Source organism: Cnephaeus nilssonii (assembly GCF_951640355.1).
Source record: "Cnephaeus nilssonii genome assembly, chromosome: 12".
NCBI classification, from domain to species: Eukaryota; Metazoa; Chordata; class Mammalia; order Chiroptera; family Vespertilionidae; genus Cnephaeus; species Cnephaeus nilssonii.
This window is the reverse complement of record NC_137083.1, coordinates 6,462,319-6,750,676: the sequence shown is the minus strand read 5'-3', so window position 1 is coordinate 6,750,676 and position 288,358 is coordinate 6,462,319. Positions and strand designations below refer to the sequence as shown.

Here is a 288,358-nt window from a genome sequence, read left to right as displayed (position 1 = left end):
CCCCCCCCCCAGTGCAAGAATTTTGTGCACCAGGCCTCTAGTATTGTTATAATTGTTCTCTTTTATTATTAGTTATTTTGTTGATCTCTTACTTGCTTAACTTATAAATTAAACTTTATCATGGGTATGTATGTATAGGAAAAAAACATAGTATTTATAGGGTTTGGTACTACCTATGGTTTGAGGCATCATGGGGGTCTAGGAAAATGTCCTTTATGAATAAGGGGGGGACTATTTATTGTTACCCAAATTGGAAATAGCTCATTACTTGGAGTATACATATGTTTGAGCAAGTATAAACAGTAGAAAAAAATATTGAATTAGTAAGAGACCTAGGAGTCTCAGTTCAACCACTGTATATATTTGGGTAAATTATCTAACCACTTCAGTAGGTGGAAAAGTATGTGGAGTACTAATTAAAATGAATATCTAGTATCTGATGAGAAGCTAATAGGCCAGACAGTGTTCTAACCTTTTCACATATATCAAACTCACTTAACTATTACCTAAATACAATCTCAGAGGATAGGTACTAGTCTTAGCCCCATTTTACAGATGGAATCACTGGAGCTCAGAGAGATTAAGGACCTTGTCCTATGTCACACAGATGGAAAGTGATAGAAGCAGCACTCAAACATATTGCGTTTGACGCCGGAGTGTGAGTCCCAGCCACATCTCTCCATTCCCGTGATCCGTGTGAGATTTCCACCTGGAAAAGTCTCTGGGGTTAGCTCAGATCATGGGCTCACAGCAACTAGAGTGTGAATAAAGGACATGTAAAAGCTATGTGATATATGTACCATTTTCAACCATAAAAATTATTTAAAAATAAAAATAAATAATAAAAACTATGTGAAAGGACCAAGTTACAGTGAAGTCATATCTCACGGAGAGATTAGTATTTGGAAGTCATTGCCAAGGTGAAAATTATGTAGAGTCAAAATTACCCTTGAAAAGCTCTTAAACTGCTCCTCATGCTCTGTGTGCATACAGTCTGTTACAATGATGATAAACCAGGCGATGGGTTCTCTACAAACTCCAGTGCGCACTCCACACACCCAAAGACTAGCCTTTCCCTCCTCCTGGAAACACTGTTTAAATGGACATTTTTCCTTCTTGGTCCCTGAATAGAGTTGAAGTCGTGTCCTTAAATATAAGTCATGTGGCCCGACTGGACTGTGCAAATGTTAGCTGCATTAGAGCCCCTCCTTGCTGGGGGGAACCTGCTGAGATTTCCCAGCATCAGAATTGTTACAAGGATCCGATAAGAAGGTGATGGGAAACCTTTTTTAAAGGTGATCTACATACACCCCTGCATGATGTTGGGGGGAGGGTCACTTGTGTTCACCCCGAATCATCACTGGAGGTCTGTGATACTCAGCAGTGTTGGCTCACAGTCATAGCCTTTCTGCCCACTGGCTGGCTGGCTTTCACCTGCTGACTTTTCTGACTAGGTTTCTTTCTGTCCTGTAAGCGTAGTGTTCAGCGAAGTCTCGGGACACTCCTTGAATCTTTACTCTTTTACAGCATGATTTTTAGCTCTCACATGCTGTTAGATCTGCCACTTTCTCAGTTCAATGCCACACGTTTTTCAGAGGGGCCCCTGTGCATGAGGTTCTGTGTCTTCTGCAGTCCTTGCCCCCCAGCCAGGAGCTCCAGATCTATAACCTTCAGAATGTTTCCACTGAGAGGTCATCTCTTCCTCTCGGCCTGTTCATGCCTGAGCTGAGCATCTCCCTGGCCTTTTGGGAGCCACTGCCTGACTTGCTGGTTTCTGTTGCTGACAGCAGCTTCTCCCTGGTGATGAGCCTGAGACCTCAACAAGAGGCCCCTCTCTTTTGTCTCTCCCGCCTGGAAAGGCACCAGGTCCTGGCTTTAAACTTTCTATACCTTTCTTCTCCAGATGATTGCAGGAGCCCCTACTCAATCTCTGGCAACCTGTCTCTCTCCAGCTTTATTAGGAGACTAAAGGTCTGGTGCATGAAACTTGTGCACGGGGGAGGGGAGGGTCCCTCAGCCCGGCCTGCACCCTCTCGCAATCCAGGACCACTGGCTCCTAACCGTTCACCTGTCTGATAGTCCCTAACCACTCTGCCTGCCTGCCTCAACACCCCTAACCACTTGCCCACCTGCCTGATCACCCCTAACCCCTCTGCCTGCCTGCCTAATCGCCCCTAACCAATTGCTTGCCTGCCTGATCACCCCTTACTGCTCACCTGCCTGCCTGCCTGATCACCTCTAACCACTCTGCCTGCCTGCCTGATCACCCCTAACCCCTCTGCCTGCCTGCCTAATCGCCCCTAACCAATTGCTTGCCTGCCTGATCATCCCTAACCACTCGCCTGCCTGCCTGATCTCCCCTAACTGCTCGCCTGCCTGCCTGCCTGCCTGCCTAATCGCCTCTAACTACTCTGCATGCCTGCCTGATCTCCCCTAACTGCTCGCCTGCCTGCCTGATTGCCTCTAACGACTTCTGCTTTGGCCCCACTGCTGTGGGCTTCGTCCGGAAGGATGTCTGGAATGACGTCTAGAAGGTTGTTTGGCTGTCCAGTCTAATTAGCATATTATGCTTTTATTATTATAGATTAATTTTTCTTAAAAGTGCTTTGAGCTGCTTCCAAGAGAAATCTAAATGCACTGTGGTCACCACCTAATGATCCAGTGTTACCTGTCTCTGTTTCTATAGGGTCTGCAGGAATACTTTTCTTCAATCACATCTTGTGTGTATTTCCCAATATACCCAGTCCTTTTATCCTGAACACCCTGCAGTTACTGAGAAGATGGCGGTTCTTCTCAAAACTCATCTGCACTTTCCTGCAGTTGTGAATGAAATGCCAATGGATTTGGTTTTGTAACTTCTGGTTTATCTGAAAGGATCGATGCAGATATTAAACTGTAACATAAAGTGGCTTTCAAATAAACAGGCACAACCTGTAATGAATAGATAGAACAATGAGATAGAATAGACAACCCCAAATGTAAGAATATGTCTACTTTTAGCATGTGGAAAAAAAACAGCCTTCAAAAATAATGTGACATGATAAATTATCCAATAGGTGATGATAATTTTTACTTAAAAATTAAGTTACTTCTTTACCCCTTATCATATAAGACAAAGCCTATGAAAATTTTTTTAAAAAATAGAAAAGATAAAACATACCATAAAAACACCAGAAGAAACCTTAGTTAGCTATTCATATAATCTTGATATGTGGGAGGTCTTTTCAGGCATAACCCCAAGGCAGAAATCATAAAAACATTTAGATTTGTAACCACACAAATGTGAAATTATGCATAAAAAGTTATAAACAAAATGAAAAGCAAATGGCAAAACTGAGAAAAATATTTGTAACATTTAAGCCAAACAGGAGACTAATATCTTTAGTATGTAAAGAATCATTACAAGTCTATAAGAAAAAATAAACGCTATGATAGAAACAAAGGGGCAGAGGCTATAAAAAGGCAATTCATGGCGAAGAAATAGAAATAGTCAATACAAATATGACAACGTATTTAATCTTGCTTGTAATCTAAAAAATGCAAACTTTTCCTTTTTACTTTATGAGCTTCTATATTTCTTAACAATTTTTTTAAAAAGAAATTCAAGTAAAATTAAAATATAACATGTGCTCCGGTGAGATTTGTGTAACCCTGTAAAGGACTTACCATCTTCTTAACCCTTGAGAATGATCTTATAGGAGTAAGTTTATTGGTAACTTTTCTACCAGTAAATACATTGTTAAAAGAAAAAAACAGCTGATAGATCAGAATGTGTAATAAGATCCCATTTTGGCAAAGATGTATGTAGGAATATAAAAATACGTAGAAGAAAATCTAGGTGCATGTGAAATAGACTGTTGACAGGGGTTATCTCTAGGTATTAGAAAGATGGATAATGTTTAATTTTCTTACTTTTGATTATTTTGTTTCTAACTTTTCAACCAGGAGCTTGCATTTCTCTTTTTAAACTTTTTAAAGTTTTTAAAACTTCTAAGTATAATGTACACACATAAAAGAATATAACTTGTAAGTCCCAGCTGGATGTATTATCACGAGGTGAGCATACCTGTTGTGTTAGGTTCCTAGTTATCGCATTCTCTGCAACCTGGATGGCCCAAGAACCTTGCCAATCCTAAATGCTGGTCCCTTTGAACTTAGCACTTCCTTCCCCAATGTATGCCTTTCCTCTTCAATTGTGCTATAGGCAGCAAGGAGAAACCAGGCTGCCTCTTCAACACGTTGCTCAGAAATCTCCTCAGCTAAATATTCAAGTTCACGGCTTACAAGTTCTGCCTTCCACTCCATTCAGCCAAGAATTTTCACACTCTATCACATGAATTGCTTTCTTCCAGTCTCCAAAAACACGATCCTCACAGGAAGTGCCTTTAGGGCGGAAGGAAGTGTGGGGTGAGAGAATTTGTTGATTACTTCTGACCTCCTGTGGATGGATGTCCAGATCCGAGTCCCTAAGACATGGGATTGCGTCTGATTCTGGCAGGAAGAGGCAGAGACTCCGCCGGGCCAACTGACAGGGCTGGGCCTGAGTGCCAGGGGATGTGCTGGAGCCTGACATGCGTGCGATGGGGCTGGGGGCTACACGGTGGGTGGCTCTAGGGGTGAGGTGGCAGCTCCCCGGGCTGTGTCACCCAAGGCCCAAGGCTCTCCATGAGTAAGCAGCCGGAGGTCTGGGTCGGAGGAGGCAGGAATCTGAGCAGGTGCCTATATTGGGTCACACACACACACACACACACACACACACACACACACTCACACTCTCCTCCTCCACTTGGAGAATAAAGGCAACTCCGTTGCGTGGCCTGCTGGCTCCTGCCCACTCACTTTATGCCCGGGCCACGCCGGCTCTCTTTCGGCTCCTGGACTATACGGCGAGTCCTCCTGCCACGAGCTTGTCCCTCCTGGAATGTCCTTAGCCACTCCCCTCATTCGATAGTTATCTGCTGTTCATTGTCCAGCTCTCAGCTTGTCCTTCCTTCTCCTGAGGAGCATTTCCAGGTCCCCTGCCCTGCCCGCTCCCCGGGCCCGGGAGGCGCCAGGCTGTGGCACTGTCCTCCTCAGAGCACGGGCCCACGCTCGCCGGTCTGGTCTGATTGTCCGTCCGCACAGCCACACGGTGAGCGCCACGAGGGCAGGGGGCTGGCCCTTGTTCCCCAGCTCCCCATCGCTCCCCTTTGCCCCGGGCCTGACCCCATGGCAGGTGCTCACGCCATACAGAACTGGTTTCCAGGAGAGAAAGGACACAGGGTTCGTGGGCAAACGAAGAGCAATTTATACACAGAGATGCGGAGTGGCGCGGGCTGCCTGAGGGTTTCGTTTCTCTGTCAGTGAACATTTTCTCAGGTTGATTGCTATCCTGGGAAGCGCTGGCCCGGGAGACCTCCAGGACTCCGAGGATCTGTGCTTCAGGGGCTCCTACATTCACATCCCGCCTGGCCGGGCTCCGTGGGGGCTCCGCCCCCCTGTGCAGGGGCACCATCCCTTCGCTTGGTTGTCCTTTGTTTTAGAGCATTTTAGTAAGAGTTTATTTGAGCCAGCCTGACAAATATGCTTGAGCAAGATCTGAAACGCTCCCAAGCGTCAGTGTTGCAGTTCCGCTCATGCATCCGGATGAAGGACGGTTCCCTGAAGGTGAGGGAAGCCCTTCATTTTTTTTTTTTTTTTTTAGCTTGAGAATTATTTTATTTTATTTTTTTAAAATGTCTTTATTGATTAAGGTGTCACATATTTGTCCTCATCCCCCCATTCCCATCCCACGTATGCCCCCACCCCCTGTTGTCCGTGACCACTGGTTAGGCTTATATGCATGCATACAAGTCCTTTGGTTGATCTCTCCCACTTCCCCCACCCTCCCCTACCTCCCCTCTGAGGTTTGACGGTCTGATCGATGCTTCCCTGTCTCCGGGTCTGTCCTTGTTCATCAGTTTATGTTGTTCATCATTTCCCCTAGATGCGTGAGATCATGTGATACAAGAAATACCCTTATAAGAACCGAAAATGAGACCAGCCATAATGGTTATGCTGGGAGGCAAATGAATCGACCCTCCACCCCCTGAGCATCTGGAAAGCACCCTGATGCTCCCAGTGGGGGATGCGGGAGTCTCCACCCTGAGGGTCTTTCTTGCTCCTCTCTCAGTTTCCGGGGGCGGGGGGGGGGGGGGGGGGCTGGAATCTGTGATCCAGAGCACGGGGCGGAATTTGTCATCAGTTCTGTTTTTTCTGCCCTTCCCAGCACTTGAATCTGGAGAGGGTGTGGGGAAGGCCGCAGAGTATCGAATTCAGGCAGGGTAGGAGGCGCCCGAGGTGAGGGCCAGACCGCGGCCATGTGTCCTCAGCACAGGACTGCGAGGCATCCGCCTGCCCACGGCTGGAGGTCAGGTGTCCCGAAGAGGACCACGTGGAGCTGCCCAGCACACGTCCGCTTTACGCGCTGGCTCCAGCCAGCTCCGCGGGTACAGAACACAGTCTCCCCGGCAGCTGGCCTGCGTGGCTGCGTGTCGCTTTAAGAGTCTATTATTTTTGCAAAGCTCTAATGTTCCTTGCCGATGGCTTGCCCTGGTGAATGCTTGTTAATTCCGTTTCATTGTTGCCTGGGGAAAAGGAGCCCCAGTGACCCGCTGTAATAACCGCTTTAATGCGGGGCCTCTGCTCTGGGCCTGGGTCGGATCCTTTAACAATGAGCAAAAGTGGCCCGAGTTATACTAGGCAACGCTGCCAGAGGTTTATGATAAAATCTGCAGTCGCTGCCAGGGACAGTGTGAACCCTGTCAGTCTGGGGATTAACTATTCTGTAGTAACAGCTAAGACCCCTTTTTTTTAAAGGCCTCTCAGTACATGCCAGACGCTGAGCTGGGTGGCGGGCGTGGGGGGGTTAGGGACATGCGTGCAGGATTGCAGTTAGTCTCCAAGAGCACTCGGAGGTGGATGTTATTCTTCTTACGTCACCAGTGCAAAAACGAAGACTCCAATGGTTACCAACTCTCACCCGAGGCTACTTTTCCACTGATTTTCAGAGAGCGTGGAAGGGAGGGGGAGAGACAGAGAGAAACATGGATGTGAGAGAGGCACACGGATTGGTTGCTTCCCGCACACGCCCTCACAGGGCTGGGCATCAAGCCTGCAACCGAGGTACATGCCCTTGACCGGAATCCAACTGGGGACCCTTCAGTCTGAGGGCGGACGCTTTATCCACTGAGCCAAACCGGCTAGGGCCGAAGACTCCAATTGTATAGCTGACATACCCAAGGTCACACTGGGGACAAATATTGGGGCTGGTGTTCCAGGCCAAACCCACTCCCTGCACGAGGCTGCCCCTAGAACAGTGGTCGGCAAACTGCAGCTCGCGAGCCACATGCGGCTCTTTGGCCCCTTGCGTGTGGCTCTTTCACAAAATACCACGTGCGGGCGCGCACGCACAGTGCGATTGAAACTTCGTGGACCATGCGCAGAAGTCGGTTTTTGGCTCTCAAAAGAAATTTCAATCATTGTACTGTTGATGTTTGGCTCTGTTGACTAATGAGTTTGCCGACCACTGGCCTAGAATAACTGGAGACTAGAGAGCCAGCTGGCCTGAGGCTGGTTACTGGTCACCCACCGGTCAACAGGAACTGGGGCTATTTCCCATGGCACCTGAGCTCACGCAGAGAGCGTGCGTTAGGGACGGAGCTACGAGGCCTCCAGCTGGGTACCCTCCAGCCCATATAGAAGGTGCGGTGTACAGAAGGTGTTGACAAATGTTGGAATAAATTAGAAAACGTTGAACCAATCATTGCTCTGTTTGTTCAGCTGCCTCTTGTCTTAAATCCCCATCCCAACCTGGAACCGGAGTTTCCCTTTGTCTGGCAGATTCTAGCCCGCACTTTAAGTCCCCAGAGGGTACCTACTTCTCTGGGTTGTTGTCGGGAAAAATGGAAAATTAGAATGAAATGTGCAAATGATCATATTCTCCTCTGTCACCTCATTGCGTTACATAAGGCATGAAGATCTGGAAGATGCAGGAAGTTAAGATGTGAACATGCAGACAAGAGAGTCTTGTGCAGTTTATAATACTGAGCCATCAGTTCGGCCTGAATATCCTGCTGGTCAAAGTCAAAGGAGAAATGACATCGGGTACATGATACTACGTTTCATAAAGAAAAAACGATGGAAAACAGAGATTCCCCTGGCGCTTAGATCTGAAACAAATGTCCCTCCTCGGGCCTAGCCAGGGGTCCTCAACTACGGCCCGCGGGCCACATGCGGCCTGCCGAGGACATGTATCCGGCCCGCCGGGTGTTTTTGCCGCCGCTGCCTGTCCTGCTTAGCAGCCGACTCATCCCTGGCCCGCAGTGCGCATGTGTGGAATGTGCGCCGCACTCTCCGACTCCCCTCCCACGGTCTGAGGGACAGTGAACTGGCCCCCTGTTTAAAAAGTTTGAGGACCCCTGGCCTAGACGATCGAGGATGACATTGGAGCATATAATGACTCTTATCCTCACCACTCCCCTCCCTCCACCAATAAATGCAACAGAATTCTATGGTGTGTGTGTGTGTGTGTGTGTGTGTGTGTGTGTGTGTGTGTGTGTGTTTTAACCTTCACCTGCAGGTATGTTTGTTTGTTTGTTTGTTTTCTTAAATTGATTTTAGAAAGAGAGGAAGGGAGAGAGAGAGAAACATTGATGTGAGACAGAAATATTGATCAGTTGCCTCCCATATGTGACCCGACTGGGGATCGAACCCACAACCCTTTGGTGTACCGGATGATGCTCCAACCAGCTGAGCCACCTGGCCAGGCTAACCTTTGTGTTTTTATTATGTGCCGAGGCACAAGGGGCTGTGGCTAAGGCCTCCTACGCTCTGCTGAAGCTGCACTATGTCCTTCCCGCATGTGGAAAATCAAGCCCCTCTTTGTCAGGGCCAGCTCGGAAGATATTGATAGGATATTTCTTTCCATGGATTGACTGCCTCCTTATACTCCACGGATCTCGTCGAGTCCAGGGCCAGCTGCTCTGGCCTCGCTGCATTGGACACTGTCCCTAACTCATGTTCCAGGAATTCTCTGTGTTCAGGAAGAGGATGCTAGGAACATATTTTTTGAGTGGCTGCAAAGTTCTGGAGACAATGCCAGGTATTTTTCACAGAAATCGTCTCCTTCAGTCTTGGTACTACACCGTGATGGTGGGCACGATGCCCTCTCTCCAGGTGAGGCCAGAGAGGCGCAGGTGAGGCGTTTGAGTCCCAGGGCTGGTAGGAGAGACGGGTGTTCTTTCCCCTGCCTCCCTGGTACTCTCCTGGGCATCCCCGGCCTTCCCCGGCTACCTGACCCAGAGCACGGCCAGCTGGATGGGAACGGAGGCTTTCGGGAAGGCACAGCAGAGCGGCACTGGGGCTGCAGACAATGGTCTTTAAATAAAGATGAGCTGGGCTTGGCGCCACACCTACGCCGGACGTGCCCAGCCAGAGCAGACAGGATTGTGCAATTCTTCAATCCGCTCAGGGCTGCTGAGCAGCGAGTGGGTCCTGCTTCGCACCTGGCAAGCCGTCTCCAGGGGCTCCCCAGGGCCTCCCCAGGGGCAGACACCTCACCAGGTCTCTCTTCCTTCGCTCTCCTTGGTCTGGCTGCATCCCTGAGCGCTGTCTCTCCATGCAGAGCTGCTGGCCTGGGGCGCACTGGGACGCCCCTGGTCAGGGAGGAGTTAAGGGAGCCTGCGGTGTTGGAGGCCAGGACGCTGAAATGTTCTTCCTGGCCCCTCAGGCCGATCGCTCTGTGTTGGAACAGAAACTCCTCTGCATCTGCCTGCGGGGAGCTCAGCTGGTGTCATCACCGGCCGCCCCGGCCCAGCAGCACTCACGACAAACAAGGAAACTGGATCCGTGTTGGACACAAGCTTGGCTCAGCTCGTCCTTTGTCTCCCTGTAGTCCCGCTGGTAGTGACAAGTAGAACCCAGGGGTGTGGGCGGCAGTGACTGCTCCCGCAGACAGCAGGCATTAGCGGCAGCATTCGTGTCCTTGGCCCTGACAGCCTGGGCACTTGAGAGAGGATTAAGCGATTAGTGCTGTGTATATTACAACCATCTTTTTATTCCTCGTGACTTTTCAGTTCTGCTCACTTCATAAGATCTGAAAGGAAAAGCAGATGCATCGATACATTTTTTGGGGGGTCTGATGAGTAGCATATGTGTCAGACCTTGGGGCAATGTTGAGACATTACCAAGTATCTCCATGAACACAGAAAATTGTCTTGATTTTGTGATAAATACTGGTCTGAAGCGAGCTTTGAGCTGCATTACATATTTAGAAAATAGAGATTTACTTGAATCTCTTATTACATTTGATGAGTTGGTGAATGTAGGTTAGATAATCACTTATTCCCTGAACATTCAGTAAAAAGTAGATTGATCTCAGGGGAGTGTGCTCCTGATATGGGTTTAATGTAATAGCTAAATATAGATTTTTTTTTTGCATTTATCTCTGAGTTGACCAAATTCTCTGGAACACTCTTTCCTAAGAAATGGCCCAAAGGAATCTCTCTCAATATCGTTTGTATGAGTGATAACACTTAAAACATTTCTAGGGTAGAAAAGTCTATTATAGTCATTGCAAATTAGAAGCTTTACTTTTATCATAGAGTGTGATTTTTACGTTGTAAAATGCTGACCTCTTTCATTCTGTATTTCCATTTCTCTTAATTTATTCATTCACTCGACAAACTTCTTATTGAGCACCTACTCTGTGAAAATGGCAGAAACACAGAAGAATCTAAAATGTATGTCTTTGCTCCCCCAAGTCCACAGTCTAGTCAGGAAAATATATTAACACCACATTGATGGCAGAGCGGTTGTACGATAGCTTATAAGTAAGCCCCAAATGGGCGATGCAATAGCACGTGGAGTGGACCTGTCAGGGATGCGTCCAGGTGATGGAGAGAGGAGGTGAAGCTTCACGGAGGAGAGGCAATTCCGATCCATGGCCCTTGGAGAAGGAGAGGTGTGCCGGAGGGAAGGGGTGGCTCTTGTTGGGGTGTGGGAGGCAATTCGAAATTCAGACTTGGGGTTCACAGTAAGGTTGGAAAGGAAGATAAGGGCAGATTACACCAGACCTTGAATTGTCCCATTCTGGGAATTTGGATCTTGTTTCCTAGGAATAGGGAGCCTCTACTAGTATAGGTGTTTACAAAGAGACGTGAATGAGAATGCGCGTTCACAGGCTAGATTGGCAGGTGGGATGAGCTAGGTGGCCTGGAGGCCAGACAGGAGCCCACGATAGCCATCCAGGGAGGACTTGAACCTGGAGAGGAGGGGTGGCTTCACCGAGCAGGAAGTAACTCTGCTGAGTGTTAGGGGGAGGAGTCAGAGCCCACAGTTGGGACCCTTCCCAGGTGCCTGCCAAACTGCTGGGCACGTTGCCTGCAGTTAGTCCTGCCAGAAACTCTGTGAAAGTAGCAACTGCCATCGGCCCCATTTTCAGATGAGGAAACTGAGGCTGAACAGGGTCAAGTAATTGATCAATGTCACTCTGCAGAACGGGGAAGAGCCAGGCTTGGGTCTGCCCTCCAGACTCCTCACTAATGGTGCAGGGACTCCAGGGGTGAGGGAGAAAGAGGAGACACTTTTTAAAAATACTGGAAATGCAACATTTCAAAAGACTTTTAAAAAATTATTATTGTCTTGACCTGGGGTAAATAGCTAGGTTGAAATAGAAATGAATAAATTGCATTTTCTTCTAAAAAAGAGATACTCTACGGAGTGAAGCTGTAGTTCATGCCAAACGTCCTGTCTTAAAATAGAGGCAGAGTTCAGAATGCAACGTCTGATGTTTCTCCATCCTGTGTTTGCATGTTCCCCCTCACCGAGAGCTGGATAATCTGTCTGCCTAGGTGTCCATGCGTGTGACCATCACAGGGACTCGGACGAACTTAACCTTGATTCAAGCTTGACGTGAGACACGGCTGCCGTTTCGACTTTTAAAAATTATCTGTTTATTTCCCTTCCTCCGTCGATCGCTCCTGGTTGTAACGCTGAGATCTTATAAAGACGGCACAGTTAACTTACAAAATGAGCCTAGTGTTCTCGGGGCGGTGCGGAGCGAACAACACATAATTTGGCACAATTTGGTAGGCCCGAGTTTAAGACAAATACGAGGCTGCGAGAGCATAGAGGCGTTATTGTTTCTGGGCGAGTTCACAGCGTGGACAGGGCTTGAACTGATCAGAAACCCCCACGCGGCCCTCCGCCCCGTCGAGGCGTCCAGCCCTGTGCTTTCATAAGCGCCGTATTCACAGCGCAGCGTTTCTCCTTCCCAAATAGGAATGTTGTTGTTTCAAACTGCCATCTGCGCGCCTGGCAGAACAGTGAATGCCATCTCCTCTCGCCCCTGGCCCTGCTGGTGCCACAGAGAGTTGGAAGGGCGGGGTGCGTGAGGCAGGATGGAGGTGTCACACAGGCCCGGTTTCCGACAGCATCAGGAAAGGGAGGAGAAGGGCCACGTGGAGCGGATAAAGGGGGGTTCGCTGTCCACCCGCACTGCTTTAAACCGCACGGACAGCCTGGCCTGCGTGGCTCAGTGGCTGGGTGTCGACCTGTGGGCACAGTTCAATTCCTAGTCAGGGCACATGCCCGGGTTTCAATCTCCAGTGTGGGGGTGCAGGAGGCAGCCAGACAATGATTCTCTCTCACTATTGATGTTTCTCTCTCTCTCTCTCTCTCCCTCTTCCTCTCTGAAATCAATAAAAATATATTTTTAAAAAAGAAATTGCACTTACAGAAGAGAGGAGATGAATGTGGAATTGCCTTATTCTTGAGAAAAAGGAAGAGAAAGAAAACTTCATATTTGTCAAGTATATGTGCCAGGCACCGTATCTTGAACTCAGGGGTCATATACCCAGTCCAGGATTTTGCCTATTGGTCTAACACAGTGATGTTTCACCAGTGTGCTACAAGGATTTTCAAAGCATGTGACACTGACTATGTAGTCAGGGGCACTGACCTCTTTTCCCTTAGATTGCCAAGTTAAAAATGACAACAGCTGACACAGAGATAGCTGTCCGGTGTGAATGAATCAAAATTATACCTTTTTTTTTTTTTTGGTCAGATTGGCAAAACATATAGAACATGTTTTTGGTGTGCCACAGAATTTGAGAAATTAGTTTATGTGTGCTGTGCTGATCTCCTTTTCACTTTCAAAAGTGTCCTGTTTTAGACAGTACATTCCAAGGTCACCCTTGTATAGTCTGAACAAGAGTTCTTTATGGGAAATCTCACTGTTTCCATTGCTCACGTCTGGAAACTGAGTCTCTGAGAGGTTCACTAGTTCAGCACACAGAACTCAACCCCACAAGGATCTGACAGCAGGGATGATTTCTGCTTCATCTTGCTACCTTCCGGAGTATTTTATCTATGCCAAAACGAGGCACTCGTCCAGAAATCAGGCAAATTAATTTATTTTCAAAGCTACTTGAAAGGTCGTTCTCCAGTGGTGGGAAGATGCACCTGGCATAATTCCACATGTTCTCTCTCACCTTGTCCTTTTGTGACCAGGAGTCAAATTTGGGGAAGTAAAAGAAGAATTGATGATCACAGTTGAGGTGGTAATATGGGCTCATGGCCTACAAGAAAGGTCGCAGATCTGTATAGGAATTAGACCCAGAACTGCTCCTGCCTACCAAGAAGTCAGTGGCTGAGCCACCCCAGGGGTCAGAGTCAGGGAAGCCAGGACTAGTATTTATAGCAACATGTTTCTGCACCATTTGGGGCCAATAAGTAATAAAATGCTTTGATGCAATGGGTGTTTGATAGATCTTAGCCAATCACAGAAGACCAAGAGATTCTTTCAGGCTTTTTGGGTATGCATGCATATAGGCCTAACCAATGGACACAGACAACAGGGGGTGAGGGCATGAGTGTGTGTGTGTGTGTGGGGGGGGGGAGGTTGGGGAGGTAATGGGGGGATAAGGACACATATGTAATAACTTAATCAAGAAATTTTTAAAAAAGACTAAAGAGCTCTGCCCAGCCAGTGTGGCTCAGTGAGACATGATTCAGCAAGATGTACTCAGCATCGACCTATGAACCAGGAGATCCTGGTTCGATTCCAGGTCAGGGCACATGCCCGGGTTCCAGGCTTGATCCCCAGTGGGGAACATGCAGGAGACAGCTGACGAATGATTTTTTCTCATCATTGATGTTTCTATCTCTCTTTCCCTCTCCCTTCCTCCTTGAAATCAATAAAAATATATTTTAAAAGAAGAGAGAATAAAGAGCTCTATAAAGGGGGACTGGAAACCTCGATTCCTCCTCCACCTCTGTTACTAGCCATGTGACCTTGACCAAGTCAGCAGACCTTTCTGATATTCTGTTTCCCTATCTAGAAGAAAAAGGAAGAGGAGGAGGAGGAGGAGGAGAAAGAGGGGCAAAGGACATTAGCTTATACTAGTAAGGGGTGCTTGCCTACTGCTAATTTTTGTAAATAAAGTTTTTCTAGAACACAGCCACACTGATTTGTTTCCGTATTCTCCCGTGCTGGTTTTCTAGCTACAACAGCAGAGTGGAATAGTTGCAACAGAGACTTTATAACCCGCCCAGCAAAAATACTATGTGGCCTTTTACACAGAAAGCTTGCTGATCCCTGGATTCAATGATCTCAAAGGACACCTTCACTTCTTGAAAGTCTTTAACTCCAAGAAAGAAGTGAAGGAGAAGGAGAAAGGGAAGGAGGCAAAGTCAGGGTTACAGATCTGAGCCAAAAAAACCCAGAAAGCAATTTGCACACCATCCGCAAGCCATTTGTCCTAACCGTAACAGATTGCAGCTCCCCCTGCTGGCTGGGAGGACCCGTTGAATGAAATATGGGGTCAAGGACCTCAAGAAAGGTAACAAATCTGTGCAGTCACCAGACCCTCTGAGTCGCTTTCAATACCGTGGTCACTGCCGGTGGGTAGGGAAGTTTCTGTTTGCTCCTGAGGCTTTACGTAGGGAAACCGGTGGCATGTGGGTCCTCAAGCTGGAGTGTAAAGCTCCTTCAGAGAGCAGTGGGAACCCAGAGAGGTCGGGGAAAGCGTGCGTGAAAAGTTCACCCTGGCGAGGGAAGCCAAAGCTAACAAACGGTGCTGGAGGGGCTCTCCGGCCTCAGACAGCCGGCGAGCATGGTTACTGTTGCAGTTGCGTGAAGTCATGCCAATCCCAACGCCCAAAGCCACCGGAATGACGGAGCGAAGCGGCCCGCGATGGCTACCAGGAGGCTCCGGGGTCGGCCCGGGCTGGGCAGGCCGCTGTCCGCGCCCCCAGCGCGCTCTGCACCCTGTCCTGGGGCCCCAGCTCTGCCTGCGGTGGAGACTCGCAGCACTGGCAGGTTTCAGTTTGGTTTGGAGTTTTGTTGTGTGTTTCTTGGCAGGAGGGGCGCCTGCCCCGTCCACGGAGCCCCCGGATTAATGGCCACAGTAACACCTACTGGCGGGACCTGCCCAGGCGCGGGGCCGCCTTCCTGGCGCTGACGCACGGCCCCCCCTGACTCACAGCCTCGCTCGGCGTTGCTGGCTGTGTGAGCTGCGGCCCTCAAGTCCAAACGGCCTGCTTCCTGATCTGAAAAACACGCTGCACAGCACACGTGCCCTCCCCGCTCCCCCCGCCCCCCCCGGGCGGAGTGCGTCTCCGTGGGGAAACCTTGGGGAGACCAGAGGAAGGTGCTTGGTGTTGTAGTGAACCCCCAAAATAAGGAATCAAACTCGCTTTCACTCCCCCCAATCTGGACTTGTTGCTTTCTTTCTTAAGTTCCCTTGAACTTCTGCTCCCAATCATGGGGAATGGTGGAGATCAAGTCTTAAGAACCCAAGTCCAAATGCAGGCTTGGGTTTTTTCCTTTCGGCTCCAGGGGACGGAGGTAAAAGTGGTCACCGTCTTGGTGTGCTGGCTTCTGCTCCGTGATAAACCCTTTGGGGAGCAAGGTGGGATATGGAAATATATCTATGTTCTATGTTTATTCACTTCTATATTTTTTGCCCTTTCTTTGAACCCAAGTTGTGCCAAAATGTGTTACTCTTTTTTTTTTTTCTACTTGGTAGAAGGGTGGTGCTATTTATTTCTCCAATCAGTGTCTCTTGGGGCTCTAAAGAAAATCAAAATGTTTCCTGTAAGTTTTAAAATGGGTTCATTTAACTGGGAGCACGGCAATTACACTCTGCTCCATAGAAAACATTTATTTATATCATGGGGAGACATTGAGTAATGGGAATTTTCTTCGTTTTTGAAGGATATAATACACAAACCCAAGGAATGGTGAAGCATCGGTCGAATTGCCTCAGTGCCCCTAATCCAGTCGTGCTGAAAAATCTGAGACACGGGAGTGGGAAATGAACTGAATTTCAGAATCTCAGGAAAACTAGATAGTCAGTTCCCACTGTGTGAAAGGGCATTCAAAAAGGAACCACTGGGCACCCTAGTCACTGTGTGTGTGTGTGTGTGTGTGTGTGTGTGTGTGTGTGTGCACGTGCAAGCACAAGCACATTTGTGCAGTGGGTGAGAAGTGGATGGAATCTGACTAAAGGAACCAGTGCCTTGAGTGCAGATGCAAAAAGAGGGGATTCTGAGGTTCAAGGTGTTGGGGCTGGAATGGGTTCCATGTGCGCCAGGGTTCTCTGGGGCCTGTGCATGCTGGCCTGTGGAAGAGCAATAGCCATTGCCTCTGAGTTTCTAGGCAGGAAAACCGGCCTGGTTCCCATCTGTCCCTCCTAGAGAAAAGACACGAGTTTGAAGCATAGAAGGGAAATAAAATGGGCCTGCATGATGGGTCTTTGAGAAGAAGAAGGCAATGAGATGCCGCCTGCAGGCCAACCCCGCCCCACCACCTCTTACCTCTCCTGGCCAACAGCAGCTGGCACTGGAATGGCTCTGGATTCCCGGATGAAGGTTTACCTGAGAAGTCACCTTGTTGCCCTGTAGTCTGGGGGAAAATTCTTATTTCTGCCGCACCTTAATTCAATGGAAATTTCCCTTTTATAGATCAACTGAAAGCCAGAATCCCAAAGATGTCAGAACCACCCACTAAAGTTAATTATTTTCCAAGTGACACAGAGCTCAAAGCAGGAGATTTGTTTTCATGTCACCTTCTCACCCTCCGTGAGTGGCAGCTGTGTTACAGACAAGGGGAATTCCCATGGAGTCACCGTGCTAGGACAATCTAGCTGGAGCAGTGACCTCGTCCCTGGAATGCGTTTCAAAATTGACACTCCAGGGGAACTTTCCACATGTCCCACCTCCCAGACACAGTGTGCACTTCTGAAACTCTCAAAGACATTATTTATAACAGCGTCTGACAAATGGTGGCATTGCACCAAAACGTGTGGCCGTGGATTTTCCTCTTGCTGGCTGCATTTGCAGTTCCAAGCCTCCCAGGCACATGGCAAAGTCATGCTTCTTACATGAGCCAAGAAATTTCATCAAGCCAATACTGCTGAGAGGAACTGAGAACTGAGGACCTCGTGTAGATGGTCAATACATGTTTCTTCAAACAAATAATTTTGCTTTTAAGTAGAAGTTGAAGAGATGAGATGCTGTTCTAAAGAGAAGCAAAGCAACTTGCAGATGGGTCTGCTCTTTTACTGGCTCTTTAATCCTAAGCAGTTTATTATTAAGTTGACATTTTTTTCAGAAGGATACTACCCGATATTGGTGAGAGGTTGGGAAATGGGTCTACTCCTACATTTGCAGTAAGAGTGTAAACTTTGAGTTTTTGGATAAAATTATGTATACACTGTCATTCGGGAAAGCCTCTTTGAAAAATTTATTCTAATGACATAATCAATAATATACATAGAGGGATATATGCAAGGATTTTTATTGCATTTGTCTAAGAATGAAAAATTTGGACATAACAAAATTTCCAATATAAGAAGATGGCTAAATAAATTATGACATGTGTATTCTGCATACATAAACATTATTTTTGAAGACTTCTTAGAGATATAGAAAGGAATATTTTCTTCATATAATATAAAGCAAAAAAAAAGCAGGGATTGAAACAAATTAATTTGATTTGGTAAATAATAATTTGGTAAAAAATAATTTTGGTAAATAATATATGTATAAGAAAGCTATTAGAAGTATGTAATCACTGATGCATTTTGGATTATATCTGTCTGGTGAAATTATGGAAATGGACTTCTCTACTTTTCCACATTCACCATATGAATGGCCATGTTTGTAGGTCAGAAACAATGGCATATGGACGTGGTCATAGGACTCAACCGGCTCAAGATTATGATGCCAGATCCAGGTAGAACCTCACATGGCCTTGACCCGCAAGGGCTTTCATTCCAAGGCTTGGGAAAATGATGAAGACACTTGAATCTTCAGCAGATGGTAGAGGATCTCTTGAGAGGATAAACCTGAAGAGTGATTACATCACAGGCACGCAGGGTGGCTGGTACATTCATGGAGGTGCGGGGTGAACAAGGAGGAGGTCTTCGACTGCCAACTTCAGTGCAAAGGCACCTTCTTTTTCAATATCTTACTTCCCTGAGCCAGTGGCTATCAAAATAAATTGTGAAAAAATTATCCTGTGAAATTGCAGCTCAAGTAATTTGCAGTGTGACCCAACGAGCAAACACGTGTGCCAAGTCTATTAGTTATCTTTTGCTGTGGAACGAATTACCCATAATGACATTCATTATGTCACCATTTCTGTGAGTCAGGGACCCAGGCATAGCCTGGTGGGATCCTCCAGCTCAGGGGCTCTCTCTCCCAGGCTGTAACCAAGGCTGTAGTTGGTCAAGGTTTGCCTGGGCAGGCTCTACTTCCAAGCTCGCTCCTGTGGCTGTGGGCAGGATTCGGTTTCTCACAGGTTGTTGAACCAAGAGCCTTGATGGCTTTTAGATGAAGGCCACCCCTAGTCCCGGTCCTGTGGGTTTCTCCACAGAGCAGCTCACATCATGGCCACTGAATTCCAAGAGCAACAAGTGAGAAAGCATCAGAGGGCAGGCACTCAGAAGCCTATCCCAGGGAGTGCACCGGGACTGGCCGACAGGTGGCCAGTTGATTTCATTGATTTCATCGGGGTCTTTGTCATCCCTAGCTGCTTCTCAAGTTACGACCTGGCCATCGAAGGGGCTATAATGCCTCCTTTCCATACTCATGACATGGCTTCCTTTCAAAAACTAACCATGCAGGGCTAATGATGAAGACCCCTCAAATAAAACCAAACCAAAATTACTTAGGCCTTTCCACATTCGGAAGGAGGAATCATTGTGTTAAGTTGAGCATGGGGGTGAATTTGGCATTTGGCAACCTGAGGGGCTCATCTCGATAAACCGTGACTTGGCAGCACAAACATTTCAGAGCAGACCCATTTAGAACCCATTTTGATTAGTCGAAAACCACAGGGTTGATAGCTGATTCGGTCGCCATATAAATCATCTTATAGCTAGTCTTTTTAAAAATATATATATTTTATTGATATTTTTATAGAGAGGAAGGGAGAGGGATAGAGAATTAGAAATACTGATCAGCAGCCTCCTGCACACTCCCAACAGGGTATGTGCCCGCAACCAAGGTACATGCCCTTGACTGGAATTGAACCTGGGACCCTTGAGTCCGCAGGCCGACGCTCTATCCACTGAGCCAAACTGGTTAGGGCATTTTTTTTTAACTCAACACCTTCCATCTTGGATGCTCAGACTTTAGTTGAATTGACCTTCAGAATCTGGGAAATGTGTCAAGTGGTTTTAGCAAGCCAACAGCTCGCCTTTGTTTTCCTACATGCCACTTCTGAATAGATCAAGTTTACAAGCCTCAGTGGTTCCTTTGCCACGTGGATCTGTGGCACTGAGATCTGATTTACTGGTGACATTAGCTTGTCTAGACATAGGTGTCAGTTTAGTTTGCCTCCAAGGTCATGCTGGACAAAGGCCACCAACTAGGAACAAACCCAGAGATGTCAGCCTGAGCTGAGGCTGGAGGAAAGCCCTGATTCCGAGTCATAGGCTTTTCTATACCCAGCACCTCTCTGCTCTGCTGTATTTGCCGGAATTTGCTGCCTTTCTTCTTTCCACAGTAGTAGCAGCCACCCCTTCCCCTCTATAACTGCCTGCTTGTGGGCTATCATCGACCTGAAAGGCTTAGACCCGTGCTTATATTTAAACTTGTGTGTACACATTCTCACTCAGGATAGCTGAGTAATTCTCTCACACCCGCTGCCATGTTATGTCTTACATCCAAGTAAAGGCACATCAACATCAAGAACCATTTCTGTTGTGATGGGCCCAGTGAGAAGCCCAGTCACTGATTTCAGCCAGCCCCGTTCTATGTCCCCAGGGCCTGTGTGGCCCGTGATGATAAAGGGCCATAGAAGTGTGGCCAGTCTGGAAGGGAAGCTCAGGTCCTCTCTGGGACCCAGGGAGCACGGGTGTGAGAAGAGCTCAGTGGGCGGGGAAGGCCGTGGGCTTTTTCCCACGATGGGTATGCTTAGAGAGGATTGTGACATTGCTGGTGTTTAAGTGAGGTGGTCAGCCCTGTATCTGGATCTTGGGCATCAACAAAGGACAGCAGAAAATCTGAGGTCAGAAGTTTGCTTGGGCAGATGGTGGTGCGTACAAAGGGTTTGTTTTGTAACACATTTTCTGTACAACTCTACTTGAATTGATGTGATTGTTGTCTGTCTCTCTCTCTCTCTCTCTCTCTCTCTCTCTCTCTCTCACACACACACACACACACACACACATATCAGGTGAGGTGAGGGAGACACTTGCTCTGGGCACCAAACTTAAGGGAATGCCAAAAAACACAGTCCTCAAGATAAAGAATATTTTAATGTAATATCTTAGAAAATCAAAACCACAGCAAGAAACCCCATGATGAACAGACTCTAAGAACTTTACATAGAGAGAGTATCCGTTTCATTGATTTTTCCTTTGCCTCGGGCTCTACAATAGCTCGGCTCAGCAGGGCACTGTCTTTATGTAAAATCCTGATATTTTGTTTATAATGCATTCCTATATCAATTTTGGTTTTTAAATTATTGCGTTAAAATGATAAAGAAAAAAAATGAGTTATCTTGATTATTGTGGTTTTTGGAGCCCCCTTCAGTTTGTGCCAGTCCTGGCCCTGTACACACAGGTGTCAGACAGACAGACGTAAACACACACGCGCGCGCACACACACACACACACACACACACACCCTTTAAAGAGTTCACAAGGAACGGAGTCTTCTCAGTCCAAACCTTACGCTCTCCATTATCTCGTTAGCTCCTCCTCACACCCTGATGAGTGCTGCTTCACACAGCACTTCTGTTATGAGAGTACTTTACCAGGGAATAGACTGCATATCGTTTTCTCTATCTTGATACCGTGGCATTGACCTCTATACACACATTACTTTGACTCTCAGGTAGGGACCTCTGTGGAGGTAAACATTTTCCCAGCCCTTCTGTCTAAAACTGACCTTTGAGACATCTGCACAGTGGGGTCCCCCTGGGGCCTCAAGCCTAACCAGTCCTCACACACTCACGACCCCACTGGCCCAAGCCTCCAGCATAGTTCAAGCCTCCGCCCTTCACACATCCACCCTGATTAGAAACCTGGGGTTCACCTTTCCTGCTCCCTCCCCCAGTAAGCCCTTTCTAATCTGATTTTGCAGGATCTCTTGATTTCTACCATCTGTCCCACTCCCAGTGCCACTGCCCACATCAGGCTCCAGTCTGCTCTCCCCTGATGAGCCTGTGCCTCTGTGCTGCCCCCTCCAGGCCACCCTTCTTACCTCAGCCAGAGGGCTTCTCTACAAATCAGACCAAAAGAGTCCCCATGCTGGTCCACTCTCCACTGCCGTGATTGTTGCAGGGATTGAGTTGTTTGTGTTAATTGAGTATCTTTCTATGCCTGGGTCTAATTTAGAGCAGGGAATACATGGAAGGGGCTAGTCTGTCTTCAGATCCCACTGCCTTCCTCCATGTCCCGTAAGCTCCAGCCACACCGCACTTCTGGTCATATTCAGAGAGGCAAAGATCATCCATCACTCTGCACTCGTGGTTCTAGTGAGCAGATTTCCATGTAGTACTCCAACGACTGGAGTTGTATTTAACTTCACTGTTGCCCGAAACGGGTCCTCCTCTACCTGACCCTGTTGGGCCTGCTGCAGTTATAGGTGAGCTTACGTTTTGGAAGTAGGAAGAAGGCCTACTAGGAAGAGAGCGGTAAGGAGGATATTAAGAATGTTTTATCCACAGGAGTTTGTCAGGGCCAGGACTAGAGCTGGAGTTTTTTTCATAGCATCTTAAAGACACCTCATCTAATAATTAAATGGAACAGAATAGATTTGGGGAACACTTCCAGGCTCCTTCTATGAAGCCAGCATCACCCTAATACCAAAACCAGATAAAGACAACACAATGAAAGAGAATTACAGACCAATATCCCTCATGAACATAGATGCCAAAATCCTCAACAAAATTCTAGCAAATCGGCTCCAGCAGTACATCAGAAAGATCATAAACCATGACCAAGTAGGATTTATCCCAGGAATGCAAGGATGGTACAATATCCGCAAATCAATAAACATGATACATCACATAAACAAACTGAGAGATAAAAATCACATAGTCATATCAATTGATGCAGAAAAAGCATTTGACAAAATCCAACACCCATTTTTGATAAAAACTGTCAACAAGGTGGGAATAGAAGGCTCATACCTCAACATAATAAAAGCGATATATGATAAACCCACAGCAAACATCATACTCAATGGACAAAAACTAAAAACATTTCCCCTAAGAACAGGAACAAGACAGGGATGCCCACTCTCACCACTCCTGTTTGACATAGTACTGGAAGTATTAGCCATTGCAATTAGACAAGAAGAAGAAATAAAAGGCATCCAAATTGGAAAAGAACAAGTAAAGCTGTCTTTATTTGCAGACAACATGATATTGTACATAAAAAATCCGAAAGACTCTGTCAAAAAACTAATAGACTTATTAAATGAATTCGACAATGTAGCAGGATACAAAATTAACGCCAAGAAATCTATGGCCTTTCTATACACCAATAGTGAACTTACAGACAGAGAGACTAAAAAGGCAATCCCATTTACCATCGCACCAAAAAAATTAAGATACATAGGAATAAACTTAACTAAGGAGGTAAAAGACCTATACACGGAAAACTACAGGACACTGAAAAAAGAGATAGAGGAAGACGTAAACAGATGGAAGAACATACCATGTTCATGGATTGGTAGAATCAACATCATTAAAATGTCCATACTACCCAAACCAATCTATAGATTCAATGCACTCCCCATTAAAATACCAACGGCATATTTCACAGACCTTGAAAGAACTCTCCAAAAATTCATCTGGAATAAAAAAAAGACCCCGAATAGCCACAGCAATCCTGAGAAAGAAGAATAAAGTAGGAGAGATCTCAATACCAGATTTCAAGCTGTATTACAAAGCCACTGTTCTCAAAACAGCCTGGTACTGGCACAAGAACAGACATATAGATCAATGGAATAGAATAGAGAATCCAGATATTGACCCAAACCACTCTGCTCAATTAATATTTGACAAAGGAGGCATGAACATACAATGGAATAAAGACAGTCTCTTCAATAAATGGTGTTGGGAAAATTGGACAGATACATGCAAAAAAAAATGAAGCTAGATCACCAACTTACACCATACACAAAAATAAACTCAAAATGGATACAGGACTTAAACATAAGACGGGAAACCATAAAAATACTAGAGGAATCCACAGGCAGCAAAATCTCAGACATATGCCAAAAGAACTTCTTCACCGATACTGCCCCTAGGGCAATGGAAGCTAAAGAGAAAATAAACAAATGGGACTACATCAAAATAAAAAGCTTTTTTAGAGCAAAAGAAACTATCAACAAAACAACAAGAAAGCCCACTGTATGGGAGAACATATTTGCAAATGGTATCACTGATAAAGGTTTAATCTCCAACATCTACAGGCAGCTTATACAACTTAATAAAAGGAAGATAAATGATCCAATTAAAAAATGAGCAACAGACCTAAATAGAATCTTTTCAAAAGAAGACAGAAGGAAGGCCAAGAGACACATGAAAACATGCTCAACGTCACTAATTATCTGAGATATGCAAATCAAAACAACAATGTGGTACCATCTCACACCTGTCAGAATGGCTATCATCAACAAATCAACAAATGACAAGTGTTGGTGAGGATGCGGAGAAAAAGGAACCCTCGTGCACTGCTGATGGGAATGCAGACTGGTGCAGCCACTGTGGAGAACAGTATGGAGTTTCCTCATAAAACTGAAAATGGAACTCCCATTTGACCCAGTAATCCCACTCCTAGGAATATATCCTAAGAAACTGGGAACACCAATAAGAAAGGATATATGCACCCCTATGTTCATAGCAGCACAATTTACAATAGCTAAGATCTGGAAACAGCCTAGGTGCCCATCAGCAGATGACTGGATCAGAAAACTGTGGTACATCTACACAATGGAATACTATGCTGCCATAAAAAAGAAGGAATTCTTACCATTTGCAGCAACCTGAATGGAATTGGAGAACATTATGCTGAGTGAAATAAGCCAGTCAATGAAAGAAAAATACCACATGATCTCACTCATTTATGGATAATAAAGAACATTATAAACTGTTGAACAAAAAGATGGATACAGAGGCACTAAAGCATCAAACAGTCTGTCAGGTTACAGCAGGAAGGTTGGGGAGAGGTAGGGAGGGTGGGAGATCAACCAAAGGACTTGTATGCATGCATATAAACATGACCGGTGGACGCAAAACTCTGGGGGGTGAGGGCATATATGGGGGTGGGGAGGGGGGGGCAATGGTAGGATATGTACACATATAATACCTTAATAAAAATAATTGAAAAAAAGAAGAAAAAAGAATAGATTTGGGGATAGATGGAAGTTAAAGTCCAAATCTTCAGAACAGGAAGTGGGTAGGTTGCTGACCAAAAGGGGTCATACGAATATAAGAGTCAGAGTATGGAGCCAGAAATTCAGAAAGCAGGGGGATAAGAGCAAATCCAAGGACTTCAAAAGTGGCTTGTAAGGGCATTGGGGGATTGTCTAGGATAAGAAGACCACAAGCTTTTATCTACTATCTGGGGCAGATGTAGGCTAGCTGTGTCCAAGGTCTGGGAATAGAACGTCTCAGTTATGAGCCAAGACCCACAAAGTCTACTAGGTAAAGCAAGAGGAGGGATATGCAGTTGGCCTGGGTGGCTAACCTACTACCTATCCCCTTGGCCCATCTGTTTCCTGAGGCTATCTTTCTTGACCTTTCCAAGACCCACTATTGATAAAGTATCATTGCCTAATAAATGGCTCAAGAAGCAACTCTTGGGAAGAAAGAATTTGAATGACATGATGTACTATGCTTTGCTCTTTTTGCAAATCCATAAAAATGGGTGAAAAGTAAAGTTGAAGTTATAGTAATACTGTTTTTAACACATTTTGTTATTCTCTACATTTGGATAGACCAAGAAGCAAATGTCATCTTCCCAAACATAACCATATATCATGCGCATTTCTACATTTTTGGATCAGTCTTAAAAGATGGGAAAGAAGGCAATGTTGATTCTAAGTACCACATTGAAGCACCAGCATTGATTCTCTTACTTCCAGCATTTTACAGCTCTGACCCACTGACATAAAAAAAACCAAAGGTTTCATAGTTGGACAAAGTGGACTGCATACAGTGTGGCTAGTCACCTAAACTCCATCCTTCCTGCAGGGCCTAGAGCCTTGGCCTCACTGCACTGAGAGATGCTTAGACCATTTGTATGGACACGTCCCACCATCTTCCCCTAGAAGAAATCTATGGGCTTGGTTATTCTTGTGTAGTTGGGAAGCCTCTTCAGGGGCTTGCCAGTGAGTTATTTGGCTGGGGGGTGGGGGTCCTGCAAGGAATGAGGGAAATGGCAGGACACAGAGCCAGAACTCATGTTGCGGGAGAGGAGAGGCTGTCCGTCTGGCTCATGATTACATCCCAGGATCCAGCACAGCACTTGGCACACAGTAGGTGTTTAATAAATATTTGTTGAGTGAATGGGTGGAAACACTTTGCCAGCCTTGTGAACCTAGGCATATTTAATCATGCAAGACACAGTTTAATCACAGATTAAATAGGGACATTATCACTTGCCCTGCCTTCATTATAGATTGTTATCAGAAAATGCTTTTTAACTATGCACAAATGTACGTTATTATAATTTAGTTTTCCTCCATAAAAGCAGTACACCAGCTTTATGAAGATCATAAAAATGCAGCAGATGTCAGAGGGGAAAAGTTGTCCAAGAACAGGACAATAAAACCTTGATTAACCAGAATGCTCAGAGAATGAGGTGTTCTAGTTAACTGAATCACTGTTTAAGTCAGAAATAAACAGAAAAACCTTCATTTCAACCCATAATGAATCTACAATTCCTTTGCCCTAGGAAGAACAAACATAATATTCCATTAATGATTAAGGATACTTCTCTATCTTTTGGTCATTATTATGAACACCATTTCTTCTTTAGCTATAAAAGCCACTGACCACAGGAACAGGACGTAGCTGAGATGTGGTTCTGGCATCCCATGGGAAGGCTTGGGCATGATGCAGTCAAGTTATTAGAAACACAAAGTGTTGAGGAAGGTGGGACTAGGCAGGGCAGAATATGTTCATTGTAAAGTAGTGTTTATGCAATATTAGGGCACCCCATACTCAAAGTCCAAAGAGTCATTTTGGTTTTCGGTTGAGAAACATTTATTGGGTGCCTACCGCATGCAAGGCATTGGGCTGGGTTCATGATCTTGTAGGGAAGACAAATCGATGCACTGCATGTTTAATAATGTGATATAGCTGATCACAGAAGGCCAGGTGAGCACAACAGTGTTCTCAGTTGGGCTGCAGGAGGGAAGAGGAGTTAAATCTGCCAGGTATGGCTCATCTTTCAAAAGCTGAATGATACTCAGGTGGTCCAGGACAGCATGGCTCTGGGGGATTGGTGGGATTCCTGGGTAAAGGCCTACCAAGTTTAGAGCCAGTTGCTCTAGGTTTGAAGAAGGACTCCAAGCCCCGAGTGGTAGCAGAGTTGTGGGCATGGAAGCCAAGGCACACACAGCATCCTTTAAATTTGGGTGGGCACATGGTAACCAGATTTGGCCAGGCATGTAGGCCCTGGACACATCAGAAACCATGACTCCTCAAATCTGCTCAACACCTTGTTCATTCATTCAATCATTCATTCAGTAATTTAAATCTTTGGATTTCTGGTGTCTCATCTGTGATTTGAAAGTAATAAGCACATGTGGTATCTGGCACATAACTGATACCCAATAGTAGCTGGATACCCAACTGTTTTCCATTTTTATTTTCAACTATTTTCCTTTTACTTTTCTTGCAATTCTCCTTCCTCCCACACACTAAGCAAGATTTCTTGTGGACTTATGGCCAGTCTCTTTCCTTTGGAAGTGTCACTTTATGGTACATTTTCTCTTTCTCGTGTGATAGAAAGCAGAGGGGAACGAGGAGGAGGTGAGAGAGCAATTGTGACATATGCCTATGACCTGCTTTTGTTAATAAGAATATAAAAGGTTAAGTTGATTTTCTTTAAAAATCACCTTAGAAAGGATATAAATGCCTGAATCTAGCATGTTCTTAATGGACGTTATCAGGGAAAATATTTTGAAAGAGATTTCCCAAGTTGAATGTGTGTGTGTGTGTGTGTGTGTGTGTGTGTGTGTGTGTGTATAAAATGAAGTTGACACTATGCCAACTCGAGAGTGAAGAGAGACACTACTAGTCTCATGGGAAATTCTAGTGGCTTCTACTATCTAACCACCCTGACCTTCCTACTGGCATTTCAATCTTCTGATTTTTTAGGGGAATGTCCTTTTGTGTATAGGTTGACTTGAGAGCAATTCCAAGACTATGCCTCACATTATAAAATCTAAGGGTTTAGATTCTTCTCTGTACTGTTCATTGTCATGTTCAAGGGCCAAGCATGTGAGACCTACAGACCACACGTGATCTTAGGGCTGGGCACATGGTCTAAGCTCAACCAATCAGAAACTATTTCTGGAATTTTGAATATTCAATAAATAACACAATAGAGAATAAAATATTTCAAAGTCAGGAGCCAGCAGAGCTGCCAGGTATTTGGTGGTCCCAGACACAGGACTCTCACTAGTTGGTTCTTGGTGCTCCCCTGGTTCCTGCCATTACCCAAGGATAGTCCTTCAGCATCCCTTTGGTCGTAAGGTTTCTCTTGATTTCCTTTAGAAAAAGTCTAATTTCTGCTTAAGTTAGTAACAGTTGAACTGCTATGACACCATTGTTAAAGTATTACACTGGTGATTGGGGAAAATCAGGTGAAGAGGTTCATCTTTCATGCTTTCAGGTCTCTCTTAAACCAAGAATTCATAAACCCTCCTGATTGCATCAACTCAATGATTTGGTTGAAGGAGGTGAAGAGGTTGTTCCAGTTTCAGGATATGAGTCAGTGGGAATGTTCTTCTGGAACCCACAGCCTCCTATATTTGATCTCTTTTCTGAAATTCTCCACCTCTGAAGAGATAAAGTTTCAGTCAATTAGCATGAATCTTTGCATTGCCTTTATTGACCTTTTAATTATTTCTTTTTCCTTTTACTGAATAAGTTCAAAACAGAGCTTATTTAAGTAAATACTTAAAAATAAGTGTAAAGTACACGATATTGAAGTTTACAAAATGACCGCTGCTTGTGTGATACAAGCCAGTCCACAGATGGAGGTTATTATGAACATGCATTTATGTCGTATGAATCAGTCAATTGCAGAAGAGAGAGTAGGAGGAAGAAGTCTGGGCAAAAGGGAAAACATTGGTCAGCATTTGCTCTTTTAATGGTATTTGGCTGCCTCTAATTCCAAGGCCTGTCACCCTTGGACTATGCAGTTTCTGAGATTAAAATATAGCAATGTGTAGCTGAGATGGTGATGGGATGGGTCCCAATCACAATTCTTTTGAAGTCTCTTTTGGCTGAATAAGGTCTGGGATCAGAAGGGAAAAAATAATGATAATCAATGAATGAATGAATAATCATTCAACATTTATAAATTCAACAGGAAATCAGTGAAGCCCTATTCTGGGCCAGACACTGGGCCAAGCCCAGAGGAATTGGACATGAAAGACGACCAGTTCCTGTCCTCAAAGAACTTAGAATCTCTTGTAACTAGCAAGTGTGGGTAAACTAAATTTATTCTACAAAAATCACCTCAGACCAGAGGTTTGCAGGGCTTGGGTTATTTATTGAATATTCTATTGAATATTCAAAGCAGAAATAGCTGTCCCACTCCAGACCTGGCTTGCCCTTCCATTCTAACCACAATTGTTTTTCTACCATTCACTGATCTCATGGATTAGCCAATGAATTTGTGAATAAAAGAGACAAGAAGCAAGAGAAAGACCAAGTGAGAAGATAACTAACTGCAGAGCAGAACAGAGCCAGCTCTGAAATAGGGAAAAGGAAGAACAGAACAAAAGGCCAAAGATTCCAGAAGGCTTACCTATGGGCCGGTTCCATCTTGGTGATATTCTGTGATCTAGGGCAAAATGAGAAGAATAAACACAGTGTAGTGCCATACTACATGCCACTCTAGGGTTCCCAAAGGTTCTTTGTGGGAAAGACTCATTTACTTTAGGAATATCACCTTCCTAATTTAACATGTCCACTCATTTTATGACAGCACGTATTCAACTGACAACTTTATGAGCAGCCCCCAGAATATTATCTTGGTCTGCAAAAGTTAGGAGTTGAGAACCACCAATTGAGTGAGAAATTAGAGCAGATTTTCCGCTACCTGAGGTACTTCGCTTCAAAGACACTGAGGCATTTCTCAGGGTGGAATTTCTCTGGGTTCTTTGTGCAGAAAATGAAGAGGAAATAGTAGCTGGGACTCTGAAACCAAATCGTCCTTCACCATCCACAGGTGTGATACATTTGGCCCATCAGAGGTTTGAATTTCAGGAGAAGCTGATGTGAGGGCCAGGGGTCAGAGCAGTGTTTACATGGGTGATGAAAGAGTGGGAGAAAGGGATGGGTGAATCAGGGAGTACCACGCCGGAGTTAGAATGAATTTCTATCTTCTTCAGCAGCAGCACTCACCAACCAGCTAAGGAAAAGACTAGGAAATCACTCCAACACTTGGGGTGGCAGGGAGAAAAGTTGCCTCAATTTTTTAAAAGAAGGTAATATCAATTCTTCATCTGAAGTAAGAAAGACTCCTGAAACTAGAAACCTCTCTGAGCCTCCAAAACAGTGAGCTTTCCCCTTAAGACTTCCTTCTAGTGCCTGCAGAAGTGAGCTGTACTTCCCTTTGGGCGTTGACAATGGCCTTAGTCGAACTGAGGGAGAACATTCACTATCTTTCCCTTATTGCAGTGGAGAGGGCTCCTCTTGCCCTTTCTCTCTCTGTCTGTCCAACTCAACTGTAGGCTAAAAGCATCACATTGGTTTTCTCTACACAAATCAACTGTTGTTTTGTTAATATAATTGATCAGTGCTATGGCAAACAGACAACTTCATGTAGAATTAGGCCCCCCATAAAATACTTTATTCCTTCACGTCATTCCTCCAACACCAACACATAGTTACCCAGGGAAGAGAGTCTTGCTATGGTAACAATACAAATGCTTCTAGAAGAATTGCTGAACTTGGTCACTGCACCAATTTCAAACATTGAAGCCCTAACCCCCAGAGTGAGTATGTTTGGAATTAGGACCTATGAGAAAGCAATTTCAGTTGAATGAAGGTGGGACCCTCCTCCGATAGGATTAGTGTCCTTAAAAGAAGAGACCTCAGAGCTTGCTCGCTCTCCGTGCCAGGCTAGGAGGTGGCCATCTACAAGACCAAAGCCAGGAAGAGAGCTCTCAGAAACCAAATCGGCTGGCACTTGATCTTGGACACCCAGCCTCCAGAGCTGTGAGAAATACATTTCTGTTGCTTAAGCTACCCAGTTCACGGTATTTTGTGATAGCAGCCTGCATAGACTCGTGTCATCAGTAATTATCATTGAATTGCCTTTTATTTCTTAAGAATAAAAGGCCCCGGAGGAAGTGATTGACGTCTCCCTGGACATTAAATTGTCCTTTAGAAGAGAAGGCTACTCCCGTTATTTGTATTTTTACCTATTTGCTAGGCACTGGGCTAATCATTTTATATGCATTAGGCAGGAAGCGGTGGGTGAGAGAGGTGCTGTAGCTTTCCCAATGTCACAAAGCTAGTAAGTCAATGCCCCCATTGAGGAACACGAGGTTTGCTGGGCTCAGAAGCTAGGCTGTACCTGACTGTTTGCTCAGCCTTCTGCCCCACCTGAGTCTGTATCAGACTTCCTCATCTAACTTTGCACTTTTGCTATAGAGATTAAAACCACTTCATAAACTAGTGAAGATTCATTTTTTAAATCCTCACCTGAAATATATTTATTGATTTTTTTAGAGAGAGGAAGGGAGGGAGGGAGGGAGAGAGAGAGAGAGAGAGAGAGAGAGAGAGAAAGAGAGAGAGAGAGAATATCAATGTCAATGTGAGAAAGAAGCATCGATTAGTTGCCTCCCATACACGCCCCAACCAAGGATGGAACGGATGGAACTTGCAACCTAGGTATGTGCCCTGAATAGGAATTGAACTTACAACCTTTTGGTGTATGGGATAATGCTTCAACCAACTGAGCCACCCAGCCAGGGTGCGAAGGTTCTTTTTTTTTGAGATTCACCAAGACCCTTGTTCATATGATCCCAATTTTGCAAGGATAAGGAAGGGACAAAAGGCAACCTATCAGTCTCTGTTGCAGTAACAAAGCCTAGAAGAGGGACAGCAAATGATGATTGTGGGTTTTCTCTGAATTTAGGATGAGTGATTTTGTTCTGCTTTTATACTTCTTTGATTTTACACTCTCAAGTTTCGAGATCAGAAAAACAATCTTTAATAATGAAGTCCAGGACACGCTGTCCTCCTCCTGTGATTTTGTGTGCTACACCACAGCGCAGGGTCTCGGATGGCTCCCATCTTAAAACCTGGCACCAAGGTCAAGGCTCCAGAGAACCACAGAAAGAAGCAAATGGCAGGCGCTGACCCCGAGCAATCCCATTACAGAGGGTTGGGGGTGGGAAGAGATGCTGACACTGGGTCAGTTCCAAACCTAACTGGGAAAACATGAAAATGGTTACCATCTGGAGCCTTCTGGTGACGGGAGGTGAGGCGGGGAGGTGGTCTGTGGCCAGGGCGCCTACAGCTGGGACTCTGGTGCCCCAGCCTTTCAACCACACCTCTCTGCGACCTTCAGATGACCCAGCGACTCACACTGGGTGGCCATTGTCAAAGTGACATTTCCAAATAATGGGGTGTTCCAGAGGAGCTGGCCCATATCTCTGTAGATCTGTCTTTATCAAACAGGAAAAGAAAGGAAAAGCGAATTTCCTCCCTGTGTTCCTGAGAGTGTGTGGCTGAGATGGGTGGTATTATCCGTGGTTGTCTTGGCAGTCACCAGCTCTTGTTCCCCTCTTACATCTTTTCAAGTGCCATTTTTGGCAAAGAAGTACAGGAGAAATATTATATTTTGAGGAAAAGAAAACAGTAGGGTTCCCACCCCAACTCTCTCCCTGGGTTTCATAATGAAAAGTTGTAAGTGGTAGAGAGCTAGGATTTCTTTGGAGGGGAATCATGGTGAATGGAAGCTTCTTGTAAGTGCGAGAATATTCTGGAGGGAATCCTGCTAATGAGAAAGTAGAAGGGTATTGCGTTTTCTCCCGGGGACTTTGGAAGCAGGCAGTGACCTGAACACAACAGTTCTTCTAGAAGGATTTGCACTGTTAAAAAAGCAAGGCTTTCTTCCTTGGGTGAAGGAATATTGTGAGAGTCTAATTCTACATGAATCTGTCTACCTTTGCAATTAGTCTTTGTGATGCTTGCAATCATGGATCCTAGTCTACTCATCCATTTTCTCTTTCAACTACTATTATTGAGTAGCTGTTATGTGAACAGCTCTGTGCTGTACACTGAGGATATATAATATACAAATACATTCTACATATACTCATTGCAGATATTATATACGTATCTAATAGTAGGCTGAGTGGCAGTCACTCAAAAGATAGGTATATGTCCTGACATCTGCTAGGTGTGCACTTTTGAATAATTCATTTTCCAAGCTTCAGTTCCCTTACCATAAAATGGAGTTAATAGTTTACCTACCTCAGAGGACTAAATGAGATAACTAATGTAAAGCAAGTTCTCAATGAATGTCAGCTCCCCTAGTGTCCTTCTAGTCTCAGTTTAAAGGAGCCCTCCTGGGCTCCGGCAGAAGCAGATACTCAGGATACTAGTGGAGGTGATCCTAGGAAACAGTGGTAGGAGAGCGGGGGGAGGAGGGGGGGGGCAAGACAGGGAAGGGAAGGAAGCCAACATAAGGGGTTCAGGATCAAACAGGTTTATGATGATGGCACATGGGGGCAGGGGGCACATGGAGAAGCACCAGGGTCAGTTAGAAGGCAGAGGAAGAGGACAGGACTGTGGACAAGAGCCTTCATTGTGGTCTCTGCAGGAAGGAACAAGCCTGGCAGGGTCAGCAGGTTTCAGATGGGCTATTTGAATGAGTTCAATGAGCTCAGGGGCATAGGACCTGCCCCAATTGTCTGCTATCTGCCCTGGGTGATTAGGACAGATGAACAGTGGCCTGCAGTGTTGGGAGCCCAATCGAGAAGGTGGTTGGGGTATGGGCTCTAGATTGGGTGATGTGTATTTGAAAAGTGTGCCCATGGGCGAGTTGTTCATGTCTAGGAATTAGCTAACTGTGCAACAGGCAGGCTCAACAAGAGCCCAAATGTCAAAACATCAGAATTCAGAAAAATAGAAGACATGGTTAATACAGTAAGACAGCTGGGAGGTCATGAGCACCATTTCTTCCTTTTCTTTTTAAGCTTTTTCACAAAATGTTAGAAGACTTTACATTTTAGCCACACCCCCTGATGGCCACAAGGACCAACCCTAGTACATCTACTCATGAAGGGAAGTGGTTCTGTTTGTCCCAGGCCTCATTTGGAAAGGAATTTGAAATCTTTCTCTCTGGAAGGCCTCATATGCATAAGCACAAAACCTTATTCATTGATAATACATTTCAATGGAAACTTTTAATCATGTTTTTAAGGGCTGCTGTTTTGAAGCATCCCAGTAGAACCAAAGCCTTCATTATTCAAGAGAGATTTTTATGTGAAGTCTGTTGATACCACACTTTGAAAGCGAATTAATGATGAGTTTGGGTAAGCTGGGTATTCAAAAAGATGTCAAGAGGAGTCTCCCATTGGAAATGTGGTGTACAGTGTGGTACTAAATGGGGTTCCTGTCTTGATCCCACATGTTGATGCTCTGAACTCAACTACTCTTCTCTTCTCTTCTCTTCTCTTCTCTTCTCTTCTCTTCTCTTCTCTTCTCTTCTCTTCTCTTCTCTTCTCTTCTCTTCTCTTCTCTTCTCTTCTCCTCTCCTCTCCTCTCCTCTCCTCTCCTCTCCTCTCCTCTCCTCTCCTCTCCTCTCCTCTCCTCTCCTCTCCTCTCCTCTCCTCTCCTCTCCTCTCCTCTTCTCTTCTCTTCTCTTCTCTTCTCTTCTCTTCTCTTCTCTTCTCTTCTCTTCTCTTCTCTTCTCTCCTTCCCTCCCTTCCCTTCCCCTTCTCTCTCTCTCTCTCTCTCTCTCTCTCTCTCTCTCTCTCTCTCTCTCTCATTGCCTTGCAAAGAAGAAACCAGTCAGTAAAGTACACACAACATTCTATTTCACTCTGTGGCACTATTGCTACTTCCACTTGCATATTAATTTTCTAGAATCAGATGGCAGCATAACTACATACATAACACCAGGGAGTATATGAAATGGGTGATTTACTAGCACATAGATGCCTGTATTTGAGCTAAAAAAAAAAGCAATAAATATAAAATGTTTTTAAATCAGGAAGGTTTAAACCTCAGTAGACTTTGGTTCCTGGGCTTATTAGAACAGTTTGGTCAATGAATCATAGTGAGCTTCTGGGGCGTGGGGCGGGGGGTGGGCGGTGGAGCAGAGCACTTGGAAGCAGGAGCACATGCCTTTGAAAGCCAGCGCTGGCTGTAGGAGCTGAGGGTATCCTGGTGGGGTGCAGCATCCAGAAAATGTAGCCAACAGCTCGCTTGGGTCCAAAAGTCTGCGGCTCACATTGGAAACGTTCTCTCAGGTCATCTAATGCAATGACACCGTCCTCACCTCCAGGCCCTGGACTCGGTGCTAATCCTGCCCCAGTGTGGCCGCTGTCGGAGGGCTGCTGATGGGGAGATGCAGCTCACAGTAGACAGCTGGGGGATGCTCCTCCGAGATGGCCTTATGCCACACCCCTGGACTTGCCACAGGCTCCCACTAATTGTCCACAGAGTTTCTATAAGTGAACCCAGGGAAGATGTGGAAAGGAGAAGAACATCCACCATTTGCAGAAGGAACCATTGTCCCTCTCACTTATTCAAAGGCAGATGTCATGGGATGAATAGAGAGGAGCAGGGAGAAAGGCCACTCCTCTCCACTCAGGCCCTTTCTGCTCGAATGACCCAAATGCCCACAGGCCCAGAAGGACAGGCCATAATCACTTCCAGATGTACCTGTGCCATTCTTCATGAAAACAGAAGATGGGCAGGTGAGATCATGGGATCGCCAATGTCTTCATTTTTCCAAATAAGAATTTTTTAAAAGTTCTATCTATTCTATTCTTTCACAACAAAAGGGCATGGTAACACCAAGATACATGAGTACACTGTCCTAAATTTCCTCATTTACGCACCGTCTGGAGAAAATGTTGGCGTGGCCTGTTAGGCTAGGGAGACATCATTGACTTGTATTTATTGAGTGTTTACCAGGTACCCGGTACTCTTCTGAGCTCTTACCTGTATTGTCTCATTTTTTCCATTTTAAAGTTCTTGGATGGCTCCCTAGGGTCCTTCACAGGGATTGCAAATCTATTATTTCTGTCACTTCTGATCCATTGATGTGGCCTGGCCCACGGCATGTGTAGACAGGGATCCTGGGATTAACCAAGGCACAGCTGGAAACAGTGCTGAGGATCGACGAACATTGTCAGGCATAGGAGTGTGTGTGTGTGTGTGTGTGTGTGTGTGTGTGTGTGTGTGTGTGTGTGTAGGGGTAGGGGAATAAAAAGTGTAGGTATTTGCCACCCCATAGCCCTCTAAGAAGTTTCAAAGTCCACAGTGGGCAAGTCTGACACTTCCCAGCCCTTGGGAGGCCTTGCCCGACTGGCCTCCCGCCCCCTTTTTTAAGTCAGTGCTGGCATTTCTCCAAATACGAGGTGCACAGGAATCTTGTTAAAATGCAGATGCTTATTCAGAAGGCCTGAGAGTCCACGTTTCCATCAAGTTCCCAGATGTTGCTTGTCCGCGGACCACACTTTGGGTAGACAGGCCACTTGTCATCCATTCTGGGACCTGCCCGTGTTTTCACTGGCCAGTTAAGGGTAGTCAGCTTTTATTTACTAGATGCCAGGCCCTGTGCAAGCCTTTTACATAAATCATCTTATTTAATCCTGACAACCTCTCAGATCTGTAATAGTGTAACCATCCCATTTTATAAATGAGTAAACCCAGACTCAGAGATGAAGTAACCTCCTCAAGTTTAGAGGACAGCAAGGGCCTTGAACCCAGGTCCGCTGGACCCCAGAGCATATAACCCAGCTCTTTGTCACTCTGCCTTTGGACCAGCACCATCAGCATCACCCGGGAGCGGTTAGAAAAGCAGAGTCTCAGGCCCCGCCCTAGAGCCACTGCACATTATCAAGATCCCGGGTAATGTGTATGTATGTTATAGTGTAAGAATTGCTACTCTAAATTCTTTTTAAAAAATATATATTTTATTGATTTTTTACAGAGAGGAAGGGAGAGGGATAGAGAGTTAGAAACATCGATGAGAGAGAAACATCGATCAGCTGCCTCCTGCACACCCCCTACTGGGGATGTGCCCGCAACCAAGGTACATGCCCTTGACTGGAATCGAACCTGGGACCCTTGAGTCCGCAGGCCGATACTCTATCCACTGAGCCAAACTGGTTAGGGCGCTACTCTAAATTCTTGACAACCGTGACTTTGCATATTTTCTCATGCTGTTTCTTGCAAAATAGGAAGTGTTGAATCACAATTTTTACCACACCATTTCAATAAGGGATTTAAAAATATATATATTTTGATCCCACAAGGTTGACCCAAAGGACACTGTTACTAGGTTGCTGGGGAAATTTTTGGCTTGGCAGAAATAATCAACACAAACTAAAACTGACAATGACTAAAGCTACAAGTGATAAAATTTATTATAAGTGAAATCCTGCCCAAAGGGTCATCCTAATGGTCATGTTGGATCCTGCAAGAATTGGCTCCGGGTAAAAGAATTAGGCTTGGTAGAAATGGTCAACATGAAGTAAAACTGTCAACAGCTAAAATTGCAAATGGAAAGATGCAGATTAAAAAAACTGATAGAAGCAAGTCTTTTTTTAAAAAAAATCTGTAAAATTAGAACCAGAAACATTGAACTTGTTAAAAATAATGGCCTCCAAAAGAAAGCTCATGAAGGCAGAGACAATTGCTCTGAGATTATTTGAGATAACAATAAAGTAGTATTAATTAATATAACGTTAATATTAAGTTCCATGAGTGCAGGAATCAGTATCTGTCTTAATTATTTGTGTATTACCAGCATCGAGAACAGTGCCCAGCATATCATAGTATCTCAGTTAAAACACATTGCACAACCCTAGCTGGTTTGGCTCAGTGGATAGAGTGTTGGCCTGAGGACTGAAGGGTTCTGGGTTTGATTTTGGTCAAGGGCACATGCCTGGGTTTTGGGCTCGATCCCCACTAGGGGGCATGTAGGAGGCAGCTGATCAATGATTCTCTCTCATTATTGATGGTTTTTTTTCTCTCTCTCTCTCCTTCTCTCCCCTTTCCTCTCTGAAATCAATAAAAATATATATTTTTAAAAGTTTCACAAAATCTTAAAATTTACAATCTGATTTAAAAAATCTGGTAGAATGAAAATGACAATGGAAAAAAATCCTGAAAAAGGTTTAAGCATGTGGAATAGAATTTGATCAAAGAAGTAATATAACTGAATGGCATTTGATCCAGAGAATGCTTTTCATCTGAGAAAGATTTCATGAGAAGATGACTCATCAGTGTTGGCAAAATTTGGATATGAAATTCATAACCATGAGTCAAAACAGGCTAGAAGCGTGGGGTCATACTGTCCACCTGGTCAGATGGTGAAGTTAAAAATATGGAGCAAACAGCTGCACAGAAACCATTTGCATTCCTTCCTTCTGGCAGCAATTCCGAATGATCCTTCGATGCCTAACTGAAACTTACCATCTGGCATTAGACCTTTTCTGGTCCAAAGCAGGACATTGTGCAGCCAATGTTTTCACTCCCACCACAGTGACCCAAGGGGGTGTTTGCTTCTGAACCTCCGCCCACAGACTGGAGACTAACGGATGCTCACATACAAAAGCCTAGCTCCTTTGTCTCTGGATAAACACTGAGGTGCAATGTACACTTCAGGGCTTTTCTGGGGTTCAAGCTGAGACTGATCTTCAACTGAAGACCCTTGCTTTGCTGCTGCTTCTCCTCAAGTGTGCTTCTCAACGGTTTGCCATTTTTTCCTGGGGTTCTGGATAAAGAACTTGAATCTTTGGCTCAGAGTCTACTTCAGGGAGAATTTGACTCAAGACATTTACCTGCCTACGTGGCAGAAGCCAGGATTTGAACCCAGGGCTGTCTGACTCGCCTGCTTTTAATTAGCACGCTTGCCTGTGGGTTGGTGTGAGCTTGTTGGTGAGTTGGCCCATCCAGATATTAGTTCTACATGACCACATTTCTTTGTACCTTGAAGATATGCATTCTTCACCCTCTTGAAAAATAGCCTGCAAAGAGGAAAAGGTAACATTCAGCTAGGTTGTCATGCTTATTTAAAACCAGTCAACTGAAAACATGTATATGTAAGGACACGCCAGCTTCCCCCCTCCCACCAAGGTAAAAATAAAGAAAATATTGATTAACTCTTCCTTCCTACCACCCACGATGGCAATACATAGTAAATGGAGAAAGTTGGCAATAACATACCATGGTCTCCTTCAATAGCTCAGCTGCCGCACTAGAATGTCATAAGCTGTCACCACCTCAAGAGTGGAGAAGCAATAACCTGGTTTGTGTGTGTGGTAGTCACACTGTCCCTGTGCTAAGCTCTGCCTTCTGTGTTGAGTGCATGCGCTGTTACTCCCCAATGTCCTCTTCACCCCTTGATTTGGTTCCCTAAACTTGAGTCAGGGTGACTGTAATTCTCCACCCACTGCCTTTACAGAAAACCCTCTGGTCTTGGCTATTGGTTGCTCCTTTGTATTGTGAAGTCCTTGAGTTTGCGTTAGAATTCACAGGAGGTCCAGCCAGCGTGGCTCAGTGGTTGAGCATTGACCTATGAACCAGGAAGTCACGGTTCAATTCCCAATCAGGACCCATGCCCAGGTTGTGGACTTGATCCCCAGTGTGGGGCATGCAGAGGCAGCCGATCCATGATTCTCTCTCATCATTGATGTTTCTATCTCTCTCTTCCTCTCCCTTCCTCTCTGAAATCAATAAAAAATATTCACAGGACATATAGGGATGTGTATCCTCAAAGCAGCCTTAGCATCAAAGACGTTTCTGTGAAAAAGTCCCTTTTCCATTGCTGCAGAATGGTTTATTTTTTCAATTAACAAAGGATAAGGTAGTCAGTCCACTGAGGAATTTTGGCGTAGAGTCCAGAATTTAAATATGTATGCTAAGTGGGAGTCTAGAAAGGCCTCAGCTTAATCCAGTTCTTGCGACATCTGGGGCTGAGGTTGCAGTGGGGGCGGCTCATTTAAGTGCTGACTTTGGAAGGAGCCATTCTGTCCAAGTTTGGAGCCATGGGCTCAGGTCACAGCTGTGGGCTTGGAATATGTCAGCGAGCTACACTCAGCTGAGAGCTTGACAGTGCACCCTTGACATGCCTTGGGATCCACTCTCATCCCTCTGTTTTACCTCTTCTCTCCTCCCAACACATGGCACCTATATCTAACTTGATGCTTCACATATAGACTTTAAGAGACAATCTTTTATTATTATTACTTAAAGGAGAGTGAGCCCCAATGTGAGTCCTGGTGGTGAGGGCTGGGTTAGGTGCAGGGAGCTTCTCCAGTATCCATGCTCCTCTTAGGTTACACTAAAAGCCATGCTTTCCTTCTTTCTCTCTGCTAGCAGGTTGATGAAGTTTCAAAGCAAGCACATATGTACAAATTCAGTAACTCCTGTCGATCTGCTCTGGGACATTTTCTACAGCAGGAATTGGCACCAAAAAAGGTGGGGAAACTCATCAGGAACTAGGAAGATTACTAATGAAGACAGAGTATGAGGTCACACTCCAATACTTCCCTTTTTGCTTCCTTCCTTACTCCAGGTGCTCTCTCCTCCAGTCTGAAACTACAGATGCTGGAAACTCCCCTCGGATGGGGATGACCAATGATTAATCTGATCCTGGGAGACACATGACCTTTAGCAGAGAGCCCTAATACATTTTTGAAAATATACCCTCAAATGCATGGAACTGAGAAATATTTGTGTCACTTAGTCATTCGTTGATTTGAATATGCAAAGACTTTGGGAGGATATACTTCTTTTCATTGTAGCATCAGTGTAGATTACAGGGCAGGGCAAAAGTAGGATTACAGTCGTTCGGATGGAAAATAATACCGTCATAAACTGTATTTCTCCTGTAAACCTCCCATATAATGGATGTCACTCAGTCCCTGATTTTGTCTCCTCCTCTCCCTCCCTCCATTCCGTTTCCATTTACTTTAAGGAACTTTCTCCTGAACCAAATGTGTGTTTTGACCTTAAACTCCTCCAAATGCACTGTAGTCTTAGGGCCCAGGACACCTCTCTCCTGGACATTGTGGATTCATGTTTACATAATAAAACTTAAAGAAACAGAGAGTGGGAAAGTCTTCTGGCTTAAAATTCAATCTAGGGTTTGCGCTACCATAAAATATCAACAGCCTCAGAAGGTGGATTTCCATCTCAGCTAGAGAATGCGCCCACACGCGGAGACTGGGCAAAACTGAGTCGTGGGGAAACTTGTGTCCCCCCCACAGCCCCTCCTCTTCCCAGCAAGTGTCCTGCTCACTTCTCCCCACCAATCACGTCACTTCGTCTCTTCCTGCTGCCCTCAAACCCATCAATTCTGGCTTTAGGTAAAGTTGGCCTTTCAGCTCAGTGTCAACGAATTAGTTCAATGCGTTACCTTCCCTCTGCATCTGTCTTACCTTTAATTATGGGGGGGAAGGTTCTGTCCTTTGAAAAGCATTGAGGGGGGCCTAGAAGGGTATGGAGGACTCAGAGAGGAAATGTCTTCAGGAAATCTCGACCAAGAGAAACACCATCTGAACATGCCTAAGCTAACAAAACTGAGTTTAGGACATCTGCTTCTGGCCCATTCTCATTAACCACCATGTCCCCGGAGACTGGTTTTCCTCCTAATATGGTGAAATATGCCAAAAACAAGTAAATTCTCCTGCGGGATTGAAAGGATTTAACTGAATCACATGGAAAGTTACCAGATCTTCTGGATGATTTATGTGGTGGAGGCATGGTTCTATTTGGATGAACTTCTTGCTGGATCACAGGGAAAAGAAAGTAAAATATTCGATATATACTCACCAAGTAGTTCTAAGAGCCTTGCCTGGAGAGAAGATATAGTTTGTTTTAAAAGTAGGTTTAGAAATAGAAAAAAATAAATGAAATCACATTTTTGTAGTAAAGTTATCACATTGCCATTTTTTTCATCAGTGCTGTAAATAAAGTCACTTTTTTTTCTGTTAGTGCTTATAAATAAGAAAAAGGTGTGTAAGTGTTAAGATTTTGAGTGGAAGTGTGAAGTCCTTCAAATTTATACCAAACAACTTAAAACACACGAAATAAATTTTAGAAGCTGGAAACCACATGGGGATGCTGGGTCCCAGACACATGCCCTTGTTCCCTCAAGACTCAACAGCATCTCTTCAAAGTTGAAGTTCAGGTCCACTTGAAAAGACATCACTTCCATTCTCTGCCCTGTTCTAAACGGAGCAGCAGAAATGAATTCTACTGGGTTCTGTTCGCATCTCGGTGACCCCAGCTAAGTCCACAGAAAGTACAAAGGCCCAAAGTATGGAGAGCCCATATGTGGGTAGTATTTTTCAACTACAGCAAAATCTAGAGAAGCAGGAAAAACCATATACAGCCAAAGTCTTGCTTTTCAAAGGCATCTCCAATTGGAGAGGGAAGAATTGTCTAAAAAAGCTTATGTGCCAAAAAGAAAAGACCAATCTGCTTTCATTTACTTTATTTTTAAATTTTATTTTAAATTTGTTTTTATTGTTGCGAGTATTACAGATGTCCCCTTTGTTTTTTCCCATTGACCCCCTCCACCCTGCACCCATCCCTCCCCAAATCTGCTTTTATTTTTAAAAATATATTTCTTTATTGATTTCAGAGAGGAAGGGAGAGGGATAGAGAGATAGAAACTTCAATGATGAGAGAGAATCATTGATCAGCTGCCTCCTGAAGCCCCCTACTGGGGATCGAGCCCACAACCCGGGGATGTGCCCTTGGCCGGAATGGAACCTGGGACCCTTCAGTCTGCAGGCCGACACTCTATCCACTGAGCCAAACTGGCTAGGGCACCAAATCTGCTTTTAAGAAGAGTAGAACTGGGGGATCTAAGTGGGATTCAGGTCACCCCGGTCACATTCTGCACGTGAGCGTGTGATGTGTTTCAGACGCAGCTGGGAATGCTGTGGGTCACTCTGGATTGGTCCCCGCTCTACGCTCTACCTAATAAGTGCCTATCAGCAGTGTCCCTCACACCGTAGGAAACCCAGCAGTGTCCAGGTGGGCATTTGGGTGCCTTAGAGTAAGCAACTAATCTTGGTTTAGAAATGCGGTTCTTAAAATATCAGGTTTGAATATATCATTGTTGAGAAACTGATTAAAGGCAAGAAAAAGGGAGCATACAGCTCTAGCGGGTTTGGCTCAGTGGATAGAGTGTCAGCCTGCGGACTGAAGGGTCCCGGGTTCAATTGCGGTCAAGGGCACATTGATCCCCAGTAAGGGGGTGTGCAGGAGGCAGCCGATCAATGATTCTCTCTCATCACTGATGTTTCTCTCTCTCTCTCTCTCTCTCTCTCTCTCTCCCTTCCTCTCTGAAACCAATAAAAAATATATTTACGAAAAAGAAAAGAAAAAGGGAGCATACATACCAAATGCACACTGCATTTAGTTCCAGGTTTCCAAAAACGTCACGTCTGGAACATCATGATGGAGAATTTCCATTAGGTCTATGCAAAGAACACCCATGATAAGCAGCGGAGGAAAGACATAGGGGTGTGGCCTTGGGTGGCGACATAATTCCTTCTACTGGTGACCAATTAATCCAACCCATCAGAATGACCTTTGCCCTTGCTTTTAAGTAGTTTATAAAAAGGACCAATGGAAATAGCACTGTTAGGAGCTTTTCAGGATTGGAAATAGTAACAAATTGGCTCCAAAAAAAACAACAACAAAAAACAAGAAAACAAAACAACAACAACCACAAAACACATATAATATAATAACACCAAATTCAAGTTTTAAGTACTATTCGAGCCAGAGAGGTGAGAGAAATGCTGATCCTTTGGGGGAGAAATGATGGAGGGGTGAGTTGGGGAGGAAAACGGGAAGGGAAAGCTAGATATTTCATTTCCAACATCAATGTTTCTGAAGCCAAGAATATATTGCTGACCCAGGCATGATAAAATGCGCAGGGATTTCCAGTAATCCACAGTCAGCTGACCTGTTTAAGGAAAAAAGCAACAACTTTAAAATAATAATGTTTGGGCTGTAAATATCATTTCTTATCTGGGATCCTGGTTATTTATACCTCGAGGTGAATAGCTACATGAAGATCTGACTGGTTCTCATTGGGAAAGCCTCAAGCCCAGGACTGCCTTGACTTCATGAGGTCATCAGAAGAAAATGCTGTATTTTTATGTGGTAGGCTGACAGGTTTTATTCAATAGCCACTCGGACAGTTACCAAGATGCTATCAATTCTATAAAACAAATATTCCTCTTATTGCTGGTTATGTGGCAGTCCTGGTCTCCTTTCAAAAGCTTTTCATTTGAGCCATTTCACGTATTTGCTGTTAGAATAAAGTGATTTTGCTCGGCCAGGGTAGCTCAGTGGTTGAGTGTCAACCTATAAACCAGGAGGTCAGGGTTTGATTCCCTGTCAGGGCACATGCCAGGTTGTAGGCTCGATGCCCAGTGGGGGGATGGGGGCATGCAGGAGGCAGCCGATCAATGATTCTCTCTCATCATTGATGTTTCTCTCTCTCTCTCCCTCTTCCTTCCTCTCTGAAATCAATAAAAGTATATTTTATAAAAGTAAAAAAAACTCTAATCATGGGTCTCCAAGAAGTTAACACAAGGTGTGGTGAGCAGCCTCCTAGAATTTTCATCCTTGAACAATCCCCTCCCCTTGAAAGTGGGCTGTTGTCTCCATTTTCCTCTTCATTTCTACGTTCCTTTACCGTGTGTAAATTTATACTTCTTGACTTTTTCTTTTAATTACTTACAACATCCACCTGTTTCCCGCATTTAATTGAGATAAATACAATATTTAACACATGCTCATTTTATATCTGTATGACAACCATGATTTCTGCCTTATTTTGAAAATTAGCTCTTAACATGGTTATTTTAAGCCATTAAGTTTTGAAGTGCAGCAATGGATGAGTGAAAGACATAATAGACCAGATGTGTATTTCTTTGCTATCCATATCACCATAGAAAATGCCATTTTTGTGGCATAGATGATAAGCATTGATGGAAAATGTTGAGAGCATAGTCCTGCAGCATTCTGACTAAAGGGAGGCAGAAGTGATGGGGTCAAGGTTGTGATGGGCTTTTGCTATTTAATGTGCTTTGGTTCAAGCACAGACTTCACCAGGAATCAGCTGTGTGAACTTGGACATACTTATTAATATCTCTAAGCTTCAATTTCTTCATGAACCAAATCATACTTGCTGCATGCTTAGTCTTATAGCAAACGCTAAATGAGATCGTGTAGCAGACACCGTGGATGGCCCACTTGGCACCCCATTCCTCACTTCTGAGCAGAGTCCCAAGTTAGTGTAGGCACCCGCATTGTCTCTAGCTCTCAGGGGTGCCCTGAGCCATAAACCTTGGAGCCCGTGGCCCTTCCCTGGCACCTGCCTTTGTTCAGGAGTGGGCACAAGGTTGAGTTGACCCAGTCATACATGTAGGGAGCGGCTATAGGGTTAAGCCTCGGACTGAGGTGCTGGCAAAGTCGCAAACAAGTCCCAGCTTGGAGGGCACAGTCCTCTAAGCATAATTAGGCATGATCTTGTGACTGCTCCCTAGATCTTTCCTGGGTAGCTAGTGGGCTGTGGGAGGGGCAGCAAGTGCTGCCAAAACAAGTGAAACTTAACAAGAACATTGTAAAATACCTTGTTTGCCCCTGACTATAAATAAAGCATCAGCTTTGCAGTCTGGATCGGTTCTGTGGCCTCAGCCAGGCACAGAGGATCCACCTAGACCCAGCTTATTCTCTTGTCTGTCTTTTTCTTCATCCTTCACTGGCCCTCCCTCAGGCTCACTGAACCCTAGGCTGTGCTGGCACGGCACAATACCAACTGGAATGATTTGCATCCCAGGTTGGGAGAGCGTTCTTTTCTCTTTCTTCTTTCTTTTTCCTGCTGGGGGTAAACCAGGAAGTATGTGAACCCTTATTGCTGTGGGCAGCCCTCCTGTAACCAAGAGGCAAAGCAGCCTTGGGACAGAGCCTCGACGGGAGTCAGAACAGAAGGTCCGGAGCTGTAAGCCCACGGCCTGCCCGCCAGGGTTGAGTGCGTGGGACCTGGTCGCAGCCTGGGCTCTGCAGAGCTGGGGAGGAACCCTCGTTTGAACCTGCACCAAACGGGCTCGGAGTGTTGGCCCTAGAGGCCTGGAAGGGCTGCTCTCTTTCCTGTATGTTGTGTAAGGAAAGCGCAGTTGTAACATGTGACCTGCCTTGAATGGTTGTTCTTCTTAAAACCCAAACTCAAGCACAATTGAGACATTGGCCTCTGATTTCACTGCCTGTAGTTATAATTCATCTCTGTCAGAAATGTAGTCCTTCTCTGCCAAATGGTTGAAATTACGATTTTCAAGAGTCTGAAGCGTTTTCCCATCAGAGATAGCATTTCTTCTGTGGTTTTTGCCCATTACATTATCCGATAATAACAGCCGGAGTCTTGCTTCTGGTAACAGAAGATCCTTCATCTGCTATCACCACCACGAAGCAACACTTCCAGTCCCAGCCCATGTTGGGGACGTGCTAACAGAGCTGGAAATCGGTGCTTCTGGCCGACATTTAGCATGTTAAATGTAAGCTTCCGAGTGTTCTTCTGAATCCAGTTTTGCCAAATGCAGACGTGCATGCACACACAGTTGTTTTTTAGAAAACCAAAACCAAAAACCACATGAAGGAGGCAGAAGCACAGTCTTTGACAAGGCAGGAAGTCTTGCTTCTTTCCTTTTTCCCTAGCATCTGAAAAGCACGAGCCTAGTTTTAAGATGTGGGATGAGACAGGGAGTGTGTCCAGAGTGATGCCCCCCCCCCCTTTTTTTTTAATACGAAGACTAACTGGGAAATATGTCAAGTTTGGGAAAATGGCTAACAAGGCATGTGTTTGGGTCACAGGACCGATTCTTGTGTGATTTTTTAAAAATATATTTTTATTGATTTCAGAAAGGAAGGGGGAGAGAGAGATAGATTGAAATACCAATGATGAGAGAGAATCATTGATCAGCTGCCTCCTGCATGCCCCACACTGGGGATTGAGCCCACAACCAGGCATGTATCTTGACTGGGAATTGATCCGTGACCTCCTGGTTCATAGGTTGATGCTTAACCACTGAGCCACACCAGCCAGGCTCTGGTGTGATATTTATGATCGTCTGCTTCATCTCCTGACGACACCATGGCCGGCGCTTCCCCTGGGGCAGGCTTTGGCACTCTTCAGCAGGACCCAGGGACTCTCCACCGTCAAAGGTCAGCTTGGGCTCTGGACTGGAATTGAGTCCCTCTGTGATCATTCAGGGCCTGAGAGAAAGCCCCAGTCCCAGTTAGGGTTAAACGTAAAGTCCTGTCTGTTGGTACAATTCATTAAAAGACCATTTGCCTATAATAGCTACTTAATGTGTCTGCAGTATATTTTCACCATAGACAAAATCAATAGAGGCGATCGATAAAAAGAATTATCGCAGATTTCCTGACAACTCCGTGGTGGCAGCAGCTGGGAAGCCACGGCGAAGGGGCGGCCGCTGATGTGGGGTGGGGGTTGTCTCCCAGCCACTGGGAGAGGTCTGGGCAGCTTCTCTCACAGGGACAGCCCGCGGGGCCCAGGAGCGCTGACACGAGACCATCACCTTGAGCTCCTCCTACTTCTCGCCTTGGCTCCCAGCCCTTGCCGGGGAGGAGGCGGGATGGGGAAGGCCCTGAGTCTGGACTGTTTTGATCTTCATTCTTGTTAACCCCAAACAGGACCCTCTTCTGAACAAGGAGAGCCGATTGCTAATTCAAACCGAGAGGGGTTACGCGGAAGGGACAGGCGCTTTCATTCCTGCCGCCCCCATGCTGCTTGCGTGTTAGTGTTTGCCTACTTTATTTATGCACAAAAGAGTTGCGCCATCCCACAGCAATGGCAACACGTGCAATGCAAATGGGCTAGGAAGTCAAAGTCCTGGCCCGGGAGGCGGGGCTGCTTCGTGGCTACAACTGACTTGCACCAAAGGCTGTGAACCAACAGAACTAAAAGAACACAGGTCTGGGGTGGTTCCCAGGCTAGGCCTGGCTCCTTCCTGCTCCTGCATCAAGATGCCCAGGCCTCGGAGAAAGCCACTCCTTCCAGGAGCCCCACAGGGAGCCTGTCACGGGCTTCGGTTTCCCTCTGCCTGGGACCTGGCCCCCAGCCCCCCTTGCAGGGGAGGTGGCCTTTCAGACCAATGACCTGCGAGGGGAGGTCTCTCCCTCTGACAGAAACGCCTGTCGGGGAGCCTCCCTCAGCCACCCTGTCCTGCCCTCTTATGACCTTGGTGTGGAAGCTTGACGGGCTGTGCTTCTACTCAGTCACTCTGAGGCGAGGTCACGGGCATCTCATTCTGAGCCAGAGGCCAGGCGCTTTGGGACAGAGGCTTCCTGAGCCCTCGATCGAGTCTCGCTGACTATTTATCCAGCCCCTCCATCAAGCTCACCTGGTCTTCCCCCCACCACTGGGCTGACGGCCTGCAGCATCCAGAGCCCCACTCCCGCGCCTCACCCCCAGCAGCAGGGGAGTTCAGACACAGGTCTGCTTTAGCCTAGAGACATCGGGTCCCAATTCTTTGGGATCCAAGGCTGAAAAGTAAGACCAACCAGGAAGGAGGGGAGAGACAGTCTTTTCTCCTCTCCTCTTAACCAATATTTTCTCACTGGTTTAACTGGACAGCCAGGGTGGTCACCAATGGCAGCAACCAGCGGTAAGCCTTACTTATTCCATTGACCAGCCAGCTCATTACTTAGATGTCAACTCCTTGGACAACAGTGAAGTGAATCATCATGAGTATTTGTTTTGGGGGAACATAGAGGAAAGGGGTGGGGAAGGCAATACATTCATTTTTTTAAAAATTTTCTATGACAGTTGATGTTCAATGTTACTTTGTATTGGTCTTGGGTGTACAGCATAGTGGTTAGACAGTCATCTGCTTTACAGTGTTCTCTCCGATGTTCCCAGTGCCCACCCGGCACCGTATATAGCCATTCACACACTCACTCTGTTGCATGGAAGCCTTCGTGGCTCGCTGTCCGTCAGCAAAGATCAGCCCTGGCTCTGCCTGAGACCCAGGGTTCAAACTTTATATTGTTGGAAGCTGTGAAACCAAAGTTTTGAATTTTTCTCAAGAATTTTATTTTTAATAATAAAAAAATCACCAAGCCCATGTGTCCCATAAAAATAAATGAACGTTTTCACTCTTGAACCAATAAAGCAGAGGAAGAAGTTGGAAGCCACAGAGTGCTTTCTGTGTAGCTCCTCCAGGCCGCACAAGGGTTTGGAGAACCGATCGGTGTATGCTTTGCAGATGGGGGCAACTGAGGAAGCACCAGGTCCCCGTCCTGTCTGCCAGGGGCCCTAAGTTGGAAGAGGGGCTCTCCTGCGGGTTGGCGAAGAGCCCAGACTCCGCAGCCTGGCAAGTTCCAGCCTTGCTGGCGAGTTCAGCTACATTTCCTGCGGAGTCTTTCTTGCACCCAGCGACCTGGGGTTCTTCAGAGGGTCATGTTGCATCATGCCTTTGCGCACACTGCCCCTTCCTGCAGAAAGGCTCTGCTCCTTTCCCACACAGCACGCACCCACTCACCCTCCGCTCGCTCATCACCAGAAGCTGCTGGGCCTCCCCTGATGACATTTGTGTTCCCTTGTATCTGGCCATCGCGCCACCTCCTGCCGCGACATACAGGGAGCGTTATGAAGGCTGGATCCTGTCTAATTCATCTTTATGTTCCCAGGATCGGTCAACAGATGCTCCTTAAATGCTGAAGGCATAAGTCAATGAACTGATGCAGGTTTGGGAGAATCTTAGAAAAAAGATGACATTTTCAACTCCCTAAAAGAAGCTAGAAGAAGAAACAGGAAGGAGAAAGTCCATCTAAGTTTCTGGCTGGCCATCTTTTCCCAGGGGCTGTGTCTCCTCTCCTGGTCTAAGGAATAGGAACACTCTGGTTCCTTTCATTAATAATAACTTCTCCTTCCATTAAAAAAAGGAGGGGGAGTGGGGAGACTGACAGCTACTTGGGTGGGGGGGGGGTGATTTCTGCTGGGCTGCCAGGGAGCATGTTTGTGGCTTGTGAGAGGTATTTGGGCAAAGACACTACAGGGAGAGCTGGGATCACTTAGGAATTTGGGGGGAGAGTTTTTTAAGACTTTTCTTCCCTTGGGAGGAAGTCACGCCCGGCATTTGCTGTCATTCTAAGCTCAGCTGGACCTAAATGAGAAAACCCTGGACTTTGGCAATATGGTCCCTCTTGCTCCTTCAGTACAAAGGCCGGGAATCCAGTAACAGTCCTACAATCAGAGGAATTTTCCCTCCGGCCTGCGGGTGTCAGCCTCCTCACCAGGGGGTGGAGTCAGGCCTGGTGAAGGTATTTACCCAGGCCTCCAGGCAGGGCAGCCCGCTGTGATGGGGGCTGGGGGGGGGGGGCAGGTGGCCCCCAGCCTAACCTGGGCCATCCATCCTGCAGACTGTCTTCCCAAGGATCCACCAGATCCACACTATCTCTAAGCAACCTCCCCTCACAAGAGGGTCAGGCATTTGAATTTTTGTCATGGAGACTAGGGAATTGGGAATGGTTACCAATGGGAGAGGCTCATGAGACCGGGTTGGAGAGAAGTTCTAGAAGTTTAGAGTGATCTTTGCTCACTTCAGTGAGGAATAGTGATTCCAAAGAAATGATGGGGGTGAGATGGGACAGGGAAGGGCATTAATCTTCCCAAGAGCCTGGTCCATTGGTGCTGCTTTATATCTATCATCTTATTGAATAAACCCGTGTACCCCTGATTCCTGTATTACTATCCCCTGCAGACATGACAACGCTGAGGCTAAGGCGGGTACAGGGACTGCCTGAGGCCACACAGCGAGGAGATCTGGGGTCAGGATGTCAATATGGTCTGTCTGGGTCCAGACCATGAACAAGATATAAAGAGCAGGAGAGTCGTTGAGAAAAATAAAATAAAAGAGAGCTGTGCTGCCCAGTTTAAAATCAGGGCAGCTTACATTCCGTGAGTGGCTGTTCTCTGCCAGGCGTCATTGCTTTGAATCCTTATAAAATGTCCATCTGTAGATGAGGAAACCGAGGCTCAGAGAGGTCATGCCTCTTGTCCAAAGTCATCTGGCTTTGAATTCATGGAGTCAGGATTCAAACCCAAGTCACCTGGAATTCTCATCATGTGGTAAGGCAGGAAGGAATACTCCTGTACATAAGGGAGCAAGAGAACATAAGAATAAACTTGTAGACTCTGATGGACCATTAGGAAAACAATGTCCTCCCCAAGTTACCAAGTGAAGGGAGGGCAGAATCCACCTGGTTTGGGAGGACAAGGAGGGAGGATGGTGAGAAGAAAGTGAGCAGAGAGCACCTGTGTAGGTCACACCACCATCCCGCGCTTCTCCTAGAACCTGGGATAAGTGCAGGCTCCCCAAATGCCAGCGTATTTAAGTTCCTCTTGGGCGGGGGGGGGGGGGGGGAGGCTTTGTCCCCTCCCCTTGAGTCCCAGGGGGCTTGTGACTTGTTTATAACCAATAAAATGTAGCAAAAGTGACGGCATGCTTTTCAAGGCTGGGTCAGAAAAGGCAATGCAACTGCTACCCTTCTTGTTGGGACACTCTCCTGTGGAGCCCTGAGCTTCCATGTGAGAAATCTGACTCCCACGGGACTGCCATGCCATGAGGAAGCCCAGGTCGTATGATCTGGCCAGTAGCCCCAAGTGTGGGCCCAACCAACAGCCATCATCAACCACTAGACAAATGAGTCAAGACTTTTCCAGATGTTTCCAGTCCCCAGCTTCCAAGTCACTGCTCTGCTTCCCCCTCCAATCTCTGAATCTTCCCAGTCCTGATAGCACGGAGCCAAGACAAGCTATGCCCACTGTGCCCTGTCAGACTTCCCAACACATGGGATCCACGGCCATAACCAAGTCATTGTTCTATGTCACCAAGTGTGGGGGTGGGTTGCGGGGCGGCAGCGAGAGTAACCAGAACATCATCTCACTACATTTACTTTTAGGGGCAGCCCCATGTCCCCTTCCTTGCCCTCTCCCCCTGCCTGCCCCATGCCAAGCTCTTACTTTTCAATAAACTGTGGACAAAAGTGGCCGCAGCTCTCTGAAGGCGACGAGGGCTGATCTCCTTTGATGAGGGCGGGCACTATTGACTGGCAGCGATGAGCCAGCTACTTTATGACGGCCTCTCCTGACCCAGCTCCCAGCCTTGCTCCATCCTTCACTCTGGCTGACAGCTCCGCACCCCTCCCCTGTGCATCCCATTTGGATGGCAGACACCTTTCAGCCCATTCAGCCCCCAGGGCAGAAGCTTCCCTTCAACTCCAAGCCCTTTATGCGGTTCACGCCTCCATTTACCACAACCCTGGGAGGCAGGGCTTCCAGGCTTTTATGAAAGGGGCTGGTATGAAGCCACGGAAGTGGGTATCTGTCTGGCTCAGGTTCTACCCCACTGGTGAAATTCCATGGCTGTTAAAATTCTTCAAAGCCCTAGATGAGCTCATTTCTCCTCAATTAGTGCCGGGTAGGAGAGCTCTCATCTTCCCAGCGCAAAGTTCATTATGGCGCCCCGGCGCTAACTCCCCATTAGCAATCCTGCCAGCCAGTAGCCAGAGAGGGAAGTTCTGAGTCCAGATCAGGCTTTTCAGGCTCGCTTTCATCTCTTTCTTTCTGAGTGGGCTCTGAAAGCCAGCATCCATGCAGCACGGTGTGTGCCTTAAGCTTTTGGCTCTACATAGGTCAATGTGCCCTCCACTTACTAGTGAGTGCCCTCAGCAAGTTCCAGAACCCCCTGAGTGCCACTTTCCTCGCTGGCAAGGAGGAGAGGACTCCTACCCAGGGTGACTGTAAAGATGAACTGAGATAACATCCGCAGCCAAGTCGGCCAGAAGTTAGGCTAATGGAAGAATGTGGCCTAAGATCTTGTTTATTTGTTGTTGTTATTTGTGGCTGCTCTTCACCAAATCTTATCAGCTCTGCCTTCCAAATTAACCCAGAATCTAGCCACTTCTCACCATCCCCACTGCCAATCACCTGGTCCAAGCTCTGATCACCTCTATTTGCAAGATTGCAACACCTTATCTTGTTTCTCCCAGATGCCTCTTGCCCCTCCTCACAGCAGCCCAGGCAACCCTGTTTCGTCCTGCCGTGTCACTCCCAGGTTCCAAACCCTTCAATCGCTCGCCTTCTTATTCCGACCAAAGTTTTTTATCGTGGTCTACAAGTCCGTGCAAGATCGACTCCTATTACCTCTGTGACTTCATCTTGTCCTCTTCCTCCCTCTCTTCTGTCCTGCTGTTCTTCAAACAGCACAGACCCGCCCGCCCTGCAACCTCTGCACTTTCTCTCACTCAGCCAGAGACTTAGGGGCTTGTGCCTTTATCTCTTTCAAAGCTCGGCTCAAATGCCTTCTCCTCATTGAGTTCTTCTTTGACTATCCTATGTAAGACATCCACACTGCCTCTTAATGCTTTATTTTTACAATCAATCACCTCACCTGTCATTGACTTGTTTGTATTTACTGTCCATTTCTCTCAACTGAAATACAAGCCTGCCGACAGCAGAGATTGTTATCTCACTTGTTGAGATAACTCCATCGCCCCAAACAGTGCCTGGCACAGAGTAGGCCCTCAAGGAGGAGGTTGAATTGACCATTGACCACAAAAGCAACTTACTTGGCTGTGTCATATGTCGCATTAATGAGGATGCCTGGGTGCATGTACTTCATCATCAGTAGTTTTGTTTAAAAACACTGCCACCACCGTGCTGCCCTTGTGAGACTCTGCTGAGGATTAAAGCTCAGAGTAAATCCACGGGAGGTCAAATGACACAAGAATAATAACACCTAGGTCTTCTGACTGCTGCTCAGAAGGCTCCCCCCCCACCAAAAGTCAAGTGTGGGTTCTTGTCAGGACCGGCTATATCATTGGCAGGGCCTAGTGTAAAATGAAAATGCGGTGTGGCCCCTTTTTCAAAATTATGAAGAATTTCAAGACCAGTGAGCCAGGACCAGCTCAAGCTAAGATTCTCCTGCTCTCAGCCTTCACCTCCCCTTCTCTGATCTTCACATTCTTCCCTTAGATATGCTAATGGACCCTCTTCTCAGCTACCTGGGCAGCCTCTGTCTCCTGGAGAGGATTTTGTATCTCTAAGACCATTTATGGCTCCCAGAGAGTTGAAGTCTCAGAAAGTAGACCTGTTTCTCTTGTTTTCAAGTTCAGGTGAGGGTTGCAGGCAGTGGGTACCACTTCTGGGCCCCAGATGTGTCTGGCAGAGGTTTTAAAGCATTCACACTTGGGCTGTACTAAATTCAGAGCTAGATCTTTAGCCACTTTTTTTAATTGATAAAAAGTTGATAAAATAATTGATAGTAAAATTGATAAAATAGTTGACAATTGATAAAAATTAGGTTGAATCATAGGAATCTGCTAATATTCGACCATTTTAGTTACAAATATGGCAATTCCCTCTGGTTCTACCTAGTACTGAAAAATGTTTGTGTGCACATCAATGAAGAGATATGGAAAGATTTTTGTTTGCACACTCACTGTGAGTTAATCTTCCTTTCTGGGACCTTAGCATTAAGAGAGTCGGCAATGAGGTAACACATTTTTATGGATAAAAGGAAGGGTTGGGCAGTTCTACTCACAGTACTCTTGTTCTTTGTCCAGAGTGTCACCTCTCCTCCTTCGTTCTCTTTCCCCACAACCCCCAGCTCTGCCTGAAATCATTTTATTTGGTTGAAAGCAACGAAGGCAACCTCAAGCCACAGGCTTGGGGACAGGCAGCATGCGTATGGAACAAGCCCCAGTTCTGAGCCACAGAGACCTGCATCCTGCATTTGGTTTGATTTTTTCTTTGTCCATGAGCATACCAAGCATAACCATTTTGGGGGCAAGTTACCTCACCACAGTATTTTCCGGTTTTCTCATTTGTAAGATAGGGATAAAAATATCTCCTTTATAGAGTGGAAGGGGGTCAAAGGCTGTATATAAACACCTCAAACTGTGCGTGGGATGTAGGTGCCTCAAAATGCTGAAAACCCAAACAGATGACATTTCCTATCCCCCGGAGCTTCCAGCCTCCATGCCTACTCATCTACCATATGCGGTGCAGACACCAAAGAGATGCTTTACTTGAAATGACATGTGGCCAGGGACACGGGGTGTCTCCGTGGTGACCAGTCAGCCGGTGAGTCATGGCCAGCAGGGTCTTTGCTGCCTTGGGAAAGATAACTTGCAGCTGGGGAGGCACAGAAGTGGCTTTGTGGCGCCAGTGACATTTGGGTTGGTCCCTGAGGATGGCTAGGGTTGAGATGTACCCTCCAGGCCCATGCGAGCTCATGAAACTTGCTGCAGCGATGGAATATGCCATCGCCGGTCCTGTCTGAAACATGTGACTACTCAGCGTTTGAAAGGTGGCTAGTGTGATGGAGGAGAGAATTTTCACTTTAACTTTTTAAAATATATTTTTAATTGATTTCAGAGAAAAAGGGAAAGGGAGAAAGAGAGAAAAACATCCATGATGAGAGAGAATCATTGATCAGCCTTCTCCTGCACGCCCCCCACGTGCCCTTGACCGTAATTGAATCAGTCCCTTCAGTCTGCAGGCTGACGCTCTATCCACTGAGCCAAACCGGCTAGGCTTAATTTTAACTTGAATTAAACAGCCACATGTGGCTCGTGTTGGGAAGCACAGGGCGAGGGGGTGTGAAGTGATAAAGGAAGAAAATCGTGGGGCAGGCGCGGGGTGCACACACGCTCAGCTCAGCCGAAGCCCAGGCTGTGGGAGGAGGCGTGTGCCCCAGGCAGCTGGAGCGGGACAGGTGGCAAACTCTGCTCACGGGGTGAAGAGCTTAAACGTGCTTTTCTCAGCTCGGGAGCCAGTGGAGTTGGGGAGCCAGGGCATGACAGACAGCAAGTGCCATCCTCGCCATTCATCCCACGGGGGGTAGGGCAGTGGGGTCTCCCCCACGTGACCAGATGGGAGCTGGAAATGGAAAACACTTCGGGGTGACTGCCAACCCCCAGGCCAGGCTCCAACTGAGGCCACTGTGCTAACAGCTCTGCCTGGGGTATCTCGGGTGGCTCTGGGGAAGGTACAACCCAGTGACCCATTTTATAGACAAGGAAATGGGGTTCCCCATGTTAATTCACATGGCCTTAACTAAGTACAGAAATAAAAATTCGAACTCAGGGTTGATGGATTCCAAAGACCAGAAAGAAAGTATTTCACTGCACTCTGCCTGTGTTTTAGCTCTCCCTGGGAGGAGAGGAGGAGAGGAGGAGAGGATGAGAGGTGTCGCCTGGCAGTGTTATCAGATGGATGAGCAGAGCCAGACATATAGGTGAGGACTGGCCGTGCATCCGCGGGGGGCGGGGGGGGGGGTGGCTTTTCTCATGACTACACACAGGAGATTCTTCTTTCCACACGGACTTCTGAATGGGATTCCCTATTTTGTTACCAGCCTGACCCCTCTCATCTCCCTACTGCCTGGTGAGAGCCCAGATCAGGCCATTGCTGAGCCCACGGCCTGGTCGATAGGCCAGAGGAGTCAGTATCTGCCTTTGGGAAACATCCAGGAGAGAAGAGACACATTCCCCTCTCGAGAGCTCTTCAATTTGCAGGCAATTACCTGGTGGTGTTTACAACTTCTTCTACAATCTTCCCTTAGGAGGCAGCTCCATGTGGTGTTGAAACCACCAATTCGAGGACGCCCCTGCCTGGGTTTGAACCCTGGCTTGCAGTCTGACTTTGAGCAAGTTCCTGACAATATCACCTACCTCATGGTCCAGTCTGAAGAATGAGTGAAAAGCGTGTTAGGATTGTGCAAGGCACTTATTATATATGGTTTACAAGCATTATTACTTGTCCCCAACTGGGTGGGCATGGGGGCAGCAGGAGGTAGAAGTAACTTCCTAAAATACCGGAATTGGTCAGAGATCGAGGAGACACCATGCAAATGTCAAGCAGGCAGAGCAGTTGGCGGGGAGGGAAGGGAAAAGGAAATATTGACAGGCACTGGGAAACACAGTTTCTACACGCGTGGGAGCAAACTCTTTGCAAGATCCGGCAGATGACTCGGGTTTAACCACAGACCTAGTCGCCGCGGGCGCTTAAAATGCGGCATCCCCGGCTGCGCTCGACCTGCGGCCTCAGTGCTGCCACCTACAGGGCCTGCGAGGCAGAGCGCCCAGCCCTTGTGGCTCCTGGGCTGCTGGGCGCTGGCTCCTCACAGCCACAGTTAGCTAGCTCCCTTTTGCTCCAGGTTTTAAATGTGTCTGCCCCTGGACACAGCAGTTCTGAGCACGCTTCTAAACGTTGTTTCTAACAGGGGGAAATGACAACTAAAATCAGACGGAGCTCCACGCACAGACATGCAGAAATGTCACATTGACAGAGCACCACGTGCCAAGCATTGACTCAGTGAGGGGGCAGGTTCTTGCATTTAATCCACGTGAAAAATAGCACCGGTGTGATCATCCCCACGTCACAGTAGGAATCCAGTACATACCTGTTTAGAATCCGTGCCACTCACTTTCCAAAGTCCATATAGGGCAGAACACACGACCTGACCGATTATTTTTCCATCTTTCCCAAGCGTAAAAGCACACACAACCGAGTTGACCAAACAGTCACAAAGAGCTTCTGTTTGCACGCGGGAAACGCTGCTTACCTTGGGCTATTGCTCTGAAAATCTGAACCTGTTATTGCAGTACTTTTCATGTATGCAAGAGAGTCAGGTCTTCATTATCAGGGCCTGAATCTGTGTCCACTTGTAAATTAAGTTATTTCTATTCATGCAAGCCAACCTGAATGAATGAATGCCATAGGCTAACCTACAAAACAAAGTGCCCCGTCTGGCTTTTATCCGATTTAACCAATATTTGGGCACACTTATGCTACCTTTATATTACAAAGGTCATGTTTATTTATTTACTTCTTAGTCCTCACCGGGATACATTTTTATTGATGAGAGAGAGAGAGAGAAAGAGAGAGAGAGAGAGAGAGAGAGAGAGAGAGAGAAACATAAATCGGTTGCCTCCTATATGCACTCGAATGGGTATCAAACCTGCAACCTGGGTATGTGTCCTGACTGGGAATCAAACCATGCCCTCCAGTGTACAGGATGATGCTCCAACCAACTGAGCCACACCGGCCAGGGCTACAAGGGTCATGTTTAATTGACCATCCTGTGGCACTAACAGTGCTTCTCAAACTTGAGCGTAACTTGCTGAAATGCAGGTTCTGACTCAGGGGATCTAAGATGAGGTCTGAGATGCTCTGTTCCTTATAAGTTACCATGGGATGCAGGTGCTGTTAGGGATGCTGGTCCAGCACCCACACTTGGAGTTTCGAGCAATTTGAAGATCGCAAAGTTCCTTTGCATTGCCAAAGTAAAATGGTAATTGCTTGTACATGTATTCTATTGTTTCCTAATGCTCTGAGGATCAGTAAACCCTGCATTCCACCCAAAATACTTTATCAACTAGAGCGCTGAATTTGTCAGGACAGCCTAGTCCTTCGCCCAGCCTGGATTATGAAGTCCTTATCTTCAGGAAATCTGTGACCTGCAGGGATTTTGCCTTCAATCAAAGAGTCATTTAGGCACTGTGCCAATTATGTTCCCAAACTCCAAGGGACAGTAATGAGGACACCAACTTTAGAAAAATGTGTCAAAATAAAACTTTGCTCTTTTCAAGCTGACCCTTTGGCCCTCTAGGGAATTGACTGCATGGAAGAAGAGAGAAGTGGTCCCAGTGACCCACGGCAAAGCCAAGAAGCACCTCCTCACACCACCCAGATCTGGGGGTTCTTTCATGCTTACCCTTATCAGAGTCTCCAGTTGGTGAAGGGCGAGAAGTAACACATTCGCATGGGATGGGGAGCAAACACCTATTATGATGCCCAAAGGACGCGCTATTCATAGCAGTCAAGAATAAAGTGACCCACAAACAGACTGCCACTTACTGGTTTGTTTTGTCTGGGGTCCACTTAATGGCATCTGTTAGAACTGTATACAGTCGCTAATGCCCAGCAATTATTTCCACCAGAAACCTCACTGGGGAAGGGCAGTGCGGCGGAACTAGCTCTTCTGGTTGGAATTGATTTTCCCCCAGATCAATTAAAATATTCAGCAAAGGTGCTGAGTTCCCCCCCACCCCTTCCTATTTACACACATAAAACGTATACATGTAGATGGTTCAACGTAAGTGTTTTGGAGAATATAAAGTCTCAAGCTCGAGTAGTGGAAATTAGGGCAACTCCAATGTGCAGAAAGCGAAAGCCTGGTAACTTAACGGGCACAGAGGACCCGTTATGCACACAGAAGCTCCAATCAAGGCGATTTACGGCCTTGAGTGGCCTTAAGATGGACCGCTAGGTTTGCATAGCAAAGGCCGGCGAGGATCCTGAAGATAAGGGTGGGCTCCAGGGTGGGAAACAGGCTGCTGATGTCTGCGTCCTGTGATCCCAGGGCTCCGGCAAGGCCAGGCTCCTTCCTCCTCTGCAGTTCCCCCTCTGAGGCCACAACCTGCCTACCTTTAGCTTTAATCCCTTAGGCCAGTGGTCGGCAAACTGCGGCTCGCGAGCCACATGCGGCTCTTTGGCCCCTTGAGTGTGGCTCTTCCACAAAATACCACGGCCTGGGCGAGTCTATTTTGAAGAAGTGGCGTTAGAAGAAGTTTAAGTTTAAAAAATTTGGCTCTCAAAAGAAATGTCAGTCGTTATCCTGTTGATATTTGGCTCTGTTGACTAATGAGTTTGCCGACCACTGCCTTAGGCTGAGGCATATCGCAGGTGCTGTAGTGTGAGAATAAACAAGTCACCTTTTCTGTCAGGGAACAGTTTAGACAGCTGCCATTTGGACTGCGTGACTTGGCAGCCACCTTGTTGGCGGCATGACTTGCAGCTCCCCTGGGGGCCGCCATATTGAAATGGCAGAGGCCAACCCCTCCCTTCGAATTAGCCAATTGCAAAAGACTGTGCACCTGAGCTCCAATCAAGAGTGAGGGGCAGGTCACATGCGTCAGAATTAAGAAGCCGAGCAGACTGCCTGCTCTGTGTGTGCACACCCTCTTGCAGGATGAAGATGTTTGCCCTTCTTCCTGGCTCCTGAGTATGTTTTGTGTTCTACCAGGACCCCTGAAATTGGGGGCTCGCCTTATTTCTTACATGTAGTACCTAGATATTGGTATAATAACTTTGTATATTATTACTAGAGACCCGGTGCATGAAATTCATGCACTCGGGGTGGGGGAGGGTCCGTCAGCCCAGATTGCGAGAGGGTGTACAATCAGGGCCGGGAGGGACACAGGAGGTTGGCCAGCCGGGGAGGGACCGCGGGAGGGCTCCAGGGCATGTCCAGCCCGTCTCGCTCAGTCCCAATCGGCTGGATCCCAGGAGCAAGCTAACTTACCAGTCGGAGCATCTGCCCCCTGGTGGTCAGTGCACATCGTAGCGACTAGTTGACTGGTCGATTCTCTGCCCCCTGGTGGCCAGTGCATGTCATAGTGAGCAGTTGAGCGGCCTTAGCATTTCATTAGCATATTACGCTTTGATTGGTTGAACGGACGACCGGATGACTGGACACTTAGCATATTAGGCTTTTATTATCTAGGATTATATAGGATTGTTAGTAATCTATATGTTGGCAAACATTGATTCAAGGCCAATCATGTGGCAGGCTTCACTCAGAGAGGAAGGGGTACTTCCCCCTCAGTTCAAGTGTGAAAAATCCCGAAGATCTGGGGTCGTGTTTCCAACCCTGGACTAGTGAATGTGGTCAGAGGGATGACATGCTACAACTGGCTCAGCTTGGGCCATGGATCTCCGTGTTTGCCTGAAATATGTGTGGGGGGGAGGGAGGGAAACGGGGGGGTGAGAGGGCTGGATGGAAGGGGGTTAGGGGGAGGGTACAGTAGTCCCTGTTTAGCAGATTTCACCTTTTGCAGTTTCAGTTACCCACAGGCAACCTCTGTTCAAAAATATTAAGTGAAAAATTCCAGAAGTAAGCAATTCAATAAATAAGTTTTATTTACTTATTTTTTAAAAATATTTTTTTTATTGATTTCAATTAGGAAGAGAGAGATAGAAACATCAATGATGAGAGAGAATCATTGATTAGCTGCCTCTTGCATGACCCCCACTGGAGATCGAGCCTGCAACCCACGCATGTGCCCTGACCGGGAATTGAACCATGACCTCCTGGTTCATAGGTCGACACTCAACCACTGAGCACACCAGTCTGGCTATAAGTTTTAAATTGTGCACCCGTCTGAGTACCATGATGAAACTCACACCATTCAGCTCATTCCGCTCCAGATGTGAATCATCCCTTTGCCCAGCATCTCCACACTGTACGTCTTCCCGCCCCTTAGTCACTTAGTAGGCAGCTTGGTGATCAGACCGACTGTGGTGGTATCTCAGTGCTTGTGTTCCTGTACCTCTTATTTTACTTAATAGTGGTCCCAGCGTGCAAGAGCAGAGGTGCTGGCAATTCGGACATGCCAAAGGGAAGCCATAAAGTGCTTGTTAAGTAGGGCCCGAAGGTCAGTATTAGTCTAACGCTCCATCACAGTGCATAGGTCTTTCCCTTCACCTCATCTCCTCACATAGGCGTTGTGTCATCCCATATCATCACAAGGACAAGGGAGGACAGTACAGCAACATATTTTGAAAGCAAGGGCAAGAGAGAGACTTTCCCTCACATAGCATTTATTACAATATATTGTTATAATTGTTCTGTTTTACTATTAGATATTGTTTTTGATCTCTTACTGTGCCTAATTTATTTCTATTTTTAAGAAATATGTTTTTATTGATTTCAGAGAGGAAGGGAAAGGGAAAGAGAAAAACATCAACGATGAGAATCATTGATCGGCTGCCTCCTGTATGCCCCTCACTGGGGAGTGAGTCTGAAGCCTGGGCATATACCCTGACTGGGAACCAAACCGTGATCTGCTGGTATTTGCCTAATTTATAAATTAAATTCTATCATAAGCATGTGTGTATAGGAACAAACATAGCCTAGAGAGGATTTGGTACTATCCTCGGTTTCAGGCATCCACTGGGGTATTGGACTGTCTTTCCCATGGCTAAGGGGAAACCACTGTCTAATGGTTGACAGTCCATAGTAAAACCACGTATTTTGAGGAATATTTCTCAAAGAGGGTCCTCGTTCTTCTGGAAAAAGTTCATGCCCACTATAGCTTCGCGCAAAAGTTTCTTTGAACCTCATTTGAAGAATTTGTGTAATGAAGGAGCAGGATTGGATGCTTTTTGAGGGCCCTTTCATATCTAAAATCTCTAGTTTCCACTTATCTTTCCTTATGCTGCACTTTATAAAATGATTTTGCTTTCTGTCCTGACAGGCAGGCGGAGGTGATGCTATTTCACCCTCCTATTAGATGGGGAAACTGAGCCTCACAAAGGAATTGATTTGCCTTAAATCATTAGAATGTCAAGCAGCAGGACTGGGACTAGATATTAAGTCATTGGCTTACTTTCAAAGAATCCCCTCTGAATGCTCTCCACATTAGTGAAATTAGTTTTGTTCATTCCGTAATGACCACTAATCTCATTGATAGCAAACTACTATAAATTAAGCTAGAGTTGATGGGCGACTTCTGATGAATGAAATCTCGGCCCCTGGAATTTGTTAGTTTGCTGTCTTCTGAGAGATGCTGAGGTTGTACATTAATATGATTACTGTCTTTCTGATGGGAGCTACTGGAAAATGTGGTTTGGAGAAGGAAAAGCTACTGAGAATTCAAGTTGAAAGAGACAGCTTTTAGGACGAGATTGCAGACAAAAGTGGGAGGAACTGGTTATTGTCTTCAGCTCACAGACACTTGATATTATGCCATGAAGCTGATCGTGGTCAAATAAGTCACTATTGTTTGTTTTAAGATTCCCCTAAATAAATATTTCCACCACACAATCAATGAAGCCTAGAAGGCGATGGAATGTGTTTTGTTTTTAACAAGCCTTAAATTAATTGTATATCCTCTGCATCTGCAAACATCTATTAAAGTAACTCTGAGAAACAGCTCAGAGCTCCCACTGACTTGCTCTCTTTTTGAGCAAGTCTGTCGTCTAGCAGAGAAAAATGTTAAGACCAAAGGGAAAAATAATCTTTGATTAAGAATGTATAAAAAGTATGCTTCAAGAGCCTTAATGCACATGCCTTGGTCTGCCAGTTAATGACTTGATCCTCAGGAATTAAATATGAATAATAAAAGGATGTTCATGGAAGCGTCTCTTATAGTAGTAAAAAACTAGAAACAGCTTAGATGGGAGATTACTTAAGAGGACAGGGTATCTTTATAAAATGGAATATTGTATGCTTACTAAAAATGATGTTGCCAAAGAATAATTAGTGACACAAATGGTTATAATTGCTTAACCAATTAGAGCCAGACCTCCAGAGTCAGCCTACCTGGACACTGATTCCAGCTCAACCACCTCCCCATGTGTGACCTTGAATAATTTACTTAATCTTTTGTGCTTAATTTTGCTCAGATGTAAATTGGGGTTGATGATACTACCTGCCCCATAAGCTTGTTGGGTGAATTCAATGAGGTAATCTACATAAACTGCTTAGCACAAGCCAGCCATTCTCATAAGGTTATAACACAGTACATGTTTTTCTTTGCTAATCTGTATTTTCTACTTTTTGGGGTCAACAATTATGTTAATTGGGTAATGAGAAAGGAAATATAAAACTTTAAAAATTATTTAAAATGTTTTAGTTGTGGTAAAGCACAACGAAATTTACGGTCTTAACCATTCTTGAGTGTACAGTTCAGTAGCATTAAGCACATTGTGTTGCTGTGCATCCAATCTTCAGAACTCTTCATCTGCAAAGCTAAAACTCGATACCCATTACACAATAATTCCCCAGTTCCCCTCCCTCCAGCTGCCGGAACACCATTCTACTTTCTATCTCAATGAATAGGACTGGTTTAGGTACCTCATAAGTGGAACTGTACAATATTTGTCTTCTTGTGGCTGGCTTATTTCACTTAGCATAATGTGCTCAAGGCTCATCCATGTTGTAACACATGTCAGAATTTCCATTTTAAAGGCTGAGTAACATTCCATTGCATGGAGAGAGCACATTTTCTTATTCACTCATCTGTTGATGAACACTAGGGTTCTTCTACCTTTTTGGCTATTGTGAATAATGTACCCATGAACATGGTATACACATATTTTAAAGTTTTTAAAAATATATATTTTATTGATTTTTTTACAGAGAGGAAGAGAGAGGGATAGGGAATTAGAAACATCGATGAGAGAGAAACATCAATCAGCTGCCTCCTGCACACCTCTACTGGGGATGTGCCCGAAACCAAGGTACATGCTCTTGATGGGAATAGAACCTGGGACCCTTCAGTCCGCAGGCTGGCGCTATATCCACTGAGCCAAACCGGTTAGGGCCATGGTCGGCAAACTGTGGCTCGCGAGCCACATGCGGCTCTTTGGCCCCTTGAGTGTGGCTCTTCCACAAAATACCACGGCCTGGGCGAGTCTATTTTGAAGAAGTGGCGTTAGAGAAGTTTAAGTTTAAAAAATTTGGCTCTCAAAAGAAATTTCAATCGTTGTACTGTTGATATTTGGCTCTGTTGACTAATGAGTTTGCCGACCACTGGGTTAGGGCAAGTTCTTTTTTAAGAAAAGAATATTATAAGCTCCCCTAGATCTCCTAAAACACATGTAAATGGGGACCACGGATCTGTGGTCTTTGGCTCTGAAGGTGCTTCCATCTTTAATAAGTACGTTAATTAATATATTTAGCTTTTTTTTTTTTGCAAATGTCTTTAATATTTGGTTTAATAGAAGAGAGCTGAATTCTCATATCTGCTTTTGCATTCAGTCTGTTAGCACAAATCATGTAGCACTGAGAAAACTCCTCAGTATACTCAGGAAAGAAGGAGAGTAAAAAAGGCAAATGATATCTTAGTATTAAAAAAACTGCTTGGATCTTGGGTATCCTTCAAAGGGCTCAAGGACTTCCCCAAATCACATTTGAGAACCACTGCTCTAGTCTAATCTCCCTATTTTACATTTAAGGATACTGGATCTCAAGGAGATTAAGAGAGAAATCCAAAATTAGATGGCTTGCTAATGATAGAATACAGATCCTAGGAGGTATTTCTCACTTCTCTTGGTTTAGGTTCCCAATCAGAAACCTAGGAACTATACCCTAATAACCTGTCCTGTTCACTCTAGTTAAAAGGACTATCACAATATATTACCAAAAACCTTTTGTCTTAGATAACACAGAAGAGAAAAATCAACAAACATGATATATTCTACTACAGGCATATAGTGTTAGCATCTGAATTAGGATCTCTATTTGAACTGAAACACTAAGGCAAATTCTATTGCACTCCATGCACGTTGATAATGACAAACTACACAGAAAATATCATAGGGAAATGCGGAAAGCAGATTAATCACAATATCACTATTTAATACATTTTCTGAGTCTGGAATATAAATCATAATATAATCCCAGGAAATTTTTCATATGTACTGGCTGAAAGGGTGGTAAGCATGTTAAGAGACTGAAAACAAACTGGTAATGATATGGGACTTTTTAGATAAAATGGAGTTGTTCTGAAATACAGGTATTTTTCATTCTCTGGACCTTATTTTGTCTTTTTTTTTTTTTTAATCAGTTAATCTTATTCATCCAGAGATGATTTCCTTTGTATCCTACCAGATGATCCAAGTCTTCTTTAAATGGATCGTAACCTTGTTCCTTTAAACAATGTAGTGCCCAGAAAAGCTGGTCCAGTGGAGGAAATTCTTCCCAAGGAACCCACTCTCAACTTTCATTTTTTTCAGGCTCTACATTCTTAGGTTCTGAATCATGAGTCACATCCACCTCTCCCTTCAGTAGTATAGTGACATAACGGTAATTCTCCTTCTCCATGAAAGAATTCACAACCGAGGCAAAGTGAACACTTTTCAGGTGAAGAGCTGCTGCTTCCCAGGTTTCCCTTGAGCACATTCTTCCCAGCTTTCACCGAACTCCAAATGACCCCTGGGAAGTTGGAAAGTGCCAGCTCCGAATGACCCCTTCCTCTTTCCCAGGAGGACACAGCGAGGATGCCTGCAGCTAGTCACCGCAACTCCCACCCCGACTCCGGGCCAGCGAACCCGGGGCTCGGCGGCATCTGGCATGGCACAGGAGGTATATAGTTAGCTTTTTATTGGGCACTTATTCTTTGGTGCTAAGTATTTCAGAAGATTTATTTGGAAGTAACAAGGTCAACAAAGAACTGCAATAAGATAGATGCTACCTTTCCTTCAAAGTCAGGAAGGTAGGAGAGAGTCAGGCCAGGGCTCATGTTGCCTTGACTGGTATCAGAGTCTAATCTCCTCTTTCCTGTGTGCCCCAACCCTGAAGCTTTCTTCCCAAGGTTTTTTTGATGAGTCAAGGTGGTTGCTGCATTATTTATGCCCTTATTCCAGCCATCAGAAAGGAGGAAGAGAAGAAGAAAGAGTACTTCCTCCTTTAGAGCCATGCTATTTCCATCCCATTGGCCGGAAGTTAGTGGAACGTGGGTGGGAATGGTGCCCTCCACACTGGGATTAACAATGACTTACTGCGCACATTGCTGAATACACCCACAAGAATGATTCCCATTCTAAAGAAAGGTAGCCTGGTTGTTTCAAAGAATTAGGAACTTCCTCCCTGGTCAACTTCCTGTTGCTCAGGGGTGGGGTGGGATGGATCCTTCAAGTGCTGTTTATACATTCCTCATTATCTCCGCCTTCCCCCAGCTCCAGCTCCGCCTATAGAGCGCCAGTGAGGGACTGCCCCCTTTTCTTTACAAACCCTGTGTTTCCTGCTGGTGCTCTCTGAGGTTCTCTGACTGCCCTCCCCACAATGAAAGCCTCCCCCTCCCCCCACCTTCTTCAAGGCTCAGCTCCTGAGCCGCCTTCTCCAAGAACTTGATCTCATCTCTCTTTAAGCTTCCAAGGCAGGGCATGCTACCTCATCCTCTGACATTCACTCCCTGCCTTGCACCGCATTCATCTACAAACTTGCTGTGTCCTTACCAGACCGTGAGCTCCTTGGTAGCACCTTCCCTTACCAGGTCTACCATGCCTGGCCTGGTGTCCTTCAGGAGGTAAAGCCCTCGAGCATGGTGGAAGACTTTGGGCCCTGCCTGTGGTTGGTACTGCACTTCCTTTACCAGGGTGTCTTTGGGAAGGGTTTTCTCTCTGTTGATAAGGAAATGGGTTGATGTAGCTTCTCTTTAAGTTACTTGAATCCAGGTTACTAAGTTCTATAGTTAGTTGGATTTTTCAGTGCAAACTCAGCATCAGAGCTTTGCAAGGAGCTGGAGAGCATTCTCCTGCCTGGGTAGGCCCGGCTCCCACTGCATCTGGTTCGGTTCTTTACTTCACCTTAAAGAGAATGAGGCAGTGCTTTGTCTGAGACCCGGGCAGGCCCTGCGTTGCATATGGTCTCATGGACCCATGTCCTCCGTCCCCGTGCAAAGTGTCATAAACAGAGAGCTAAACACGCGTCGTTCACGGTTTGATTTCTGTCGAGAGCGTTTTGGATCTGGGTAGTGCCGCCATGTATTCTAAAAGGGAAGGTAGATCTGTGTGCCTTTCTGTAGAGGCCTGCTGGGTCTTCTGGTTCTTTTTTGACCCCAGCATCTCCGAGTCTGATTGGCCGTTTGGGGAGAAGGATGCTCTTTCACAAGTTGGGCCCATTTGCTGAGAAGACAGCAAGCGAGGTCACTGGTGGCAGCTGATCAGGACAAACAGGAAAAAACACACAGACAAATAGGAAGCGTTTGCCAAAGGCTTCCGTCCGTCATCCGGGTAGACGAAAGCGTTTTCCCGATGCTTTGGGGATTTGTACCTTCAGGGAGAGCACCCCCCAAAGCACCGTGCCCCTGGGTAGAGAAGTGCCACACACACCTGGATTCCATCATGAAGGACTTGGCCTTGCGAAACCTGGAGGCTGTGTGACCGGTGCCAAAGCGGGCACATCAGAATAAGGCACCCCCGGCCCTTCCCATGGCCTGCGAGTCCATAACGTGCACTAACCCCAACCTACCAACCTATGGCTCACGTCCAGGGCAAGGCAAGGCCGCCCAGCCGCCCCACTCTGCCATTTCCTGAAGTCTCCATTGACACCCTCAGCTAAAAAACCACGCAGGGGGAATCTTTGTAGATGGAGGAGATAGTGGTTTCAATTATACTTATCTGTAGTGATAAGTTCTTATGTTATTTTTTAGCCAGTCACTATAGATTGGAAGGCTGCTTTTTTCTTTTCTCTCTCTCTCTCTCTCTCTTTTTTTTTTTTTTTTTTTGCACGTTCTCTTTCTTTATGATTAGTCAACACATTAAGCACACTCTGATTTTCAAGAAGCTGCCTGGCCCTGGTGGTTATTTGGAGGGGGGGCGGGGCGGGGAACCCAACCACACATCATCTTTCATCTCTTTTAATTTAAGTTTTACCCTAAAAATCTGTTTGGAGAAGGAAATGGAGCGTGCCAAGCTAATGACAGCCTTCCCGTCTCTTGTTTTTCCCACGTCAGAGCCATGCGCTCCTGTGAGCTCCTTGGCGTGCCGGGATGCTGGCAATGCTGCCTTCATTAAGTGAAACCTCCAAGCCACTCGAAAAAATGAAAACAAATAAACACCACCGTCCCCTCCCCCCCAAGCGGGGAGGGGTTGGGATGAAACTAGACTAAATGTGTCAGCAAACAAACTAATGTGTTTTCAAAGGCATCGTCTCTGGGAAGGCAGACAGCCCGCCTTGCTGGGCAACTCCTGGTGCGTGCGTCCCGCCGAGGAAAGCGCTGGGCGGCCGGGAACAGCCCCTGGGACCCCCCCAGGCCGACCCGGAGGATGGCGTGCGGGACCCAGTCTCCATTCTTGGGGAGAGGAAGCCGGCGGACCACGGTCAGCTCCAAGGACCACTGACCATCAGGTCCCGCACTTCCCAAGCACCGTCATAATTTGGTTACAAAAACCCTTCCTTCCCCTGCAGCTCCTCCCTTGGAGCAGAGGGCGTCCGGGCTTGGGCGGGAGGCCGAGATGCGGCCGGGAGGATGCGCGGGGCGTAGGGGTCCGACACCCCGACACCCGCGGCTGCGAGGCGACCAGGGCGCAGCCGGGGCCGCGGCGGCGACAGGACTCCCTGCTGCGGGGGCCGCGGGGTGAGCCGCCTGGCGAGTCCCTCCCTTTCCGCGGGTGAATGAATGGTTAGTCAAACAGCATCTCCCCGCCCTGGTCCGCCCGAGGTTGGAAGGGAGGAGTCTTGGGGCGACGGTTCCTCCTTTTTCAGGGCCGAAGAGCGTTTATTAATCGCCCTTGTGTGTCCTGTCGTTTCTGCCTCTGCCCCCCGGGGGGTCGGGACGCGCAGACACACGAGCACGGGGCGCGGATCTGGACCCCTCGGTCCGCCCAGCCCGCGAGCCCGCCGTCGTACCCCCGCCAGAGGGAAGCAAAGCTGAAAGTGAAAAGTTGCGCCTCCCCCACGCCCCTGCGCCCCGTTTGTCGCTCCTTCCCGAAGCTGGGGCCCCTGGGAGCGAGTAGGGGTGGCATGGCACCCCTGAACCCCACTTTCTGCTCCCTTGGTAGAACTGGGGCACCCCGGCGTGAGCAGGGGTGGCGCGGCATCCCCGTTAGGGGAGGGTTCCCCCGGGAAAGGGAGGAGGCACCGAGTGCGTGGGGCGGCGGAGACACGCCTGCCCCGCTCAGATCCGCGCTCCGCGGCCGGTGGCCTCCCTCGAGGGACGGGGGAGCGAGCTGGGCGCCCTGCGGGGACGGACGGATCCGGGGCGCGGGGCTCCGGCGCCCGGGCGCCCCCAGCGGGTTCCCGGCGGCTCCCGGTGCGCCCAGGCTCCGGCGCGGGAGCGAGCGTGCGCGCCGGCGGGCGGAGAGCCGGCGAGGCGGGCAGGAGCCGGGAGGCTGGAGCGGAGGACGCGGCGGCGGCGGCGGCGGCGGCAGGGGCAGCGCCCGGGGCAGCGGCTGCAGCCCTGGCGGCGCGGAGAGCGGTGCGCAGCGGGCAGCGCTTGCCAGTCCCGTCCGCCTATCTCCGGCCGCCCCGACACCCCCTCCTCCCGGCCCCCTATCTGGCGAGGAGGCAGACAACTAAGCTTCGGGAGCAACTCCCTAAAAAAAAGCCGCATTGGAGGAGCCTGGCCGCAGGACCCCTCCTCCCAGGCGCCCCCCACCCCTCGCCTCCCTCTACCGCCTCCCCCGGCCCCCCTGCCTCTCCGCCCTCCCCGCCCCCCCCCTGCTCCCGGGCGCCCGCCTCCCTCCTGCTCGGACTGTCTCCCGACTCGCCCGCTGAGAGCCCTTTCTGATCGCGAGCGGCGGCGGCGGAGCCGAGGCGGCGGCACGGGACCTGCAGTCGCCGGGATCCCCTCCAGGTGACGATGCTCTGGTTCTCCGCCGTCAGGGCTCTGGCTGAGCGTCCCCGCCGGCGCTCGCCCGGGATTACCTGCTGCGTCTTGCTGCTGCTCAATTGCTCGGGGGTCCCCATGTCTCTGGCTTCCTCCTTCTTGACAGGTAGGGGAGGGGGCTGGAGGGACCGGCCCGCCCGGACGCCGGCCGGGTACCTGGGAGAGGAGGCGCTGGCGCGCCCGGGAGGGGAGGGTTCGGAGCGCCTGCCCCTCTCCGGCTGGAGGGGATGAAGCGAAGCCCGCGGGGTTAAGGGGTTGGAGGCAGCGAGTAGGTTAAGGGCGGAGAGGATGCTGACATCAGTATAGGGATAGACATTCTTCTGTCTGAATTGAAGAAACCCTTTTATTTGTTTTTTTAATATTCTCCTCAACCCTTATTTTGACCTACTCGCCCCCGGTACAAGTAAGGAAAAATGTGCACCGTTTTTCACACATCCTTCTTTCTGACTCTGTAAGGTTCCAGTATATCTCGTGTTAGGAGTGCTTTTTGTAGCACCCGCTCTTCAGACCTTGAATTTAAAGAAACGACCCTATTTTAAAAGGGTGGTAATAGCGGGATATAGTAATTACATGGTTCCAGGCAGGTGAGGGCCTCAGCTGCTATTCTGAAGGACATACTTTACTGACACCTGGTGCAGAAAAGAAACTATTGAGTCAATTTCTAAGAGAAGAGGAAAGAAGTTGTGATTTCAAATCAAGACAATAAGAGGCAGATTCATATAAAGGCCTTTTCATTGACACGGTCCTGAATGTTGTTCAAATTTAAAATCTGCTCTAATGGCCAATTTGGATTTATTTGTCATATGGGGGTGTGTGTTCAGTTGAAATTCCTGCGTAAAGGAGGAGTATTATTAAAGATCCCACGAATTGTGCTTAACCCGTATGGCTACAGTCCTTTTAAAAAATCCTGTTCAAATAAAACTATTTAGAAAATGTATTTTTTTTCCAGAGGGGGGTGGCATTATTTTTCATTTTTGGTGAGTTTGATCATTTAAAACCCATTAGGAATTTCTGAAATTTGGGGAGTCATTTCAAAAAGGATTAGTGTAAAAATTTTTAATTTTGTAGTAATGCCAATAAACTAAGTTTAAAATAAAAAAAATTTTTTTTTTCTTTCAGGTTCTGTTGCAAAATGTGAAAATGAAGGTGAAGTCCTCCAGATCCCGTTTATCACGGACAACCCCTGTATAATGTGCGTCTGCTTGGTAAGTAGGGAGGGCAGGTCATGGGCAGCCAGCCAGTTGCTTCCTCTGACCAGGGGAACCCACTCAATGTCATCATATAACCAGATCTTAAAAATGGTTTTTGGTCATTACAAAACTGCGCATAGCTGGAGAACGGAGTGCAGCTGAATTTCCGAGTTTTATGGACTTTGGCAATTTCTGTGTCATCTATCTGGGAATTCTTCTCTTTGACCTCATCTTTACAGAAGTAACTTTTAGGGTGGACTTTGTATGGCATTGACACGGTGGTAATTGCCATTTGCACTGTCTGCTCCCAGGCATGGCTGTTGCCATCAAGTCACAGGCGCCATCCAACTTTCTGCCTTGATTCTGTCATCTGAGCTCAGTGTGAAAATGGCGAGATAACACGTAGTGGCTATCTTACCAGTGATAAGGTGCGTGACAAGGGGAAAGAGGAGTGACAGTTACAAAGGACAAACATGAGGACAAGGTGTCACCTGGGATTTCTTGGCCTGTTAGAGCCTAAACTCTCAAAAACCGTCCTTATATTTTGGATTTGGAAACATGAGTCAGGAAGGATATTCAGTTCTTAATAGAGGATGACACCTGGGCCGTCAGCTGCTTTGTTAACCCTGGCAGTGGCCGTATATTTAAAAAAAAAAAAAAAAAGAATTTGTTCCAGTTTATTTTAGCTTAATAGTTAATGATAAGAACTAGTAAGTAACCGCATGGGGGAGATTAAGTTATAGGGATAAGAATTTCTGAGATGAAATACAGACTCACAAAGAGCAACGTTTTTGTCTAAGGGAGTTTTACATGCCAATCACTTTTGGCAAGCCTCGACGAAAAGCTGCACACCACAAACCCTGTTGGAAATACATGAAGGCCGCGCGTGCGAGACTCCAAAGAGAGAGGTGAACGTTGGTGATCAGGTCAACGTTCTGCAGGGAGCTGGCGAAGGGGTTCGTCTCTGTGTAGGTGGGAGCCAAGCCATCTGGGTTTAAACTACCCAAACTTTTTCATGGCAAGAGATGAGGTCGATGTTGCGCAATGATAAGTGGGTGAAGGTGCATGCCTGTATCCAATGATGATCAGGTTCTGCGCACTAAGGCCGTGGTCGGCAAACTGCGGCTCTTTGGCCCCTTGAGTGTGGCTCTTCCACAAAATACCACGGCCTGGGCGAGTCTGTTTTGAAGAAGTGGCGTTAGAAGAGGTTTACGTTTAAAAAATTTGGCTCTCAAAAGAAATTTCAGTCGTTGTACTGTTGATATTTGGCTCTGTTGACTGATGAGTTTGCCGACCACTGCACTAAGGAAATCAACAGAATCACAGGTGAAAATGCCTTTTGCTGGCTGAGAAGAGAAACACTAGGAAAGGGCTCAGAGAGGCAGGCTCTTCAGATTTTGTGTTTATGAGCTATCCTTAATGATCTTTCACTAAAGGGCCTGTTGAAAAGACGCTCTGCATTTAAATTTTGACACAGTTATATATTTACAAATGTAGTGTGTGTGTGTGTGGGGGGGTATGACCCCCCCTTTCAATTTCTCTTATCTTGATATTGTGAGTGAATTATTTTATCTCAATCTCTTCAGAGGAAATTACCCCGACGAACGTTTAAAAGTGCTTGGAGCTCCGAGCACATGTGAAAATATTGTTTTTCTCCTCCACGATATTACTGTGCTTAAAGTGTAAATAGCCGCTTGGGTTTTGCACAAGGTTCCCAAATTACATTATGAAAAATTTCCCGCAGAGCATTCCCCTTTTCGGGACCACACCCTGGCGGGAAGTTCTTTTTCTAAAAGAGCGGCCTTACTGATCATCAGCTCAGGCCTAGAATCCTGCCCTTTGAGAGTAAGGAGTGACTCGGAAGAGAAGAAAAAAATAATGCATCTGCTGGTCATCCAGTGAAAATCATGTATATTTCAGGAAAGCATTGCTTAAGCTTAGAAGGATAGGAGGTCCATGTATGTCCTGAAGTAGCATTTGGAGGTACCTGCCTTGAGTGGAATCCTCTTGAAATGTGCTCACTGGGAACTCGGGCGCTCCAGCGCAAGTTATTCCGAAGATGCCTCGGAGCCTCCCCCCCAGCAAAGGCTCAGGGGCGTGCTCTGTGGCCCGTGCATGGGTTTGGGATCCTGGGCCCCAAGTTATCATAGTCACCATTGCTTCCCAAACATTTGTAATGACTTGATAAAATGGAGTAAGGATAGCCAGCTGGCGTGGCTCGGTGGTTGAGCACCGACCTATGAACCAGGAGGTCATGGTTTGAGTCCCAGTCAGGGCACCTGCCCAGGTTGCAGGCTCGATCCTCAGTGAGGGGCGTGCAGGAGGCAGCCGATCAATGATGCTCTCTCATCATTGATGTTTCTCTTTCTCTCTCCTTCTCCCTTCCTCTCTGACATCAATAAAAATATATTTCAAAAATATGGAGTAAGAATAGATGGATGACCAGATCTCTGTATATGCTCTTGTGACTCTCCACTGCAGCCCGTGGATTTCGGAGTGGCCCCCACTGCCATGAGCCTGCTTGGCATTTTGATACTTAGGTTGGAAGACAGACCTGTTCAACAGATGGATAATATTAGCAACAGCAACTAAATTTACGAGCCACTTTATTTGTGGCTCTTATCTAAATCTGCATTATTTCACTGAATCCTTCGAAAAAAATCTTTCGAGAGCGTTTACCCCCATTTTACAGATGAGGAAACCGAGGTTAGCGGAGTGAAAGGCATATTTGAGCAAATATCGGAGCTGGAACTCATTCTCCTGTTGTTTTCATCTGCCTCCAAGGCACATGCCTACAAGCAAGTGAAAGAGGCCATTTGCTGAGTGGACGCGTGAAAAAGCCGGCAGAAAATGGAAAGACCGTCCGCTTCTTTTACTGCTTGGCGTCGCTTTGAGTTATTTTGTTTTTTTCTTTGGAGTCTCTTAGGAGTCTGCTTAGCTGACATTTGTTAATCAGATTAGATGAAAGGAAAGTCTCGTTAGGAGTCCGGTTGACCTGTGGGGAGCTTTGGTTGTGAGCGGTTTTATGTATGTACGTTAAGAGGGTATGTAATAGTCAAAACTGTACTTTGGATAAAGAAAATAGTCATATTTAGTTTGTGTTGGTCCAGCCTTTTGGCAAAAAGGTACCGAAGACTGAGCATAAGCTCATATCTTATTTCATAACATGTATTAAAAAAAAAAAGCTAACCTCAACGTATGCTTAAAAAAGACGTAAAATGTTACAGTTGGGAGGAAATAGGTGGCACAAAGTCCTGCATATAATTACGCTTTAAAAGCTTGAAAAACCCCCACAAAATCAACTTGGCCTGATTTAAACTTTTAAGCTCCTAAATGTTTCAAAGGCGGAATGAGCTCATTTCTGTGGGAATTTTGAGGATGACAGCGAGGGCAGTGGCCCCGGCGAGCAGACCCGGAGAATTTTCTTCTCACATATCCTCGCCTGCATGGGCCCGAGCATCTTGCCAGAACCAGTCGTGGTTCCAAGAATAACCTGTTTGTTAGCTGGTGATGGATATCGCTTTAAAGTGTGTGGGACAAAAAGCTGGGGTGCCTCTGTTCAAGGGGGAAGGTGAGAAGTCGGGCCACTGGCCTGAAATCTGGGGGAACGAGGAGGCAGTTTAGGTTAAGGCTGCAAAGTGTTCCATTGTTTAGTTAGGAAGCAAAGCAAGGCTTCTCGCCGCCTTGCAAAATGGTCCTTTAAGAGGCGCAGGAAGGCAGGCCCAGACTTACGGCTGGAGTGTGTGATATTCTTTCCCCCGTTCTTGCTAGAATTATTTTCCCCATGTCGTCTGGGGAAGCTCAGCAGTGCTGTCCCTGAGGTCCCGCCCACAGGAGCCAGCCACATCCAGATCAGGAGTCTAAAGCAATTGCCTGGCTCTTTCGGGCGTCCCCAAAGCCACCCAGCGTCCCTGAGAAGTGGTCCTCTGACCTCTCACCCCCTTTCCCAACTGGAGCAGAGAGGGCGTGGCCCAGGCCGGTGCCTTCGGCCCAGTCGGCCCAGTCCCGGAAACCCAGCACGACTTCGGAGGCCGGGACTCCGAAAACCAGAAGTCAGTGAGAGAGCTTAGTTTGGCAGACATGTGGTTCAGCAAAACACATTATCCCGAGGTTTAAATTCCCGCTTTGAAATCCAGAGGTGCCCTGTAGAAATGGACCCTCTGCCCATAGAAAGCGACGTGAAATTCGGTGTCACCCGAGGCGCCCCCCCCCCCCCCCCCCCCCGCGGAACCCAGCAAGTGGTGAAAACAGAGGAGACTTTGTCTGCTGTCTTCCACTTCTTCATCACAGAAGTCTTCCATCACCGAACAAGCGGCTACCAGCATCTTGGGGTCTCTTGGGGGCCTTATCTCTATAAAATCCTCATGTATTTTTATTGTTCAAATTAACTGGCTTGAGAAAAGTTATCTATTATCTGAACAAGTGTTAGGCACATGTTTGGGAATGAGAGAGATAACATTGCATCAGGATTCAATTCGTGTGAGTGTGCATGTGTGTGTGAGAGAGAGAGGGGGAAAGGAGTTGGGGTGCAGATAGGGAGAGAGGAAGAGAGAAAGAGAGAGAGAGATAAAGGAATCCAGATGTGTTCAGAAAGATACAGTACTTAATACATGCACATATACATAGTTTGCAGTAATTTTTTAAAAAATTGCTTTGTATCATTTTTAGACTTTGGATTCTCACTAAGGAAGTGATCAGCCAGCCTTCCTTCCTTCCTTCCTTCCTTCCTTCCTTCCTTCCTTCCTTCCTTCCTTCTCTGTATAGAAAGTGTTGTGACCAATTGCCTTTCCATGGAACAAGGCATTCAATAGAACAGTTTTAGGGGAAGGTAATTATTATATGGCATTGTGCTGGCCAATTCACCAATCCCAGCTCTGAGGCCATTACTTTTACCTATGCCTTATCGAGTCTCAGCGAGCAGAGCAAATGTCCTGTGGTCACACAGTTACTAAGAGATTGCCTGGGATGTGAAGCCGGTGCCTTCCTCCCTAAACCAGTTCGCTGCTTAGACATGTCGAAAAATACCTCCAGGCACGTCAGAGAGTGGTTTTGACCTCCGCAAAGCTGACACGGGCACTCTTCGGGGGCTGTTAGAGTGGTCTTGGTCTCGTAGCTCCTATCGTGTCTGGGACTGGGAGGGCCCTTTCGAAGGAAGACACAGTCCAGGTAGCTTTTGGTGGGCATCATGTCATGTTAGCCAAGGGCTTGGGCTCCGGCATCCGCTAGGCCTAGGTTCACATTTTGGCTAGGTTCACCGTTAGGCCTGGAAGGAAGGAAGGAAGGAAGGAAGGAAGGAAGGAATCCTGATCACTTACTTAGTGAGAATCCAAAGTCTACTTACGGGTGGTAAATTTGAGAAAGTCACCTCACCTTTCTAAGCCTCAGTTTCCGTGTCTGGACAGTGGTGCGGATAGCAGTGCCGAGCTCACAGGTTGCCGTGAGGATTAAATGCGATAGAGCATATAAGACTCAGCGTACAGTGATTCTCTGGATGACGTTCTTGCCTCAGTTCTCATTTCCTCACCTGGAACAGGCTGCAGAGCCTCATCGGAAAAGGGAAAAACGGGGAGCTGGTGGAGAGGAGAAGGAGGGATGAGGATGCCAAGCCCACCCACCGTTAGGCCTGACCGGGGCTAAGTCAGTAACAATTAGTGGGGCTTTCAGTCTCTCCAGACTTGGACGGGGCCGAGCACGCTGCTTCCTAATTGGTCCGGCGGTCTGTGGGCCCAGGGATAACTTTTCCTCTTGTTCTCCGTTAAGCACTAAAGAAACTTTCCGTGGAAGAGGGGCCTCATTTTTCTGCAGAGTATTCACATCGCGGTGCCTGGGGGTCCCCTTCGCTTGTACTTTTGTTGGCAGCAGGGTCGGGTGCGGACCCAGGAGCGCCGTAATTCTGGAAAAACTGCCTCGTGGTCTGGCAGCGCGGGGATTTTCCTGGCCCGCCCCGTGGAAGTCCCTCCATCCAGACCCCAGTGGGTTTTGCTGCCTAACGCACGTGCTCCCCCGCCCCACCCCACCCCTCTGGAAACACCCTTTCATTTTGTTTGGCGACACCGCTCTTTCCAGCGCACATCCACAGTCAACTGCGTTCTGCGTCCCACCTGTAGGCAATGCTGTGAGGTACGGACATGGTGCGGACGAGAGTAGGACCCGGGGCTGGGAAAAGCCAGGCAAGCCCAAGTGATGGCGAGTAAAGGCAATCGGTAACCATCGGCTGAATAAACACAGGGATCAGTTTTTCACACCCTCTTCCACGGGACTCCTGTCCAACCGCTGGTAGACGGACTCCTTTGTGCTATAAAAGAATAGAAATAACACCACCTTTCGTGGCTCCGGGGGGTCAAGTGTGCTTGTTGAACTTAGCCAAGTCCAGCCAATGAGCTGGGTGTGTATTTTAAGACCTCTTGATTTTCAGCTCTAATTCTATAAAACAGCACTCAAGGCACTCGGGATCGCAGGTTATAAACTCCATAATATTATTCTTTCTTCCTTCTCTCCACACTTGGTTCTCCCCTTCCATCTCACTTTATTATTCTTAGCCTGCTCTGTGTTGGAAGCATTGTGCCGTGTGGGCACCTTGGGGAGGCCAAGACCAACAGGACGGATTCTTGCTCGCAGCCGAATGGGGGAGACAGACACAGGCATCGATATGTCTTACAGGAGCGAACCAGACGCAGGCGCAAGGGCCTTGTAGATGCATTCTGACTGGGTCACCCAGGGCCCGGGGGGCGGGGGACGGGAGTCCTGGCAAGGTCCCTTTGGGGGAAAGGCACAGAGAAGTACGTGCGTGGGACCCGTAGTGCTGGTGGAGTGCCCTGCGCCCAAAGCTCTGAAGGGAGCCCGAGTCAGAAGCTTGGTGGGCACCAGTGCGGGGAGAATCGTGAGTGCCATGACAAAGACATTAGTTCCGCTCATTCATCGGGGGAGCCATTGAATATGTTTGTGCAGTCATATGATCTAATAAGATGTGTTTTATGCCCAGCTGGTATGGCTCAGTGGTTGAGCATCGACCTATGAACCAGGAGGTCACAGTTTGATTCCCGGTCAGGGCACATGCCTGGGTTGCAGGCTCAATCCCCAGTGTGTGTGTGTGTGTGTGTGTGTGTGGGGGGGGGCATGCAGGAGGCAGCCGATCAATGATTCTCTTATCGTGGATGTTCCTCTCTCTCTCTCTCCCTCTCTGAAATCAATAAAAAAATATTTTTTAAAAAGTTGTGTTTTATGTGAACTCGTCTGGGTGCTTTTATGGGGAATGTTCAGAGTGTGCAGGGGCTGGAGCTGGGGCAGTGCGTCCAGGGATGAGCTGGGGTCAAGTGGAGCAGATGGGCAGCGGGAATGGGTAGGAGGCTTTGGGATAAACCAGTGTGGCTCACCCTTCTGAATGTCCTTGAGTACCTTTAGTTCTAGAATATTTGGATCAAAAGGCTCTAAACCACGCCCAGCAAGACATGGCTGTTAGCATGCAGCAGCCATTACCGTGGAGCCGTGTGTCTCTGGGGCAGTCACCTTGACGGTCACTGGTGTCTCTGGAGCAGGACGCTGCTACTTGGATGGTTTGCTTCCCAGAGCTCACTCTAAAAACTCTATGTCGGTGCCAGCTCTCACTTCTTACTCACAGGGACAACCTGCTGTGCACGGTCGCACGACCCATTTGGCCAATTATGTATTACCATGATTGCATTCTCAGTGTTAGCCAAGTTTTATGCAAGAATTGAAATTGGGTGGCTCACTATAGAAGATGTACCAGTATGCTAGGACCCCTCCACTTGCACAGGAGTTTTGGAGCCCATGTTGATAGCATTTGGCAATAAAGTAGATAGTAGAGGTGAGAGAGAGGGCGATTGAAGGGAATTTTGAGACTTGTCAATGGTGTTTTTTTTTTCCTCCACACTTTAAAAATTATTTTTACTGATTTCAGAGAGGAAGGGAGAGGGAGAGAGAGAGATAGAAACATTAATGATGAGAGAGAATCATTGATTGGCTGCCTCTCGCAGGCCCCACTCTGGGGATTGAGCCCACAACCCGGGCATGTGCCCTGACCAGGAATTGAACTGTGACCTCATCATAGGTCGGTGCTCAACCACTGAGCAACACTGGCCAGGCATTTAGCCAATGTTCTAGCCAATGTAGGAAGAGAAGAGACCAGGGATGTGGATGGGTGGTGATAGATTTAGACTTGAGTTGGACTGCGTAGACCTTCCAAGTAGAAAAGCCGAGAAAATGTGGATCTTGGTCTCAGTAGAGAAACCAGGACTAGAAAACACCAATTTGTTAACTGTTTGCAATGAAATAAACTTCAAGACTTTGGGGATACATTACTTGTCTTGGGAAGGGGTCTAAATTGAGATTTCAAGGAATGGGCTTAATATAGTAATAAGAAGAAGGGTTATGTTTAAGAGGATAGGAAAGGGAGAAACCCATGAAAGAGGTTGAGAAGTAGTTATGGAAGAAAGAGGAGAACCACGCAGAAGATGTTTGAAGAGAGAGAGTCCAGTAGTATTAATGATTGCAGAGTTAGACTGAAGATTCTAGAAGAATATCAAAGAAGGACTTCTCACCGTCTTGGATGATTTGGAACAGCCTGTCATGGTGCCTACCTCCCTCGTACTTGCTGCACATTTGCCCATGAATCGAGTTGCTGGTAGATGGAATTTGACAGAAATCCAAAACTTAGGGATTTTGAAAATTGAGTGCAAAAATCACAGATTTTCCAAACTTGGATTTGAAAAGACCTTAGAAAAAGGGACTAACTACCACATGAAAATTTTAAAGGTACCAAAACAAAACTAATTTCATGGGTAAAACTAATATACTTTTGCAAATGTCTTTGGAATGTTTCTATAGTGAAGTGCAAAATGGACAAGGCCACACTGAGGCATTTTCTTTTTTATTATGAAAAAAAAATCAACAGTATAAAAGAGGCTAATATAAAAACTTACCATTGTAAACTTTCAAGTTTGCTCTATTAAACTGTTAATGGTGCTGTTAAAATATTATGATATAATTTGATCTTCAAGAAAAACATTTCCCCTTTTCACTGAATTTTTAATGTCCGTTTTATTATTGAAGTGCAGCTATGGCGTGCTGTCTGAAATTACGGATTCACGTCTCACCTGGGCTGCCTGCTGGCTGTGCATCACCACGCAGGTGCCTTGCTCTCTCTGAGACTTAGTTGTGAGGTCTGGGCAGGCCACAGTGGGGCGTGCCCCTCAGCTTCATCTCTAAGGAGGAATAATATTGCAGACCGTGGCTGTTGGCAGTCACAATGAACAGAAGGGCTGTGTATGGGTTAAATCTGCTGATGCCAGCGAAAGCCCTTTGCAATCAGTGTAAGTGGAATTATTAAGGAGAAGCACTTAAATAGAAGAAAATGAGCTATAGGCCATAAACCAGTTTTTAGCACATCATTTCAATATATATTTTTTAGATTTTGGGTGAGCTGCCTAATATTCTTGTATCTCAACATCTTTATCTTCATCAGAGGGCTTTTGTCAGATTTGTGAGTTAAAGCAGGTAAAACACTCTTAAAACAGGGTCTGGCACGTGGTGGGCACTTCAGGAATGCTAGCTGCCGCCACCACCTAACTGCTGTGCAATTGCTTGCTGTCTGGAAGGTACTTCTAAGAAGTGGTGAAATGCACTGTGCTTACTGCAGTTTATCGTCTACCTCTATGAACGTGTATTTACTTGGAATTTCTGTTCGCATCGACAGTGGAACTGCAGTGAGGTGGCAGCTGGCCTTTCTGCTAAGAGATGGGAAACCCTGGCAGTATGTGGGGCTTAGCAAGATGGGTCGCTCCTCCATTTTATTTAAAAACCGGCACATCTGCTTGGTTGGTGTCCACCTGCGGACAGCTAATCACAGCGTTGCTTTTCTTTTTAAGTATGTTTTTTATTGATTTTAGAGAGAGAGAAACATCCATTAGCTGCCTCCTGTACGCCCGCTACTAGGGATCAACCCCAAAACCTGGGCCTGTGCCCTGACCGGGAATTGAACCTGCGACCGTTTGGTGCACAGGACGACGCCCAACCAATTGAGCCACGCCAGCCAGGGCCACAGTGGCTTTTGCAGTGAGGTCCAGGCGTCCTTCTCTGGCACTGAATCAGGAAGTGACCGGTGGGCGGCGAAGATGTAGAACTAATTCCTGAGTGGACCCATCGAGCCCGAGACTTGTGAGTCCTCCCACTTTGGAGGGTGCAGCGTCCCGCAGTGTGACGGACCACAGTCACTCGCGCATACCCGTGGTGTGGGCCTCGCAGCGTGGCTCCTGACGAGCTGATGTGACCGGATTTGGACATGTGAACCTGTCGAGCGCACACCGCCTTGGGTGTTGGCGACCAGAGGACCCGGCAACTGCTCTGAGAGTCTGCGTCCTCTTCTCCCCATCTGTGGGGTGGTTCCTTGGGTGCATTCCTGTCCGAAAAGAGGAGGTCCCCAATCTATGAACCTCGCCCCGTCCTCTCTGCGAGGCCCAGAGCTGCGGCAAGAGAGGTCCGCAACCTTGGACTTGAGTGGGAGTCAGGCTGGAGTTTCCTGTTTATAGTTTGCGTTGTTAACACTTGGGAGAGCTCCCCCGAGCAGGGGACTCCAAGTTCCAAAACACGATTCTCCCAGAAAGCTTGTCACAGGAGGTCAGCCTCCGCTATAAAAGACATCCTAAGGAATCATGACAAAAACACATTCTCCCCTCGCCCCCGCCTTCAATGGGTTGTACTCACATTTGAAAATTCAGAATCATACGGACACCCAGACCTGCTTTTCTTGGCGACAAAAGGAACATTCCCCCCCCCCCCCCCCCCGACAGAAACAGCCACGATGCAGGCGACGGTGCAGGCATCTGGGATTCTCACTGCTGCTTGCAGAAGTCACAATGAAAAATGCCTCGGGTCCCTGGAGCCGCGTCCCCCCTTCCAGCGAGGCTGACTCCGCAACCTGGACACAGCCTCGTGTTTATGTTCGGTTTTGGACGTTCGCTCCCTTGGCTTCTGGGAGCTGCTCTGTTGAAAATTATGTTTTTCTTCTGAGGACAAAGGCCTTATTGTATGTGCACGTCGTGTAGTATAATGAGGTTGTTTTTTTAATGGTAGGTCCTGGGTGGTACGAACCCAGGTCTGCCAAATGAGAAAGGCAGAGGTCTGCAACCTGAATGGCAAGGGAAGGTTTCGCTCAGGTAGCTCAACGAGAGGCAACGAGAGCGGGGACAGGTGGCATCTTCACGGGCCAGAGCGTGTCCCCAGGTGACTGGTTTTGAAGGAATAACCATCAAGGACGGCGGGAGAGGACCTGCAACACCAGAGATGGTACCCAGACACTTGGAACAGGATGACAGTGACAGTGGAAACCACCGAGATAACAGCGTCGCATTATCACCTACAAAAGCACACGTTTCCAAACAGCTCTTGCGCTCTTGGGCCAACAAATGGGTGTGGCCCGATGTGTTCTCATGGCTGCTAAGGCCGTGGGGCGCAGGCAGACCCTCTTCTCAGACCCCTTGTGGCGGGCCTCTGGCCGGGCACCTGGCCGCGCCCATCCCCGCGGAGACCGTTGTCAGCAGAGAAGCCCAAAAAGGAGTTGGGAACACTGGGAGGCCCAGGGCTGTTCTAACATTTCTTTGGGCCTCCGCGAGAGGTGTTTTTAGTTTCTCCTTTTTTTAAAAATATGTTTTCATTAATTTCAGAGAGGAAAGGAGAGGGAAAGAGAGACAGAAACATCATTGGATGAGAGAGAATCCTTGATCGGCTGCCTCCTGCACGCCCCCTACTGGGGATTGAGCCCACAACCCAGGCATGTGCTCTTGACCAGAATTGAACCTTGAACCCTTCAGTCCACAGGCCAATGATCCAAACCGTGTAGGGCCGTTTTTAGCTTCTTTATCTTCATTTCTTTTCTTCCTTCTCCATAAACACTTTTTTTTTTTTTTTGGTTTTGTTTTAACCTAACTTCCTAGGTTTCTCTTCGAGGCAAGTCTGTGGATGGCGGCAATAATTAAGGTTCCTTTGACCTCACACTGATTTCTTTTTGATGAGCAAAGAAATGGCTCCCTGCGCCTGTGTGTGGCAGGGGTCCCAGGAGCTGACCTTCTGCTCCATAAAGCCTCGCTGTGCCGTGTCTGCCTCGCTCTGTCCCTTGACTTCTCAGAAATTCAGAAATTCTCGTGGCCTGCGGGGTCCCTCCTGCTTTGCGGATTGTAGTGTGAGAGCAGTAGCATGGGGACTTTCACAGAGCAGTGCTTCCTGGTCTCGGGGGAACCCTGATTTCCCGATTGAGAGGACATGGAGGATCAATCAGATGTTTTCCCACGGGAGAGCGGCTATGCCAAACCAGTTCGCCTCCCACCAGTACCTGTGTTCATGCTCCTGGCGGGTGGGGGAACCCGCCTGTTAGGATTGAGATGTGGCAGCTTCTGTTTTCAAGCCCCTGTGAACAATGGTTCCTGTGCCAGTGGGACCCACCAGGTGGCCACCTGGGGTGGAAATTCCGTTCCCCTAAGAGGTGACCTAAGTTAGAATTCAGGGATGAACTGGGATGAGCTGGGATGAAACGGGATGAGTTGGGATGAGCCGGGATGAACCGGGATGAGTTGGGATGAGCCGGGATGAGCCGGGGTGAGCTGGGATGAGCTGGATGAACTGGGATGAGCTGGATGAACTGGGATGAGATGGGGTGAGCGAGGATGAGCCGGGATGAGCTGGGGTGAACTGGGATGAGCTGGGATGAACTGGGGTGAGCTGGGATGAACTGGGATGAGCAGGGATGAGCCAGGATGAGCCGGGATGAGCCGGGATGAGCTGGGATGAACTGGGATGAGCTGGGGTGAGCTGGGACGAATTGGGATGAGCAGGGATGAGCTGGGATGTGCTGGGATGAACTGGGATGAGCTGGGACGACCTGGGGTGAGCTGGGACGAACTGGGATGAGCAGGGATGAGCTGGGATGTGCTGGGATGAACTGGGATGAGCTGGGATGAGCTGGGATGAGTTGGGATGAGCCGGGATGAGTTGGGATGAGCCGGGATGAGCCGGGATGAGCCGGGATGAACTGGGATGAGCTGGGATGAGCTGGGATGAGCTGGGATGAACTGGGATAAGCCGGGATGGGATGAGCCAGGATGAGCCGGGATGAGCTGGGATGTGCCTGGGTGTAGTGGGGGTGCAGGTGCCAGAGAGCAGTGGCTTCCTTCTGTGAGTGCCAGCGTGTGTGGGGAAGGAGCTGGGGTTTATTACAGAATGCGATGTGGGTTTTTTCTGTTTTCTGTAAACCTTACCGTGGGCAAGGACAAAGGGAAGTGTGGCTGACAGGACTCTGGACACTAGTTCAGATGGTGGTGTTCCGCGGAAGCATGCGGACATTTCCGTCGGTGCTGACCTGTAGAATCAGCATTCCTGTGGCTCAACCTGAGAGCTCTTTGAGCACCTGGAGACTTTTTCCACTGGAGGAAGTCATCCGACAGGTTACTGTGACGGGTCTTAGTGAGGGGACTTTACATTCAGGGGGACTTCACTCTGGGTTCATAGACTAACAATAAAAGGCGGCCGATACAGTAACATGCAAACGCCCCTTAACCTCCCACCCCCAGCTCTGAAGGAACTGGCCTTCCCTCATCTTCAGGAGCTCTCTGACCGCAGTGGGGACGCTCCCTTGGTGTCGATGACAGGGTGCCCGGTGGGTGCTCTGCAGGGCTGCAGTGGAGCAATGATGGATGGTCATTCGACTCAGCTCACATTTATTGAGCATTTATGTTAAGAACGGCCCGGGGCACTGTGAGATTGGAAAAGGCGCTTTTTTTTTTTTTACATGAACAAAGAGATGAAATTATGTTCCCGAGAGTTTTGAAGTTAGCTGTCTTTTATTGCTTTAGAGTTCTTTGAAAACTGATGAACTCATGCAAGCCACAGATATTAACCCTTGGTTGGAACAGTTGATTAATCAGAACCCACCGCTAGATTACATATATGGATATATATGAGCACGTGCATATACACATACCCATGTAAGGATATGTGTGTACTTAATATAAAATCCGGATAATGGATTTAAGTTGCAAACTACCTTCTATCATTTAAAAAAATGTGCCCATGTGATTGAACTTGAACTTGTGCACAAGCTGGGGGTGGGGACAGGGGGCCCTGAGCACTGGGGACAAGGAACAGACAATCCTGTTCCGGCCCTGGCAGCCTGTCCACTCCCTGCCCCGCACCCACACACTGACCCGACTCCCACCTTCTGTCTCACAGTTGCAGGTCATTAACAAGTCCTTTCCTCTGTTCTCCCATCAGGGCCCAGCCATGGTGGCTCTCACGTTTAATGCGCAGATAAACCACCAGGGAACTTGCAAAAAATGTAGATCCTGGGGCCTTACTCAAGAGGGTCTGACTCAGTAGGTCTGACAGAGACCACAGAATCTCTGTTCTTCCTTCCTTCCTTCCTTCCTTCCTTCCTTCCTTCCTTCCTTCCTTCCTTCCTTCCTTCCTTCCTTCCTTCCTTTTTCTTTTTTTTTCTTTCTTTTTTCTTTTTTTTTGGTAAAAGAGGGATACATGGTGAAGGAAAGAGACTTGACTTGGGGTGGTGAACACAATGCAATATACACATGATGCATTATAGAATTGTACACCTGAAACCTATAGGAATCAATGTCACCCCAATAAATTCAATTGTATCAATCAATGTCACCCCACAAATTCAATAACAAAGAAAAAAAGAGATTCTCTATTTTTTCTTCTTCTCAGGCTTTTAAAAAACATTAAATCTTGATTGTTGAAAGTATTACCTAAAATAATCTCTATTTTTAATACTCTTCTAGGGACTTTATGCATGGGCCAATTTTTGTAAAACTCTTCCATTTCAGGTTAGGGAAAGGGAAGGATATATAAATATAAGTCAGTTCCCAGTGAAGCAACCTGTGAACGAGTGAATAGGCACAGCCGACCTTCTGTTATTGGTACAACCCCATAGTAGGTCAGCTCTCATGTGCGTACCGTTATTGTTGTGGGGGGTCCTCAGTCACCGCGCACATTAACCATATTCACCCAAGTGCCACTCCTCCTCTCGTCCTCTCCTCCACCAAGCTTCCCCGAGTCATCCATCAGAATTACTTATTCTTTGAGGCCTCACGTTGTCCCTTCCTCCTGCCCACCCTGAAGTTTTATGATTTGCACGGCCATCTCCCCGACTGGACGCGAAGCTTCTTCGGGGCAGGAAGAGTGTCCAGTTCTCCTGAGCGTCACTTCCAGCACCCAGAGCAGCATCTTGCGCGCTGGAAGTCTCCGCAACGATTTCACGAAGAAACGCCACGTGGGTTCGTCTGGGGCAGCCTGAGGGTCACTGTCCAGGCTGCGAGGTAGGGCCGGTTTTCTCAGGAAGCCTGTCCATAGTCGAGATCATCAAGGCCCAGAAAAGTCAAGCAAGATGAACTCACACTGCACGTCCCGGAGACTGTAATTCAAGTGTGGGAATCCTGGCCCGCCCGGAGGCTCCATGAGATAGGTATCTTGCAGACAATGCCTCCTGACCACAGGGTTGAGAAAGCGCCCGAGGCCGGGAGTGAGAGAGACCCAGCAAACCACTTCCCTGGGGATTCTGTTTCTCGCAGTCCTTGTGGTTTGGTTAGGTAGGGTCCTGCCTGGCGCCTTTGGGTGGGACAGGCTGGCCCTCTGGGGGACAGCCAGCCCTTTCCCGGGACGGATTCCCACGGGGATGCACTCCGTTTCCTGTGGTCTCTCTGTGATGGGCAGCAGCTGCGCGATAAAGCTGACGTGACGTCTGTGTGTTGATCCTTCAGCATGAGCCAACTGGATGGAGCAATTCAAACTACAGCCTGGGTTTTATGACGGACTTGCCGGGCCCGGCAGCATCTGGGGGGAACCAGGGACAAGCGGTGGCCCCGCTGATGGCCATGTGATGGGGATTGAGAGTTGCCCCCACCTCCTCCCCTTCCATTCTTTCTGGCCATGCCCACCCAGCAGGTGCCTTCCTCATCCAGAACAGAAGCCTTCTGGGAAATTTTAGCTCTTTCCTCTCTCTTTAGGCCACCCGATTGCTGCCCACCCCGTCCTTTCCCTGATCTCAGAGAGTGTGAAGCCAGGCACACCTGGTTCTGATTCACCCGCCTTCGCACAGTTCAGGTCACGTTGATGAACTATTGTCCGCACTTTAAATGAGAATCCTTATTTTTTTTTTTTAAATTACCCTGGCATTCTATAGTCCCTGGGTTTCACCTTTATCATCTCCATCTTTATTATTATTTTTTTACCATGTTATTTTCTTTCTCTGTAATTAGCCCAGCATTTCCATGACGTCACCACTCCCCAAGTTCTGTGGCTTGTTTTCCTCAGTTTCGGTTTTTAATTCTTGGTTTCAGCCTGATAATGAAATGCACCAACAGAATCACAGTGGGGTAGTTGTTCTTCCTACACACACACTTGGCCAGATGTTTGGGGGATGGAGTGTCCAGTGGGGAGGTCTCTGACAGGCTGCTGGTGATCATGACTAAGGGGTCAAGACCAGGATGGCTGGGAATAGCTACAGGGCCAGCTTAGAGCAGAACCAAGTGCCTAGGTGGGATTTAGGAAATATTTTTCAGCAATGATGACGCACTGATATAATGCAGCCTGGTGGAGAGAATGCCGGGGGGGACTTTCAAAGCCTTCAAATGCGTGAGAAGGAAATATTTCAAAAGGACAGAGAGGAGTACAAATCCCAAAGTTGTGTTGTGTCCTCAGCTCTGGCTTCTCCACCAGCTTCTGCCTCTTGCACACACATCCAGAGTGAGCCCCAAGGCGGTTGTGGGGTGTCGGCTCCTCAGCGTCTTGGCCGATGCCTCCTGTGAATGCAGGTATCTTCCCTAGAACCCTACACCCTAGGTACCATGGAGGAGCTATGCTCAGCCACTTGTGTTGGGATCAGAAATTGAAAGCAGGGCCTGACTGTGGACTCGGTGGACCCCAGGGCCTTGTCTTCAGATCTTGGTGTCATGGAGAAGGAAGACTTAAAATGAAGGATTTCCCCCCTTTTCTTTCTTTCTATTGTTCCATAGGGTTTAATATCCTCTCACCCCCACACCCACCTTTAACACTTACCTAACCTTTAGTCACGAGGCTCTGGTGGGTCCCAGCCCTGTAGTTTGGAGACATTGGTCCTAGAACTTTCCCCGGACGTTCTCGGCTCTTCCAGCCACTCAGAAACTTCCTAAACTTGAGCCTATTCACGCAGGGATGTAGTGTGGCAGGCATGGTGGGTCTTAGCACTCGGGGTAAGGAGTGGCCAGCATGGCCAAGACAGCATCTTTGTGAGCCTCACATGGTTGACCAGGACAGGGAGAGGTATCTTGGTCTCTAGGTAGCTGGCACAGAGGCAGGTGCTGAGAAAAGGTGACCTCTGGTGGTCACTAGATTAATGTAATAATCTCAACCAGTGTCCGTGTACAGTTGTGTGTGTGTGTGTGTAAGGACTTACAAGTATAGCGTTCTCAGCATTTGCGTGATGGATTTATAAGAATTCTGTTTATTTGGCTATTCTTTACCAGACCTTTTTTTGTTGGATCTTTCTGATCTTCTCAAACTTTGAATGTTGGAGGGCCCCAAGGTTCAATGAGGGTGTTTTTCCCATTTATAGCCCTTCCCGAGGTGAGTTTATGTTGATCCATGGCTTCAAAGCCGCCTGTCTGCTGAGAGTTCCACGGTGATGCTCGACAAGCCCTGAGCCTTCGAGTGCACACTGGTACATCCAAATGCCCCCGTGACCTCTCACATGGGTGTCTAGGAAGTGTCTCAAACTGAAAATGGCTCAAGCAGAGATCTTGTTTTCTACCTTCCTCCCCTGTAAATCTAGCTTCCTCCAACCAGCAACCTCGGGCCACCAACCATGGTCCTTGATTCTGCTTTCTCTTACACTCGACGTTCAATCTATTAGCAAATCTTGACAGCAAAACCGTGACCATGTATCTGATCATGTCTAACTACCTCCATGATCACTTTGCCTCCAGACAATAGATTATCAACTAGTGATCATTTAAAAAAATACATCCAATTATTTCACTTTTTAATGAAAAACCCTCCAGTGGCTTCTCTTCTCACCGAGAAGACACTCTGAAATATAACTTGGTCCACGAAGGTCCTATTTGACCTGGTCCTGATGCTGCCTTTGGCCTCACCTCCCAGGGTATCCGCTCCAGCCACACCCCTCAGCTCCCTGCTGCTCCTGCACAGTGCCCAGCACTCATGCTATCCAACACCCTCTCAACAAGAGCATTTGTGCTCGCTCTTTCCTGCACCCACAATGCACTGTCCTCTGCTTATGTCTCCTCATTCCTTCATTCTGGTCTCTGAGCAGTTGGTTCCTTGTTAGAGGGTCCTTTTCTGACCAGTCTCCCCAATAGTACCATGCCTTACCATTCTGTCCCCTTGTCCTGCTTCATTTTCTCCCAGATCCTCCTCAGTGCCCAGTAAATTGTGCATGTATGTGTCTCCTGTAGGTCTCCCTACTGGAAGGTCAGTTCTGTGAGGAGATAGACTCACTGTCATGCTGTAGCCCAGGGCTGGGCCCATTCAGTGCGTAACAGTTGGATGAATGAGTGTGTGCTGTTTACATTTAACTTTTTGTTGTTGTTGTTGTTGTTAATCCTCACTCGAGGATATTTGTCCATTGATTTTTTTTAAAAGAGAGAATGGAAGGGAGGGGGGATAGACAAGAGACAGAGAAAGAGAAACGTTGATGTGAGAGAGACACATTGATTGGTTGCCTCCACATGCGCCCTAACCAGGGCCTGCAACCAAGGTATGTGCCTTTGACTGCAGTCAAACCTGGGCTCTTCAGTCTTCGGGCTGATGCTCTATCCTCAGAGCCAAACCAGGTAGGGCACGTGTAACTTTTTTAACTCAGTAATTTGAAGATCTAATTCTCTTTCCCCAAAATAAATTATACATATTTTTTTCTACTTTAAACTCTGCTTTCGCTGTAGTGGTGACTTGCCTTTTTCATAGCTCACATGACTTTGCATATCGAGTCTGGTGGCAGGAAGATTATACAGATACACTGGCTGAAGGATGAAAAGTTGTCTCCAATGACCAATAACATAACCACAGGAAAATATACAATAAGCAGTAATAATTATAAAATGATTTTTCTATAGAAAACTACTTAAAAAAGTAGATAGTGCTGTTCCCACTGGGCAGCACGATCGTTATTGCTTTTGGGATGGAAATTAAAGTCCAGTGTGTTGCTACTTTATGCTTTACCTAAAGCATAAATATCCAGGAGAAAGGCTAGCAACGTGTGTTCATTATGACGATTTCGTAGAGCAAGAAGAAAGCGGCACAAAATATTTCCCCACGATACACGTAAGACCATGGAAGTTCTGCTCGCAGTGCTGAGCCAGGTGGCCTCACCTGAATTGGAGTGCCCTGGGATGTGGTCACCGAGGGGGGCCCCTTTTGTGGGTTGTCGTATCCCAAAGTGCTGACGTGTGTAGGTCAGATCCTGCCTTGGTGACGCAGTTGTGCAACAAAGCTTTACTTTGGGCCTTTCAGGGGCTCATGTGGGGGTGTAAGGAACCGAGATGCTCCGATGCTCCCTGGGAGTTTGCGGCAGTGAAATTCGGTTAAAACTGACCTTTCCCTCTGAACTCGGGAATGCCTACGTACCTGTCACGTTGCGGGGTGTGCGGTGCTTTTGCTGTGTCTGTGCCCTGGCCCCGCCCTCCTGGATTTTAAGCTCTCGTAGGGCAGAACACGTCTCGGATTCATATTTTCTGTTCCCAGCAAAACCTGGCACAGTGCCTGGCCCACAGCAGGGGCTCGAAAAATATTTGTTCAATGGATTCGTGGATTTTCCGTCAGGTAGACTGGAGTTCTGTAGTGCCCAGTTTTAACCTGCAGGAAAACCCAAGCTCCGAGTCAAGATGTCTCGTTTCCTGAGGGTCATTTGTCTTCGGTTGACACTTTTGTCTTATTTTAGACCAGAGGCCCGATGCATGAAAATTCGTGCAAGAGTAGGCCTTCCTTCCCCCGGCTGCCGGCACCGGCTTCCCTCAGGCACCTGGGACCCGGGCTGCTTCCCTCTGATGAAACCCTTTTACTAGTAAAAGCCGTTTTTTTAAATAGGGCACATGTTATGAATCTCATTAGCAACAAGTTCATGTTCATGTTTTGGGGGTAACTCGTCCTTTTCTAGATTACACCTCAATCAGAAGTGGATTATTTGCACAACTAGCATTTGTTGTTGGTTTAATGAGTTTAAAGTGGAAGCGAATGGATCCACATTTCGCTCTGAAGCTATGAAATACATCGGTGAGCCCTGGCCAGTTTGCTCAGTGGTTAGAGCATCGGCCGGCCTTTGGATTGAAGGGTCCTGAGTTCGATCCCGGTCAAAGGCACATACCTCAGTAGCAGGCCCTGGTCGAGGCATGTGCAGGAGGCAACCACCATGTGTTTCTCTCACTTCAATATTTCTCCCTGTCTTTCCCTCACTCTTCCACTCTCTCTAAAAATCAATGGGAAAATATCCTAGGGTGAGGATAAAAAACACACAACAACACAAAAAAGAAATACATCGGTGGCTTCTCCGGTTCTTTCTGACATCTGCATGTGGCCCTCGGGGAGCCTTGGCTAAGAGTGCGTGCTGCCCAGGGCCCTGGGGAGTGAGTCGGGACAACCTCGCTCACAGGGCTGCCTTCCTATGGGGGTCGCCTTGAGAGGCTGGCCTATCCATGTCCGTCTGTGAGCGCCCAGCCAGCCAGGGGCTCCTGGCCCCTCGCTCCCCCACCTGGCATTCCTCCCTTGGGCTAACTGGCCACCCTCTGCAGTGGGCACCACTGTGGACACGGCCCAGGAGCCCGGATCCTCCCACACCTGCCACATTGTGGCGCCCTCACTGCTATTCGCTCTCCGGAGGCGGCTGGCGGGAACCAGCTCGCCAGCCTGGCGTCCCAGGGGGCCCTTTGAAAGCCTCTGCGATGGCTGGGGGTCGGGGTCAATTGCGCAGATGTCTCTGAAAGTGTCTCACCAGCAACCAGAAAGTTACTTTGTCAAGATGACAGATGGGCTGCGAGGCCCCTCCGCCGGCCTGGTCCCTGGATGGCAGCTCCGGGCACCGTGAGAGCAGGTGTTCCTGGCGCTCCCGGTGGTGCGTGGGCTCTCCCGGCGGCCCGGGAAAAAGCTGCTCTGTTCTGTGAGAGGTCGGCTCGGTGGGCTCGGTGGCTTGCTGTCTGTCGACCCACAGGAGGGAGAGGCATTTGCGGATCTGGTGAGTCCCACCATCATGGGTGGGGGACCTGGGCAGGGACAGGTGCCGTGGTTCGCCACCGCCGGTCACAGTGGGAGCTGGGACGCTGGCTGCCGTGTGGTGGAGGTGTTCCCCTGCTTTGGCGGAGGATCACTTCTGTGCACGGGCCCGAGGAGTTCTCCGTGTCTTTGCAGAGTCAGGGAGCTCGGCTTCTTATATTTACTGAGTCAGAAAAGGGGCGCTCCGCATCGCCCCTCCAGCCCTCCAGCCTTCATACATCACATCGCAACCTTCCGCAGGGAAGTCACTCTAACTTTATGATTATTTACTTATTTTAAAATATATTTTTACTGATTTCAGAGGGGAAGGGAGATGGAGAGAGAGAGAAATATCAATGATGAGAGAATCATTGATCGGCTGCCTCCTACAGGCCCCACGCTGAGGATGGAGCCCGCAACGCAGGCATGTGCCTGGACTGGGAATCAAACCGTGACTTCCTGGTTCATAGGTCGACACTCAACCACTGAGCCACGCTGGCTGGGCTATTTTTAACTCCTTAACTTTCACCCTATAGTTGCTCTAATGCCCCTGCCTACCTGGCGGACAGCCTCTGTGCGGCCCCCCCTCCCCAGACTGGCGAGCCCGGCTGTGACCCCCTGAGCTGTAGACCCTGCTGGTGGCCAGAGTTGAACCCCATCATCTTGTCGAGAATTCAAAAGAACTCAGCAGCGAGGCACGGAAATGTTCCTAGAATTGCACCTCCCCTTTCTTTTCTGTTTTCTCTTTTGGGCAGAAGCAGCAGCTGATTCATATACGTGCTGAGGGCGCCCTGGGCTGTAAATAACCAGGGATGCTGGCAGAGGCAGCGGGCTGCTTGTGCGTGAGGCCGGGTTGCTTTGCAGGACCCCGTGCCCCTCCCCCTGGTTCACACCTTCCTCTTGTGGGGTGGGGGTGGGGGGTCTGTGGCCGTTCCTCTGTGGCATTGACTCTGTCCCACATCCTACTGTTCGAGTCCCTTCCGGTTGGGTAGACTTGGGCATGTGGGCCACGTAAAGGAAGGATGCTGACATGGACTCTTTTCCTCCTCGTACCTGGCTCCTGGCTCCTGGCAGATGGGGACACAGTCACCGTCTGGCTTTCAGGTCTGCCTCCGGGAGCCCGAGGACGGTGGCAGCGCTGCTCCAGGACAGGGCGCGGTGCGCAGGCACTCTGACCCTGACCCGGGGGGCGGCGGGCCCCTTGCTTACGAGGCGCACGCTGTAATAAAAGCCAGGCGGTGCGACTCTCTTTGGGCTACTGCTTTTATTTGGTGGTTATTTCTTTCGTGTTCTGCCATCTCTAATGCGTTGGTTCTATTTCAAAATACAATTAAGCAGAATGGGGAGCCGTTTGACGCTGCCCTGTTTTAAATCAGAGCTGTTCTCGAGGAGCCGGGACATTCTAATGGCCTGCGTTTCTTTGTTCTAAGAGTTCCTTGAAAAGGCAAAAAAAAAAAAAAAAAAAGCCAGATCTCAATCCTTAAATGGCATCGGATCCACAACAACCCCTGCAACAAACGAAAGCCCATTAAACGCGAATGGAAATGTTCGGGAAGGTAAATGTGAAGGGGCCTCCTTGTTAGTCCCCCGTTGCTTCTGCTGGCACGTGTCGTATTTTCAAGGTACAGGATCGGGAGCACACTGTCATTGCGTGATGTATGAGGGCCATCGATCACCCGCACATCGTCTTTGTAGACGACACGGGCACTAAAAGACACGATTCTGGCCAGACGGAGCAACGGGGGGTCTCCCTGCTCTTCTGCACCCCCCGCCTTTTCCTTTAATCTCCCCCTGTTTTGTGTTGCAGAGAAGTGAATTTCTTCATGGGATATGACTTGTTGCAAAATAATCGGGGGGCCCCCGTGGGCTTCATAAAGTCTTTTAAATGGCTGGGCTTCAAGGGCAGCTTTGTTCGCAGTGCGCCCTGTTAGCTGGGCCGGAGGAGGAGGCGGCGTTTGCCAGGGTCCAGGCCTCTGGGGTCCAGGCCCGCTGAGCCTAGACGGGACGAAGGAAGAATAACACTCGCAGACGTGATGCAGTGAACTGTGGGATGTTCTTGTTGTTCTTGCAAGATGCTTCAACATGCAGCCTCCAAAAGCATGGCCATGGGGTGCTCCCAGCCCCTCGGGAGAGACGCCCCCTCCGCTCAGGGGAAGGGAGAGACCAGAGGACCCTGAGGCCTGGGTCCGGGTCCTGGGCCGTCTGGCAGACACTGAGGCTCGTTTTGAGTGGTGAGGTCAGAGACTTCATCTGCCTTTCCGACCAGGCACTGTGTTTGCTCCCGGGTTCCAAGTGAAGCCATCAGCCACGGAGGTTTATCGTGTCTGAACGGGAGGCGTGCTTCGCAGAGGCAAACATTTAAATTCTCAGCTGCGAGGAGGACATGGCTCATCTCAGCCTCGAAAGCCGGCTGGCTGGAGAGCACAGCCATGGAAGCACCACCGGGTACCGCTGCCCTGGGTTTGAATCTCTGCCCAGCTTGCTGGTAAACCTGGGCGAGCCACCAGAGAGGGTGTTTTCTTACCCCAAATAGGGGTAAGTCAGAGCCTTCCTCGGCTCATGGCAAGGGTTGAGAAGGACGTAATCATGTGTGTTCCTCGCAGTCTGGAAGGTGATGGATCTGCTCTGACGGTCAGGGGCCATTATTCTTAGTAGTTCAACAGCGGCCTCCACCCCATGTGCCCGTCATTGGCTTCAGGTGGCTCGGCTCCATGGCTTTGACGATCAAAGGGACTTGCCAAAGCAGTGGAGGCTGGGGGTTCAGAAAGACCTGGAAATGCTAATTTACGTTAAAAGCTAAGGCCAGGCGGCACCCCCAACCTCTCCTGCCGACCTCCCTCAATTGAAAAAGAAGAGATCTTGGAAAACCATTCTCCTGGCTGGGAAGTTTGGGTTATTTCCCCTATCAAACAGAGTTTCTCCACTTTAGAAATGGTTTTGCTGGTTGTTTTAATCTCCCCCCCCCCCCGCATTATTTGCCTCCTCCCCCACTTTCATTGAGCTGAGAATCGTGGCCCACAGTCTTATACTTGGACCCAAAGGCTTTGTAGTGGACTAACTGCCTCCCCTCCCCCCGCTCCCCCCTCCCCTACTTCCAGCTCTTTCTGTGCAAGAGTTATGGGGAAGTCAATTGCACTATCAGTAACAAAGAACAAGCCAGTAAAAGCTTAATTAAAATAATAAATTATCAGTCAAATTTAATACTGCCATTGGCAACCACTGAGCTATCTCAGGCCCCCCCCCTGCCCTCCTCCCCCCACTCCCAGGCCTCCCGTGATTCTTTTCTAAGAGATGAAGACCGGAGTTTGTCCTAAGGAGACAGGCTGGAGCAGGTCGGAGCTTGTGTTGTCTCCTCTGGGAGGGGTCATGCTCGCTTGCGAAGGATTTCCCCTGACCACCTGTTCCAGGGACGGAGCCACTTTATTGAACATCGTTCATTATCAAAACGGGTGACAAGCAATGGAAGCTGCCCCCTGGGGTCTTTTGCAGCTTTCGCCTACATCTCTGCATTCTAGACCCCTAACGTTTTGAAGTCAGGTCCGATTCCCCAAGTTTTGGCCCATCCCTTCCAGGTCACCTTAGAACAGGGCGGGGACCAGGGCAGGAGACCTGACAGGTCTGGCCTAGGGGACCTGTGTTTCTTGAAAATTTCCCGATCAGCTCCACTGGATGGTGATCTCTTTCTAAAGTCTCAGTGGTCATGTGGAAGCTAACGTAACACCAATATGATGCACCCATGTGTTCTAATGCTGTGCCTTAGCTACCAGCGTCTCGGGCCGGCCCCTTAACCCAGGCCAGGGGACCAGCTTGCGTTCCCAAGTCCCCTGCGAGCCAGCTGTTCCAGGGACCCGAGCCGCTTGGATTCACGGAGGCCTGTTCCTCCGTCTGAAAGTCACAAGGAACCTGTGAGCGTAATGAACTGATGCCTGCAGACTTCATTAGAAGGACGGCGCTGTGCCAACACGAAGAATTCTGTTTATGAGACGTTTTAGGATATTGCTTAGAAGACGTGGCGGCCTGTGTTCAAAAGCACCATAAAGTTCCCTTTGGCTCTTTGGGGACTGGGATTGGGTTACCCTGGGGGCACTTCAAGGAGAAGCTGACCTCTGTGACCTCATGCAAGGGGGTGGGCAGAGGGGGGAGACAGACTGGAAATTCCTAAGAGAATAATGTGCTGATGTTGGATCACCTTCCTTGGGAAACTTGACCTACGACATCATATTCCCAAAAGACGAATTCCTCTGTGAGCAATTTTGAGATTCTCCAGTAGTAAAACCCTACTTGTGTCTGCTCCAAAGGAATTCTTCAGTAAAAAGAATTCAAACTGTCCTACGTGTTCGCCAGCATCGATGGCTTTGGAGCAGGTGAAAGTGTCCCCTGTAAGCCTCATTGGGGACAGAAGTGACCGCGGTGTGGGTGTGCGATCTGCAAACGTCCGATGTCTTGTTTCCTCGGAGACAGCGTGCGTCTCTGGAGAGTGGACAGCACGCTGGCAGCGTGGTTTCCTTCTCATTCCCGCAGCCCTGAGCGCAACGGCACACATGCCAAGGCCTTGGTGCGGGCCTTTCTAGAACTCCCGCTCGGTGTTTCTCAGAGCCGCTGGGTGTCTGCTGGGTGTTCCCCTGACTGCAGCTGATGACAAAGGGAGCAGCTCACTCAGCATTCATATGGGTTCCCCTCCCCCCATGGATATTTGCATTGTGGTAGGGCAATTCTTTTTTGTTTGTTTGTTTTAAATCAGCAGGGATGAAACTCATTTTTTTAAAAAAAATGTGTTTTTTTAATTGATTTTTTTAGAAGGAGAGAAAGATAGAAACATCCATGTGAGAGAAACATCAACTGGTTGCCTCCAGCACACCCCCTATTGGGGAACGAGCCTGCAACCCGGGCGTGTGCCTTGACTGGGCATAGAACCAGTGACCTCTTGTTTCCTGGGTCAGCGCTCAACCACTGAGCCACACTGGCTGGGCAAGACTCAACTCTTTTGGAACCACGTATCACTATATTTTCATTTACTGATTTTAGAGGGGGAGAGGAAGGGAGGGAGGGAAGAACAGAGAGGGACATCGATTTCTTGTTCCACTTATTTATGCATTCATTGGTTGCTTCTTGTGTGCGCCCCGACTGGAGGTTGAACCTGTAACCTTGGTGTATGGGGATGATGGTCTAACCAACAGGGAGGTTGGTAGGGCGATTCTTGGAGGCAGCAACATCTATAGAACCACTTCCTAAATAAGACACAGTGATGCAATGACAGAGGGGCGTGTGTGTGTGTGTGTGTGTGTGTGTGTGTGTGTGTGTGTGTGTAGGAGGACAGGTGGTCTGGGTGGTTTCTAATTTAGGACGGAGAGTTGCTGGCACCTCTGTACCCCCTCTTATGATACCGATACTCGCTGGCCTGTGTGTCTCATGGACATCCTGAGTGCTGTTCATTTGGGCAGGGAAAAATATTGCCATGTCACAGCCTTCTTGTCTTTCCAAAAGCGGGGCTGGCACTTAGCGTTTGCTAGCTTGCCAAACGACAGCTGTTTGCCCCCGAGGCAGGCGTTGCTTTCATGGGACGAGGATGCCAAGGAACGAGGACGCCAGGGAACGGATGCCACCTTCCAGAGGGGGCCGCCTGGCTGCTGCCTTCCCCGTGGGGCTGTGGAGGGTCGCAGGCAGGGTGCCAGGTATTGTTGTTTACATTCCTATTTCAAGGAATTTGTGGCACCGGTTCAGTCTAAACGCAGGGTCTCTGCCCTGACCACTCTCGCCGTAGTAGCTGCTGTGTGTCCCCCAGATTTCTATTTTATTATCATCTGAAACATAGAAACGGAAGGCCAGGCAATACTTCCCATATTCCTGAAAGAAGCTTAGGAAAAAAATATCTTCACGACATTGGCTTGACATAGAACCAAAGCATCTCAAAGCTTGTTTTCCTCCCTTTTTCCCCCTGGTTTCTCTGAGGAAAGCAAACAGGAAAATCTCACAGGGGTGATTTGTCCTCCTCTCTGTCTCCAGTCCCCTCCCCGCCTCCCCCGGCCCCCCATCAGGAAGCGATCCTTTCCCTCCACACCAGACCCTGGAAAAGGCTCAGGAAGGCCATCCTTGCAAGGTCTCAGGGCCACCATTCCCAAGGCCAGGGAGCCAGGGAACTCGGTGCTGCCATCTAGTGGCGCCTCTCTGACACAGCAAGCTGCCTGCCAGATCCTGTTTGAACTTGGCTGTGGCGGGAGCTGTGGTTTGGCGCGCATCCTTACGGAGCTTTGTTGCCAGCCACGGAGGTTTTTTTCATTTTCACTCCCGATGCCCCTGTTCGTTTTTGTGTGTTGGCACTTAATTTCCTGTGTCTCCAGTGGCTGCCCTTGGGGTTTTGGTATGTTTGGTCTTTGAGAAAGGAGACAATAAAGCAAACGGACGCCCTGGACAAGGCGTAAATCCAGGCTGGGCGGCCCTGGACAGCGATGGGCACGGGGGCACAGAGGCTGGGAGTGAAACACGTGAGGAGGTTTATCACCCTTATTCACGGCGAGGTCGGCATTTCAGAGTGTGGTGGCATCTGCCTCCCGTACCTCTTTGCCACCCTTTCTGTTGCTCAGATTTGGGGAGACTCGAACCCAAGCTAGGATCTTGAGGGAAGTTTGTTGGAGGATGCCAGTCTGGTCTGCAGAGGTGTGGTTTGCCCAGAGACTTGTCCATATCCAAAGTGGCACATGCCCCTCGCTGCCAGGAGGCAGCCGTGTTTGCAGAGCTGCCGCGGCGGGTGATGCTGCGGCTCCTGGGAGTTTCTCTGCGCTCTCAGAGAGCTCGTGTCGCACCTGTGGGACTGCCGGGACGGTGCCCGTCTCCCCAGAGCCTCGGGCCGGCATTGTTTTGCTCTGCTGTGTCTCCCGACCGCCTGGGGAGCAGCAATGGGTAACCTTTCAGGGCATGCCTTCGGGGTCAGACACAGGTCTGTGTGTGTGACCCTGGGTGGGCTCCTTAACCTGGTTCTTCACCTGTAAAATGGGGACGATGAGGAACTTTTGGGGACGTAACGTATATAAAATTCTTGGCATTGAGCCTGGTCCATAAAGGTGTGTGGTCAGTGTGAGCTGGTATCAGGGAACCGAATGAGTTGTGGCCTTGAACCAGAGCAGAGGACACCTGGTCACGTGGGGGATGAGGCAGCCAGTGGGAGAGGACTCCTAGGCCTGGCTTTGTGGGTGTCGCGCCTCACCGGCGCCACTGGCCGAAGGCCAGTGGTTGGGTCTTTTGGGAAGTCAGGAAAAGTGAAGCGAGGGGTCCGGGTTAACCTGTGCTCGGATGCGCCCTGTCGCTGCTGCACCCACTGAGGGGCTGGGGCATCCGCCTCTCCTCAGGGGCGCTGTGTAGCTTTTGCTTCTTTCTCGGAGGGCCTGGGCCTCTGAGCAGGTGCTCCGTGTCCATGCCGACCGAACGCCAGGGGGATGATCAGGGATGGCAGCTCCGGACCCACGTGACCTTTGGTAGAATGCAAAACAGCCCCAAGGGTTAGTAGAAGGGAGGAAGAACACTCCTACTAACCTACAGATAAGGGTTAGGTTTGTCCCTGTGTGTGTGGACAAAAAAATCCCAGATGTGACTCCCCAAGCCATCTGGTTGGAATAACTTTTGTGCGGGGCTGTAATTACAAGCTATTTATTCTGAAGCTTGGGATCCTGTTATGGATCTCGACTGGCTCCCAGGTTTCTAAGGCAGCACAGACTTCCTGTACGTAGGAGCGTGTATTCTATGTATCAAACCCCGCCTGGAGACTCCGCACCCACTCCCACGCCCTCCGAGCTTGAGTTTCTGGGCCTGCGTCTCCCCTTCTGAGAGGAGATGCCCGTGGGGTGGTCCTTCCCTAAGGCTCAGCCAGCTTGGGGTGGGGGGAGTGGGGTGGGGTGGTGGTGACAGGCTCTGCTTGGGAAGGGGATCGAGCCCATAGCCAGGGCATGTGCCCTGACCGGGAATCGAACCATTAACCTCCTGGTTCATAGGTTGATGCTCAACTACTGAGCCATGCCGGCCAGGCCTATTACATTCTTAAAATATGCTTCTTTAAAGGACATTGTGGCCGTAACTATGTGATTACATTTGTAATATAAAGAGAATTATGCAATGAACCGAAGGGCTGTGACTCAGCCATGCCCCCCCCCCCCCCCCCCCCCCGCCCACTGCCGGCCCGACCACAGGAATGCTCTGTAGCCCTGGCTGCCCCTTGGGATGACCTGGGAGCTTGGAGGCCCATCTAGGCCTGGTCCTCAGAGACCTCAGACCTGAGCTGCAGGGTGGGAGGCAGAGCCGGGCGTGTTAGGAGCTGCCGGGTTCTGACTTGGAGCCTTGTGTGGGGACCACTGCCTCAGGGCTTTAAGGAATTAACGAGGGCCCTGACCACATAACAGACACCCGGGGCGTGGGGGGTGGGGGGGGACTGGATTACTCAGGTCAACCACCAAAATCCTACACCAACAGCTAATAAATAAAACCCCAAAGGTCTGCACGCCAGCCCGCGGGGTGGGTGCAGGTGGTGAGGACGGACGCCCTCCTCGGGGCCAGGCAGGCCCTGAGATGGCCTCGCCAGCGTGTTGACCGCGTTGGCCTCAGGGGTGCTGACCGGCGATGCTGGTGAGGTGCTCGGTGTGTTAGTGGAAGAGGCGGAGCAGCATGCTTCCCTGGGGGCTCGTGGTTCCCAGCGTCGGTGGCTGTGCAAAGTGAAGCAGCTGCTGGGAGGACGGGGTCCAGGGCTCCATACACCTCACTCTGGGGGGAGTTGAGTTCTGGAAGGAGTGGGGTTCTGGTGGGGAGTGGGGTCCTAGGGTGGAGTGGGGTTTTGGGGGGAGTTGAGTTCTGGGGGGAGTGGGGATCTGGGGTTCTGAAGGAGTGGGGTCATGGGGGGGTAGGGTTCTAGGGGAGTGGGGTTCTGGGGGAGGGGAGTTATCAGGGGAGAGGAGTTCTGGGGGGAGTTGAGTTCTGGAGGGAGTGGGGTTCTGGGGGGAGTTGAATTCTAGAAGGAGTGTGGTTCTGGGGTGAGTGGGGTCCTAGGGGGGAGTGGAATTCTGTGAGGAGTTGAGTTCTGGGGTGAGTTGAGTTCTAGAAGGAGTGGGGTTCTGAAGGAGTGGGGTTCTAGGGGAGTGGGGTTCTGGGGGAGGGGAGTTATCAGGGGAGAGGAGTTCCGTGGGGAGTTGAGTTCTGGGGTGAGTGGGGTTCTGGGGGGAGTGGGGTCATAGCGGGGAGTGGGGATCTGGGGGAATGAGGTTCTGGGGGGAATGGGGTTCTAGGGGAGGGGAATTATCAGGGGAGAGGAGTTCTGGGGGAGGGAATTCTGGGGGAAGGGGAGTTATGGGGAAGGGATGTTCTGGAAGGAGTGAGGTTCTGGGGGGGAGTGGGGTCCTGGGGGGAGGGGGGTTTTGGGGGGAGTGGGGTCATAGGGTGGAGTGGGGTCATAGCGGGGAGTGGGGATCTGGGGGGAGTGGGGTTCTGAAGGAGTGGGGTTCTGTGGGGAGTAGGGTTCTAGGGTAGTGGGGTTCTGGGGGAGGGGAGTTGTCAGGGGAGAGGAGTTCTGGGGGGAGTTGAGTTCTAGAAGGAGTGGGGTTCTGAAAGAGTCGGGGTTCTGGGGGGAGTGGGGTTCTAGGGGAGGGGAATTATCAGGGGAGAGGAGTTCTGGGGGAGGGAATTCTGGGGGAAGGGGAGTTATGGGGAAGGGATGTTCTGGAAGGAGTGAGGTTCTGAGAAGAGTGGGTTCTGGGACGCTCAGCGGTTCTGATCCCTTGGAAGGGGAAGGGCTGACAATCGGGATTCATTACAGAATTAGACCCTGGGAACAGCTTGGGGGCTGGTGACTTCCTCAGGACTTGAGCAGGAATGAAGCCACAGCCCAGCACTCAGCAGACGCTGGTTAACAAAGCCCCGCTCCGCTGAAGTTCTGGGCCGGTCCTTTTGGTTCCTGTGCGTTCAGTCCCCCAGCAGGCGCGGGCATCCCACCCGCTGGGTCTCCTCCGAGTCCCTGTACCAGCGGACCTCTCAGGGCAGAACCAGGATGCTGGTGCCCGCCCTCCTTTCCTGAGCCTCCGCGCTCACGGGACGCAGCTGTCCCCCGTAAACACTGAGCACTGTGTGCTGCTCGGCCCGGGAGTGTTCCCCTCCCTCTGCCTTCCTTGTCAGTGTTTGCGTTGGAACTGCAGGCCGCTGCACTTTAATGCGCTCGACTATGAAGGGTTGTTGGACGGCCTGTGCAAATATTTTTGTTCTCACGATGCAGTCCTGGCCCAGGTAGCCCAATGGGCAAAGTCTGATTTACGCAAATATTATGGTTTCTGTGGGGCCTGCTGAGAGGAGCCCTGAGCGTGGGGCGGAGGACGCCTCTCCCCGCCCGGTGTCGGTGTCCAGGTGAAGCTGGCTGGTAAGGAAGGGCCTTCCCATGCCCTCGCGCCTGCCCTTGATCTGAAAAAGCAGCGTGCGTGTCCGGATGAGGACTTCTGCTCCAGAGAGCTCGCAGCCCTGCTGCCATCACAGCTTTCCTGCCAAGAGGCAGGCGAGCGGGGGAAGGGAGGCTGGGGAACTCCGCCCTGGGCTGGGATTCGGGGCTTCTGTTTGAAGCTGATGTCAAATGTCTCTTGTCTCTTTTGCCCAGAACAAGGAAGTGACCTGCAAGCGGGAGACGTGCCCGGTGCTGTCCAGGGACTGCGCCCTCGCCGTCAAGCAGCGGGGAGCCTGCTGCGAGCGCTGCAAAGGTGACGGCTCCTGGTGGCCTTCTCTGGCCTCCTCTGCAGACATCTTATTTCTCTTCCTCCCCCTCCTCTTCACTCAGCCCTGGGCTGGGTGCACATGGGTGTTGGGAGGGAAGCTGGTGTGTGCCTGTGCATGCATGCATGTGTGTATGTACATGTGTGTGCATGTGTGTGCATGCACGTGCAGGTGTGTGTGCATGGTTTTGTGTGTGTACATGTGTGTGCATGGTTTTGTGTGTGTGTGTGTGTTGGGGGGCTGGTGGTGGTAAGGGGGCTCTCCGGTGGAGGTTTGAAAGTGTGGTGAGCATCTGTCTGCCTATTGGGTTTGCTTCTGGGGCAAGTTGTTGCAATGTCACAGAGATGTCCACGTGAGGTCTGTGCACGCTGGTACACACGCACGTACGCATCTTCATCTGTAAAGCAGTTTGAACTCAGTTTTTCCCAGGCTCCTCCTACGCCCTGCCCACCTGAGGCCGAGTCCTGAGGCCCCAATGTTATCATTGTGGTCCCTACTGCATGCGTGCTTTCCTTCCCAATGAAACGTGAGCTTTTTGTCTTTGCTGCATCCCACGGCGCCCATGCCCCGACCTCCTTTCCTGGGGCCTGCGGTGCACGTGTCCCCCCGGAACACACTGCTGGCTTTTGTGTGTTTGCCTTTGCTTATTTGTTTATCATCATCTTCAACGTTCCAATTACCGAGCATCCTCCACATCCGAAGCATGTGAAGAAGGCCTCTGAGGCTATGCTGGTGTGTGTGTTTGTTTTGATATTTTCAATATGGGAGAAGCATGGAGAGAAGGAGGCCTAGAAGGCATATGGTTAGCTCATTCATTCTACTAAGAAATTTGGACCATTGAAAATCCCCATATTATGCTCTGTTTGTGTTCAGATTCATATTTTATCCTATGTGTACTACCATATGTTTGGGCCACTTCTGTAGTGAGCGTGTCTAGTTTATTAATAACTGTTGGAGCCTCATTTCACCCCTTAAACCATTACAGAAGTTTCTGTGCATTGCATCCTGGTAGTCATGGCCATGGCCATTCTTGATGGGTTTTTCCTGCTCATGGCCAGTCTTTGATTGAGGCCAGCCGCTGGTCAGGAACATCTTTCCTGAGGGAGGACATTGTTCCCTGGGAAAGCCCCGGGCCCTGTGGCTTGTGAGGTGTGACTTACCTGGTTCGTTTTAAGACCTTTACCCGCACCTGTTATCTTCATAGTAGTCCAGAGGGACTTGCTTTCCCAAGATGCTGGGTACTGGGTTCATTGGTTTATGCCCATCACTTAGCCCACACGACAGCAGGTAATTTCTATCTCATTTTCCAGATGAGGAAAGTGGGGGCCCAAAGCAGTTAAATCATGAACCCCAATATCAAGCAAAAGGGTGTCTATGCCTTCAAGGAGATTGCTGTACTGGAGGGGTCAAAGAAATGCCATCCGTGGGGGACGTTCTCCAGGGAAGCAGCACGAGGGGAGGCGGACAGCTGGTGGGCCAGGGGCTGGGAGTGTGCGGGGGAGGGTTTCCCAAAGGGGCAGCCCTCTGTCATGAACAAGAAGGAGTTAATCACCTCCAACGAGGGCTGCTCAGGGGAAGGCGCCCAGGGAAACGGGGGGGCGGGGGGCACACAAAGGCATGAAATAGTTCTTCGGCACCGCCTGCCACTTAGAATCACCCAGGGAACGTGTTCAAGCACCAGCTCCTGGGCTTCCCTCCAGATCTGTGAGTTAACACAAATCTGGAATAAGTTTTTGTTTGTATGTTGCTGATTGTTTGGGGGAGGGTGAAGGGGGCAGGCAAAAATGGAACAGAATTCTATCATGATTTCTATTTCTTTTCCTCTGAAAGAGTTGTTGCTATGGAAAAGGCAATTCGGGTTGAGGACAGAAATATGAAAACTCAGTTTTCCAAGAGGATTCTTAACGGTGTGTGTGTGTGCATGTGTATGCATTTGTGTTCACATCTGTGTTCCTGTTTGCTTCTGATTACTCATGTGATTCATTCGTTCGTTCGTTCATTCATTCATTTATTGTACAAGTACTTACCTACATGCCAGGTATTTATGGCATGGCACTGTTTTACCAATTGTTCTTAACTTTTAGGAAGCCAGAATGCTCTTTTTTTTTTTTTTAATAAAGTAAGTAAATTATAACAAATTCTTCTCAAGCCAGTGTTTCAGTGTACTTTTCAGATCATTTTAATGTTAGGAATGGTTATACATTTTTACCCAACTATCTAACAGTACTGCAAAAGAGTCATCTAATTAGAAAACACGCAGTACTGCTTGATGAAAACAAATGAGATCATTGAGAGTCCAACGGCATTTCTGGCCTGTTTTCTGTATTTCCTTGGACTGAGAATCATCCTTTCATTTGGGGTTCTTTTCATAAACAATAATCTATTTGTTATCCGAATATATGTTTGTTATTAGTGGATCATAAACAAATAAGGTGTGTTTCAAATATTTATAGGTCAAATTCCACCTCCTTCACGTGGAGCATCAAATATTAATTGTCTGCAATACTTTGACGAAAGACATAAGAAGGTAGTCTTTCATTTGTCAACGGGGGCTTGTTTTCCACAATCTTCTCTTGTCTTTGATTTCTGTGTGCTGGGGCTTGTGTTTCTGAGTGGTGATCCCATGGGTTGCATTTTTTTAAAAAATGGTTTAACTTTTATATTTGATTTAAAAAATATCCTACGATGTCTCAGAAAATGAAAGGAAAGAGGTAAAATGTAAATATTTGCACACCGATTTCCAAAATTAGGACAACCGTCCTCAGTTCTGATAAATAAGATTTAGAGAGCAAAACATGCATGGAAAATGTTAAGGGGATTGGGCTCATTTTTATATAGACCAAGGACTGACCTGTGGAACTGTGAATAATAGTTAAAGATTGAGCCTTATGAATTATCACTTGCTTTTCATACAGTACAAGGCCATGGATGAGGGGCTTCTTCTCAATGTTGCCTTGAGAGTGACCTGGAACATGGCCGTGTCTTTTAGGATATTACTATGTGGCTGTTTTTGAAGAGATCCAGCCACTTATCGTATACAGGAATGAGTGTTAAGAAAACAAAACAAAACTCACACAACTAAAAAAAAAAATAACCACACTCTCTTTGTTGACAGAGTAAATTGACTTATTGTTTAAACGGTGGAAGATGGAAAGGCTGAGCTAGCCAGGCTTGCGTCCATCTGTTTGTTTGTAACCAAACTTCTTTTGGCAATTGCCTCCATGCCTTGCCCAAACAAGAGTGTCTCTTCCCTCCACTCCTGTTTTCCTTCCCCTTCGTCACAGCCACATTCTTGGTAGTAGTGGTAGTGTTTCTGATGCCGTTTGCCCCAGGTTTCCCATCCCAAATAAGGAGCGACCTGGACTTGCTTAAGGTCCACGCTCTGTCAGGCATCTTCACTCCACTGTGAACGAGACTCAGAGAGAATATTTTGAGACACGCAAACCCCGTCTTTAGATATTCCTAGATACTGCTGTCTGCAGCCTGGTGGTGGTGATGGTTATCATTCTGCCTTCACAGATGGGGGAACAGATGTTTAGGGAGGTGATCTTGTTTTTCAAGATCACACAGTTGTGAGAAGTTACAGGGCCCCTGGTGCAGGAGGCTCATGCTTGCTGGTATCACACTGCCTGTGAGATAAGGAGGGAGGAGAGACCAGGGGAGTGAGGAGGGCTCTGGAGATAAAGGAGAGAGAGAGAGAGAGAGAGAGAGAGAGAGAGAGAGAGAGAGGGAGACAGACCTGAGGTCAGTCTGCCACAGCCTCCTGGGTGGACCGCCTTTCACAGGAAGGATGCGGATGGAAGCTTTGTGTGGAGGCAGTCGAAGATAACATGTGGCTTAGGAGGCGGTGGCTTTTCTTACTGACTGACGTTCTTTGGGGAACCCCTAACTTACTTTTTCCCTCTTCAGTATCCAAGACCAGCTTGACTCTTCTGTGAAGATGTGTGTGCCTGATTTCCCAAAAATAGTTTTAACAGGCAATTCAAAGTACACAGAGGCACTGATAGTAAAATAAGGCTTCCTCCCTCTCCTGACCCCAGCCATCGGGTCCCCTTTCCTGGGGACAGCCACTTAGGTTCCTGGGGACCCTCCAGAGCCAGGCTCTGCATGCGGTGAGCGTGGTTTTCCATTTCCAGCCGCACAGAAGTCTCCACCAGTTTACTCCCAGCTGGGTTGTTGTTGTTAATCCTCCCCCGAGGACATTTTCCCATTGATTTTTAGAGAGAGAGGAAGGGAGGGGGAGAAACAGAGAAAGAGAGAAAAAAACATCAATTGGTTGCCTTCCACATGCTCCAGACCGGGGCAGGGGATGGAGCCTGCAACTGAGGTACATGCCCGTGACTGGAATCAAACTCTCAAACCTACAGTCTGTAGGCAGATGCTCTATCCACTGAGCCAACTGGGTAGGGCTGCTCCCAGCTGTTTTAATGCAGAGGCTGACCTAGCTCTTAAAACATCTTGGGAGAGTGTGTTGCTCTGAAGAACATTCCCACCATTGAGCACTACTGACAGTGCTGTATTTTCCTCGATTTAGAGCTTAGGAGACTGATGTGTTTCTTTTTAAAAAAAAAATATATATCTTTATTGATTTCAGAGAGGAAGGGAGAGAAATAGAGAGATAGGAACATCAATGATGAGAGAGAATCATTGATTGGCTGCCTCCTGCATGCCCCCTACTGGGGATCAAGCCCGAAACCTAGGCATGTGCCCTTGACCAGAATCGAACCTGGGACCCTTCAGTCCACAGGCTGACACTCTATCCACTGAGCCAAACCAGCTCGGGCTGATGTGTTCCTTGATAAAAATTGTTAGATGATGGCATGCCTGTAAGTATATTTAACCAATAATTATTTGAACCTTTAACAGTATGACTAATTTTGTCTACCTGGCCCCAGACATTTGAGTGGGGGGTTGTTAATAAATTTTTAAAGCTGAGGGGAAAAAAAAAAACAAAATAAAAAAGTATGGGGCTTTCTTTTTCACTCTTCTTTTCTCTAACTGAAAAAAGATGTATAAGAAGCTATATTTCATAGATTGGCTTTTCCATAATATAAACCAGGCTATTTTGGCATTTAAATAAAAATGACCCTATTTGTTTGAGAAGATTTTGTGAACATTAAAATCATCCTTTACAAAAATCTGTTTTCATTGTTAAAACTGGTCAGAAGATTTAAACCAGAGATCAGCTTTTCCCTGTCACGTTTGTCCCAATCCATCTGTCCGGGGCCTCTCTCTGTCACATTCTGTAGGATTTTCGGAGGCAGTGTCAGCGGGGAGTTTGTGGTTGCCTCTGAGTTAGAAGGCTCCATGGCCAAGGCTTGCTGCTGACTTGGGCTGCACCAGTTTTCACTGTTCTAAAGGGGGCGCGTTGAGAATGTTCCCCATTGCGACGAAGGAGGCTGGGGGCCCTGGTCCCCTGTTGAAGTGCTGCTATCAAAACCTGGGTGTCCTCTCCTGTGGCCCCCCAGCCTGACAGTGCTGCCTCCAGCAACTGATGCCCCTTCTGCTAGTTTTCTGCTGATATATAACAAGTGCTGACAAGCTTAGTGGCCTAAGATAAGCTTGGCGACTGTGAAGTGAAATGTATGTCTGTGGTGACTTGTATCTCTATATAAAGATGTGTGAATGTACATGCACCTATTTATTATTTTAAAAATAGTCACCAGGCTGCAGTTATAACCATTCTTATTGGGCTTTGATCAGTCTCTTCAGATGTTGGCACTTCTTCTTCTTCTTTTTTTTTTTTATTAACATCAAATGTTCCAGGTTTGTGCTCTGGTTGGTTTTGCTCAGTGGTTAGAGCATCTGCCTGCAGACCTAAAGGTCATGGGTTCGATTTCCAGTCAAGGGCACATACCTAGGTTGCAGGTTCAATTCCTGGCCCCAATCAGGGCATGTGTGAGAGGCAGTCAATCTATGTGTCTCTCTCACATCAATGTTCTCTCTCTCTCTCTCTCTCTCTCTCTCTCTCTCTCTCTCTCTCTCTCTCTCTCTCTCCCTCTCCCCCTCTCCCCCATCTCTTTCACTCTCTAAAAATCAATGGGGAAAATATCCTTGGGTGAGGATTAATAACAACAAAACATGTTCTAGGTTTGCTTTTCGAAAGGCATCTTGTCGAGAGCTCATGTGCATCTGCCTGAGGATTCTGTCTGCTAGAGAGGCTTGCATTTACCAGGACTGATGTGGTAATGGAGGTGAACAAAGTACATTGGTATGCCCGTGAACTTGAGTGGCTCCTTCACTCAGATGAGCTTATGGGCACCAGAGCCAACTAATTATGTGCCAGTAGCTTCATGGTGAAAGGGCCTGAGATGTTTATCTGCAGACATGCTTGGGCAGCAACCGGCTGATGCAGAACACAGGCAGCCTTCCGACCTCTGGGCAACGTCTGGGCATTCTCCAAGCCGGGCCCGGGGCAGGCAGAGGGGTCCAATTTAATCATGCACTCTGAGGTTTTGACATTCTGAGTTCTGGGGACTGTGGGATGGCCAGCTGCATGAGGCTGTGAGTGCAACTTCAGACCTCAAGAAGCCCTGAAGGCCGGATCGAGGTGCTAAATGAGAGCCAGGGAGTTCCTGTGTCATGGGGCCTGTGCATTGGCAGATAGTGATAACAGCCCTCAGTCACCTGAAGGCTGAAGGGAAAGGGCACTGGACTTGGAATTAGGTGTGGAATTCGTTTCCTCCTCTGCCATTTGTACCTATGACTTGACCTTCACTGAGTATAAGTGTGTGCTCTTTTGCATCTGAGTTGTTTCACTTAACATCAAGGCTCATTCATGGTATAGCATGTTTCATCATCTCATTCTTTTTTAAGGCTGCATGATATCCCATTGCATATACCGCATCTCGTTTATTCATTCACCCATCAATGGGCATGTGGGCTGCTTTCACTGGGCAGCTGTGTTCTTATTAGCCCCCAGCTGGGGAGCTCGGGAGCCACCCGAATGAATGTTCTCCTGGTTAAATGATGAGTTCTTACATGCTAGGAGGAGAGGAAGGCCAGGTGCAATGCCACACCGGAAAAGATGCGAGTCCTGGTATTCTTATGTATTTTATCTAGGTATCTCTCTCTCTATATAAAAGGCTAAGTGTCTGTCCAACCAGTAGCTATGACATGCAATCACCACCAGGGGGCAGACGCTCACACAGGAGCTTCCATGATGTACACTGGCCATCTATAATAATAAAAGCGTAATATGCTAATTAGACTGAACAGCCAAACGACCTTCTGGACTTCATTCCGGACGTCCTTTCGGACGACCTTCCGGATGAAGCTGCAGAGGCGGGGGCTGAGGCAGAGGCAGAGGCAGAGGCAGTTAGCAGTGATCAGGAAAGCAGGCGAGTGGTTAGGGGGGATCAGGCAGGCAGGGAGACGAGCGGTTAGGAGCCAGCAGTCCCAGATTGTGAGAGAGTGCAGGCCAGGCTGAGGGAGCCCCCCCCCCCCCACTTTTACAAATTTCATGCACCAGGTCTCTAGTTTAAAAATAAATGGCACCACGGACCTGGCACCGACAAACCAACACCTGGCTTGCCCCAAGTGGGACACAGGCTCTGCTACAACCCCGAGCGACACCCCACCAAATCGCAGCCAATGCTGCCAAGACCCCATGCAGACCACAGCCCAGCCCAGAAACAGTCATTGTGGGCACTGGGTAATGACATCACATAGCAATGCCCGGCTTCCTCTTCCTAGTGACTAGCCTCCTTGGAGTTTCTTCAGCCCAGGAACATGACTTGCTTTATAGCCAGGTACAAACATTTTACACTTTAACCAAATGTTTGTGAAGCTTTTTCACATGCCTCATCTTATTTGATTCTCACAGAAGTCCTGGAGTAGGTAGATAGGAGACTCGGTAGAATCCTATTTTCATTAGCCAGAAAGTGGAGATTTAGAAAGTTTAGAAACTTGACCTGACTGAAAAGAAGTAAGAAATGGTGGACCCTGAAAATGACTTCAGGTGTTCTCACTGCGCAGGATATAGTAAAACACTGCTGTAGTTAAATATTTTATCCTTTGTTCTCCCTGCATGATCTACAGTAATAATCTGCTTCGTGTTGATATTTACTGCTGTGTTGCTGACAATTACCTGAAAGAGAAGTTGGGATGCTTCACTGGGCTGGAAAAAGTTTAGCTAAATCAGAAAACAGGTCTAATTAAGCAAGTTTATTATATATATATATATATATATATATATATATATATATATATATATATATAAAACGCTAAGTTGACTCACACATGCACGATACATATAAAGCTCTCGCTGGCACCGATCGCATGTGTGTGTTTTCATCTATCATTGTTGATCGTTAATTTGGTTGACACTTCTATTATAGAGAGAAGGTGAATAGCGATATTAAAATATTTCTTCTACTTAATTTCCTTTCAATTTGTGCACCAGGCCTCTAGTATAGAATAAACAGCTTGACCTCTGCTGCCCATAAAATGCCCTAAACTGTAGCCGAATGTTCCTGTTCTGTTGTAGGCAGAGAAAAGGTTTCACAGACCCAATAGCCTCTGATGTTAATAAATAGTTCTGGGTACAGTGGTGTGTTGGTAGCTCGAAATGACCATGGTGGGAGTATTTACACCTTGGAAACTGGAACACACTAAAAATCGGGGCTTTTAGCAGCATAACTCAGATTGTCAGGTGTTTTGTGTTTTTTAAATTGTCAACTTTTTTTTTTTTTAATTTTTAATTTACACTTTTTTTATTGCTGACAGTATTACAGATATCCTCCCATCCTCCCCCAATCCCCATACCTCTCCTCCCAGCCCATGCTGCAGCCCAGGCCTTCACCACACTATTATCTGTGTCCATGGGATCCTGGACGGCGTGTACATCAAGCCTGACTTTCTCACATCCATAACCTAAGAAGTGGTATGAAAAGGGATAGGCCCAGCATGGGTGTTTTGTACACATAAACAAGTTTATTCTAACACTAGCCGCCCATTGCAGGAATACTCCTGCAAGAATAGGGCTTCCTGCAGCCTGAGCGAAGTTCCCACCCATCTCCGCTGCCTCGCTCCCTCCCATCTCCGCTGCCTCGCTCCCTCCCTTCTCCGCTGCCTCGCTCCCTCCCGTCTACTCTGCCTCGCTCCCTCCCTTCTCTGCTGCCTCGCTCCCACCCATCTACTCTGCCTCGCTCCCTCCCACCTGTCTCCGCTGCCTCGCTCCCACCCATCTCCGCTGCCTCGCTCCCTCCCTTCTCCGCTGCCTCGCTCCCTCCCACCTGTCTCCGCTGCCTCGCTCCCACCCATCTCCGCTGCCTCGCTCCCTCACTTCTCCGCTGCCTCGCTCCCTCCCTTCTCTGCTGCCTCGCTCACTCCCTTCTCCCCCGCCCCGCCTGCTTCCCTCTTTTCTCCACCGCCCCGCTTGCTTACTTCTCTGCAGCTTTGCTCCCTTCTGCAGTGCTTGGCTTCCTTCTCCACTGTCTTCAGTCTTCGCTCTGCGCCTGGATATGCAAGTTAACTGCCATCTTGGCTGGGTTAATTTGCATATCACTCTTGATCAGCTGGTGGGCATGGCTTGTGGGTATAGTGGAGTGATGGTTAATTTGCATATTACTGTTTTATTAGATAGGATTCCTATACAAAAGCAAAGGACCTAGAGTAGCTAAAATAATTTTGTAAAACAAGAATGAAGTGGGGAGACTTTATTTTCTTAAGCTGGTACCATGCACCCCGAACTGTGAAACAAGTGCCTATTTGAAAAAGGCATGAATCCACCTGAGGTGTCTGAATTTAACCTGGTGATCTCTTATTGTTCGTCACTTCATGGCGTCAGAAGCCTGAGGCCCAGCGTGATTGGGAGCCAAAGGTCCAGGTGTGTAGTTTAAACATAAACCCACCAAACCAGGTTCTGCCTCGTCGGCCACAAAGCCTGCATTTTAATTGATCATATTGGCGTTCAGACATCATGGAACATGATGGGAAAGCATCCCTGAAAGGCAGGGGCTGTCTTCCCCAGGGAATCGTCTTTATTCCCGAGACGGCCCCTCTCTGAGCTTCTCCTAGGCCCCCGGCAGGACGCAGCTAATGAGCGGAACGTGGATTTCGGAGCAAGACAAAGAGTGTCTGTGTGACCTGCACAGAGTGCTTTGGCTTTTGTGGGTCCTGGTTTCCTCGTTTTGAAAACTAGGGGTAAAATGTTCTCTGCCCTAGAGTGCATTTCATGGGGATAAAATGTGAAAACTCCAAGTCTGATGCCTCACCTATAATGATTATGCAATGATTTTAATTTTCTCTTCTTTTTGTTTCTCCTGTTGGAGGATGATTGAGCTAACATTTATGAAAGTAGTTTTTGGAACTCATCTTTGGCCATCACCTCGGTGACCGACATCTCCTGCCCACACCAGAAAACCAGCCTGCTGACCCCTCAGGACAGTCTCTCCCATGTTTCCGCCCTTCCCCACTCTTGCTCAGCATGAGCTCAGCTTCCATATTTCTCCTCTGCCTGCAGAAGCAGTGGGCGTGGTCTCTCTGATAGTGGGGCGCCGAGGGTGAAATGGCAGCGGCGATGCTAACTCAGCCTGGGGTGGACACACTCCCACATTTAGGGGTGATTCTGAAAGAACCGAGCAAATGCAGGAATGATGGACGATGTGCTCATATAAAAAAGTGGTTGCAAGTATTTTTTTCCCTTAACATATTGTGTATTTCCTTTATTGTACTAATTGTATTATAAATTTCAAAACATATTACACCAAATAAAATACTGAATTAGTTTTGGCTCATAGAATCTGTGTTACTACCTTGATGTATGCCAGATAGTGTGTATGTCATAATCCTAGGAAGTTAAGAGGCTGGTTCTATAAGCCACAATTCCATCACTTTATAGTCTCCAATAAACACATAGATTAGGTCTCCAAGGCAGTCACATGGAGATGTTGCGTTCCTTTTTATTGGTGAAATGAGCTGAACTTGCAAGCCATCTGTACTCATCTGATATTTCTGTATATTCGGGCTTTTATTTCTAAAGCCATCAAAATTAAGTAGAGCTTTCTATCATTTACTTTCCTATAGCTGGTGATTTCATTTCAATCATATATTTGATTCCTAATTGGAAAACAAAACAAAGAAGCTATGTAAACGAATGTTGTGGCCAGAAGACTCCTCTTTAAGAACTCTGTTCATGCGTCTGATTCTTTCTCTTGGGATCAAGGAAATGGTTTGGCTATAAAATCTCCATTAGCTCCAAATAAGCAACATTGCCTGCAGGATCCCTGGTAGGTAGGGCCTGGAAGAGTAGTAAAGGCCTGTTTTCAATGAACTCCTAAGGACACCATTTAAGCCCTAGAATGGCTGGTCAGATTTTATGTTTATCCCTCCTGACTCTCCTTCTACATGTTTCTGGAGAACAGCGTCTGAAAAGTGGTTCATTACACAAATTGTATGGGCCTGGAGGAATTGGGGCTCACTGACCAAGTCCAGGGCTGGGTGCCGGATCAGGTGGCCTGGAAGCCGCAAAGCCTGGCAGACCCGCCTGCTCCGCCACCCTGCTCCATGAGGCATGAACTGAATCCAAAGTCCCCAAGTTCGGTTTAATTTAAGTAACTGTGGTAGTTTGCATGCTAATTCTGCTCCCAACAGACAAGAATAAACTAGTAATTTGGGGGACAGAAGCGGCTTTTGGAAAGAAAAAGACACCTTCTGAAAATTAGCTGAAGATGAGTCTTGAAGAGCATGGGAAGAGGGGCTGGAAAGTGTTGATATACTTGTCATTTCTAACAAGGTTTGGTAGATGGTGGGATGCTCAAGGGCTTTCCGGATAGTGTTCCATCGCAGCCTGCCTGGTCCGCGGAGGAGGAAGGAGTTGGTTATGAGACACAGACCCAGGAAAGCTGGCTGTTTCTGGGGGGTGAATAGTGAACTGAACTGTCCACCTGCCAAGAGGAGAAGACAGGAAGTCCAGGGAATGCCATGCTTCCTGTGTTCGCCGTGGTTTCCAGGAATGGCTCTATGTTGGTACTTACTGTTTATTACCCGTGAAATCAAACATTGATGAAGCACCAGCTACACACAGAGTACTGTAAGGGACCTGGACCTGGACATTGCAGAGGCCACGTGTGCATGGAGAAGGGGCATGCCCTGAGTGGGGACGGCTTCCCAGAGGCGGTGACCTTGAGATGAATCTTGAAGGAGGAGTTAGTTAAGCGAAGGAGAACCTGGGTGACCTGGGTGTGTGTCACTGTGGGGATGATGGAGATGGAGGGAATGGATAAGATCTGGGTTTTTCAAGCAGTATTTGCAAAACCATGGGATGAGACCTTCTGGCCATATTGGGGGTAGTGGGGGGGGGGAGGAGATTCTAAGTGTGGCATGCCTGCATGGGGGGGGGGAAGTATGGGAACAGCAGGTAAGAGGATGAAGCAGTGAGCACAGGCCAGGCCTGAGAGCTGTATATGGTACGAAGTTTGACTTGTCAAAGTTCCACTTCCTACCTCCAGAGACTCGGATCCAGTTGGTCTGGAGAAGGAAGGTTGGGGATACCAGTCTCCACCTCAGCCAGGCTGTGAACCAGTCCCTGTTAGAGTTAAGCTGTAAAAATGAGAGTAAGATGGGGATTTAAAAGAGCCCACACTTGTAGCTGTGCAGGAGGATGCTTGAGAAGGCCCTGTTTCTTTGAGAAACAGTCAGTGAGCCTCTGTGATGGCCCAGGTGAGAAATAACCAGAGGCTTAGTGGAGGCAGGTGTGGAGGGAGTGAGGATAATTGGAGGAGAGCATCTAGAAGGCGTGTGGGGTGTATGAGAAGCAGAAAAGTGTGGTCAGACTGCCACAAAGAGGACCTAAAAGGTAAAGACTGGGTGTCCTTGGTTTCGGCACTTCAGTGGGATGGTGGAAGCCAGATAGCCTTGGTTGAAGAACTTAACCTGTTTGAAGAAGCATTCAAGTTCATTATGATCAAGGAAAGGTGCATAATCCCAGGGACCTAGATCGAGTTCCAGGTGTGAAGGGGACGGGCTGGTAAAGTAAGTTGGGGTCATGGCATGGGCTTGAGTTATTGGTAGCAGGAAGATCCAGTTCTCTGCTCTTGGGCTGATGTGAACTTGAGAAGTGGACAGATTGAGATTAGAAGGGTGAAACCAGGTGGGATGAAGGCTGTTATCAGGCCATTGCTGTTCTTTTTTTCTAGTCCTGATGATATTTAACAGCTATTTAAACAACAGAATGATGAAAATGTGTGGTATTCTCTCTCCCTGGGGATAATGTGGCCACGGAAAAAGGCCACAACTAATAGGAAAAATGAATTTGATTGCTTAATTGTGGACTCAGTTTATTTGTGTTCTTGTTTTCTTTGCCACATGTTTTCTGAGTTGAATCATTGACTACGCCAAGTTTCTCTCTAAGAGTATGTGTGTTTACCAAAAAAATGCTCTGCAATTCTTCTGCACCCTGAAAATATTAAACAAACAAAAAAGGCAATATATATATATTATATATATCTATACAGAAGAAAAGTGTAGCTGGTTTCGTCTTGTTTTTTTGTGATTTCAGTTTTGTAAAGAAGAACCACTTGGGGCGATGTGTGTTGGTTTAGATCAGGGTTTCTCAGCCTTTTCACAGCTGACATTTTGAACTGGTTGGTTCTCTGTTGTGCATCACAGAATGGTTAGCAGCATCCCTGGCCTCTACCCACCAGGTGTTTGTAGCACCTTCATCCTCCGGTTGTGACAACTGAACAGATCTCCTACCATTACTCAGAGTGCCCTGGGTGGGGAATGGGGGAAGGCAAAATTGCCTAGATTGAGAACTATTGGTTTAAATGAAGTCTAGTGATTTTATCAGAAAATAACCACTTCCTCCTGCTGCAATGGTTTTATTGAAGCTTGTGGACTCGGCACTGCTTTTTTTATTGCCAGACGAAAACTAATGAATGTTTATACATTCTTTTGTCGAAAGTTTATTTAAAAATATTTAAAGAGAAAGGAAACGCTACTTTACTGGTTGCCTAACCATTCATTTGCTTACCCCACTTGCCCAGTCTTTCATTTAGTTCTTGGATCTGCTCGTTTAATTTTATAAGGATAGAATTGGCTTTTCTCCTGGGCCTTTAACTCCTCAATGCAAAGGTATTACGAATTAGGAAGTGCCCAAATAATACTGCCAGTTTAGACCTGGGTGTGAAAACGTCGATTTCGCACAGGACTTGGATCTCAGTGTTAGTTTCACACATAATGCCTTCTTACTTTGAGTAAGCTACTCTGATTTTCCCGTGCATATTTTCTCACCTGTAAAGTGAAGGAGGTAATCTATATTGTCAGTAAGTTTGCTTTTAGTTCTAACTATCTAAGGTTGAAATATTTTGCTTATTTCTTTGGGTTGGTCCTGACCCCACAACACCCCCCCCCCCAATGTAGTGCACCCCAAAATGTGCTTTGTTGGCCACCGATGGTCCATAGACCACGGCTGGTCTACAATTAGATAAGTGCAGGAACGGAGAGTAAACAATTAGAAATGGTTTTTTTTGTTTGTTTGTTTCTTTTTGTTTTTATAATTCAAGTGTGTAATTCTATGGGTGTTACATTTAATGATAAAACATTAGGCTTATATTTTGTCCTAGTCTTTTAAATTTAAATTTTCTAGGAATTCATTTTGATTATAGTTTATGGAAGTTTTAGTCCACGTTTGATTGGAAGAACAAAACAAAACAAATGGGCCTTTCACCAGAGGTAGTTTGAGGAGCACTATCGAGTGTGCTTAAGGTATAATGGGACCTTTTCTTTGCCTGCTCATCTACTGTGGCCAGTAGGAGATATGTAGTATATTACTCTTCCGGGGTTTAAATAAAAACAAAGGCAAGATGATGCCTGTCTGTTGTATTAGCAGCGTACAGTAGGTGGCTAATAGAATTTATTATAAAGAAAGTTGCCTTACAGAGAATAAGAATTAATTCTAGAGTAAGTCTGAGGTTCTTTTTGATTGCATGTACATGTGCCTTCACATAGCTCGTGTTCGTGTTTGGCTTAGGATAACATGTTTTTGTTAGACCATGAACCAGAGAGCAGTGGGCATAGCCTTTCTTTCATTATTTTATTCCCTAGAATCCCTTAGGTAGGGAATCTACCATCATGCTTGATATACTGGAGTCTCCATAACTAGCCGACGCTGGTGAGGGTAGGCGAAGAAGGAAAAGGTATGGATGTGCATGGCACTCACTAAAGAGATTATCACCGGTGTTTTTGAGGCTCTTCTGTCACTCAGACGCCTCCCACATATGGGAAAATCTGTTCTGTGGAGTCAGATGTGGTAGGCTGACAGGCAAATAAGGGCAGTTAAGCAGTAGAGCCCTTTACAACTTGACCTTGGTCTTCGCATGTTGAAATTGGGTAGAGGAGCCACACTTCCACCCGACAGTTCCTTGAAGCAGAAAACCTTGCTGGATTCCCTGCGCTGAGGACCACTTGTTCCAATAGCTTTTATCCCACATCGAGTGGGATGATTCAGAGAGGCCTTTCCCCTCCTGGGAGCTTGTGCACATGAGCTGGCCTTGCTAGGAGCAGCCTCTTGGCCAGCAGTCCCTTCTTGGTCTGTGTGGATTTTGTAAGCACTTCCTCCTCCACAGTCAGAAGGCAAGAGCTTTGCCTGCCCTATTAGCGGCATAAAATCACCCTTTCTTTCAGTTTTTTTTTTTTTTAAATCCGGAGGATGAAAATATATAACATATTTGGAAACCCCGCTGGCGGACTTGGCAGGCGTCTCATATTTACTTGGACTGAACACGAATTAGATTTGGCCCCCTGATTTCCCCGCCTCCCTCTCTCGGAACAAGTTATTTATTATCCGCGCGAGTCTGCCTTAGCGGATCAGACATGCACATGGCACGTCTGTTGTGAGTGTGTGAGTGCAGGAAGATTTATGCTAGCCCAAATTGTTTCCTATTGGTTTTCATTGTTGAAAATTCACTGTGTTCATTCTTGGTTTGGCGTACGCATTTGTAGTGTGCTAGGGGTTCCTGTGGTTGAACGTTTTATCACTGTAACACTTCATGCAAAGGAAATTAAAAAATATATAGTGAAAGCATTTCCCTAATATGTTTCCAATCAGCTGTGTACTTTCGTAATTTGATTTGTAGGAACTAGAGAGGAGAGCATTACTGAGCTCTTTTCAATCATTCATAATCCTCTGGGAATCCAGATCATGGTTCCAGGCCATGAAAATGTCTATCGAAATGTTCTGAAGCCCTTTATTATTCTGTTTGTATGTAGTAAGAAGGGTTTGTTGTTACCACAGCAGAATTCAGGGAAGGAGGTAAGTCCCCTCCGTGTATCCTGGACAAGGAAAACTGATGTGATTGGCTTGGCAGAAGTCAATCATTGGTACCAAGAGGCGGTTCCTTTTAGTGCTGCATTATCCCATGTGTGTGTCCTGCTTCTGTACTCTCTGGGCGAAGCAATAGGATTCTCACTGATAAATCCCTTTTCCTGGTGGGCTCCTAATAATCTAATATGTAATGCTTCTTCCCACAAAGTGTCACACACAGGAAGGAGGGTGTTATTTAGACAAATGAAATCAAGATCTAGAATGTGAGCTTTGCATCGTTATTTCTTTGGCTCTTTCTACAGAGACTTAACTGGCCAGTGGCCTCTTTTGAGCATCTCTGGCCTTTGACTTCTGCTTGTTTCCATGAGGGAGTCTGACTTCTGTTTGGCTAGTGAATTAACATGTGATAATCTATACATGGATCGTTTCAGATTTCCTTAATCTAGTTCACAACCTGAAATAAATAAAAGTGAAATATGAAATCATAGCTCTGAGAGCTGGGAGGCAAGACTTGGGGGGGTTTCAGCTGGTGAAGATCATAGCTTGTCAGGACACTCAGATGGAAATAGAATTTTGCAACTATTTCCTGTTTTTTATTTTTTTGCTTTTAGTTCCTACCATGTTTTAACCTTCCCTCTTGACCTTCAGCAATTTTGAATCCACTGAGTCTAATGTAAGATCCCCTTTCACCGTGTTGTTTTAGCCTCAGTCCTCCTCGTATTTCATGTGGCATGAAGTCACGTACAAGGTTATGCATTTTGGCCAAGAGGGCTCATCAATCCATGGTTTTTCATGTGAAAATATAGTCTGTGCAGTTAATCTTCTCAGTAGTCAAAGAATTAATGCAAGTGAAAGCCAAGTGGATATTTTAAAAAGCTTAGTTGTGTTTTGGGGAGAAGAGCAAAGCAATTTGATGGGTCCTGTGACCACCAGTCCCAGCTGAGATGACTTGACTTCTTTTGCTTCAAAGATAAAGGGAAAAAATCCATACTCATCGTTGGCCTGTCTTCCTGCTTCCGTTTCCGGTCTAGGTTGCACCTATGAAGGAAACACCTATAACAGCTCCTTCAAGTGGCAGAATCCTGCGGAGCCCTGTGTCCTGCGCCAGTGCCAGGTACTGCCCAGCGATCTTACCCTCCCGTGAAGGGGAGTCTGTGGAGTCCTCAGGAGTTCCTTTCAGACAGCACAGAACAAAACAACAACAAACAACAACAAAACCCAACTGTATTCTTGTACATATTTGTTGTGGCAGTCACTGAACCAAGACAGTATAGGATAGATATTGTTATAGGACTTGCTTCTAGAAACACACAGCAGAATTGTTCACCATTGTTAAATTGTGCCTGAAAAAACTCCTGGAAGATGCATATGTCCTTGGGGAGAATTCATGACTTCCTGTGAGCCAACTTTAAGCAAAACACAAATTCCTGTGAGCAGAAAGAGGTACTGTTAGAGGTAATGTTTTCCTCCTTTGATTCAGAAACATTTTGAATTGGAGCCAATCTGTGCACTGTATTCAGTCAAAGCAATTAGTACACTGCAACCTCCATGATTTCAACCCAACTCATTTAAGAACCACTGGATTGGCTCCTTAGGAGCCCACTGTGGCTGGTGCTTGTGGAACTCGGAAGGAGCGCTGACCCCATGTGGCTCTGATGGTGACAGGTCTGAAACACAGCGAGATAAACAAAAGGACAAATGCAGACTCTCAATGTTCAAACTTCTTTTTTTCTTACCCCTTGAAAAATGCTCTTTAAACAATGCTCATTGAATTTGGATACAATTTTAAAAGTCTTCTCTGTAGAGAAGGTGCTGTTAAATCATTCCACCCCTAGCCCCGTTTCACTGTCCAAGCATATGCTTTTGCGTTTAAAGGAGAAAGAAAGGTTAGTATAATAATGTATATTTCTCTCTGATCTTTTTCTTAAAAATATGTTTTTATTGATTTTAGAGAGAGAAAGGGAAAGGGGAGAGGGAAAGAGAGAGAAACATTGATGTGAGGTGGATCAGTGGCCTCCTGTATGCATCCCTAACCAGGGATCAAGCCCACAACCTGGGTATGTGCCCCTGACCTTTCGGTGCACAGGACGATGCCCAACCAACTGAGCCACACTGGCCAGGACTCTCTCTGATCTTCTCTCAAATATTTACATTTAGCCTGGCTAGAGTGGCTCAGTGGTTGAGCATCAACCCATGAACCAGGAGGTCACCCATTTGATTCCTGATCGGGGCACATGCCCGAGGTGTGGACCTTAATCCCCAGTGGGAGGTGTGCAAGGAGGCAGCTGATCAATGATTCTCTCTCATCATTGATGTGTCTGTCTCTCTATCCCTCTCCCTTCCTCTCTCTGAAAACAATAAAATATATTTTAAAAAATTATATTTACATTTAGTTTACTGAAATCTGAATTTTACCTATTCACATTCTTATTAAATGCCCACAGGTTCAGTAACAGCGGAGACAGTGCAGTGTAGCAAGGAACCTATGGGCCAGCCACTCATAGCATTTGCTATCTAACCCCCCTGGACCTCATTTTCATCCCCCGTGAAATGAGGCTGGTACTGTCAGGGCGGTGACAAGCGTCCTGGGTCCAACTAGGTACCAGACAGATAACAGCTGGTCTGATGACCTGGTTTATTTCCATTTGCGTGGAATTTGAGCTTATTTCTCAGCTTCTCCTACCAAAGGAGTTCTGATGGTGAAAAATTCACCTTGATTTTCTGCTTTTAGTTTAGTTTTTTTTTTTTTTTTTTACTGGAAGAGGATGCTCTGAAGAGGAGACAGGAAATTCATGCAAACCTGAATTCTCCATCTGGATTGCAGATAATAAAGGGAAATGGATGTTGAGCCCTAGCTCTTTGCATTGCTTCAGTTATATAACTAAAGCACGGATCCTTTTTTGATGTCTATTACAGAATTTTGGCAGCTGTTGTTTTTTTTTCTTTCTTTCCCACTGTGATATAGGTCACAATAAACTCCACTGGTGGTGGCCGCCTCAGGCCTGACAGATATAAAGACGTGTAGGAAAGAACCCTTCCTTGTAGGATTGAGATGCGCTGGTGGCGGACACGATGAAGAAAGGCATCTAGTTATTAGATGGTTACGTTATTTGTAGCCTGTGCTACACCTCCCCTCAAAATAAGACTAAACAAACAGCAAACACACACACACAAATCCATGTATAAAATAGGAAGAGAATATGGTGAACGTTCTTCAAAAGCCAACTCTAAAAATTAATTTAAGTAATGTTTCAGTTGACGTTAAAATACCAGAGTCCCAGGATCAGTTTGCAAATGAGTGACCTGATTTCACTATTAAGACCTAAAGTCTCTCTTTTGACATAGGTATTCTGAACTTGAAAATCGTTTTATCTAATCTCTTCAGTGGATGCTGGCGAGCCAGTCTCTAAGGGAGGCAGAGTGGAATGTCTCAATTGCGGAGCTGGTCTAGGTATTTCTAGAAGGGTTTAGGATTTAGGTCTCCAGATGCCCGTCTGGGATATTATTGTTCATACTCTTTGCCTCAAAATTAATGGCTTAAAGTATAATGACAGTGATAGAAAATACAGTTAAGTGTTGGAAACTTAAAAGCAATTGTGAATGAACAGCAAGGCACTGCAGGCTACTGACTGACATCAGGGTCTTAAACACTAGATTTATTTATTTAAAAATATATATTTTTTTAATTGATTTCAGAGAGGAAGGGAGAAGGACAGAGAGAGAGAAACATCAGTGATGAGAGAAAACCATTGATCGACTGCCTCCTGCACGCCCCAACTGGGGATCAAGCCCGCAACCAGGGCATGTGCCCTGACGGGGAATCGAACCGTGACCTCCTGGTTCCTAGGTCCACGCTCAACCACTGAGCTATGCTGGTCGGGCTTAAACGTTAGATTTAAAAGAAAGAAAGACAATAGGGCCAAAGAGAAAGAGTAAGATTAGGGTGAAGAACTAGCCTCCGTGGGCTGAGCCAGGGAGATCTGACCTCATCTGGGCCACATACCTCTGGACCTAACACCACGCTCGCTTTGCACGTTTGTGTTGGGACTCCTCTCCAGTTACCTTGGTGACTTTCCAAAAGTGAATGAGTCTGCAGCGGGGATTCTGGGCTGACCTTGCTGTTCTGTTTTCCAGGAAGGCGTTGTCACCGAGTCTGAGGTGCGGTGTGTCGTGCATTGTAGAAATCCCTCCAAGCAGCTGGGAACGTGCTGCCCCACGTGTCCAGGTAAACTCGCAGGACGGGGAGGCTGCAGTGAGTGCTGGAACCTCTGAGCTCTCTCCAGAATGCCTGGTGTTCCCCTCTCCCACCCGGACTGTTCCTCCCTTTACATCTGTGCACCTAATGGGTTTAGAGAGCAAACTTCTTTGCCTAGAAATGTCCGGCTGGCCTCCCTGGGAGCCCGGGATGAATGCAACGTGCTGTAGGTCTTGGCATGTGGCTGCTCGAGGCTCAGCGGCCTGCTTTCCACTCCACGGGCCGCAGGTGACGCTTATTTTGGAAGGAGAGGCTGTGGCTTTCCCTCGCTACCAAAAATGTCTTGACTGCTTCAGTTTGCAATCCCTTGGCCAGAGCTTGCCTGGGCGATGAGGTAACCAGATGTTTGCTGAAAACCGAGAGCCGTGTCCCCGAGGGAATTCAGCCTAGGCTTGTGCTGGCCTCCGCTGGCCGCCTGGTGCAGCAAGTTGGGCCCAGGTCTTTGCAGAGGCGCCACGGCCCAGCTGACGGTGGGGGGCTCCTTGCTCTCAGTGGCTGGAGGGTTTCCTCTCACTTTTCCGAGCAGGATTACCAAGGCCTCCTGCACCTTTGCTCGCCCTTAGGTCTGAGCCCGGGGATTGTGAGGTGAGAGATTTTTTTCTGAGCCCTTAATCCCCTGGCCCATCCTCTTAGACAGATGTTCTGCATTTTGGGGTTTCCACAGAGTGTTTTTCCTCATTGGAGGTGATGCTCACAACTCCTTCTTGCTTTTGAGGTTAATCTCCAAAGAGCCTTCTGTTCTGCAAACCTTCCTGGGACATGGTGGGGCTCCCTGCTCAGGTGCCTGCTGTTTCCCTCTGTGCAGTCTAAAATATATCTAGACCCGAGCCCCTTCTGAGGCCTGGTCTTTTTTTATCTTTGAATGACATAAGGACAGGCCCCTCTCCACTACTCTGACCTTCCTAAGTTCCCTGCACAGTCTTTTCTCATTTTTTAAAAATACGTTTTTATTGATTTTTCAGAGAGAGAGGAAGGGAGAGGGAGAGAGAAGAAACATCAATGATGAAAGAAAATTATTGATCAGCTGCCTCCTGCATGCCCCCTATTGGGCATCGAGCCTGCAACCCACGCTTGTGCACTGTTGGGAATCGAACCATGACCTCCTGGTTCATAGATCGATGCTCAAGCACTGAGCAACACCAGCCGGGCCCTGCACAGTCTTTACTGAGCTCATCTTCCTTTTCACAGTGGGACTGCTGTGAAGTATTATTTGATGAGCTTACATGAAGACCAAAAACTGGTTGATAATTCTTTCCCTTATCACTTTTTTCTTCTGAGTGCACCAAATATGCTTTGTATCATGTAGCCATACTCTTAAATGCTGAAAAGATCTTTATTAAGTTAGATCACTAGTTTTCTAGGCTGCACATTAACATCACCTAGGAAGTTTTAAAAAATAAATCTTGATGTGTAGGCTGCATCACAGAGCAATTTTATCAAAATCTCTGAGGGTGGGACCCAGCCCTCCCAGGTAATTCCAAGCTTGAGATTGATAACAGAGCAGGTTTTTTTATGCTGTATAGATTTTAAAATTGTCATAGCTCTTAAATATGAATTCAGTCATGTTGAGTAGACTGTTGTTTTATTGATACAGAATCAGTTGAGCACATATAACATTCCTCTTCAGTCAGGAGATAGTCATATTTTTTGGCTGCCTTTGAAAGTATGAGTGTACAAACATCAGAGTGACTTTATTTCAGCAATTGAAATGATCATATTTGAGCAACTGCTTCTTCCATTTTGTTTTGGTTGAGTTCCCAGAAGGAAAGGGTGAACTCCATGATTGTACATACTACACTATAGAATGCACTTGACCCACCAGTGAGGTACTGCCCAAAGTTCATAGAGGAAGGAATGAAACCCAATGGGAATAAGACCTGTGAGTGAATAAAGGCCAAAGGTGGGGTTAGGGTGTGGCTTCCTCTCTTTTATGGCCACCATATTGTACTACCTCCCACCTCCCACACACCATGATAACTGTTCTGCTTGGTTCCAGATGCCCTGGGAGGCAAATCTTTAAAGTTAGCATGCCAGTGGCACACACTAGGCCCTGACAGCTGGGCAAGCTCTGTGCCCTCCACTATGGGGTCAAGAATCAACTGTGCACCCGGCCGGTATTGCTGAGCATCAATCTATGAACCAGGAGGTCATGGTTCGATTCCCAGTCGGGGCACATGCCTGAGTTGTGGGCTCAATCTCCAGTAGGGGGTCTGCAGGAGGCAACCAATCAATGATTCTCTCATCATTGATGTTTCTATCTCTCTCTCCCTCTCCCTGCCTCTCTCTGAAAATCAATAAAAACATTAAAAAAAAAAAAGAATCAACTTTGCTCCCTCCCTCACTTTCTCAATTTCAAAGGCCAACCTTTGGGATGCAGATCAGAGGCCACATCCAGAATGTGTCACCCTTTGTCTTGGGAGGGTGGTCTCAGCTAAGTCTAGACAGGGACCCGCAAAGGAAGCCTTGGGACATTCTCCTTCATAACTCAGACTGGCATCTGTCATTGATCATGGGATGGTTTTTCCACATAATGACAAACATGCACAGTCTGTGGTCAGCTTCTTCCTGAGACAGATTTCAGGGCATTCTTGGTTGTCTGCTCCTTCCTTTCCTCCTGACCCTTTGTTCAAAGATGGTGAGTTGTGACGGGAACAGTTTGCATGGAATTTTCATTTAAAATTCTCTATTTAAGTTTTCAAACATAGATTGTTGTGGTTAGTCATCTGGAAATCTGTCTGACAGAATCAGTGGTACAAACAAATGAAAGAATGGAAGACCCTTTGCTTGCAGCGTCCTTTGAAAAGAGATGACCGGGTACCTGCTTTTATGAACCGTGCTGAGCTACAGCCACTGGGAGGGCCGTGGGTGGGTTCACCAGGTCTTCCCTAAGCAATGGGAACAGCAAGGAGGTGGGGGAAGGCTGGATGTGGGTATCAACAAGACTTTACAAGCAGTTCCACTCAGTTATTCAGCTTCAGACTTAGTAGTGTTTGTCTCCGTGTCTTTCAGTGAACAAAGGGCTCTATGTCTAGCTTTAAAGTGAACAGGTCCATATGTCCTTTCTGATTTATGCACCCCTATGTTCATAGCAGCACAATTTACCATAGTTAAGATTTGGAAACAGCCTAAATGCCCATCAGCGGATGAGTGGATTAGAAAACTGTGGTATATCTATACAATGGAATACTATGCTGCTGTAAAAAAGAAGGAATTCTTACCATTTGCAACAGCATGGATGGACCTGGAGCGCATTATGCTAAGTGAAATAAGCCAGTCAGTGTAAGATAAATACCACATGATCTCACTCATTTATGGAATATAAAGAACATTATAAACTGTTGAACAAAAATAGAGGCAAAGAAGCATCAAACAGACTGTCAAACTACAGCGGGAAGGTAGAGGAGGGTTGTGGGGGGTGGTAAGAGATCAACTGAAGGACTTGTATGCACACATATAAGCACAGCCAACAGATGCAAGACACTGGGGGCGAGGGGACAAGGGCAAGTGCCGGGGGCAGGGTAGGGGAGGCAGGGGGAGGGAGGTCAGTGGTGTGTGTGGGGGGGAGAGACATAGGTACTACTATTTGTAATACCTTAAACAATAAAATAAAGTAAAATAAAATAAATAATAATAATAAAAAAAGTGAACAGGTCCAGCAGCCAGATCAGGTGGGTGAGGGTCATACTTGTTTCTTCTTGGAAGGAACCAGCTGCTTCAAGACTTGGGTGGGTTCTGTTGATGAGTTCAGTTGGCGGGCCTTGAACGCTCACTCCCAGGGGTATGAGGCTGTCTTTCGCAACAGCCCCCTTTGCTGAGTGTTGGCCGTCGGCCTGCTGCCTCCAGCACTGTCTATTATGTGGAGAGTGACCTCAGCTGTTCTGGCAAAGTGCCCCCTGCGTACGGACCTGAGGAATAACTGACAGTCCTCCCATGGTCTGGGTGATAGTGGATTACTGGCCAGCTATGCTCTAGGGTCATTTGTGAGATTTGTTACGAATAGAACAGTGTCCTGATCATCTTTCTGAATAGGAGACACCTCCTGGGCTTCTGGTCCTATTTTCATCCAGACTTGGTGGGGTAACACAACCCCTTTCACAGGACAAAGGGTGGGACTGAAAACCTACGGGTACCTCCTGACCTACCTTTGTGTCTTCTTGTCTTGGTGCCTGGTTATCTGTACAGTGTGGCCACTGGGTCAGAACTGAGTTTAAATCCCAGGTCTGCCACCGGCCAGCTGGGTGAGTTACTTCTTCTCTCAGAGCCACGTCTTCCCCATTTATGGGGACAGTGACAAAAGTCCCTACTTGGTAGGCTCGCTGGTGAAGATGGAGTGAAATCATGGGTATGGAGGGCCTGGTAGAGGCTGGGCAATTCCTGCTACTCACCGAGTGGCAGCTCTTTAGGTCATTTGCTATTTAGCTCATTATTGATTTCTCTCACTGGGACTTCTTCTGTTTGTCTCCTCTGGTCTCTCTGGCGTTTGGTTCCCCTGGCCGTGGTCAGTGAGGTCATGGTGAGTTCCACAGGCTCCGCAGGGCTCACCTCTGTGCACTGGTCCCCCTCAGGCTGACCTGGGCCCAACCTCTGATGTGCTTTCAAGCATCTTGAGATTTTTGGGCCCATGTCAATCTTTTGTATTCTTTTGGACTTTCTTCCTTCCTTCCTTCCTTCCTTCCTTCCTTCCTTCCTTCCTTCCTTCCTTCCTTCCTTCCTTCCTTCCTTCCTTCCTTCCTTCCTTCCTTTCTTTCTTTCTTTCTTTCTTTCTTTCTTTCTTTCTTTCTTTCTTTCTTTCTTTCTTTCTTTCTTTCTTTTCTTCCTGCCTTCCTGCCTTCCTTTCTCGCTCTCTCTCTCTCGCTCTCTCTCTCTCTCTCTCTCTCTTTCTTCCTTCCCCTTCCTCCCTCCCTCCCTCCCTCCCTCCCTCCCTCCCTCCCTCCCTCCCTCCCCTCCTTTCTTCTTTCTTTCTTTCCTTCCTTCTTTTTTCTTACTATGAAGCAATATTGTCCTCTGGTTAAAGAGGATGCTCTTCGAGGTGGAGGTGGAGATGGGAGATGGATGAGCAGTAGATAGAAAAATAGGGTCAAACTGAACAAAGGCTGCTGCCCTCATTCTAAACTCTCCTTTGCTTTCCAGGCTGTGTGTTTGAGGGTGTGCAGTACCAAGAAGGGGAGGACTTTCAGCCCGAAGGAGACAAGTGCACCAAGTGTTCCTGCGTTGTAAGTACTGCCCTGGGTGGTCCAAGGACGTTCCTTCTGGTTAATTGCAGCTGGGACTCACCACGGGCAGCCCCGACTCTCCTTACAGTCTCTCCTTCTCTCCCTCCTGCTATGGAACCCAGGGGAAAGCTCATCTCTCTGCGACAGGTGTATTGCTCGATCTTGGCACTGTTAGCATTCGGGGCTGGGCAGGTCTTTCTCGTGGCAGCTGTCCTGTGCAATTGTAGGATGTTTAGCAGCATCCACTTTCACCCTCAGTTTTGACAACCAAAAATGTCTGCAGATATTGCCACCTGTCCCCTGAGAACAAGATCACTCCTGATTGAGAACCACTGGTCTAAGGAATGAGGGGAAGAGGCTGATTTTCCTCCACTTGCATCTTCTTTGGGGAGACATGGATTCTCTGTTCTTTGGGCAAAGAAGCTTCTTGCTGAAGCAGCTGTTGAGTTCTTTAGTCAAATGGGAAGCAGATGGGGTCAGCTCGCCTCAGTGTATTCTGGGTGGTGAAGAACCTGGTCTAAAGATTGGTCAGTTGCGTTGGGGGAATGGACAGGAGGAAGTGGCCCCTGAGCTGTGGGTTCAGGGTGGAGTAGGGATTGGTGAGGCAAAGCCACAGACCTGCCTCTCCAAGCATTGCTGACTTGTAACTCATGTACCAAGGATATCTTCAGAGTGCTTAAGAATGAGAAAAGGAACTTGGCTGATGTTATGATGTTGAGGGGATCTTTTTTATTGATGTATTTTAAATTTGGAGTAAAATCATTGGTGATGATGGCGGTCACAGTGATGATGGGAACCTAGTCTTAACAAGCAGTTCCAAGTTATTTATACCATATATTTTTAAAGCTTTTAATCTTTTGTAATAAAGAACATACAGTGTGCATCTCAGAATATTAAAAATAATGGGGAACTCTAGCATCGTAATTTCACCAAAGTAGAATCATATGTGGATCATTGTAAATCACAGTATTTGTCATTTCTCTACATGTCTTTCCTAAAATCTTTCCCCTTCCTACAGCACATACAACTTAGAGAGTCCCGAGTAAAGTAAGCATGTCCCAGGGTGAGGGTGTTTTTGTAAGGGGAAGGGGGAGGAAAGAAAAAAGGGGGAGGAGGACTGGGAAGGAGAGGATATATGTGTGTGTGTGTGTATAAAATATATGTAATATGAGGTATATAATGCACATCATATTGTAATAATATATAAAAATAGGTAATTTACTAATGAAAATGAACATGATTCTGCATATTTAGATTTTACTTCCATGTGGATAAATAGCTTTGTGTTTTTTTTTTTATGTAGATCATTTCTATTTGCTATTAAATATTGCTTATTTTTTTCATATTGGCAGCTGTAAAGTTTGTTGATAATTTTTTTTATGCATCCCATTCTTTTGGGTAGATTGAGGAAAATCAAGGCACCCCTAAGTAGAAAATTTTAAATCTGCACCTAAACAAACTATCTTTCTCAGAAATGTATGCCAAGGCTGAGCAGATGAGCCTCTTTGAGGGACTGGGGATGGGATTTAGGACATGGAAAGAGGATGGAAGATCCTGTAGATTTACCATTAACAATCATGCGAAGTTGCCGAAACCGGTTTGGCTCAGTGGATAGAGCGTCGGCCTGCGGACTGAAGGGTCCCAGGTTCGATTTCGGTCAAGGGCATGTACCTTGGTTGCGGGCACATCCCCAGTAGGGGGTGTGCAGGAGGCAGCTGATCGATGTTTCTCTCTCATTGATGTTTCTAACTCTCTATCCCTCTCTCTTCCTCTCTGTAAAAAATCAATAAAATATATTAAAAAAAAACTGAAAAAACAATCATGCGAAGTAATTTAATGTTGGGAAGCAGAAGTGAGTTTGGAGATCATATGTGCAGGGTCACAACTCAAATGCACTCAAGGCATTCGGATTTCATGTGTTTCTAAACACAACACACCTGAGGACCAAGCTCAGGGCCCTGGAAGTCCTGCTTTCATTTTTGGTTGAAGAAGTAAAAATGCAAAGATGTTGGTTGCCCAAGCTTTTCTGCTCAGTGAGTTCTCTGCAGACCTATATTCTATATCATTTTCTGTACCCCTATATCTGATTTCCCATGTTCTTATAGTCCTAATCCTATATTCTTCCTAGTTTCCTTTTGCTATCCTCAGCATTTTGGAGCCACTAATGGCTCTGATGTCCATCTTTCCACTGATAGGACGGGTGGCTGAGAGGACGGAGCCATGCTCGGGGATAGGACTCTTGTGAGTAAGCTTGGGTATGGGAGGGCCATCAGAGCAGTTTTTATTTTTGAGAATACAAAAATTTTTTTTGCAGCTTGTTATTGATTTATTTTCTCTTTATTGATTAAGGTATTACATATGTGTCCTTATCCTCTCTGCAGCTTGTTATTAAAATAACCTGTTCGTTGTTGTTAATCCTCACTTGAGGATATTTATTTATAGATTTTTTTTAGAGTGTAAGGGATGTGGAGAGACAAAGAGACAGAAACATCAATGTGAGAGAGATACATCAATTGGTTGCCTCCCGCATATGCCCTGACCAGGGCCGGGGATCAAGCCTGCAACTGAGGTACATGCCCTTGTGACACAGCACACTAAAACCAGGACTGTCTTCTCTTCCAAACCGTGACATTCTTGCCCTTTAAAGCCACCAGCCCCTTCTTGCCGGGGAAGAATAGCTATTGTTAGATAGATCTCCCATCTCATTGGATTGCTGTCTGCCTCAGAGCACCGCCTCTGGAGTTGTGCCCCTGTGAGGAATCCTTCGTGAATATTCCCTGTCTCTGATAAATGAATCTCCAACTCTTCCAGGTGTCCGCGCCCCTCCAGTAAGCACTGTATATATATGTCATCTGGCTTGTGTTTCCTACCCAACCGCCTTAGTTACACTCTCCAAATTTGGGAAGCTCTGTCTACCCATGCTTTTGTGATGTGGTGACGGAGGCGGACAACTGGAGAGACCCCCCATCTCATTGAGATGGATTCTTTAGATAGTGAAACAAATGCCTGACCCATGATTTTACGTCCTGACTCGGGTCGCGGCAGTCTATATGGCTGGCATTCCAGACAGCTGAGCGCATGCTGACGTCTGAAGATAACTGGAGAGGATTTCACAATTTCACTCTGACTCGTTCCAGAAGCAGAGCGCCTGACATTTTTAGGTGTGAATATCATCATGACTCATGTGAAGAATCCTTTCCTATTACTTGTGAAACCGTATCGTCCCCATCTACTCATTAGATACGTAAGAGAGCCAAGAGAATCTCTTCTCCAGAGTCCCGATACCAGGGGGTGCAGACCTGAGCCCCTCTGGCTGTTCCTCAGAGTTGTCTGAGTCATTTAGTGTGTCTTCCTCATGACCTGTGTTCAGTCTGAATAAGTCCTATATTTATTTTATTTTGAATATATTTCATTGATTTTAGAGAGGAAGGGAGAGGGAGAGAGAGATATAGAAACATCAACGATGAGAGAGAATCATTGATCGGCTTCCTCCTGCACACCCTATACTGGGGATCGAGCCCACAACCTGGGCATGCGCCTTGACTGGGAATCCAACCGTGACCTCCTGGTTCATAGGTCAACACTCAACCACTGAGCAACACTGGCTGGGCTCTATATTCATTTTAAAAGGGAAAGAAGTTAACTCTTTCCTAAGGCAGAAGGAAAGCACATAACTGCCTCTCTTTTGCTTAATCTTGAGCTTTTATTACCTGTCCCATGCAACAGCACACAGCTCTGCATGCCTTTGTCAGGCAATTCGCAGGGAACGGGGTGGTGGCAGTTGGCACAGACCGTGTCTCCCAGGCCTCTGAGACCAAAGACCAATGTGCCACTGAGAGATGTCTGCATTCTCTTTTCGAGAGAACTATTTTAAGAAGCCTCCGGGCTCTTGGAAACTGCTTGCTGAAGGGAGGGAAGCCCACGGAGCTGTCAGACGCTCTTAAAAGAGTGGCAAGTCCTCAGTCTGTAAAAGCAGCCAAATTAACCGGCCAAGATCAATTACTTTTGCTGACAAAGGCGTATTAAGTTCCGAGGATTTTTACTAATAAACATGGGTTGTTAATGGGCTGTCTGTGATGAAGGAGCCGTGCTTTATTGGCTCTTGGAGGCCCTGAAGTCCATAAACACCTTTGCTCTCACTTACACTTCGGAGATTGCAAAGTGCTGTCTCCCGGGAAAATGAACTCCTAGGATGGTTGTTTGGCGAGAACAAAGGAAATGGAGATCTTCATGGTACCCACCCCTCTTAGACCCAGTCCCCTGACCTCTGCCAAGTTCTTCGGCCTCCTCATCGGCCCTCCCTCGCTCTCTCTGCTCTGGCCTCTGGGCAGAACCTCGGGTCCTCGCTGTACATGGTGTGGACCAGACCCGCAGCCTTGGCCTCACCCCAGAGCTTGTTAGAAATGCAGAATCCTGGGCCCCTCCCCAGACCCACTGAATTGAAATGCAGTTTCACAAGCTTCTCAGAGGATTCATTTGCCGAATAGAGTTCGAGGAGCACTGGTCTAGCATTGCATGGCCTTGACCTAGGCTGCTTTTTCTTCCTTCTGTCCTTTCCCCAGCTATCGTGCCCCGTGCCTAGTTCACACCCACCCATCTGCCTTTAGAAGCCCACACCTCCCTTCTGACTCCCAGACCGGATAAGTCCTGTTGCCAAACCCTTCAGAGCAACCATACTTTACTTTCCAAATAGTGAAAACGATGGCTAATATTGTTGTGATTGATAATTTTAGTATTTCACTTCATGTGGGTACAAGGCTGACTGTGTACCTTCAGTGCGTGGTCCATAAAGGGCATTCATAATCATCGCTCAGTTTTTCTTTACCCCCCACTGCCTCTCTCACACTCTGCTCCTTCATTTCCCCGGCACTGTTAGTCCTCACCCACTCAGCAGGGAACAGGGAGCTGCGCATCACAGTTGGTGCGCTCAGAGAGGAAGATGGATTTATGGCCCGCTGCTGGAGCGCTTACTACAAATTGCATGGAATGTGGATGACTTCCCTGGAGATCTCTGGCTTGAAAAGTGTTCTCTAAGCCTCAGAAATTGCCGCTGTGCATGGCAGCCAGAAGACGCAGTGGCAGGAAGCTCCCACGGATGGTCAGGGCCACGCTCAGGCTTGACCTTGCCCTGAAGCAAGGGGAAGGACCTCCGCTCTCTCCCTGTGCCAGTGTCTGGCTTCAGGGTGCGCTTCGCTGGAATAGGACGCACTGCGCCATCCCAGCAGCTCCGTGGTCACATGAAGCCACAGCCATGCCAGTGCTGTATTCCCAGCCACACTGCTGTTCCTCTGGCAAGACTGGGGACCCGCAGCGCGGAACCCTCTCGTGGCCTTCGTCTTACTTGTAACGTGCAATTCAGCGCATTTCCATTACGGGCTGTCTCTCTGTGTCTTTTCTGCCTAGGGGGAGGAATTTGGCTACATCTGGGCAATAAATTGGAGAATTGAGCAATTATTGAGTGAATTAGATCAGTGTGGGCCCCAAACCCTCCGAGTCGTTTGCAAAACGATGCTGAAATGTTGGTGTTGTTGCTGCAGTGTTCCATTTGGCATCATGGATGTACCGTCACTCTGAGGACAAGATGGTCTTGGTTTGGAAGAGTCAATGGGGGGTGGGGTAGGGTAGGCTTTTCTTTATGAGCTGGATAGCGTTTAACAATTAGGAGGAGCCTCCAACTTGCTTAGGAACTGGCCGGGGCTCTTGGTGTTTTATGTTGGGTGGATCTGTGCAGTTGTGTTCCATCTGTCAGCTGAGGCTTCTATCGGAGGGCTGCTGCAATGCCATTCCCTTCAGATTGAATCCAACTATTGTTGGGGAAGGGGGGTGTCGGACTGTTGCTTCTTAACAGTACCATCCAAATGACCTGCTTGGAAGACAAAGTTGAGTTTGTTGCTTTCTGTGGTCGTTGATCATTACCTTGACAGAATCTTAAAAGAGTGTCTTAGAAGGAAAAGTTTCCGAAATCAATAGGGGGCCTAATTTTATTTGATGTTGAAAAGATTGGGAATGATTTATATTTTTTGAATTGTATTTCAGTCCCGCCTCATGTGTTTTCAGGCCAAATCCAGAATTTTAATCCCTATATATGTCTTTATTTTTTTGTGTGGTTTCTAAGGTTCTTTATATAATTTATAGTTGAATCGCCCTGTAAAGTTATTTTTCTGCCCAGGAGCCACCATCCTAAAAATGAGTCAATAGGGAAAATAATTAGAAAACTTCTCATATGGCATTTGAGCATTTAGTGGAAAACACACAGTTTGGAAAGGAATCAGCAAGTGATTTAATTACAGAGACATTACTAATAACAATAGTTATTTTACTGAGTGTATACCCCATGCCAGAGGCTTTAATGTTCATTTTCAAGCTTGTTCTGCAGCAAAGGAGGCATTAGCCCCATTTTAAAAAATATATTTTATTGATTTTTCACAGAGAGGAAGGGAGAGGGGGCGAGAGCTAGAAACATCGATGAGAGAGAAACATCGACCAGCTGCCTCCTGCACACCCCCCACTGGGGATGTGCCCGCAACCAAGGCACATGCCCTTGACCGGAATCGAATCCGGGACCCCTGAGTCCGCAGGCTGACACTCTATCCACTGAGCCAAACCGGTCAGGGCCTAGCCCCATTTTTTTTGATGAAGAAACTGAGGTTCTGATTAGTTTAGTAGCTTGCCTCAGCGCAAAGAGCTAATAAGAGCTGAAATCCTGAACTGCCTGATTAAAAAGCCATTTATCATTTCTCTCCCATCCTCCATACCTCCCCACCAATCAATGCGATTCTGGGATATTATGTATGAGTGTTTTTAGGCATTTGAAAGTGGGAAATGCCACTTGGATCTATGGAGTAAAGAGCAACCAGACATTTTGAGGGAGAAATAATGGTGACGTGACATGAGCATCCGCAAAGAACCCCAGTTTTGGTGCGAGAGAAATTAACATATGAAGATGTGAATTCTTCTTCCTCTCTCTGAAGTTCACAAGTCTAAGCAAGTTTAAACTCATACCAGATTTCAGCCTTGGGCGCTCAGCCGAGTGTCTGTCACCGTGATGCCAGAGTGGGTGAAGAAGGCATATCTGTTACCCTCAATCAGCTGGAGAGTGGAGACACTGCATCTCCACGCCAAGAAGCCGTGAATACACACAGAACATGTGATCGTTGCTGGGACAGAGCCATTTTTGTCTCTGCTTCCAAAAATGGATAGAAATACACGTTTATCTGATGGGACCCATCTATTCCTTCTCATAGTCACTGATGAAACAGAAGCATCGATTTGGAAAGCCTTCCTTGGAGATTCTATACCTAGACATGCGTCTCAGTGGTTCTGTGAATTAAGTGCATCCTCCTGGTCGGTTGAAGGGGCAATTGTGGAATTGCTTTCAAACAGTTGCTTTTTCCTGTCTCTCCAAGAAGCAGATTTGAGTGAAGTTTGGAATAGACATTGCAAGTTGGTAGAAGAATGAGCTCAATCGATGAAATCCTATCTGATTGTGTTCTTGTGAAAATCATTCCTTTTATTCCCCCACTCCCGCTCTTCCTTTATTCTCTTAAAGGCCTGCCACATGACGAGCCCCTTTCATCTCCCGAAAATCCCAGGAAAGATACCAATTTTACTAAATGCTGAAGAGGTTTCTGGCGCATTATTCATTCCTCTTTCCATCTTTCCATCCATCACTTGTGAAAAGCGGTCATTTATTAATTTAACAATGATTGAATGTCTCCTGTGTGCTAGACACTATATGTTAGGTACTGATCGCCCAAAGATGAAGAGATTTCATTTTTTTCTCTACAGATAATTACAGTGCATTGGCTTGGATATATTTCTTAAAAATAAGCCCCAAATGAAATCATTCTGCAGCAATGCTGTGTGTGCTATGTATAAGGTAATAAATATATGATATGTGCCAACCATAAGATATATAGTAATTATAAAAAGTCCAGATATATAGAAAAACAGTAATAATTCTATAACTCAAAGTTAACCACTGATGATATAATTTGATATATTTTCTTTCAACCTTTTTTTCTTTATATTTACATGGAGTCATATATCTAGATAGGATCACATTTTGTATGTAGTTTTGCATCCTGGTTATTTTCATTTAATATTATATTGTGAGCACATTTCCATTTCATTAAAGAGTCATTGTAAAATAATTTTTACTAGTTACATAATATTCTATCAGTATACTGGAATTAAAAATAAATTTATTGGGGTGACATTGGTTAATAGTATCATATAGGCTAGAATTTATTTATTAAATTTTCTGGTATTAAAAATTAATACTGTTTTCAGTTTAAGCTATTATGAATGATGCAACAAACATCTTTGAAAGTTAATCTTTTCTTGTTTCTCTATTTCCTTAGGCTAAACTCATAGAAGGATAATTAGTGAGTTAAGGATACAAACATTTTGAGGGAAGAGTGTGTGTGTGTGTGTGTCTGTATTGCTACAATACCTTATATAGGTACATACATGTACATATGTGTATATCTTCCTGCCTCAAAACTGTTTTTCCATTTGAGAATCTTGTTTTCACTGGTGTTTGGCTTCTGAAACTGAATGTTTTTCATACGTTTATTAGTCAATTGTGCTTCTGTAAATTGTGTGTTTTTATTCCTCATTTTCATTTGAGCAATTCAAGTTCCATTGAAGTCAATGTGTGCACTATGGATATGAATCTTCTGGTAGTTCTGTAAAGGTATGTTTTTAAGAACACTGAAAAAACTCTGTGTGTACACTTTGATCTTAGTGTGTATGTTGCATGTTGGATAATGGCAGAGTTTGCAGAAATCCCATGTCTTCTTCCAGACCTTTCTCCTCAAATCTAGATCCAAATATATTAACAAGGAGAAAAGTGAGTCAACATTGTCAGCTCTCAAGACGTTTCTTTATTTATGCTCCTCTCTTTCCATCTCTGAGTCCCTCATTTTAAGATAGTGACCCTGCTCCCTTACTAAAATGATGCTACTTTGAGTTCCTACAATGCCTCTTCCCTTCCCCATGGCTCTGCAGCCTCCTGCCTCTCTCTGTCTTGGCCCAGCCTTCTCTTTCTCTCCTGGCTCAGAGTAAGGAGTGTTTGAGCTGCTTTCCAGACCTAATCATATATTTGGGCTCTTGCTCCCATTTCTTCCTGCCTCTTGGTCTTCTTTGTTTTAGATTTTAACTTAAAAAATATTGATCGGCTGCCTCCTACATGCCCCCTACTGGGCACTGAGCCTGCAACCCAGGCATGTGCCCTGACCAGGAATGGAACTGTGTCCTTCTGGTTCCATGCTCAATCAGTGAGCCACACTGGCTGGGCATAGATTTTAACTTTCCTGAGGACAGGCCCAGTGTACCTCACACCTTTGAGTACAGTGTCTTGCATGTCATAAACAGAAAATATTGGATTAAATGCCTGGCCTTAACCCTTTTTGATTTGATTATTTATGTTCTTGAAAATGAGTTATATGATCTAGAACTTTCTTACTTGGCTCTTTGTTTCAGTCTATTCACTGCTTTTCTTTCAGTGAACATGGTGACATGAAGGATTTATGATAAATCTGTAGAGAAAGAGAATCCAATGTAAAGCATTAAAAAAAAACCCACCTGTTGAAAAAGCTTCAGAGTAGCCATGTGAAGAGGATGGGGTAGGGCTGGGTGAGCTCTGGCTCCTCACAGATAGGATTGCAAGTATAAGAACGCATCTTCCTGTGTGTGGGAGGAAGAGAAAAGAAACAAGTATTAATGAAAGGAAAAAGAAATATTCTATTTTGTCAGCAAAATCAAATAAAATACAGTGATACAGTACTGTACAATATTTCTTCTTTTTCTCTATTATTATCCTGACTTTTGTTCTGTTTTTTTGTTATTTTACTAGTGGCCCAGTGCACAAAATTCATGCACGGTGGGGAGGAGAGGGGGAGTCCCCTCAGCCCAGCCTGCACCCTCTCCAATCCGGGCCCCCTTGGGGGATGTCCAACAGCCAGTTTAGGCCCGATCCCCAGGATCGGGCCTAAATTGGCAGTCGGACATTCCTCTCACAAGCCTTGACCACTGGCTCCTAATCGCTCACCTGCCTGCCTGCCTGGTCACCCCTAACTTCCCCTTGCTGCCAGCCAGGTCACCCCCAACTGCCCCCCCCCCGCCATCCTGGTCACCCCTTATGACCCCATCTGCCGGCCTGGTTGCCCCCAACTGCCCCCTCTGCTGGCCTGGTTGCCCCTAAATGCCCCACCTGCTGGCCTGGTCACCCCCAACTGCTCCCCCCCACCAGCCTAATCGCCCCTCACTACCCCCCCCTGCCAGCCTAATCACCTCCAACTGCTCCCTCTGCCAGCCTGGTCGCCCCCAACTACCCCTTCACCAGCCTGGTCGCCTCTTACTGCCCCCCCCCCTGCCGGCCTGGTCACCCCCAACTGCCCCCCCCCTCGCCAGATCCTGGTCACCCCCAACTGCCCCCCCTGCCAGCCTGGTTGCCCTTCAAGGCCTCCCCACTGGCCTGGTTACCCCACACAGCCTGATGTTCAGTCGTTTGGTCATCCCTTACTAACCCCCCTGCCGGCCTGGTTGCCCCACACAGCCTGCTGTTCAGTCATTTGGTCGTCCCTCACTAATCCTCCTGCCAGCCTGGTTGTAGGCAGTTATCTTGTGAGGGTGTGATGGTCAATTTGCATATTACCTCTTTATTATATAGGAATAGGATTTTTTCAATTATATTTTTCAAATAGAGTTGATATTCAGTATTATTTTGTATGAGTTTTAGGTGTGCAGCATCATGGTTAGATGAGACCTTACCTGTTTTTTTAAATGGGAGCCTATGGGTCTGCTCCTCTCTTTGTTGCCTTGTTTCTGCTTCCTGGTGTCACCCACCTCCCCACCCACACCTCTACCCCTTTCCTTCCCCTCCCGCTTCCATTTTCCTTTCCTGATAATTTCCGGTCCCCCCTAAACTGTCCCTCTTGGATTCTCATCAGGAATCTCCCATGATAGCCTGTGTTAATAAAGCAGCATACTTCATTTTCATTGCTATCCTGGTCTCTCCTTGAATAGCCATCCCAGAGTGCTGTACACACTAGATGCTCAGGAAATATTTTTTGGATGAATAGATTACACAGTTTGGCACCTTTTAAATGTCATTCAAACGTTCGATTTGGAGGGTGGCAGGGTTTTTGTGGTCCCGTGAATGGCTTCAATTATCATTTCCTTTGAGTGGAATTTTAAATAGTACCATTTGTCAGCATAAGCAGCGATGTGTTCGGTTCTCCCAAAGATTGGGGGGTACTGAACCGCACACACAGGAGAGAATTGTTTCCCCTGTATACATCCAACACAGTTTTCTAAAGCCCATCTCCGAATCATCAGCGTGAATCATCCCCCGTAAGCCCACCAAAGCCCTCTACCTGGGGTTGAGAAGAGCCAGCATGAAAAATTGAGCAGCCTTTACTGTTTAGAAGGGGGACAGGCCTCCAGGATCTGGGCGAAGCTTCTGTGTAAGGAGACCGTGAAATGTATAAATTACCTGGAGTTATATCCCGTGTCAGACGCCTTGGTCATGTAATATCTCGCACTACTGTTTCACTCCAGTGCCTCTCTGTTCTTTGTGAGACACATACTAGACCCAGACAACACGGTCCCAGTTAACAGTGTCATGTTCCAAATGTCCTGCGCAAGGACTTTTCAAACCTCTGACTGTGGCTGAAATTAAACAACAGGAAAACAGACACATTCATAATGAGTAGAAAGACATCCCCTTCCATGAGGGGCAGAGGCACCTGCTTCATTTTTGGTCGGGTTAAATAGAAATTTGTAATGTAGTCAAACACCAATAAAAATAGCTATGCATCACAAAGGGATACTTGTTCCTACTTGAAGAACTAAAATGCAGTAATAGAAAAATTACTTTCTAATTTTGAAATGAGAATGGAAATTTACTCTCACTGAATCAACACTGGTACATATCTTAATGTTTTCATCCTTTAATGAGACAAAACAAGCTTCCAATCTATTTCCCCAAGTTTGTTGCAGGGCTGTGTTGACTCGAGGGCTCTTTTCCCTCACCAATCTGAGTTGGGGACTGTGATTGGTAGATGACAGGACTGACTGTTCCTGACATTGGTGGGAAATGAGTGTCTTTTCAGTTTCAAGTTCAAGAAAAGGCGAGGAGGGGACTCTTGAGACTTTCTGGTTTTGTTATTAGGTTTTCAGCATCCACAAAATTCATAAACAATGGACACAGCTGTCTTTAATAACACAGCCTGCCGGCGGAGAGAGCCGAGCACACGCCAGGGAACATCAGGCTGCAAAAAGGCTTCTCCAACACAGAGATTTTCATATGCTGAAGCAAGATTGCATTATTAACCAAACTGGATGTTTACCCGAAATGTCTATCATTAAGTAAGATCATGTGGCCAAGCGCTAGGAGAAGTGGAGTGACCTTTTTGATATCTTTTAACAGCCTTCCATGTATTGCTGTATGGTTCTGAGTGGGTTCAGGCGTGAAGATGTATCCCTCAGGGGGCATTGCTGTGGGCAAAGGATTTCGGCATTGGTTAGACCTGTGCTGACCAATGGGGTAGCCACGGGCCACATGTGCTGTTGTGCTCACAACATGGCTGGTCTGAAAGAAGGCTGTTGGTGTGACATGCACAGCAGAAGTTACATCCACGGCAGGTATGAAAAGAAGAAAAAATGGGGAGCCATTTCTTGGCAAAAAAACACACAAAACTATCCAGGGACCTTATGTTTTCTTCATCTCACTGGAACATACCTAATATTATGGCAAACAGGAGCTACAAAGCCATTCCATACGCGAAGGGTCTGATGCAAAACAAAAAGGAGAAGGGTCCTTTGCTTCCAGTTGTAGAAACAAAATAGAGGATTTTAGAGAATCCACTGCCCCCGCCATCTTTTTCTTTCTGAAATAAAAGAAGTCCCAGTCGGGGGTGAGGTTTTCGTGCGTGGGGTGATGAATAGAAACCACCTTGCCTAGTAACCCGCACCTAGCAGATGCCTTCTCTTTTCCGCGGGACCAAATACGTTTTAGTTATAGTCCTTTCAGTGGTAGCCTGTTTCCGTTCAGGACATTTATTTCTTTTTCTTTTTTAAAAAAATATATTTATTGATTTTTTTACAGAGAGGAAGGGAGAGGGATAGAGAGTTAGAAACATCAATCAGCTGCCTCCTGCACACCCCCTACTGGGAATGTGCCCGCAAACAAGGTACATGCCCTTGACCAGGATCGAACCTGGGACCGCAGGCCGACGCTCTATCCACTGAGCCAAACCGGTTAGGGCAGGACATTTATTTCTATATCAGACCTCAACAGAGTTTTCTGGGTGGGTTATTCTGCGGAGAAAACTACCGACAGCCCCTCGGTGTCTGATTGTTGCCCTTCGCACAGAAGGCGGCACGAGGAAGCTGCCTCTTTGCCTGCGGATGCCGGCGCCTTGCTCTTGGCTCAATGGGGCATCGGATTTTGAAGTCAGTCATTCTCTCTCTTCCCTTAAGGAGCTGCTGCACTTTCTCTAGGGTTTCATGGTGGGGAGGTCTGAGCACCCTCCGGGTCACACTCTAACCCGCCCTGTGCAGTGGGGATATAAGGGAATCACACATGCCATTTTAGATTTTCTAGGAGCCACATTGAACGAAGAAAGAGACAGGTGAAATGAATTTTGATGATAACACTACATTTAATCCTTTGTATTAAAATATTATTTCAATATATATACATTATAAAAATATAAATGGGACATGTCACATTCTTTTTACGTTTTCTCGTATTTGCTGTGTATTTAACTTCCCGTGTGTATTTCACACGAACAGCGCTTCTTTTAGACTAGCCATGTTTCAAGTACAACAGCACCCGTGGCTCCTGGCTGCCACGCTGGATAGGTCAGGTATAGCCAATGCTGAAAGGTAAGAAAGGACCAGGTCTCACCCACACTCAACAGGACTTCCCTCCTGCCTAGCTCCGTCACGTGCCACATCGATGTTCTATTTGTGATCGGCCTGGTCGATACGTGCCAAGTGCCACGAAATCAGCATGGACGTTGTAACCAGCAGAGTGGTCCTTCCTAAGGGTTAGCCTCCCTCTTCTCTGAGTCCTCCAAGGGCACCTCTTCTTTTTCAGCCAAAGCTCTACCCCCAACCTTATTTTCCAAGATTCCCTCATCACATAAGCCTTTCCAGACACAATGGGCTCCTTGCAATTCCTCCAATGTTCCAGGCACACTCTTACCTCAGGGTTTTGTATTTATAGAGCCAACCCTGTGTCTGGAACATTTTTCCCCAGATGCCTAGGCCTGGCTCCTTCATCTTCTTCCAGGCTTGGCCTGAGTATCACCTTCTTAATTATGTCTTCCCTCATCAAGAATTGTCTAAAATGGTGATCCTGTTTTGCTACCAAGTCCCTCTGACAGCTGCTACTCCTTATTAAATCCACCTTGGTAATTTTATTGTCATCTGATATACTTTTTTCCCCCTCTGTCTTCCCTCCCCCCTCATCTTACCCCCTTGAGAATACAAGCACCATTAAGACAGGAACAAGGTTTTGCTCATGGCTGTGTTCCACTACCTAAAATGGAACCTAGCACACAGTAGTCTCTCAACAAATATATGCTGGATGAATGAATGAACAATACCAAGCAATACTAAGAATGCAGAATTTTAATCATAGTATCTACCAACAATTGATTAATACTTTGTGCAAGTCCTAACTACCACCCTGACCCAGATAAATGGAGTTGCCTTGCTTCATTTGGAAAACACAATTGCATCGTCTGTGCCTTAGCTTTGCTGTGATTTGGGGCTCCCTCATGGACTCCTGTGCTGTTGTTCAGGTCAGTGAGACCCCAATGGGAGTCCGGTCAGTGCCTTCCCGTAGGCACTATGCACTCTCAAATGGGGACTTGTTGGACTGTCAGAGCAGATTCACATTCATGCATTCTAGAAGGCTTTCCTTCTTTGGAAGTAGATCCTTAGGAATTCTCAAAAGTTAGCAACTCTCAATTGACTATTTAACAGAGGCAGGTTGGATTACCTCCTCTGTCTTTACAAATCCACAAGCCCTACAAACAGATCTCTCCTGTTCAAGGTTAGACGAGTCCTTGAGGGCATTGTGAGCATGTGCACAGGGTCAAGGCTGAATGGGAAGAGGGGGTGTTGTTGTTGGCCGGATGCATGGGGAGCAGCGCTAACCATGGGGTTGTGCAGCCAACCAGTGTGATGTGATCCTCCGGCTGCCGAGGGCCTGGCAGACACCGGAGTCTGGCGCAGTGGCTGCCTCGCTCTACAGAGGAAAGGCCAGTCTAATTTAGGAGCCAAACATCTTTCTGATCTCTTACCCATTTTTTTCTCTAAGAAGGCATTGTTTCGAAGGCCTCAGCAGGAGGGAAGTGTCCTGTGTCAGGGGCTCTCTCAGGACTTTGTGACTTGTCGTCTGAGGTTAGCGAGGAGCTCCTGCCATCTCTTTCCTCCCTCTCTGCCTGCTCTCAGTCCCTAGATATAAAATTGGCAATGGCCATAAATAGATTTCACACTAAGTCATTCTTTCTTGCTGTGGAGCGGCCTCTTCCCATTCACTCTCTTACGTGTTCCCAGAGAGGAACTCAAAGCTTTGTCGAAAGCTTCAGAGTCCAACCTCAAGATGGAACTTTCTAGGTGATAGTCCCATTTTGACTTCACCATACTTGCCTGGGCACCGGGGACGTGGTGGGTTTCACATGCTGAGAACATGGGAGCTGGTGAATGAGAATTTAGAGTTCTAAGGCAAGAGGGTCTTGTGGCTACTTTAAAATTTGGTGAGATCATTTGGGATTAAAACCAACAGCCCAACTTTGAAAAGATATGTCTTCTCCCCATAAAAAAGAATCACATATAGGAAAATGTGGTCTTGAACCTGATTTTTAGTATATAGTAACTTTTATACATTCAAATTTTAATGCGAAAAAAGGCTTTACTGTATTTGCTGGTATACACTGTTAGGGCACTTATCAAATGGCACTTCTGAATTCATTCAGAGAAAGGATGTTTTGTTTGATATCAGATTTCCATTTCTCTTAAAGAGCCTTTCTTCCCAGGACCCTCAGCTTGGGCCTTACAATCTAGATGAGAAGGCAAATATCCTGTCTAGTGACTGCTCAGCTCCTGACCTTCCCACAATCCTCACTGAACAAGCCAAATGCTTTTCAAGGACTGATGTTAAGCTATGTGTACACCTGGGGCCTGGGGTGATGAAGAGACACGGGGACAGGGAACCCATTTTATTCTCCAGTCTCTCTTTGAATCCTTCCTTCTGTTTCCTTCTTCTAAAGACCTCTTTGTTTTCTCCCACCTCCTCAGAACTTCAAAGGTGACCATGGTTGGAAGTAAGTTGGAGACCTTTGCCAACCCTCTAGTAGGGGGTGTAATATCCAGAGCTTCATGGTTAAGATCTGAAAGTTTTTCATTTGTCTGGCACAAATTGGCTAATGATGGTGTTCTTTCTTCTGATTATGATTTCTGTAAGAAACCCATAAATCCCATAATATTCATATGCTGAGTGCCCAGGAGGAAGAAGCGAAGGTGGGAAGGAGGGTTGGGGACGCCTTGAGCTTTAGAAGCTGTGTGACTCGAATATACCAAGTCTCAAGTGCCCTTATGACTCTGACACATGTTAGTGTGGGAGGTGAAACCATTTACCCATTCTTCCCCTCTTCTCCCAGGGTCAGCAGGTTAAACAATTACTTCCAGCTGCAAATGCTTTTGTATAGCCATCCTCCCTCACACATCTTGTGAACCACATGCTGCTTCAGCATGCCATGTCTTCTCACCTCCGTGACGCAGAACAGTGGTATTTTATGTCTGCAGTCTTTTCCTTCTGTTCCTTTTCTAGACACCTTTGAAAAGGAGCTTAGATGTCATCTCTTGTGAAGCCTTGCCTGGTCGCTCAGATTACTTGCTCCTTTCTCTACATGCACTTTGTACATGGTTCACTATTACGTCTATCACACTGTTGTGTAATTTTGTTTGTGTTTTCTGCATTTTAGGAATACTCATACATGTCATGGTGTTAGGAAGGATAGCCTCCATTTTTTTTCATTGAGAAAATTCAACAGAAAAAAACCTTTGTGGTCAACTTAAATAAATATATTTTGGGGGGGTTTAGATGGGATAGTCAAAAGCATACATTTTAAAGTTTAACTTATTAATTTAGCTATACATACATATTTAACACCACTTGTTATATGAAATGCTATTTAAAGAACATAACTGTTCTATTATCATATCCCATAAAACAGTTTTACTCAAACTGATTACATGCATCCTCATCATGGACCTTTGACATTGGTAGGGCTACTCTCTGAGTCACATCTTGGTTTTCCAGAGTAAATTATCTTCATCTCATTTACGTTGTCTGGGATCCAGTACTTATGAAGTCCATGCACTATGTTGTCACAAGTACCCACTGATAGGACATTAGAGATACTGGTTTGTTTCACTCATCTCTAGGGTTATATTCATGTGTTGAGTTTTACCATACAACTACATGCTGTACCACTTTTTAATGTGACCTTGTAAAGTTTTGTTTAGGATAATAGTCTATGCTTATTAAATGTGAACTTCTGCTCCAGGAATAATCACCTTATCTTTGTTAAATTTCTTTTCTTTTTTACTGATTCTACTTGGTGACCTTTTAGTTTGCATTGATTAGCATACATCCGGGCTAATGGGTCTTACTTAAATAGTAATTTAGAAAATACCTTCTTAATAAGAGAGATTTGTGAATGTTTCAGTTTAAGAAGAATATCTTTTTCTGAAGTATCATTTTGAGTTAAAAACAATCTCAACTTAATAATGGGAATCTGTGGTGTTGTGTTTTGTGTGTGTATGTGTGTGTGTATGTGTTTGAGAACATGACTTTTTGGGGTCTTATGTTTCTTTTTATCTATGTACTGATTCTAGTAAGGTTACCTGTTAGAAAATAAAGAGGTTAATTTAATCATTGTTAACATATCTGTCTTAGATCATGGGAAGATGGTAAAACCAGAGCATTTTTTTTTCTGAGAATTGACCAAAGCCAGCTTTGAAGTCATGTACACCATTGACTTCTTGTTTGGTTATCATGTAAGTTACTTAAACTCAAAGAATCTCAGTTTTCTCCTCTACAAAAAAGCTGAGAATATGTACTTTTCAAGACTGTTATGAAGTTTAGAAATTATTATACACATGTGCACATATACAGGCATACATACATATAGTGCGTGCATATAGATTCTGTGCATACATATAGATTCTGGCACCTGGAGCATAGTCCATGGGTCAGCAGCAGCAGCAGCAACACCTGGGATCTTGTTGCTTTTTCAGACTTGAACAAGCACATGCATCATCTAAGGCTCTTATTAAAATGCAGGTTCTGAAGCTCTTGGTCCAATGACCACCTTCGAGAAGCAGGGATCAGGAATGGTGCTCTACCTTTAAAAATTTATTAGAAACTTGTTCGGCCGTCTTGGAAGGAATCATTGAAAGGAAATAAAAAGCATACTTTGCTTATGCAAAGTTTCACAATGCAACTGAGCTCACTCACACTCATACCACGAGCGTGTGTGACGAGTGGAAGATGAGTCAAAACTTCCATTAAAGGAAAACCTTATAAACCAGAATATAAATAAGGGCTTTGCTGCTTCCAGTTGGTCAGGACAAGAAAAGCAAGTTTACACTGTACCTTGAAATTTCACTGGATAAGGACAACACGCCCATTCCAGAGATCCGGGCCCTGCTTTTAGAAAAGACGGCTCCTTCACTGGGGTTTTACGTTGCTGGAGATATGAAAAATGAAAGCCAAGTCCGAACTGCAGGCCAGAACTCAGCGTTTGGGGGTTAAAGCCAGCGATTTTTTCCCTGTAAAATCTCTTTGGAAAAGCTTTCAGATCTGAGTCAGCGAGGGTGAACCCATTTTCCGAACTCTTATTTCTGGAAGCATTTAATTGAAAGGAAAAACCCCAAGAATGCATCCAGAGTTGAATGTCATGCGGCAGTGGGGAGCGCCTCGAAATAGCAACAATGGGGATAAACGAAGCCAAATGAAATCTGCAAATTATTAGGATGAAATTGGTAAGGGGCGTAGAAACTTAATAAGAGGGAAGGAAGGGAAATCAGTTTTCCAATACAAACTCTGTACTGAGAGGACGTACAAAGAAGACTGGGAACAGGAAACGTCTGTAAGTTCAAAAGATCGACAAGGCTGAGCGTTCAGAGGAGACTGGCTGCTTCTCCTCGCCGTTTGATTTCCTCTGAGAGATGTTAGCTGCAAAATCTCATTTCCATGGTAGTCCTCAATGCAGCCCCTTATAGTCTCTCGCAAAATATCAAAGAATGTCCTCCCGAGACGCTGAATGTTGAGATAGGCAGAACCCTAATGCTGGCATCTGGAAGGAACTGGCGCTAGTCATGGACAAATAGGTCTGAGCGAGGACAGTGACTTCATGTTCAGCGTGCGACTATTTAATTTTCCTTTGCTTAAATGCAGAAGACGCTCTGTGAGTCTTGTTTTCCATATGACCTGATACACCACACACACAGGAAACTAGACACATCCCTTCGACATCCCTTCTCTAGGGTGTTCTCACGCCGGTGGGAAGGAACCACCTTCTCAAACCCTGGAGAAAAACAAAAATCAAAGGACATGCTGACAATATCCTCACAAACAAAATATGCCAGCACCAAATTTTACCCATAAACTTCATATGACAACAGTCTCAGCCAAAGGAAATGATCCAAGAAGTATGAACAGCAGGCGTAGAGCAGTTCCCTGTCTCAGCAGGTACACCACTCTTCGTCCTCATGCAAACCAGACACCCAGGAGCTGTGCTCTGCACCTCCTCCTCCTCCCCACCCCACCCTGCAGCCACCAAGTCTTGCAGAGTTAGTGTCATGAATATTGCTGGGATCCATTTCTCTCCAGCTCGGCTGTTGCCACCCAGTTTCATCTGTATCGTCTCTCTGTCTGCCTCTAGTGACGGCTTCCTAACTAGTCTCCTCACTTTTACTATTTTTATTATTTTAAAAGTTTTAGTAGGTTTAGTAGATTTAAAGTTTTAATAGGTTAATTTGAAAGGGAATATTGACCAATCAGAGGGTATGTCAGGACACAGGAACTGGAGCCTTTATAAACCATGGCAACAGGAAGTTGGTGGGACTCTTTCCCCCTCTCCTATCCCTCCCCCTCCCCGTGGGAGTCTGTGCTGTGAGAATCGTTCCCTCTTCCCACGTGGGAATCTGTACTTGTTCTTCAATAAATTTCCACCTTTACTATAAAAAAGGAAGTTAGAGTGGAATAGATCTCTTATTTCACATTCTTTTAAAAAAACAATTCTATATAATTTAAATATAATTTACATACCATAAATTTCACTTGGTTCAATGTACAATTCAATGATTTTTTTAGTAAATTTAGAGTTGTGCAACCATTACCAAAATACTGCATTCTTTCTTCAAAACTATTATTATGTGAAATTAGTATATACAAAAGTAAAGAGAATAGTATCATTTCATCTGTAAATATTTCAGTATGAATTTTTAAAAGGAAGCACTCTTTAAAATAACATAACCATGATTACATTATCACTCCTTTAAAAGGCTATCAATAATTCCTTAATGTTACTAAGCGTTCAGTCAGTCTTTAAATTTCTCTCTCCTCATGATTGGTTTGCTTGTATTCAGACAAGATTCGTATATTACAGTTGATTTATTCTCTTAAGTACAAATTTTCCTCTTCTTTTTGTCACTTTTTTGTTGAAGAAGTCACATTGTTTGCACACTGAAATTTCCCAGGTTCTGATTTTCTGATGGCATCTCCCCATGGTGTCATTTTTTTTCCCCACTTGATCTTAGCCAAAAGGCCGAGAAGCAATGGTGTCATTTTTTAATATGTTTTTTTTAATTGATATTTTAGAGAGAGAGAGAGAGAAACATTGATGTGAGAGGAACATCAATCAGCTGCCTCCTACACACCCCCTATTGGGGATCAAGCCTGCAACCTCAGGCATGTGCCCTGACCAGGAGTCAAACCAAGACTTTTTGGTGCATGCGACGCTGCTCAGCCAATTGAGCCACACTGGTGTCATTTAAAAATGTCTTTCTGTCCTTTGGAAGCTGGTAGTTATGTCTAGCAGGTTGATCAGACATCGGTTTTTTCATGATTTTTCTAGAAAGATTACGTTATAGTTGGTGTCATGACCTTCCACCGGGGGCACCTAATGTCTGGTGGTACCTATTTTTGTGATGTTACCTTGAACTGTGGGTTTGACCCTCGGGCTGTTAGACAGACCCATCCATCCTAGTTTCTCGTCCTTTCCTTCGAGATGTTACAGCAGGCATTGATAATCGTTGCCCACAGCCGAACTGCAGAACTTTGTTTTTTACCCAATGAACTTTTTAAAAAAAATAACTGCTTTTTAAAAAATACATTTTTATTGATTTTTTAGAGAGAGTGGAAGGGAGAGGGTTAGAGAGAGAGAAACATTGATGAGAGAGAAACATCATCGATCGGGGGAACCGGAACAGTGGCCTCTTGGTTCCTGGGCTGACGCTCAACTGCTGAGCTACACCGGCCAGGCTACACAATGAACTTGTAAAAATGAAAATCTGATCCTATCTTTCTTCTGCTTCAAACACGTACAGCTTTCCGTGGCTCCCTCTCCTTCCCCTCCTTGCACGGGCCCCTGAAGAGAAGTGGTCGGTTGGGATTATTCCCTGGTCTGTAGCTGGTCACTCTACAGGCCTCGTGAGGGTACAGGCCATGGTGCTGCCCCTCCTCACTGAGGGAGAGTGCTCACTGAACACGTGTTGAGTGGATGGAGTGAATGAGCACTCATAGGTTAAACCAGTGGTCGGCAAACTCATTAGTCAACAGAGCCAAATACCAACAGTACAACGATTGAAATTTCTTTTGAGAGCAGAAAACCAACTTCTGCGCATGGGCCACGAAGTTTCAATCGCACTGTATGTGCGCGCCCGCACGTGGTATTTTGTGGAAGAGCCACACTCAAGGGGCCAAAGAGCCGCATGTGGCTCGTGAGCCGCAGTTTGCCGACCACTGGGTTAAACCCTCAGAAAAAGGCACGTGGTGTGGGTTTTTACATTTTTCCTTTCCCGAATGTGGGGAGATGGAAAGGCAAGGAGAGACCAAAGAAGCCGAGAGAGCAGAGCCAGGAGGAGAGTTTTGGAAGAGCCCCGTGTTTTTGACGGTGGTGACAGGTGGTCAGAGATGCGGAGCTGTGCTTGGTGCTCAACGGTGGAGAGGTGGAGGCTGGGGAGGGCCCTGGGAAGCCAAGATGACATTAATGTTTGGGGGGTCACAGTGAGGAGGGAGGAGGGGTGTCCTTGAAGTAAGACCTGCTGTGCTCCGTAAATACGTGAGGCAAGTGTCCCATGGCAATGGCCCTTGAAGGCGTCGCTGTGATGCGATGAATTGGGGCCCGTCAAAGCAGCCCATTCATCTCCCGCCGCCTGTGGGGTCTCCACGCCGCACGGCACAGCACCGCGCCAGGCCAGTAGCGCGCAGGATGGAATTTCCTCCCGTTGGGGCACTCAGGCCCTGAACACACCGCGTAGGAGAATTCACGGTTGGTCAACTTGAGGTCTTATAGGAACACGATGCTGGGGAATTAAGGTTGTAAGAGACCCTCGTAGCCTTTATAGTGTACATGTTCACTGCATGAAACAGTCAAATCGGTGCAATAGAGAGACTGGCTGTGTATGTTGCACATCAGACATGAGCAAGAATAGGTACCAAATAATTCATTTTCATTCATTCCTTTTAGCTTATTGGCATATTTTTAGTATTTTCCTCTTTTTTTAAGGATGCTTCCAACTTTGTTTTGCTTTCTCACCAGTAATGTGCGCATTAAGCCAGGGTTTCTAGCTCCTGTGATGTCCTGTCCCTGTGGGGGGAGCAGAATAGTGAGTTGCCTGTGATTTCACAGGAAGAGCCTCTCATTTCACTCTGCCTGTCAGGACCGGGCGTGCTCTGAACGTTCAGCTAACTGGGCGCTGAAATTCTCTTGGGTTCAGGGAGACATATACAGAAGTAAAGATAAGCTAAACACAGCAAAGACATGGAGAAAGCCACTCTGGAGTCCGCATACCTGGGTTTGAATTCGAATTTCACCAGCAATCAGCTGTGTGAGACCTTGGGCGAGTTACTTCACTGCTGTGTGTCTTCATCCCCTCATCTGTAAAATAGGACAATAATATTAATACTTCAGCTGTGTGATCTTGGACAAGTTACTTAACTGCTCTGTGCCTTCATTTTCTCGTCAGTAATATAGGACAATAATATCAATACTTCCGTGTGGGACAAAAATGGCATGATTTGTTAAAAGTGCTTACAAGAGTGCCCAGTACACAGTAGGAGGTATGGAAGGGATGTCTATCGAGGCTGATGTTATCAGTGAAATCAGTTCAGACCCATGAAAAACTGACCTGGGGGAACCTGAGGGGAGCGAGGCGTGCTCACGGTGCCTAATACTTGTGGGTGCTGTGGACACAAACACGTCCACAGTGGCTGCTGTGACAGCATTTCCAACGCTCCTTTAGTGAGATGCTGAGAGCAGCCACAAAACAGGTCAGTTTATCATGACAGGGAACTGCACATTCTCTTTAGAGTTGAGCTCATGAAAGATGTGATTGATCAGTGTAATACCGGCTTTTCTCCATTATCTGATAATTCTGATCAGAAAGGGCTTCTGTTGAAGATGAAGTCCTCACCCCTGTGAGGCTGAACAATGGGGCATTTTTCCTGAATCTGGAGCTCTGAGACTCTTCTCCCAGCAATGGTGCCCCCCCCTCCCCCCGAAACAGCACTCTTGGAAAATAATACAAGGATTTATCAGCAGTTACAGTAGGATTTGGGGAATAATGGATTGGGCGTTTCATTCAGATATGACCATTGCAGAGTTAGCAAAAAAAAACACAAACAAAACAAAACAAGAAAAATGAGAACACTAAAGTTTTAAGGCTTTTAAAGAAAACTCAATCAGGGCCTTAATCTATTTCCTGGTCATATTTATTGCACTGATGGCACACTTTTGTTTTGGGTGGCACTTATTCGTCTCACGTAGTTTCCTCTCCCCAGGAAAATAATGGGACGCTTGCCAATTATCTTACAGAAATAGAGAGACAGCGCGGCTGAAATAGCCTTTGATCCCCAGTGACTACGTGAAACAGACCTGAAAGGGCTTTTCGCTGTGATTGTTTCGTTAATAACCACTCCACGTGACCGCAATCACTTGACTTTCTTTCCTGAATGTTCAAACCTATGTGTTCAGTGCAATGCCTGAAAAATTTCTCAAGCGAGTCCTTTAACTCCTGGGTCTGAAATCTGCAAAATTCGACTTTCCTTTCAAAATTGAGCTCTCCACAATGTCTCTGATTACTGACTGCATTTTAAGATAATACCTGCAATTTCTTTTAGTTCCTGGGATGAAATCAATCTGGACCTGAGACTTGAATTTCTCTAAAGTGATTGGATCGTCTCTATCAGCTCACCTACAGTGGATGTGAAATTCTTCATACTCTGTTGTCCTCTATGCTTCCCAATTTTCCAGCTTTATCCGAGTAACTTTCCCCTCGTACAAAACACCTTTGTTCATCTTGCCACTCTCCTGCCAAAGGCATGCTTCCAGCTCACTGGAAAGCCATTTTTGGGGGGAGGGTTGGAGGGAGGAAGGGAGCAAGTGGCAGCTTACCACTTAATATATATTTCTTGCAAATTCAGAATTTTCAGGTAGAATGTTGGTGTTAGTCAATGTTACTATTGTTTTATTATCAGCGACAGAAATCAACTTAATTTTAAAGCAGAAATCAACTTGATACTAAACCCAGGAGGGATGTGAGAGACTGGACTGAGACTGGGTGAGGCTGGAATTGGAAGGTTGTCCGCATCCCCGTGGAACGCCGGGCACTCGCTCCACAGAAGTCTCCCAGTGACCCTGCTGGTTGAGTCTTGAGTTAGTCAGTGGTCCCTTATTGAAGGCTGGTCATTTGAATGCGGGGGAATTCTGGTTCAGTAGGTATGAGGTGGCTCTTAGAGTCAGAAAGCTTTCAATTGCTGCCTTGTGATGCTAGTAATTAGCCAGATTTGGATACTATTGGATGAAGCAGTAATTTTCAAACTTGAACCCCCTGAAGTGCTTGTTAAAAACCAAATAGCTGGGTTCTGGCTGATGTGGTTCAGTTGGTTGGAGCATTGTCCCATACACCAAAAGGTGGCAGGTTCTTTTCCCAGTCAGGGCACATACCCAGGTTTCAGGTTCAATCCCTGGTTGGGGCACTTGGTGGAGGCAACTGATTAATTCATTCTCTTTCTTTCTCTCCCTCTCCCTCTCCTTTTCCTTTTCTTTCTCCCTCTTGCTCCCTCCCTTTTCCTTTTCCTCTCTCTAATATAAAGAAAAACAACAAATAGCTGGGCCTCATCTTCAGAGGCTCAGATTCAGTGGGTCTGGGGTGAGCCTGAGAATGTGCATTTCAACGTGTTCCCAGATGTTGCTGGGCTGCTGATCAGAGGGGTAGCCAACTGTGGATTGGCATGGAGACCTGCATGTCTAACTTCTTTCTTGTTATCCCTGAAATTTTTAACCTCTCCCGGGAGACCCAGGCCGTTCTGTTGGGTGCCTCTACTAAAGACTCGCTGGTCAATAAAAGCCAGTAGTTGAGTTTTCTGAATGAGTACTGGGCAAGGGGGTACATTCATTTCCGTGTACCATCCACTCCTTATCTTGTCACTGCTGGTGTCCCAAACCACTGTGGCCTGAGCTGCATTTGTGGGGTTTGAAGTCACCAACCACTTCTAGTCTGCCATTCACCTGCCTTGCTGGGAGGAAACAGAGGACATGCTGGTTTGAAGGTTTTGATGATGAGCTTAGCAAAACAGGTTGACTTCAAAGAAGAGACCTGGGAATATAAGGGAATGTTTCCTCTCCTAGCAACCAAATGGCAATCTGCTCCTTCCACCCTCCACATCCCCATGCCCTGAGATATGACAGGAATGGTCACCTTTCATGCAGATGGAGAAGCTGTAGATGGTTCTGATCTTTGCAAGTTGGCAGGAGCAAGCGGAGGTTTGGTGTTGAAGGTGGGCTCAGTTTTGTAGCCTTCAGACTTATTTAGAAAGTCTGTGTACGAATCTTCACCGTCACCTCGGAAGGGCCATGGCCAGATTCTGAGCACCTCGCAGAAGTTCCGAGATGAAGCCGAGTTGGCTGTTTCATTTCCAGCCTAAATGTGGCTCGCACTTGCTCAGAGCGCTTCAGGTTTCTGACCCTTTTGATGTAGGACCGCCTTGACTTTCTCACACCTGCTTCCTGCGCTGTTCTGTGCTGGAGGGAAACCACGTAGCAGAGGAGTCTTTCCTTAGACCCTGTCTCCCTTTCCTCCTGTAAATCTGGAAGATGAAAGGCAAATTCCCAGGAGGTAAGATCACAAAACAAAACTTGAAAAAAAGAAAAAGGGTAAAGAAGAAAATCATATGACTTTCCTGCGCCTTGTCTCGTGTTGGAATTGCAAAGTGCTGCTGGCCTTCACTCGGAAAGGGTCTGGCGGATGGAGACATCGGTTTGCCGCAGGAAAGATGCCAGAGCCTGATCCATGTGTGAAATCCTCATCAGTGCTCAGGGTGGGACAAGGTTTGCAGAGGACGGAGGGGCCATGGCCCACAGAGGGATGACCTGCTCCACCACCGACTGGATGACTCCCGGGAAGACTCTGCTCTCCGGGAAATGAAAGCCTTGTTTTGGAGATGAGTTGCTTGCAGGATTGCGTCACCGTGTCGAGCTTATAGCTTTGGAGGAAAAGAACATCACTCCCCCCCCTTCAGCTTCCAAAGAGCTTGTCTGCAGTGGAGACTTGGGTTTCGATTCTCTCATAAATCACAGGGTATGGACAGCTGGGATTAAGGAGAAACGGTGCATGTTAGCAGACCAGGAGCCATTCTTTGGTCAGGGGACAAGATCAAGGCCTCTATTTATGACCGAAGGGTTGACTCTTGGCTCAGCATCTCCCACTTCGATTTTACCTCTGGGAGCCAAGATGCATTCAGAACATTTCTCCCTCCTCCGACTCTGATCTGGGTAATTTGTACTTTCAGCCTCAATAAAGTCCTTGGAGGATGAGCTCACGCAGCCTCCGTGGAAAGCTGCCTGATGTTGCTGAGTTTAGTCTCCTTCTTGAGTGATGTCACAGGTACAAAAGCATCTGTCTCCTCTTCCAGGGAGTTTAGGCAGCAGGGACCACTCCTCTATTTGTTGGTTCATTTCACAAGGACACAGGGAGCTCTCCTGTGGGCGGGGCCTCATGCTTCCTCCTGGGGGTACCGTGGTGGGTCGGACTCACGTGGTTCCTGCTTCAGAGAGCTCTGATGAAGGGTGAAAGTAAATAAGCCAGCAACCACAGGGCAGTGTAATAAGGACCGTAAAATGCTACGAAGCGTTGGAGGCTCTGCACGAGTCACTGGTGCTCAGAGACGGGGAGAAAGCGCCAATGAGACTGCGCAGGGGGAACGGGCCTTAGTCTGGGAGGGAGCGAGAAGCTATTCTTTCCGATTTTCTGGAAGAAGTAGCAGCCAGGCTGAAATATGGAAAGTGAACGTGGATGTGCCAGAGGAAAGAAGAATTTGGGAGGAAAGCAGACAGCCTGTGCAAAGGCTCAGGGACCAGAGAAAACACGGAACACTCTAGAAATGGTTTAGGGTGAGTCAAGTGGGCAGTGGAAACAAGAGGCGGATGGAAGCAGTTGGAGATTTCTTTGCTGACTTTTATCCTGAGAGCAAAGAGGACCCCTGGAAAATTTAAGTAGTGATACAACTTGATCAGATTTCCCCTGGATGGAGACAATGGATTTGGGGGTGAGAATCGAGGGCCAGGATGACTAGACTCAATCACCCAGAATTATTCCCTGGGGGGAGTGTCTACTGCGCCCAGCAGACAGGAGTGCCAGTTGGTTATGGGCAAATGAGGACAGAGCAAGACATTGTCAGTGCACTTCATGGGCAGCGTGGATCTTTCAATGGAATTTTACCTTTTACAAATGCTTCTTCCCAAACAGGATGATAGTAAGTCAAATCATCTCTCTCTGGGGAGCATATTTCTTTTAAGAAATGTGAATATGCACACGCGTCCATACACCCACACGTGCATATTTCATAGGTGTGTCTGTGCGTAAAGAGAGGTTTGAGATAAATAAGGGGTTGGTTTAGCTGGCACTTGCCATTCCAGTTTGTCACTTGCTTTATAAATACTCACGTTTGCTGTGGAGGGAGCTGCTTCTCAAACCTTGAGCAATCGATTCTCAAGTTTTTGAAGAAATGGCTCTTGAGTTGGACAAAGCTAATGGAAATATGGCAAGAAAATTTTTTAAATGTTTTGACACTTTGAACAAATAGTTTAGGATGACTAGCTTTTTAACATGAGTTCCAACCACTGATGTTTATCATCTCTGGATTTTTGGCAACAATGAATGATCAATTGTGATAAAGTTTTCTTTTATCTAATGAAGTGAGACTATTTTCCTTGTGCAACTATGTAATTATAATAAAAAAATTCTAGATATTCTCTCATTTAAAATATACTAATCTGACATAAAGAATGGAAAGTTAATAAAAATGAATATTTTTTTTTAAATACATGCCAGGGACTGTGAATGAGGGTGTAGGTGAGACAGTCACAGCAACCACTTCAGAGGAGGCATTTATGCCTATGTTCACATAAAAATTAAACGACCGAGCTAGAACTGAAACCAACGTCTGGCTGCAAAGCACATCTTCAAGGAATTTGTTGGAGAATTGTGACTCGGGAGTTTGTTTTCTAATGCTTACTGTAGGCAGCGGATTGACATCTTTTTCTCAGTGGTTGTAATGATGTGAAAACATAAACGATGTTTCCCAGGTCTCTTAGTAATACTTTGGTTCTTGCGGACATGATTGTCCTAAGAAAATGCCAAGTTCGCATCCTTTGTGTCTGGGGCATTCATCATCTTCCATCCACTGGAGATTCATTGCGCGCTGGAAGCTGTGCAGGAGTGTGAAACATAGAAGTGGGCATAGCGGTGAGCCCCTGCCATCCGGGAGCGTATGTTCTTGTGGAACATTGCTGCTCTTGAAATGTGATGACCATGATGGGATACTCATGAGGACAAGTAGTTCAGGGAACTCAGAAATGTTAATGATAGTTCTGCTCCAGGGTGCTTGTCAGTCATGGCTTCTGGGGCCATCTTGGCCTTCGTGACAGCTGTCCCACTTAATGTAGAAACTCCCTGTCATCTAACGGGCTAGGTCCTTTAGGTACTCTTTGCAAATTTCAGGGCTCAGGAAGTTGCTTTTATTTCTGAAAATATGAGAGACTTGCAACTGAAACATTTCCCATTCGGTAGGACTCACTATCTGGTATCCTTTTGACTGGTGTCTTCCCCTGTCTTGTGCTAGGTTTTGGGGAATTCAGGCAACCTCTTTCTCCATCTCCCTGGCATCTTAGGTGAGAGAAACTCTTGAATTCTCTCATGAATTCTAAGGTCATGAAGATTTCAAAACATTTGAGACTTCAAAAAACTGGAGGAAGAGTCTGAACTCCTTTATGAAAGTTTTCTCAATCAGGAAACTCCAACTCAATATTTAGTTAAAAATCTTTGTTAAAGCTTTACAGGCCATATAACAGACCCTTGTTCTAGCCAACTTTCTGCGATCTACTGCTCGGTCTGGAAAAGAAATAGCCTGCAAGAGTAATTTGGATTTGGCTTCACTTAACAAGATTATGACTGGGTGGACCAATCCCTTTAACATTTGCCAAAAAAAAAAAAAAAAAAAAAAAAAAGGGCCAAAAAAGAGGCGGAAAAGGAGTTATCATGTTGGCAACATGCTCTAACATCCCTCGCCTTTCCCAGCAATGCAGAGTTTGTCTCAGATGCTGTAGTTGTCTCAAGCTGTCCGTGGTGATAATGTGACGGATCACCCTTCTGGGCTTCCCCTGGGAAGTCAGATGGGAACTGTAATATATCTCTGGTCACAGAGGCTGCTATGTGGTCTGAGGGCTTTGAGCCAACTTGGAATGCCCTTGGAAATCAGCTACAAAATGAATTGGGACTGGTTGAGAGGGCCACAGAGGGGAGAGATAACCGGAAGGAACCTGCCTGGCACTTGACACAAGAAAGGTCTTCTCTAGAAAGTGGCTTCCCCACGGAAGGGTCCAGTTAGTCCCCTTCAAAGTAGGTCTTTAGACTTTCCCGAGTGACGCAGAAGGAATGACGGCTTAGTGAAAGATGAACCGTTTGTCCTGTTTGCGCCAGTACCCAGCGCTGTCACAGCGTGTCACCTATGGCTGGTCATCGCGCACCTTAGGGAAGCCAGACTCTTCAGTAAAAATATTTTCTCATTGTAATCCTTGGCTGGGCACTGATGCAGTACGATGGACCCAGAGTCCAAAAAAAAACACCTTAGCTTTCTCATGTAGGACACACATCTGATGTCAGGGGCTTGTGCTGTTAGAGGGGCTCCCCTTTGACAGTGGCCGGGAGGGATGTTAGTCGTAGAATCCACTCTCCTCGTAGCTCGCTGTCCTTCTGCCGCATGGCTCCTGTTCTCTGCCTCTCCCCTGTCTCTGTGCTGAGCACGTCTCTCCCAACTTCCAACAGCCTTTGCCAAACTTCTCAATAATCTCAAGTCTCGTGGGGCCCTAAACGTAAGAACTCCAACCCCAACAAACTTGACATGAAGATTGGGCAAAGAAAAATTACAGGACTTAGAAAAAATTACAGTGAATATTGAATTATGCCCTCTGCCCTCCTATTACACTTTAATAGGAATTATGTAGCTGTTGCACAGGAAATCTGAAGTGATCTCTTGAAGGAATTTAATGGTGTTTTTGCACCATTAAGAGGTTCTGTGAATTTTTTTTTATTCATTTAATGGCATAGATAGCCAAGCTAAGGGTTAAAGTAATATGTTCCTTATTTTTTGTTTTCTGTTAAAGTAAACCAAAATTTAAAAATAATTCATCCTTGTTTCCTACGTGTGTTTTTTTCAAGTAGTGCCATTTTATAACCATAGATGAATGGCAATATGGTGGGAACACTAATCTGAATAGATTTTTAAAAATCTGAATAATAGAGTGTTTTATTTTGAATGCCTTTTAATTTTTTAATTAAATTAATATGTGGTTATGGAAAAAAGTCAAATAGTGCTAAAGGTTAATAACAAAACCGATAATTCCCTACCTCCCCACTCTATATTCTTTTCCCAAAGTGACCAATTCCAGTGCTTTCAGCTATTTTGCTGTCTTTCTTCTCCATATTTCTCAGTAATACACATGTACTGTTCATTCTTGATTAATCACTTTTAAATATTATTTACAGAATTCCTATAGTGGTTGATGATGCTTATTTTAGCTCTTTTGCATGTTCCTCTCTTTTCTGACCTGTTATCCGGATATGTGATGTACTAATAGTATTCCTACTACTAGTACAAATCTTGAATGTGAAAGCATTCATTAAAATCCCTGGCTCTGCACTCACAGGTGCAAGGCGGCCTCGTTCTAGTGATTATAATGTTTGAACGAATGTTCTGATTTGTATCTTTGGTTTCTAAATATATGTTTGTCTTGGTCTAGGAGCACAGATGCTCCCAGGTAGTGGGTAGGCTCAGAAAGCCAAAGGTGCACCCAGGCGAGGATACAGGTGCAAGGTGGCCTCGTTCTCATGCTGTATGCATCTACAAAGTGACTCAGACAGTTCTGATGCAGCCTAGGTGTCAGGTGACGTCGCATGTCCAGAGGTGTGGAGGATGGAAAGGCATAGTAATTTGTAAGCAATGGCTCAGGGGTGCTGCTTTAATAACTAGATGAATTTAATCTGTAAGCTCCATGCAAATTGTTTGTATATAACTATGTAATTGCTAGTAATAAATAAAATTTAAAATGGTTTATTCCCCCATAACAAACATGGACCCCCCAAATGGTTTCCCAATGAAAACTTTAACTTGACCTTTTAATCTAGTGATTATAATGTTTGAACAAATGTTCTGATTTGAATCTTTGATTTCTAAATATATGTTTGTCTTGGTCTAGGAGCACAGATGCTCCCAGGTAAGTGGGTAGGCTCAGAAAGCCGAAGGTGCACCCAGGCGAGGGCTTGGCTCTGGGTAATAACACCTGCACAGCCCAGCTTCAGGCAGATGGTTAGTGTCCGGGGCCTGAGGTGAGCCTGAGGGATCCCAGCAAACAGCGCATACTTCTGGGAGCACAGGAGTGCATGGCGCGCGCGCATCCAGGGAGGCACGTGTCACATCCTCTTTAGGAACTTCTACCCCATGGCCTGGGGCTCAGGGGCAGAGAGAGAAGTGATGCTAGGCCCCGGGTGTTAGGCAGAGTAAATGGTCAATGATTTTAAAGGTGGACGACCGGCCTGAAAGCGTGATGCAATTTGGGTGCGAGCAGATGGGGAGACTAATGCTCATTTCAGACCACAGGAATGTGAGTCTGTGAACCAGATTTGGGGAGAGCAGGGAAGCCTAAGGTGTAAGTCTGTGCTGCTAGCGCCTAAATGGATGGAAAAGCTCTGGAGATAGAGCTGCCAGGATATTTCTGTCCTACCTGTGAGGCTTTTGCATTTGTCTGGAAGCTGAAACAGGGTTCATCAGGTAGCTTGTCTAGCTCTGGGGACGTTGGGAGGGCAGGAGATGCCCATGACCAGGAGGTGTCAGGATAAAGCTCAAGAACTCTTGGAGTTTCAGGAGCAATTCCAGATTCCCTTCTTTCGGGTTCAGAATTATAATTGGACCTCCTGGCCCAGCCTCGTGAGAAAGGTGATCTAGTATGAATTACCTTGAGGGAGTTGGGCAGATAGAAGGCTTGAGACTGGTTGACCCCTTACTTTGTTTTTCCCTGGAAACTGGGATGGGGATGTGGCTTTAGGTACATAGATTTAGAACAGTGGTGGGGAAACAGGACTAGAAAGAGTTAAAAGATGACCTTATTAGACAATCAGACATTTTAATCACCATCAATTTATGAATCACAGATTTTCCATTGGGTAATTGTCTTTGTGGGTCAATTTTATGAAGGATTTCTTAAATTTTGAAATGAGGGAGAATATGGAAACTTCTCCTTCAGCTTTCTTTAGGTGAAAATTTAACGATTTGTAGGCCACAAGTGTCTATAGACGCAAGCGGCGGACCTTTTTAAATTAAGTTCAAAATATTGTGGCAGTTAACTGGCTAAGCAAGTAGCTAAAAATGCCATGTTGTTGACTTTGGTACACCAGGCTCGACTCTTGTAGGTCCTGTTTACACAACACAGTGACCATCTTGTGAGGACACCCTGCCTAAAGCCCATCGGAGAAGGGTTAGCTGGAGTTCCACAGCCATCAGATTGATTACCAAGAGCTCAGAGTCCCTAAAATGAAAATGGCCACTGTGTTTATTTATAAAAGTACTTTGTTGGTCCTCTGAGTTGAAGTTGATGACAGATAATGTTTTTAGAGAAAAAAAGCACAAACTCTGGAGACGTAAGCATCTGCTCTTTCTCAGTCTTGCCTCCGAGGTTTATACTTCATTTTTTAACCCACACAAAGGGCTGTCTTTTTTCTACTGAGTACCTGAAAATATGGGTGTAAATGACTAATATGGATTCTTGACAGTTTTACTGGAACAAAAGGGGTGTGTTCAGGCTTTGATTGCCCAGATCTGGCTGCTCTGGGGTGGTGTCGATTGTCCTTTTCCACCCGTAGTCCATAAGGCCTTACAGTCCACTCAGTGAACTTGTGGGTGAAGCGATGATGTGCAGTGTTTCCCTGGGACCATACAACTCATTTCTGTGACCCAAATGTGCAGCTATACTCTGGTTTGTTTTTCAAGGTTATAAGAATCACTTCATGGAGGTAGACCTCCAGAATGTGAAAGGCAAAGTTTTTGAGTCAAAAACTTTGTGTGGCCCATGGACCCCGTCTCGTCCCCAAGACTATTTCAGAGTGTTCACGTGCTCAACACTACTTTTATCATAATACTAAGGCATTACTTGCCTTTGGGGGGGGGGGCGGCTATGTTTACGTTTGCATTGATATTGAGAGGAAGTGCTAGAACCTCAGCATGGTCATGACAATGGCACCAAAGTGGTTGCTGTGTTGGTCAGTACCATGTACTCTCAGTTAAACAACAAAAGCCACTTTTACTTAAAAATGTCCTTGATGAGACTAAAATTATTTTTATTAAAGCATATCCTTGAATATACATCATTTTAACATGGGAAGTATGCAGAAGGCAGGCTGCTGAATATTGAGATGAGTGAACATCTAAAGGGAAAACACAATGAGTTTGAGTTGTGAGCTGATCCAGTCACTTTTTTCATGGAAATTACATTTTTTACTTGAAAGCATGACCGACAGACACATTGTTTTGATTTGGGCATTTGGTAGACATCTTCTCAAAAATAGAAGAAGAAAATGAGCATGTCATTTTCAAGAAAATAAATGGCAGTCTAAGTCACCAGTGATAAAATTTGAGCTTTTGTGGGAAAATGAGACTTTGGGAAAACTTTTGTTTGCCACTAAAGATGTAAGAGATAGTAAATATGTATTTTTTGATATTTGATAATGAAATGTACCAACATTTGGAAGATCTGCCTAAATCAATATTTTCCAAATGACCAGTGCTCAGTGTTACCAGAATCAGGCGTGGGGAACATGTCTACCCAAACTATGAGAGATGGTTTTGAATTCTACATTATAGCCAATCTTTAAGATTGTTGAGTATGGTATAGAATCAAAGAAGAGTATTCATAATGATATGAAATAGGTCTTAAAATTTGCTTCTATTTTCTAGCTACATTTCTGCGTAAGGCTGGATTTTCTTTACATACTGCACCAAAAAAAACAGATGGCAATAAACTGAAAGAAACTAGGAAAACCCCACATCTATTAAGCCAGACATTAAAGAGATATGCGAAGAGGTAGAACAGTGCCACTTTCCTCACTAATATTTTGTTTGTTTTGGGAAGTATATAGTTATTTATCATAAAAACATGCTACTTATGTTAACACAATTGATTTTTGTTATTTTATAATGAACAAGTTTTAAAAATTCCTCAGTTTTAATTTCTAGCACAATATATATTAATAGGTAGACATAGCCCATGTAAACAAAAATCTCTTGGGTAGGTTTTATAATTTTTAAGAGTGTAAAGGGATCCTGAGATCAAAAAGTTTGAAAACCACCACTTTGAACTACATTTTTTACATATGGCCCAGCTTAGGAATCCATATCTTGTTTAAATATAAAGCAAATCATCTTTCACATTTCCCCTCCAGTTTCCTTAGCATTTCCATTGTTTGATTCCCGTGTGTTTATGCAGAAATGTCCATAAGATATCTATCTATCTATCTATCTATCTATCTATCTATCTACTAGAGGCCCAGTGCACGAAATTCGTACACAGAGGGGTGTTGTCCCTCAGCCCAGCCTGTACCCTCTCCAATATGGGACCCCTTGAGGGATGTCCGACTGCCCGTTTAGGGCCAATCCCACCAGTCGGACATCCCTCTCACAATCCAGGACTGCTGGCTCCCAACTGCTTGCCTGCCTGCCTTCCTGATTGCCCCTAACCGCTTCTGCCTGCCAGCCTGATCACCCCCTAACCACTCTGCTGCCAGCCTGTTTGCTCCCAACTTCCCTCCTCTGCCGGCCTGGTCACCCCTAACTGCCCTCTCCTGCAGGGTTGATCACCTCCAACTGCCCTCCCTTGCAGGCTTGGTCCCTCTCAACTGCCCTCCCTTGCAGGCCGGGTGCCTCCCAACTGCCCTCTCCTGCTGGCCATCTTGTGGTGGCCATCTTGTGTCCACATGGGGGTAGGATCTTTGGCCACATGGGGGCAGCTATATTGTGTGTTGCAGTGATGATCAATCTGCATATTACTCTTTTATTAGATAGGATAGAGGCCTGGCACAGGGGTGGGGGCCAGCTGGTTTGCCCTGAAGGGTGTCCCGGATCAGGTGGAGGTTCCCTTGGGGCATGGGGCGGCCTGAGCGAGGGGCCTGTGGTGGTTTGCAGGCCGGCCACGCCCCCTGGCATCCCAAGTGGAGGCCCTGGTATCTGGAATTTATTTTCCTTCTACAGTTGAAACTTTGTAGCCTGGAGCGGAGCCAAGCCTGGGGCTCCCTCTGAGGCTGGCAGCCATTTGTGTTGGGGTTATAATTGAAACTTTGTTGCCTTAAGCGGGTGGGCCCGGCCAGGGTGTGCGGAAAGCTTTGCTTCCCCTGTTGCCGGCGGCAACTCTGGCCTGCTCTCTCAAGCTCTATTGTGCCGCCATTTGTTTGAATTTGTTTACCTTCTATAATTGAAACTTTGTAGCTTGAGTGGAGGCTTAGGCCTGGCAAGGGCAGGCGGAAAGCTTGGCTTCCTCTGTTACCTAGGAAACCTTGCTCTCTGTGGCTGTAGCCATCTTGGTTTGGGTTAATTTGCATACTTGCTCTGATTGGATGATGGGTGTGGCTTGTGGGCATGGCTTGTGAGTGTGTCGGAGGTATGGTCAATTTGCATATTTGTCTATTATTAGATAGGATATATTTAAATATATTTTTATTGATTTCAGAGAGGAAGAGAGAGGGAGAGAGAGAGAGAAACATCAATGATGAGAGAGAATCATTGATTGGCTGCCTCTTACACGACTTACACTGAGATTGAGCCCACAACCTGGGTATGTGCCCTGATCTGGAATTGAACCTTGACCTCTTGGTTCATAGGTTGACACTGAACCACCGAGCCACTCTGGCTGGGCCATAAGAGATTTTTTTTGCTGACCCCATTCTGAAGGCTCCCAGGTGTGCACACTGTCCACCTGGGAGGAGGTATGAACTGCGGTCTCCACCCACCTGGAGGGGAAGGGAGGAGCTGAGTGCAGTGATGGACATCTGTCACCGTGTTTTACATCTGGCTAACTCCTTCCAAAGGAAAGATGGACAGCTGGCTGGGCTGTGCTGACTATCCTGAATGCCTCTGTGTAAAACCTTTCTTATCTAAAGACACAACTGGAATTTGGAGGCGTGTTCATGAGTTCATCATAAAGAACACCCTCAATAGGATGGAATAGTACATGGCCAACACAATGTTAATTATGGAAAATCATGAAAACTGCTTGCTAGGATTTTAAGCAGGGAAGGTAGATTACCTGAGGGCATTAGTCTACCAACAAAAGCTGTCCTTATTGGCAGGCACTGGGGACACGCTGGTGAACATGATACACAATCCTGGACTATAGATATACAATTATGCATGCATGTTGACACAAATTTGACAGTGAGGAGTAAAAATGAAAACAGATTAATAGGGAAGCTGCTGCAAACCTTATGCTTTTTGAAAGTGGTGTTTTGTTGATATTAATATTTATTTCAACATCAGGGAAAGAGGGGCTGGAGATACGTGTGAGATTCATGCTATGTTGACCCCTGTCTCCTTAAAACACTGGGCACTGGGAAGGGTGCTGCTTCTCCTGGCGGCTCGCAGCCTAGTGTCCTCGCCTGATCCCCAAACTCCTGCCTCGATTTACTCTATTTACACAGCTCCTTGACCTAACCTAGCCTGGGGCTGCACAGCCTCACTGTGGTCACAGGGGTTCCCACTCAAAGGGAGCTACAGCGGGAAGCAAGCCTTTTCCTTGGACCTTGGTGTCTGACATTACCACCTTCTGAGGGTCCTACAAGGGTTCTATTTGTGTACAATGTGTCATTTCTTAAAGACCACCCAGAGGTGGAGGTGGAGGGGCAAGTTTGCTGGGCAAAAAAAGACAAGAGAGAGACACGTCTGGAATAGTCCTCAGCGTATCCTACAAACACGCCTTTTAAACACGGGCTAACCACATGTGCCGCATAGTCAGCCTGGGAGTTAGCAGCCAGCTCTGTTTTCAGAGGATGTGGGAGGTGGAGTTTTCATACTGTGGTATTTAGAAATGTTCCAGAAGTGCCAGGCGTCGGTAGGGTGACCTGGTTTATGGAATTGGGAAAGGGCTTAGAATTCTTTTCTTCTGTAGTAAAATATGGAAAAGTTCAGGAAAAAAATCAAGATAATCTTGAAAAAAATAAATAAAAGCATGGGAATCCCGAGATAGCTTGTAACGACAGTATCCTGCAAACAAATAAAAATCACTGTTTTTTTTGAAATGTATAAAAACATAACCTGAAGTTGACTTTGAAGAGCGAACTACTTAATATAGTATTTATGGGGGTGAGAGAACGTTTTGGGGAACAGAATTGATTGCTCAATTAAGGAATATTGACTATGCAATATAAGGACTTATTTAACCAAATTTGTGCCAAAGCCTAAGAATGCTATAGTTACAGATGCTTAGGACTGATGTACAGTAGTAAATTGAAAGGTGACCATCATTTTAATTGTGGTCCTCATTACACGGTACCAGAATGTGTTCATGTGCTGTGTCAAAAGGGTTCTATGATCAAATAACTTGGAGTAACACCGGATCCCGTATTCTCCCCATTGAATATGCATATGAGTTAAAGGATAAGAAAAGTCCTGCGATAAAGGAACCTATGTCACTTTGATTAGCACAACCCAGCCCATTTCTTTGTAGGAATATTGTGTCATGGAGTCCCTGTTAGCCTCGTAGGAAATATGATTCCCCAAAGTACTAGTTTAGGAAATGCTACAGAAGCTAAAAATGCTACCTGATGATTTGGATGGAAAGATTCGGCCAATCCAGACCCTTCTTCCGGTGCCTCCGAAAGAGGACAGGTAAAGGTCAGCATGTGCTGGGAAGAAATTGTCCTCATTGTTCCCTTCTGGCTAATGCCTTTGTATGAGAAGATGGCCAGCCAGCTGGGGCTGGGGCAGTCTTCCTGAGGGATTCTGTGTGCAGAAGGCCACCTATCCTTCCCTCTGGACCTCAGGTGGACTGTGGTCCCAGCGCCCATCAATGCTGTGTTTTACAGAAAAAGCATTTTTAAAAAGTGGTTACACAGTGACCTATTCTGTCTGCAAATAGGGGAGCAGGCCAGCGTGTGTTCCTTTCTATAGCAAGATGAAATGGTTTCCCCCCCCAGTGCCAAAACACACCCCTCCTTAGGAAAACAAACATTTGCAAGTTTATTTTATAAAATCTGCGTAGGACTTATATAAATATATTGTGACAGCCGCTGTCACACTGCACATATCAAGAAAGTGCTTTGAAACTCTATGCAAATACATGGGTGATGTATACACTACTGTACACCCCAAAGACTACTCCATGTGTTGCTGGTGCCAAGGAAAACACCAGTGTTCTCCGGCAAATTCACAGGGAGAGCCACCGCAGCCCTGGACCCTGCACAGCCATGTTCTCCTGGCCAGTGAATGGTACCTTGAATGGCTATGGGGTAAAAGAGCTGAAGGTTCAATTTTTATTGGTAAGTTTTATAGGTCAAGTACATAGGTCAGGTACTGTTCTGGGTACTTTAAGCACATTCACTCATAAAATTTTCACAACAGCTTTGTGAAGAAAATGGCATTGTTTAGTAATAATGTAACCAAGACTCAGATGAAATAAATTGCCCAAGGTCACTCATTTATTCATTTATGGAGTTGGCTGGGATTCAAAATTAATTTGACCCGGAATATTTGCAAGAGCTAACATTTAATGAGCACTTACTGTGCACCAGGCACTGGGCTAAAAGCTTTACCTCCTTCGTCTTATTCTTTATATGCGCTCTGAGAGTGGGTACTGTTGTTTTTCCTAATTCATAGTTGAGGAAATTGAAGCTTAGGCAAGTCAAGTCACTTTGGTGCAAAGTAGTAAGGAAGGTGAAAACTGGGGTCGGAAGGAGCCCTTAACCCCAGGGGTTTGTTCCTTTGAACCATGAGGGTTTCCAGTTTTCCTTCTTATTTTTTTAAAAATGTTTTTTATTGATTTTAGAAAGAGAGGAAGGGAGAGGGAGAGAAAGAAACATCCATTGGCTGCCTTTGGCATGCCCCCTACTGGGAATCTAGCCCGCAACCCAGGCATCAAACCTGCAACCTCTTGGTGCTTGGGACAATGCTCAATCCACTGAGCCACACCAGCTGGGGCCAGTATTCCTTCTTGATCTATAATCTGGAACTTTTCTTGATTTGTACTGAGCTTTAAGGTATAACTGATTTGCTCATGCCGTCACTGACTAGGAGTTCATAAACATTTTAAGAAGTCATTATTTTCCCTCAAATTTTTAATTCATCCTCCAGTTTCTGGAGTTTGGTATCATTGCCCCATTCATGGATGTTATTTCTGCAACTCTAAGGATGGATCAGATTTGGAGTTTTGAGACGTTTTCAATGCAAAGACCTCACATATAATCATTAGCTGAAGGACATGGCCTTTTTGCAAAGATGCACAGCCCTTAGCCCGTCACATTAGGATACGTGTATAACCGAGCTTCTCCTATATCCCATGGACCCTGTGGACCTGGGAATGTTTGAGAACAGGACCATTTAAAATTTTTTTGCTATGAACAATTTTGGTGCTAGTACTGCTCTTGTCATTTCTAAGTTCTAAGAACTCTTATTTTTTATTTTTTTATTTCAGAGAGGAAGGGAGCGAGAGATAGAAGGATTAATGATGAGAATCACTGATCGGCTGCCTCCTGCACACCGCCTACTGGGGATTAAGCCTGCAACCCCAACATGTGTTCTGACTGGGAACCAAACAGCTTTTTAAAGTAGAACCCATGAGATCTTCTGAGAACTATGGAGAACTGTGTGGTTGCCCAGGTTTCCCCACCATGGCATGTTTTATTACAGTTGCAAAGAGAGCAACAATTTTCCAGGGAGAATTGATCCAAGGGAATGGGCCACTTGTGGTTTCAAAGTCTATCTGCGGGGGGAATTTGTAAAAAAGGGAGCAAGACCTGAGCCTAATGGGCTCTCAGGCCACACCTGTTCAAAGACTCAGTGGGTCATACTCCTGGTCCCAGCACTGGAAACACCTCCCCAGGACAAAAACCACAAGACGGTCATTACACAGGATTGTCCACACTGTATTGTAAGTAAAATCTGGAACATCAATAAGTGTATTTTCCACCATAGTGTTTTATTTGAGGGGAGATGGAGACATTTTGTTTTGGAGTCTCACTCACAGTCTCTGAATAGACCTTATGAGAGAGGTCCCCAGAGCAAATATAAAGAATGTATGCCATATCTAAAATTTAAGGGAAATACTTCACTGCAAGTTCAGTATTCACTATCTACACACTCGTGGATATGCCAGACATTCTTCAGATCACCAATGTAGTCAGCCAATCGGAAGTAGCATTGTTCTGCTCAGCAGTTGGTCATATACTTTGAGTTACTTGTTGACATCAGGTCTCTGAGCTTGGCAACCAAGCTGTTGATGAGGCTCTTTATAAATAACACAGATGGATTTAAAAGGTGATTTTTCTGGATTTCTTGGTCATAAAAGGGCTGGGTGTTCTGCCTTTAGCATGTAAACTTTCAGTTAATCTGCCTGTCTTCAAGACATTGTCACCATCCTCCAGTTGGCCGGGTGTAATGAAACGGTGGGTGATTTTGAACCACCAAGTCAGTGCTCATGAGAGAGGAGATGCCACTCTCTGGGCTGGATGAGTCCCATGCTGCTGTCTCCCTGAGTTCTGGACATTCGCCCCACAGACACTCCTGTTCAACTCTGGTCTTTAAAGAGAGCCTCGGGGCATGTTCTGAGTGGCTGGTCTTGGTTCATTGACCACGGAAGTCCTAGCTGTTCTACCAGGGTTGGTCTTTCCAACCCCAGGTGTCCTTTCACTCTCCTTCTGTCAGTTCCTAGGAAGCCTGGGGACTGTCCTGGTTTGTGTTGAGGCCTTTAGGGTAGTTCTGGCATTCACTTAAATTTCTGTCCTAGCAATGGCCTACAACAACGTGTCCCGAACTACTGGCCTTTCCGTATCATCCTCTTACAGAAGGTGCTCATTGTGTTTTCAGGTAGAATGTTTCCCCATTCCCCTACAAGGTTAAGGACTTCATGCTATGGTTCTGCATCTTTTTTGAAAAAAATCTGGGGTTGCTAAGCAAGTCGTCACAGTTACAGAGCTCTTGTCTACTCAGACCCTGTATGTATCCGGGCAAGCTTCCTACCCAGCTGCTACCTCACTGAGCTACCTCCTCCCTTTTGGCCTCTCCACAGCATGTACTGGACACGATTACAAGACCACGCTTCTGAACCTGACCTGATATTATTCCAGGAGAAGCTCAATTTATATAACTCACTGTTTCTATCAGAAACCAAACAGTTTTTCTTTCTATCTGGCCGAATATGTAAATACAGTTGTCAGAGGATACACCTGGGCCTTGTCCATTGGGGCTATATCTTATGCTGCCCTGTGCTGGACACTGAGGCCAGTCTTCCTGAAGTCAGTGCTCATGAGAGAGGAGATGCCACTCGCTGGGCTGGATGAGTCCCCTGCTGCTGTGTCTGCTGATGTTGCCACTTTCCAGGCACCTGGGTTCTCGGCCTGGCGTGACTGCTGCTGCCACGCGCTTGCATTGTGCATTGCCCCTCATGTCCTGGGGGCCTCTGATGACAGAGCATGTGTGGACGGGAAGTGGGAAGGACCAACATCTCTTTCCTCTGTGTATGTTTTACTCAATTATAGGAATCCCAAATCCATGAGCCTGTCCTTAAGTATTTCACAGGGGTTTAGTGACACAGTCCTTTCAGGCTTTGCTTTCAGCATCTTCTTCCCCTTGGACCAATGCGGGCATCCAGGGCACTGGATTTGGGATGAGTTGAGTGGCAGATGCCCAGATACATTCAGAGAACACCACCCTCCTGTCCGTCGACTCAGTAACTGGTGATTCTGTTGTGCTGCATCTCTTCCTCCCTCAGGATGGACTTTTTTCCTCTCTCTTTCTCATGAGAAGCCAAACGAGTGAACCCCTCCCTTTCACTGGACTTGCCCAGACATGTCAGAACACTAGCTTTGGCTCAAACCGGGACCCCCCACCACAGCTGTTTCCAACAGCCTGGACGCTTCTTTTCCTTTGATCATAGTTGGCCTAGATCGCAATCATCCCAAGGGCTTGCCAAGATTGGGTTGCAGCCTGATTATCTCAGAACATAAACTTCGAATTGGTTGACAAGACCAATACCCAGGGGTATGACCAGTTTGAATGAATAGTGCCAGAAACCTCTAGTCAACCTGGACCGTGTCCCTTGATGGAGGCCAGAGTGTTTGTAGGGCCCCATGACACTTCACTTATAATGTTTTAATATTTTTTAGAATTTTAGGCAATTGGCACCTGATACAAAATAGAGAAGTGCACATAATAATTATACTGAATAGAGATTTTGAAAAAGTTCTCATTTCAAGACCACAGTGTCTAACACATAGAAACTCACACATTTGTTGAATAGGCAAAGCCAAAATGCTGTGACTAGTCTACTGCGATTTGGAAATTAAAATAGACTTTAAATGTAATTTTATTTTTCAGGAGTATGTTCAGGCATACTGTATTAGGAAATAGTTCAAAGACTTCTAAGTATAATTTTGTCAATATACTGAGGGAATCCAGACATATGAAGTTTTTAAAATATGTTTTATTGATTTTATAGAGAGAGGAAGGGAGAGGGAGAGAGAGAATCATTGATGTGAGAGGGAAACATCCATCAGTTGCTTCCCACACGCCCCCTACTGGGGATCAAACCTGCAACCTGGGCATGCGCCCTGACCGAGAATTGAACCAGCGACCTTCCTTTCAGTGCATGGGTGACACTCAACCAATGGAGCCACACCGGCCAGGGCCGGGCATATCTTAATGAAGACTAGTTCATTTCAAGACAACAGATATTTTGGTGCCTCAGGAAACCTCCCTGGTGCATACACACTTCTGAATTATTTTCAGCTTTAATCGACAACCCAACAGGTAGGTAGTTGTTGAACTGAAAAACCAAGCAGGTCTGATGTTACGTTGGCCTTGCCATGGAGCTAGGAAGACAGAGGCACTTGAGGACGACAGAAGAAATATTAACGGGGCTCCTGCCCGGCGTGAACGCTCAGCCTAGCTTTGGGGCAAAGATAAGTCCAGATGTAACATTAAGGAAACAGATGAAGCAACACGCAAAGCACGTGGTCTGCATAAATTCGTTTTGGTAGCCGAAACTTAATGGTCAACAGGAAGATTCTAGAGAAGCAGTTCACCACTGATGCCTGTGTGTCTGTCTCTGTGGGGCAGTATTTCCAGGGACTCTTGCCCCATCTGAGGCCTTCACCGGCCTTCGTCCTTACCGCATGTCCAGCGTGTCTGCGGTGTGGACCGCCTGGCGTACATGAGAAGCGCCCCTTCTCCCACACAAGGGTGTTACTTCCTTCCTCTCAGGACTGGCTCATAACTCACGGAAGGTGTGAGTTCTGGATGATTGTTCCTTTCATCTCCCTGGCAGCGGGCCAGCCCGCGGATAGAGCGTTTGATGTGCAGCGGTGGGCTTGCAGCAGCCCTGACTCCTCACATGATGATGAAAGGGTGAACTCGGATGCAAAAGGCAAGAGGAGGAATGGGGCTCGTTTCCTCTCTTTGGCTCTTTCTCTCGGGTGGCAGTTGAGAAACGTCCTACCCGGGTGGTCTCCGGGAATCTGCACTATTGGGGGGTGGGGGGTGTTCTCTTGTAGATTTATTTGTTTATTTATCGATCGTTTCAGAGAGGGAACACCCGTGCTCGCTGGCGTGGCCGGGCCAGACTCTCAGGGTCCCATCAGCAAGCCCTACCTCTCTGCTCTGGGAACCCGGGAACGAGGTATCACGTTCCTCAGGGCAGATCGCTTATGCTCAGCTGTCCCGCTGCACGGGCCTGCAGACACCAAACAAACCGCGGCCGGCAAATTCATCCTGATGGCCAGCGCTTGCCTCGCCCCGCCCTTCCCAGGGTGTCTGCTCAGCCATCTCATCTGAGCTTGGTCCCGTAGGATGGCCTTCTCCTCCTGCTTCTAATCTAGAAAAGAGAGGAGTAAAGTATTTGTGGAAACCCAGAACTAGTTGGAATTTGCCGCAAACGGTATCCCAGCCTCGTCAGTGATGTGTGTGTCTGACTGTGTGGGACACTGGGTTTGGGGAAGAGGAAAAGTTTCTAAATTTTATTTTTTTAAAGCAAAAACATTAATTAAGAAAACAAACACAAAAAGCTGCCATTCAGCTAAGTGACAGGAAAGAGCTAAGAGCAAGGACTCAAAGAAGACACACTTCACCTTTAAATGTGAGGCTTAACATACAACAGTGAATGCATGCATACCACCTATTAATCGGTGGGTCTGAGGTTTATTTCAGGGGCATTATGAGCTCTGGCTCTACTTCTGTGCACGTGCAGCCTGCACAGCCCGGCCTGCCTGCTCACTCAGGTGGCCGCCGAAAGCCGGCCTGGAGCTTTGCTGTCAGCAGGTCAAGGCCTCACTGTGGTGCCTGCGGACACCTGCGGAAGCCACCCTGGCACTTTCCTATAGTCTCTGCAAGTGTCTTTCAACAGGATGAGCACAGTCAACCTCTTTGGGACCCATCTCTCTGGCCCTCAGAACACACTGCAGTCCCTACAGAGCTGGTTGGCGTGGGCCAGACGATGACTGGCCAAGTCATACAGCTTGGTGGGAACTTCAACTTAGGGGGTTTACTGCTCACCAACAGGGCTGGCATTGTGGCCTTAAGGAAGCCTGTGAGCAACCTGGGAGATTTTCCTACTTTATTAACCCCCCAAAATTGTTCCTAAAGATGTCCATCAGCATCTGGGATATTGCCCCTGACAAGGAGAGAATAAGATGAGAAACTCAGATGGTCTGCTTACAATGTCACCTTCTAAATTTAGGATGAAATAACTAGGCATGCACATAAGGAGAAGAACAAACAACTTGTTCAGCTCAGCAGCCATGCAACCAGGGTTGAAATTGAGGTTCTTGACTACCTTTTCTTTCTGAAAAACTTAAGAAAACCCAGCTTTTCAGTGAGGGGAAGGTGGATGGAACAGGTTATATTGGTGTGTTGTAGTGACTTCAGGCCTGAACTATTACACCTGGGCCTGCACAGTAAAATTACATATCCTTTCTTGACTAATAATAGTGCTAGGCAGAATAATGTACCCCTTGACTCATGAGATGTCCATGTCCTAATCCCCCAAATCTGTGACTGTTACTTTATATGGCAAAAGGGACTTTGCCGATGTGATTAAGTGGAGGCTTTTGAGATGGGAGATTACCCTGGGATACCTGGATGGGATCTGGTACAAAAGTCCTTATCGGAGGGAGGCAGGCGGGCCATGGTCACAGGAAATGTGATGACAGAAGCAGAGGGCCAGAATCAGAGCAGAGAGAAATTTGAAGATGCTACACTGATGGCTTTGATGATGGAGAGAGGAGGCCATGAGCCAAGGAATGCAGGCAGCCTGTAGAAGCTGGAAAGGGCCAGGCAATGGATTCTTCCCTAGAGTCCCCAGAAGGAATGCGGGCGGCCCTGCTGACACTTTGGTTTTAGCTCAGTGATTGATTTCAGACTTCTGACCTCCGAGAACTGGAAGACAATAAATGTGTGTGGTTTCAAGCCACTAAGGCTGTGTGGCAATTTCTTGCAGCAGCAATAGGAACCCAAGACAGCGACATTAACAACAGCACACTTGGACTTAGAAACATTAACTGATGGGAAAAAGAAAAGGGATTTGCTTCCGGTTTGATTCCCAAGACAGAGCATGAGGTCATGGTTCTCTGAATAGGCAGTGAAGGACAAAAGGGTTTTTATTTTTGTCAGCCCAGAGGGTACTTCCCACAGGTATTGCGTACTTAAACTTTATGGGGCAAAATAGGTTATCTTTGGCCAATGTTTCCCCATGTGTCCTTGACTCAGTGTAAAATCCAAGTTGGGTTTTATTTTGCATTTTGCAAAATCCAGTGCCTCAGGCAGCAGCATCTAAATCACCAGGGCAGGTTATTAAAGATGCAGATGCCTGGACTGTGGTTGGGGAAACTTTGATCTAGTGCAATTGTTGTCCACTGGGAGTGATTTTGTTTCCAGGGGACACTTGGCAAAGTCTGGAGACATTTCTGTTTGTTACAACCAGGGGATGAAAGGTGATACTGGCATCTCGTGGATGGAGGTATCTATTGAACATCCTACAAAGCATAGCACAGACCCCAGAGAACACTGATATCACCCAAAATGTCAATGGAGCCAACCTCTAAAAACCCTAGTCTAGTGGGTCGCACAGACACGCACCTAAATTATTATATCACTGTGGTATATGCCTGTACGCCAATGTAGTGTGTGTGTGTGTGTGTGTGTGTGTGTGTGTGTGTGTACCTTTCTCTCTCTCTAAGTAGGCTCATTACCCGCCACAGTTTGGGTGTCCTCTCTCCCCTGTCCACTCTACTTCTGTTCTTTTAGCTGGACAGCTCACCTGCTGCCCTCCTCTGCTTGATTTCCTGCCACACTGGCCACGAACAGGGCAAGCCAAGCACCAAGAGCTCTACCCCTGGAAGTACCTGCCAGGCTCTGAAACTTTACCACAAGAAATATCCAGGTCAAAGTGAGGTAGTGCCAAGGACAGTTGGTTTTTTCGTGTGTGAAGTTTTGTTACTCCTCACCCGAGGAAGTTTTTCCATTGATTTTTAGAGAGAGAGTAGAAGGGAGGGAGACAGAGAGAAACATCGATGTGAGACACATCGCTTGGCTGCCTCCCACACGCGCCCGACTGGGCCTGGGAATCGAGTCTGCAACTGAAGTACATGCTCTTGACTGCAATGGAACCCCGGACCCTTCAGTCCATAGGCCGGTGCTGTAGCCACTGAGGCAAATGGGCCAGGGCTTATGTGTGAAGTTTTTTGACCCAATTTGTAACTCAGAGTGGGTGCTCTGCTCAAAATCAGCTTTGCACCACTGTTTGTTATGACATAAGTATTCTGTGTCACTCACGATGTTTTTCTCCCCTACACCAGCCCCTCCAGTGTTCCTGTCCCCTTGTTCCCACCTTCATCTGGAATCAGAGAGAACTTCATTCTCTTGAAAGAATTGAACACTGGACAAAACGACCATTGTAGAATGTGCCCAAGAGCAGCTGATTGGCTGTAACTGGTTAGAAATGCACTGCTCCGCTTCTCGCCTCCCGTTAAGAGAGCCGGGCTCTGCGTCCTGGTCCAGGGATGGGTTCCAGGCTGCAGGACGGTTTCCAGCCCCCACTTCTCAGTGGTCCTCAGGGGTGGGAGAGGCATCCGGCCTGCACATGGCTATGGTTTTCTCATCCTGCACTCATCGCTCTGTTCAGGAAGAGTTTTATTACGCAACAACTGCTACCTTAGGGTAAACTTTGACACAAAGCATTGTGTTCTTGACTGAATCAGCTAAAATAAAAGTCAGGGGGTAGACAAGAGACCTGGGATATGTTTCAAGTCTTTTAAAAACAGCTGCTTTTGGAGAAGCATTCAGATACACAATTAGAACAAATGACCACCTCTAAAGAACAAACTTGCCCTTCCAAAAAGAGACAGATGGTGAATGTCATGACTCATCAGTACTGGGGAAGTTCCTGGCATTCCTTTCTTTGTTGACCAGGTGAGAATATAGTAGTTACATGAAGATGTTCAAACTTTATGGGAGGGTGGCACCTCTCACCCCTGAGTTGTTCAAGGGCCAGCTATAGTCAGTAGTCTCTATGTATTTTAACTATCTAGAAAATTTCAGACATTCAACAAAATACATAGGATCCTAGGAATCCTACCAGCTTTACAAGTTGAGGTTGACTGTTGGGTTTTGAAGTCTCAGCACCAATAAATACTTGATTATTACCTAAAATGTGCAAAATTCAAGGACATACAAATGTAGTGGATGCAGACAGCCCTCAACTGTGCCTTCTCATCAGCATCCTGTGGTTAACCCTTTGCACTCACTTGCTTTTTTCTCGATTCCTTTATTCTAATGCTAACCGTGTCGAGTCACACTCGACATCCGAGTGCAAAAGGTTAAAGACGTCTGAAGAATTCAGCCAGTTCTAGAGTTCATCAGAGTGGTGGCTCTGTCCTTCATGGAACAGACTTTTACTGAAATATTCCTTGAGCCCGTCACTTTTATGAAGGATGTTGGGCTCTCAGGACTGATTCCTGCCCCAACAATAATCTAGTGTGAAGGCAAATCCAGTGTCGTCTTGCATGTGTCAAAAATACAGGAGAATAGATGAGAAAAGAAGAGATATGGGAAGACAGAAGAGGTGACTGGGACACAAATAGATTTAGAAGGCTTCATAGATGAGAAGAGGCTTGAGATAGACCTGGAATGAAGCAGGATTTCCATATGGGTCAATGATGGGGGGAGAGAGGGAAAGAGGTATGTATAAAATACACTGAGTGGCCAGATTATGATGATCTGTGAACGCATAATAATCTGGCCACTCAGTGTATATCCTATATAATAAAATGCTAATAGGCAAATTGTCCCCTCCACCAGGAGTTTGACCAGCAGGCAGGCCGGCCAACCACCCATGTCCCCTCCCCCTGGCCAGGCTGGCCGGACCCCACCCATGCATGAATTCATGCACCGGGCCTCTAATATATATAAAGTACCCTGGACTTTCTCTTTAGGTTGGAGTGGGAGGAAAGAAGATTAGAGAGAAGATTATGGGTATCTTGACAAAGTAGGCTAACTGTGATAATAGAGAACTAATGTATCTGAGTGTTTTCATGCAGTGTTTTTGTTTTCTTATTGAACAGTGGGTAGATTTCCATATGGTGACTTAGGGAAGCAGGCTTTTTCCATTTCTTGCGAAGTTCTTGATGTGCCCTCCATTCAGCCTGTTATCCATCCAGAAGAGAGAGAATAGAGCATTGTGATTTTTAAAATTTTATTTTTTTAACTTATTGGGGTGATATTGGTTAATAAAATTATTTAGGTGTACAATTCTATAATATATCATCTATGTATTGTATGTTCACCCCACGCCAAGTCTTCTTCAATCATCATTTATCCCCCTTTCACCCTCTTCTATCTTCCCTCAACCCCCTTTCTCTCTGGTTGCATCAAAGATTTTTGTGGTCTATTATTTCCATTCACCTCCTGTTGGTTGGAACTGAATCATATGGCCGCACCTAACTGCAAGAGAGTCTGGGAAATGTAGTGCCTCTCTGTTGGAAGAAAAAGAAACAAATGTCAGCGAGTGACTTCTAGGCTGAGTGGGTTGAACTTGACCCTGAATGCAGTGGTAATTCATCCTCTACCTTAGCATGGGGGCATGCTCAGTGGTGATGCCAGCTCCATCAGGAGAGTGATTTATGGAGCTGCTTCATTCACTGCTATATCCCCAGCATATGCTAGGCCTCCAATATTTGATCAAATAACGAAATGATGGATGGGTGCTGGAAAGGAGTCCTGACCATATGGAACCTTCCAGGATCAATTAGTGGAAGAGCGTTGAGGCAGGGACGCCAGTTAGAAGGCAATGGCGATCATCTGACAGAGCCCGAGTGTGTGCAGGTACCGTGGGGGATTCGTACATTTTTAGAAACAGAAGTGTTTACTTCTGCTACTTTAACATTTTTAGTTTACAGCAAAGCCACAGCTTATAGTTTAACCAGAGTCCCTGCGGAGCTGAAATCATAGAAAGAAGCAGCTTGTGAGCCAACGGGCCTGGGGCTCTGTGGAGGCATCCCTGGGCAGGCCGCCTGGGGACTGGGACTGTGCCACAAGCTGCAACCCAAACCAAATAAAACTCGACCAAACCAGCAAACCCCCATTGGAGTTCAAGTTACTTTAGAGGACTCTGGGGAGACACACTCCGCAGCTGCATTCTGTATGCAAAATGCGCTCTCTGACCTCATTGTAAGGAAAATTACTGGAGTCCACAGAATCTTTTGCCAGCTTTCCAAAGTGTTGGACAAGTTCACTCCTATGCAATTATGCAACATTTAAAAAATTGTAATTTTAAAACACGCCTGAAAAATAGATGCTGATCCAACAAGAACAGAGAGTGTCCCCGAGAAGAATCCGTTCTCTGTGCTCCGGAGAGAAGCCCGCACACAGCTCGCCTCGTGCGGCCGGGCTCCCACATTTTCGGGAGTTATTTGCAGATAGATTTCTTGGAAATGAAAAGCGAAGGGCAGCCTGTGTCCTCCCTCTCGATCTGACATTTGTGGTTTATGTATAAGCTGGGGCCGACCTCAGTGTCTGCTCTCTCCTCGGAGTCCGCGTCCCTGGAGTCCGGTGAAGGGCCAGACTCTCAGATTCAGCAGAGTCCAGGGAGGAACCGCCTCTGGAACAGCCAGGATTCTTAGGAGCTTTTTAGTGATTCTTGCTGACCTGAAAATAATGTAAAAGCAACAGAAGAGCTCTTTGTGGTATTTTCACATGTTCTTTATTGGTTTGGGGAAGGATCCAACAGTAAAGTGGTTTAAAAATCATAAATATTTAAAAAGACATCATGTGCCCTACCCTTTTCATCCATCCCCACCAAAAAATAAACTATAATAACACAAATGGCAAGAACAGGAAGAGAAGGCGGCAACAGCAGGAGGCGGCAGTGTGCGGGGCGGGATGGCTGAGACCCAGGCGCTCTGCGGAGTCCCTGCAGAAGGTGCTGGGGACAGAGGGAATGCGAGGGGCGTCTTTCCCCCACCAGGCCTGGGCTCTGGGAGGCCAGTCCCTCCTTTCCCGCGGCCTCTTGAGATATAAGTTATCAGCCTGAGACAACGGATGCCTGAGGCTCTTAATTTGGTTTCTACCTCAAATCCCAGAGAAGCCAACCGGTAGAAATTATTCACAAATTTGATAGCAAATTCATTTTGCACAGGGTAGTTTTCCCATGAGCCTTGCAAAGGTGTTGGATGTAAGTTGACTCAAAAGCTGGTGTTTTTGTTGTGTTTCGTCTTGTTTTCCCCCAGTCCCAGCTTTCTGAAGACTCAGTTACAAGTTTGACAACCAGGTGCCTCTCTGAGGGCGAGAGAAGGGCGTGGGCATGCTGTGTGGGCGCCTTCTAGGAGGAAGGAATGGGCGTCAGCAGTCACAGAGGCTGGAGGGTTGAGAATGGGGGGCAGGGACACTATCTGGAGGCTCTAGACTTCTCCCCGGGCACACGGAAGCTCTGCCAGCTGTCTCAGTATCATATACCTTCTACCGAGGTCATTGACAGATTAGGTTAGCTTGGTAAACTCAGTGCAATTGTTCGTCTGAATACCGGCCTGCAGTGAGCCCATTCTGAGCAGATTGGCCACCTCCCCTGATCCCAACCCCTCTGAGCTATCCCAGCAACACCCTGTAAGCTGTGGCAGGCAGGGGAGCCTTCCTGGAGGAAGATGTGCAGGGCCTGCAGAGCGATGGGGTCTGGAAGAGGGGGTTCCTTGGCTTGCTTCGGGTGGGGGAGGGAGGCCAACTCATCCTGGTTTGCCTGACACTTTCCCAGTTTTAGTCCCGAAAGCCCCAAATCTCAGGCACTGAGACATTGGCTGGTCCTCAGGAGGACAGATAGAGGACTGGCTGGGGTGAGAGTGATGCCCTCATCGTCTCGGAGGGCAGGCTTTTTGCTGGTGCAGTTCCTGTGGACTGCAGGGAAGGGAGGAGGAGGCTTGGGAGAAGTTACGCGAGTCCCAGCAGTCACCCAGGACTTAATATCGGGGAAGGCCTGGTTTGGTCCAGAAACCTGGGTCATCGGATCTGCATTCACTGACTTTGCTAAATGTGCTTCTCTCTCTCTCTCTTCTTCAGGGAGGCAGGACACAGTGCGTGCGCGAGGTCTGTCCCATTCTCTCCTGTCCTCAGCACCTTAGCCACGTTCCCCCAGGACAGTGCTGCCCCAAATGTTTGGGTGAGTGACAGTTTTAAGGTCAAAGAACATTGTAATATATTCTCACCGTTTTCCACTGAGCGTGTTCATCCTCATGGCTGTGCTGGGTCCTCAGGGTGTCTTGTCTTCATGGCAACCTCTCTAATTAAAGGAGCATCAGGTGGGCATGAGGGGCGGGGTGGGGAGGGGGTGTTCTCTTTTCTGAGGCCTTGGCGAGATTTCTTCTCTCTTGGCCTCCCTGTGTCTGTGACCTGGTGCACCAGACGGCCTGGGGCAATGCCCTCTTGTGGGAGAACATTATTGAAGACCCTACCTTCAATCGGGCATCTGATGAGTTGGAACAGATTCTAAAGGCATGTGAAGTAAACAGAGGAATACAGACTCCTGGTACTTTCAGAGGCAAAAGCATAACATGCCAAAACAAGAGGCTTAGAAGGGAACCATGGGTAATAGCCAAAAAAGGAAGCACTAGCTCGCTCTCATTGCACATTTCCTGTACTGAGCATCATGAGAAATCATTTATATGCTTCTTCCCATGTAATCTTAAGAATCTTCTGTGCACCTGAAACCTGTGTAATTTTGTTAACCAGGTCACCTCAATAGAAGCTGTGCTACATAGATACCAAATACATGACATCATTCAAATGTGTGGTCTAGGTGCGACGGTTAGTTTTATTGTCTCGAGAGGGAAGGTTTCAGGAAGGTGACGTAGCCAGGGGTGACAGGTTGGCACCTGAACACAATTCTCTGTGATGCCTAGCCTGTGCTTGAAGCTGATGCAGCCCGACTGCCCTGGTGGCATGGAGGCAGCACGCTCGTCACCACTGGAAAGGAGACAGTCCATGAGGGAGGCTCTAGAGCATGAGGTTGGTTGGCTTTCGTTTATCATCCACATGCCAGCTTCCTCCATATGATCCTTAGTCTCTTGAGTTAGAGATCGGACTATTTACAATTCAAATGAAAGTAGCTTGAGCCATCATATGCATATGGTAGAGCATCCAGCAACCCCACCAGAATCTCCAGGGACCCTAGAGGGGGCTCATATTTTCCCCAATCACTTCTGGCTTTGTGTTTCTGCTCCTGTTATTTCTGTCTCTGTTCCTTTTCTTCCCCCTGCCTCTCTTGCTTCTTGTGCTCTTCTTCTTTTTCCCTCTCTTCCCCCTCTTCCTCCTCTTCCTCATCCCCTCCTCTTCCTCTTCCTCATCCCCCTCTTCCTCCTCCTATTCCTCATCCCCCTCCACCTCCTCCTTCTCTTCCTCACCCCCTCCTCCTCCCTTCCTCCTCTTTCCCATCCTCCTCTTCCTCCTCCTCTTCCTCATCCCCCTCCACCTCCTCCTCCTCTTCCTTATCCCCCTCCTCTTCTACCTCCTCCCCCTCCTTCTATATTTTGTCCTTTTAGAGGTCTTCCCATCCAGTCTCTCCCCTCTGATAATGCTGTTGAGTCAAGGCTTGTGTCACAGCTTTTACTGAAGGTTTGCAGTCAACGAGGATGGTCACTTTACAGCGAAGCACAGGGAACAGCATACCATGAAATAGTCAGCGTCCTTGGTTTGTAAAAGGTCTTAGCCATTTTGCCTTTAGGAAAAATTTACCATTTGTCTCTCTTATTTGGGCTCCAGTTTCCAGGTACTGTCCACACCCTTTCTTGAACCCTCTTGCCTTTCTTTCATAGTTTGTTTTTCCCAATTCCAACACATCCTGTTTATTTCTTTTTCTCATTCCCAGCTTATCACAGCCATACCCTTAAGTTTGTCTTCCTACAACCAAATTGGCAAATGAAGGTGTCTTGTCAACTAAGGCAGGTTTCTCCTCTTTACCCAACAATGTTTGCCTTCTTGCTACACACACACACACACACACACACACACACACAGATATACTTTTTAAGTAAATATGAAATAATTATAAGGATGAAGGAGACTTGTTTAGACATGCCTAACTGAAGATATTGCCATTTATCTGTGTGCTTCTTGGTCAATGTGTGCTGGTGCCCCCAGAAGAGAATTAGCCCATTCGCTGTGGGTGGGATCATCATGCCGTGGGCCACCTAAGCAGAAAAGTCACCTCAGAGGAGGTGGCGTCCGGGGCCTGGCCTGGAAGATGAGTAGGATTGATTAATGCTTTGGAGCCAGTCCCATGGACATGCTGAGTCAGTCAGAGTTTCTCACATGAGCAATGGCTGCTGTATTGAAGGCAGATTTTTCAGTCCATCTGTGGTCATAAGACTGACTACAAAAGGAACAGAAAGTCTTAGGAAACTTGAAAATCATAATTCTCCCAAAGGAAACCATTTTTTTGGTTGGGCTAAACCCCAGTGGAATATTGTGGAAATGGCTCAAATCAGGCTGTACATGGAGTCTCTGAACCACTTTTTTGAATGTTTTATCTTATTTTGGGCCATGATGACTTTGGGATTAAGGTAAGATTTTATGTGGGGTTTTTTGGGGGGCGGGTAGAAAGAAACATACCCCACCCACACATACACACAAAAGATAGGAAAGAAAATACAAGGATACTATCTAGATACTGAAATCTTAGACTAATTAGAATTTTGGCTAGTTGGATACTGATTTGGTGTTAAATTTTCCTGTCACCAAGATTCATTCATGTGACATACCTCTGTCTTTGACATAACAGCATTCTCCTTTTTTCTCCTTTTCAGTGAAGAGCCTGATCAGAGTTTTGTGTACACAGAGCACACGATGCCCCTTTAAGAGAAAGTGACATGGCCCAGGGTCATATTTAGATGATCCCACCACTCATAATGACAATACATATCACCTGGCACTTTTTGTCATGGTTAATGAGTGCAAGGCTTTGTAAGAAAAACTCTAAACTAATTACCACTAAGATTTTTTTTTTAGGTAAAATCCACATTTTACGCAAGATAATTTAAGCCATTGGTTACATTTGTGCAGGGGAGGCATCAACTTGTTGAAGAGTCTTTTTGCTCAATGATATACTGATGTAGCCATCCGTCTGTCCGTCCATCCATCCATCCATCCATCCGTCCATCCATCCAGGCAACAATATTGAGGACTATACCTATAGTAAAAGGAACAGGAAGGGGCTATTCATTCTAAGAGGAGAAGACTTCCCCAGAAATGTATTTTAATTGGTGGAGAAGAAAGCTTAACTATATCTACATATTTATTTATATCCTGCCTTTTGCCAAGGAGAATTTAAGTCCACTTCAGAAAATACAGGAAGCATATGGAGGTAAATTACAGGGAAAAGGCAAACTAAATTAATTCTGCAGAGATGTGATGCCTATGAAAGGTTGGACCCTTAGCATATGTAGTTGGATTCTGCCTCTATGGGTTCTTTGAGTTAGCTTCACCATTTATGCCGATGGACTTGTAACTTCTTCAACTGAGATGCTATATCATTAGTTTTTCTCTTTGCTCATTCTTTTCCTTCATGGGACATCTTGCCTCCTTCCTTCCAATATTCACTTTCTGCATAATTTTACTCATTCTTAAATGTAACTCAGGCATCCCATCCTTTGAGAAGTCTTCTCTGTCCTCCTTTCCCCATGGTTCCCAGATTGGCTTCTTTCCAGAACATAGCATACATTTGTGCCGAAGTCATGTTTCATGGGTTTGTTTCCCCAGTAGATTCTGAGCTCCATGAGGGAAGGTCTATGTCTTAGTCCTCTTGGTTCACTATATGGATATTCAATGAAGATTTGTTGACTTATAGTGTGCAATCAAACTCTTTGTAAGAAAAACTCTCTAAATTAATGACTCCTGGGGAATCCCCTGGGAGCATCTGACCCATGGCTCTGTTTTTGTGCATCAGCTGGACCTGGGCTTGTGAGAGTGTTGAACTGCCAGTGCTGTAATTGCTGGTGACAAAGGGGGATGTCCTTGGCTTCTGCCTTGGTTACACTCTGCCGTTGCTTCCCTCTAGGTCAGAGGAAAGTGTTTGACCTCCCGTTTGGAAGCTGCCTCTTTCGCAGTGATGTTTATGACAACGGATCCTCGTTTCTGTACGACGACTGCACGGCGTGCACCTGCAGGGTATGGTGGTTTCGAGGGGCTGCCGTCCGACAGCAGAGCATCTTGGGCTTTAGTGTTAACATTGGGGCCAAACACGATGTGCCATTTATCAGAGGGAGGCATTATTGATGCCACTTTAGGGTGAATTCACACTTAAGGTCACAAGGACCCAAATTACAATTCACTGTCATCCCCCGAGAATAGCAAGTTAGTTTTTGGTGGTGAGAACTAAACTCTGAGGAGCTGTCTGCGGCACTTGGTAAACTCGGACAAAAGCACGTGGCAGTGTTCTCTGGAGCTGATGATCCACAGTGAAACCTCTGGCACACCTGGCAATAAAAGTGGCCTTACATTACATCCGAGAGAAAAGAGCGGCATGGATTTTCCATGCATCCATCACAAGATCAACCTGGTAGTTTGGGAAGAGAGTATTTATGTTTTGTTCACCGTGCCATTCCTTATTTGAGGTATCACTCACTTTTCTCAAAAGGCAACCAGAGCCTAATGACTGGTAAAGAAAGAAATCCACCACTCCCCCATTTTAAAGGGATACACATCCCACATTTCTAGACTGGGCTTATGTGGCGATTTATTTTTGGAACCAAGAAGAGAATCATTTATATGGAGGACTTTAGGGTCATTCATTAGTGAGTTCACCCAAACATCTGTGTAGCATGAGTGTGGTGCTGTTGGTGGTGGTTTTGTTTTTAATAGCTAAAGGGCAAGAGAGGGCCAGGGGGAGGTTTGCTCAATACCAGCTCTGAGTCAGTAGCCGTGATGAGGGTTCAGAAGGTCCTGATTACTCGAAGCAAGCTTTGTTATGTAACAGCACTGCTGCAGGGAGGCGGCTGAGGAAGGGCTGCCCTGAGTGCTCCCTGGCACTGAGACTGAGCCATCCCTAAGCCTGAGAGGACTTTCCCGAGGCTCCCTCCTCTCTTCGTGGCTTGTGTTCTCCTATGGTAAACAGATGGCCACTCCTGCTGTTGACCTTGGCCTCCATCCTCAGGACTTCTCTTCCTCTCCAGGAACTTCACAGGTTATAGCTTCCTCTTGGGGATACTGAGCTTTTCATAAAACCCATGTCATTCCCAATTCTCTTGATTGCAGGAAAGCCAGACATCCCCTGAATAAGCAGGCTGCAATCATTTAGGATAGTCAGTATTATTTTCTCTTCGCTTAGAGCAGGGGTGGGGAACATCTGACCCGTGGGCTGTGTTAGGCCCGCGAAATCATTTGGTCTGGCCCTGCCAAGGCATTAGGGGTGAGTTAATTAAATGTTTGACCAAATATAGCTGACTAATTTTTAAGTTGATAATTTTGTATGGCCCAAGAATGATGTTATAAATATCCAAATGGCCCTTGGCAGAAAAAAGTTTCTTCACCCTTGATATAAAGGATATCAAATGGCATTTTTTGAAGGATCACCTCAGTGTCATACTAATCTTGTATAATTAATCTAAGAAAGTATAGTAGATGGTACCAGAAGTACCTCTTGAAGTTATATAATTAGCATAGAATCTACAGTGTGCCATGCCAGCACAGCCAAGGGTTTGGCAAGCCTGAGGGAGGGCAGCGAAGGATGTAGAAAAGACAGACAAAGAGAATAAGTTGGGTCTAGGTCAGTGGTCGGCAAACCACGGCTCGTGAGCCACATGCGGCTCGCGAGCCATGGTTTGCCGCACTGTTGACTAATGAGTTTGCGGACCACTATCATATACTACCCTTTACCTCCTTGCACACAATATGCCACAATTGCCTAATCCTCACAGCTTCCAACTACACGGTAACATTTAGTCTAGACCAGTGGTCAGCAAACTCATTAGTCAACAGAGTGGCAAACCATGGCTCGCGAGCCGCATGTAGCTCACGAGCCGCGGTTTGCCGACTACTGGTCTAGGTAGATCTTCCTGTGACTGGCTGAGGCCACTGAGAAAAGATCCAGAGGCAAGCTGATGCTTTATTTTATAGTCAGAGGTAAACAAGGTAGTGGTCACCATAGTTACAATGTTCTTGTGAGTTTCACTTGTTTTGGCAGCACTTGCTGTACCTCAGACAGCCCATTAGCTACCCAGATAGGATCTAGGGGGCATCATAAGGTCAAGCTTAATTATGCTAAGAGGGCTGTGCCCTCTAAGCTGGGACTTGTTTGTGGCTTTGCCAACAGGTCAGTTCGAGGCTTAACCCTATAGCCGCTCCCTACACTACGGAAGTTACATAGGTTGATTTATACAACCTACATGTATATAATGCTCAGAAATGCGTCCTGGCTCGAAGCTTACCAGTGGGGTCTGTGTCTTGGAGGGGGGTTTCATCTCATTTCTCTGCCATTGTTCTCACCTTAACTCAACACTCTGAGGGGATGGCTGATCTACCTGGGACACTTCTTTTCTCCATCCCTGTCTTCCACTAAATTTCATGGGTGTTTGGCTCTTATAGTCCTTCCATCCATAGACCTGCTCCAGGTGGAGTTGTGTCTTGTTGGCTGGGGAACTAGGGAGGTTTCCTTTTCTTAACCTCTCTTCAGTGTGTGCTTGAATGAATCAGCAGACGCAGTTCACTAAGCTATTTAGTTCAGGGAATACCACTTCTTTAGAAACCAGGCCACACCCCTTAAAGTTATAGATATCAACTTGTCACCCTCAGAGGTTAAGTGGCCTGGTGAAGGTCACACAGTTTATGGAAGAGCTCTGGAACCCAGGTCCAGTTTTGGCATTGCTCCTTCCGTTCCTGTTCGAATACAGAAGACACGAATAGATTTCATTTTGTGGTGGAACATGAACTGTGAATTTTGCTCTTTGATCAGAGATATCCTGCTTTTGTGCTGAACTCCTGGAAGGCGGCACAAAGCCAGGCAGGAGCCCCAGAGGGCACTGTGAGTGAAGGAAAGAGGAACAGGCCCGGAACTCGCTGGCCCATCGTGAACTGGGCCTTCTTGCCACACGGTGGCTGAAGCAGAACCTTTAGTCCCTTGAGCATTAAATTATAAAACCTCGGAAGGTAGGGAGCGTATGTTACACTTTTCATAGTCCAGATATTGAATCAACAAACAATAGTTTGAAGTGGATGAAAGATCGATTGCAATAAATTAAAATTCGGAATCTTCAAACTGTATTTGAAGCAGTGAGTCGAGGGTTGTTAAGGCACGGCCAGGGAGGGCGTTTGGTGCGGATGGGAATCGTTTTAATCTGTTTGCCTCCGGGCCCGCAGGACTCCACTGTGGTGTGTAGGAAGAAGTGCTCCCGGGCCGGCGGCTGCGACAAGGGCGAGGAGGCCTGCTGTGAGGAGTGCCTCCTACATGTGCCCCCGGAAGACACCAAAGTGTGCAAGTTTGGCAACAAGATTTTTCGGGTACGTCCTGAGCCAGGCTCACGGAGATGACTGTATACACTTCATTGTAAAACGCTCCAGACAACATGCACATTGGGGTCTTCCATACTGTGTGTGGGTACGTGTATGTATATATACATGTATGTGTGTTCATCTATAACTGCACTTATTTATAGTATAATTTTTATATGTATCTATATATAGAATCCAGTACACACAGAGACAGAGAAGCAAGTGTTTGAAAAAGTTTTTCTTGGTAAAATCTTTTCTTTTGAAAAATGCTTTTTTAAAAAATATATATATATATTTGCTTTCTAAGATGTTTTAAACTTGTAAAAGCATCATTGCCTTTTCCCAATGTGGTTGGCCCGTGGCTGGGGTTGAGCTGAAACTGCCCCCCTGGTGGTGCCGTTACCGGGCCTCGAATGCCCGGGACCATCTTGGCCAGAGCGGCTCAGTGCCCTCGCCAGGGTCCTGATGGTCTGCAGCTTGATACATCCAGGACGTTTTTATGATGCTGCTTTTCAGAGCGATTTTCTCCTCCGGGAGATGTTCAGGTGAGGATGCTCACGGTGCACGTGGTCAGCTCCGCAGGGAGCAAGGGTGAGAGGGCGCTGCCCTGGCCGAGTGCGCCCCACCGCCGGCATTGCACACTGTCTCCTGACGGCCCTAGTAGCAAGCTGTGCAGCGGCCAGTTATCTAATTTATTTATTTGTGATCCTCCCCAAGGATATCCTTACTGATGTGTGCGTGTGTGTGTGTGTGTGTGTGTGTGTGTGTGTTTGTGTGTGTGTGTGTGTGTGTGTGTGTGTGTGTGTGTGTGAGAGAGAGAGAGAGAGAGAATAAGAGAGAACATTGATGTGAGAGAGAAACAGCGATCGGTTGCCTCCCATCCCTCCCGTACCTACTAGGGATTGAACCCCCAACCTGGGCATGTGCCCTGACTAGAGTGGAACCCACGGCCTTTTGGTGTACAGGAGGATGCTCCAACCCACTGAGCCACACCCACAGGGCTGTGCAGCGGCCACTTAAACATCAGGATGAAGATTGTTGACTTTGTCCGAAGTCCTTCCCATCTTGTCCTTGTTCCCAGGGGTGGAGGAGTCCCTCTGTCCCGAAGGCCTTTTCATGACACCCCTGAGAACTGAGACCCCAGAACCAAGGCAGATGGGGAGCTCCCCCGGCAGGCTGTGCTGAGCCAGGCTTCCTGTTACACTGCGGAGTTGGAGGGAGAGCCCTGGTTCTCACGGGATCCATAAGAAGATACGGTGTGTCGTGCCCAGGGGAAGGGGTCTCGTGCGTGTGGTACTTGCGCCAGGCTCCCAGAGCTCTCGGGTCCTCTCTGCACGCAGTCACCCCTCCCCCGAGCCCCCGACGCAGCAGACTCGCCCTCGTGACGGTGGGGTGTGCAGAGTGCTTTCCAGGCTCCTCCTGACGAGTCCCTTTATGTGAACTGAGACGTAAATCACTGACGGGTCATCCTTGGAGCTCGGAGTCCCAGAAACACGCACAGAGCGTCTGGGATAGTAGAGGCCCGTAAGACAGATTCAGCCAGGTCTTCCTCTCCCGAGAAGTAAAAGGCACTGGAGAGTAGGCAGTTCTGGAAACAGCTCCAAAGAGCGAGAAGGAAGAGGGAGAGGTGCAGTCAACCTCACAGACCTGAGCTCGTGTCTCTGTTTTTAGCAAAATGTGCTGCTGAGACCCTCAAGGAAGGAATCCTGGTTTGTTTTCAGGCCCCGCTTGATTGCCTGTCATCTCTTTCCCCAAAGCAAGGTGCCCACACCTTCCCGTTCTCCCGAAGCATGGGGCTTCCTGTGGCCGGGCACTTGGCAATGGCGGGTCCTAAGTCCAGTGAGCCCAAGAAATTCCTCAAGCAGCGAGAAAATGTGCCCCCGAGTGCTGCCCAGCTTGTAGGGAGCAGAGTGCCTGACAGGCAGGGACACGCCTGAGTGGCTCTCGGAGTTTGGTGACAGACCCCTCGCTTTCGGATGGCTTCCCGGTCAGGTGTCTGCCTGGGAAGTGTGAGTCGTTTGCATTAGCTTCCGTCCTTGGCATGTTTGTGCCCAATGTGGTCCAGAACCATGGCCCAGCTGGGAATAAACTAACCACCTGTGGACACAGCGATTAATGGCTGGGGCCTGGCTCAGCTTTGAACATGTCCATCTTATGGAATGGGGAAAATTGGACCTTTGTTATGACATCATGTATGAAATTCCTGTTTGTCTCCTAGTGTAGGAGGAGCAAGATGCAAATAGGACTAGCTGCCCAAGAATTCTTTTTATATCCTGGAGAGGAACACGCACACACACATACACACATACACACATATACACTCACACAAAGGCATGCACGTGCACACACACACACAGGTACACACATGCATGCACCCACAGGCACACATGTGCACACACAGGCGCACACACACACATGCGCGCGCACACCTTAAATCTGATCTTACATTAAATCAGGTAGGTGCAACAGATCCCTCAGAGTGGTGTGATCTAATGATGGCATCCATCACTCATTAAGAAAGGCTGCCCGTGACAGAGTCCCAGCCTGCTGGGTTGCTCCCCACAGCCCCCGCCCCCGATGACAACCCTGTGCTCTCTCCCCCAGGACGGAGAGATGTGGTCCTCCGTGAACTGCACCATCTGTGCTTGTGTGAAAGGCAGGACCGAGTGCCGCAAGAAGCAGTGCGCCCCCATCAGCAGCTGCCCGCAGGTACGCGTGGGATGCAGGCTCACGTGCCTTTACCTGGGCAGCCTGGGGTGCGTCCGGTGTGTGGCAGGTCCCCTGGCACCGAACCCCGTTCCCCTGAAACTTCCAAGTGCCCATAGAGCCCCCTGCCCCTTGCAAAGCGCCCTCCGAGGGCTCTCCTGCAGCTCCCCCCGCCCCGCCCCCGGATTCCAGCCTTGCGTGGGGACAGCGCCCACCTGGCTCTCTCCGCTCTCCTGTTTCTCAGTGACTCTGCCCACGTCTGTGTTCTCAGGTCTCCAACGCCTGTTGGTCTGCTCCCTGGTCTCTGTGGCCGGGTTTTCTGTTGACTATCAGCAGCGCCCTCCGCATTCCCCTCCTTTCTCTCTCTCTCCTCAGATCAGAGTCCCTTCCCGTCGTCATTCAAGTCACATGTGGTTGTTTCTCAATAAATTTCCCAAGGGTTTTCTCCTACCTGGCAGCACCCCGCCCCCGCTCCCCTCTGAAGTTTTCCCTCTCGAACCCTGGCTCCCATTGTAGCCCCGCATGGCAATTGCGTCCTGGTGGAAATATCTCTTTTCAGAAGCCCGGTTCCCACTCGCTGAATAAAGTGCCCATTCTCCTCTAAAACTCGCCTTCAGTGAATTCACCTCGGCAACTTGAAACGCATGCGTTTTGGGAACATGTCAAACCTATTCAATACCTCACAGTGAATGAAAAAAATACACCCACGGATTCAGGGCATGTCCTCCCTCCTCTGTTATCGACGGCCTTTAATTTCACCCACATCTGTGGTTATTATAAACAGCGAGGCGCTGTTTTTGCTTGACTACCAAACGCGGCATGAGAAACAACAGCTGCTGCTCTTGCACAACTGAAGAAAGGGGGAGAAAAAAGCGGGGAAAAAAAAACACACACCTAAAAAACCCTAATTAGTCTTGCTTTAAAAAGCCTCGGACATAAAACCGAAAAGCTCCCATAAAAAAGAAGAAGGGAGATCCAGTCCACGGACTTGAACATGGTCTGCTTATAAATATTCATTGGAGAATAAGAGCACTTCTCTGCCAGTCCCCGGGGGAACCCTGGCTGCTAATGACCGCTTGCAGCACATGTTAGCAATAACGGGCTTCCTTATTCCAGAGACAAAATCAGGGCGCGGTGCCAACCTAGTGGCTCCAGTAACAAGCTCCGTGGGCCGTGGTGAGAGTCCGGCTTCATGGGGTCCTGCCGCCGTGGCGGGGTCGCTGGTCTTCACTGTCCTCTTGCTGTGGGGAGATCAGTGCTTTTTATGTCGCCGGCAGCATCTCCTTAGCCTTTCTTCTCGGCGGACCGCGTTCGGGCCGGGGGCATCCATGCCTCCAAACACAGGCCTTCCCCGGCTCCCTCCTCCTCAGCTTGTCAAAGCTTGTAGCGCCCAGCTCCTGCCTCGGGGGCCCCTTTTTTGTTTCTGGGCATCTTTCCAACCATTCCTCCAGCTCACACTCCCCCTCCTCTGTGGCCAGCACAGGACTTTGGGAGAAAACTTAGTTCTACCATGGAAGTCCCGTGGAACACTTCCTTCCCCTCCCCCGCGTTGCCTGGGGAGATCAAAACACTCCAAGGAATGGTCCTGCGGGAGTCCCCTGCTCTGTCCCGGCCGGGCACTGCACATCTCTTTCCCCAGAAGTGGGGGTGCCTTGTTGAAGGAGGATCTTATGGTTGGATTCCTTGTCCACCCTCCCTGGCAACTCCCCAGAGGCAAAGGCCTACCTTTCGCGAGAAGGGCTCTGAGGGTCCCAGTGGGGACAGGGCTGTGATGACACCATCTCATCGTCGCTCACCTGGACTGAGACTTTCTCTGCAGTCGCAGGGCAGACCCCATTTAATGCTGAGACCACCCCTCCGAGTGGTTGTCATTACTGCACCCTTCTTACCGCCGAGGTGGTAGCATGCCTGGATGCCACAGCCAGGAGCCCTGACCTCATAGCTCGTGCTTGAGTTAGCCCCCGCTAGTTTAGTCATATGACCAGCCCCACTTCCATTGTCTAAGGAAGTTGATGGCAGTTCTGCCAACACGCAGATGTAGGGGATCACATCACCATGTGTTGTTGGGGGCATTGGATGTAGACAGCTCTGCTCTATTTGGATAGAGCCCCTCACTCCTCCCCTCTGGGGTCATCATGCCATTGGCCAGAGCCAAGCACATTTGGTTTTGTCCTCAACTGCTTTCAGTCCGAGAAACCCAAGGAGACCTGGCTGCCCAATAGAAACAGAAGACAGAGCTCTAGGCAATGAACACATGCCGTGATGCCCCAGACCAGTGGTCAGCAAACCATGGCTCGCGAGCCACATGCGGCTCTTTGGCCCCTTGAGTGTTCTAACGCCACTTCTTCAAAATAGACTCGCCCAGGCCGAAAACCGACTTCTGCGCATGGGCCATAAAGTTTCATTCGCACTGTACGTGCACGCCCGCATGTGGTATTTTGTGGAAGAGCCACACTCAAGGGGCCAAAGAGCTGCATGTGGCTCGCGAGCCGCGGTTTGCCGACCACTGCCCCAGACCATGGGATGGCTGAATGGGACTGAGTTTTAAGTCTTATTCAAAGTCATCATGGCTGTTATACAATTTAGGTCTAGCTCAGTGAGTTTCAATTGGTGTGCTGTGACACACTGGTGTGCCGAGACATATTGGTGTGCTACAAGAATTTTTTAAATGTGCCATGCCTATTAGATTGTCAAATAAAAAAATGACAACAACCAAAACAATAGCCATCTGGTGTGAATAAGTCAAAATTATACCTTTTTTTTTTTTTCAGATTGGCAAAAAATGCTATATTTTTTTTGGTGTGCCATAGAATTTTAATAATTAGTTTATGTGTGCCATGAGATTAAAAAAAAAAGTGGAAAATCACTGAGCTAGCTAATGGGAAAATGAATTTGACATGGTCCTGGTTCTTCAATTGCTGACTAGTATATTTTGAATCAGTATGATTTTCTCTAGTTCCTAAATCTATTCTTGATGCAACTGACCAGTAGGGAATGAGTGGATGGACCTTATATTGGCTGTGTGGCCTTGGCATAGGCCTTGGGCCACCTCTCTGTGATATCTGTTTCTTAGTTTCCTATAAAAAGGCCAGCACACCTACATTTAGAAGGTCGTTGTGAAGTTTAAATGAGATAAAATATGAAGAATGCACAGCACTATGTGTACAGCAGGTGCCCAGTGAATATTAAATTCTCTTAGAGTTAAAGGATGGAAGAGGATAAAAATCTGGAGTGCCAAGAAGATGGCCTTTAGGGTTATACAAAATTAGGTTTGATTTTGGGTTCTACCACGGTTGCATTGCATAACATCAATTTCTTCACCTATAAAAAGGGAAATACTTAGCTTATAAGGTTATTGTTCATCTTAAGAAGGATAATTATAATAATATATACTTTATTAATTAAATCTTAAATGTTTTAAGTATTAAGTTATTAAATCCTTATAACAAACCCGAGGTTGGATAGCTTATGGGAAATATCTGAAAGGGTGTTTGTCACATAGCAAAGTGCTCTGTCAATGTTCATCTTTTCCCACATTTCTTTTTCTCTTTGAGTCCCCTTGAGTCAGAGATAAGGCAATGCCATTTGCTGATATCAGCCCTGAGAATATGCTTCCTCCTTGAAATGCCATGCACTAAAAAAAGGGGAAGAAATGCATTTTAGGAAATTACACTGTGTTTCCAGAAAGATAATGGAAAATTACTCAGCATTTCCCAACTCTCAGCTTCACTGGCTTCAACTGCAAAGCAGTTTCTGAAAGAAGAAATGTGACTGAACTTGATCTGTAACACAGATATTGTCCGGATCCATAGACCCCCACTTGGGTTACGGTTTATTGTTTGGGCCCCTCCAAGAAGCAAAACGGAACAGAGGCCTTACATGGGTTGATGGGTTGACAGCCAATTCCTATTTTAACGTGTGTGCTCTTGGCTTACAGAGGGCTAGATTTGGGTATCGGTGAAAAGGTTGGATCCAAACAGTCTCCATCTCCCCTCTGTGTGAGAAAGATCCCACCAATGAGTCCTTGAGATATTCTATTTCTCGGCGGGTAAAAACAGGAAAGCTTTCTGAAAGGTTTTGCCTGGCCTGAGACCCTGATACTTTCTGAAAGTCTTTGCCTGGCCTGATACTTGAAACTTCATTTTCACCGCCATCATCACCATCTGGGCATTGAGTTCAAATATAACTTGGACTGATTTCATTGGTTTGTCTGGCATTAGAGTTTTAAAAAGTCCTCAGCAGACTCTGTTTCTTAGCATTAAACTCTTGTTTGTTTTTCTTTTGATTAGGGTAAAATTCTCAACCGAAAAGGATGCTGTCCTATTTGCACTGAAAGTAAGTCTATTCCGTTGGAAACGTGCTGTTACTATTTATTTTGGTTTTATAGTGCGACAAGAAAAAATGGTGGTGTACATTTTCTGCACATATTGTTCCTATTGGTATAGGATGGGGTCCTCCCTCTTCCCTGCAAACACGTTGTCAATTACAATCCCCTCACAGAAGCACAACTGGAATGTGTTGCTATGGGAAATTTAGAAGATGAATGGGCTGATGAGGTTTTAAGAAGGACCAGATACCTCTGTGTGCAGTTTAACTGCTCATCGCCTTTGCAGTCCTAGTGGCTAAGGTAGTGGTACCCAGTAAAACCCAACAGTGTGCATCATCAAGGAGGGAAGTTCCTTCCATCATTATAAAGCCAAGCAGCTGTGCTTACTTCCACCTCCCTCACCCCCACGCCCAGCTCTTCACCATTTCACCTGGGCACATCCAAGGATAAAACAAGAGGTCTCTGGTCTGGTGATGGTTTGGCCATCCTAGTATTTTTTAAAAATTAATATCAGAGAGGAAGGGAGAGGGCGAGAGAGAGATAAAAACATCAATGATGAGAGAGAATCGCTGATTGGCTGCCTCCTGCACACCCCTTATTGGGGATCAAGCCCGAAACCTGGGCCTATGCCTTAACTAGGAATCCAACCTGTGAGCTCCTGGTTCATAGGTTGATGCTCAACCACTGAGCCATGCCAGCCAGGCCTTCCTGGTATTTTTAACTGAATTCTAACATGGCCCATGCTCAGTGCCATCTGAGGCTGCATTACTAACCGCACAGACCAAACATAGCAACGGTCTGATGTCCTCCCCACGTGCAGACAGCTGCCTGGATCTATTAGCAAATTTGGTGTCTTCCTCAAATTCATATGGAGTTGAGACAGTTCTCTGAAGGGTTTCATTGAAAGAGGAGAATTAGTCATGTCACCATCAAATTAGTTTCCAAGTATGAAAAGCAGAATTAACAAAGCCATGACATCTATTAGAAAGTATTTTATGAGCCAGTCGGGCTGAGAAAAATGGGCTCTGTGGATGGTTGAAAGCACTTTTCATGCGGGAACAGGTTTGTTTATTCTACGTGTCTAAAATATTTTGGACAATAGATACAGAGAGTTTTCAATATCATAGTATAGTATATGTAATATATACATATATATATACACATGTCGTGAAGTTTTGAGATGGAGAGCTATTAAACACGGATGCATTATACATTGGATAAAAGTACTGATTATCAATGAACATTAAATTATCGATTTAATAAAAGAACATTTTTTTAAAGTCCATAAAATAACTCAAAGGAGGCCAACGAAATATGACTTAATAGATCCCCCAAATTAATGTAGAAAGAGTTCGCTAGGATTAGCACGCCAGTTAATTTCTTAACACATGTGTAAGCTATTATACTTCTCCCTCCTCCCAGGAGCCCTCCGAGGAAACTTTGTTTACAGGTGGTTGGGGGCTGCCTCCAGCGCAGGTCCTTTCTGGGTGAGCAGAGTGGAGTCTCAATGGATGCTTTTCTCCGTATCCATGTCAGTGAGTTGTTTGCATTTCCCTAGAAAGCATCTCCTAGTTGAAGGCGAGGCGGACTTCAAAGGAGCCCCTCGGATTTTTCTAGCGAACCTTCCCATTGGCGTGCGCGCAGATAGATTACATATGCCCATCGCACCACTTAGCAGAAGCACATGGCCAGTCTGTACCGAAACAGCCTGGGTCTGGAATAACCCGGCTTTATCCAGCAAGCGTCAGGGTGGCGATTACTGAGAGAGACTTAGAGAAAAGCTGCATTTCATTACTGCTTTATCCGTGATGCGTTAGCCTTTCCATATTTAGCTGGGTTAGCCTTTCTATATTTAGAATCTGTGTGGCTTATCAGAAAAAAAAAAAGAAAGAAGAGAACTAGACGGATAGGCATGGCAAAAATCAAACCAAGGTTCCAAGCAGTCATGTTAAATATCGCGTGAAGCATGTGAAGGAGCCCATGACCTCTGTCCCTGAGAGAGGCAATTGGCACAAAGGAAAGCCACCCAGCTGGAGGGCACCCGGGAGACGTCAACTCCGTGCACCTGCATCCAGCAGGGCAGTGCGGGGGGGGGGGGGGGGGGGGGAGCGGGGGGGGGGCGCGGCATGTGGTTCTCGGTCCAGCTCTCAATGACATCATCAGATGGCTATTTCTCAGCTTCCTTCGGCGCTTCTTCCATCTGTTTCCTCTCTTGCTGTCCAGCAGTTCTCCCATCAGGGCTGCAGAACACGTCCTATTGGGCGAAGTTTACTTGGTCAGATGGGGTTAAGAGGCGGGATGCCCCCCACCTTTTGTAAGCATGAGCACATCCAGGTGGACTTATTCTGGTGTCCTCCATCTGTGGCCAGAAGACCTCCTATTTTGAAATTCACTTGTTATAACCAGGGTCCAGAAGAAACCTTCGGACTTTTTCCCTCCTCCATCCATTCTGAAAGCTCTTCTGATATGTGGGTTTCTAGAGCAGACACCTAGAGGCTGAAGCAAAAACTAAGACTAGTGTTTTCTGAAACCAGAAAATGGTTTGTATTCCAACAAAATCACACATATACATACCCCAGTAGCTACTGCAGGATTCTCAACCTTGCTATGCCTGATCGGCCAGATAATTCTCAGTTGTGGGCCTGGCCTGTGTGTTGTAGGATATTCAGCAGCATCTCTGGTCTCTACCAACAAGATGTGGGAACGTTGTGACAATCAACAGTGTCCCCAGATGTTGCCAAATGTCCCCATAGGGAGCAACATCGCCCCTGGCTGAGATCCATTGATATTCCAAACAGGGGTGACAGGAGAAACAGCTGCTGTAAGAGCAACAGTAACTCCCTCTCAACTCGCCGTGATTACACGAGGTTGGTGAGTGAGGCGAGGGTATCCTGCTGCCAGCATGAACCGGGACAGACCAGAAACCTCCAGATTGAATTAAACGTGTTTTGGAGTTTCATTGCCTCGCCCTACAAAAAACTATAAAGGCATAATTATATCTTGGGCACAAAGTCACCAGCTAGTTGCAAGGAAGCTAGAAATTAATTTGCAGCCTGCCTCCAGTGGCATGCAGTTTTGACCAATGAGCTCACCCCTGGCTTCAGCGTCTACATCTGCCCTCAGTGTTGTGAATCATCTAGTCTGCACTCCTGTCAACTCCATGCAATCCTTTCTTAGACGGAGGCAGGGATAAACACTTAGATCTATATATGCACACGTGCTTAAGTGAGATGGGTTATTGCATAGCGTCAGTACTGGATTATCTGTGCTAGGTAGAGGCGTGCCAGTCACCTTCTGTCAGCAGGGGTGACACTGCACGGTTTAAAGTCCCACAGAATTCCTATTCCTGCCCTCTTGCTGTGCCAGCCTGTCTTGCTAGTGCTTGGCGCTGTTCAGGTCTCTGAAAGGAGCAGGAAAGAGGACAGGAAGTCGAGGTAGAACATTTCACAGGCTTCTCTCTACAATAGTTAGAGGTAGTGGTTAACTTAGAATTCGGTAGGTAGGAAGCTGCAACTGGGGCACTATCTGGTTGACCTCCCCTCATTAGGATAGGCTTTGTAGGGTTGGTCTGAGAGGGCGATGATGATGCTATTAAAAAACAACAAAAAAAGAATCCTCTTAAAATCAACTCGAAGGAAATATGAAAAGCATCATTGGGTTCTACTAACATGGGAATTCTCCCTTTCTCCTTTCCCAAACGCAAAAGAATTAAGTTGGGTTTGCATGAGTTATTGAAAATAAAATACTGAAAGTGAGCTGAGCAAACTTTAGGATGCTTTTGTACATGTGCTGTTTCTTGCCAACGTATGAGCTATAGCCCAAAGTGAGTCCTGCCGTGCCTGGACCGGGCGTCATGGGACAGAGGGTGAGGTGCCACGAAGCCACTGTTCCTTGTGCTTATAGCGCTTGGTTTTTGTGAGATTATCTTACTGTGTGTTGGCAAACAGTGGGTGGAATCTTGACCTCACCACCCAACAGAGATCTGAAGCAGATATATGCTTTGCTGGCAGGATATCTGTTTCCAGACATAGAAATTATACTTAGAAGCAAACTTTTCACTGGTAAGAGGTGTGTGTGTGTGTGTGTGTGTGTGTGTGTGTGTGTGTGTGTAGAGAGAGAGAGAGAGAGAGAGAGAGAGAGAGAGAGAGAGAGGCGGGGAGGGAGAGAGAGAGAATTCTAAATAATTTAATCTCAACCATCTACAAGACCACCAAAGACAGCCCCAACATGGAACATGGATGCCCAGCCCCGGTCTCCTAGGTGCATGAAGCTGTGCCTGTAGCTGTAATAGTCCCAACCATTAGACTCCCAACCCAAAAGGAAAGTTCACGGTTACATAACACGGGGCAGCCAGGGCTACACTGAGCACAGATGTGCGTTTAATTGAACTAACCTCAACAACACGTTCCACAAGTAACAGGAAGTATCAGAATCCAGCAACTCAGGGTGCAAGGAGGCTCACAGTTGCCAGGTGACCTCTTTAAACCCCCCAAGGGTTAGTTTCCAGCTGTGTGCAGCCCATGAGCCTGCTGTGCCGGGGGGGGGGCCGCCTGCTTCACGCACCCACCTGGAAGCGCCCTGGCTGGTTTTGGCACATCTTACTGAAGCCTCTGGGCACGACTGCAGCTATCACCAATTAAATAGTAGCTGCAGGAGGGGGATGCAACAACAATTTAATGAAACAGCGACCTTGGGGCCCATTTTATGAGAAATCTCCCCTGACAGAGGTTCTGCAAATTAGTAATTCTGTGTTTGAGCAAGGTTTCTGGCCTCCGAGACTGTAAGCAGCTCCAGGTCCCTTAACACCAAGAGTCTGTCCTTAACTGGGGGAAGCAAGGAAATTTGAAACCGGAGCTCAAGATGCTTGTAGAATAAGCATGTGTGGTGTGGACTCCAGCCCTGCCAAGGAGGTGTTAAGCTCAGTGGCCACTGAACTTTCTGCATGAGCACCTGGAGCCGGGGTTGTCACTGCTCCCGAGGCCCAACCAGCAGACAGGGCGGCAGATGAAACCCAACTGTCCCACATGTGGCCGCTAGGAAACCCCACCCAGGCAGGGGCATTGGAAGGAAGAGGAGGAAATCTGTTTGTTTTTGTTTTATACGCTGTTCTGTCCTAATGGATATTGTTACTTTAAATTTTCTGGGGCTGTGAGTTGGTGCAAAGTTGAAGGAGGAGCCTGAAGTAATTAAGGGTCATCTTTTTTTTTTATAATAAATGTTTTTATTGATTTCTGAGAGAGAGAGGGACAGGGAAAGAGAGAGAGAGAACATTGATGAGAGAGAAACATCGATGGGATCGCTGCCTCCTGTATGTCCCCTACTAGGGATCAAACCTGAAACCTGGGCATGCTCCCAACCAGGAATGGAACTGGCAACCTTTTGGTCCATACGATGACCCTCAACCAACTGCGCCACACTGGCGGGGCAATGGTCATCTTTTTTTTAAAAAATATATGTTATTGATTTTTTACAGAGAGGAAGGGAGAGGGATAGAGAGTTAGAAACATCGATGTGAGAGAAACATTGATCAGCTGCCTCCTGCACACCCCCTACTGGGAATGTGCCTGCAACCAAGGTACATGCCCTTGACCAGAATCGAATCCAGGACCCTTCACTCTGCAGGCCGAGGCTCTATCCATTGAGCCAAACTGGCTAGGGCGCAATAGTCATCTTCTATCCACCGCCTATTGTTGGTCCCTACAGTGTGATAGTACTCCATCAGTTTTGACTGTTTAGTTTACAGTCATCATCATTATCATCAAATAACAACAATGGCAATAACTATAACAGCAGTAGCAGCAGCAGCAGGAGGTAATATTTACTCAGCATCTGCTACGTGCTGGAACCCTGACGTGGACTATCTCATTTGATCTTACTTAATTCTCTGCTATCTTATGGTTGCTGAAGCTTAGAGGTTAAGAGGGATGCCCAAGGTGAGTGTGGAGCCTGGATTCCCATAAGGAAGTCTGGCCCCAGGGCCTGGGCTGGACTTCCTCCCATTGACTTCTAGGTCATGGTGTTCAGTGTGATGACAGTTGCGGTTAGGAAGGAAAGAGAAGGTCTGCAGGGCTTGAGGACTGGTGAGGATGGGAGACTAGAGAAGGACATTAGGAGAAGTTTCCCATTTAGGAGTGTTTTCCCTCACCCTGCCCTGGAGGAAATGTCAACTACAGTGCCCAGGCTGTCATCTGCCCGGTGACACCTCCACCTTCCCGTTCACGTGCAGAGCAGTGATGGTTGGTCTATTGGGCACTCACCCACATGTCGAACTGGCTTGGTTGTCCATGTCCACTCATTTTTCCAGGTGTTTTTTTTTTTTTTCCTCTCTCTCTCCTGGTAACAGGGTGAGGCATTTCCAGTGATAAGTGATGATCTCCCCCAGTCTTTTTATTTACAACATTAAAATGTACACAGTTTTAAACTGAAATGAATTGTGTGCAATCTCCATCAGGAGTGAGAAACGCGAAGTTGTTATGTCACTCAAGCTCATCAGCATTTAGCACCATGGGAGTGTATGACTGCACGGACTTTAACCACGAGTCAACCCTCCCACTTCCTAGGTGAGGACATGGAGGCTCATGTTCACTGAAGAATTAACTGGGCATACTGGGATGAGAACCTGTTTTTTAATTTTACCTGCTAGTTTAGTATTTATTCCATCATCTCATGTGGTTTCCTTGGACCTCTGCTTGGGAAAGTTATTTTTTCATATAGATGGACCATTATCAAATCTTTCAGTTACAAGTGACTTTCCTGCCTAATTTTTGTACATAAAGAGATCTATAAATTCATTATTAGACACCTGGTGCATTTTGGGCAAGGCCGCCATCTTGAATCTTAAGAAAGATGCAAGAACCCAGTTTTGACTAAAGGAGCTGGTGACTAAAACCCATGAACCGAGGTCCACCTAAAATACAGTGAAGTGAGAACACACAGTAAGGACACATCCCCCAAACTCTGACACTGAGAAGCGCACTGTGTGGGAAATAGATCCCACATTATCCTATATAATAAAAGCCTAATATGCTAAGTGTCCCGTCATCCGGTCGGCCATTCAGCCAATCAAAGGGTAATATGCTAATGACGTGCTAAGGTTGCTCAACCATTTGTTATGAGTGCACTGACCACCAGGGGGCAGACACTCCAACCGGTAGGTTAGCTTGCTGCTGGGGTCTGGCCCGTAGGGACTGAGTGGACATGTCCTGGAACCCTCCTATGGTCCTTCCCCAGCTGGCCAACCTCCTGCATCCCTCCCCGGCCCCGATTGTGCACCAGTAGGGTCCTTTGGCCTGGCCTGTGCCTTCTCTCAATCCCAGCTGAGGAACCCCCTCCCTCCCCCCTGAGTGTGTGAATTTTGTGCACCAGGCCTCTAGTGTATAATAATTGCCCTTGACTGCATGCCAAGCTGAGGCAGGTTTATTCTTCTCTGGAGGTTACATCTATGAGCAAAGTTAAGCACAACAATTGCTACTTCTGCTGGCACGCCATTGAATCTAGTACCAGTGCTGATTTATTACTTGGAGGTCTGTGTCAGGCCATGTGATAAACACTCTCTGTGCATCTGTCAGTTAATCCCCACAGTGATCCATGACGTACAAGCTATTGTTATCCCCATTGTACAAAGGTGGGTCTGATAAATTAAACGGCAATCCCCTGGCCCAGGAGACTCCGGAGCCCACACCTTTAAGCACTGTTTTATGTCCTCCATGAACTACATTTTTATTCGTTTTGGAGGTCTGTCTTCAAAGGTATATGAAGTTTGCCAATGTCTTTCTCTCTCCATGACTGGGGACTATTTGAAAGCAGTTGTATTTGCTCACCTTTTAAAGCTATCGATGTTTATGAGGTCACTTAACATCTTCAGGCTCTTGGGTTACAACTCTCGAGTTCTAACCTTCCTGGGAGTTTGGAGAACTGACTCCTGAGCTGCACTCCACAGTTCCCTTTGGTGTGAAGTTCATATTCATAGATGTTACCATTCGTTCTCCTTACCAGGGGCCCCAGCAATACTCCATGTCTCCACCCTGTCCTTTCTTTCTCTTCTCGGTGCTCACATCTCCTGCTTTGATTTCTCCCCTTTCATCCTATAAGCTCCCAGCCCTGCCTCCCCGGCACCCCTCCCATAGGTACTCTCTCCTTCTTGGTTCAGATGATCCAAACTTCGAGGTCCCTAAGATATGACTTCTTGATAAGATGCTATTTCAGCAGATGCTAGCTCTTAATTATTTTGGAGACCACATTCTTCTTTGAGTACTGCATTTGGATTGTATTAACCATTGCTACCTTTGATTTTCCAGATGATCTATCTGTGTGGGGAGTTGGATGGAGGTTTGAATGGCTGTTTCCAATCCCTGTCTATTGACTGGGTCCTGGCACCTCCATTATCCCAGCTGCACAGGTTGTGAGCCTCAGTGTTATTTCTCAGACTTTTGGCATTTCTATCCCATGTTGCAAATCAGTCATCAAGTCTGTAGATCGGCTCTTTGTCTTGTTTTTCTAATAAATCATTTTCTTCCCATTTCCACGGCAGTCACACCTTCTTCCTACCGCCAGCAACTAATTTCTGCCTTTTCTCCAGCAATCCTTCCCTTCTGCATAGCCTGTCAGAACCCAAACTTGGCTTCCCTGAGAACCGGCACCAGCTTCCTGCGCTGGTCTCTCGCACAGTCTCCCAAAGTTTGTTTTATAAAACGCTGGTGCTGAGGGATAGTCATGAGTAATGTTTTCAAAACAAGACTCTGTGATTAAATACATTCGGGAAGTGCTGGGTCAAGTAAACTGAAATACGTTTTCTTGCTAGAGAATTCTCAGAGCCTTTATTGCGGCGAGCGGGGTAAACTTTCAGGAGGGTGGTGAAGAGGAGGGAGCCTCGGACACATTGGAGCTCCAGAGCTTTTGTTTATTTCTACTTATTTTGGCAGAGCCACGGGCAGGATTGATGTCTCAGAGGAAACACGTTAAGAACTGTTGGTCCTTTGGAATATATTTAAACTTCTCGGCTGGCAATTAATCTCAGGCCCATTTATTTAGACAGCGCGGGTTCTCACATCTCTGAAGCAACTCCCCACTCCGGTCAGATTGCTCTCTGGATCTTCTTGTGCTGGTTGTGAGCTTTTCTGAGTCTTAAGACTTATTCACAGTCTTCTTTTGGCCTAGAAGGCTCACTCCATTCTAGCCCCCAAACTGCATCTTATAGATGGACTCAAAATGTCAACAAATCTACGTTTACATGTACTTGCCCAGCCCTATTTTAGCCAGCAGCAGATATCTATTTGCTGGATTTGCATAGAATTTATAAGAATAAATCTAACAATGACTATTCCCTGAGCATCTATTATGTTCTCAGCACTCTGGCAGTGCTACCCTTATCATTATAACCACCCTTCCAGGTAGTTGTTCTTAGACCCATATATAGGTGAACAAACTGAGGTTTGTAGGTAGTCGGTCCTGGTTTTGTATTCATTAAGCAGTAAGACTGGGATTCAAACCCAGAGCCTTTTTCAAAGCAGGGAGTGTTTGCAGAGCTCCAATGTGGCTTTCAAGCTGGAAGCTAGGTCTAGGTGGAGGTGTGAAGCTCATCTCTTCAGCTCAGGTACACATCTCTCTTAATTGATAAATGGCAGTTTCTAGTTTAAGGTCAGAGCTTGGATGATGAGAGTGGCAAAAAATGCATGTTCTAGAGCAAGTTTGTATTAACACTTGGTGAGTTTCCAGCATTCTGGAAGGTGCCCTGAAGGGCATGGATAAGAAACTGATGCAGACCCTGAGTTTTGGAACTTCTACTGTAGCTGGGGAGATGAACTATAAGTACATTAAATATGAAAGCCATAGAACATAGTTTCTAATTAACTTCTAGATAGGCATTCGTTAACTGAAGTTCATGCTCTCTTAGGAGGTTACTGATCAGTCTCAGGACAGGGTGTCCATGAAGCTCAACATTTGAGCAGATATACTCGTGCATTTGGAGGGAAGAGTGTCCACACACTTCTTCAGACCCCCAAAGAGCTCTGTGATCCCAACTAGTTAACAACAACTGCACAGGATGCTGTGGTATTGGAAGCTTCGGGTCATGGTAGGGAAGAGACTGGGTTGGACTCTGTCTTGACTGCTATTGGCCGAGTGACCATGGGCAACATGGCAACCTCTCCAAATTCATGGCTAAGAAGTTAGGGTAATAATATACAACGTGTAGAAAAGCAGGGAGGATTAGAGATGGTGGCGATGGTACCCGGCATAAACTAGTCGCTTTAGACTAGTTGCCTTGGCTTTGCTAAGTTTATTAGTTTCCTATTGCTGCCGTAATAAAGTACCACAAACTTGGTGGTGAAACAATACACACCTATTATCCTACAAGTTCTGGAGGCCAGGAGTCTGAAATGGACCTGAATGGGCCAAAGTCAAAGTGTTGGCCGGGCTGCCCGTCTTCGGGAGGCTGCTGGGTAGAATCTGTTTCCTTCCCTGTCCAGCTTCTAGGGGTCATCCGCATGTCTTGATTTGAGGCCTCCTTCCATCTCCAAAGCCAGCCATGGCAAGTTGAGTCCTCTTCACGCTGCCTTGCATGACACTCGCCTGCCTTCCTCTTGCACCTGTAAGGACCCCCGTGATAACACTGCTTTGGCCTGGATGATCCAGGACCATCTCCCCATCTCCAGGTCAGCTGGTCAGCACCTTTCATTCCGGTTGCAGCCTTAAGTCCTTGTCCTGAGAGCATTGGTCAGTTAATTAATTAAGCAAAATTCTATATGCCAGTCATTATACTTAACCTATTTTAGGAAGCTCAGTGGGGGAAGTTTATTTTTTTCCACTAAAATATATTCTTTAATTAATTAGCTCATTCATTCAGCTAATATTTATTGATACTTAATATGTATTGTACCGGGCATTGCTGTGAATAGTGCAAAGAGGAATGAGAGAGAGAGAGAGAGAGAGAGAGAGAGAGAGAGAGAGAGAGAGAGAGAGAGGTCTAATATATAGGGCAGCAGGGCAGCATGCCAGGCACTGAGAAATTACACAAAATATACATCAGATCTAATTTATATAGAGTTTAAGGAATTATAAGCTAGGGTAGAAATTGATTATCATAATCATGCTATGGAGTTGGTGGCCATATTTTCAACCCCCAAACTGAAAAACATAATGTGTCTATATGGTAGAGTATTTGAAATGAAGACCATCCCAGAATCTCAGAGCCATGTGTCAGTCCCACTTTAGAGATTTGGAGGGAAGGGAAGTGGGGCATTCATGAAGTTGCAGCTGGAAACTGAAGGATCCTGTGCTGGGTAGTGTCAGGTGTGGGGCAGACACAGACCACTGTGGAGTGAAGGAGGGAGGTAGGGAAGGGGGGCGCTCAGTCGGGAGGCCCTAGGATGTCAGCCGTGGCTTTAGGGGTTCGATTTATCTTAGATTAGAACTTGAAGGTAGGAATGCTTTCCTTTGCTCTTCCGTTTGAAGTTGGTGAGTATCTGGGGTTCTAGAAAATATGTGAAAAGAAATTTACATTCTTAACAATATCCCTACTTAACCTTTTCTTTAAATATTGGTTTTAGGCACCTACTAAATATCAGTTTCGGCTTTTTTAAAAATTAGATTTTATATGTAGATGTGTAATTATACCTGGTGGATTATAGATTGGTGGAAAGAGAGCCACGATCCCTGTCTCCCCACATTCACACAGTAAAGTTAAATTAAGTTCTTGTAAGAAGCCAGGGATGTAAAACTTGTAGGGATGCATGCGATCCTTGGCGGGGCATCTGTTGGCCTCCGGTCCCCCGGGGGCACACATGAGCTAGTCCAGAGCGCGGAAAAGTTCAGGTCACACAGCCTGTTTAGGAGGAGCCGAGACCCATAACACGGGGGCTGTGTTAAGATCAGTGTTTCCAATCCCACCCTTTCCTGGTTCTTGACTCAAATTTGACATCATCGTGAGGACTCTTCCCCACCTGGGGTTCCCAGGAGCCCCTGCATGACCCAGGGACCCCGGAGTCCGACATGGCCAGTTTCCCTGCAATTTGTGTGAGGGAAGCTGAAAGCCTTTTTTTTTTTTTTTTTTTTTTTTTTTAAATTTGATAGATTTTCTTGTGGTTAGAACACTTCTCTGGAAATGTACTGATCCGCGGTGGTGTGTGGTAGGATGAGTTGGAGAAAATTTTCTCTTTGCAGAAATAATGGACGGACAATGAAAATCACTGTTTTCAAAGTGATTTTAATGACTGGGGAAATCTTGAGACATGTTCAGTGAAGAGGAAGTACAATTTCATGTACAGGATAATCTTAACTTTGTTAAAATACACAAAAACACACTCTTCCTCCCTCCTTCCCCCGTTGTAAACAGTGGTTATTTCTCGATGGCAGAACCATGAATGATAGGGTTTTTTTTCTTCCTTATGCTTTTCTGTGTTTGTTTGTTTGTTGTGTGTTTTGGGGGAAGAGGTTTGGAGTCTACCCAATTTCTCTTATTTTCTTCCACATAGCATGGATTTGTATAATTTCCCCTTAATTTTCTTTGATGCATGTTTTGAGAATAATCACTACCCTCAGAAGGAAGGCATTTCATTAGAATAAATACACCCAGGACAGAAATAAATGTACTTGATGACGTTAAAGAAAATCATTGGAATGATGTTTTCAGAAGTAGTCGACTTTCTTAATTCTCATAGCAATCTTATTAAAGTATCTAACAGCAAAGTAATATGTTTTAATCTAATATTTTTAATTTTTAAAGCAAATATTCTTATTCCTTCTCAGCCGGGCACACTTGTGTGACCCTGGGGTTCTCACTTTCAGTCACTCTTCAGTGTACGTGTTTGGTGTCCCTGCAGGACCTGGCATAGGGACTGTGAGGTGCCAGGAAAGAGGGCCAAGGCTTCCAAATTATTTTAGCTCATGCTACAAATGTCCCCAAATGCGACACATAATTCTCAGGCATCTTTGTGGTCATGACATTTTGTTGGCCCCTTTCATATTGCTGTTATCCAGAAAAATCATCCTGATCTCCAAACCCTTCTCTTCCTCAAGTTAGAGCCTCTTGAAAAATCGCTTTCCTGACAGCCCTGCTCACACATGGCCTCCCTTTTCTGTCTCCCATGTCCTCATCGCTCTCTGCCCAGCTCTGAGTCAGCTCAAGCTCCCCCAGGGCCACTTGACACAGTATATTTTCTGTTTCTTTTTTGAGGATTTGCTTTGTCACATAATTGGCGTTATCTACAGGTACCCATATTTTGACTCTTTAAAAATATAAATGTAACTAAAACAAAATCAGAAAGGTATAAGGAAGAAAGGAAAAGTATCACTCATGATACCGTCACCAAGAAATAACCACTGTTTACAATTTCGGTGTGTGTGTTTCTGTATTTATTCTAAGACAGTTAAGATACAACTTTGGCTCAGCTGATGTGGCTCAGTAGTTTGAGCATTAACCTATGAACCAGGAGGTTACGGTTTGATTCCCAGTATTGGCACATTCCCAGGTTGCAGGCTCAATCCCCAACATACAAGTAGGGCATGCAGAAGACAGCCTATCAATGATTCTCTCTCATCATTGATGTTTCTCTCTCTCCCTCTCGCTTCCTCTCTGAAATCAATAAAAATATATCTTTTTAAAAAGATAGAACTTTGTTTCCCATTTCCCACTTACTATGTGATAAGCATTTTTTCAATTGTGAACATTATTTACACACTTTTCAATGACCAGATAATAATTCACTTTATGGATTTGCTACCAAGTACTCAGCTGTTGGTTTAATGTTAGGAGACCATCGAAATACTACTTTCCTGTAGTGTATTCATGATCAGCAGGCATAGAGAACATAGGGCATGTACAGAATTCTCAGAAAATGGCAGCTGTTACTGTTTTTGTTAATGATCATTTTGATACAACTGTTGTCGGGACACCAGGAGAAGCCGTGGTTGCTTCCTGTTCAGGAGAAGATGACACTGTGGACTCTGGGCAGAGGGCGGGCATTCCCAGAGCCTGCACACAGCGAGAGAGAGTTTCTCCGGAGGAGAATTTCGAATCCAGTAAAGCGCTGGCCTTTCCAAACTGAGATCCATCCATTACAACCTCAAAAGCCATGCTGGGTTTCGGGTTTTCTTGCTGAGTATTGTGTTAAGAGCTTGAAAGAAGCCCTTCTCTTGAGTTTGGTGCATCAGGTGGTCAGGCCCTTGTGTGGCACATGGTAGTATCAACTGTAAGTTATAATTATCCTGATGTCACTCGGGGAGTCCCCAGGAGACCTGCCTTGCTCCTTGTTAACCAGAAAGCATCATGTTTATGCCAGGGAGAGACTCTGTTAGTTTTGACCTGTTCTGGTGTTGACTGGAAATTGTACTTCTTGTTATAGTTCTTTCATCATTTGGGCTAATTTCTCTCAATGAATTCCTCATTTCCTTGTTGTACAAGCCTCCTTCAAAACAGATAAAATAGCTTTAGATGGGGAACAGATCAATGTCAAATTTTGTTTTAAAAAATAATATTTAATTTTCTATAAAAAAAAATCTTTGAGATGCTCCAAATGTCAAACTCTACTTGGGTCTCGTAAGTATTTGAATGAAAGGTATTTTGAAGTGGTGAACTCATTGGAATTACTTAAATTTATTAAATGATGGGTTTTACGACTTTTTTTATTTTTATCTAACTCAGATCAAAATATAGGAACCTTGTATTTCTGTAAAACACATAGAGACTCTTAACTTTATCAGAACTTAGTTCCTTTTGGTATTGAGCATGTATCTGGCAATTCTATTTATTTGTCCTTAGTAAATATGTGTGTTGAATGTACTGCTTTAGTTTAAAACCATGAGTAACATTTAGACTAACATGTTTACAAATATTTTAATTAGTTAGATGGAGATAACACTGTGTGTTGGTATATTGTCATTTATTTTGCTGCCTTCTTATTTACCTTTGTTCTTGTTTATATGAGTTATAAAATTAGACCAGTTCTATTTACAAAATTATCTTAGTTCCATTTCTCCATCCCTTACATCAAGAACACAGATGCATATCAAGGCTCCAAAACAGAGATGCCTTAACAATTTAGAAGTGTTATAAATAACTTTTAAGTGTAAAAGCACCAGGAACATGCCATGCCCTATGAGGTTTGGCACAGCCTTTTAAAACCACCAACCAACCGAACTTCATTTGGTGTTAAGTTGGTTTTGCTTAGAGTATCTCTGTAAGGCCCTCCCTTACCCGGCGGGTGCCCCTTCCAGGTTTCCTGCAGGGACCCCCGATTGCCCCTTGAGTCCTGCGCTCGGTTTGTGACCCTGCTTTTGTCTCTCACCCATCCGCAGAGCCCGGCGTTTGCACGGTGTTCGGAGATCCCCACTACAACACTTTTGACGGACGGACATTTAACTTTCAGGGGACGTGTCAGTACGTTTTGACGAAAGACTGCTCCTCCCCTGCCTCGCCCTTCCAGGTGCTGGTGAAGAACGACGCCCGCAGGACCCGCTCCTTCTCCTGGACCAAGTCGGTGGACCTGGTGCTGGGCGCGGGCACCGTGAGCCTCCAGCAGCACCTGACCGTGCGCTGGAATGGCTCGCGCATCGCGCTGCCCTGGCGGGCGCCGCACTTCCACATCGACCTGGACGGCTACCTCCTGAAAGTGACGACCAAAGCAGGTGGGCTTCCGAAGCACGGGGTGTCTGAGTCCCTCCACCTCTCCAGCCCGCACAGCAGCATCGCCTGAGCGCTCAGGACCCAGCTCCCCCTCTGCTCAGGGAAACCCAGAGGCAGGGGAGTGGCCCAGCTGCAGGCAGCAGATCTTGAAGATGCCCCTGAACAGCCGGAGACATTGCACGCCCTCCGCCTTGCAATCCCACGCCAGTCCCACCAGTCTTGCAATCCCCGGACACCCAGTGCCTTTCCATCCTCATTCCGCAACTAGCAGTCCTGCTCCCCAGATAACCTCTTCTCGTGTTTTGTTGCTAAGTTTAGGCCACGGATGGCCAGCTTGGAATTGTCAGTGTCCCTCCAAACTGAGTCAGTAGTGTGCCGTTTCACATCTGTGGGAGTGTTTCCTTGTCAGCATCGGTCCGAGAAGGGGGGGTCCTCCAAAGGAAACTGCAGTGTGTGTGGGTGTGCAGATGCAGTGCCGGGGCAGGGCTGTGTGACCAGCAGCCCTGTCCGTTCTTGACCCTGGGGAAGGATGCTCACCGGTTGATGGCTGGAACCATTGGTTCCTGCTGGAGGACCCTTGGGATGCTTGCTGAGAGCTCTCCCCCTGGCCTTGGGCATGTGGAGCTGACCCTGAGGCCCTTTCTCAGCAGCCCATGTTGCCTGAGGCCCACTGGACTCTGCCTTTCCGTTGGAAGGGTTAGCTACATCTCCGACAGTGGTTGCTAGGGTCACCGTTGCTAGGTTACTCCTATGGGTTCAATGAGGTGCAAATTTTTGTCTGTGGTGCGCTACTTAAGAGAGGCATCTTAGAAGCAGAATTCCGTTCTTCAGTATTGGCCCCAAAGTAGGAGCTCAGCTCGTTTACACGGTTTGTTATGTCACATGTGGTTCCTTTCATGCTACCTTTGGTTAGTTCATTCTGTTTGTTAATTGGGTGTCAGATTGCATAACTTCCTGGCCTATGCTATTTGTTTAAGTGTGACACTTGAGGAAATCAGGGTATGTCTTGCTTTTTGCATTGATGAGAATTTAACAAAGTGAAAGCATCAATTGGGTTCCTTTAGATAATATAGATCCACAAGGGAAACATTGGCTGGGGCAGGCACTTTTGAGGGGCTATAGAGACTGTTTGGCTCTCTTCTACCTCCAGAACCTTATGAACTGTTTCAATTCAAGCCAAATATATGTTTGATAAATTGACTTAGCCTATGGAATGCCAGCCTAACTAAACAAGGCAGGAAGCCAAGGAGAAGCCCAGAGAGCTTTTATTTAGAGAGGACAGCATGGTTCCAGTGAGAGCACGTTCATTATGAATGTATTGCAACATCCTATAAAGGGGGAAAGATTCCCATGCTTGACCTTGAGTGTGGCAGATGTGAAGCGCTCCATGCATTCAACTTTAGAGGGATGAGTCCTGCTCAGAAAATGTAGCCACCTGCTGTCGGATGCAAATGACAGGCCCCTCTTCAGATGGAGGCCTCGGCTCATTCCTTCAAAGGAGGCAGCAGTTGGTGGGTCCCTGTAAAATGTGCACCAGTGACACATGAGTCAACAGCACTAATTAGAAGCGCCTGGCCTATCTGTGCGCCAGCCAGCTGAACACAGTGGGTTCTACTGATATGGAAATTATTAGTCAACCACAGCCCAGTTCTCCCATGGATCCTGGATGCTCAAAGATTGCTAACAGCTAGGAGGTTCCACACCGCTCTGTTCCCAGCTGGCGGTACCTTATGGAATAAGTGTGCTCTTTGTAAGGAGTCCACATTGTAAAAATGAGCACAAGGATGAGGCTGCTAAGGAAATAATAATACATCATAGGCACCATAATTCGATTAGTGAATCTAACTCTTCTAGGCCTTGGACTTAGTTTTCCAGTTTCATTAATTTTTCCATCCGAGGATTCAAGTAATTTATGTGGCTCCCTTCATACTCAGCTGCACAATTTCTTGGAGCCGTGAAGCTCACGGGCTCTGCTTCCTGGGGAAGAGCCGTATTCCTCTGGGCATTCGACTGGCGTTGACACTGCCCTTTGAATGGGACAATTGCGTTTCCAGACAAGAGTCTTTTCCACTCTGGTCGACCACCCTCATTTTGTACTACCCCTTAGGGATATTTTGTTTTTATCACCTATTGGTTGTGTATTTAAAATACCCTTTGAGGGTTCTTCTTCCATCATTTCTTTTTTCCAATTTCATAAGCTCATATGATCAAAGGGTACGTTCTTTAGAGTAACAGCTTAAATCAAGCCTGCGGCTGGAGGAAGGGGAAATGGGAGGAATGATTTTGCCCCTGTGGTTTATGGACTCCTCAGCATTTCATGACGGGATCACCTGCAGGGAGCACTGTGGCCTGTCACTGGGGTGGAATTTGGTGGCAGCTGCTTTCCTGATAACATCGGGGTAGTACACAGGCCTCTGAGCAACACTTGGTAGCTTGAGAAAGCACTTCCCACCCCATCACTTCCCCTACCCCACTCTTGGCACTTGCCAGATAATTTAAAAATATTTCCTTTCTGCCATCTGTTCGCGTCATCAGCTTTACCTGAAAGAGTTACAGCAGACCCACCTGAAAGGCATTAGCACATGTGAGTGTGGCTTTTTATTAACTTTGTTTCCGGGTTCATCAAGAGTTCTACACTTGGACCTGGATAATATATATTTTTTAAATTTTTTTTTTCCTTTGATGTAAACTGAACAGAAAAGCATCCATTTTTAAGAACCTCTCTGGTACTGTCTATTGATTTCCCACCTCCTCTCTCCTTTAATGGATAACAACAAAAGCAACAATAACAACCTAAAAACAAAACAAAGCAGAACAAACAAAACAACCATGAAATGAAAGAACAGCTCCCCATATCCCACCCCCTCCTCAAGGAAATCCCCAAACTAGGGGTCTGGAGCTAGGTCACACGTTTGAAGGATGAAGAACAAGTTAGTAAAACACGCACTGGTGAGGAGGGAAAGTTGGAAGGCTGTTCATACAGCGGAAGGAATGCGGCCGCTGCTCATCCCTGGATGGGATATGTGCTTCGGCTCCAGCCTTCTGACTCTGCCAGTTGTTTCTACCCGGTTTCCAGCAAGAGAATTAGGAAACTCGTCCCAGCTGCAGAAAAGATGAACCCCAGCCCACACTTCCATATTTCATCTCCTAAGATGCTTATTTAAAATATCTTTTGGAAGAGCAATCTCTTCAATTACAACTTGTTAGGGTTTTTTTTTTTTTTTTTTTTTTTTTTTTTTTTGCCTGTCACTACTGTAACCTAGTTTTAATAGATTTTACTAATGTAGAGAGTAAAAAAAAAATCATGCCAACACATATGTATACAATACAGCAAGAGACAAAGGCATCGATAGTTGAATAATTTATCCCTTCAGAATATGAAAGCTAGCATTGGCCCGTGAAAATCCTTTTAATATAATAAAGAAAAGAGGAGGAAAGAGAGCGAATTACAAAGTATGCTCTTACTTTGGGGACCATGTTTTATGAGTGAGGTGGTAAGAGTTTTAACAAGAGTTTAGTAAGAACACAGTGGGTCTCCCCAGGCATGCACGGACCACCAGTTCATTGCAGAGAAAGAACACAATGACCGCCTTGTTCACTGTGAGTTGAATTCCCATGAATTCAGTTGCCAAAGTCTCAGATTTATTATGTTATTGTCAGTACTGATGTTGGAGCTTCTTTGGATAGAAATTCTCAATCATTGTGGCACTCGGAAGAAGAGTGTTTGCCTGCTGTCTAGGAAAAAGATTTGTAGTTTGGAAAATTTTGCAGCACGGAAAAGTCTTGGAATTGTGCGTTAAAGGTTAGAGTGTGGATGAAACTGATTTCCCCCCTCATTTCTCTTGCTGGGCAGCTGCCTGGCTACAGGCTTGTAAGGTCAAGTTTCCTCTATACCGTAGAGAGTGTATTACAAATCATATTATAGTTTGCTTGTCTTTTCCCAAAATTGTTATTTCAGTGCCTTAACCAGCATGAAATTCACAATTTCCTTGGCTTTGCATGATATATCAATTTACAGGGTAATTCATTCATTTAGTAAGTGTACACTCCATGCCAGATACTGTGCTAGATGATGGGGTATGTACACATATAAATTAGCGTATCCGATAGTTGTGGTTGTCAGAGTTGACACCATCTTCTCAGAGATCCACATGGGAGGTCAGCCCAGCACGTGGGCATTCTAGCAGTGTGTTCCTTCTCTACTCACCTTGTCCTATCACTGTCTTCTCCTCATCAGATTTCTCCCAAGAGAAACATTCTTATAATCATCTCTCTTGCTTCTTCACCTAACTCTACTTCACTGCTTTTCTGAACTCAGCTTTTATCTCAACCAAAAAAAGCTTTTCTACCATTTGTTGTGAACTAAGAATGCATCCATTCCTTTAGTTTACCATACAGTGATTTACATATGGGCTTTTCTGTTTATTTCTTGAGATATCCAGTTTTAGACCACTGGTTTATTCTACCAGTAACTCTCCCTAAAGCAGATCTGTAACTCTTTCTTGTGGCGGTTATATGGTCTCCTCACAGGAATGTTATTTGGCCAGCCTTCTCTCCTCATGGACCATGTCCAAATTTAGGGAATATTGGCTTTAGAACCTTACTTCTGGGTGTTTCTTACTGATCTCACATCACTTTGATGTTCCTTATGCCAATTTTATACCCAAGCAAGATCCTTTCCCTTCTGCCTCCTTTCCCATCACTACCTTATTCCCCAACTTCTGAGCATCTTCTGAACATTTGCTCATCAGCCTCATTTGATACTCTAAGAGCAAAGGCAGGATCTTTCAGGAAGAGAGTCATGTTGCTCTTTCCAGATGCTCAGAACTGGCTCAAGGAAAGACTAGTTTTTGTAAAAAAACAAAACAAAAAAAAAACTAAGAGAGTAAGATTAAAAAACACACAGGGAGACTTTTTTCTATTAAAAAGAGCTTGTGTGTGTGTGTGTGTGTGTGTGTGTGTGTGTGTGTGTGTGTGTGTGTAGGTTGTCACTCCTAGGAGACAGTGGCAGTGAAAAAGGAGAAGTCCCAGAGCAGAAGTGCACATTGACCTGTTGTAGATGTTCCCTGGGTGGCCATGCCCCTGGTGGCTCTTGTGCATTCATTGGTTTTCTAGTCCAACCATTCACTGGGGACTCACGCACTGCCAGGCTATTACCACGAGAACAGTAGGAAACACATCTAACACATATTTGTGACCAAAAGAAACCTTCTTTGACTAGAAGAGCTTGATACTTACTTTGCATTGAACCTCAAAAGGCTTTTTAAAAATATGTTTTTATTGATATTTAGAGAGACAGGAAGGAAGAAAGAGAGAGAGAAACACCAATATGAGAGAGAAACATCAATTAGTTGCCTCCCACATACACAGCCCTACCAGGTATTGAGCCCACAACCTGAGCACGTGCCCTGCGCAGGAATCAAACTGATGAGCTTTTGTACATGGGATGACGCTCAACCAACTGAGCCACATTGGCCAGGGCCTCAAAAGGCTTTTCATTAAGGCCTTTCCCTTCTCTGTGGATGGTGTCTCCTTACACAAGATCAGGATGGGAATGAGGACATTTCTTCCTGACCTTCTAGTCAGACTGATCTGTGTGTGTAACAGGGCAACATGTGGCTGTGCCACCTGTGACGGCATAATCTGGATGTTCTATGTGACACAGAGAATCCACCATTCAGTGGGGTCTTTGGCTGGAGTGGCTCCTGGAAGCCTTGGGCAAGCATTTCTGGAGAAACATGAATGTTCTCAGAAAAACCATTCAGTGTTTTAGATGGTCAGTTTAGCAACCCAAGAAGGGTCTATGGTCTGGCCAGTGTTTCAGTAGTTGAATGTCAACCCATGAACCAGGAGGTTACCTGTTTGATTTCTGGACAGGGAACATGCCCAGGTTGCTGGCTGGATCCCCAGTAGAGGGTATACAGGGGGCAGCCGATCGATATTTCTCTCTCATAGATGTTTTTATCTCTCTATCCCTCCCCCTTCCTCTTTCTCTAAAATCAATAAAAACATATTTTCAAGAAAGGGGGACCTATGTTCTCTACCTTCTGGAGTGAAGATTTTTTCCATTGTAAAGAAAACTGTGCTGTCCTGTTGATTCTGTGCAGCACAGTAGGAATTTTTGCCTATGGCCTGGTAGTCTCCAATGCCTCCAATGCTGAAGCCGTCCTTTGAAGAGGATGTATTCAGAAGCTATACATTTATTGCTTTACTACAGTCACTATAGCAAATAATTTGAAATTTTTCATTTGGTATTTAGTGTTCATTTGGTATTTGGTGTAATCATATGGGGGATTTGGAGATAAAGAAAAAATACATTAAAAACTATCATTTTTTTTTTGTCATCTTTGCATTTTTACATTAGCGTAATCATTGGATAAGTGAAATCATGATTTGGGCCAACACAATTCCTCTGGAAAAGGGCAAAAATATATACCCTAGAATAACATGGTCAATAAGTAGTTATTTACAAGTCAAACCAGGATACTTATGATTATAAGGGCAAACTTTGTACAGTTTAAAAATTCTAAGTCCTGCCAAAGCCGGTTTGGCTCAGTGGATAAAGCGTCGGTCTGCGGACTGAAGGGTCCCAGGTTCGATTCCGGTCAAGGGCATGTACATTGGTTGCGGGCACATCCCCGGTGGGGGGTGTGCAGGAGGCAGCTGATCGATGTTTCTAACTCTCTATCCCTCTCCCTTCCTCTCTGTAAAGAATCAATAAAATATATTAAAAAAAAATTCTAAGTCCTAACAAATAATTGATTTGTGTAAAATCACACTACATTTAATATTGCAAGGATGAAAGGTAATCAAGAATGTGGGCAGACCCTTAGTGTTCCTTGTTAGGTGATGGTCATATGTGCTGTATAAGGATGTATACACTTGGGAATTATTGATGGATTCAAGAGTGGTTGATCCCCTTTTCTTCTTTCCCTCTAGGTTTGGAAATATCCTGGGATGGAGACAGTTTTGTAGAAGTCATGGCTGCCCCTCATCTCAAGGGCAAACTTTGTGGTCTCTGTGGCAACTACAATGGACATAAGCGTGATGACTTAATTGGTGGAGATGGAAACTTTAAGTTTGATGTGGATGACTTCGCTGAGTCCTGGAGGGTGGAGTCCAATGAGTTCTGCAACAGACCCCGCAGAAAGCCAGTGCCTGAACTGTGTCAAGGGACCGTGAAGGTAAAGCTCCGAGCCCATCGAGAATGCCAGAAACTCAAGTCCTGGGAGTTTCAGACCTGCCACTCAACAGTGGACTATGCTACTTTCTACCGGTAAGTGCAATGCTCTGGGGGATGGGATTCGGTTACAGACTTAGGATAGACTTGACCTTGACACAGGGTGTGTCAAATCTCTTGGTATACAGAACAAGGGCTCCCAAAGTACAGGGTAAACACTCCTACATCTTTCTGTTCAGCAGCTTATTTCATCTTGAGTCAGTCCCACATTATATCCCAAATTAGGAAATTTCAGGGAGTATTTCAGAGTAATACCCTATAGGTTATTCTGTTTTTTAGTGTCTACAGAGTCATCAGAAAGCTGGTAACACCCAAGATTTTACCAGGTATTTGACTTGAAGATCAATGAGTACTTCCCAAGTTCTGGTCTAAGCCACAGTGGTATAGGGCAGAGGTGGGAATCTCAAATCCCTCTGGCTGCCTGTGGGGGTTTGAGTGAACTTGGTTATTCTAAGTCAGAGGAAGAGTTTGGGTCTGCCTCATCATCTAGACCAAAACAGTTTTGCATGTGGAAAACAGGGCAATGAAGTGATGACTCCTTGGATCTTGGCCAACTAGGTGTCCAGAGTCAGGGAGAGTGGAATCAGAACTTGAGAGTGAGGGAAGGAAGGCCTCTCTTCAAGAGTATGTTTCCTGGTTTGACTTGTAAATCACTTACTCATTGACCTTTTCTAACTCTCATTAATCCCCCTCCACACAAAGCAACCAGTTACACGGAGACTTGCATTTGACTTCCGTGTTACAAGTTGCATTTGTGAGTTGATGAGTTTGGCCTGATTGTACTTCTACTTACTACACAATTCCATGGGTTCAAGAGCTATGACTGCCTGTAACTTTAATCACCATGGGTGTGGGAGGAAACGTGAGACCAACTCAGCCTAAAAGGCCTTAAGTGATTTGCCTGTGCCTCTTAAAATGAGCAAACGCCTGTGGTCTGAAGCCACAGAGAAGTTATTTTTACTCTTTAATTGCCACCAGTTTATTTCCCCTAGTTCTCATTAAATGTGATCTTTTTTATTTGATCTTTGGACATAAAAGATAAAGTTATATAAAGGCAGCTCAAAGAGGGGTGGAAAAAGGACTGTCCCTGTCATCACAAATCCCTGAACATGGCTGCATCTGCCAAACCATTTGGCTCCAACACATACGTTTAGCTCTTTCAATCCATTTTCCTGTTATAATTTGAATCCTCTGGGTTCCCCTTCTCCTCTCCTACATTGAGCCCACCTCCTGCCTAATGAAATGGAAAGATCTTAATGTTAGACTTTGGAGTGAGGTAAGCAGCTAGACAGGCAACCCAGGTTTTATTTGGAATCTAATGCCCATCACTTGAAGGTCTGATGGGAAGCAGTAGAGCATAGCAATTAGGAACTGTGTGGTCTCCCAGGGCGGAAAGTCTAGCCCAGCTCTACAACTTTGAGCAGTCATCTAAGCTCTTAAACCAAATGTTTCTTATCGGTAAGCTGGGGATAATAAAAGAAGCTACCTTGAAGAGTTGTCATTGAGGTTCAGTGAGATTATGAACATAAATGCATATGCACAGCCCAGTGCCCACACATAGTACATGATCTACAGTTGTTGGCTGCTATCATTTCTTCTGTTAATGAAATGATTGACAAGTGTAAGTCCCCTTTTGGAAGCTTCCTACCTGAGGAACAGGGTTTGATTGGGTCCTTGTCTGTCGAAAATAGAACGAAAGGCTATGCTTCTCTGGGGCCCCAGCAGTCTACACTTTTGGTCTTCTGCCCATGTCCAAAGAATGTGTTGAAAACAAAAATTGGAGAGCAGGCCTGCAGAGATTAGTTCTCTCTCTCTCTCTCTCTCTCTCTCTCTCTCTCTCTCTCTCTCTCTCTCTGCAATTCTATTTTTTCCTCTTTGGTGATTTATTTTGTATTATTATCCCTGGACTGCAAACAGGAATATGATGAGCACCTTGGCAGAAGCTGTGAGAAACAACTTTGACATGAACAGAGACCATTGGAATGCTAGGTGGCCAGGCAGATGCTCGCCTTCTGTCTCTAACACTGCCATAGCGGCCACAGCAGCATAGTGGGGGCCACTAGGTTGTGTGGGGGGCCTGGTGCATGAAGTTTGGGTGCTCATGAGAACCCCCCTGGGATAATTGTGCCTGGAGGTTGGAGGATAGGGTGTGCGGGAGATGCGCTCGTGCTCTGCATGCATGGTGCGGTGGCAAAGCACCCTTCCACAGTCGGCCACCCCTTCCTGGAAGAGGCAGGAATATGTCGAAAACCATTCTCAAGAGGAGAGAAGTGGAAACCCTGCCTGTCACTCGCCCTGCTGGGCATCTCACTCCCCAACCCATGTGTTTTCAAGTGAGAGTCGAACCTTAGTTTCTTCTCTTCTGCCAAGCACACATGTGGCAAAAGAAAGGAAATAAACAGGGACAATGTGGGAAGGCAGTTTTGTTCTCAGGGGATCTCCGGGAGGACGAAAGCTTAGGAAGGCATGGACAGAGAACACGTTGGGTGATGCCAGGCTGAACCTCATCTCAACTCTGCCACTGTCTAGCCGTGTGGCCCTGGCAGCTAGCTGAGTTTCGGATTATTTTTATTTAAAAATATATTTTTATTGATTTCAGAGAGGGAAGGAGAGTGAGAGAGAGATAGAAACATCAATGATGAGAGAGAATCATTGATAGGCTGTCTCCTGCATGCCCCCTACTGGGGATTGAGCCCACAACCCACAGGTGCCCTTGACTGGAATCGAACTCAGGACCCTTCAGTTCACAGACCGATGCTCTATCCACTGAACCAAACCAGCTGGGGCTGAGTTTCAGATTCTTTACCTTTAGAGTCAGCGTGACAGTAACTACCCAGTGGGTGAGATTGCTCCTCCGAGGACTCGCGTCAGTGGGCAGTGCCAGGTTGTCACATGGTAGATGGAAATATAATTTTTTTGTCTTGTGTCCCCTCTTCTCTATGGAGAATCTGGCCGCTGGCTCAGCCACTTATCTTTCTGATTTTTGATCATTTCTCCTCTCTCATCACGGAGAACTGATTAGATGGATTCTCACTGATGAGTTCATGGAACAGTTTTAAAATGAACCATATGTCTTCCGTGACACTGAATGCGATAGTGTAAGAGAAGGCTGCATTGCAGTCCTTTCAAGATTTTTGTTGTTTTTGTTTTATAAAAAGAATAACAGGTGTTCACAGTACAACACTGAAGTCATGTTGAAAAGAATAAAGGAGAAAATAGCAACCCCATGATATTCCACACCTGGACGCTTTTGCCTGTGTTTTCTGTCACTGGTGCGATTTCTGTAATGAGCCTGAAAGCACAGTCATGACCGTGGCCGTGAGCTTTTTTATGGGTTGTCACAGAACCAAACAGGTTTGCCTTGATGTCACGGGTGGGCATACACATCAACCGAATACGAACTTCTTCCCTTGCATTTTCCCCTCATCCTCCAAAGAAATAGCTGTACTTTCCTTTAAGGACAAAGAACAAAATCTCACAACATACAGAGTCAACCTTCTGAGCATGAGCACGACTGTGTTTGTAACATCAAGAAGGGAGGCAGCAAAGTAATCTGTCTGAGGAAATGTTACTTCTCTGGCGTTTTCTGAATTGTACGACAAATTCCCTGGGGCCAGTTCTATTATAAATATGAGATAGCTCTTCTTATAAGGTCAAAATAATTCTAATTTCTATGAATTAAACTTTACTTGTGAGATGTCTAGGATTTAAAAATCTTATTTTATTTTGGTCTTTCACCCAGTTTAATATTTTTGATACACCATCCATTGTCTAAGAACTTGAAAAGCTTTGTAAATGAATAAGAAATGACTACAAATTAGCCACCCCCCCCTTTTTTTTTCTTTTGGGAACCTTTCTTTTTTCTATAGAGAACCCACAATTCAGTTTTAGTCAGAGCAAAGGAAAAAGACACTTTTGATCACACTGGAAGAAACTCAGCCATAGGTTTGGAATCTGTACCCAAACTACACGTGCAATGAGGATCATATTCTGCGCATACAATTGATTTGCTGCTGCATTTGTCTAGTGTTTGTCTAATATCAACAATTATAAACAGAGCAGTGCAACTAGTATTTGGAACAGTCCTTACAGTGTTGCAGTGCCAGGCACAACTTTCCACTTCTCTTCACACCACGGGTTCTCTTTGCATACCTGGGCCTCCTCTTCTTCAGTAAAGTCATTTTTGATATTGAAGGGCTTGCGAAGCTCTTCAGGGGTTTGCCTCTTGATCATATTGGCAACAGTCCTGCATGTAACATCAAGCAAACCTTTGATGTCTAAATAGTTTGCAGCCAGAATAAGTTCAAAAAGTGTTCCTTGGTCAACTTTGAGGAATTCTTGGTCCCAAACTGGAATATCATCTGTTCGCTTTTCTTTGTTCTCATCATCCTCAGGAGGAGGAGAGTCATCCTTGTGGTCAGTGCACCACTGAATGACCTTTTATAAAATATTGCTGCATTACCATTGGGTAGAGGAACTGACCCAGGTCATTATCACCTTCATCATCCATTCCCAAATCTTCTAACATGGTCTTGATTGTCACAGATTATTTGGCAATGTCAACATCAACTTCAAATTTCTCTCCATCAGAATGCTGCAACTTAATTGAAGGCATGATGCTGGGTCTCAAGGAGAGAGAGCAGGCCGGAGGCTGATGAGAGTTGGGCAGCGTTAGCAGAATCAAAAGAAAAAGGTGGAGAACAAAGCCACTTACAGCCTCTCTTGGGAACCTTTTTAAGCTTTGCTGATTTGTTTCTTCACAAATGTGGTTCAGCCATCCTGGCCTCATTTGGCATGAAAATGTAATACTTAACTAAAGTCTTTGTGATCAGCAAAATTTGCTGTAATTAACTAATTGAATCTGTTTGGGCGCAAAATACTTTAATTATGAATCATATTACATTTTTATCTAGTTACCTTGATAACATGTGTTAAGTCCTAGAGTTGCTAGTTGACTTGTTCTTAAATCCTCTAATAATTGTTTGTGTTATCCTTCCTTGGTGTGTTATGGATGGAGCAAATTCCAGTAAATAGAGAAACCGGATAGTGTGGAAACATTGATGTGGAATCATTGGAATCACGTTTGGATTGAAGCAGAGGCTCTCCCAAGAGGAACGTGTTGAGTGTGTGATCATGTCTCCTTTCTCATTCCTTACTTGCGCCCCCACTCCCAGCCTCGGTTGTGTTCTCTGCTTGTGTCTCCCATGCCCACTGAGAACTCCTCGCGGGATAGGCAGACTCCACCACCAAGGCTCCCTTGAGACTCCAACAGTTGCTATCAAATCCACTGCCCCTGCTGACTGAGGCCACACTGAACAGGCCAGCATCGGGCAGCTGCGGGCAGAGCGAGGCCAGGAGATGGGCAGGGCTTTCTGCAACACACCAGGGAAAGAGCAGACCTCAAATATTTGGGGTTCTTGGATGAAACACCAAAAGGGGGCTTTTTCCTTAACTCAGACTCAAATCTTAGGTGAAATCATTGCAGGTAATTGTATCCTGCCAGCCAAGCAGGACCTTTAAGTCAGGGCAGGCACAGAGTTCACAGAAGTCCAAAGAATGAACGTGAACTGCTGTGAAGAGCACACGTATACAGTTCATAGTCATTGAGGCACTTTCTTATCTCCACTCCCCTTAATGCGGCGTAGTTCACTGGGGCAAAAGCACTCTTCACTTGTTGGGTTTGGGAAAGTGTCTGGGGACTCCCAGTCTATGAAATGTTCCTTTCTTTCCATGCAGTGGTTTTACAGCTGTAAGGAATTGAAGGAATGCCAGAGGATTCGCAGATGTGTTCTTCCTGCGGAAGTGCTGGGAGGTGGAGGTGGGAGGTGGAAGGTGGGTGGTGGAAAGTGGAAGGTGGGAGGTAGGTGGTGGGAGGTGGTGCAGGAGAACATTGGACCTCGGAGAGCATAACAGGGCTGGATATACTGGTTTCCAGGTGGCCAGTGGCTTCCTTCCAGGAGATCACAGACTTTGTGGATGACCCACTTTGTGTTTTTCTTTAGAGAAAACTAGTCATTTATTATAAAACAAAAGGAAAGATCCCAGCCAGGAGTCCAGACTTTACGTGTGTATATGAGAAAATTACATAATGATAACTGCTGCTCTATAATTAAAATCAAGTCAATCTTCCCTTGCTTCAAAGAACATACCTGAAGCATTTCTGTTTACATCTTGTAAGGCTTATCCCAAATTGTCATGAGAGCTAGGGTCCTAAATCAAATAAGATGTTCGTTTTAATGCGTGATATTCCTTTTTATTTTTCCTTTAGCAAACTCAAGTTTTAGGATGAATCTGTAATTAAGGTATGCTGTCACCAGATGGCAGTAGACGCCTCAGTTGTATCACCTATTAGACTTTAGCCCTTACGTGTCCAACCTTAAATTTCAAAATATCCCTACTCATTAGCATGCTCTCACCCTCTCTCTTAAACTTCTGGCCTACTTAAACCTCTGTCACTGCATCTAAATATACAGCGCACATGTATGTCTCTGGGTCCATGTCATTTCCCTGCCTGAGATGCTCTCGTTTTCTACATGGATTTAAGCTGAAGGTACAACACAAGTTTCATCTAGGATTCTGTAGATGTTTCTTTAGTTTCTTCGATGTGCTTATTGTGTTTATTATTATTCAGCATGCATACTAATTTGTACTATCACCGTCTCGCTAGGATTGGATTCTAGGTTCACTAGGAAATGGGGAATGCCTTTTCTACCCTTTTGTATTTCACTCAGCATCACCCTGGAAGGTTGGCTCCCAGGAAATGTTTCGTACTTCCCTTTCTAGCCTCTGTCTCCTCTCCATCCTCTCTGATCCACTGGTGACTTTTGCTACCCCCAATTCTAAGTCTCTCCTAAGTCTTCATTCCCACACTTGGTTACACACTTACAGTCAGAAGTGCAGCCATCTCTGTCCTTTCAGGGAAATGACTAGTCAGAGCAGGCAGAGCCGCTGGTCCACCTTCGATGCGCCAAGAACTGTCATTACTCCTTACTGCATGCGTCTTCTGCTGTGACTGCCAACAGTAGTCCCATCTCAGCATCTGCCTCTGCCTGTTCACAATTCACTTCTGAGCCACTGGGACATCCCAGGTTCTGTTCTATTCCTCAGCTCACATTTGACCTGGCCATCTTCTTATGCAGTAGTTTGATCCATATATGTTTCCACATTGGTCTCTTGCAGTTGATCTTGGACCTCAAATTGGCCTCCTCTCATGGAGGAAAAACTAACCTCCAACATGCTGATTTTTAAAAATATATATTTTATTGATTTCAGAGAGGAAGGGAAAGGGAGACAGATAGAAACATCAGTGATGAGAGAGAATCATTGATCAGCTGCTTCCTGCACATCCTACATTGAGGATCAAGCCTGAAACCTGGACATGTGCCCTGACCGGGAATCGAACCGTGACCTCCTGGTTCATAGGTTGACGTTCAACCGCTGAGCCACACCAGCCAGGCCAGGCTGATCTTACCAAGGCCAGCTGACCCTCTGCCCTAGCATCACTCAGCACTCTCACTGAGGGGTCATATTCCTTCTGCTTTGTCTCTGCCCTGAGCCTTCTGTCTAGTTGCAACCCAAGCCTTATTGTGGTTTCCCTTGAACCATTCATTCATTCTTCTTTACCTCAGTCACAGGTAGTTTCCTCTCTGTTTGATCCACCAAAGTAACCCAAGAGGAAGGCCTTAAATTGCCTCCTAGATTCCTGGATTTCAGCTCACAAAGGGCCCTAGCTAGTTAATCTAATTTTCATGGGGCTAAAGCAGGAAAAAAAGACATACACACACTTAGAAAGGATATGAGGATGCTTGAGGATTCATTTTTCCAAGACCCACATCCTCTCATGTTTAATTTTTTCATGTCAAAAAGAAGCATGTATGCATGGGACTGACAGAGGTCAGAGGGGAAAGGGATTGGAAAAGCTGGATGAAAGAAGGTGAAGAGATAACCAAAGAGCATATATGCCTAGTCCATAGGCACAGACAACAGTGTGGTGATGGCCCGGGGGAGAGGGGCCGGGAGCTGAAGTGGAAGGAATGGGGGACATCTATTATAGTGTCAACAATGAAAAAAAAAATTAAACATCTTTTAAAAAGAAGAAACAAAGAAAACTGTACTTATTTTAATCTTTCAGGAGACTTTAGGTCAACTGTACAATTAACCAACCCAAATGTTAGGGGGAGCACAGTACACCCTCACTTCTGACATTATCCATTTGGAGGTGTTCCCAAAGCCACCCTCAGGGTCAGTGATTTTCTAGAAGGACTCACAGAACTTACAGAACATTGCCTCACTCATGGCGATGTTCTAGTATAGGGAAACCATCCAGGTGAACATCCAAAGAGACCCATAGGGCCGAGTCCAGGAGGGGTCCACACCTGGAGCTCCCGCTGTCTCCTGTGGAGTCAGGGACAGTGTTAACTCCTCTGGGTTACACTGTGTGACACTGTTCATGGGGCATTTCCAATCAGGGATGTTCACCTGAGACTTTGGTGTCCAGAGATTTTATTGGGACTTGATCTCAGGCTGCCTGTGTGGTTGACATTTAGTTCCCAGCCCCTCCTGGAGGTTGTGTTAATGCCTTTAATTTCCAACCTCTCTGGATGTTAGCACTATTGCCTGTGGCCCAAAGCCCGCATAATAAATCATATTGTTAGAATGGGCCAGCGCCTCCAGGCAAAAACGTCACTCCAGTTAAGACAGTCCAGGGGCACACAGATCACCCGCCAGGAGCCAAAGGCCAAGGCCAGCCTCTCTCTGGGCAAGGTTAATTCTTCACCACGCAAGCTGCCTGGCTCCAGGTTAATGTAATTTCAGTTTGGTTTTAATTTTAGCTTAGAGTTTATTTCCAGCATAAACTTTCTAGAATCCTGCAGTGTTCCCCCTCAGAAAATGGCATTCTTGGATGCAATTAGATGAGGCTTTTAAACACAGATTTGAATAAGTGTCATTGTCACAGGTAAAACACTAATTATTTTGTAGCATCTCTCTTGGCTGCTTAGGGGACTTCTTGATTACTTCTTAGTGAGCCGGAGGCGGTCTGTGTAACTTCATTACATTTTCGTGATTTATGAGTATAAAACCCTTTTCATCCATGAGAGCGAGGCTGACACCAGTCGTGTTTTCCTCATTTCATTACACTGTTCACAGCTAATGGGGGCACCAAGAGGTGAGGAGACTCATTCCAGGCCACCCATGGGGCCCGAGCAACCAGCCTGACAGGACACCTGCTCTCCGGTCTCTGTCAGAGAACTTGGCAAGAGCTGCCGGAGTCTACCGCTGTCCACTCAGGTTTTTAAATACCCTGCTTCTGCCATGAGCGTTCAGAGGAGGATTTTAAAAATCATCTAATGCACTCCTTTGACAACTTCCAACTGAGCACTTGTTATGTGACAGGTACCATTGCAGGTGTGGCGATTTGGGACTGAACAAGAGAGACAAAAGCTCTTCCTCTGGGAACTCACAGTCTATGTGGGCAGACAACTCTAATTAAGAAACAAGGCCACTGCCAACTGTGAGAGGGGTCATATGGTGATGTGATAGGTGGGCTGGGAGCCACCAACTTGAATTAGGTGGACAGCAAAAGCCTTCATGAGGAGCTCAGCTTTGAGTGCAACCCACTGTGCATGGGAAGGACTGGTGAGGAGGCCTGTCTGGGGCAGGCAGAAGGGCAGGCCTGATGCTGGAAAGGGTGTGGCCTGTGTGAAGACCAGAAAGGAGGCTGAAGTGACTGACACTTTCAGAAATTGATGGGTGTTCTGCCAGCAACCACATGAGCTGGGAAGCAGATCTTCCCCAGTTGGGGTTCATATGAGATCACAGCCCCAGCCTATACCTTTATTGTAGCCTCTGAGTCCCAGAGTAGAAGCCATGCTTAGACTCCTGACCACAGAAACTAACATAAAAGTATGTTGTTTTACGCCACTAAATTTATTATTAAGGCCACTAAACCTATTACACAGCAATAGATCACTGTTTTACATAGAAATCAATTTTGGCTTATCTTTAGTTTTGTTGTCCATTAAATATTGACAGAAAGTGAAATGTGAGCACTTTGCTTTCCCCTACTCCCCAACCATTTTTATTTATCATTTTGTATCATTTGATGTAACTCCACCAAGTCTGCATTACCTGTCCCAACTATGAGGTCCCATGGCACTCTGTACTTCCCTTATTGTCCCAGGCATTAAAAATGTGTTATAAATGTTTGCCTTTTAAAATCTCTATCACCACAAAGCTATAGCCTCCTTGAAACCCATATGTTTCATTCATTTTATATACCCAGCACCTAAGGTGGTGCATGACATGTTTTCTGGTTCTCAAAAGATATACGTTGAATGACTAAACAGGAAAAAATATGAATTAATGAAGTAAAAATATTTTTTAACAAAGCTATGGGTAGAGTGGTACAAAATGAGTGTGACATAGTTGTTGAGCAGACTTGGGAAACAGATAAATTTTGAGCTCTTCCACGTCCAAGTTGAGAGTGCTGTGGGACAAGGTAGTTCACCTGGGGACACCTGGATGCCCCATGGGTCAAAGGGAGTGATGAGAGGACTAAGTGCCCTGAGATTTGTGGTGAGGATTATAGGAGGTACTCCATGTGGTTTGGACTCCAGGCCTGGCACATGGTAGCTACTCAGTCAAAGGCAATTTTATTATTAATACTAGAGGCCTGGTGCATGGATTCATGCACCAGTGAGGTCCCTCAGCCTGGCTTGCACCCTCTTGCGATCCAGGACCTCTGGGGGGATGTCAGAGAGCCAGTTTTGGCCTGATCCCCACAGGTGAAGCCGAGGGACCCTACAGGTGCATGAATCCATGCACCAGGCCTCTAGTATGCATATAAGATCTTTGGTTAATCTTTTCCTGCCCTTCTCCTCCTCCCTTCCCTCTGAGATTCATCAGTCCCATGTTTCTATGCCTGTGCATTGAGCATCTGCCCCCTGCTGGTCATTGCGCATCATAGCTACTGGTTGAATGGTTGGATGGTCGCTTAGGCTTTTATATATATAGATTATTTTGTTGCCAGATGGGAGGGGGGCTGGGTGAGAAAGGTGAAGGAATTAATAAGTACAAATTAGTAGTTACAAAATAGTCACGGGGATGTAAAATACAGCATAGGGAATATAGTCCATAATATCGTAATAACTATCTATGGTGTCATGTGGGTGGGTACTAGACATGGGGGTGGGGTGGGAATCACTTCATAAATTATAAATGTCTAATTACTAAGTTGGGGAATAAGTGGCAGTGGCCACGGGAAAGGGCTCTAACAACTCAGAACTTCCATGGTTTTCATTGTGAAATAGAGAACAGTGTCCCCAATATGTGGCTCATGCTGCTGGAGGAGGTTTGTCTTGTGAAACCCACATGGAATGACCAAGGAGCCCACTTCCTCCGGCCACATCGCCAGCGAGTCTAGGGGCACTCATGAAGACAGGCCTGAGCCCTGTGGTTTCAGGTTGTCCTTTGGACAGTTCGGGAACACATTAGGGTGCCAGAGCTCCCCAGTGTCAAAGAAACCCGGGGCGGAGTGTCCACAGAGATGGCCCTGTGTGGGCTGGCTCCCATCAGGCCACAGATAGACCTGTTGGAACCTGGCTGGGTCATGAGTATAGTGCTATGACTCAGTGAACACAGCAGCTCGTGAAACTCGCTGGGGTCCTGGCAGCATCACGGGCTTCTCCAAGGTGGCACTCTAGCCCTTGCTGCTCTGGGGCACCGACGGGCTTCGGTCCAGAGCTCGGAGCTGTGCTGTTTGGTGGCCATCCAGGACTCCTTGACTGGTTCCAATCAAGCTGGCACAAATTACAGTTTTTGGAGAGTGCAAATCCGAAGGAGGGGGAGCCCTTGTGTTCTTGGATCTTCCTACGCACTGTTCTCTATTTACTGGAAATCTAATATTCCATCTCATTTTTCTTCTGCCCGGGCAAGTTTCAGGGGCGTAGGCCTTCACACACTGGCTTTTGGAGGAGGCAGTGTCAGCCAGGGACCAAATATTTAGGAGTGCGTATGTGTTAAAAAAATCAAGAAAGGAAAAAAAAAAAAAAAACACTGAGCAGGGGGCAGTTTCTATTAAGAAAGAAAATGCTGAATTATTTTTTATATCCACAAGCCTCATTTCTAGGCTAAGAGTCAATTACCCTTGTCTAAGTCAATGAAATCAATCAATAATAAATGAAGGCCCTGATCGGATAGGTCAGTTGGTTAGAGCATTGTCCCAGTATGCCAAGATTGCAGGTTCAATCCCTAGTCAGGGCACATTCAAGAATCAACCAACAAATAAGTGGAACAACAAAATCAATATTCCTCCCTCTAAAAGTCAATAAAAATAATAATAAATTAAAATAGGTGTATATTACCTATTACAAAAAAAAAAAACACACAGATTATTTTATAGTCACAAATGATTGCTTGATTAAACAATTCAGCAGGCACTGCTGCAGGTGTTGGAGCCATGGCTGTGAGTCGTTAATTGAGTCCCCTGTCTCCAGAGCGTGAGTGCCGGCCAGTGGGTGAGACAGAGTGTAGACAGAGAAACTGCTAGGGAGGAGGCTTCCTGGAAGGGGTGACTTCCTACGCTGAAGCCCAAGCCAGATGTAGGGTTTAGTGGCACAAACAGAAGAGTAGGGTGTTGGGGAAGAGATAAGGGAAAAATTCCAGCCATAGAAGATTGCACGTTCAAAGCTCTGGGAGCTGGGTATACTGGGCAGTGCTTGAGTAATGCTGAGATTTTTCATTCATTCATCATTCGTTTCGGTCTCGTTTTTATACACCCGTGATATGCTCTACGCGTGAGGTCCTGGTTCTGAAACTTCAGCAGGAATCAGAATCATGGAGAGGCTGATCCAATGGGTCTGCGGTGGGGCCTGAAATGTGTATCTCTGACAAGTTCAAGGTGATGCCGGGGTCGGGATCCGGCCCTGGAGAACCTCTGCAGCAAGTGAAGGAGTTCTAAGAAGAACTGTTAGTGGTCCCCAGGGACTCACTCCTCGGAGACTTTGTCCCCTCAAAGACTTTGTCTTTGCTGACAGGGCTTTCATTTCTTGAGTCCTGTACAGTCAACCTCCAAACAGCGACTACAATGCAGACTGGGTCCATGGGTGCAGGGATCAGGAGCTAAGCATATGCCCACCTAGACCCCCATGGTCATTGACGCTCAGTGGCATTTTCTTGGCGTGTAAAGTATAGGCACCAAAGCAAACCGTTTTATGTCTTTTTTGTAAGCCAGAGGTATGGGCCTTACTGCTTCTTCGTAAGGCCAGACCAGCAGAAGTATGGCCTCGTTGGACTGGGTCATTTGTGGGCCAGAGATAGAATCCGGAGTCCAAGTTCTCCTGGTCACTGAAATTCTTCTCACAGGGAGCCACCCTGGTCACATTGATTGATTGATTGATTGGTTGAATGAATATATTTTTATTGATTTCACAGAGGAAGGAGAGGGAGAGAGAGATAAAAACATCAATGGTGAGAGAGAATCATTGATTAGCTGCCTCCTGCACTCCCCACACTGGGAATCAAACCCACAACCTGGGCATGTGCCCTGACCAGGAGTCAAACCATGACCTCCTGGTTTACAGATTGACACTCAACCGCTGAGCTATGCTGGCTGGGCCACCCTGGTCACTTTTAGATGAGTGACTGGGACCCACCAATTATGGGAGGAGAGAGCATTGGATACAAGGCAGCTAAGTTGCTGGACCAAAGGGAGCCTGGGGTTCCCGTATGGGCAGGGGCAGAGTTGCCCAAATCCTCTCCCGGCCACAAACAGGACCAGAGCCCGGGGCCAGGACAGTGCGCCCAGAGCGGACAGGATGTGTCTGTAAAAATCTGCTTCCTTCCACTGGCTTCAGGCTTTCAAGGAGCCTGGCCACTGAGCACAGAGAGTAGATAAATAAATGCTTTGCAAGGAAACGGAGAAATGTGGTGACGATACTGGAATTAATAATTCTTTTCACATGAAAGAGCTGCTCTCTATGATCTTTATTTACTGTCTTACCTAGAGTTTGGAGTTTGAAAAAAGGGAGAGAGGGCGAGCTGGTTTCTTCATTGTATCCCAAGCCAATGGCCCATGTGTGAGCGCGAAGGTAGGATCATTGGAGCTGCTCAAAGAATATGGGCCAGGAGACCTTTCAGAACCCCTGAAAGCTTTTCCATATGCAAAGGAAACCAGGAAATTGGAGTCTTCGCTTTGTCTTTGCCATCAAAGCCAGGGAGGAGAGATATTAAGCAGATACTGACCCGTCCTTCTGTGGCCACCCTTAGGATTTATTGACCTGGAAAGCAAGCAAGGCCTGCAGGACGGCCCAGGGTGGTATTTAGTGCTGGAGGAGTGGAAAAATTCAGCTTCAGAGGCCGACTGAAAGCAGCGGGCTGCATGACTGCAGATAATGAGTAATAGAGAGTAATGAGCACCCTTAGCCAGCGTTGATTGATTGACATGCATTACGCCCCTGAAACCGGGAAGCCCGATTCTATGTTACAGTGTTAATAATAATGGGTCAGGGCTTATGCATTTGAGTGCTTGCTATGTGCTAGGTGGCAGCTAAGGGCTTTACCTGCATATATTGTTTCCTTTATGTGGATGAGGAACCCGAGCCTGAAGGAGTGAAGCATATCACCCAAGGTTACCAGGCAAGAAAGAGGCAGAGCCAGGATTTGAAACCATTAAATCTGTTTGATCCAGAGCTTGTGTTTTTTACCATGACCACCATCATCTGGTAATAGCTCCCCTTACTAAGCCATCTCTAACCCTAAATTTTCTCCGTTTCCTAAAATGAGCTAAAACACTCAGATTTTGCAAATGTTCCATGTACAGTTGACACTTGGATAATGTGTTTGAAGTGCAGATTTTTTTTTTCAATAAATATAGTCAGCCTGGCTGGCGTTGCTCAGTGGTTGAGCATTGACCTATGAATCAGGAGGTCATGATTCAATTCCTGGTCAGGGCACATGTCGGGTTGTGGCTTAACCCCCAGTAGGGGGGCGTGCAGGGTGCAGCCAGTCAATGATTCTCTCATCATTGATGTTCCTATCTCTCTCTCCTTCTCCCTTCCTCTCTGAAATCAATAAAATAAGCATGGATGTCGAGAGAATGAACTGTGCCCTTCTGTTCGGTTAATGTCCAGCTACTGAACATCGACCTTGGGCCCTAAGTGGACCTGGCGTTTTTGTTCCTTACCCTACATGTTTCCCATAACCACATGTTTTGAAACTTGGTATTCTACCCCTCTATCTTCCAGTCTGTGCCTCTTGATCCCCAGTGTGTGTTCCTTTGAGTCTAATATAAGATTGTTTTCTTCTGAATTTAAACTCTGAGCAATCCCTCCCCTCTCCCCCCTCAACATCATATACATGCGAAGCTAGCCATTCTCCTGTTCCTCCTCCAGGCAGAGGGGGAACACATCTCCTTGTCCTCATTTGGACTTGCCTAAGAGAGGTCTGCGGAGACAGGATCAATCTGGGCTTTGTTCTTCTTCCCTCTAGACAGCAGTGGAAGGAAACTAAAAGCACCTGAGACCTGTCCAAGTCAATCATATTTATGCTTATAAACCAAGTTCGCCATAGAGGGCCGATTGGTTGTGTGTGGACTCACCCATGATGAGAACAGTTTGATCTCTGACTCGTGAGCCCAGTTGTATTTTGAGGGGAAGATTAAAGTTTTTCAACATGTGGGTTCCTTGGTGAACATGAAATTCATCCTTTTTTGACTTAGGGACCACGAGACAGTTTCGTATACAAAGTGCACATGTACTTGATAGTCCTAGTTAAGAAAGGTGGTTGTGTTCCTTCCAGAGCATCTATCTGCTTGGAAGTGAGTATATTAACTATCTTTTATTTGAGTTGGGGACACTGTTTCATTTGAGCTAACAGTGCCCTTGAGCTGAGGGAGCATTGAAACAACTTTTACTGCTGCCTTTTAGTGGATTAAGGAAGTGGAATGAACAGGTCACATCACCCATTTTCTCCAGGTGACCCAGACTATGAGAGATAAGTAAGCATTGGGTTGATGCTCAGGCCTGCAGTGTCCCAGCTCCCAAAGTCTACCTTCCAGGTGGTATTATTGACTCTGGTCAATATAATAACCTATGTAGACCTGGTACCAGGTGCCACAAGACCATGTACCCAAAACTTATGCCATACAGGGAGCTCATCTCAGGCCTAGGTGGAACTAAATAATGCAGTCCTTGGTGTGGCTCTCCTGGGGACAACCCCACACATTTACAGGAAAAACTGCTACCCTAGGAAGGGGATGCTATGTTCCCTGTGCTCTTCTTGGTCCATATTTTTATTAGGAAAGATCTGGAGCCTTTTCTGCTTGAAATCTTCTAGGCATAATTAGGCGTGATTGACTTTGTCCAGTATTTCACACCCTCTTCAATCAGTTGCACCTCTATTCCTTTAGCCTGTCTAAGAATTTATGCACATATCTCTCTTCCATTTACTGGTCCTATGATTGGGTCACTCCCTGAGCTTTTGTTGTTTGTGAAATGGGGTGAGTGAGCACTATGTTCTGGGTGGTTGTTAGAACCCAGTGAGACAAGGAATTATAAAACACCTGGGCACATTGCGCATGTGTAGATTGGCTCAGCCGGCATTGCTCACCTCTCCTGCCTTTCTCCCTTGCAGATGAAGTCTGAATCCTCATCCCCACAAGCCTGCACTACACCATAGACCACTTCATTGATTTGGTTGTCAACCAACCTACCTAGCTTCTTGTTGTGGTCATTGATGGGGATTTACGTCCTCTGTCACTGTTTATTCTTTTTTCAGCTCATTTGCCATCTTCTCAACTAGAGGGAGTAAGTGTCACAAAGTGGAGGACTATTTCACGGTTACATTTCACGTCTCCTGACATGACCTTCCTTGCGTGGAGGCTCCTAGTAATTGATTCAATGCAAGAGAGGTTCATCATGATTAGAATAAATGTTTTCTTTATAGAATTCTCTTTTTAACAGTAGATGTTGCAACTCAACACGCAACATCCCACTGTTGTTGGGACATACCAATTGGAATTACCTTACTAACTGTGCAGCATTCTCAAACTGACTTGTCACTGTATCCTTGGACCCTAATGCCGATTCTTTCAGATTTGATAACTTGTGCCAAACCTCCGAGCGTGGCTCTGATTCACATCCTCCAGAGACCTACCTGGAACAGAGGCAACTGACCAAGTCCACTGCTGGGAGTGTGATGTAATTTGGTTGTAGACTGAGTTTTTTTTCAGAAGTAAAATAGAAATATGATACTGACTCAGGCCCAGGTGTTTTCCCCCTCTTTTCTGTGTTCTGGTCTTTAAAAAATAAATCAAGGGCAGCTCTCTATGTTTTGGAATTGTTTTTCCAATGGGACTCTTTTTCATTTCATAGGATATCAGGCTCCTTTTCTGGTAGAAGCTCTGTGATAGCTGAGGTTTGATGCTCCATGGATGAGGTGTACTTTGGGTTCTTTGGTCTGCTGAGTTTTGGTGCAATGGCTAAAAGTGAGGGCTTATTGTTTAGTCTCTTGGGTTCCAATCTTGGCTTCACCATTACTGTGTGCGATTAGGAAAATGACAAACTTTTCAGGCCTCAAACTCCTCATCTCTAAAATGCATAGCAAAGTAACATCTACATCATAATATTCTTGTAACTGTTACATGAGATAATACATTTAAAGGATTTAGCACAAAGTCTCTGATAGAGTCAAAACTCAACAGATGTTTGTAATAATAATAATAAAAAAAGCTGTATATTCACTTGCCAATGCAGTGATAGAGAATCACATAAAACAAAACCCCTTTTCAGTGTGTGATTCTGCATCTATAAGATTTTGTAGAGATTTTTAAAATATCAATGAAAGGTCTGTGCTGATTCTAGAAATCTAATTAACAGTGATTTTGGCACAGAGGTGGAGAAAATTCATCTTTCCATGGAGTACTGGACCTCTATGAAGGGTGTACATTTTTGCTTTTCCAGTGTTGTGAAATGAGCCCGGCTTATTGGAAGTGGTCTTGCCTCATAACCCTGGATAAGCCAAGGACACATATGAAGCCAGCGGAGGACACTGTCATGGACAATGTCTCTTAAATGTGAAGTCACTCACTCCCAGAGCCTCTGACCTGCCCAAGCAGGTCACACCAGAGCTCCTGGTTTTCATGTTAGTTTTTTTTTTTCTTTTACTTTACATTTTTAAAAATTATTTATTTTTCAATTACAGTTTACATTCAATATTACTTTGTATTGGTTTCAGGTGTACAGCAGAGTGGTTAGACAGTCATTTACTTTATAAGTGATCCCCAGTGGTTCCAGTACCCACCTGGCACCATACATGGTTATTAGAAAACTATTGACTATATTCCCTGTGCTGTACTTTATATTCCCATGACTATTTCGTAACTACTTCTTATTCCCTTCACCTTTTACATCCAGCCCCCCAACTCCCCTCCCCTCTGGCAACCATCAGTCTGTTCTCTGTATCTATGAGTCTATTTCTGTTGTGTTTGTTCATTTTGTTCTTTAGATTTCACAGAGAAATCATATGGCATTTGTCTTTCTTTGGCTGACTTGTTGCACTTACATAATACCTTTACGTTAGTTTTTTTCACTGTCTTTTATTGGTTGCCAATCTTCAGGATGCTAGAGTATATCATGATCAGTTGGGTGGCACATAGCGTGTGTGTTTGCTACTGACACCCCTACTCCCTGTTCTTAGGTTTCCCTTTAAGGTTTCTGTAACCTATAGGATCTTGAGTGTGAGAGTGGAGAAAAGAACCGGAGTTTTCTGACTACACTGTTTCGGTCTGTACTTTTTGAAGTATTTACCCAGGAGACATGAAGGTTTAGAGCGATTTCTACCTGATGCCAAATTCCTGGGTTGGAACAAGAAAAAGGTCCTGACAGTCCCATGGATTTTTGCATGTTCCTAAATATTCGATACTCCCTTGAGTATTATATAGTTCTAATTTTTAGCCCAACATGGGCTACCAGAGAGTCTTACTCACAGAATCGGCCCTAAACTATTTCTTGCAAGAGAGGGGCAGTATGATTTTCAACCAGATTGGAATATTAATCAGGATTCTCCAGAGAAACAGAACCAATAGGACCTATAAAAAGATTTATTATAGGGAATTGGCTCCTGTGATTATGAAGATGGACAAGTCCCAAGATGTGCAGGTTGAGTTGGCAAGGTAAGGAAGGGCCCCGGAGAGCCAATGGTGTAATTCTAGTCCAAAGGCAGGAGGCTTGCAAGACCCTAGAAGGGCGAATGTATCTGTTCAAGTCCAAAGGCAGGAAAACAACCAATGTCCCCATAGGAAGGTAGTTGGGAAGAATTCTCTCTTATACAAGGAGGGTCTGACTCTTTGTTCTGATTGGATGGTCCCACCCACATTGGAAAGGACCATCTGCTTTACCCAGTCTACCGATTTAACTGTAAATCTACCCCAAAACACCATCACAGTAACATCCAGAATAATGTTTGTCCAAATGAATGGGTACCCCGTGGCCCAGACAAGTTGACACATGAAATGAAGCATCCCAATATGGATTTTCACTTTGATTCAATTCTCCAAGTCATCCAACAGCTGTTCTATTAATTTGCTATCCTTTCTCAGATTTCCTGACTGGCATGGTACATACAATGGTAAAGAGCCTTCAGCTCAGGAAGTAGTTACCGAGTTCCCACTAAATGTGGTCACTGCTTAGACTCTGGGGACACAGATGGACTAGGTGTGATTTCTGCCTGAAGGTTAAGACTTCCTCCATACCAGACATCTGCTGCCAACCTAGTTTTAGAAGTTCATTTCCTTTAAGCTAATCAACCTTGAGTGTGTCAACATTTGGAAGGTTTCTTTCAAAATTGACTTTCTTGAGTTTAACCAGTATCAGTGGGTGGGTTCCACTTGCTCTAGTTAGTTCTTTTTTTCATCCTTGCAATATGAACGAGCTGTTTTTTCTCCTTCTGGTTTTTAATGTTATGTAGAATCTTGCTGACAATCACTATACAGTGAGAGGGGAAATGCCATCCAAGGAAAACCCTGTGCTCCTCCAAAGCCTTTCAAATGAAATCATGCTTCTGATGAGCTTTGGAAGCAGCTATCTGATTTTGACCCAGGTCTCAAGGTTTCCACTGGCTCTCCTGTGCAGTGGACTTTGCTGGCGGATATCCATTGGCTTTGCTCTGTAGTTTGCATTTTTATCATCTTTGTGTTTTTTTTCATGAGCCAAGAACACCTGACTTTATAAGCACCAAGGTCTTTTTACCTCCAATTGCCAGTCCTTGGCCAGCATGTCCCAACAACTTCGCTGCAGTTGCTCCATCCCTATCCTGTGCCCCCCACCCCCTCAGCGTCTGTCTGTCGAGGTGAGGGTGTGGGGCAGCAGGGAGAGAAGGAAAGTGGATGCGCAGGTTAGCATCTGCTTCCTGTTCGGGGTGGTGAGCGGAGTGTGGAGGGGTAAGTGCCAGATTGCAGAGCCTCTGGACGGTTCAGAAGAGGATGTAGTGATGAGAACAACAGCTGGCCTGCTGGTCTGGGAACCACAGAAGGAGTATGTTTGTCACTTTCCTCATCACTGTTGTATGTGCTCTCAGACTTTATATACCGTGTGTTCCTGTGAAATTTGGAAGAATCTGTGCAAACGGATCTAGGATGGAAAGGTTTAGTGTTGTCATATGGAGACCCTGGGAAAGGGGTTGCCTATGGGAGCCAAAGGTGCTGGCCTCCCACTCTAAAGCCATTCTTTCTCATCCAGGTCAGATTTTTATTTTATTTTTAAAATTTATAATTGGAAGTGAGAAGTGAATCCAGATTGAATAGTCAGACAAGGGCGAAGATTTAGAAGTAGCATAACGAATGTTAATCTTAGGATCGTGAGATGATCGTAAAACTCCGGGTGAAGGGGTAGGAGACACAGGAACCTCTGGGAGGATGAAGATTGCTTCTGTTCTTCAAATGTTTTCAAGGGACAAGGTCCTTCTGGTTCTGTGGTTTCCTTTTAATAGCCGAGCCAGGCTTTCAGAGCAAGGCAGGGAGGCTAGATGCTGGGATTTCCATAAGGAAGATTGATGCCTAAATTAGTTTTCAGTGACATGGGCCTGTTAACAACTCCTTGGAAAAATTACTGAGGGAGAGACAGCTTTTTGTTATTTTTTTATTAATCTTTTATGGAATCTCCTGCTGTTTCATAGAATTTCAAATGGGAAACCAGAGACTCGGTAGCATCCTCTTTCGGCCCTAGGTTATTAGTTATTAGGGGAGGTCTTGTCCTGGTTAGCTCCAGGTACCTCAGGTTTTAGTTACCCATGGCCCTGCATCAACTCCTTTTGTTCAAATGTAATTTGTCCCCCAGTTACCTTTGCCTGGATATGGTTAGTCTGCTCAATCAATCAGATGGATTTCGCTGTTGGTTGATCCAACTGGGTTGTCAAGACTTTGTTGATTGGCTGGTGCCTGAATGTTCCAATCATTTGGAGGCAGCTGGGTGGTCTGCTGAAAATTCATCTCATTTGGGGATAATGAGGTGAGGTCAATCTGCATTCAAGACTTTGGTTTGGATCTAAGCTGGCATTGGGTGATGTTATAAAGATTTCCTTGGGAATCTGTGTGCAGCTCCCAGGCTAAGCCCCCTTCCAGCCCTCTGAAGAGAAGACAATTGAAGACAAAATTATGGCCCCTGGGGAATGCTGTGAATTCTGAAATGAACCTAGAAGAAAAATATCATGTTGTATCTACATGGTTGCTAAAGAATGGATATGATTATTTTTAAATAGAATTTATAGAAACGTTCATATAAATTTTTACATTTAAACACTTGGGCAGGTTTACAAGATTTGTAAAATTCTTTTTTTTTAGCAAGTTAAAATTCCAACTCAGTATGCTTCTAAAATGTATTCCCCACGTACCGTGATACTGCAGGAGAGTTAGGAAACAGAGACAGTGAAGAAAGTAAAAACACCTCCAGCAGTATGCCTGGTTTTTATTATTTTCAGACATATGTATATATGTATACACATATACATTTATTTTACAACAGCCAGATCATGTTGTACATAGTGCTATAAGCTGTTTTTTCTCCACCTAGTAATATATCATCCACATCCTCATATATCAGTAAATATTATTCTATAGTGTTATTGTAAATGCTTGTATAGTGTTTTATTTAATCTTCTTTTCATTTAATAAATACCTATATAGAATATATAATGTTCCAGGCAAACTTCTTTATAGGGATTAACTCATCTCATATAAACATAGATGTAACATAGTTCATTTACCACCATTCCACCAATGTTGGACATGTAAGGTGTTTTTATGATGATTTTAAGTATCCTTGCAATGAACATATTTCCATAGTTGTGATTATCTTCATTTCCTTGAGCTAAATGTTCAGAAGTGGAATTTCTAGGTCAAATGGCATGCAAATTGCAAGGCCTATATATATCAAAGGAAGGCCAAGCCAATTTTATATTTTAACCAGTAATAGAAGAGCAACACTCTTGCTAACATTATTTTCATTAAAATAAACAATAAAAATCTAGAGAATTCAAAAGCAGAGCAAAATGGTAGGTAAAAAGTAATTTCTCATTTCTAATGACATTCATCTTTTTCTTATTGATTTTGGGGAGTTCTTTTGATATTAAAGATATTACCCTTTGGTAGTTCGTTGTGGTTTCCCCCCGAGTCATTTGTTCTGTGACTCTGATTTTGGGTAGTCAATACATCTTTTTATTTTGTGGCTTATGGATTTTCCCTTTGCATTTATGCTTATATGCATTTTATTTGCTCCTTGATTATATAGAAATATACATATATTTCACTCAAGAGCTTTTATGGTTTCATTTATTTCATTTTGAATCTCTAATCCATCTGGAATGTATTTTGGTCAGCACACATTTTTTAAAACCATCCAGAATGCTTTCCATCCATAGGAGCAACTGCCGTCCATACGGGTTTGGAGCAAGTTACATAATGAAATATGACACCTTGGGCTTAATAATCACAGTTTTTAAAGATTAATATTTTCTAACTTCTTACCACATGTCAGGTAATGTGCTAAGAGCTTTGCGTGTATTCATTCATGAGCTTCCAGCAAAAAGCTCAATTTAAAGTGTCCTGTAGTTATCATGGTAACCGGTCATCTTCCCCAAGTGGCCCCCGGACATTGCCTGGTAAGGGGCATCGTTGCCCACCCACCATCCCAGGTTCACCTGTGGGTTCCCTCCTCCGGTCCACGTCTCCCCTGCCACTAGGATGTAGTCTGGGCAGGGTCCCTGTCCCTCCCTTTCCTGCTAGATTCTTCCTCTAATGCAGCTGTTCCCGTGGATGAGTGTTGGTGCGTCTTCCCTTACTGACAGCATTTATTGACACAATTGGCATTTTTATTGCCTTTCTGTTTTCAATTTCGGGGAGATGATTCCTGCATAATAGGCCTGGGTTTCCATTTTTAGGCAGCTGTCTTCATGTGGCCATGTGTTTCATCCCCTTCCTCTAATAAACTCCACAAGCAGCCCCATCTGCACATGCTTTTCCGGGATCTCTGGAGTTCACCTCCATCCGCGTGGGCCCCAGACCCCAGGGAGTCACCTCTCAGCCCGCACCACTGCCTGAGTGGCCAGCCGAGGGCCTACACGGCTTGTCTGTTTGCTCCCGTGCCCAGCAGTTACCGTTTAAGCGTTCTCATCGTCCCTTTGTGCTTTTGGATTTTAAACCAGATTCGACACGTGAGTTGTTAATTTATGAAGTCTTGCTCATATGGGCACTTAGGGTTTTCTGCACTTTGTTTTTCTTTATTTACTATTAGAAACTCAATGCTCAGTGGTTGAGCATCGACCTATGGACCTGGAGGTCATGGTTTAATTCCTGGTCAGGGCACATGCCCAAGTTAGGGGCCCAATCCCCAGTGTGGGGTGGGCAGGAGGCAGCCGATCAATGATTCTCTCTCATCATTGATGTTTCTATCTCTCTCTCCCTCTCCCTTCCTCTCTGAAATCAATCAAAAATATATTAAAAAAAAAACTCAAAAAAACAAAAATCTCAATTCATGAATTCACTGGGAAGCATTTCCCAAGTGCCAAGAACTGTGCTGGGCTGAGGATGCTTTCGCAAAAAAAAAAAAAAAAAAAAAAAAAAGGCAGGGTGTGTGTCCTCACTGAGTTTAAATGTAGTGAGAAAAACAGTAGGTCACCACACAGGTGAAAGCCAATGCAAATTGTGATAAGTGGAAAGTCTGATCTGGAGAGCTGAGAAGAGTTGTAAGAAGCTATAATGTAACCTGTCAGGGTTACATTGAACCCCAGGGAAGTTGTCCCGAGGAAGGGAGCCTGGAGCAGACATCTAAGGAGACGTGGGCATGAATCAGGTGAGGTCAGTGCAGGGGAACTCAGTGCAAAGGCGCTGAGGCAGAGAGGAACTGAAAGGAGACAAGATGCAGAGGCTGGGTCGCTGAGATGGGGCTGGAGAGGTGGGTCCAGGCCCGGCTGCATAGGTCACAGTAATGATCCGGGTCATCACACTGGCACACCAAAAAGAGTAGTAAGGAGTCCAGAAAGTGTGAGGTGGGAAAGATTGTCATTCACTATGGGTTTTTTGTTTTTTTTAAAGTTATCCAATTATAAATTAGCATTAATCAAATAATTCTTAATTTTGAACCAATAAATGGTCCAATCTCTCAAAAGTAGATTAAGTGGTTACTATGTAAACGGGTGCTTCAGGGTCACAAATATGACACAGGTAGAAGCCCTGCCCTCCAGATGCTTGCATTCTAACAGGGACAACGAACGTGCACAAGTCACTTTAACACAAGTAAGAGCAGCACAGATCCACAAGCACAGATATTCCCAAATGGGATGATTGTCTTAGCAGAAAGGTGACTAATCTCTTCAGAAAATGGCTGGCATTACTTCTTTTTTAACAGTTCTATTTAGGTATAATTCACACACATACCGTTCACCCATTTAAAATGTGCAATTCAATGGCTTTCTTTATCTTCACTGATATGTGCAACCATCTGTGCAGACCAGGTAGCTCAATTGGTTAGAGTGTCGTCCCGATATGCCAAGGTTGCAGGTTTGATCCCTGGTAAGGACTCATCTAAGAATCAACCAGTAAATGCATAAATAAGTGGCCCAAGAAAAATTGATGTTTGTCTCTCTCCCTCTCTCCTGCTCTCTCCCTGTCTCTAGAAAAAGGAATAAAAACAAAACCAAACAAACAAAAAAAACCCTTATGTTTTAGTTACATCCTTCCTATGCTCCTCCTCCACCCCAGCCCTACAAAATCATTAATATACTTTCGATCTCAATCAATTTCCTGATTCTGACATTTGTATGAATGGAATCACATATCAAGTAATTTTTGTGACTGGCTTTTTCACTTAGCATATTATAAGGTTCATCCATGTTGTAGCATGTATTAGTAGCTCAGTCTTTTTTATAGTTAAATAGTATTCAATGACATGGCTATTCCACATTTTGTTTATCCATTGGTTGGTGGATGGACATTTGGGTTATCTCCACCTGTTGGCTGTTTTGAATAGGACTGCTAATAAACAGTCATGTACGTGTATTTATTTAAACACCTGCTTTCAATTCTCTTAGAGTGAAATTGCTGGATTGTGTGGTCACTCAGGGGTCTGCCAGACTGTTTTCTGAAGTGGCTGCCATTTTTTTACTTCCATCAGCAGCGTATTTAGGGTCCAGTTTCTTCACATCCTTGCCAACACTTCCATTATCTCACTGTTCGATGATGGTCAATCCAGCAGGTGTGAAGTGTATCTCATTGTGGTTTTAGTTTGCATTTCCATGATGACTATTTGATGTCCAGCATCTTTTAATGTGATGGCATTTGTTCTTATGTTCAAAAATAATGGGTAACTCCTATCTCTTTGCATTGAAAGAATGAAGTTAAAAATGAGGTAGAATATAAATTCTATGAGGATAGGGACCCTTTTGTCTTGTTCATATCTGCAGGCCCAATACCTAGTACTAGGCAGCAGTAGTACATAAACAAAATATTGCATGGAGAGGTGGGTGGGTAAGAATAGATGAAAAGATGAATGGATGGATGGATTGGATGCCTTATTATTTATGATGAAGTTAAAGATTTCCAAGATGGAATGTAGTTTTTTCCATCCGCCTTTCCCTTGACTTAAATTCAGTTTATTGACTCATTCCTATATTTTCCCTTGATGTATTCAGTTTGACTCATTCCTATATTTGCAAAGAAAGAAAACTTGTCAGGTTTTAGAACTCTATAACTCATTTTCTTTGTTTCTCTGAATTATTCACTTTCCAGAATTACAGAATTGTGGAAGCTAGGAGAGACTTTTGAAGTCTTTATAAGCCCAAGTTTTTCATAATATTTTATTGTTTTTACCTTTCCAAATAACTGTTGTCATCTGTTTAGCCGTTTTCAGGGTTTTAAACAAAACCAAACAACAACAATAGCAAAAAGATCATCCCAGTCCAGCAATCGGGCATTAATAAACTTCCAAAAGCAAATTGGGATTCTTAAGTCATTATTTTTCCTTAATGGGAACATAGGAAATAACTCTATTAAAAGCTGGTGGGGCAGACTCTTAAGTTTGAAGTTAGACCTTCCCAAGCAGAATCTCATCTATTCTTGAGTTCTTGGAAATGATTTATGATACAGTAAAATGTCAGAGCTTCGGGTCCGATTGCCTCATTCATCAATGGGAGGCTACCTCAGAAACATAGGTATTTCTGAATTTAAAACTGTGCTCTTTCCACTTGTCACAGCCATTTTATAACCATCAGAGTCAAAAGTACTAAGCTCGCAGTCTCATCGGGATGTCTCAAGGGTCCCTGAGTCAGAAGCACTGAGCTCAGCTCCTCAGAAGAATTTATCAAGAGGCCATGTGCTGTCCCAGGTCCTTTTGGGGTCAAAAAGTCCTAAGTAATTTTCCTACCAGGCCAGTAAGCTGTTGACAATCACTCTTGATATTCAGTTTCTCTAAAGAGAAACAATAAAATCACTATCTTGTTAACCCCAGGGCCTTTATGATAACAAGAAGAAAGGTATTTCTGAAGTGTTGTTATTATTTCCCTATTTACTATTATCTTTACTTTTCTTTTGGGTCGGTTGCTATTTAATACCTTGGAAGCTGTAGGTCTCTGAAAAGGCTGCATAGCACAAGCCAAGCTTGCTTCAAAAATCATTTTTCACCCAAAAACAGAAGGTTGAGATAGGAGACGTTCTGCCAATTTGGCCCCAGAATGGTAGCTGGAAGGCCAGTGAAAAGGACACTCTGCTAATGTAATAAATGCAGGCCATCCTAAGGGGATGAGAAAGCATTTTCCAGAACTCCTATTCCTTGTGTTAAAGATTTAAGCATAAACCTCTGAAAATTCCTGAGAACGAAATTTCTACCTTCAATGCATTTCTTTGTTATGGTTTTTCCACTTTCTCTCTTCTTAAGAAAGCCTTGAATTCACTTATCCCACTTTATAAAAACAAAGCAAAATAAAACTTAGAGTCACCGGAGGTAATTTAAAAGAAATTATTCTACCATCTCTGCACAATACTATTTCTATTTGCATCTTGTCTTTTTTTTTTTTTTTTTTTTTATTTAAACGGGGCCTGCCCTGCTCAAAGGGAAGAAGGGTTCCAGAGCCAAGTCCCTGTGGTGGGAGGGCAGCCTGTTCACCTGGGATTTATTGCCACCAGGAGGTGCACTGTCTTGGGAAAGCGGAAGACAACAATGCCAGGCGCATATTGGGTATTCAATGAAAATTTGCTGGGTAGATGGATAGATGAATGAATATCACAAACAAGGGTAGTGTGATGGTTAATTTTATGTGTCAATTTGTCTAGACAAGAGTGCCCAGATTAGGTCAACTTTTAAATCAGCAGACTTTGACAATGTGGGTGGGCCTCATCTGATCAGTCAATGGTCCTAATAGAAAAAGACTCACCTTCCTCAAAGAAGAGGGAATTCTGCCAGCAGAAAGCCTTCGCAAACCACAGAATCACCGTGTTCCTGCACCTCCAGCCTACTCTACACATTTTGAACTTAACCGCCTTCATACTTGAAATAACTCTTTAAAAATAAATATCATAAATCTCTCTTAACCTATCCATCTATCCATCCAGCCAGCCAGCCAGCCAGCCTATTAGTTCTGATTCTCTGGAGAACCCTGACTAATTCAGTGAGTTCAGGAGAACTTTCTGGTTGAGTATGTACATCACTGGCTAGGACTTGTGAGAGTGAGAAACAGCAGAGATGTGTGACACAGGCTGAGTCAAATGCTCCAATTGCATGTGCCAGGGCATTTACATGGAGCCACAGCAAAGAAGGGCAGTGCTGCTCAAGGAAACCAGATGGGCTGGACATCTTTCAACCAAACACCGACATACCTCTACATGGTTGAAATAGTGGTCCACATGGAACTTTGGATTCTGCTCCTCCTCCTAATACTAGAACATCATTCAACATTTTCTCATTATGCTATATAGGCTTCAAAAATAGCAGTGGTTATAAAATATTTCATGATGTTCTCTATTGTTACACATATGTTTCTAGGCCAACATTATAGATAATGCTTCATGGGATATCTTCATATGCATGTTCTTTCTGACCCCTTAATTGTTCTATAGGGTGGATAGCCAGTAATGGGATTGCTAGGTAGGACAGTAACAATAATGGTTGTCTTAAAGGAAATAGAAACTAGAAAATGGAGAAATAAAGAAGAAAAACCATTGCAAATAGAAAATATAAAAAGATAGAGGACAAAAATCCAAATAGATCAATAATTGGAAAAATTATGAATTGATTGAAGTGGCCTATTAAAAATTATAGACTCATTTTGGATTTCTAAAATAGTAGTTATATATGGTTACATGTGGTTTGTAAGAGCAATACCTAATAGAATGCACAGAAAGATTGAAAATAAAGGGGTGAGAAAATATATCTTAATACCAACCAATGAAAGTGTTATAGCAGTAATAGACAAAATCAAATTAAAGGTGAAAATAAGATACTAGAAACAATATGCTAAGAAGATGTCACATGTGATTTCTGTCACATTGCCTTCACATATACATCAAAAATTTTCCTGTTTACAACTAGAATTTGGCAACTCTTGAGTCATAAGGAAAGATTTTAAGGCACTACTCTTAGGTCAGCTGAAAAAATGGTTAAAAATATAAAAAATGTAAACAATTAGAATTAAGTGTTATTTAATAGACATATAGAACTCTGCATTCAAGAATTGGAGTATCCACTTGTAAGTGGAATTTGTGAGAAATTGACCATTAGACTCCAAAAAGTCTCAACATCTTCCAAAGATTGATATAACATATGATACAATTAAACTTTTAAAATTTCAAAAAGATAGCAAAAATACATATACAAGGATTTTTATTGGGAGTACTTTTAATAGTAGACACAAATTGGAGATACCTAATTGTACATGATTAGGTGAATGACTTACAAAAAAACAACACATTAGAAATTGGTTAAGATGAATGAGCTAGATGTTCTATTATCAACACTCATAAATTTTGAAAACATAGTATTGTGTGGAAAAATCAAGAAGAATATACAGTGTGGTACCATTTGTGTAAAATTAAAAATATAAAAGAATACCACATATTGTTCATGGATATAATTATATGTAGTAAAAACATGAAATTATTGTGAAGAAAGAATTGTCCCTTGCCTTTGAGGAATGAAATTAGGGATAGAGGGGATGAAAGAGAATTTCTAATATACCTCTAATGTTTTCTTTCTTTTAGAAACCTAAAACAAATACAGCAAAATGTTAACATTTGTTCATTCTGAGTACTGGAAACATAGCTACTTGCTATATTATTTTCTGTTCCTTTCTGTTTGAAATATCTCATTAGGAACAAAAGTTTGAGTTACTTGCCCAGGGGTACACAGTTAGTGCTTGATATTTTAGTTTCAATATTTTGGTTTCTTTATTTTTTTATTGTACAAAAATTCTCAATGTTTATATTTTCAAACTGAATTCCTTCCATTTTTTCCTAAGTTTATTTATACTTTTAAAAGTGACTTGATTTTTAGTCTTTCACTCTTGAAGTATAGTCTTTGTTTGCATTCTTACTCACTTTTCTCTTTGACCCCCAAGGATTTTGGTCATAAATATTCAACAAGAAAGAATTATAGAGTCAGTCTTCCTTGGGAGGACCTTAGAGTACAGATGAAATACAAATCTGCCTTTGTCAGCTCTGAATCAAGCTTGATTGCGATTCAGTGAGCATCACCCAGGACTTCTGAAGAAAAGTTCCCTTTTCCTTTTTAATCAAGTAACTGTGTCTTTGACACACTCAATGCAGTATGTCAAATCCAAAACATTGTGGAGGACCCAAGAAATAGAGAGGGAGAACTTTTTCTGCACCTGAAAACGGTAATAGTCTACTTCGGCCCTTTTAAAAAAAATCTTCACACCAGGGAGAGTGAGACGAGAAGGAGAGAGAGAGAAACATCGATGTGAGAGAGACACATGGAAAAGCTATCTAGCTTGTAGAAGATTCTAAAAAATTGCATCTTAGTTGCTCTGTCCCAAAAATGTGAGTTTATGGACTCTGAGGATTCCTGTGGAGAATTGGGGGCAAGTGCAAACTGTGAACCATGTGAATAGGACCTTCCTGGCTGTGTTTGATTGCAGGTAGTAATATCTAGGCCATGAGCCTGTTCTGCTAGTGATGAGGACCAATTTCTGGGGTTCTTCGGAGCTGCAGCAGAGAGTCACTGGAGGGTTTTTTTTTATACCCTGGCCACACCCAGACCAATTAGGTCAGAATCTCTGCAGGCTGTGGCCCCTGGCATCACTGTTGTTTCAAGCTCCCTACTGATTCCAAGATGCAATCAGGGCTGAGAACCAGTGGTCCAGAGGTCTGGGTCCTCTTTCACTTCTACATTTCACTCTGCATCATAACCCTCTCGGGTTATGGTCTGGTTCATCTGCATTTGCTCAGTTTGAGCCAAATTTACCAATCAGTTTTACGCCCATCCATCCCGGGAGTTCTAGGTTCTTCTCCATTGGTCAAAACTTAGGTTCTCCCCTGGTATTCTGTAATGTGAAAGCATACTTGCTTCCTAATTTCCTGCTAATTATGAATTGAATTCCATTAGATTTTTGTTTGTATTTAATGAAATACATGTAGGTTTCTTGTGTGTTGAAACTGGTTTTGTTTGTTTCTTTGTTTCTCTTTCCTGGTGCCTAATTTAGTGCTTGGCACATGGAAGGTACTCAGCAAGTATTTGTTGAATGTACAAGCCATGGATTCTTCTCTCTCCTTTAACTCTGACGCTTATATATTCTGACAGTTTCTGAATCATCTTGATGTAAGCTCTTCAACATACCTAAACTCTATTTCCTTGGTTGCATTAGCAACCACTGTTGCCTTGGTGATGGCCATCAGTATCTCTTCGTGGGTCAAGGTCCTCCTCCTCTTGCCCCAGGTGCCTTCTCCTCCCGTATTGGTCACTAACTCTGCCTCTACACCCCAGCTTCCACTGTGCAGCCACAGAGATTTTTAAAAATGATTTTTTCACATTTATTACTTTGATTCTTATCACATTATTAAAACTTACCTAATGTCAAATTTTTAAATATAAAAATAAAGTCTGCTATGTTACCCCTGGAAAATTCTCTTGTTTTCCACATGTCCTTGTTATTGTTTGCTTCATATAGCTTCTGCAATTTTTTTCTAAATATATATATATATATTTTATTTCAGAGAGGAAAAGGAGAGAGAGAGAGAGACATCAATGATGAGAGAGAATTATTGATAGACTGCCTCCTGCATGCCCCACACTGGGGATCGAGCCCACAATCTGGGCATGTGCCCTGACTGGGAATCTAACCGTAACCTTCTGGTTCATAGGTCCATGCTCAACCACTGAGCCATGCTGGCTGGGCAGCTTCTGCATTTTTAAGTCTCACTTCTGTTACATTGATTTGTCGACAGCATGGCTTGTATCTTTTTGTACAGTGTGCTTCCTCAGAAGTTCTATATCATTGATAGATGTTGCCTATGTTCCGACTGCTCTACCAACCGCCCATTCCCATCTTTCTCCCTCTCCTCAGGCCTCCCTGAGACACAACAATATTGAAATTGGGCCAATTTTTTTAACCCTACAGTGACTTCTAAGTGATCAAGTGAAAGGAAGAGTCTCACATCACTTTAGATCAGAGGTTAGAAGTGATTAAGTTCAGTGAGAAAGGCATGCCAAAAGCTGAGACAGACCAAATAGGCCTGTTATGCCAGACAGTCAAGCTGTGAATGCAAAGGAAAAGTCCTTGAAGGAAATTAAAAGTGCTGCTCCAGTGAACACAGGAATAAGACAGGGAAACAGCCTTATTGCCGATGTGGAGAAAGTTCTATTGGCCTAGAGGGACGTGAAAATCGGCCACAACATTCTCCTAAGCCAAAGCCTAATGCAGAGCAAGGGCCTAACTCTCTTTAATTCTGTGAAGCCTGAGAGAGGTGAGGTAGCTGCAGAAGGAAAGTGTGAAGCTGGCAGAGGCTGGTTCATGAGGTTTAAGGAAAGAAGCCGTCTCCATGACATAAAAGTGCAAGGTGAAGCAGCAAGTGCTGATGTAGAAGCTGCAGCAAGTTATCCAGAAGGTCTAGCCAACATGCTTACTGAAGGCGACTACATGACAAACAGACTTGCAATGTAGACAAAACAGCCTTGTGTTGGAAGAAGATGCCACCTAGGACTTGCATAGCCAGAGAGGAGAAGTCAGTGCCTGGCTTTAAATCTTCAAATGATATGCTGACTCTCTTGTGAGGGGCTAATGCAGCTAGTGACTTTAAGCTGAAGCCAATGCTCATTACCATCCTGAAAATCCCGGGGCCCTTAGGAATTATGCTAAATATACTCTGCCTGTACTCTACATAAACAGAAAAACAAAACCTGGAAGATGCACGTCTGTTTACAACATGGTTACTAAATATTTTATGCCCTCTGTTGAGATGTACTGCTCAGGAGAAGAGATTCCTTTCAAAATATTACCGCTCATTGACAATGCACCCGGTCACCCAAGACTTCTGAGGGAGATGTACAATGAGATGATTGCTGTTTTCATGCCTGCTAACACAGCATCATTCTGCAGCCCATGGATCAAGGACTAATTTTGACTTTTAAGTCTTATTACTTAGGAAATGCATTTATTAAGGCTATAGTTGCCATAGAGAGTGATTTCTATGATGGATCTGTGCAAAGTAAATTGAAAACCTTCTGGGAAGGAATCACTATTCTTGATACCATGAGGAACGTTTGTAATTCATGGGAAGAGGTCAAAAGATCAACACTAATAGGAGTTTGGAATAAGATGATTCCACCCCTCTTAGAAGGTGACTTTGAGAGGTCAGGACTTCAGGGGAGGAAGTACCTGCAGATGCGGTGGAAGCAGCAGGAGAACCAGGATTAGAAGTGGAGCCTGAAGATGGGACTGAATCACTGCAATTTCATGATGACACTTTAGCGGACAAGGAGTTGCTTCATGGTTGAGCAGAGAACATGGTTTCTGGAGGTGGAATCCACTCCTGGGGGAGATGCTGTGAGGATTGTTGAAACGACAACAAAGGATTAGAATATTATGTACATTTAGTTGATAAAGCAATGGCAGGGTTTGAGAGGATTGACTCCAATTTTGAAAGAAGTCCTGCTGTAGGTAAAACAGCATCCCATGCTACAGAGAAATCGCTCATGAAAGGAAGAGTCAATCGATGTGGCAAACTTTATTGTTGTAAAATTTTAAGAAACTGCCCCAGCCACCCCAGCCTGCAGCCACTACCTCCCTAGTCAGTCAGCACCATCAACATCGAGGCAGGACCCTCCACCAGCAAAATGATTACAACTTGCTGAAGGCTCAGATGATGGCAACATGCTTTAGCAATCTTTTTAAATGAAAGTATGTTCATTTTTAAGAGAATGCTATTTCACACTTAATCGACTACAGTACAGTATAAATATCACTTTTCTATGTACTGGGAAACAAAAAAATTCTTGTGGCTCTCTTCATTGTGTCATTAGCTTTATTGTGGTGGTGTGGAACTGAGTCCATACTATCTCTGAGGTATGCCTGTAACTAGAGAAATTCCTGATTTGACAAAGGGGGGTAGAGTGGGGGTAGGGGGTTATTTTATATACTGGTGGTCTGAGAAGGAATGTCTGAGGAGGCAATATTGGCCTGGAAGTTGAGAATGTGTGAGCCACCCCTCCAATGAGAATGTTCCAGCCAGAGGTGGCCATGAGCTTGGCACATTGTAGGAGAAGCAGGAAGCCCAACCTGGTGGAAGGTCTTAAGCTAGAGCTGGTAAACAGAGATAAAGAGGTAGATCAGGAAGGGGTTAGAGCACTAGGGGCACATGAGCCAGGGTTAGGGGTCAGGGAGACTGTAGTTTTATTTTTATTTCTTTAAATATATTTTTATTGGTTTCAGAGAGGAAGGGAGAGGGAGAGAAAGATAGAAATATCAGTGATGAGAGAGAATCATTGATCGGTTGCCTCCTGCATGCCCCACACTGGGGATCAAGCCCGCAACCCAGGCATGTACCCTGATCAGGAATCGAACCCTGACCTCTTGGTTCATAGGTTAATGCTCAACCACTGAGCCACGCCAGCTGGGCAGGGAGATTGTAGTTTTAATGTGATGAGACATCTTTGGAAACTTTTAATTAGAGGAGTAATACGATTTGCACTTTTAAAAAGAACATTTGGCTTCTACATAGAGAATGAAGAATGTATGCTCCCCTAAGTATTATTATCAAGCATGGCTGCACAGACATGCTTGCCTGGCCGCTGTGTCTGGAAGAAGGCACGCGGTGATCTCTGTGGCATCACTGGAAAGGTATGGGTGGGAATGATAGCATTTTACTGCTGAGTCCTGGTAGAATAGTTTGCAACCATTCCTTTTCCTCTCTTCTTTCCCAGTGCATGACTTTCAACCATCATCTTTATAGGGACTGTTCACTTTTCTCACCTTTTAAATTCCTGTTTCACATAATACCCCTTACCAATTTCATGGCATCATGGACTGCCCCAGTATTAATCAGGCATGTTGCTAGATTGTTATACTCCTGGAAAGAAATCAAGAGTAGCATATAGTTGATGTTTTTTAAGCCAAATTGCTTCAGCAATATACTATTTCATGACAGGCAAAACAATAATAAATCTTAAAAGAGGAATCTTCCTGAGACATTATGAAAAATAAAATGAGAGTAAACTCATTGGTAGCTGTCAGTACTTATTTTCATGATGTTGACATGAAGGTTGGTAACAGAATGAGAAAATTTATTTATGGCTTTCGGCTGGCGTTGGAACACATCAGTAGGAGCGCTCTAGTCTGTCACTAGTCACGGTGTTAACTTTGTCCCACAAAGAATCACATTTTGTTTACTGGACAATAAGGAATGATCTTGGTTCAACTCCTGTCTTCCCTTTCCACCGTCTGTTAAATATTTCAGCTGGGTGCAGTGGTGTGCTAGAGCAGGCTTATGAGGCCAATTGTTAGCATCTCTTCCAACTTCATGTTCGGTGATCAGTGATCTCATGTTGGTAGCTTGAAAGTGCTAGTGTAGGAGAATTGACACCACAGGCATTGGCAGAGACTGCACATCGGGGGTTCTCTCTTCTCCCCAACACCCTCCAGAGCCAGTTGCTAAATATTTACAATCACATCACTGCCTGGGTATTTCACTGGAATCTCAGCATGTTTAACTATGAACCTCTTGTCTGTCCTTCCACTCCCTCTTTTCACTATCAGCTCCTCCTCCTGCATTCCTCTTATTCGTTGACAGACTTCAAACCTAGTCTCAAATCTCCAGAGGCATCTTTGACCCCACTTTTCCCTCTTGCCCCAACATAAAACCCTTTTTCAGACTCTATAGCTTATGCCTCTCCTATTCCGTGGGCTTTACATTTCTGAATTTCTGTTGACACTTCACCAGATAAGACTCTGGTTGTATCTTTTTTCTCTCTTAACCCCACGTTGGGTTATCGGCAATAGCTCCTTAATTCCTCATTTAATCCTCCTTCTCCACTTCCCTCAGCCCACCTAACACACTGTTATCAGCTTACTTTCCGGAGGTGTATTTTGTATGTTATCACTTTGTGCTCAAATCTGTCAGTGACTCCTCTGATCTTCACAAAAGGGTTAGCTTCTTTGTAGGTTGGCCTACAAGGCATTTTGTTACATGAGCACAACCTACCTTCCCAGTCGATTCCTATGACTTCTGTTTCTGTTCTTAATGCTCATGAGTCCCCCACTGGTACCTGAGGCATTTCAAACAAAAGTATTTCTAAAACATGAGTTTTCTGAAAGACCTTCCTTCCTTTTTGCCTGGGTAAAACTTATTCTTTCTTTTAAGATATAACTCAAAGGAAGCCTCCTCCTTGAAATCTTTTCTAACTTCTCACTTCCTACCCTCCACGTCAAAACACTCTCTCTCCTCTCCCCCGCCACCTTGAAGTTCTTTTGTAGTACTGCACTGTTTTGTACAGCACTCATCATTTCCCTCTTTTTATTACAATTTATTGTAGCACATTGTGTAGTTTGGAGTTGGAACCCCATCTTCTACATCTTTGCCCCTGACTTGGAGGCATGCACATTGTCCCTGTTCTGTAGAAAGAATAAATACAAAGGAAAGAAGGTTTAGATATCCTTTAGCTGGTAGGTGTAAAGGAAACAGAAGCACAGGAATACAAATGGTATAGCGCAAATATTTCTGGAAGTCCCCCCAAAGTTAACATCTAAGTGGAACATTGTTCCTGTTTGTAATGTGTTTGTAGAGGATATCACAGGGAAGCTGGGATAGCACAGAACAAGTCCACAGTGTGACAGAAGGCAGAACCTGAACAAATGGGTGGAAGCTACAGAACACACTTCCATTTAATCTACAAGGAAGCTTCTTTAATTGTCTATTACAGGAATGAGATTCCTAAAAAGCTCCTGAGCCCTTAGTACAGACGATGCAGATGTATGACCATCTGTCCAGGATGTTATAAAAGGAATTCCTGCAGGGAGTAGATGTTCACCAATGACTTTTTAAGACTCTTGATTTTATGATTCTGTGACTGTTTATGACTCACCCAGCCTCTTGGTTGGAGTTTTGAGCCCGCCCTGTCCTAAACCAAGATGGGTTACCACAATGGTTCCCGTTACGATCTTTGTTGTATAGTTGAGAGCATTAAAATCTTCAGGAAGAAAACATCTAGAGAAGCCCACCCCACCACAAGGAAAGTGGTTTCTAAATTTCAGGTTGTTTGATTTGTGGGGAGGGAATGTTCCATCACTAACCTCAGATCATAAAAATAAGGTCTAGAAAGCCTGCCATAGTATCTTTCTCTCCATAGGAGCTAAGGATCAATGTCTGCAGCACTAAGTTTCTGTCTGATTAAAACCGGAGCTCAGTTTTATTTCAGTTCATTCACCCTTGGTCCCCACGGTCATAGACGGAGACCAAGTGGAACTCTCCTTCTCTAGAGGTGGTAATTTTGTCATTGTCTGGAGTCTTTCCTCACCTGGCAACACCATTTGAAAATTTCATTCAATTCTACTTCCTTCTTTGCTAGATATTTACATTGGGGCCTTGGACTCCCTTCACCCAACTGTGTATCTAGAACAAGCATGTCAAACTCATGGCCCGCAGGCCACATGCCTCGTTTATTTGGCCTGTGTTAGCCTTTGAGTTTGACATGTTTGATCTAGAAGGTAGTCTTGATTTTCACCCCTTCCCCTACTGTGTCTTATATAAGTATAGGAAATTTTATGTTGTTTTTTCCCCCCCTTTTTTCATTCATTTATTTACTTATTTACTTAGGGATTTACTAGCAACTCTAAGTGAAGAGAATGGCAATCTTTTTACTTAATTCGTGACCCATCCTCACTTCCTTCCTTCATGATATTACTCTAGGCTTTAAGTGGTTCACCTACCCCCTCCTTCTCTTTAGCTTCAACATCTTCTCTTGGATTTCTTTATTCTTGGAGCAAAATATGTTTAAGTCTTCTTGATCCTAACACACACACACACACACACACACACACACACGCACGCACGCACGCACAAGCACATACACACATGCCTTCCCTCCAACCTATTGCCCATTTTTCCTTCTCTTCACTGCCAACCTACTGAGAGATGGTGTCTGTTCAATGATTCACATATTTTTCACCTTCAATATATGTCCAGATGATTTCGTCCCCCAATTCCTGTGAATCCAGTCTGGTTAAGGCCACCAATGACTTCCTAGGTGCCCAGTGTAGTGGCCAGTTTTCAGCTCTTATTCTTCTTGGCCATTGAAAGTACTTAAGTCCATGGCATGCTCACTCCTTCAAACTCTCTTGGGCCATTTAACCATCTGATTCTCATTGTCTTCTTAGTAGTCACCTCATCAAGACTTGACTACATGAGCATCTATAAACAATTCATTCAGAAAAATAGGTTTTGAGTATCTACTCTTGACCAAGCATTGCACTGGGCTGGTGAAAGGTGGTGAGCAAAATCTGCCCACCCTGGAGTGTAGTGGGGTAGATGGAGTGAGGGGCCAATCACAGGAGAAGGGGTGGAAGAGCATGCCAGTGGAAGGAACAGCAAACAGCATGTGCTATAGCAGGTAACGTTGTAGGGGAGAGAGCATGGATCTAGCTTTGCCACTTACTAACAGTGTGATGTTAAAAAAAAAAAAAAAAGGAAAGAAAACTGCTTGACTTCCTTGGCTCTTAGTTCTATTCTGTTAGATATTATGCAGTCAAGATTATAGGTTCTCATAGATGCAATGCACCTAACACATAGTAGGTCCTCAGGAAGTGTTGCCTCATCCCCACCTCTTCCTCTCTTGGGCTGTGAGCAGTCCCCTCGGTAGCTTCTGGGAAACAGGCCTTGCCTCCTATCTTTCGGGGGGCTCACAGGAGGCGCACCCACTCTGGAAGAGGCTGCCAAGGAGGTGGCTGGCCCGCGGTGTTTACGGTTTGGATTTGGGGACTGTCCGCTCCATGAACCTCTTTTCGGCGATGTGAGAATGGCCACGTACCATCCCCCGTGGCGGGCTGTGGGGTGACCCTGGGGAAGGATACCTCTCCTTGGAGGTCCAGTGGACTGAGATTTCCCTCTACATCCAAGCTTCACAGAAGATGGGGTGCAAAAACCCGTCCTTGTGCAGCAATTGGATGTGAATTCTGGTTTATTGCGGAGCCAAAGGGCTGGGCTGATGCCTGATGAAAGGCACCCAGCATCTGACAAAGCTCACCCGCGCACCACATCCTTCAGAGGCGGCCGCCCGCCACCCTTTATTCCTGCACAGAGTGGAGGGCTGTGGGCCTTGGCAGCCGTCCAGGGCCTAATGCGAAAAAGGCCTCCGAGGGCTCGGCCCTTTGAAGCAGTTGGGCGGGTGGCGGCTGCCGCGTGTAGCTGGGGTGTGGCCTCCAGATGCTGGGTCCTCACTCATGGTTTTTCCCCATGGCCACTTGTGTCTACACCCCCCCCCCAACCACTGCCCTTCAGCAGGCAGCCGGCCACCAGACGGGCAGACCCGTCCTCACTCTGCTGGGCCGCAGATGGCTGGACGTGACAGGCACCGCTGGGGGAGATGTCCCCGAGAATGGCGCCCAGGGGCTGCCACCCTAGCCTGGGAGGAAAGGAAAGATGAACGGCCTTCCCTCTGAACTTGAGCTGGGCAAAGTCAGGAGACCACGATGCCCTGTCCTCTGGTGGCTGGATTTCTCTCCTCACAGGGCTTGGCGGTGGTGGGAGTGGGGACAGGTTGCTTTCTCATGTACTTTTACCTGGAGCCCTATGAGGGATGCTCAGGGAAGACGGGCATAGAAAACGGGAAGAACGGGCCCCAAGTGAGAGCTGGGTGTTCACAGGTGTGGGAGCTCCGCAGTGCTCTTTGCCTCACCTGGCTGCCTCTTCCGGCTCCCACTTAGCTCGTTCTATGGGGACACCCATGTGGGCACAGGTGTGCAGAGATAAGTAGGGCCCTGGAGCACGATTCAAGGAGTCACTGCCTCCAGGGCAGCCCTGCCCTTCCCGGAACCTCCCTAAGGGTGCTGCGTGTTACCTGCTGCCTTGACGGGTCTTGCCCTGCCCCTCTAACTCACCACCCCAAGTTGAAGGTAGGGTCCGCTTTCCTTCTGCCTTCCCCATAGAGCCTTGCACACAGCAGACACTCAATGAGTGTTTGATGAGTTGAATGGGACAGTCTCCATGATGGTGTGTATCCATCTATGTGGGGTAGAGAGCTAATGAGACAGCTCACCATGGAGAAGAGGGATTGCTTGAGATGTTCGGGGTAGAGAGCCCCCTCTCATCTCTGGAAGGTCTTTCTAAGTGTGACTATCACTTAGGTTGGGGGCTAGCTGAGCGCTAGGTGCAGTGCAGAGGTTTAGATGCAGTGCAGAGGTTTAGGTGCAGTGCAGAGGTTTAGGTGCAGTGAGCAGGGTTAGGTGCAGTGCAGAGGCTTAGGTGCAGTGTGTAGATTTAGGTGCAATGCGTAGGGTTAGGTGCAGTGCGTAGGGTTAGGTGCAGTGAGCAGGATTAGGTGCAGTGAGCAGGGTTAGGTGCAGTGCATAGGTTTAGGTGCAGTGTGTAGGTTTAGGTGCAGTGAGCAGGGTTAGGTGCAGTGCAGAGGTTTAGGTGCAGTGAGCAGGGTTAGATGCAGTGTGTAGGTTTAGGTGCAGTGTGTAGGGTTAGGTGCAGTGCAGAGGTTTAGGTGCAGTGAGCAGGGTTAGGTGCAGTGTGTAGGTTAGGTGCAGTGTGTAGGTTTAGGTGCAGTGTGTAGGGTTAGGTGCAGTGTGTAGGTTTAGGTGTAGAGTGTAGGTTTAGGTGCAGTGTGTAGGTTTAGGTGCAGTGTGTAGGGTTAGGTGCAGTGTGCAGGGTTAGGTGCAGTGTGTAGGTTTAGGTGCAGTGTGTAGGTTTAGGTGCAGTGAGCAGAGTTAGGTGCAGTGAGCAGGGTTAGGTGCAGTGTGTAGGTTTAGGTGCAGGGTTAGGTGCAGTGTGTAGGTTTAGGTGCAGTGTGTAGGTTTAGGTGCAGTGTGCAGGGTTAGGTGCAGTGTGCAGGGTTAGGTGCAGTGTGTAGGGTTAGGTGCAGTGTATAGGTTTAGGTGCAGTGAGCAGGGTTAGGTGCAGTGTATAGGTTTAGGTGCAGTGAACAGGGTTGGGTGCAGTGCAGAGGTTTAGGTGCAGTGAGCAGGGTTAGGTGCAGTGTGTAGGTTTAGGTGCAGTGCGTAGGGTTAGGTGCAGTGCAGAGGTTTAGGTGCAGTGAGCAGGGTTAGGTGCAGTGTGTATGTTTAGGTGCAGTGTGGAGATTTAGGTTTAGGTGCCATGTGGAGGTTTAGGCGCAGTGCGTAGGTTTAGGTGCAGTGAGTGGGGTTAGGTGCGGTGCGTAGGTTTAGGTGCAGTGAGCAGGGTTAGGTGCAGTGTGGAGATTTAGGTTTAGATGCAGTGAGCAGGGTTAGGTGCAGTGTGGAGACTTAGGTTTAGGTGCAGTGCGCAGCGTTAGGTGCAGTGTGTAGGGTTAGGTGCAGTGCATATGTTTAGGTGCAGTGAGCAGGGTTAGGTGCAGTGTGGAGATTTAGGTTTAGGTGCAGTGCAGAGGTTTAGGTGCGTGTGGAGGTTTAGGTGCCGTGTGCAGGTGTAGGTGTAGTGTGTAGGTTTAGTTGCCATGTGGAGGTTTAGGTGCGGTGCACAGTGTTAGGTGCAGTGTGCAGCATTAGGTGCAATGCACAGGTGAAATGAGATTTACAGACAGTGGAAAAGCGCAGGCTTTTCCCCGCTGATGCTGCACCTGGCCTCCTCTGCAGGTGCAGCTCCCATAGGCTCCCCTCGTGCCTGCACCTGGGCAGGCCCTTAGGCTTATGCAGGGATTTGGTGCACCCACCAGCCTTCTGGTTGTTTCACAGAGGGCGTGAAAATGGTGAATTGGACGTGTTTAAAAGAAAAGTGATTGATTTTCTGACAGGCAGCCATTTTTTTTTTTTTTTTTCGTTCTCTTTTTGCAGCCAGCATCCACCAAAATGTGAAGAGTAAGAAGCAAATGCTGGAATAAGAATGAGGGTTACTTGACGCTCTAACTCTCGGCCACTAGAGGGGGGTAGTGACCAGGCTTCCCCTCTCCCTGGCTGGCTGGTGCCACATCTTTGCCCAAACTGAAAAATGAGTTATCCCTGGAAGAGGGACATCTCAGCAAATGTCTGTGAATCACGGCCCGCCCCTCACCAGCAGCCCCCTCCGTGGAGGCAGTGTTCCCTACCCCAGCAGAGAGAGCTCACCTTCCCCAAGATCAGTATTTCTGACGGATGGTGGTTCTAGTCTCTGGCTTTGGCCCCGTAAAAGTCATCACCCCTGAGCATAGGGTAAATAGGATGGTGCACACCCCTCCCCCAGCCCTGAGACACAAGACAACTCAGGGCACGAGATCATATTCCCCACAGAGGGCCTGATACGTGGCCTTATCGAGGGAGAACGACTGTAGGTCCAGAAAATGCACGATGGCTGTTTGGTCTCCTCTCACGGCAAGTCCGAGGGACTTCTTTGAAAATTGGCATCTGTGGGAAGCTGTCAGCGTTGCTGCTCTTGAAAGGTGGCCTTGCTGCTCTCTGTGTCCTCAGATGCCTCCGTTATTCCACAAAACCGGTCTCTAGCTTAGGAGGTCGCCTGAGGCTGATGCCCAGGCTGGAACTTCTGTGCCACACTCGCTTCTGCTGCGCAGGAATGGTGCTGCCTCCTGGGGAGCGCTAACAGGATGAAAGCAGTCAGGATTTTTCAGTACCTAAGAGTGTCTCAATGAGGTAAAAATGTAGAGCCCTAGGTTTTTTGTTGTTGTTAATCCTCACCCGAGGATATCTTTTCCATTGATTTATTTTCTTTTCTTTTTAAGAGAGTGGAAGGAAGGGATGGAGGGAGAGAGGGAGGAGGGGAAAGGGAGGGAGAGAGGGAGAGAAACAGAGAGAGAGAGACATCCATGTGAGAGAGACACTTTGAACATTGATTGATTGCTAGGCACCTGGGGCTTTCCGTCCTGGTGGCCTTCGTCCTTGCTCTGCCCGTGCCTGTCTAACTGGCCGCCTACCACACTCGGAGACCCAGCTCCCATGTCTCCCGCTCTGTGATTCCTTCTGGACAGACATCCTTGCCCGCCTGCATGGAATTAGTCCTCAGGATCTATCACACTGGCTTCCTGCCCGTAACAGCCCTTCGGTCATTTGGGCTCTGGCTTTTCGGGTCCACACAATCTCCCTTTTTTGGGGGGCCCAGTTCTGTTCATCTCGGAGCCTCGCTTAGAACCGGGAACGAACAGAGCTCAGTGACTTCCTTCTTGGCCCATGGGAGGCCTGGCGCGTGTCTGTGCGGGGCGTTGGGTGAGGCTGGACTGCAGGTAGGCTCAGTATTCACAGCCAGAGACACGGCTGCCCCGGGTTGAGTGTGTGACAGGGACAAGCCCATCCAGCAGCCTGGCCTTGCTGTGCTGTCCCAGCAGCCCCGGCAGCCACAGAACCAAGACGGAAGCCCATGCTTGCTGTTGGATATTCTCACCATCATGTAAGCCCAGAGGTGCCAAGCGGGCTGGCCAGGAAGGGTCTGGAAGGAGCAGCAGGGACTCCCTGCTGGGGCTCCGTGGGCTTGCTCCCCCTTCATGAACAACTCAATGAAGCGACCCCCCCCCCCCCCCCCCCCCGTTTCCCAGCATTGCACCTTTGGGCCTGTTTTTAGGGCTGGAGCGCTGTTCCTGCTGCACGTGCGAGGGTGCCCACGGCGGACTGAGGAGGAGGCAAAGGTAGCCACTGCTGAGTTAGGGATGGAGTGACCTTCCGAGGGGTCATGTGACACGGATCTGCCTTCTTCCTGTGCTGACTCCCTCCAGTTACTTCCCTGCAACTCTGGCGAGGGAGGTCAGGGCAGAATGTCAAGGGTTAAAGTATAAGTGACTCTTTTGGTAGGCTCTTGTAGGTTACACACGCTGTGTCCATGCAGGCGAGACTCTGCCTCTCCGGTCCTTCCCCTCTCCCGCATCTATGCCAGGTGCTAACAGGCCTGAGTGCCTTCATACGGGTCTGTGACCTTCGCTGGAACATGCACTAAGGAGAGCCAGCAATCGTGTGTCGCCTTCCAGCCCCGATTCTACTGTAGCTCCCAGAAAAGTTGCCCTCACGCCATCCAGCCACAGGCTCTTCCTGGGCAGTGGCCTCGACGGGGCTGCGGCCCTCACCCCTGCTTGCCTTTCCATTCTCCCAGAAGCAGCGTGGAGCGTTCCCAGCGGCTCAGACTGTGTCTGGGTGTCCAAGGCCTGAGTGCTTGCCTCTCCCCGACAGGGTGGCCCTTGTGCCAGAAAAAGCAGAGGCAGAACCACCCGATATGCTGTTGCTAGGCAGCCGAGCGATGTTGGATGTTTTGATTTTAGCAGCATGGGAGGTTTGCCTTTTTAATAACAGGGAGCTCTATAGGCTATTCTGACAATATTGAATGTACTTTTCTGAAAATGTGTCATGAGAGCAGAATTCTCGCATCCAGACCCTTTTTCCGCCTTCCATTAAATGAAAAACCGTACACCCCCTTGGACTCAGGAGAGCAGGACCAGACGTTCAGAGTGAACCTGGCAATAGAAGGCCCTGGGAGAAGCGGCTTAGTTCAGAGGTGGCTGCGGCCGGCAGCGCCCAGGGCCATGGCCGTGTTGGGCGGCCGCCAGGGCATCCGGACAAGGACATCCATGTCCAGCGTTCCGGCCTGAGGACGCGAGGACCGGTCACTAGGCCGTTCCCGCCCGGTCTTCTGACGATGTGCCGCGTGTTTGCTGAGCCGTGTGTGGCTGGATGAGCCGGATACATCCTCGTCTTCCCACAAGCAGGGAAAGGGGCAACTGGGACTCAGAGTGTCTGTGCGAGAATAAAGGCGTGTGTGTGTGTGGGGGGGGGGGGGTGCGGGGGAGCAGCCAGGAAGAAGGGACTTGGCCTGAGAGTGCAGTGTCGCCCTGCTGCCAGCAGGGTTTTGACTGTCGATTTCCATATCCTCTCCCAGACCCTGGGTACAAGTTTGCGTTAAAATTGTCAAGTTGACAAGTGAAAAGACATCTTGTGTTTTAACTTCTGTGATAAAATAAAATACATCTTTCAAACCCTCCAAAATGTGTGAAAAGTTTCGAGCGAAGGGCTGGCTTTGACAAATGTTTTTGGCCTCAAACGCTGTCCCTCACGAGCGCCAAGTAATCCAGCAGCTCCCGTCTCCTGGTCTTCCTCGTTGTCCAGGGCAGACAGGTCAGCGATCGTGTGTGAGGACGCGGTGGGTCTGGGCCGGGGTGTCTGTACGGGGTGGTTATTAAATGTGTGCCTCAGCCATGTGCTCTCAACAGTCTCCAGGAATGGGATTTAGCTGCCCACACTTCATTGTAACCTGAATAAATAGCTTCCTAAGACACCAGTAGGAACAAAGAGGAAAGAAGGAAAGCATTCCCCAGCAGTACTTCCACCCAGAAAAATGAAACTGAATCCTTTTCCTGTCCACACGCCTCGACAGAACCACCGTGGGTGGTTTTCCAAATCAGAGGATGCATCTGCTCCTGTGGAGACCGGCTCTTTTCCATACAAACACTGTCCTTTTTCCAGGCCCATGAGGTGATCCTCCATCAATGTCACCTCAAGGGTTTGGGGACAAGGGAAAGGACCTCCACCCCAAGGGTCAGGAAGGAGGGTGGGTCAAGTGCCTCCTGGGGAAGGGAAGTAGAAATGGGATTAGATGGGAGATCCCAGGGCGGGGCGGCTGCAACTGTCACCGTGGAGTCTGAGCTTGCATGTGATGGGTGCGGGTTAGTCGGAAATGAGAATGGAAACAGCACAGGGCATGGTGGTGAGGAGGGTTCATTCCCAGACATCAGGCCGTTTGAAGGGCCGGCTTCCTTTGGCTTTTCCTGGAAGCCTGGAGGCTCCACATAGATTTAAAGACACAGCACTGTGTGTCTTGTCCCAGAAAGGGTTTGCCAGTGAACATGATTTCGCAGGATCTCTGTAAGGCTAGTGGGAGAAGCTTATTAAAAAATGCAGCCTTGATGATTACAGAGAGGCGAGAGATCAGTGCTTCTGTGCTGATTAGCGTGTCATCACATGATCTCTCGCCTGGTGACGTGGGAGAGGCTCTGTGGGTTTCCGGTTTGCCCCTCTCTTGCCCCTGTTAGTTCATGTTTCCCAGGGCTCTGCCCTTGAGTGTTGGCTGCAGTAACTTCGGGGGTGCCTGGTGAGTCTGTGGTGCTTTCACAGGGTCTCTGTCATTCTTGTTCAGAGCAGGCAGTAGAGCTGGCTGGTCACTCTCTGATCAGGTGTGCAGACGTGTCCCACCAGGGAAAAATGGTGACATGTTAACACTGGGTGACCGTGTGCATCCTGATCACTTAAGAGAGTAAGAGTCAATCCTGATCACTTTTCAAGATTGTCTGTGCTATTTGTCATCTTGAATTCGGTCCTGTAAGGAAGAGGTTTTGCTGAGAAAGAGTCTGACAAAATAAGGGTAGTTGGATTTTATTCATCTCGGAGGCCTCTTGCATAAATGCTGAGTCAGAGTTGCTAGGCAGGGAACTTGCTAGAAGGCGAAGGTTGAGGACGGTGGTATAGTCTGATAAAAAAGGGAGCAGTAGGCTAGAGTTAGGAAGTGTAATTTAACTCACTCTTTTGCCACTTGTTCATGTGACTGTGGGCATCTACTCACTGGTAAAAGGACCTCTTCGTTTCACCAACAGTGACTGTCGGGTGTCCTGTTGCCTCGCAGTGACAGGCTGCACCTCATGAACTGTACAGGCCAAGGGCAGGTCATTCTTGTGTCTTTGAGGTTAACATGTCTTAACACTCGTTACTTTTGCATTTAACACGTTAAGCGCCCAGCCTGTTTTGTCTTCCGGATGGAAAGTATAGCGTCAGTCACCGGTGACTGACTGGGCGCTGAACGTGTTAAACATATTTCTGTTCTCTTTATGTCCTGGCGCATCGTTCCATAGTTCAAGTTAAATTAAGGAGACCTTGGTTCAATCCTCTTCCCCTTTCAGTCTCATGAGGGGCCAGAAGTGTTGCTTTCTTTGGAATTTGTCACACCACCTTCTTAAAAATGGAGTTCAGTGTTTCTTAAGAGACTAAGAGTCAAGATATTGCCGTGGGATTTTGTGCTTTCGTCCCTGGTCACCTTTTCGGTTCTATTGCAGTAGTGCCTACCATTCACATGTCGGAGCTAGTCACAAAAGGACAACACCTTGAACGGCGGCTATGTTCAAAGAGCTGCTTTTCCAACGTGATAACCCCTAGGCTCACGTGGCAATTCCCATCTAAGTTAATTAAAATTAAATCAAGTAGCCTAGCCAGTGTGGCTCAGTGATTGAGCATTGACCCATGAACCAGGAGGTCACAGTTCGATTCCCGGTCAGAGCACATGCCCAGGTTGCAGGTTCCATCCCCAGTAGGGGGTGTGCAGGAGGCAGCTGATGGATGATTCTCTTTCATCATTGATGTGTCTATCTCTTTCTCCCTCTCCCTTCCTCTCTCTGACAGCAATAAAAACACTTAAAAATGTAAGTTTAAACCACTTGACTATAAAATAAAGAAAAAAACAGTTCGGTTCCTCAGTCACCCCTGATGCATTCCCAGTGCTCGCTAATCAGGTGGAGATAGTGGCTGCTGCTCTGGACGGAGGAGAACCCAGAGCGTGGCTTTCCCTGCGGAACCTCCTGCTCCGGGAGCAAGGGACTCTCCAGCCATGCTGTTGGGAGAGAGCCCGCCTAGGTTCCGTGCAGAATTGTCATACCAGTTTTAGGCGTCCAACCTAAAACAGCAGCCTGGAGTGGCCAGTCAAGCTTCCCCACTCACTCCTCACCCCTTGCTGCAAGTCACGTTTAGGGTGTTGGATAATCATGAATGTTTCTCTTTCTCTTGGTCCCCGCAGGTCCTGTGTGACAGACATGTGTGAGTGTCCAGTCCATAAAAACTGTTACTGCGAGTCATTCCTGGCATACACCCGGGCCTGCCAGCGCGAGGGCGTCGGCGTCCACTGGGAGCCCCAGCAGAGCTGTGCAGGTGAGCGGTTCCGGGGCCCACCCATCGGAAGCTCACCTCCCTGCCCAGGCCTGCCATGGGGGAGACTTGGGGGCGTGAATGGGCATATCCCGCCTGGGCCGAAGGGAAATCCCGGCCAGGGCTCAGCTGGATGGCACCTTGACAAAACACAGGGGCTTCCCACGAGGGGCAGGACAGAAAGCACTCAAGAGACATGCTCTGCGAGGAGCACGTTTGAGCAATTGAAGGATTTCCTGTTTCACAACCGCCCAGCCTCGAGCTGCCAGCTGGATGTGCTCAGCACATGGACGGTCACAGCTGTGCTTGGGGTCTGTGTGGCGCAACGCAGACTCAGGACAACTGCAGTCACTTAAGGTCTTTAGGGTAGCTGTGATTTTATTTTATTTTATTTTATTTGAGAGAGAGATTGTGCTGCAAACCCTAGCAGAATGTTCCTTTGCCGAGATAGATTTCTATAATAGTTGTTTCAGCTCTTTGATCTCAGGCAAGGTCATCAGCTTCTTTGCTATGTGTGAAATGGACATCTTAGTTCATCCAGGAAATACTTCCCACAACGTGGCTGCGCACTGGGCATCGTGCTGAGCACGGTGGGCACTTTGGTGACGTGACCCCCTGTCATTGAGGTGCTGGCAGTCCCATGGGAGAGCCAGACAACAATGGTAACCTACACTAAGTGCTGAGAATGGTCGGCGTGATGAAGGAAAGAATCGTCTGGAAGCTGTGTTTTCAGTGTGTGGACCTTTTGTTCACTTAGGCCAGGGGGTCTTAGTTTGGCTGCACATTGGAGTCACTTTGGGAGCTTAAAAACAACACAAACCCAGAAACCTGTGCCTGGGCCCCAGGCCCAGACAGCCTGCTTTAATTGGCCTTGTGTGTCTTTTAAAACCTTTCAGGTGGCTCTGACCTGTAGCCAGAGCTGAAACCATCGAGTTAATGCGACGGCGTATGCTTAGGTGGGTGGCTTTGGGGGAGTAGCTGGAGGCTATTTGGAGGTTACTAAAGCCTCCTCCAGCCGCCCCTGACGCAGTCACGAGTCTGTGTCCTTGCAAAGCACCAAGGCCCTTTCATCTCCTCTGACGTCCCCTGTGGATGTGCTCCCTCCTCTGCAAACCCAAGTCGAGTCTTTGTGTCTCAGTTCACTTCCCGCAGCCTGAGCGCCACTCTCAGTGCTGCCTGCACCTCGGAGGACTGTGGATTTGATGAAAAATAGCTCGCACTGAGGAGTGGCAGAGGCTCCTGGAGGTGAGACTCCCTGGCTCACCTCTTCCCTGAAGCACCAGTGAGGGTTAGCATCGTAAGGGCAATGTTTTTGAGGGACTGGGTCCCTTCAGTACATCTTGAACACACCTACTGAATGCTCCTCTATGTTGAGTCCTCCTGTCCTCGAATCGACCAGAGGATGAATAACAGATATGGAGTCAAGCCCCCTCCACCCAGCCTGGTGAAATGCTGGGCTCAGCAGAACTTGGTGGATTTGCTAGCTGTGGTGAGGATCGTATTAGATACAGCATCTATGAACTCTTCCTGGCCCAGAGCTATAGTTAGCACCATTTCAGCACACGCATTGCTTTTGAAGGCTACACATTTTGTGTCAGCATCCTGATTTCAGGGGCTGAATCTCAGAAGCTAAATTTACTTTTCTAATGGAAAAGGAATATGGATCCTGAAAGGTTTCATTTCCCACTTACAATTATGGAGCCATCTGAGTGAAGTATAGCTCCACCAATGTGCTGCTGCAGGGGAGCCTTTCACACACACACACACACACACACACACACACACACACTATGAACTTCTGCACATTGAGACACATACACACACTATGAACTTCTGCAGATTCACACACACTCACACACACACACTATGAACTTCTGCACATTGAGACACACACACACACACTATGAACTTCTGCAGATTCACACACACACATACACTATGAACTTCCGCAGATACACACACACACACACACACACATACTATGAACTTCTGCAGATTCACACACAGACACACAGACACACTATGAACTTCCGCAGATTCACACACACACACACACACACACACACACTCTATGAACTTCTGTAGATTCACACACACACACACACTATGAACTTCTGTAGATTCACACACACACACACACACATACACTATGAACTTCCGCAGATTCACACACACACACACACACACACACACACACACACTATGAACTTCTGCAGATTAACACACAGACACACAGACACACTATGAACTTCTGCAGATTCACACACACTCACACACACACACACTATGAACTTCTGCACATTGAGACACACACACACACTATGAACTTCTGCAGATTCACACACACACACACACATACACTATGAACTTCCGCAGATACACACACACACACACACACACACTATGAACTTCTGCAGATTAACACACACACACACACACTATGAACTTCTGCAGATTCACATACACACACTATGAACTTCTGCAGATTCACACACACACACACACACATACACTATGAACTTCCGCAGATACACACACACACACACACACACACTATGAACTTCTGCAGATTAACACACACACACACACACTATGAACTTCTGCAGATTCACATACACACACTATGAACTTCTGCAGATTCACACACACACACACACACACACACACTATGAACTTCTGCAGATTCACACACACACAACACACACACACACTATGAACTTCTGCAGATTGACAGCCGGTACGTGAGAAATTTACAGAGACATGCAGCATCCCTCAGTAGACTCATCTGGAATTCTGAAGACTAGAAGAACACCCTTTCCTTGTTTTTAGCTCCCTGAGAAGGGAAATCTTCCAGAGTAAAAAGCTTGGAAGTTGAACAAATAAGAAGCCAGCCAGGCTTGAAACTCTGAATGAATGAGGGACTTTCCACGTGTAGCCTGGATTTTGACAGTATCGTGACTACCAACCCAAAGCACATGGCCACTAGCTGTGGGAGGAAGGACTAATGGGACTCCAGTGTAGCATGTGAATTACCAAATACAATGCAATATGCGAGTTACCAATTTCGAAGTACCTCCAGCCCCCAGGACTACCCTGGTACTACTTTCATTACAGGTTGGCACATCTGATTTTCCCCTATCTGGCTTTATTCTCTTGATAAATTTTATTTTCAATTACAGTTTACATTCAATATTATTTTTATTAGTTTCAGGTGTACAGGATAGCCATTAGACAATCATACTTTACAAAATTCCCTCCCCAATACTTCAGGTTCCCACCTGGCAGTATAGTTACTACAATATTATTAACGATATTCCCTATGCTGTAATTTACAACCCCAGGACTATTTTGTAACTACCAATTTGTAGTTCTGAATTCCTTCACCTTTCTCATCCAGCCCTTTAACCCCATTCTACTCTGGCAACCATCAGTCTATTCTCTGTATCTATGAGTCTGTTTCTATTTTGTTTGCTTATTTATTTTGCTCTTTAGATGCCACCTGTAAGTGGAATCATATGGCATTTAGCTTTCTCTGTCTGACTTATTTCACTTAGCATAATACCCTCTAGGTCCTTCCATGCTGTCACAAATAGAAAGATTTCATTTTTTTTTTTTTTTTATGGCCGAGTAATCCATTGAACCACAGCTTTTTAATCCACTCATCTACTGATGGGCACTTGGGTTGTTTTCACATCTTAGCTATTGTAGATAATGTTGCAATGAATATAGGAGTGCATATATCCCTTTAAATTCGTGTTTTGAATTCGTGATGAGTACCTAGAAGCAGAATCACTGGGTCATAAGACTGTTCCATTTTCAATTTTTTTTAGGAACCACCATACTGTTTTCCATCATGGATGAACCAATCTGCATTCCCACCAACAGTGCATGAGGGTTCCCTTTTCTCCACACCCTCGCTAACACTTGTTGTTTGTTGATTTATTGATGCTAGCCTTTCTGACATTTGTGATGTGATATTTCATTGTGGTTTTGATTTGCATTTCCCTGATCAGTGATGTTGAACATCTTTTAATATGTCTATTGGCCATCTATGTATCCTATTTGGAGAAGTGTCTATGCAGGTCTTCTGCCCATTTTTTAGTTGGATTGTTTGTTTTCTTGGTGTTGAGTTGCATGAGTTTTGTATAAAGTCTGGATAGTAATCCCATTACCAGATATATTTAGCTTTACTCTTGCTCTAACTTGCCTCAAATTGATTAATTCAACACATAATTAAAATATGATTAAAATATGTTAACACATTTCCAATATCTTTGGTAGATTTTTTCCTGTTGTGTAATTGTGTTTATTTGAATATTGGTGTGTTTGCACAAAGTGTTTGTATTCATCACAGCTCAGTTGCTTGGAGGACTCTTTGGAGTTCATTTTTCACAGTATTGTCAATAACTAAATGACCTTATAGATTTCCTTATAGCTTTACTAATGTATAGTTTGTCTTATCTTGGAATAAAAAGCTTTCATTTTATTTTATTTTGAAGTTCACTGGCCCAGCAGCTAGATCTTTGATGTTATTTTTTAGGTGCAGGTGATCCCAGGATGTTTGTGGAATGATAGGTGTTCATTATTCCTTTGTTAAAATGCAAAAGTATGAATCTCAGTGGGGGGAGTTGGGGGTGGGTGGGTGGGTGAAAAGAGATTAACCAAAGAATTTATATGCATATATGCATAACCCATGGACACAGACAGTAGTGTGGTGAAGGCCTGAGGGGGCGGGGGTGGCGGGTTAGAGGGTTAGAAGGGGTGAACAGGGGATAAAAGGAGACACCTGCATTACTTTCAACAATAAAGGTTTTTAAAATGCAAAAGTGACCCAGTGTTGTGGAAAGGCCTGGGCTGTGAGTGACAGGAGCCTGCAGGATGGCATCAGGCTGTGGGTGAACCAATGAGGCCATTTCCCCACATCTCACCTTTGTCTCCTCCTTTCTTCCAGCCACCCAGTGTAAGCACGGGGCTGTGTACGACACCTGCGGCCCAGGATGTGTCAAGACCTGTGACAACTGGAATGAGATTGGTCCTTGCAATAAGCCGTGCATTGCGGGCTGCCACTGTCCCGCCAACCTGGTCCTTCACCGGGGAAGGTGCATCAAGCCAGTCCTTTGTCCTCAGCGGTGACCTCTGTTCAGCAGCTAAAGACTTTGAAACCTGGTGTCCTTGACACTGGCGTGTCAGAGCCAGTGAGGGACTACTGTGTTCGTGTGCCCTCCAGCACACACACACACAGAGTATATACGTGTACATATATAGATATAGAGATATATTCAGAAACATTTCGTCATTTATATAAACTACAGGTGGATTATTATATGTATATTTTTTGCTATAAGACATGTATTATTTCTAGAATCCTAATCTGTAAGCCATTGGACACATTGTATAAATAAACCAGGTGTTTTTAATTTAATAAGGCAGCATGCGGACATCTTGGATGGCTTTAACATCACATACGTTGTCATTTAGAAGGAAGTTTTTCTAAAAAAAAAAATCCTCAGTTGCCTGCCTGCATTAATTTTAGCTTTGAATCGGGATTTGCAGCTGAGTGAGAAGTGTGTTTCTCTGGAGAAGGGCAGCTCTATCCAGGGGTGTTTCATGATTGCAGAGAAAGGAATGTTTGCCGGAAAGAGACGGCTGCTGATTGCTGACAGGTCCTAATGGTGCGTGGAAAGCAAGGCCTAGGTTCTTCGACGTTATTGGGTCATGATCTGGTATGATTTGCCAAACTGATTGGCAGGTCGCCAAGAAATATATATTTGTTACTAGAGCATAACCAAAGAATCAAATGGTTTCTTACCATCTTTATATATTCTCGGAGTCTCCTAATTGTATAAGTGTGTGTGTGTGGTGGATGCATCTACTTGTATGTCACACATAGAGATTAAGGAGTGTCTGGGTGACATGTTAGTTTTATTAGGCATGAGCAAATATTTGGAGACACTTGCACAGCATAAGAAAAACTATCCATTTCTCTGAATCTCAGAACAATTTAGGATGGGCAAATCCAATGAGTCGATGTAAGCCATCTCCATGTTGTTACTGTTCCATTTATAAAGTGAAAGCCTTTAATTATTTATAGAGGATTCCCAGTTCAGTGCTATTTGGTGACTGTTAACACGTCGTAATTATTAGACAGAAAGAAAGCCTTTACTGATCTGTCGATTTAACATTAGTCCAAATGAAGAATGGTCTATATACTTGCTCTACTATCCTGATAGGTTAATGTTAGTCACCATGTGATTTTTCCTGACTTGTTTTCAGCTGCATAAGTGGAAATGTCAACAAAACAAAACCCACTGATGTCTAAAAATAAACATGTTTTGCATTGTAGTGAATAAAGGGCTTAAGATTTAAAACTACATATTTTCCATTTCAAGATGTGCTGTGCTGTACTTTATAAATAAGCTATACCAACTTCAGGTTCCTTGATCTTTAACAGCTCTATTTATATACATTTTATATACCCTACTAGTGGCCCGGTGAATGAAATTCGTGCACGGGAAGGGGGTTTCCCTCAGCCCAGCCTGCACCCTCTCCAATCAGGGACCCCTTGGGGGATGTCCGACCCCCAAGGGGTCCCTGATTGGAGAGGGTGCAGGCTGGGCTGAGGGAACACCCCCTAAACCGCGGTCGGACATTCTTCTCACAATCTGGGACCACTGGCTCCTAACCACTCACCTGCCTGCTTGCCTGCCTGATCACCCCTAACCTCTCTGCTTGCCTGCCTGATTGCCCCTAACTGCCCTCCCCTGCTGGCCTGATCTCACCCTCAACTGCCCTCCACTGCTGGCCTGGTTGCCCCCAACTTCCCTCCCCTGCTGGCCTGATCTTGCCCCCAACTGCCCTCCCCTGTTGGCCTGATCTCACCCCAACTGCCCTCCCCTGCTGGCCTGATCACCCCTAATGGCCTCTGCCTTGGCCCCCACTACCATGGCTTTGTTCGGAAGGAAGTCAGATGTCTGGAAGATGGCCACTCAACCTGGTCTAATTAGCATATTACCCTTTTAGTAGTATAGATAGATTATATAGGATAGGATTGCTTAAATGGGGGTGGGGGAGCCTTTTTCATCAGGAGGAGATGCTGCAGTGATAGCCAGCCATATGCACTATACTGCCAAACTGGACATTAAAAAATTGAACCGCTTTCTTACACCTTATACCAAACAGCTGTTGCCCTTAAAACCCCTCCTCAGCCCCCACCTTAGATTCTGCCTTCGCAGTTCACCCAGATTAGGTTCTGATTGGTCGGTTTCTATGCCAGTCAGCATCAAAAGCTCTACCTTCTAGGCAGCTATTGGCTCCTCATACTTCACCCAGATTTGGTTCTGATTGGTCGGTTTCTATGTCAGTCTGTGTCAAAAGATCCGCCTCCTAGGCAGCCATTGGCTCCTGGCACTTCACCCAGATTTGGTTCTGATTGGTCAGTTTCTATGCCAGTCTGTGTCAAAAGCTCCAGCTCCTAGGCAGCCATTGGCTCCTCGCGCTTCACCCAGATTTGGTTCTGATTGGTCAATTTCTATGCCAGTCAGCATCTCCAGGCCTATCAATGGGCCTGATCAGAGAGGTGGGGCTGATCAGCGCCCCAGCAGAGGCCCTAGAGAAAGAGAGGCATGGCTGCTGGTCAGGCCCCAAGAGAAAGAGAGAGGCAAGGGCTGATCAACAGCTTCCACAGAGGCTATGGATCAGACCCTGCTTCTCTCTCCAGGCCTCTCTTCAGGCCTGATCCACAGCCCCCTTGGCAGTCAGTGCTGGGTCGCAGCACCTGCAGCAGGGGGCAGTCAGTCGAGCCTTCGGTCATTTTGGATGTTACGGACCCTGGCTTTTTATATATTAGGATAATGCATTATAAAGAGTATTATTAACAGGTAACAGCAAAATCCCAAATTGTTGAGAGTCAGCATGTTGCCATCACTTGTGAAGACATCTGTGTTTAGCAGATGTTCCTAACAGCTAACGGATGAACTGGATTTCTTACTGGGACATGAATGGTTGTTGGAGTGAACAGAATAAAGTGCACAGTGTAATAGTGACTGAGGAACCAGGGAGTGTGGTTGTTATTGTGCTTGGGTCCTTAACACCCCACTATCTGGGACCCACGGTAGCCAGGCCACTGCATTAGTGCTGTATGTGGAAGGAGAGCTTGGATTTAGGAGACCCCTTTCAGGTGTAGTTTGTGACCTTGCCCCTTTTATTTGAGGATTTGGAGACCCTCTTTTGCTTATCTGTTATGCAAAGAGGTAGTGTCCAGGCAGGGTTAAGAACCAGGGGGGTCTCGACCCCCTGCCACTACTGAGATGACGTGCATAGTTATCCAGACACAATTTGCAATTACTTGTAATTTCATTTACTCCCCACACTGTGCTAAAAGGAGACAGAGGGAAATCACTTGATCTGCCCTGTTTCTTTTTTTATTCCTTTAGATCCTCTTTCAAGTCCTTCCCAGTTCACTCTTTATTGAAAGAAGGATGCAGAAGGACGATGATGCAGAAGGGAAATTGTGGGTGGTTATTTACTGCTCATGACTCATCCAAGGGCTGAGTAACTGTACCCAGCGAGACGCAATAGCCTCTTTTTCAACATTGTCAATCACGGCCAACCCTGGGGGATGAATGATGAAGGCCCTTTTTCATGGATCAATTTCATGAATTTGGATGGCTTGATTACAAGTTTGTGTGACATACCTTCTCCAGGGTTTAGTTTAACCTGAGATTTTTTTTTCATGCCTATTCTTAGAAGAAGGAAAGAGAGAAGACAGAGGGGAGTTTGGGCCTACTAAGGCAAACAGCTGTCTGATGAGGGAGGGTGGGGACATCAGCTCAACAGTTGGTTTCCCTTTATTGTTATTGGCCATGGCTATAGTCGAGCAATGATTTTTGGCTCATGACTGCTTGTAATGCAGATTAACCAAGTGCTTCAGTGATAGTGGGCCCACTTTATTCACATGGGATGTTTTTGTGGGTTCTCAAAGGCAAGCTCCTGCAGAGTTAGATGACTTGAAGTGAAAATGTTCCATTTCTCTCATTAATATACATAGCCCAGGCTAGCAGTTAGGGTGGGTTCCGTGATACCTATGAAATTAATAGAGAGGTTGATATTGCTCTGTCTACATGTATAGAATCCCTATGTGGGTCATGCTATGAGCTATGAATATTGCATTTGATGAGGGAACCAGCACTATTATGATTCTCATTACACATGGTGCTAAGGAAAAGTAAGTTCTTTCCTTTCTTCCTATGAAAAATAGGAATGTTTTAAAGTTTTGGGGTTTTGTTTTCATTCATTTGAGAGAGAGAGAGGAAAGGAGAGGGAGAGAGAGAAATATTGATGTGAGGGAGAAACATCGATCAGTTACCTCCCATTTGTGCACTGACTGGGGATCAAACCTACCACCTGAGTTTGTGCCCTGACCAGGAATCAAAACCACCAACCCTTCAGTACACGGGATGATGCTCCAACCAACTGATCCATAGCAGCCAGGGCCTGAAAGGAACGTTTTGAAGTAGGAAGGAAAGTGCATCCTTGACATTGATAGTAGTTATATATTAAAGTGGTGGCTCTGTGTGGGTTCCATGATACCTATGAAATTCGTTGAGAATCACCAACTCTTCCAGTTAAAGGTCTCTCCTCTGAACTAGTTGCATGTGTCCTGAGCATCTGACCACCAACCTGTGAAAGGCCACCTCCCAACAAAACAAGAAGGACCCAAAGGACTCGTCCCTCAGCTTTCGTTGAACATGGATAAACCATTTAACTGGAAAACTCTCTCTTATTATGAAATATTTCAGACATACAGAAAGGTATAGAGACTAGTGTTGCAAACACCCATGAATACATTACCTAATTAAGAAAAATAACCTGATGGGTAGTCAGTACATTTTTGTTGCATAAATAAAATCAAGCCAAGAGCCATGGCTGCAACAGCTCCATGTGGAGTGTTTTCTTGTTGAGCTTCTGTGCACTTTGCTGCTTTTCGTCACTCACATTCTCTGGATCTGACAAGTGTCGGGTAAGTGAGCCAGAAAGCTCTTGGTGTAGGAGAAAGAATGCCTGAGGGGACAGGCGCCAAGATATTTTAATCAGTTATCTCCTCCAAACATCACCCTCAGGAACTCGCAAAAATTGTCTCTGATTCTAAATCCTGATGTACAAGCCTTTTCAGAATCCAGGATTTTCATTCTGAAAAAAGACAGGGTTCAGGTGGCCAAGAATGAGTACACAGAGAGAAAAAAACGAATGCTGGTGATTATGCCCACCCTAAATGCAGACCCAGACACCGAGTCCTCTAAGGGGGCTTTTTGGGCCTTAGAGCCATGCTGCTCCATTGGACTTCATGAACCTGATTGAATGACACCCACTTGGGATCCATCTTCACCTAAGTTCCCTTTCAGCTTAATTTGGAGCAGCTTTGAAAAGATTAAGGTGGCACAGAGTGAGCTTCAGGGATAATTCCGAGTGAGCCTGGCTAAGCCAAGTGGGAAGGGTGTTCCAGGTAGGGTTTTGTTCCTTAGGGAAATACTTCCCAAAGTGCTGTATGCCATAGTGCATTCCGAAAATAATGTTTGTCTGGGTCCTGGATTAAATAGGGCTGCATGTAACTAGCACCTCTGGGGACATCTTAGGTCCTGTCCAACTGCTCCAAGAGTGGAATGGATGCCAACCCCTGTCACCCCTTCCCCACACCTCCCAGTGGGCTGTAGCGCTGGCTGGGAAGAGCCGCTTCAGGGCAGATCCAGCTACAGGAGGTTGTTAAGCAATTGAGTGACATGGCCAGAGCATCGTCTCAGCAAGTGGAGTGGAGGTGACATTTTTGGTCAAAAGAGCAGGTGGGAGGCCCCTGAGACAGTCCAGAAGAGACACAATGAGCCCCCAAACTAGGAGATAAAAAGGGTAGAAGTTTGTGACAGATTGGATGATAGATAGGAAGGTTTTTGGCTGGAGTGACAGGTGGTGATGGTGCCAGTCTGTCACCCGAGGAACACTGGTGGGGGAGCAGCTTTACTGGAATTTCTATTGAAAATCAGATTTCTCCTTAGGTTGTATTCGGTTCAGTTCAACAGACATCCTGAGCTTTAGGACTAAGAGATGGTCCTTCTTAAGACAATCACAGTCCAGGATGAATGACTTGTAAACCAGAGGATCACACAGCTGACTGTGGAGTCTCAGGAAGTCCAATTTCTGCTTGGGGGCATGTCACAGTAGCTGGTCAGGGAAGGGGACTCCTGAGAAGAGCCTTATGAGGCTGAATAGGTTCTACCTTTGCAAAGATGCGTGTGTGTGAGTGTGTGTGCTCACGCATACGCATGCACAGGGATGGTGCAGTCTGGGAGTTTAAGGCGTGAGTCACTGTGTGGATCAGAAGACAAGCAACAAGCCAACTGCCTGGGAATGTGGAGAGCGACAGATTTGGGGGATTGCTGGGGCACAGCGAACTCACAGAACTTTTCTGAGCTGTGGCAATGGAGCTCGCATTCCCTGAGAGGGCTTTGCAAGCCTCCTTGGTTTTTAGTGGGTTTCAGGAAACGTTGGCATTTTGTGATAAGCTCTCTTTCCTTCTTGCATCTGGGTGTGTTTGAGTGTCTCTGGTGTGCTTCTGAGAATCTAGAGAGGGAAGGAGAGGAGAAGAGACTTTTAATGGGTCTTCAGTGAGGAGGCATCTTTCAGACCCTCCAGACATTGGTTTCTTTAGCAGAACTGGTCCAGGGTAAATAGATTTAATCACCACCTTTATGGACTTGGCTGTGGCCCGAAGTCAGGGCTGGGGGATGCTTAGGGTCCAAACAGTTGAACTTGCCAATGTCAGCAGCTCACCCAGAGACAAAGGACCTGAGAAAACAGCTCACCCAGAGTTCTAGGTGGAGCAGTTCTGTTATGTTGTAGCCACTTGGTGTCATAGTCCAGCTTATGCTTTAAAAACTGACATCAACACCTTCTCTGCTTCCTCCAACTGGAACTTGGCTGCCTAAGAAATTCCTCCAAGGGTTGCTTTCAGCGGTAAAATTTGGGGCTTTGGGAAATGTTTGCGGAGGAGAAAAAGTTTCACTTTGGCTCCAAAAATGTAAATACCATTAGTTATGTTGTCATTTTCACCATGTTCCTGCACATGATTTAAAGAATCAGACCGTGAACAACTCCTCCTGGCTCGGCTGCTTGGACAGGCACGAAGGGACGTAGAAGGCAGCAGAAAGCCTGGCTGATCCCACCACACAGAGCAGGCTGCCCAGGAACCCGGATTGTGATGAGTTACTGTAAAGTCCCTGCAAACATCTGTGACGACTGCGAGTCAATGTATCCTTGCTACACAATATGGATTCCCAACCCTAAGCCTAACCCGAGAATTTGTGATATGATGGGTTCCTGTTAGGTCTCTGAAAACATTTGTGAAGACAGTGAGTCAATGGATCCTTGACACACAACATGGATTCCCAACTCTAATCCTAAACCTAACCCTAAACCTTAGCCTAACCCTCCATGCAGTATGGATTCCCAACCCTAACTCTAACTATAATCCTAACCTTAAACCTCCATGCAGTATGCATTCCCAGCCCTTGACCTTAACCCTAACTCTCCACATAGTATGGATTCCCAACCAATAACTCTAATCCCTAATCCCAAAACTAAACCTACCTCAAACCCTATATATAACCTCTAAACCTAACCCTTACTCTAACCCTAATTCCCTAACCCTAAGGCTAACTTCTAACTATACCCCTAAACCCATTCCAAACTGTAACCCTAACCCTAACCTTAAAATTCAATGCAGTATAGATTCACCTCCCTAAACCTAATCATAAACCTACCACAAACCCTGAACGCTAAGCCTAGCTATTAACCCAAAACCATAACCCTAATACTGACTATAACTTTTAAACCTAATGCTAATCCTACCCCAAATCCTAACCCTAACCTTAACCCGCAACACAGTATGGATTCCAAACCCTAACCCTAACCCTAACCCTAACCTCTAACCCTAATCCCTAGCCCTAAACCTAACCCTAACCCAGTGGTCAGCAAACTCATTAGTCAACAGAGCCAAATATCAACAGTACAACGATTGAAGTTTCTTTTGAGAGCCTAATTTTTTAAACTTAAACTTCTTCTAACACCACTTCTTCAAAATAGACTTGCCTAGACCGTGATATTTTGTGGAAGAGCCACACTCAAGGGGCCAAAGAGCCGCATATGGCTCGCAAACCACAGTTTGCTGACCACTGCCCTAACCCTAACCCTAACCCTAACCCTAACCCTAACCCTAACCCTAACTCTAACCTCTAACCCTAACCCTAACTCTAATCTCTAAACCTAACCCTACCCCAAACCCTAACTCTAACCCCTAATCCTAACCATAACCACACAATATGGATTCCTAACCCTAACCCTACCCCAACCCCTAGCCCCCTAACCCAAACTCTAACCCTAACCCTAACTATTAACTCTAACTCTAACCTTTAATCCTAACCCTAACCCTAACCCAAACTGTAACCCTAATCCAAAATCTACCCTCTAACCCTAACCATAACCACACAATATGGATTCCCAACTCTAACCCTAACTCTAACCCCCTATGCAGTATGGATTCCCTTGACTCTCTTGAAAACAGTTGGACCAGGGCGGCGAGCGGGTGGGGGTGGGGGTGGGGGAGTGGTCTCTGTCTTAGGGAACTTGCTTGCTCACTTCACTTGCTCTCAGAGCTAACTGGCTATGATAGAAAATTAAAGCAAGATGGAGGAGAGAGGATGGATAGACAGGTTTACCAACAATATGTACCCCTCCTATGTACCCCTAAAATGTAAGGGGGACATAGGGCAGACTGGTGGATGACACTAAAGAATATTCCCTACACTGTTCAATGAGATGGCATTTGGGGAATATCTATTTTCATAGTCAAAACAGCTCAGCCTGAGCAGTTTTATTCCCATGATGGATCCACTCAGCACTTTTGATTCTGTTATTCTCTGAAAGGCATTGTGGAGAATCCTTCCAATGGTCTATTAATAGCCAGGTCACCCCACTCAAAGGCCCTGGCAGATTAATGTAGACCGTAAACCAGTTTGGGTTTATTGGATTGAGACCCCCCATAGAATTCATGGCATGATTATCTTGCCCATTTCTTTGCTTTGTCATTGGCTCCAGCCATAGAATGGTTGGGTTGTTTTGGTTAAAGGAGATAAAGGTGGCAGTCAGGAGAGCATCCCAGAGGAACTGGCATGTCCAACTGAGCTGGGAGACATTTACAATACCTGCTGTTCCTGGGGGTCGGAGTGCATGCATCAGCTTCATCCTTTTGTTTGAGGATGGAGAGTGGGCAGAAAGGCCTTTTCTCTCTGAATTTGCTATTTATCTCCTTTGGTTTTACTTTGGGGGGTGGGAAAATGAAAAAAAAACAATATGCTGTACACATTTTAATTTATTAAAATGTGTACAGCATATTTGGGATGCAGATCAGGAGAATGGTAAAACTTGGGTAAAATAAAAACAGTTTTCAAATTTGGGGAATTTTATATTTCTTTGGACTCAAGTGCCACCTAATCTATTCTTAACATTTATTGAATGTTAAGATTTTCATATTTAGTTGATTTCATGTGCACATATTTGAATGCAATTTTCCAAAGCAATACTGGTTTTCCTTGAAATGGGTTCCATGATTTATTGTTCAATGGCTAACTCATTTGGGCTATCTGTTTTGTGACAGCAAGTGCATGGCAATTCTTGCCTAAATAATGCATATGCACATTATTTTCCTCACATAACATTGATTATTTTTAAATCAGTAATGCACCAAGCTTCATTTGTTTATGTTCCTCCAAGCACAAGCACACGGTCCCTCTTACTATGAAAGAAGAGACCCAGCAGGAGCCAGGGAGAGGCTGCGAAGCCAACAGCAGAGACCCAGCCGATACAACCACGTGTGTCTTTTTGCAGCACCACCCCTAGGGCTATCTCACGCAAGAGTCATGCAGATGTGATTTATCTATGCTGCCTTCAAACAAGTGCAAGCAAATAAAATCCAGTTCTGAGACTCTCACCCTCTGAACGGCATGGCATGACCCACATTGTCTTCAAGAATGTGCCTTTTATGACACATGGGAGCAGGGTCCTCATGTCTCAAGGCATCCACTGAGCACCATCAAAGCTGTGATCTGCCATCCAGATGTCTAGGCTGTTGCGGGGTAGGGGCCAACTTCCAGATGGACTGGCCTTCTTATGGCATGAGCTGGCTGGATGCTGGGAGTTGTGTGGATCTGGCCTGACTTGGTGCTTAGACCCCGGATATGAGCAGGTGCTCTAGGCAGGCCACCACAGGTCATGGGCATGGGTATGTACATGGCGGGGGAGGGGTTCCTGCCAGAGGTCTAGCGAGCCTGTAGGAATGGCCTCGCCCTTTGTGCTCATGCTCCTTCTCTGGCAGGGAGCGGAAAGGCCTCCCTCACAAGACCAGAGGTTCTCAGTATTTCTAGCCAAAGATCCCAGCAGCTGGGTTGGAGCATACAGGGCCAATGACAATTCTTCCACTCGGAGAAACAGACCACAATGTAGCTTTTTGAGATTTTTCACCAAGAATCAAAACAAATTGGCATGTCATCTATTAATGTGTGCCACTCTTCCATATGTGCTCCCTGCCTTCACCTCTCAGTCCTGCCCCTTTATAATTCTCCTCTCCCTAAATCAGATGTCCCATGCTTCTCTCTACCATTCTCCTGATCTGCATTCCAAACTGGCCTGCCCTCCTGGCAGCATCTTATGTTCCAGTCCTTTCCTGGCATTTTCAAAAAAAATGTAGCTGAGCCCTAACCAGTTTGGCTCAGTGGATAGAGCATCAGCCTGCGGACTCAAGGGTCCCAGGTTGATTCCCATCAAGGGCATGTACCTTGGTTGCGGGCACATCCCCAGTGGGGGGCGTGCAGGAGGCAGCTGATTGATGTTTCTAATTCTCTAACCTTCTCCCTTCTTCTCTGTAAAAAATCAATAAAATATATATATATATATTTAAAATGTAGCTGACCAGGTTTCTACTCCCTCAAGAATCAATTTATTGAAAATCTATTTGAGATGCGCTGAGATCTATGCAGGATCAGTTGTAGGTACCATACTTACCTTTTCTTATCTTGAGTCTTCTGGAACATAATATCTTTGACCAGTAGACGGGCTCTAATGTGCGCATTTAAGGCACCATATGAGATGAGAGGGCAGGTGGACAGTCTTTTGCCCCAGCGATGTAGATGCGATGTAGACTCTACCTATGTAGGGGACTAGCTCTGCTACATGCCCTTTGAAACTTTTCTTGTAACTATTTTTGTTTGTAAAACATTTCTTCTATTTTTAGGTAGAATATCTATAATGTCTGATGTCAAAAATCCATCAAAGAAAACAGGTATTATTTAATGTGTCCTCTCCTGTGTGTCCTGACCCATGTCCCCCTTCTCATGAAGAGTGGCCTCAGCTACTCCCTTATCTATATAAATAAAAATGTAAATGTCCGTTTGTTCAAAATCTTAAATCTCCGAAAGTTCTTCACCGATTGCTTTGAAATTTTGACACAACATTGCATTCGAATACGCCCGTGTTTGTATATACCTTATACCTACTATTATATAGATGTCACACCTGTGACAGGTAAAAACATGCTTTTTTTTAAAAAAACAGTGCCATGTGTTGGACGTAAAAGCAACACACGCTATATTAAACCGCTAGCCCAGTGGTCCTGCCTTTGTCAACAGTGTGGTTTGGGGGGGACCAGGCCTGCAGGGTAGGGCAGTTGGGGGTGATCAGGCCAGCAGGGAGGGCAGTTAGGGGTGACGAGGCCAGCAGAAGAGGGTAGTTGGGGAAGACCAGGTCAGCAGGAGAGGGCAGTATGGGGGGACCAGGACTGCAGGGGAAGGCAGCTGGGGGACCAGGCCTGCAGGGGAGGGCAGTTGAGGGGGACCAGGCCTGCAGGGGAGGGCAGTTGGGGGGTACCAGGCCTGCAATGGAGGGAAGTTGAAGGGGACCAGGCCTGCAGTGGAGGGCAGTTGGGGGGAACCAGGCCTGCAGTGAAGGGCAGTTGGGGGGGACCAGGCCTGCAGGGGAGGGCAGTTGGGGGCATCAGGCCTGTAGGGGAGGGCAGTTGTGGGCGATCAGGCCAACAGGGTGGGCAGTTAGGGGTGACTGGGCCAGCAGAGGAGGGCAGTTGGGGGAGACCAGGTCAGCAGGAGAGGGCAGAATGGGGAGAACAGGACTGCAGGGGAGGGCAGCTGGGGGACCAGGCCTGCAGGGGAGGGCAGTTAGAGGGACCACGCCTGCAGGGGAGGGCAGTTGGGGGGACCAGGCCTGTAGGGGAGGGCAGTTGGGGGGACCAGGCCTGCAGGGGAGGGCAGTTGGGGGGACCAGGCCTATAGGGGAGGGCAGTTGGGGGGACCAGGCCTGCAGGGGAGGGCAGTTGGGGGGGACCAGGCCTGCAGGGGTGGGCAGTTGTGGGGACCACGCCTGCAGGGGAGGGCAGTTGGGGGGGGACCAGGCCTGCAGTGGAGGACAGTTGGGGGGGACCCAGGCCTGCAGGGGAGAGCAGTTGGGGGGGACCAGGCCTGCAGAGGAGGGCAGTTGGGCGGGACCAGGACAGCAGGGGAGGGCAGTGGGGGGGACCAGGCCTGCAGGAGAGGGCAGTTGGGAGTGGGGACCAGGCCAGCATGGGAAGGCTGTTGGGGGGGACCAGGCCTGCAGGGAGGGCTGTTGGGAGCCAGCAGTCCTGGATTGTGAGAGGGATGTCCCACCGCCCGTTTAGGCCCGATCCCACTTGGATATACACTGAGTGGCCAGATTATTATGCATTCAGTGCTTCTCTTGGCTCCTGCAGCAACACGCTGAGCCAGAGCAATGTGTGGCCAGGTATAGCTAGTCTTATATAATAAAGAGGGAATATGCAAATTGACCATCACTCTGCCACAAAGATGGCGGAGCCCACAGCGGAGGTGGGAGGGGGCGTGTTCCATAACACAAGATGGCTGCGCCCACAGCGGAGGAGGGGTTTCTGTAACCAAGATGGCTGCACCCACAGTGGAGGCCAAGTTCCCGTAACAAGCCTTAACGAGCAATCAGCAGGGACCTGAGGCTGTGCCCTCCCCAGCCCCGGTGGGGCTTGACAGGGTACCTCAGGCTGCGCCCCCAGCCTGACGGGGCTTGACGGGAGCCCTCAGGCTGTGCCCCCAGCCCCCAGCACCAAGCCAGGAGACCTGAGGCCACACCCCCTGCCCAGCGGGGCTTTCGGGGGACATCAAGGTGCTCCCCCTGCCCCAATGCTGGGCCAGGGGACCTCAGGCTGCTCCCCCTGCCCTGGTGCCAGGCAGGGGGACCTCAGGATGTGCCCCCCACCCCAGCACGGGGCCAGTGGGCCCTGGCACCGGGCCAGGGGACCTGAGGCCATGCCCCCCATCTGGCAGGGCTTGACAGGGGACCTCAGGCCATGCCTCCCGCCCAGCGGAGCTTGACGGGGACCTGAAGCTGCAGCCCCCTCCCAGTGGGGCTTAATGGGGGACCTCAGGCTGCATCCCCCGCCCAGCAGGGCTTGACAAGGGTGGGACCGACTGGGTCTGGATCTAGCTCAAAGGGGGGGTGAGAGGGGCAGCCGGGTCTGGGTCTCACGTGATTTTAAGGCACACATGGGTGGGCGGGAACTTGACTCTGGGTCCTGTGGTGCACTCCAGACTCTGACAGGAGGAAGATTTTCATATACATTTTATGAATTTTCTTTCATCTCTGACACTTCTATTATAGAGAAAGGGCAAATAGCAATATTAAAATATTGCCTCTAATTAATACCCTTTTAATGTGCACAAATTTCATGCACTGGGCCACTAGTAGCAATATAAGTGAAAGTCACAAGACTATTCCTTCTAAGGGACTTGGATTAAATTCCAGAAATAAGGCATCAGAGTGCAGCTCAGTAAAATCAACTTTGTTGCACATCTTCAAAGATAATGAAGTTCAATTGAGATAGTTTTCTGATCATATGATAATATATAAAATGTATTTGTCATCCCTATGCAACATGGCTTACCTCTCGAGCCAAATGCAGTGAATGTTAGTTATTGTTTATGTGCGGGGTTGGTGGCTGTGAATCCTTTCCCAGACTCTGTGGGAAAGAGGGTTATGAGCCACTGGCAAGGTCTTTGTAAGAGGGGACCAGTTTGATCAGCCCCCCTGAGCTTTACTGAGGGGATGGATTCCATGGCTACCAGAGAGTAGCTTATCGTCAGCGAGCACATTATAAAAAACACAGCACGCGCACACACACACACACACACACACACACACACACACACACACATGCTAATGACAACAAAAATTCACGGCACCTTTAGGAGTCTTTTGGGTAGAATTTTATGTTTCATTTGACCTTTTGTTTGTGATAGGGACATTCTCAAACATAAAAACGAAACGAACCAGTTCAAGCTGCTTGTCAAATTGCAGAGCGGAAACCTCAGCTTACTACAAATTGGCCTAATTAAACCGTATTAACATTGGTACCCTAGGGTGAATTTTTCTCCATTGCACAAAGGATGGCACTGCCAATTTCCGTGTACAATGCAGGCGAGTCTGATGCTTTTATGGGTGATTTTCCAAATGGGGATAGTAAATGTGCCAGGGACCGCATCTCTGAAGCAAGGGGGAGGTATAATTCCTCCATAATTGCCATTTTCATTTGGGCAAATTAAATGGAAATGAAAACAAAAACCCCCTCCTGACTCTGCTGTGTCTCTGCAACTGAGCCTGGGGCTGGGGTGTGGCTGGGGACTGTCAGAGGTGCTCCTAGAGACTTAACTGCTCATCTTCTCCCACCCCCCAACCGCTTCTCCTCTCACTTCCTTTTCTCCTTCCTGAAACCTCAGGGGGGATCTGAGTGGTGGGAAAAGGCTCCCGCCAGACAATGTACCTCTGCAGAGGTGGCCATGTGGACTTTCGATGACAAGCTTTCATCCTAATGTGACTGTCCTTGCAGTCACAGGCCACAGCGCTGTCTGTGGTTTCACTGTTCCCTGTATCCCATCAGCTCTGGGAAGAGTCACCATCAAGGAAACAGTGGGATTCAGAGACCCATTGTATGTGAATGTGGGAGGGGAGGGGGTGCTGTGAATGGAGTCTGTAAATGTGGGGGCGCTGCCACCCCCAACACAGGGCCCATGGAAGACAAGTGGCCTCGTCTCTTCTGCACAGTCTGTTCTAAATTCCAGACTCAAGTCATCCAACTGCCTCCGTGCCATCTCCATGTGGAACTCTAACAGGCAACTCAACCTTTCTGTGTCGTCCTGAGCTAAGCTCATCATGTCTGCCTGCCCACTCACCTCTCCCTCCTACAGGCTCCTCATTTCAGTAAAGGAAGTAAGCTTGGAGTTGCAAAACCTCCTGCAAGGAAACTCGGGGTCACCAGTGAGGGACTGAGAAGACCAAAAAGGTAAGAGGGGACTCCCATCCAAGGGAGTTTGGTTGCACTGATGCTTGCCATGGGCTCCTGGGGGCTCAATTACACCCGTTGCTCTCTGAAGAGCTGTTGATGTTATCTGCCTCTTCCAAATCCCCAATCGTCAAAAGATGGCCCTGCCTTGTGAACTTCCTGGATCTCTCAGGCTTCCACAGGTACCCAAACGCCCTGGGACAGAAGGCAAGAGTTGCAAAGTACAGGCAGCCAGGCCAATGTGCCGCCAGGCCAGGCAGACTATTGCTGCTCATCTCAGCTGGAATAAATTCCAAATCCCTTCTAAGATCTACGGTGTGAATCCTTGGTGTTTTGGTCCTTTGCTCCCTTTCTGACCTCATGTTGTACATCTCTGCCCCTCTCTCACTTTGCTCTAGACGCTGGTCTCCACTGGCCTCTTGCTGTCTCCAAATTGCCAGACATGTTCCCATGTCAAGGCTTTTGCACCTGTTGTCCCTGTTCCCACAATGCTATTCCTTCAGCTATGTGTATGGTTCATTCCTCATTCAAGTCCCTGCACAAAGATCACCCCATCAAAAAGTTTTTGTCCTAATCATTTTTTTCTAAAATAATACCTTTCCCTCACAGAATCCATTTCCTTTCCCTCGTTTTTTCCCCTTATCTAAACATT

General features: G+C 46.3%; 1 protein-coding gene and 2 pseudogenes across 5 annotated transcripts; 1 reads left to right on the top strand and 2 right to left on the bottom strand.

Annotated features, from left to right (window-relative positions):
* Nucleotides 1-65,616: 65,616 nt before the first annotated feature.
* LOC307108682 (nucleotide triphosphate diphosphatase NUDT15-like) lies at nt 65,617-66,128 on the bottom strand (annotated as a pseudogene). Its single transcript has one exon. The product of its transcript is annotated as a nucleotide triphosphate diphosphatase NUDT15-like (transcript).
* A 3,642-nt stretch (nt 66,129-69,770) lies between these two features.
* On the top strand, nt 69,771-272,813 carry BMPER (BMP binding endothelial regulator). 3 transcript variants are annotated; one of them, XM_079786683.1, is made up of 15 exons: nt 69,771-70,351; nt 71,504-71,589; nt 103,445-103,544; nt 120,856-120,938; nt 123,959-124,049; nt 129,210-129,292; nt 181,947-182,046; nt 185,938-186,047; nt 189,234-189,374; nt 191,970-192,074; nt 196,361-196,406; nt 211,690-212,019; nt 218,957-219,293; nt 267,145-267,275; nt 272,224-272,813. In XM_079786683.1, exons 2-15 carry the CDS (start codon nt 71,575-71,577, stop codon nt 272,403-272,405), a joined length of 1,854 nt encoding a protein of 617 aa, XP_079642809.1. In that variant the 5' UTR covers nt 69,771-70,351; nt 71,504-71,574; the 3' UTR covers nt 272,406-272,813. The 3 variants fall into 3 exon arrangements, with proteins under 3 accessions (XP_079642809.1, XP_079642808.1, XP_079642810.1); XM_079786682.1 differs by having other exon boundaries at nt 69,771-70,490; XM_079786684.1 differs by lacking the exon at nt 211,690-212,019 and having other exon boundaries at nt 69,771-70,490.
* On the bottom strand, nt 223,344-223,872 carry LOC307108441 (S-phase kinase-associated protein 1-like; annotated as a pseudogene). The gene has a single exon. The product of its transcript is annotated as an S-phase kinase-associated protein 1-like (transcript).
* Nucleotides 272,814-288,358: the final 15,545 nt, after the last annotated feature.

What these genes read in the sequence shown, in the direction of transcription:
- BMPER (XM_079786682.1), top strand. Translation starts at nt 70,358, where the DNA reads ATGCTCTGGTTCTCCGCCGTCAGGGCTCTGGCTGAGCGTCCCCGCCGG. An exon ending in GTGCTGCCCCAAATGTTTGG is followed by an intron (nt 182,047 to 185,937) that starts GTGAGTGACAGT and finishes GCTTCCCTCTAG; the next exon opens with GTCAGAGGAAAGTGTTTGAC. An exon ending in CCATCAGCAGCTGCCCGCAG is followed by an intron (nt 192,075 to 196,360) that starts GTACGCGTGGGA and finishes TCTTTTGATTAG; the next exon opens with GGTAAAATTCTCAACCGAAA.